The sequence below is a fragment of the Ciconia boyciana genome, chromosome 8 (assembly GCF_034638445.1).
Source record: "Ciconia boyciana chromosome 8, ASM3463844v1, whole genome shotgun sequence".
NCBI lineage: Eukaryota > Metazoa > Chordata > Aves > Ciconiiformes > Ciconiidae > Ciconia > Ciconia boyciana.
The window spans coordinates 11,547,803-11,813,078 of NC_132941.1; the positions used below are offsets into that span (position 1 = coordinate 11,547,803).

The window sequence follows — 265,276 nt, forward strand, 5'->3', positions numbered from 1 at the left end:
CCAAGGTCTTGCTATAATTGCCTTCTTTCTCTCTTTTTCCTTCTCAACAGTAGTAAGTTGAGAGCGTCTATGTATAATCGCTTAAAAACCTCCCCCAAACTCCATCTCTTTTAACCTTTCCCTCTCTTTCATTTTATTTGTCCTCTTCAAAAGCCAAAAGCATGCTAGGAGGAGGCGGCGCATGCTCTCAGGAGCGTTTGGATGCCAGCCGCAGTTTCCCTCTCGGCCTGGCCCCGTCCCTGCCCCCGGACTGGAGCCCTGTGCACCCGCTGAGCGGGACTGTCGGTGTCACATACTGCTTGTTGCTTGACGCTCTGTGGTGGCCCAGCAATAACCCCTGCGTGCCAAACTGTGAGCCCCACGCTGCTCCTCAGGGACTTGTCCCAGCGTCGAAACGCCTCCTCCCTCCCGGCAGGAGCGCCAGGGCAGTGAGCCTTCCCCTGCCAAAATGCCCACACAGTCCCTCAGATGCATTTGTTCCTTCTTTTGTGCGCGTTGGGGATACAGCCCATTGCAGGAGCTGCGCTCAGCTGGCGGCCGTCTGCTTAGGGACGGCCCCAGATGCTGCGGGGCCAAGAAATCCTCATCCTTGTCCAAGAGAGGGTCTGCAGAGCTTGGTTTTATTTGTTATTAAAATACAGTGCTGTGCAAACCCTGGTTTCCCCATGCCATCAGCAATGAAGTAGGTCATCGCTCCATTTCCATCGACCCTGCGTGGAGGTGTCTTTATACGAGGTTGTATCTCACCTTGGGCAATCGTGGGTTCCCTTTCTGGGCACAGGTTTCTCCCTCTAAGTGGTTGATGGCAGGATCTATCCTACCTCAGTTACATGGTCTTTCGTTAATAAAGGTCTTGTGCTTGGCGCTTCCCGTGCCGATACCTGCCAGCCGCACCGCCGCGGATCCCGCCACACTGCCCATCCTGCCTGTCTGGCCCTGGTGGCATCGACAAGCTGGTGGCTCTGGGAGCAAAAATCTGTGCTGGCCTCTTGTGACACCAGGTTAGAGAGTGTCTTACAGCTTTCCAGTGAGATGCTCCTTTGAGCTGGTGTTAGAGCTGCTGAATAATGGTGGGGTTTTTTTCTGATGGCCAAAATGAGAAATAAACAGGTCCACTTAGTATTAGCACAAAAACCTAAAAATATTCAGTGACATAAAAATACATCAAGATAATTGTTTTCAAGGGGAAAAAGTGTTTCATTAGATATGTTCTTTCACTTTGTGGAAAATGACCTTAGCCTCACCTGTGGAATAAATTCTTTCAAAATGAAAAACTGAAACATTGTTTCACACCCCAAAATAAAACAGGTTAACCTTTTGCTTTTTTCCTATTTGGCTGAATCTTTATTTGCTGATTTTGACTCAACTTCACAGGTGGTCTTGTTTGGCCTAAAAGTGCATTTTCAGCTAAATTAGTACTTTCCAGTGTTTTTCTGTCTATGTCTATTTGGTGTCTCCTTTACTAAGTGAGCTCACTGGAAGAAAACTGTATTTTCTGTAAGAAAGTCAGTGCCACCTCTCACTTTCTATATTCTAAGTGTTCAAAAGATGCTCTTTTTAAAAATAGTTTTACACTGGGTGCATCTATGCCCAGAAAACAAATGTTATTTAGACAATGTCTTTTTTCTAGGTAAACACCTGTTTTTATTTTTATGTGAGCGATTATAGTGAACATTTTTTAAAGCTGCTCAGTGAATTAAGGAGAGCGGGAAGGGTTTCTACTGTTCCTCCTTCTATCCCTGCCACTGCCATTGCTTTCGAAGAGCATCAGCAAAAGCATTTGTGGTGTTAAGGCAGGTGCTCGCCCTGCGCTTGTCCTGTGTTTGCTCGGTGGCTCGGCTGGGCACGGGGAGCCCCCGTCCCCCTCTCAGCAGGGCACAAATTGTCCATAGGCTTCTGCACTCTTCTGTTGCACTGTTTTTTTTCCCAAGTGTTCATTTTCTCCCTTATTAATTTCTTGCCACCTTTGGCTGCTTCATGAATGATTGAAGGAAAATTCCCCGTTACTGCCACCGCCTCGTAGTGTGGGAGTTTCTCAGCTACAAGACCGTGCTCTTCGTTAGGCTCTTCTGAATAGTTATCTCTGCAAAACCCTTCAAAGCGTCAGTGGCTTGTAAGGAATATAGTGCTGTCTTCCTGAGCCTATGGATTAGCAAAGATAAAACCGCTATCAGGGAGAAACGCCCCTCTCGGCTTAGTGTGTGACTGATGCTGAATCCCAAGGGAAGGGGTGGAAGGGGGACTCGGACAGCAGCAAATTTTGACGATCATTTCAGCAGAAGCTTCGGTGAAAGATGTGCTCTGCCCACAAGCTGTGGATGTGCCAAAGGTATAGGATGGCCACACTGAACCGTCAGCTCATCCACCTTTGTCCAGGCAGTTCTGGGCTTGTCAAGCCTGTAAATATCAAAAAGTCCTCGGCATATCACAAATGAGGCACTGCGAGGGATGAAAGGCAAATATCCACATACAGCTGAGCAGTGCTGGTTTATGGTCAGACACTTCCAGTCAAAAATAGGAAAAGCCGTTGCCATCCTACGCAGGCTCAGCAGGACCAGAGACCTTGCAGAAGGGCAGGTTCAGCTTTCGGGGGGCTGCGAGGCAGTGAGGACTCCCAGGCTGGGCTGGCGGGGTCTGGGTGTGGGTACGATTTAGCAACGGTAAGGCACAGAGCTACCCTAAGGTAATTTTTCTTTCCATGGATCATGTTCAACAAGCACCTGTGTGTCAAGCAAAGCAATACGTAGCCACAAGACGTTTAATCCAGATGCACCTCCAGATGGAGAGCCCCAGCTGGCCGACACAGCCTGGCCAGGGATGCTGCAGCATCCTGGAGTCCTGCAGCCCTGGGAGCTCAGCAGTGCTTTAGGCTCATTTGTAGAATATAAACTTGACAGTTACACGAAGTTTGCATGTCTTAAATACTGTTCTCTGCGGAAACCGTACAGTACCTGAAGTGAAATACGGAGTTAGGAGGTGAATGATAAATGTGACGAAGGTGCTTCCCAAATGAGGGCTCTGCTGCAGGCAGCGGGCAGAGCCGGTCCTGGCCAGGAGAGCTTTGCTTGTGTCCCTGGGGGATGTTGGATGTCTAACCAGTTTGACTTTCTACTGTGTTTTGTCTTAGCTCTTCTTTTTTTCTCTTTTTTTTTTTTTAACAGATAGCCTAAACATACAGTCTTCAGATGAAGGTGCCTATACCTCCAAAAATTTTATATGCACATTTTGAAATAGATTTCTTTTTCCTTTCTGGTCATTTAGTTACCTAATAATAATGACACATACAAGAAAGGCACTGGAGAAAAATCTGTCTGCTGTTGTATTTTTGTTTGGGTTTGGTTTGGGGTTTGGGTTTTTTTTAACACTGGACAGCAATAATTATTTTAGCCATATGCTAGCTAAAAAGACGGATAATGTAAGATTTGTGAACTAAGCTTCTAAGTTTGCAGTACGTTGATTAACTTGGGTATGTGAAAAGGGAGCTACGCTCAATAAAAGAGTATTTTGCAGCATTTAGATGTTTTCATTTAATTGCCTAATAGTGATCATGAACATACTATTCTATAAAACTCATCATGAATGACAAACAAAGCACATCGTTTTTTAACATGAATATATCCCTTGTAGTTGAAAGTTCTGAGAGTGTTTTAGTGTGGTCTGCTATACCAAAATATTTAGATTATTATGAGATTTTAGTACTAAAGATAAACATACACCCTGTTTTTACTGTTTCCAGTAAAGTTTAGTGAATGACTGATGATTTGTTGATATACAACTGTGGGAAAACACTGCAGTGCTCTAAATGTATATTTTTATTTGGGTTTATTATATTTAGTATATGGTTGAATGAAAACTGAAGTGTTTACTACAGTTGGATCATTGTAAAAACATCTCTTACCTCGTCATTTTGTCTGCTGTGAAAAAGTACTTTCCTCTTCTTTTTTTTCTTTTCTTTTTTTTTTCAAATTGACCATAGACAGTCAATGTTAACATTTAGACTCCTAGTAGCAGTAAATGCTGGGTTTTATATATATAAAAGAAAAACTTGATTTTTTTTCTTTATGAACTTATTATATAACTTTGTGATTTTTATCTGATTTTATTGTAACATAAAGTTGTTTTATGTAAAAATATATAGTTTAAGTAAAATCTCTTGTCTCACTGTCTTCTTTGACTTTGGAAAATGAACATCCTTGTGGCTGCAAATCTGAACTCAAGGTAATGCTGTCCTTTGATAAGAAGAATGTGGTTTTGATCTATACATATGGTTTAGTGCCTTAGATAATCTTAAAAACTCTTTTTCAGGAGGTGGAGCTTTAAAATGTTTGTCTTGCTTCACTGTAGACTGTTAGCTCATCCAGAGGGGGGGCAGGATTGGGGTGGGTACATACATACTAGACTGGAAAAGTAATATCTAGAAATATTTTGGCATGAAATTTTGGACTTACTGCATGCTGAGAAAGGCCTATGGCTAGGAGAAGGCTTTTTGTCACCCTGTCTGGGGGACACCCAGGACCGAAAACCCTCCTGTGATTCCTGTAACTGATGTAAGAGCCCCTGGTGGCAGCTAGAGCTGGTATTTTCTCTGGAGGAACCACCTAGGACTCAGAAGTAACCCTCTGTATTGAAATTAGAAATGTTTTGACACCAGTCATCTCCTGCATCAGCTTATAGCGGTTAATAAGAGCCCTCTCAGAAGAGACTGTTTCCCAAGGTCCCTGCTGGTGTCCGGCAACACAGTCCACACTCAGCACATCCCTGGTGAGGGGACAAGGCTGAAGGCCATCAGTACATAACAATGCTCTCAGCATTGCCGTATTCATCGTACAGAAGCAGGGTTTGCTGTCTTTGCACCAAACCAAGCTTCCCCAAAGGAAATAAGAAGGTTTGAAGACTGTTAAATGGCTGAGGCTCGTCGTGCCTTTGTTACTCTGGGCTACAAGGCTGCAAATGTCAGCTTTGGGGTGAGCAGGAAACACGTCTGCCCCTGACCTTTCGTCAGAGCTCTTCTACCAGGAGCCATCAATAGCTCTGACAAGCAGTTCAGCAAATTCCGGCAGTCGCTGAATAACCAGTAGCTATAAAAGCAGCTTATTTGTACTCTAGTAAAATGCAAGTAACCATCTCTAATTCTTAGCAAAAAAAGAGCATCTATCTATTTGGATTTGCATAATTATAAAGCTTAGTCCAACAGAAGTACCTGTGTGTGCATCCCATCACCGACAGTTATCAGAAACAAGCCTCGTTCTCCCGTTACCAAGCAAGCTGATGATCCCACAGTACGCATGTCCATTTACCTGCAACGGTACCCCTCTCCAGTCATGCATGGAGAAGTGCCTCGTGCCGCCGTTGCGTGGAGGTGCCTGTTCGGTACAGGCACACCTGACACTTCTGTAGGCTAATCGCCTCATGAAGTCCAGGATATATTTTTAGCATTGAGAAAGTCACTGGTCCGTGTGAAAGGCTGTTCCTCGCTGGCTGTTGTAACACAGGTGACCAGCATTTCCAAAAGAAATGAGTGATGCTGCCAGCCTGGAATTCTGCTGCTGCTTGTCTGTGATCCCTTAATTTTCATGTTCCACTGAATTCATATCAGAAAGCTCAGGGAGCCTCCTCAATGGGGTTTGTACTTCTGCAGTTACCCATTAAACAGCGTTTTACCTAGCTGCATGACACTGAGCTGTGATGTGCCACCTTGGGATGTCTGATGAAAATATGAGCTAAAGTGAGATGAAGTTTAATGTTTGACACCTAAGCGGATGAACGACCCTATAATATGTACTCCTTCTGGTTAGCTTGTATTCTTTCAACAGCATAGGAGAAGCTAGGCCCTAATTTCCTTCTATTTGGAGGAAAAAACCCACCATGCCACCATGGAGGAGGCCTGTATAAAAGAAGTATAGTGGATGAGATCCCTGAGCAGGAACAGGCTTGCTCTCTCTGTAACGTGTAACTGGTGACAGGGCTGAACTTACATAAAATTCAACATTATTCTGTCCCACGCACTCCAAACACTTTTAATGTTCCGCACTTTTCATCTAAAGGCATGTCTGCACCAACAAGGGAAGAAAAGAGGATGTGTTAATTATATATTATTCTCTTGTCTCCCCACTTCCTAGGAGACTTGAGCATTTATGCACAAATCTACTGATACATAGAGAAATGTGCATACATTTTTCTTTTATTTCTTTTTATCTCCTAAGAAGTATTCAAAAGCTTGTAAATCATTTTAATGATTTACAATATTAAATATGCTTTACATAATCAGCATTGCCAACCAGAGCAGAACAGCAGCATCAGTGAGCTTAATACGTAACGGGCTAATCTTCTCCTGCAAACAACTGAAATGTACGTTAGATATAAAAGTGTAGCAATAGCAGCTGAGAAAGGAAAGCCAGGCAACGAATGTAGCTTGGACTCTGACGTGCAGCGGTGGCGCAGCCGTGCTTCGGCCACTGAACCGACTGGAGCAAAGTCCGACCATCCTTCCAAAGCGGAAGAATATACCCTGCCAGGTGCACAGCCAAGTTTGATCTCAGCGAGCAACGCTAAAACCGGCCGTCCAAAGACTCATAAAGCAGCTCTGCAAAGACCGTGCCAGTAACCTGCACACGACTTTCCGTTTTATCATTTAACACGTGTCAGAGTAGCGCCGCCATGTAGCTGTCCCAGGCTGTGAAGATCTGAGACCTGGTGAATTTTAAAAGCTTGGCTAACCTTTGCAAGGCAAACATCTCCGATCTTATTGCAATAATGCATTGCTGGGAACATTTGACAGTTCATCGCAGCCGAGTGGTACTTAACTCTGACCTCTGTCTGCAAATTTTTCAAAGACGGATCTCCGTGCTATGAAATTCCCTTTGGGTCTTAACACTTTCCTTGAAAATTGAGTATGTTTTAATAACTTTTCAGAACTGTTAGATCTTCTCAGAAGCGCTATCTGAAATGAAATGATCTCTAGATTGAAAACTGCGGGCTTTTATTTGGGTTGAAAATAAGAAATTTTTGTATGCCAATATGGGGCCCAGCTTCTGGCTTTAAGGCCGGTACCCCAAGCATACAGGCACAGCACTTAGAAACATTTTATTGAATCAGTCCTGCTCAAGCAGAGCTTTGGGACCAACTGTTCTCCACCATAAAATGCATCTCTTCATAAACACGTGCATCCCTCTGTTGGTCTGCAGCGGTGGTTTGTATCCAGGATCCCAGAGCTAAACCCCATGCAGCTTTCCGGGACCGTGCTTCCAGGCATGGCTGGATGCTGCAGTCTGAGTGAGGGCTTAAATACCCTGAACAACATTTCTTGACAATGGTTTGCATTTAATTAGTCAAATTTATGAGCAGATACATCTATTGGTACATGAAGCACGTTGATTTGAGTATTTTTGTTTTCCTTTCATGTCCTCTTCATTCATTAGTACTGGCAGTCTATGAAAAAGAAATCTGTGGTTGCTGTAATCAAGAGAGATTGAGCTCTTGCGTTTCTCCCAACTTTCCATCATTGAATATGATTTGTTGCATATGCCCTGGATTGTGCTTAATGTATGCTGGCTGGAGGGAATTCAGACGTTCAGGGAATTATAAATAATACCAGCTCAGGCAACCTTTTTGCATTATCATGTCACACTGAAGTGTATCAGTTTTCAAAGCTATTTTCTTTTAGGCTTTTGCCATTTATTTTGTTGCTACCATTAGCCGTGGCTTTCATTTTTCTGTGGATGCAGGTTTGCACTGTTCGTTAGCCTGGAGATGAATGGATGCAAAACGAGATCCCTGAGTTCCCTGAAGAGAAAAGAACCCAGAAAAGAAACAAAGTATTTATGTCTTTCAAATCCCACTTATTTACAGCAGTGTTGGGTGCATTTATAAAGGTAATCCCTGGCTCTGGAACCTGAAAAATTGCAGTGATTCACTTTCACCTTATGCTGCAGAGGTCCCGCAGCCATCAGCACAGTCATATCAGTGGGAGGGGAATGGCTTTAGGACAGGGGTGAGACAGACACACGAATGCTGTTTAATAAACAAGAAGGAAAAGAAGCATAGATGCGTTGCACTGCAGCCTAGCTCTTCTAAATCATGGGGTTTAACATTTTGTATGCCTTATTGGTTCAGACAAAAGACAGCCAGGGTCTGTATCTTGGTCCGTCTGTAAGGTGAGATGCAGCATCCCTTGGCAATCCACAACTTCAGCTGCCCTACTTTGTATCTTGTAACTGGGTACTGGAGACAGAAGGTGAAACCTCTGAGCTCCAGAGGGTTTTGAACAAACTCTGGACAATTTTCTTCAGATGTGGTTGCTGTAATGATTTGATTTTTTTATACTTTCTGGATAAACCAACATTGCTGATCACAGTTAGCTCCTCTTTAGAAAAGAAATATAAAGACACAGATAGGCTATTACTGATGTAGAACTCCTTGTTTCCATGTGTGATAAATACATATAAAAGCCAACACTAGCACTGGTGGGAGTGTGCAAACAGGGACTGAGGCGCACGTTTCAGCAAATTAATTTGGGCTGCCCTTGTCTTGCAGACTGGCTTATTTTGTGCAAAATGTGGAGCAGTACTGGTATGCCTCATCCCGAAGCCTCCTTTGGGTCACACCAGGCAACTGCAGTGGAGCCTGGTGGCCTCAGCAGACCTGTGTCACAGGAAAGCATTGCTTGTCGCTAGACGCCTGCTTCACCTCTGGTCCAGATGTCTCCTTGCCTGTTTAAAGCTCATTATAGATATACAGATGACTGCAGCCCTGCTAGACTGCCCTTCGCTTCGCCCTGGGGAATACCGCTGCTGTTGCTGGCAGTCATCCCGCAGGGATGGAGACTGGTCCACAGAGCCAGCCCCATTTCTGCCAGTGGGTATGGCATGGGGAGACCCTGCCCTTAGGGGAGCAGGCAGCTGCCTCGCGTGGAGGCAGAGGCGCTGGCACGCACCGGTGAGCAACGCCGGGAGGGAACAGGAGTGTCACACACACAGGCTGTGCCTCCGCCGTGTGCAGCCCTTTTCCTTGCAGCAGATGCTTCCCGGAGCGTTTACACGTGCAAAGTGCTCCTTCCGGCACAGCACTTCTGTGGGGCACTTCTGCCTTACCACTCTGTGTGCCTGCACGCTCATGCACACTGTTCAGTATTTTTATTCCAAAATAGTGGGCCTGCCGGCTTGGGAGAAAGGGGATGGAGCAGAGCTCTCCATGTAGGCTGGGGGAAGCGTAGGCACTTGATTCTATTTTGCTGTCACCTCTGCTTCGCAGGAAGAGACCGTGGGAAGGGCAGTGACTCACTTGCTGATGAACAGTGATTTGAGCACGTCTCCAGGAGCGGGACAGATTCATTTCGTCACCCCCAGCGTCTGCACTGCCCACTGCCGCGGTGCCGAGACACGCGGATACCACGCTGCTGGCGTCGGAGCTGGCTGCCTTTCAACCCCTTCTCGGTGAGAAGAGAATGGAAACCGGGGGCGGAGCAGAGGCTGCTGCTGGTTCTCAGAAAAATACCTTTCGGTTCTGCAAAGACACCCATGGGATGGTGTTTAGACTATTGCCTTGGGAAAGAAGGGCGGTGTAAATGTCTTTATGACACTAAGAGTGACTAACTGACTCTTTCAAGTGGGTGTAAACCCAGTCTCCCAGTAGGACACTGAGTTTCTTCCCCAAGCTGCAGCCTGACCAGCATTTCCCCAGACTGCTTGCCCTTTCGCTACCAGCAGAGCAGCGCTATATGTTCCTGTGGGTTGGGGGGTGCACGTGCTCCCTTTCCATCAGGACACCCTTGTTCAGGGCTGGCCCCGAGCCCCAGCCACACGACCCCGCTTACCTGCAGCCAGCTGCCTGGGGAGGCTGCTTTTCACCCCTGTCCTCAGTGCTTTGCTGGGGAGCTGGGGCAGGAGGGGGATGGAGTGGAAAATGAGCAACTGTAGTTTTGCTAAATAGTTCTCTGAGCAGTTTGTGGCTCACTCTTACTGCAAGAGCAACGGCTTTGCTAAACATGGCTTGTTTTACAAAGCATTTTCACAAGTAGCTGAGCTGTTAATGTCACTGCTACCTGAGCAGATTTAATTGTGCTGCTGCTTGCTTTCAGCTGAGCATGACATGCTGAGAATGAAAATCACATACCTTTTCACCAGGAAAAAAATGCCATGTTCTGGAGCAGTTTCGAGTGTGTGTTTCCCCCAGGGATTCATTCACATATTGTTCTGAGCTGCTTTTGCTGCCAAGGTTTGCTGTGGCATTTATTAAAAGATGCCTTCAATACCATTCACCTTTTATCATCGCCACGGGTTTAATTGAAATGATGTGTCCCTCTTTCCTACCAATATCACATTATTATGGTGTGTAGTGCACAAATGTGCTCTCGGCTGCAAACAGGAAGTTTTGGAATTAAAACCACACTTTTCAAGTGAGGGCATGCATAGCCTTAAATCTCATTTTCTCCAAAGGGTGCACACTTATCTACCAACCTCTTCTTTGTAAAGAAGGATTGAAAAAAAGAAGCATTTCCCATCTTTTTGTTAGGCCTAATGAATGCCTTCATACTGATCATCTTTCTCCATCTTGCTCCTGGTGTCCTGGCGTACATGTGCATCCTTTTATTTCAAGGAATAAAAGAAATGAGTGGAAATGATTGAAGGATGGATCGTGGGCACTGACCTGCAAACCTTCCCGGGCACTACTTCAAACCCAGGCACGTTCAATAGTTCCCGTAGTCCCACAGGGTTTCTGTGGCCTCTTGGACACGAGGGCAGCAGGAGGCCAGTGGTGGCTGCACAGCGGTGACGGCACCGCTGGCATCTCAGCCCTGGCCCAGGTGGGCTGGCAGGGCAGCGGGTAATGCTCTTGCCTTGCCTGGGGCAAGAGACACCCTTGGGCCAGCTCCTCTGCAAGAGGGAGAGGAGGAAAGCCCTGTAAAGAACAGGTTAAACCTTGATTTTTGGTAGAAACAGAAGTTTAGTGGTTTTTTGGTTTTGTTTTTTTATTTTCTTGTTTTTAACAGGAAAGCAGAGAAAGGCAAATGCCTGCAGCAGTCAGGCATGGTGTGGCTCGCACAGGCAAGCAGGCTGCTCGTGCAGCACCCCAGCTGCTGCCAACCGTGCATATTAGCAAACAGCCGAGGAGAAGGAAACGCATGTGGTTTGAATGGAGATAGGCTTTGGAGCTTTTAACACAATTTGATATTAGGTGACGTACTTTTAGAGCATGTTTATAGCTCTCTGTATATAGAAACACCCGCAGTTCCCAAGCACCGGTGGTGAGGACTGGGCATCTCCCAGCTCCAGGCAGAGTCCCCGTCCCTTGTGCAAACAGCAGTAACTCCATGACATGGGGGTGAGATGTTTCCTGTTGCTGAGAAGCCCATAGGCTATCTTTGTGCAAGCACATTGTATAAATCAGCATCAGTTTCCAAATAGTCTTAAATTAATTCAGAGAGGCTCTTTGAACATGCATGAGTGAAGTGACATACTTGCTCGAGCCCCTGTAAGATCAGAGTCTGGATCACTTCAGAGTGTTCACACTCAGACTTGATTTGCTTGATTCAATACCATTTTGCAGGAAAAAAAAAAAAGTCACTATCCAGCTTGTGAGTCAGCCCTGTGTGCTGAACTGGGGGTCTGGTTATGGAGGAGCTTCATAAGTCCCAAAAAGTGGCACGTCAACAGAAATGCTGACAAATCCATAGCTGCACTGGCATTACCAGCTACAGCCACAGTGCTCCTCCGCACGGCGGGTAACGCTGCCACGACTCTTCTCTTGCTGTGATCAAAGCGCTGCGATTTCCAAGTGAAATTCTTTTAGTCAGACCAAGTAGTCTTTGAATACATTAACTTGAAACCTCCCTAAAAATACTAGCAGTTGCTGTCTGGAGTGCCCACGTCTAGTTAGAGAAATCACAAGCCACAGCGATACTGATTTATAGAAATTAATCTCTTCACCTCATTACTGGGCTTCCCAGCAAATCTGTGCATTATTAACTCTTTAAAGCCAGACAACTGTATTTTTTCAGTTTAAACAAATCAATTTCTGCAGCTGGACAGTCAGGGCAGACTATTCCCACCAAGAGATTCATTTACTAGCCCATGGTGAGATACTTTAAGAAGGGTCTTAAATATCAAAGAGCTGTCACAGCAGTTTTGCAGGTTAATATTAAGCTAGTCTGGTAGAACTGGTCATCATGGAGCCAACCCACCACTCCAGTTTCTCCCATTTTGTCCATCAGCCCTCGCACGTTGCTGAAAGCACGTGGCACCAGCAGCTGCCCCGAACCTGCCGGAGCATGCTGAGGTGGGAAGGTGCCTGCTGAAGCCTGACCTCAAATCCAGATTAAGGCCTCTCTCCTCTTGACACTTGCAGGTAGCTTCTCTTGAGTGCCGCATCAACCCGGGGTAAATCAGCCTCAGAGCACTGGGGCCATTTGGGGCCATTTCCTACCCACCATTTCCTCTGCAACCCGGTGCCAGTGGCACAGGACAGGTCATAGTCATGGAGAGCCAGAAGAAAAATCTGAGGGTGATTCAGTAAGGTTTTTTTTCAGTCGTCTTACATTTGGGCATCTCTCAGAAAATGAGCTGTGGTTTCCCCCACAGAGCAAACTGAGCCTCGAGGCAGTAAAACAAGGAGCTCGCATGCATCGGCTGGCCACAGGCTGCAAACCTCTCCCTGCTGCAGCGCAGCAGCAATACCAGCAGCACCTCGAGCGTGTGTTTGTCTAACCTGCTTTTAAAGATTACCAGCGACAGAAACCCTGCCACCTTCCCAGGCAACCTGTCCCTGCACCTCTCTGCTCTCACTGTTTGTGAGAAAGGTTTTCCTACCATTAACCTGATCCTTCTGGCTGTAATTTAAGCCCGTTATCTCCCTGTGAACATGAAGAACAAATTACTCCCCTCCTCTTTGCAGCAGCCTTTTATGTATTTGAAAACTGCTCTCTTCTTTGGGCTAATACCAGTGCTTTTGGTGTTTTCCCTGGTCATGTTTCTGCCATCCAGGAGCATTGGTGCTCTGGCAGCTGCCTCTTGCCAGGAGCTGCACCTGTGGGCATGGCCGGGACCCCACCATCGTCTCCAGGCACTGGGGCTGTGCAAGGGCTGCTCTGCGTCCTGGGAGCCCTATTCCCATCAGGGCTCATCTCTGCTGAGTAGCATCCTTCAAATTTTGGTAGTGAACCAAGTGGCAAGGATATTTGATAGAGGTGAAATCTTACACACCAACTAGAAAATTGCTGCAGCACATTTTTCACAGAGCACATCCATTGGCCATACTGCAAATGAAGTGGGCTTCAGAAAACAGGTGGGTTCAGACAGTTTCTGAGTGGGCATTTAAGGAAGTTTTTCAGCCTGGGATGTAGAGAGCTCTGTTGAACACCTGAGATCAGCTCCCAGCTGAGCTTCAGGCACGGTTGCAAAAGAAAACTCTAGGTAGGAGAAATCACTGTCCAGTGTCACTGTTACTCAGCTGGCCTCTCCTGGGTAAAATTGCAGCTGTTAAACACACAAAAGCTGTAAGATTTGTTGGAGAAATTGCAACTCACTTATTCTCTGCATACTTTGAACTGCTGCATTTAACTCCTTAGCATTGTATCTGAGAATTCAACCCTAGTAATAAAATGGCGAAGGGCTCTGCCCTGAACTCTGAGCTGCCATTTGGCCAGAGGGACGAGCCGCAGGAAGGCAGCCGAGCCTCTGCTCCCTTTCCCTCGGCTTTAAATAACCGCACTGCTAAAGGGCACAGCCTGCGTGAGGGCAGCTCTCAGCCCCAGCACCAGCCCCCTCTGCCCTCCCCATGCTGCTCCCCGCTGCTGGCCGAGCACCCGCTCTGCCCAGGGTAACCCTGGGGAGGAGATCTCCACTCTCAAAGGACCAGATTTTGTCCTCAGGTGCGGTCTATGGGAGGAATTCAGCTGGAGTTTGAACATGCAATAACTTCTCCCCTGCTCCCCCCCAGCCCAGCACGGCCCTTGCGCCCAGGTCGAGCTCAGGGGCAGGCAGGGTGGCGTGGGCGCACTGCAGCACCGTGCCCGCCAGCTCCCCTCTGCAGACATCGCGTCAGAAGCGTTGAGTAAGAACTGACCTGTGCCGCTGCTGCTGCCGCTTTTGTCTCCATTTGGTTTGATGGCAGTGGACGAAAAAAAAAGGCATTTTTTTTCTGAGTCCCAAATAGCAGTAGGTGCTGAAACAGTAAAAAATGAACCCCCAGCTGCTGCTTCTGCTTCTCGCATGAAAACTGTTGCATACATATTTACTGTGCTGATTAAACAGATCTGCTACTCTACAGTAAAACAGGGAATTAAAGCACTGTATTTGCAATTCTGTTACCAAATTACAATTCATAAATATTTGAGAAAATAAGGGCATTTACATATATGGTCAGTGACAGTGAACAGCTGCTGCATGGCTGCCACTTGCTATGAAAAACCAGAGTACCATGGTGTGAGTAATGCTTACTTCACAGCAGCATCCTAAAATGAGAGCACTCTGAATCCACCTCTTCTGTCAGGATATATTTTTATTAAGGGTCAGTATAAACTCCAAACAAAACTTTCAATCATTTTTGTCATTATCTACCCAAAATAGAAACAGTCTCTAAATTGAATGTAGCTGAATTTTTAAATAGTCAGGTTCCAGGCACAATGCAAATATCTGCCATTTATAAGGCTATCAGGTAATTTAAATTCATGAGAGTAGCTATAAACACATATTGATGTTCTCAGTGGAGAAATACAGCTCTGTATTACAGAGCTAGATCCCAGAAAACATTATATACAATATTTTGGCTCTTCCTTTCATGCCAACGTTCATTGTGAATGTAGATGTATGGAAAACATTTAGCATCTAAAAACCCTCTACATTTAAGCTTCCAGCTAAAAATTAAACTTTTCAGTAATTACTACAGTAGTGTTTATTTCAAACTTGATAATTTTTCCAATCAGAATTACCAAGCCCATTCATAAGTGCACACTTTATAACATCATGATAAATGGAGTATCCGCTTAGTTAGTTGAGAGTGAGCTGTATTAGACAAGCAAAATGTTAAAGAAATTTCTGGACAATGGAGGTAGGAATGAGAGGTTCCAGATTATGCTAAGTTTTCTGGTCTGCCTCTATCACCACACATCTGGTTCTACTTTTATCTGAAAATATAGATTTTCAGTTAGTTTTTCACTCCTTAAACTGTGTTGTGATAGCATTACCTACTGTGTAGTAACAAGTTAAACAATGTATGTTTCAATCCAACATTTTAGCTGTCTTCAGATGTGGTGAAAATTCTACACGGTTGAGACAAATACCTATTAATGCAAGCATATTTTGGAGTATGATCTCTCATGCAAAAATAATGATTTGCAGCTCCTGTAGAAAATCAATAGGATTCTTTTACTTTACAAGACATTTTGGACTGTGAGAACACCACACACAATGACGCTGTTCTTTCATTTTGAAAGGGTCAGTCTTCTACAACGTGCAAAATGAGACACACACTCTGTTCCAGTCAGTATGTCTGTTACTGTGAATTGGTTAGCCATCCCATTCTCCATTATTCTGCTCATTGTTTTCCTCTTCTTCAGAATCAGCAGACACTTTCTTAATTCTCTGGATGACTGCCTTAATGCTTCTCTCTAGCTCATTAGTGGATCCTTTACTGACAACTTTCTCAGTATCTCGATTCACTTTTCTTAGTTTAACTCCTTGCCTTATGGCAGAGAGGATGTTGTCTTTTAGAGAGGCATACGGATTTGGCTGTTCCACTTTGCGAAGATGAACTTCACTGCGTTTTAGAGAAGCCAAAACCTCATCCATGGAACCTGCAACAGATAAATCTATTGTTACCAGCAGAAAGAACAAGACAACCACACTTAGAGGTATAAAACCCTACCCAAGTGTTCAGGGTTCTTCCTTTCATCTTTGCTACAGACAGGAAAAAGACTGGTCTGTTCTGGCACAGACTCTTTCAAGCTTCTGCAACATCAGGCTCTGGAACTGCTTTTCAAAAGCAGTTAAAGCTTTTATATTTTGAATTGAGAATCCAACACGTCTTCAACATTATACAAGGTTGTGCTCTAAGGAAGAAATTATACACAAAGGAAGATGCTTCTTTTCCATTACAACTTTATGGGCTTTCAAAAAAATTTAACTGAACCAAAAAATCTCTTGTATTCTGTATTAGAAACAATCATACCATTCCTCCTAGCTCGCTCAGATGCCTGCTGAGACTGTCAATTGCCTTTTTGCTCAGCCAAGAGAAAAATGAAAGTATTTGAGTAGAAGGGCTTGAAACTGCACCACTGAAGTCAGTAGGTGCCAGATCAGGCCCTAAGCAGGCAGGCAGGCAGCTCTTTTCTGTATGGACTTAAAAAATAATTCCCATTTTACAACATGATTTAAATCTCAGGCGTATGTTTCTGAACTTCAGACCATAAAGGACACCATACTGAGAGAGCTTCCACTAGTTCTCTTGATACACACTGTAATTTGCGTTTTACTCCTTCTGTTGGATTCTTTGTTGCTAGCTTCAGACTGTCAGACAGGGAGGCAGTTTCCCTGGACAGCAGTCAACTCCTACAGCCATAGGTTCAGACCATCTGTGCCTCACAGCTAGAAGTATTTTTGCCATGCACAGTGCACAGAAGGTTATGCGATTAACATCAAGCACCTGAAATGTAACATTCTGCTAAATCCTGTGGTACCTTCAGAGACTGAGATGCCAGAAAAGGATCAAGCAAAGATCCACCAAGCTGTCTTACAAAGCCTTCAATAAGAAAGCCTTAAGTCTATTAATCAAATGGGCTGCCTGGTAAAAGACTAGTCAGACTAACAAATTATAAAAGAAGTTCCCCTTGCAAAGCGTGTTAAGACATTACAGACAATATTTTCAACACATATGAACCTCTCCTGGCTTTTCATGTGTAACTAAAACCAACCTGTTTATGACTGTTTCAGTAAGTTCCTGTGGCAGGAACTTTATCAATTACTATTACAGCAATTAACATGCTAGTTTTCTTCATGAAACAGGTGTAAACAACCAACCAGACCTCTCCAATAAACAAAAAGGATTTTTCTTATCCAAAAATAATGAAAGGACATCGATGTTAGGATGTGAATGGTCATAAATATTAGCTACTAGCAAGGCTGTTCCAGTAGCTATCAGACTACTCTGGTGTACAACTCCTGTTGCTAATCAAAGCTTCTTAAGAGTATCTGTGGTACAGTTATCCCATGGACCTCCCAGACTGAAGTCCGCACACTGATCCACTGGATGCACAGTAGTTTGTCATGGTAACTCGACTGTGTCTCAGCCCTTCAGCTGCTTGTACTTCCCCACACCTTGGAAGAACTGAAAATGCTGAACTTTCCTTGGTATTTCTGCCTGTGGTTTGCCTCTTAACTGAGAGGATACAAAGGTTGCTTTAGATGTATTGTGAATAGTCTGAAAAGGAAAAGGAATGTACCACATTTAAAGACATGCTTCATTTTAACATAAGCTCCACTGTGAAAAATGACAATAAAAAATTGCTGCCTTCCAACTTAGATCAATCTCCCTGACATAGTCAAAATATCTGCTTGCTTTAAAGATAAAAATAAGCCTGTTAGCAGGATGTAACCAGTGCAGCCTTGGGAGGCTGCTGAGCTCTGTTCTCATTCAAACTACTGTTTCAATTGCCGAGTTCAGCCTTCAATTACACCTGCATGATCTTGCTAACAAAGCAGAGGTGTAACAGAGCGGAATTTTTGCCCTAGGAATGTTCGTATGCCAAAGCTATCCATCTGCCTTTCAAATCCTCGTTGAATTCCACATGAATTCTCTTAAGAAACCTTTATTTAGAAACCAAGCAAACAGTAAGTGGACACAGGCTGTGCATACCTTAGAAATGCAAGCAGCTAGTACATAGATCATACACATTAAAGTGCAGCCTTAGTACAACCACAAATTGACCCACAGCGGTCTTCTGATTGGACAGGTGATTAATCCTCAATCAAAATTCCATATTCAGTTCAAAAGTTGCAAAATTGTGGCAAGAACAAACGTGATAATAAAGGTTGCTTCTCACCAAACAACACGAATAAACCCCCTCCCCTTGGAATTTCTTCTGATACCTTCCTACCTATTACAACAGTGGGATTTGCAGTGTCGTAAGAAATGCAGGTCCTGAATTAAGATCTCCACAGAACTAGTAGTACTGTGATTAAGCACAGTTTTAACTTGTAAGGCTGTACTTAATAAATGCAGGATTCCAGGAGAGATTCAAGTTCAAAAGTCCTAAAAGATTGACCTGTTCCATTTGACAGCACTTCCCCAAAAACGTGGAGTCACACACTCTGAGCATCAGGACCCTGTCAAGTGTGTCCAACGGGATACACAAATCATTGTTACTCATTTAGCATCCTGAGTTACGGTCAGTGTTATTGTATGTGGTTTCTTAGACTAAGCTTTCCAAGAGCTTCATTCTCTTGAGCAAGACTGCACACTATTCCTGTCCAGAACCAGAGGGAGGGAGAAGAGAAAAAAACAGGAAACGAAAAAAAAAAGAACACCAGTTGATATGAGCCTTCTTACCTATGTAATTATTTATAGACCTCTTGGATGAGTCATCCTGTTTGTGCAGTGCAGGGCTTTCTGTGGGGCCATCAGAGCTAAGGGGAAGTGGCTTATCCTCTATTGCTGATGGTGTCTTTAACTGGAGAGGTAAGGGAGGAGGTGGGGGAGGAGGGGGTAAAGGCGGGGGGGGTGGAGGAGGTGGTGGTGGTGGTGAGGATGGAGAGACCATCAATCCCTCACTGTGCTTTTGTTGCTCTGAGTCACCAGCAGTAACAAAAATCTGGACAGGTATATCTGCTGGGGTATTCTGATGTGAAGCTTTTGATTCTTTGGCTTCTACTAGCAGTATGCTCTTTGGCTGCTCTGGAGCTGCCCTTGCTCTTGACGAAGGTGGAGGGGACAATACTGCAGCCTGCTGAGTGATGCTTCGTGGCAACTTGGGACTGAGAGGCTGGGGACGAGATGTTTTCAGAACAACATGAGCTGGACACTTCTGAAAAAAGAATCATAAGGCAGGAGGTCACATCTCCATTGGAATGGCCAAAACATCAACCCCAAAGAGACAAAAAGCCACAGTGTACAGACCTGTCCCACTCACCCATTCAAGCACAAAATTCAACCCTGAACAGATTTAAATGAATATCAAGGTATTTCTTTCAAAGACATTTCCTCACTTGTATTCTTTGCAACAGGTTGTGCACCTGGAAACTATAATCTTAGTGGATTTAATCCTCTCGACTCATCACACGCCATCCTATTTTAGGCTATCCAAATGGTTGTCTCTGATTTGGACCATGCTCACACGTGAGCTATGGCTACTTTCTGATGTTGTGTTTTGACACCATTTAGGACTACTGTAGTTTACAGTACTTGCCTCCCTGAACGTTTTCAGCCTCTCCAGTGTTTTCTGACGTTCCTGGCTTATCCAAGCTTTTTTCTTTTTCTCCTCCTCTTTTTGCTTGTCTCTCTTCTGCATTAAAACACACGTTAAGTGAACATTAGTGTGTGAAAACAAGCAGCTGCCAGATTCTCCAAGGCTGCTATTCAGTACTCACTATCTGTATGCTGTGATGCTGCTGGAAGCGTTTTTTGCTCTCTTCTGCCTGTTGCAGTCTCTGCCGATGGCTTGCTTCACATTGATCCTGGTAGAACAGCAAAATTCATGCAATCCTTGGTTAGTCCGCATTTACTGTGCACTATCTATGCCATTAACTCCTGCGCACAAGCCACTAAACAGTGACCAAGGCCAAATGCTTAGCTGTGCCAAGGATGGCTAAGCTCAATCAGTGGCAGATGTGAGACCCTGAAGGTGAAGTCTGTGGGACTATTTCTTGGCTAAAGCCAATGGGATCTTTTGTTCTCCTAATTAGTGATAGGGTTATTCATGCTGCAGAGGGAACATACCCAGATCTGGATCAATCCCTCTGTCTCACATTTAGGTTAAAAAAAAAAGAGAAGAAAGAAGGGGAAAAAAAAAAAAAAAAGACAGCAACAAGCTCTGAAGAAATTTCACCCAGGTACCAGCTGGAGGGAAGGGGTGCAATGACATGAGGAAGAAGGCAAGACAGAAGCTAGCAGGGCATTACAAAAATACAAGGCTACTTTCCCCCTGTCCCTTATTTGCCATAGCTCCCAAGTACAAAAGCCAGGGAAGCAAAGGTATGGGAAGCACAATAAATGCCTAACAGGGGTACCTTCTGTTAGTAACAAAGTGCCACAGAGAAGCTGCAGGCTTCAATATTTTCTCTGGGAGTCGCTATTTGTCACTGTACAGGGGGGGATTATCCACATGGCTGGGTAAGCATTTGCAAATCATCTGGCATTTGGCTTTAGTGTTGTATAACCAACAGACAGAAATTAAGTGAATGAAAACAGAAGCAAAGGAAGTGTCTGCTGAGGAAGTAGTTACAAGCAAGAGACAATGACGGCTCATAAAACATTTCCAATGTCATCCCCATTTTGTCCAGGCTAGTGAGGGGTAAAAGGCCAGATAGACTGGAGCTTAAACTCTGCTCTCTGCCCCAGCAGGACTGTACAGGTGTAAGGTAAGCTCAGCTCACTGGGAAGGTTCATGAGAGTCAACTGTGATCTCACTTGTGTCTTCCTAGTGTTCTGCTCTGAATGGGAAACAAAGGAAAAAACTGCCCTTTGCACAGAACTGAGAGGCTGGAAAGAGAATTGCAGCAGTTAAATTTTCTCCTCCCTCCCATTCAAAGGTAAAGTAAGTATCACTGTGTGGGTTGTTCTGTCACTGCAGCTTTCTTCATTGCAGGCCAGGTTTCCTCCTGTACTGCAGCTGTTTTGTAAAAGGCTGCCAGGGCAAAGCTCCAGCTGGCCACAGCAGGGCTCTGGTAAGGTTTAGCTGATAGGGGAACACCTCCTGGGTCACCCATGTAAGTTTGTGCTCTCTTAATAAACGAGAGAGGCACTTGCACCACGCAGTGGAATGTAAAGCTGGCTTAAAATCACATCACCCCTCTTTCTGTTTGGAGGCCTTGGCACTGAGTCACGTGTCATCTTGTACACTCCACCCAAAGCTTCCCTAGTTGTTTCCTGTCCATCCCTTGTGAGTCAAGACATCAGCTAAAGAAAATGCATATCTCCAGGACTGCATTTACTTTTTTGTTCCTGAGGTAGGCTCTCCTCGCACAGACAGTCCCACGCTTTGTCTCCAACTGCTTAGTCTTCTGCCTCAGCATCGTCATTTCTGACAAGTTAGCGTAATGTTGTCCCATTGTCTGTTCAATGACCTTGAGCTCCTCAGGATTTTCACATGTATCATAGTAAACAACTTCATCCTGTTTCTCTAAAAAGGCATTTGGCATTTTTTTAAAAAATTGCCACAGTTATTTAAACATTTAAAGAACTAATGACATTTTAAAAGCCATTGAAAGCAGTGAGCTAATTATTAGAAAGTATAATGCTCCAGAGCCGAGCTCGGTCCTTCAAAGTCTTACACAAACATGTCATGTTACTCACGGGGGTGCTTTGCAGGATCAAATTTATGCTGTTAGCATTTGTTGTTATTTAGTTTCCTCTTTCAAATGTCTCTCTGTGCTCTAACTCCTACCTTCACTGACTGGAATTTTCCTGGAAAACTGAAGACTGTTCTGATCAACACTGGGTGACTTATTTTACTATTTACCAGGTTTTAATTATGCCACAAGCAGGAGCAATGTTTACTTCACAGTGTACACAGTAATAGAGAATTCATAAGCACAAATAAGCATAAACAAGACTGGTGCCTAATTTGGTCATAAAGATGTTACAAAGAGACACTTAAACTGGAATATAGCAGTACTCAAGTACCATCTAGCTATAATCACCTCTTTTTGTCTTTACAGGATGTATTTTGCAATCTCTACACGTTAAATTACAACAAATTTGTGATGAATTTCAGGACCCATTTCAGCAGGTCACGATATCCAGAGTTTCTATGCATAGATCCTGTAACTATGAGAGCAGTTAAGTATTTTCAATATAAGTTATTCCATATGCTAAACCAGTGCATGCACATATCACAGCTGCTGTCAAGGTGAGCTACCAGTGTGACTTTTTTTTTTGGAACTTGTGTTATCAAATTAGTCTCTTAATTAGTCAGAAGACAAAATATCAGATGGTGCCACGGCATCAAAGTTTTCCAATGATGCTTTCTACTACCGAAACCTGAGCAGTGATAATCATCCTTTTTTTTTTTTTTTTTTAAGTGAAAACAGAGCAGGCTATACTACTCCTGTGTTTTGGATACATGCTTAAATATTTGTTTATTCTTACCTTTAATCTGTCTCCTTAAAGTGTCTAACTGTACAATTAGCAGCATCTCTTCATGTTTCAATACTTCAAGCTGTACGTTATATAATTCCAGCTGTGTTTCATAATACTGTATTTCCAGCTCCTCCACTACAATTAGGTTCTCTTCTTGTTCACTGAGGTTCTCCAACTATATAGCCCCAAATAGAAAATAAAAAGCATTAATAACAAAATACGCACACATGAAACATGCACGGATGCACAAATACCTGTACAGAGCCTGGCCTAACTGGCAGCTGCTTAGGTGCTTTGGTATGGAAACAATAGAACATTAGAAATGGCTTGGAACAGAAACTCAGAGGAGCAGAGAGCCTTATTAACATTAAGTGTAATTTAACCTTAAGTCTACCAGGAAAGACTTCATTACAATCTGCACAAATAATACTGTTCCTGAAAACAATTATCTATGGTGCAGTACGCTACTCTTGGAAAATAAATATTCGGTACTCCTAGCAGCAGTTAGATGGCATCAAATCAAGAAGATCAGAAGATTAAAATTAAGTAAGTATCTTTATTTTGCAGTGTCCTCTGAAAATAATATCTGGTCTTTATCTCAGTAAAATTAACAATTTTAAAGGTTAATATCACAAATGCTAACATGACGCTTGAACTGTAAAAGCATGCATCTTAACCTTTGCTAAGTGTCCTCATACGTGCAGGAGCAATTTTAAAAAACTGGAGACGTATTTTTCCGCAACTTAAAATCATGCTGAAAACCTAAGCTGTTTCATAGACAAAGACTTTGAAAGTCTACTCCCATGACCACTTTGGTAGGTTTTGATCAGCCCTTCACAGAACAGTGACAGAAAAGGAGGCTTTGCAAGGCCTTACGTTTTTCTGAATGCCAGCTCTCTTCTGTTTCAGGCACAACTCTCTTGCCCTCAGATGCTGAAGGGTTTCTTTAGCTAACATACATTTCAGGTTTTCTAGTCGTGGCAAAGCTGATGCCCAGGTGGTTTTACCAAATCTTTCCTGATCTTGTTCCATCTGTTTGTGCATTGCTGCAGATTAAAACATTGCAATAAGACATAAGAAACAGTGTTTAATAGCCTAATAGCCCTTGTGTGTTTCTACTATAGCTGCAGTACTACAAATGCTGATGCTATTAAACAATTTCTGAAGCTTCTTTAGAAATTATAAGACTAAAAGCTTGAATTTATGACTTATATATATAAAGTAAAATACTTCATTGTACCATGGAAACATGCCTTAACAGTCACGCAGCAATCTACTCAGTTAACATGCTGAAATCCTTGAGGCTTGCATATCAAGCACCAAAAATATGCATGATTTTCGTTCAGAGGTTTGCAGCCTAAGCCTCAGGCCTTGATAATGTTTGTGTGCAAGCCTAATGCAAGTTGTAAACCAAATTGGTTAAAAGATAGAAATCTTAAGTGAATAAAATGCTTCTTTCTTAAGCTGGACACTCATCCTAACCTCAGGGTCTGCAGAGAGAGACAAGCAAAGGTGATAAGAAGAGCTCTCGGTCCCCTAAGTCAAGCATTTACACAACCTTTTGTGTAAATCATTCTGATTACCTGCCAGAGCCTTTGCAGTTTCCTTGAAGTAGTTCACAGTGATATCCTGAATGGAGCACACAGCATTCTCAGCTCGCTTAGTCCATTCTTCAGCATCTTTCTGCAAAGCTGCTACTCTTTTAGGCCCCAAATTATCATACTGCAAAGATTTCTGCAAGGAGACAAAATTCTTAGTTACCAACTGGTTACCACAGTGGTGCAGCCCACATTATGCTTTAGAGACGTTTCAAGCAAGGCAGAGCATGGTGGCAAACATGACCTTCCCCTCAACTGTCACAAAGTGAATCGCTACTCATGCCTATGTATTGCCTTGTTCTCTAGGCTAACTCAGAACCTTTGCTCCCCAATCATGACTTCACGCTTAACTTTGGATTAATCTATTTCTTAAAATATTTTTAACTATCATCTTAAAAATCACGTCCAACACAAGTGTTTTTAGTTGTTACTAAAAGTAACTCAAAACCACTCTTCTACGTGCAATGTTCTCTTCTATTTTTCCACATGTGTTGACAGCACATTGCACTGTCAGGTTCTCCAGTTTGGCAGTTCTTTCACACAGGAACAGGGATGTAGAAAAGAAATGTAAGAGAGTATTTTCAAGTCCACAAAGTGTACATGGGTACAAGACTAGTATTCAATTTTTTTTAAATAATTAGATTTCAAATAAGCCTAAATATCCCTTAAGAGTTTTTTTAATACAAAAACAAACTTTCTGTTTTATCCATTCTGATTTTCACTTTAATTTTCAGTACAACATATTGGATATTTTATCTTCACAGATTTAGAACTTCAGTCTCCAAGAACCTTAGTCTAAACTTAAAACTGTTCCACTCTTTTCGAGAACACTAACAGCTCACTTCAATTTTAACAGACTATTTAAGGAAAAATCAAAATAGTAGATGGCTGTCTTTTCTAGAGGCATCAATTTTCAGTATATGCTTCCAGTTTAAGATGCGCATAAAATTAAATGAACACAGTGACAACTGACATGTTTTAAGCTGTACTTCTAGCAGGTTGTAGCAGCAATAGAAAACTGCTTTGTGCGGTAAGGTCTCCTCTGCCTTCTTTTCTACCACCTCAACTGAGTTAATCTGGTGCATCAGCATTGCTGGGGGATGGCATTCTCAATGTCACAAACTAATCCCACTGAAGGTGGCACAACGAAGGCTACTTAGATCTCTGTAAATTCAGCCTACCAGAGAGTAAACCCCAGAGAGGTGGAGCTTGGGGATGTTTTCCTTTTAATTCCTCAAAACAGAGGGAAGTGGGACACTGGCAGGAAGACGGCTACAGTTCTGTTCAAACCAATACCATGGACTCTGAGATCCTCTGAGAATGGTTCTGCCCCAGCTCTGAATTTCTGTCACGTTTGGTGGCTTGGCAGAGCAAAAACAGGTAGGTACAGACAGAAGTAGGGAATATTAAGTGATTTGAGTTTAAACTGCTCCAAGAGCAGCTGATGCCCTACTAGGTGACTTGGCCTTTCACTTTGTAAAGGCAGACCTACCAGGATTTCCAGTTTGTACAGTGTCGCCAGCTCTCGCATATCTCTGAAGGGCTGCAGTAAATACTGGTAGAATTGTGTTGCCATGGTGACCAAATCCTGATAAGCTTCATCTTCTTCTTCATAAACCTTCATCAAAGCCACCATTGTGTCAGCATTTTTATGCTGCTGAAGAATCTAGTGGGATAAAAGGTAAATCAGACTTAGCTGCTTTGCATTCATGTGTGCTGACTGCTGATGAGCTTTGGTGGAAAGGACCTGCCATTTGTCATTTGATGAACAGGCAAGACTTCCCACTACACAGGAGGTGTACGCCAGGCATTCAGCAGCTACCCCTAGCTGGAAGTATCTTTAACACCACACTGTTAAAGGCACTAATTGCTGCATATTGCATTGGAAGACTGCAAGGAGTACCATGCCTAGGGCTTCCACCACAGAAATTCTAATAGCTGCGTGCAGATGACTTGGTTGCTGCTTTTTATAAACAAAAATGGGGAAGTCTGTGTACTGGAAGGACAAGTAAGGTATTCTTAAACTAGCTCTTGCATTGTTTCCACAATTACTAAATGCCTGCTAATATGAAATGAGTTTCTGGATCCAGAATTTCTGACTTCGGGCACAGAAAAATCAGATTGCCATTTAAAAATAAGAATTCAGAAACAGATTTCTACTCCTGATATACCCTGCAGTTAAATTCCTTTAACATTTGTATAATTTATACGAGTTTATTCTAATCTCAGTTCTAGTGATACTACACTTTGTAACTTATAATTCTTCCACGGAACGACTGCCTTTCTGATACACTAGTCCTTATGTAAGGTCTTTATTTGCTTCTATGACAAAATACAAAGTTGGAAACTTCCCCTCAATTGCATTTGTTTACTGGCACCAATCAAAGCTTCAAAGATTTTTCTTTGACAGCAGCTAGCAGAGACCATGGTGTGCTCTATGTGCCAGGACAGAGTGAGCCAGCTGAGAGAACACAGCTCAGTTCCACTGAGAAAGACAGACCTTCCTGGAAGGACAGCGTTTGCTCTACAGCTCTGTAAGGAGGGAAGGGAATAGGGGGTGTTTGGTGCCACAACAATGAGAAAAAGCATTAGAAACATAAGCTTGATTGTGTTGCAACTGAAAAGCGCTGAAATTAAACCGTCACCTTTGCTCTTGCCCGCTGAGTCTGGGTAAGACAGCAAGAGCAAAGTTCCAGCTGTGGAGGCATTTCCCCAGGGAAAAATCTGTGGAAGTCAGCTCAAGGGCATTTCCCACCCATCCTCCCTCCAGGCCTGGCACAGGCAGGACAGGGGAAACAAGAGGATCTGAACTGCAACATTTCTGATAATCCCAGAAATCCTGTGGCCCTTTAGACTTCCCCAGGAGCTCGTGGTAGCTCAGACACAGTCCTAGGGCCAACCTGCAGCAATTTAAGAGTCTGCTTTTTCCCCCACTATCACAGCCAAATAGAAACACACTAGTTTCTGGTTCCCATACTCAAAGCAAGTAGTGAGGGTCATGTTGCTCCTGGAGGATACTTATAGTGAGTAGAGGGGAAGTATTAGCAAAATTTTGAAGTCAACTCATGAGACAATTATTCATTGCAAGGGTCTGGGGTTTTTTTTGGGGGGCGTGACATTTTGTCTGTTTTAAAGTAAAATCCTTGCTTTTACACAATCTGATATTCTTTTCATAGAATTCTGCTTCGCCATTAGCCCAACTAACTCCTCTGGTTGTTGTAACAGTATTGCTCTTGGTTTTTTTCCTTTGTCTTTGAACACACACACAAAAATGTATTTACACAATACTACTCTCCTCAATCTTGTACAGTATCTTCTGCATTCTTCAAAATGAATTTTCTGTCCCAGAGGATGAAGTATTTGAGAAGGACATGGATGTAAAAAGGGAAGAAGGTTGCTCTGATACTTAGCGCTAGTTTAGTGCCAGAAGAGGCAGGTTTTATTTCTTGAATCTTGCGTAATTTGTTCTAGACTGCAATATAATGAATTTATGTCCCTGTTAAGCCTGCAAATACAACACTCTATAGCATGTTTAGCCATATCTAAAATATAGTTGGAAATAGCAGAATAACTGGCACCGAGTTGTACTTAACCACCAAACCCCAAACTGCCACATGGCTGTACATGCTTGTGCTGCTTACAAAAGAGCATGGTGGCTAAAATCTATTTCTAACTGGGCCGTAAACTGTTATAGTCAGTTACAGAAACCGTCGCTTTTGTATACAACACTGTACATGAAGTTCACATAAACTAAAGTTGTCTTTTTAAAAAGACTGTCTTTCTGAAACAGTAATGTTGTTACAGCTGTTAAATACTGAAATAGGAAACAGAAGGCTAAAGCCAACTGTCTTAACTTTCCTCCAAAGCATGATCATTTGCACAAAATGCCTTTCAGCTTACTTTGCCAGGGAATAGACTGCAGATATTGCAAGAAAACTATAGCAGCAACACACTGGTGAGCTTAAAGTATCTGTAACTTTTGTTTTAACATACCCATGTCCTAATTGCAATCACGTTACTAGACACCATCCTTTAAATTCATGTTTACTACAAGGGGGAAAAAAATCCAGGAACACACCTACTGCAAGAAGAAACTTACGGTACTACAGGAAGGCTAACTACTAAAGGCTAACATAATCATTAGTTCATACAATCACTAAGCCAGAATTTGACACTTAAAAGAACATAACAGTTCCTCTGACTACAACACACCTACTTGGCATAGGTCCATGGCTAAGTTTGGTTTTAATAAAAAACCTGACTGAGAATCCCCCAGTTATAGGCATTACTGCAAACAGGCAGCCTGAGACCTTCATAGGGATGTTAGAAAATTAGACCATGATTATACTCTCCCTTTCTGTTACTGTTCCACCCATTGCACAACACTGCTGGATATTTTTAGCAATGTGTTTTTGTAGGAGCACTTGCAGCTTAAGTAAGCACCCCAATGACTTATACTGGCTGCCCACCGGGAGCTGGCTTATTCCCCACTTAATAAAGTAGCACTTATAAAGACTGATGACACTCAGTACTTGAGAAAGTTGACCAGGCAGTTTACAGACAATCAAAAAAGTGTCTGTATAAGCACTAATCTGAACATTGGACAATACTACGAGCAATATGATATTAGTGACTTGGTCACCCTTGCTCACAGTACCCAAATGTGAGTTTGACCGGAGTGACTGAAGCTCTTGCAGCACAGGGTGCCAGCCTCATGCATGTAACTCCCAGGTGAGCAAGAGGTGCTAAAGCCGAGGGTCAGACAGGTGCACCTGCAAGCTGTCCTGCAGCACAAAACAGCAAAGGCGGCTCTACACCGAGGGAAACCTTTTTCTGCCTGCAGGGAGAGCAGGGGGTGGCCCTGCAGCACCCCCATCCCGCACCCCTCAGGGACAGCCTCGGGCCGTCCCTCAGGCGAGCAGGCCCTGGCCAGGCCAGAGGCGCCTGCTGGCCCCGCTGACCGGTCCCCTCAGGCCCCGCCGGCGCTCCGGGGCGGCCCCTCCGCCCCCCCGCTCGGCCCCGGGGCCCGTACCCGCCGCAGGGCCTCCTTGGCCCGGGCCAGGTGGCCGCGCAGGGCCCTCCCGCGGAGCTCGTGGAGGCTCTCGAAGTACTCGTCGTCGCGGCGGCGGTCGGCGGCGAAGAGGGCGTCCAGCACCACACGGCCGCCGCAGAGCTCCAGGGCCCAGCCCAGGTAGAGCTCCAGCTCCCGGCACAGCTCCTGCACCTCGGCCTCGCCCGGCGCCGCGCCACCGGGGAACAGCACGGCCCAGAGCCCGCCGCCGCCGGCGGCGCCGGGCAGCGTGGACGGCAGCGCGGGGAAGGCGGGCTCCAGGCGCGGACAGACGGCCGCCAGCTGCCGGTGGACGCCGCGCAGGGCCGGTGCCGAGAAGAGGCCGGCCCAGCTCTGCGAGGCCTGCGCGGCCGCCTCAGCCCGGCCGTGGCAGGTCACGGCGAACGCGCCCTCCACGCCGTTCCAGCCCACGAGGAAGCGGAGCCGCGGCGGCTGAGGCTCGACGAAGGCGGTGTCGCGCACGGCCACCCACCCCTCCAGGCTGTCGGGCTGAGGTTCCATGATGGCGGCGGCCGCGCAGCCCCCGCGCCCGCGGAGCGAAACAGAAACCGACAAGCCTTAATGGTGCCGCGCGCACCCGGCGAGAGGGCGGGCCCCTCGCGGCGCGTCACCGGCAGATCGCGGACCCATTGGTGGGCACCATCCGGGGGCGGGGCCAAGGCGGGGCCGCCAGAGGGGGCGGGGCGGGCGGCCCTCACTCAGCTGGTACGAAAATAAATAATAAAATTAAGAGAGTGGGAGGTGAGGCCTGCGCAACGCACGCGTAAAGGCCCCGAGTGTGCAAAAAAAAAAAAAAAAAAGTTATTTTTGTGAAATAAGCAGTTATTTCTGTGAAGAGCGGGAAAGAGCACAGGCGTTACCTCAGGGCATCCCCCAATCGCGGGAGGCCTCTGCCATTTTCCTGTGCCCCATGGGTTTGAGCCATTTGACTGCTGTGACTGCTGGCTGAGGGAAAGCTGTTGTGCGCGGACAGTTTTCCAGCCATGGTTCCCGTGGGCCTGGCGAAATTTCACAAGTTGTTCCCAGCTGAAAGCCCACGCTCCTTCCCGGCACTTCAAAATAGAGACGCGTGCTACCCTGTGTCAGCATTCGAGCCCTGGGGGTGGCGGGTGGCCCCAGGCCTCGGCGCCAGAATGTTCATAAACAGAATGTTATATTCTAGTCTTTGGAAGCAAAGCTGACACTACTAATTTTTCAATAAATTAAGGCCTGCAAGATAGGGTAGCTTAACAGTATAAGGGCAAAAATAAGTTCTCGCTTGAAAAATCAATAAAATCTGTCTGACAGCATAAATGTTAACGTTTCAGCAAAGGCTACACCATTTACGTGAAAACATTTCTACTCTGATCTCACAGACGATAGAGGCACTGTCAGCGGTAATGAGATCATGACTACATGGGTAATTAACTTGTAATTCCTTACCAAAACAGCAAACAATTGGACTGCTAGAAACGTGAGGAAATGACACCAAGTTTAATTGGAAAAGGAGGAAAAAGCAGAGCTGTGTCAAGATCCGACAGACATTTCCTCTTGCGCTGTCCCCTGAGCTCAAGACGTATATAATGCAATGCTCTCAAACGTGCTTAAAAACCTCTTGCCAGCAAGGCTCGCTCAGTAGCGTGTTCACAAGCAGAAGATTATGCATGCTGGACAACTGTGGGTTTGAGTGGATACACAAAGCTCAAGTGCTACAGTAATCACAATATGCAGTGAATGTACAGCCTGGTTTTTATCAGGTGAACCACTACTGAGTGCAGACTGAAGGGATATGTTCCCGTGAAAACCCTCCCTAGCTGGGCCATTGGCCACTTTCTTCACTATAATTAGCTTTCCAGCGGTCTAGCATACACATACAGGGTGGGGATGTATGTATATGTATAATAAGGGTATACAACATTATGATTTCTGATTTTTTCTAAATTGTTTTTTTAATATTTTTTTCTAGAATCTAATCTTGATTCCAATTCCAGCTCAACCCCATAGTAAAGCTTCTGCTAATTTAATAGAGAGGAGGACTTTGCCATTAAACTTTTGCAAAGAACAGAACAGATACTGCCATTTAAATATGCAGCAATGCTGTAAGTATGCATCCAGCTGTTTGAGTTAGTTTGTGCAGAGTGCACGTTTTGTGTATCCCACCCACGATACTCTGCCTAGCACCACAGCCTTGGAAATCACGCCTAGAGTCAATGACTGCGCTCTGCTGGGTTTATTAATACCAGCTCAGAAAGTGAGAGTGTGCTCTGGCTTTAGCAAGGGGTCTGTATAATTGTTCCAAGTACTTTGGATCCAGGAATCAACCTTCAGAGCCTTTTCTTGGTGTATGACATTCATCCTGGTGACACTCAAGTAGCACACTGCTGAAGGACAGCCGGGGCATATCTATATTTGTTCCATTGCTCATTGCTGGCATGTCCCCTGAGCAAAGAGGCGGTCTAGGGTTACGGTAATAAGTCTTCCAACTGTAGTCATAGGAAAGTGGCAGGGAATTGCTCTCGTGTGAATTAATTTTTACTAGGGGAAATAAATGTGAAGTTTGATGCCATCTGAGCTATCAGAAGAATTTGTGACGTCTTAAGATAGAAGGCAAGTTTTTAGGTAGTAACATTTTTTGTTATATATTTTCGATAATTGATGGTTACGGACTTAAACATTCTTCACTGTAATTGTATCTGTGCCTGTAAACTGAGTAAACACTGAGCAATCATCTGAAAATCTTATTTAGACAGCATGGTTCCAGACGAGCTTAATTATGCTCATTTTAATTTATGTAATTTAATTTCATTTTGGTAGGAAAAATACTTGTTCATTCATTTTCTAGTTAGTAGTAGCTTCTAAAGCAAGCCTTATTGTTATAATTATGGGGAGAAAAGTCTTTGCAGGAGCCAGACAACATTTTCTGGTATGTGTCAAGACCTTTTCTCTGTTTAATATGTTAAAAGTTGCTTGATTTATTTTATTGCTTTTAGCATAAATAGTATTTCTGCCTAACTTCAGTGTTTTTGTCTATAGTAAGATATTGCTAGCTGTAGAATCCACACCCCTGTCTGCAGCACCAGAAGACAGATGGTGAACTTCTGTGTGTGTTTTCTTGCAGATCTGGTAGGCTGGACTGTTTTCAGTCATTGATATAAAACTGGAGAGTTGAAAGTTTCTTAGCATTTTTCACTGGTTCAAGAAGTTGCTTTCTAATAAGTCACTGACTGTGTTGACTTTGTTAGCTAAGTAATCCTCAGGAATATTCATCAAATATTGATGAAATAAATTTGAAGTGATAGCAAGTACTCGAAACTATGAAGACCATAAAAAGTAGTTTGAAAGCAAAGCTTATGTGAAAGCAGCTGCAGAAGCTCTGATAACCTTGATGTCTGACTGACCTTTTGGCTTTTTTCTGTGAGAAAGTGGTTTTAAAGCTTTCATTTGATTCACTGAGCTAGATGTAGTATAGTTACTAGATGTAACTATAGGTTCATTAATATTCAGCTGAAATCTTTCCATGAACTCTTTTGATTGTAGCAGTAAACTGCTGAGAAAACTGACCTGAGTAGTTTTGTAGCTGTGATTTTCTTAGTGCTGGTGAACAGTGGAGGGCTGCAGGGACATTGCAGCTCTGACCAAGCACCATGTGGTATCTCTGTACTAGCATTATTTCATAGGCTGTTGTTAATACGGGCTGTTTGGAAAGAGTGGGCTTGGGGAGTCAGCGTTAAGATTGCCCTTGCACTTTTAATGTTGTCCCACATGCATCTGCTTTATCATATAGCTTTGCATTTCGCATCCACATGCTCTTTTCCCACCTCCCACATTGCACAGAATGGACAAAGTGCGCAAGCTCCAGGTCAGAGCGGACTTCGCTCAATTCAGGAGTCAATGACCTGCCTTGCTTCCTAGTTACTGTATGCTTTTTCATGGGGATCATCATCGATCTTTTTTTCTGAGCTTCATTTATGTTAAAATATATATTTTCACAGCACCTGAGAACCCCCAAAGGGCAGTATTTTTCCCTGTTTTATAGAAAGGACCTGCAACCTGGACTGAGAATAATGTTAAAAGAAACCTCAAGTTTCAGTATCAAGAACGGCAACTTGAAAAATCCAGAACAGGATTTTTCAGAGCATTTACTAGTGTGTTATATGGCATCAGTGCTCACAAGAGAGGGCATCCTACAGTATGCCTGACTGACAGTTCAGAAAGAGCGCTTGACAGCAGCTGAAGGGTGAGCAGACTTCAAACCAGGCCACCTCCAATTGCACACAATAGTACTAAGTGCGCCTGAAGCACAGTTGTAGCGTTGAGCTGAGGACAGTGTTGAGCTCCACAGTTTGGAAATCAAACATGAGGGTCACAGATGAGCCACTCAGAAAACACAGGATGCGCACCAGAGACAGCTCTGTGCTGTGCTTTGCATGGAGGCAAGAAAAAGCAAGCTTCCCGTGGCTTCACTTCAGAAGCTTCACTTTCTGGCTTTGGTCTTTCCCATGCCTACCCTCCAGGCCCTGAGAAGTCCTCAGCCAAACCTATTCCATCTATATAATTTTAAGCAAGAAAAACTCATGCTTGATATCTAAGCATGTAGCTAAGGATCTTTCTTATCTTTTACAGGTTTGAGACTCGTCATCTCAAAAGCCTCATTGAGGATACCAATGTCATCCAGATCTGGCAGCGCAAGAGAGTATGAAACTAGTGACCAGTTGCCCAGTCGTTCAGCTTCCCCACCAGTCCCAGAGTCTAGTGAGACTGAAGCTGAAGGCTTGATATTTTATCACATGGATCTTTATGGATCAAAGGAGAGGTTTGATATCTTTCCCGAAGAGCCATCTGGTCAAGGAGACAGATCTGTGGGGGATACCAGAAGGGAATCTGCATTGAGTAGTGAAAAATTTCAGCGCTCACAAGAAGCTGGATATGACTTGGAAAAGGAGGTTGCAGAGTTGGCTAAGATGTATGGACTTGATGAAGATAGAGAAAAAGAGCTTGAGCTTCTTGGAGGACATCTGGAGATGGTGGAGAGCAGGTGGCCACCTGCTCACACAGAAAAAGCAGGATCACAAGGCTCCGTATATAATGCATCAAAAAGCAGCTCTCCAGTAAAAGATGAAACTCAGAGCACAAAGCAACAAGGACTTGCTGGTGAGGCTTCTCAAGATGAAGATCAGAGCAAAGCCAGAGCAGAGGATGAGGCTGAGCGCCACACATGGTCCAGAGAGGGGTTTAGCAGTGGTGGCATGTCAGATGAGTGGAGCAGTCAGGCTGTCAGCGAGGAGGAGGAAGCGGCAGATGTTTTTTGCTCTACCTGCAAGATGCCAATCCGAGCTTTTGACAAACTGTTTGGTGAGCACAAGGATCACGAGGTGGCTCAGCTCCGCAATGCTGTGGAAAGCGAAAAGGTAAGAGTAATACAAGTGTACTGCAGTGCCTCAAAAACAGTGTTCAGACACAGTAAGAATCACACTGCGTGTTTTGGTAGGAGGAGATTCATAAAAATATGTGCAAGTTGGAAGAGCAGATTGCTCAGATGGAAAACTTTGCCAGTCACTTGGAGGAGATCTTCATCACTGTAGAGGTAAGCCATTTTTTCTTGGGCTAACTTTGTGGTACTGGGGTTAGAACAGTTTTGACAGTCATAGTGTTCAGTGGTTAATGAGGTGAGTAATTATGGTAACAGAGCACAGAGTTATCTTGGGGTTTGCCTAGACTGAGGTACTCAGGAAAATTCATCCTAATGAATCTTTTAAGTGGGCTAGTAAAACCACATTAAGCATTTCACAGACACTTGCATTCAGAAAGGAAGTGACCCCCACTCAGGTTATCTTAGTTTTAAATGACCAAAGACCTGTGATCTAATTAGTCCATCCAGAGTGTACCCCTTGTGTTCACTCGGTTTCTTTCACAGACGTGCCAGATACAGGCAAACCCTTGGACCAGCTGCATTGATCTACAGCACTTCAAGGGTTGTGCTCCCACTCGCTTGATGTCAGCTTGGCCCAGGGGGAAGGGGCCCAGCTGGCAGCCAAACTGAAGCAGTAACTCAAGGCACCTAATGTCTTTTCTCTGCTGCATGTGGCACAGAAGGACATCAGTGCTTGAGCAGTGGGCAGCTGCTGGCAATGAAGCCTTGCCTGCTCCTTAAATCTTCCTTTCTAATGCTTTCTCCAGCAGTGAGTGAAGATACCAGCATTAGCTACTCAGCTTCCCCAGTGTGAATCCATGGATCCCACTGGGTTGCCATGGTTTCTGTCATGGAAGGATGTGCTTGACTGTGTTGGTGGAAACACTTGTGAGATTATGGCTAGGATATATCCCTAGTTGTGCTCCCTGGGCTTAGGTTGGAGACAGTTGACTTGCATAGTTGTTTTCTTTATAATTTCTGATGCTCTTATTACGCCTGCAACCAGATCCACCACTCTCTTGTGCCTCAGTGGGGGTGAATGATTAGAATAAACCCCTAAAAAAAGCAAATGAGTCAAATTACAGCTTCTGTGTACTGGCATTGCCTCCCTGGCGAGGAGAATTTTAGGCAGACCTGAGTAAGATTTTTCTCTGGCTGAACTATGGATCAGGCCTGACACCAAGGAACGAACCCCCAAATGCCTTGCAGGAGAACTTTGGGAGGCAGGAGCAGAACTTCGAGGTGCATTACAACGATGCAGTGCAAGTGCTTGCTCAGAAGTACGAAGAACAGTTGGAAACACTGGGGGAAGAGAAGAGGCAGAAGCTGGAAGCTTTATATGGGCAGCTGGTCAGCTGTGGGGAACATCTCGACACCTGCAAGGAGCTGACAGACAGAACCCAGGAGCTTTACCTGGAAAATGACAAAGTGGATTTTATGAAGGTAAAGAGCTTTAACTGCCAAGGTGTCCTGGTTTCAGCTGAGATAGAGTTAATTTTCTTTATAGTGGCTGGTATGGGGCTATGTTTTGGATTTGTGCTGAAAACAGTGTTGATAATACAGAGATGTTTTAGTTGTTGCTGCACTGGGCAAGGACTTTTCAGCTTCCCGTGCTCTGCCAGGTGCACAAGAAGCTGGGAGGGGACACAGCCAGGATAGTTGACCCAAACTGACCAAAGGGCTATTCCATACCACATGACGTAATGCTCAGTATATAAAGCTGGGGAAGAAGAAGGAAGGGGGGACATTTGGAGTGATGGCGTTTGTCTTCCCAAGTAACTGTTACGCATGATGGAGCGCTGCTTTCCTGGAGATGGCTGAACACCTGCCTGCCCATGGGAAGTAGTGAATGAATTCCTTGCTTTGCTTTGCTTTCGTGCACGGCTTTTGCTTTACCTATTAAACTGTTTTTATCTCACCCCTCGAGTTTTCTTACTTTTGCTCTTCCGATTCTCTCCCCCATCCCACCAGGGGGGAGTGAGCGAGCGGCTGCATGGTGCTTAGTTGCTGGCTGGGGCTAAACCACAACACAAGGCCCCTTCTAAATGCTCTTTGCTGCTTGCAGGTAGTCCCCAGCTGGGAAGTTCCAAGTGGCTTTATTTCTAGAGAGTATTTGGGGTGGTCGGTCCATGGTGCTATCACTGCTCTGGATGCTTGGCATGGTGACATTGACTTAATGGGGCAACACAATGGGACCAAAATGCAGAAGCAGCAGCAGAAGTTTGTAACTTGGATGCTCAATGATTTATGAGTCTCACTGGGGTTCAGCGAGAAGATGTCTCTCTAGAAAGCTTATCTCAGGAAACTCTGGAAGCACTTAGTGTTCATTGCCTCATGCAGGCTCAGCTCTCTTGCTCTATTCTGGGCTCACAGCAGGCAGACTGATGCAACCACTTTGGAAGATGTTTCTTTTTCTTGCTCATTTTGTTGGAAAGTTCAGCTGAACAGGAGGCTCCAAACTAAATACATCAGGAGCTCCTGCAAAGTGATGGATGAATCCCACTGTTGAGGAGGTATCGAGAAGTTATTTTTCTTTAGCAGGTAGAAAAGTAATTGGAAAAAAATGAGAATTTTCACTGCTGATGAGTGAGTGCTCTCATCTGAGCTGTCCTGTGACTCAGGTGGGTAGGAGCATTTCTATAGCACAGCCACAGTAACTTCTGAACCGGACAGTAAACAAGTCTCCTAACACCTCCAGTCTGCTCCGATGGATCAGCTTGCTGTGTCACTCCAACCTGTGGAGTTCTTTGCATGACCTGACTTTTCCCATTCCTCTGCATCTCTGGAATAACCTTATTTTCTCCTTAGCTTGTAAACAGTTTTACATCACCCCTAGGAACCATTATTCACCAAGAAGTGAATAGCTCTTGGTTATGAGCTCTCAGCTGCTTAGGTTTCTGCAGGGACAGCATGTCTGTCTTCCAGTAACATGCACTGCTCAGACTCCCTCCAATGCAGATAATTTCACTAAGTTACTTTCCCCAGCTGTTGTTGGGTTTTGTTTGTGAAGGATCTGTTGGCACTTTGAACACTTGAGGAAGGATACAGTCTAGAGTCTAGATGGGTAGACACTGGTCACTGCCTGATACTGCACATTATCTTACTGTAAATTCAGCCAAGATCTGTCCATTTGAATGGACAGTTAGGCACAGCTTTGTTCTTAGAGCTGGGTGAGAGCCAATTAGCTCACTCTAAGGGCTGCATTTGGGACAATTCATGTAAGACAGGTCAACAGCATGATGTAGACTAATGCAAGAAATGTATCTTTTCTGTCTTTAACACCCTCTTTCTTTTTTTCTACAGGCAGCAGTAACCATGGTTGACAGGTAGTATCACAATCTGGGATTTTGTGTCACATTCCTTCCTGCTAATTGGGCCTGTTATTGGAGACACTTGCACGTTCTGGACTCTGTTCAGGCACACAAATGTTATCTAAGCTACTAGAGCTATTGAAATCTTTAGTATTTCTGGTTCAAACTGCAGCAGAAAAAGTTGCTCGGAAGTTTAACACTCAAAACTAGTTTTGAGCCAATTTTTAAAAACCCAAAGGGAGAGTTAGAGCATGAATAAATGACTGTTTTCAGCTTAGTCATAAGGAACTAATTTCAGTGACTGAGAAACAGGATTGCTAAAGATCTTGAAAGAAATGCTTTGGATACAAATCTGCCTAAAACTGAGCTCCCTAAATAGATTAGTAACAGGCTTATTTATGCATTAGTATCGAGGGGTAGAAAGTCAGGCTGTGGGAGCTCAAAACAGATACTGAAAGATCTTGGAGCAGTTGTAAGAAATCTTAAGGCACACTAAATCAATTGCAAAAAAGATACATTTAAATTGACTGTCATCATTTATGAAAACACAGAGAAAAGATACCCCTTTGTTTCAAATTTACAATACCTAGAACCATGAGGTCCTGACTTAGTAATAGTGTCATAAATTCTAAATAATGGAAGTCATGGAGCTAATAGCTTGCTTCCCACAGAAGGGTGCTGGGGAAATCTCACTCACCTGCTCAGTGGGAGCATAGTGTGCCACAGCCAGCTCTCTGCATGAGTAGGGCACACAAAGCGTGGTCCCTCAGTCCCATCAGCATCCAGCTCTGTTTGGCGTCTTGGAGCACAGCTCTGATGTATGGCCATGTATCTCCAAGGAAAGGGCATGGGGAGGCTGAGCTTTGTGCAACCATGAAAACAGTATTTTAAGGAAATAGCTGTTATTTTAGAGTTTTATGTTCTTTTCCTCTTACTAATAGGTATCATAGAAAGGTATCTCCAACACTATGGTACTTCCAATTAGACATTTTTTTCCCCTACAATTACAGGCTGGAAGAATTCTTAAAGAAAGAAGTGGATTTAGAGCTTTCAACACTGCCAGACTTTGAAGAGCGGGTCATAGATTTCTCTGAAGTTGAACTACTAATGAACTCCATTAATACTATCCCAGGTACTCTTCCCATCTGATCATTATTTCAGACCTCTTTACATTTAATTAAGGATATGTATTAAACAGAAGTCCATTACTTCTTTTAAAGGAGAACTGCAAAGGCAGAATTAGCTTCTCCCTAGTTTTCCCTCTGGATTTTTTTGTTTGCCTATATATACAGAGACACTGGAAGCTATTTTTTGATATTTTTTTTTCATTTGTTTTCAATATAAAATTACCAGAACTGCCAAGTTTGGTCTTCCCTGCTTTTGCTGGATGATTTCCTAGAAGACTCAAAGACTCCCCCCTTCTGTTGAGGGGTCAGGCATGCTTAGTTGGTAATAACTTGTCTTACCTTGTAGTAAAGAGGGACACCAGACTGCTTTAAACAACCTGTGCAGCTTCTCTAGATAACCAGATTTCAGTGGCTTGTTCCTCTGCTATTTAGCAAACATTTTTCCTACTATCCACAGGAAACAGAGCAAAAGCCAAACAAATTTCTAATAATTAAAAAAATAAAAATACAAAAGATTTAAACCTTTTCTGGCACACCACAAACGGTCAGAAAGAACGATATGCATTTTTTATGCACATACATTGTGTTCTCTTAAAGTAAAATAGCATTTGCTACTTGTTTGCTTGTGCTGCTGACCCCATATTGTACAGCTTTTCCCTCATCTTTCCTCCAGAGACTCCTCAGCCCCTGGCCTGGTCCGCAGCAGTGCAGCGCGTCAGGTGTTGCTCCTGCAGGGCTGTGCTAGCTCGCTGGGGAACAGCAGCCCTCAGAGGCAGGGGAGGTCAAGATTACAGAGAAGGGTTAGGCTGAGGCTTATGTATTTCGTTGTTTTGATTTTGATTTGAAGCAAGACTAGTTCATACACCAGTGACCTGATTATTATCTGCAACTATTTACAGGGTCAGCTCGTAACTTTTCTCCATGTGGGAGGAATATGACTCTATTCAATGCCTAGGCTTTGTGTAAACACCTTTTTGAGAGGAGAGGTGTTTGCCTGTGAAGAACATACCATGCTTACACATTCAAAAACTGACCTGTTTTCCCCTCTGCAGCTCCTTGTGCCCCTGTGATCAATCCCCAGGCTCCCAATGCAGCGACTGGCACCTCAATGAGAGTTTGCTGGGGCCTCTTCTCAGATGATACTGTCGAGTGCTACCAACTGTGCTATAAACCAGTGAGCAACGAGAGGCGCAGTGAGGAACAAGCAGGTAAGGAGGCCTGGACCCAAGGGGACACCTCAGCCCCCCCACTGGCAAAACCAGCGAGTTCCAAAGTGCCTCTGGACTTGCTGTGGCAACCAGTGCACCTTCTGTGCACTCTTTCCGCCACCAGTACTGTCATACCTGCCACCACGTTTCCTGCTTCTGGCTTTGTCTGCTCTTCCCCTGCCCGGTCTGCCAAGCTGCCAGCTGCAGCAGGACCCATCACAGGAGCTAAGACAGGATGGGGCAGCAGCTGGGATAGCAGGAGTAGGGAGGGGACAGCGGATGGAGTTAAGTCTCAACAGTAGCATTTCCTTTCCTGGGGGGTGGGCACTGCGTTAGACACACATGCGCTGCATCCACTGCAAGGCACGGTATTTTTAGAGAGCAAATTATCATACTGTTGGCACACCCACTGAAACCCCCACAGTCATCTAACAGTTTATCTCAGTGCTAATAATAGGCCATAACTTCCCATCACCCACACACACAAAAAAGAACCACAGAACCATCCCAAAATGTCCCAGCCTTGTGACAAAACTGCCTTTGCTAATAATATTCTTGCAGAACCTTTTACTGAAAACACCGAGTCTCCAGCAAAAGTGGAAGCCAGTAGTGCCAAATTGCCAGTTCAGAAAGAAAAGCAGAACCTGTCCAAATTTTATAAGATGAAGAATGAGAAATGAGTAGTGAAATAGCTTCAGCTCTTATCCCACTGCTGGGATGAGCTGACCAGACAGCATCCCCAGAGTGGGAACGTGCAGCATCATTTTAGAAAAAATTCAGTGACAGGTGGGTGACCTTACTTTTTGGGGTTTTTTTTTCTGAGTATGCGGCTCCTTCAGAAGCTGATGCATTATCTGATTTATGCCTCCTTAGAGGAAAGCATGGTGAAACAGCCTGACAGCTAATCAAAGGGTACGGAGCACAAGGAGCTCTCTTGAACTCAGCACACAAAACAATGTGCCTCAACTCCATTATTTGAGGCAGCTTTGGGTAAGGGTGTAAAGGCACTGTAAATGCTTTGTTGTTTTCATTTCAGAGCATACGCTAAAAGTCAAAGAAACATACTGCACCATTACTAATCTGTTGCCGAATACACAGTATGAGTTTTGGGTCAGTGCTTTAAATGCCTCTGGTATCAGTCCACCAAGTGAAAGAGCAGTTTATGTAACAGGTAAAAATATTTTATTCATACGACTCTGTGACCTTGATAGTGAAATTCACAGTCATCTCTGAATTTTATGCCAGTAATGCTTTCTGGGCACTTTGTTTCTTCTGATATAAGTCTACTGACTGCAGGGGAATTTCCTACTTTTATTTGGAGAGCCTATCAGGCCAATTGTCCCTGTTTTACAGGGACAGAGTAGAAGAAACAGAAGCACAGAGACAAAATACCTTCTTTAAATGCAAGCATGTAGGAGAACTAGGAATAAGGCTCAAGCCTCCCAGTTCTGCCAGCCCTCCTTTTATTGTCCTGTATATATTTTGTGGATTCACCTGCTATGCTGCCCTTTGTAACTGCAGTTGTCAAGCACGTTTTCATTAGTGTGGCTTGTCTTCAGGAATTCTTGCCAACAGCTGAACCACAACAAGATTAATTACAGACCCTGGTTCTCTGTTGTGAAATCCTGACATCAATTGAGTAAGTCAGAGTGAGACCTTCAAGCACTTGTTCCAGATGTCTTTGACATCTTAGTGCAGAGAAGAGATGCACCTTTATGACAAAGATAAAACGAATGATAGAAAGAAAAGGGTTGTGTAATCAGTCTCTATCTATGTTACTTCTCTGATTAATTCTCTTGGGACCTTTATAGTCCAAATTAAGTCTTTGAATAGTACTGTTAATCACCCTGCCTGCTGTTTATTGTCCATTGGGGAAGCAGGTTTCTTTAACTATATAGTAAACAACTTTGTTCTATTTTTTAAGTCTTCAAAGCATGTTTGTTGCAAACAACTTCAAGCAACAGCTAAGAATTGTTCTTTTGCCCACTTTTTAGCTCCTTCACCACCTATCATAAAGAATAAAAAGATCCGAAGCTGTGAAAACGCAGCACTGGTGTGCTGGGAATCCAGAGACATTAACCCTGTTGATTCCTACATGGTTGAATTGTCCAAGCTGACAGATGAAGAAAATGGCGATATTATTACTGAGTGAGTCACTATTCTATCGAGTCCATGACCTGTAGAGATGAAACCATTTCAAATCATGTGGCATCAGATAGCACTAAGAAAGGACCCATGACCTTTTGGTGAAGTCACCTTTATAAACATTCCTGTTAGTAAAATTAATTGTATAAATGCTAATCGAAAATGGGTATGGGAAAAGGGCAGAAGCAAATGTAAAAATCTGCATAGTCTGTCACAGACTATCTTACCCCTGCTACTGGCAACTGTACAAGGTAAAGTGTTGTTGATGGGTTACAAGAGAAGCTGATCATGTCGTTTCTTCTTTGTTGTTCAGAAAAATAATCTCAAAGGCCTACCTTTGTTCTCTACCCTATCATTTTCTATGGATTTATTTTCTGTAGAACTATTGTTGGCATTCCTAACTGCGAAGTCCTAATTCACCTCCAGCCAACACAAAGCTACCGCATCTGTGTTAGAGCCCAAAACCTGGGTGGTTCCAGTGAAAGAAGTGAACCTGTTCTGATACACACCACAGGTACTGTACAGCTCGGAACAACTCCAGCAGCCTATTACAGCATCTGTTATCTCAATAGAAAGATTCCTGCTGGTTTCAATGGCCTCTGGATCAGGTCCTAATCTCTTACATCTAATTACACACCTGGTAACCTTTTACGAATGAAAAAAAACACAAAAGTGTTACAAAAACATAACTGTCGTGGTTTAGCCTCAGTCAGCAACCAAGCACCACACAGCTGTTCGCTCACCCTCCCCCCCCGGGGCAGGATGGGGGAGAGAATCTGAAAAGCAAAAGTAAGAAAATTCATGGATTAAGATAAGAACAGTTTAATAATTGAAATAAAATAATAATAAATTGTAATGAAAAGGAAAACAACAAGAGAAAGAAAGGAACAAAACCCAAGAAAAAAAACAAGTGATGCAACTACTCACCACCCACTGACTGATGCCCAGCCCATCCCTGAGCAGCAATCGCTGCCCCCCGGCCAGCTCCCCCCAGTTTGTATACTGAGCATGGCATCATATGGTATGGAACAGCCCTTTGGCCAGTTTGGCTGTGCCCCCTCCCAGCTTCTTGTGCACCTGGCAGAGCATGGGAAGCGGAAAAGTCCTTGACTAGTGTAAGCACTGCTTAGCAACAACTAAAACATCAGTGTGTTATCACATTATTCTCATCCTAAATCCAAAACACAGCACTATACCAGCTACTAGGAAAAAAAGTAACTCTATCCCAGACAAAACCAGGACAGTAACAATAAGTGCATTCCTTTAGCTCTGTAATTTAAAATTATTTCTGTCCAGTACATTTGATACTTGAAACTTACTCATTTCTAAACATTTTAAAAGGCTAGATCAACCCAATGCCCCCAGATGTTGCCAGCTTGCCAAGTACTGACACACCAATGAAGAAAGTTGTAGTGTGATTTTACTTCAGAGATTACCTTGTAATGATGCTGCTGCTGGAAAGTGTGGCTGAGCAGTCAGTCAGCACTTTACAGAGTCATTTGGGTATGCAAAATCTTCCTGTGTAGAACATCTCCAGCTTGGCTGGGGAAGCTCTGAGGGCTGGTTCCCTTTATTCATCAGGAAGGAGGCAGGCCAGCTTTCAGCTGGAAGCTTTGCTTTTGGTAACTGGCATAGCATTATTATCTCTGCTCTCAGTGCCATGCTGGGCAAGGATTAACCTTCTCCCCCAAAGGGAAGTTGGAAGCCCTTTCTGCTCCCAACCATCTAATCAAAGCTCATTTTAATGACTTAGAGGTAGACACCTGTTTTCATCTTCACCACTGCTATAATGATGCTGCAACTTCACTGGGGTGTCTCAAACCTCTCACATCACTCACAGATACATTCATGCCATACCTGTGTCTCTCCTGCACTTGCCTTCTGAGAGATTTACAAATTATGCTTATTCAGCAAGCTGGCCACACACCCATTAATCTGCGAAAGGCTACGTTTCATTAAGAAACCTGTCTGCTACACATCAGTGACACCACAGAAAAGAAATGGACATTCTTAAATCCCTGGAGAGGAAGACTGTCATTGTGTTACCATTGTTTGTGTGTATTTCAACTACTTGAATCAAACTCAATATTTGAAATTGCCAATTCTGCTTGCACAGCATGTGTTTGTTTTCAGCAGCACATGCCTGTAATTGCCCTGTCATTGTTTGTATTGTATTTGCATTGAAGTAACTTGCAGTTTGATTATAATGATTTCATTTGGAGAGATTTATCTTCTCTGAGTCTACATTATGCAAACAGCTGAGGCAAATTGCTCTGTCAGGTGCAAGCGCTCACCTCCAACACTGGGAATGACCTTTGATTCTTACTTACTGGGGTGGATACACAAACAGCAACTACAAACAGCAGCTGTGACGCACGTGGCTGCTCATCAGAGCGCAGTGTGTCAGACCTCCTTTGTAAAGTCTCTGAAGGGAGAAAGGCAGAAGTACTTTTTTCCTGGGCTGGCTTAGGTGACTTACCTCTTTGAAGGCTGATCTGATGAGGAGGTGCTGAAGCACGAGGGATGCTGCGCATAGCAGCTTTGTAGAGGTTCCTTCTCTTCAAACTGTGCCCAGCATTTATGTGGAAGAGTGGGGCCATGGAGAGGCCTTTAAGTCCCCCTTCTCCTTTCAGGGATTAAAAATAGATCATTTCAGCTCTGAGGAAGGTGACTTGAAACCGGACAGTCCATTGCAGGGAGGACCCCTCATCTTTGAATAGCTACTTCCTGTGCAATGCCTGCAGCTTTGAGCCCTGGCTGGGTTCAAAACCAGGTTAAGGCCCTTTTTCTGCTTTTCAAAAGGCTGTAACTAAACAGCGTTAAGCTGTAAAACACCCATTTATTTGAAAAACTCCAAATGGACAGCCTTGTTCTCTCAATGTCAGCCACAGATTCCTTCTAGAGCACTGGAAGCGACGTTTCACCACACCCTTGCTGCAAACCCTAATGCCATAAGGAGTTGCTGGAGTTATCCTCAGGTATTCTCCTCTCTTGCAGGCACCTACTTCTGCCTTAATGAGGACACAGCCCATCCTTTACTGGCGATTCTAGATGATGGATTTACAATTGCATGCGATGAACTGGAAAACCCAGAGTGTGATCTGCCTGTCTATGATAACAGCTTTACAAGGTATACAGAAGAATTTCAGTTGCAACTAATGCATGTGGTTTGTGGCTGCTTCATCCACAACACACCCCTACCTTGAATTTAAATCCACTAAAAAGGTTTACTGGTATTGTAGCTCTCCTCAGTTTCAAGCCAGGCACCAACCAAGTAAAACTTCCAGACTGTATGTGTGTGTATAATGTATAATGGGTTTTTCCATCTTGGTTTTTGCATAAGTGACTATGGTTGTCTACAGTTTTAGACAACTGCAAACATCTTTGTCAGTCCTTTTAAAATATGGATTACTCATCTTTTAGAAAATCCGGTTTATTTTAAGGTATTTGAGGTTGGTCTCCTAAGATAACTACTCAGTTTGAAATGGTAGGCTTTCCTCATAGTTCCTTGGAGGATAAAACTCCATATACATTTATCCAGGCCTCATAGTTTCACTGGGGTTATCGTTCCCGAGTACCATTACTGAACTCCCTGTGGCTTGCTCCTCTTTTCTGAGAATTTCTAGGGTGACTAATACATATTATCTACAACATCTCCCTTTGCATGATGTGTGCACCAGCTTCTATTAAATTCCAAAAATTTCTTCCCATTTAATTCTTTACAGAGCCCAAAAACCCCAGAAAAATGTCACAAGAAAAAAAATAAACAAATCCCATACACTTTTAATACAGCACTAGTGGGATTTTTTTTTTTTTAAAAGGCATAATTATTAGGTTTTCTTTTAATTACAGTGATCCAGCACTTGCACACTTCCAAGACTTGAGGAGCTGCTCCTCTCTGCTGGCTGTTGCTCCCTGTCTCCTGCCCCTTCCTCTGCAAGCTGCTGAGGTGATAAAGCCTTGCACATAATGTGCAGGAGGCTCTGCCCATCTTTCCTTGGTCTCGTTTTCACACATGGAGATTTGGGGGCTGTTTTTATATAGCTCTGTCCAATGGAAACCACCAAACACTCATGTAAAACTTGTTCACTACAGCAAATACTACATAATGAGAAAAAAACCCTATTGGTGCTTTGGGCACCTGACCCTCTTTGAAAGAGGCTTGCATAGTTCAAAGCACAGTTGGTCTGTTTGGTTTTTTTTTAAATAGATGCCAGGAAGTGTCTAATGGGACTCTCAGCAGCTCTCATTGATTTTGTGAGTTTAAATCTCTCTCTCTAGCTGCTCTTTGGGACTTAAGCATCACTTGGAAGTTAATGCAAGTTCATAAAGAGGATTACAGATGCAGCTAGCCACAATTACGTACAAACCTGCTTACGCATGTTGGGCACCTTGAGCTAAATCTGAACAGGTATTTAAGTGCCAAAGCAAATGCTAAGGAAAGGAGAGGGATCTGAATACTTACCTGTTGCTGAAAGATCTAGCTGATACTATTTGGGCCTACAGATTTTACTCTCAAAACAGAATTAGGCCCTTTGCCCTTGAAATGAGAGACTTAGCTTGCCAAAAGGCATGTTCCAGTCAGAACTATGGAAACAACATAGAACCAGGACAGGCATCTGCAGAGACAGAATAATACAAGCCCACAACTTAGTCCCTCCATGGAAATGCAATGTTACTAGAGGGCTCAGTAGAAAAGAGCCAGGAGATAGAAGATTCTCCTCATTAAAGTCATCATGATAAGCCTAAATGGGATTTCATCCCACTTCCACAGGGTGCTTTTATGTTTCACATAAACAGGCAGAGCTGGCACTCATCTCATTCTGAAGTCTGAGGCTGTTTTTGATGCCACTGTGAACTCTCAGAAGCCTCCTTCATGCCAAGATACTGTGGGAAAAAAAAAAAAAAAAAAGAAAAAGCTCCCAAGCTGAAATGACTAACACTATACTACAAGGAAATTACATCGCAAACTCTTCTTTCTGAAGTTTGTGTGATCTCCGAAAGACTAATGTGTTTCCTAACCACAGCAGCTCCTACGATCTGACTCAAGTTTGCCTTGGTGGCTTTGCAACTTTCATTACTATGGTAATATTTTGTTCACAGATGTTTACCCATCCATTTTGCATCATTCCTTTTCCTTCTCAAGCTGTAGCAGCACAGCCTGAGTCCAGATTTCAGCAGCCTTTAAGCTATTCCCAAGACATCTACATGCACTTGTAATGAACTGTACGCTTGCTTTAACTGATTGCTGCTGAGGTGGCACAGAGTACAGCTATCTTGCTGTGCATGCCCGTCCTTACACATCAGGCCCTCCAAATGCTGAGTGCAGCTCTTTCTCAGCATTACCTAGAGGTAGGCAAGCTCAGGGTGTCTGCCAGCAACATCCTTTGCCTTTGTAATTTACAACTTTAGAGGAACCTACCACAGAAACACACAGGTTGTGTGTGACTCCCCATCCAAAACTGAAGGTGTGTTTTGAAACATGCTATCCCCTGTGATGCAGCAATGACAGCTAATACACCGTGTACTTTTCCTGAGGAAAAGCTGGGGTGTAGTCTTACAGGATTCATGTTGCCCTCTTAAATTGAGTTAGGATGTTTCAGAAGCATTTGGCACGGGTTATTTTGCCCAACTTTCTTGCTTCAGAACCGGTGTTTTTGCAGACTTGCATTTTCAAAGCACCCAACTCCTTTGACTCTGAGATTGTGCCTATAAATCAAGCTGAAGGGTCTCTCTGTGGTATATTGTCTTTGTCTGTCTCTCCTACACATCTTTTTAAAGAGTCATCTTCTACATGGTTCCTATCATAAAGGCTAGGAACCACAGTCTACTGTTAAAACCTTTCATGGCCCAGGTACCTAAGCATATTCCAAGCTCTGCTACCATGTTCAATTCTTGCTGGTCTCTCCAAACACAGCATAAGCAGGTCTCCTCTCCAACTGCCCCAGGAGTTTCATGCTGTTACAGTGCTCCATTCCTGATGGTGAGTAACATGTAAAGCCCTGGGCTGTTTGGGAAGAAAATACAAAACCTGCAGCCTTTTCCCCCTGCTATACTGGGGTTCACCAGAGCACTCTCTTTTCTAGCAAGTAATAACTTCCCCAGAAAACCCAGGCAGCACAGGATGCTGTTCTCCCTATTCCTGAAAGTGCCCAGGGCACTCATTTATACAAAGCTACCCACAGGTAAAAACAGGGTAGGTGTCACAAAGAAACCTGCAGGTTCTGTGTCAGGTCCTCAGCGTGTGGGCTTTGCTGTAGTCAAAAAATCCATGCTGCACTGCTAAGGAGACAGCAAAAGTGGCTTTTGTTTATCGATATGCAATGTCCAGGTACGTTACATACCTAAACATTGTAAATAGCGTTGCAGAGAGTCCCTGCCAAAGCACATATTCCTGTCTGTCTCCCACAGGTGTATTGGGATCCTGGGCAGTCTGATCCCATTTCCAGGAAAGCATTACTGGGAGGTGGAAGTTGAGGAAGATACAGAGTACAGAATCGGTGTGGCTTTTGAAAACACTCCGAGACATGGCTATCTGGGGGCAAACAACTCATCCTGGTGCATGAGGCATATCATCACACCATCAAGGTAAGGGCTGTGGAGGCTACAGGTCTCCTACAGGAACACCTCCTACACGTACACCTGCAGGCAGAGCAGCAGAGAGCTCCTACTTGCAGGGGGCAGCCAGAGATTTTGTATCAAAGCCCAGACCAAGCACCTCACCAGGGCCCTCTGACATTCCACCGTTGGCACTGTGAACTGGTGTTGGAAGGACACTGGAACCTTTAAGCAAATCCTCCTGCTTAATGACATTCTCACATTGAAATAGGCAGTCCCAGGAACAAATCTGAATAAAATCTGCATTACAGAAGTTAGCTGTAAAGGCCTTGTTTTAGGTCACCGAAACCCCAGTGGGAAGACAGGGAGTAGTAGATCTATGTAACCTAGAAACTACGTATCTGGCTAAACCCAGTTGTATGCAACTGGTTTTGATCTCTCTCCTACCTGTGGAAGTACCTAACAGCCATACCTGCCTGCAGAAATGCCAGGTCCCCTTATGCCTCAGCTGAACCTGCTGGCTCTCTGCCAGACACCATTATATTAGCATCATTGCCTTTGACTCCCATGTGAGATTTGGGCACCCCGTGAAGCATCCAGGAGCAAGAAAACAAGTCACGCACCCAGGCATCCCCAAGTATTGCCTACTGCCTGTCTGAATGGCTCACCGCTCAGCCTGCAAGAGTTGCCAGGGTGCTGCTGGGTCCCCTTGAACAGGGAGCCTGGATACCACGTGAGAGTCCCCAGCATGCACAGTCAGCACATGGCAAGGATGGCATAGCATGGGCCCAAATCTGCCTGTCCTCTTCCTGCTGGTATGCTGGGAGAGGTTTTAGATGCAGCTCAGTTGGCTGGAGCACACGCTCCTCTCCAGGCACCTGCTGCTCTCAGCTCCCCAGCAGTTGGCCCACTGCATAGCCAGAGTCCTTAGCAGGGCTGGCATTCACCTCCCACACAGCAAGAAACGCTGCTTAATGAGAGAGACCAAACCCACTAAAGCTAATGACTCTCCCATACACTGCAGGCAGGCTAATTTGATTTCCTTGCTACGTTGAGCTAAGAGGTACATTGAGGTTTGTTCTCATTCTTCTGGAGCAATGAGCATGGACTTCAGAGAGGGAGCTGAGCCATTGCTCAGTTTGAGTCACTGTTATACCCATTTCTGCAGGGAAATTTTCTCAGGTTTGAGTGGTGTGGGTGGAGGAGGTGGTTAGTGAAGAAGCTGGCCCTTATGAAATGCCAGATAACTCACTTCAGCTGAATAAATCTTCTCATTTCTGCTCAGAAAGGCACATGTTCCATAAAAGCCTCATATTTTTGGTTGCAGCGTGCCACACTAGGGAGAGCTGTTTGAGTAACTGTTGAAGAACCTCAGCATTACTCAAACAGCAACTACACAGGGAAGAAGAGGGCTATCCTCATGACAAAGCTGTTTATATACAGAGCACCTTCCTGGCCTCCACAGTCCAGAAATCACAATTAAAAGACATCACCCTCTAGTAAATGAGCACAAAGACTGGAACTTCCCCATCAACACCACCCTGGCTGAGCAGGGAGGTCCTGTAGGGAAATATAATTTAGAGAGTGGGGTTTGAAAAATTATGTCCAGTAGTCTGGAGGATGCTTAGCCAGACTGTGAGTCAGGCAGCCTCTGCCCAAGGGATTATGCTCCCTCTCTGCTGCTGTGAAGGTGGGCGTGAGCAGTTCCCGTAACTTTGTCAGGAAAGAGGGCTCAGTACCACAGGCCCTCAGGGAGCAAGTGGGCAGCATGGCAAGGCCAGGAAGGACAGGACTGAGTCAGCTTGCCAACTCTCTGCTTGACAGTGCCTACAGCTATCTCGGGGCAAGGCTGAGGGGATGACAAGTGTTAGTCTGGGGCAAGCCTAACCGACCTAACAGAGCACAGCTCCTTCATGGAAGAAGGGACAACTTCAGGCTAAACCTAGTGGCAAGGGTGCACCCTCCGATTTACAGGGCACCCACACTGCCCTCTGAGACATGGAAAAAAATGGCAAGTCCCACGTTGCGCTCTGACCTTGTCCATATCTAAGGGATACCACCTATCCATTTGCAGCCAGACAGGGATATGAAACAAGAAGCCTGTTACACGGCTTAGACAGGCAGGTCTGAGCACTGCGGGATAAGGCTGTGCAGAAGCGCAGAGCACACCACTCCTCACCACAGCCATTGCTCAGCAAAGCGGATGGGACTGGGGCAGTAACTACAGTGCACACAGGAGGGATGGGACTGTGAAGCAGGAAGCATGCCCTGGAACACACCTGTGTGCACAAAGCACTTCCCTTTGAGAGCGGCAGGGTGCCCTCAGGTTTTTTGTCTGCATTTCTTGCCTACAGGCACAAGTACGAATTCCTGCACAGCGGGATGACACCAGACGTCAGAATTACTGTCCCCCCCAGAAGGATTGGCATCCTGCTGGACTATGAGAACCGTAGACTGTCATTTTTCAATGCAGATATTGCCCAGCACCTTTACGCATTCAACTCACACTTCCAGCATTACGTTCACCCCTGCTTTGCTTTGGAAACACCTGGTCTCTTACAGATACATACTGGAATTGCAATACCCCCGTGGACTGCCCTCCCATAACCTGTGTTCTGCAGCTGCCAGATCTACATGTAACGTGCATTGAGCAATGCCCTCTTTCAGCATTAACTGCTCCATCACACCCCCCGTAAACCAGCTGTCTCCCAAGAAAGAGAGCAAAGCAACCCTGACCCAAACCAGCTGCCAGGCCTGAGCCCTTACAACAGTTTCTGTCCTCTTAGGCAGGATCTTAGCAGAAAGCCATTATGGTCACAAGATCCATCAGCATCCCAAAATTCTCCAGTTAGAAATGGATACCATCCTTCTCAGAGGTGACACTGTCACCAAGAAGCAGTGGCAGCTGGATGACTGGTTCCCCCAGTACCCATTTGATCCCTAGGGAACTCCCCTGTTCCAGAGGCATCATTAATTCCACTCTTGTGTCTGCTGAAGAGCTAAACATTCAAAGAAAAACAAAAATAGCAAAAGGCATAATCACTGTACAGCTGCTAGACAGAGCTGAAAACACTCCAACCATGCAGCTGATCTCACGATCAAGTATTCTTGCAACTGCGTGAAGTCTGTGACACAAGATAATCAAATACGCCTCCCTTGTGTGTGAACTGTTAGCGCCTACCACACACTTTTTGAAATACCCAAGCATGCACTAGTCTCAAATATTAAAAGACATTTTTACAGAATGCCCATGCTTCTCATTCATTCATCCAGGGGGAAAAAAAAAAACACCACCAAACCAAGGCCTTTTGCAGTGCTTGATTGCCCCTATAGAAATCTAAAGCATCATTTTTAGCTTGTTCTTTTCGGCCATGCTCACCTCCACCTGGGTATATCCTCCACAATCACAGATCTGTTCTCCCCCTCAGCACTGAGGACGTCTCACCCCTGATGCTGTGTCCTTGAAGCTTTGCGTGTCCAGTGGGGGCTGGCCCAGCACTCAGCTGCAATGTCCTTGTTCAGGCTTCATTTCCAGACACCAGACAGGCACTGCCTGTCAAGCAGGCTTGTCTAGCCTAAACAGCCTCATTTGTGTATGTCAAAACTACCTGAATTCAATCAAGAGTCATTAACAGAGCAGCTTTTCCACAGATTTATTGCACATTCATTACAAAAATCATTGGTTCAAGTTTCCATTCTAGGGGATAGTCAGGAACAGGTGGTGGCCTCTACAACATACAGGGTCCCTACAAACAAACAGAGCCTGGCAAAACTGAAGAGATTTGATGTAGAACTGTGTGCCAAAAGCTTGTCTGTTCTTGCCCAAAATAGCTTAAAAAAGTCTCCCCAAAACAGGCTTTGCAAAAACCATAAAAACAGGAGCTGAATACGTCATTTTGGCAGTGATTCGTACCATCTTCTCTTGGGTATCTATTGATTCTGCAAGCCTCAAAAGAAGATGGGTTTAGCGACACTCAGCTATGCAAGTAGTGTCATTTCTTAGCCTACCAGGAATTCAGAGACTTCCAAGACAGAAAGGGTTGTCATGGTCACTCTGTCAGCCCTCCTCTAAGGCAGGCCAGAGACTTTCAGTTGCTATGTCTTGCAGTGAGCACAACTGGTGTCCAGCAGAAATAGGTGACTCAGCCAGCAAGCACTGCCAATGCAGAGGGCAGGAGGTGGCCATGTGAGCCCTGCTGACATTGGCAAGGCCATACCAGAGAACAGTAGCTAAAGCGTACAGCTCCTCTACCAGGGAAGGAAGTGGTGAGATAGCACCACCCAAATTTTTTAACACCTTTTGTTTTTTCTTCTTTGCTTAAAAATGTATGCCTTGATTCAGGGTCCAACTTCCACCCACTGGAACAGGTTTTACCTTTACCTGCCAAAAATTGAGCCACACACTTTTCGAGTAGGTATCTGAAAGAGTAAAACACGCAAGTATCAGAGCAGAGATATGAGGATGTCTGAACCTCCCAACAAAGCCTTTAACGCAGAAAGGCTGCTGGTGAACCCAACGATTCTGATGGAAGCAGATGTTCTGCTGCAAACAGTCCCACTGCTCCTCACCAACAGCGTTCACCTCAAGTGTTTAAACCATACTTGTATCCTGGCGCCAGGATTAGCTGTTCACCTCGGATGATACAAGAACCCAGTCCAAACTGTTTTTCAACTGGTGAACTGCCCTGGGAGTCCCCAGGACTTCACAACCCCCCCACAGGACTGCTGCAAGGACAGATTTTCTAAGCAAAATGCGAGGTGCTCGGACACCCTTGGCATGGGACTCTACGGGTACCGAACAGCTCCGTCATTACATTGCCAGCTTAATGAATCTGTTGGAGAGTGCAAGCCTGATGGCTGAGTATGGAGCAGCCTGCTCAGCAGAATATGACTCAGTGGTCATCGCCAGGCACGGTACAGGACAGCTAAGGCAGCAACAGAACTCTCTGAAAAAAGAACAAATAAGCAATAATTGGCTACTAGGTTAAAAACAATATGGGAAATGAGTTTGTGTGTTTCTGTTTAGTAAAAGCTTCACCTGTCAGCAATAACCCAAGCATTTCCTCCCTTAGGAACCGCAACCCTATCACTTAAATATTTATAGAGCAAGGGAAAAGGCATGAACAACCTGAATTTTTTAAAACCAGCTGTCACTGTGAATTACCTTTATGTAAATCCTTCACAGGGAGACCACCACTTCCACTACAGGGTCTATTGATCAGACCAGTACGGCACCCAAGCTGGAAATTCACATCAACCTCATCTTTCTGTGCAAGTCCACCAGACAGGGAAGTGCAGTACCTCTGTAAGACTCTAAGGGCCAAACTCTGTACAGAACTGGAAGCTGTATTTGACAGGAAAAGGGGAGTCTCCTACTGAAGCTAACAGGTCCAGCACAGTACCCCAGAGCAAACTAACACCGAGTGTATTCGGTTTATCTGGAATCCTGGGTATAGCACTCATCTTGGAGAACTGTGTTGAGCTGTCGATCTGAGAGCTATTTCTTTGCATTAAGAGGTGTCTCAGATGAGGCAAAATCAGTTCTCATCTCTGGCCTGTCTACAGGAACTCTGGCTCACTGCTGAACTAGGTCACGTGAAAGGACAACAGTCAGTTAAAAACAAGTTGTCCTTGCCTCTGACAGTGAGTTATGTGCTGCAAGATGCATTTTTCCTGGTACCTGTTGGCATTTTTCTTCCTGTTCCTTTCCACTATGTGCATTTACTGGCACACAGCAAAATTCATCTTCTGTGAAGGACAGGAGCTCATGCCTAAAGCTCTGGTATTGGCCACCTGAACCCCACAGGCTGCCCTGATTTGCAGCAGTGATCTATGCATCCCTGCAGAGCTTACAGCAGCAGCAACTGCCAAGGGATGAGATACCCCCAACCATGCCTCACCCAGCAGCTAACTGGGGACTTTGCCAGGGCTGCGCAAAGGCCCTTGGGCTTAGAAGGAGTTACCCTCGAGCCCTTTAGGCTGGGCAAAAAGGATCACTTTTTCCAATTCCCTTCTGTTCCCTCTTGATTTAAAATATCAGTTGTTGCCACTGGAGGGCATCACACGAAGCCCTTTCACAGGGCTGCACCGGTTATCAAACAGATTTACACAAACTGTCTATAGCTAAACTGACAGTTACAGTTTCCAAACTGGTTACCATAATCCTTCAGCACGGCCAGCGTCCCTCCTCACCCAGTCCTGGAGCCGGGAACAAAGGGACCCACGGGCCTGCAAGCAAAAACACGCAGGTGAGACAACATCAAAAGCACAAATGCAACAACAGGCAACACAACAGTCCTGAAATACGGTTTAGTGCGTTTGACTCAAACCAAACACACACACCATTTTCTACAGAAATACCTGACTTCTAACTTGCTCCCTCTAATTGCCATTAAAAACTTTGTAGGTAGATGAAGTAGGTCCTGACTTTATCTCACAGGCAGGCCTTGCTCTTCCACCATTTAATTTAGGAGGATAGTATCAGTGGAGTCAATATAATGTCACTGGCTCCACTTTCTTAGTCCTCCACGTGCATCTCTGTAAGAAACTCCTGGGAAGTCTGAGGAACCGACTGTGCTCTCCTAAAGGAGACCGCAGAGCCTAACCACCCAGCCTGCCTTCCTGGCCTGGAAGGCAATTCCCCATTTCTGCCCTCAAACTCAGCTGTATCTTTTTAACTGCCCACTTCTGTTTTCCAACAGTAACCAGTATTAGTCACTAGCAATGCAAAGCAAAGCAGCCAGGGACCATGCAAAGGTGAGGCTCTGCTTCCCGTTCCATTCAGCACCTGGACTCCACTGACACACTGCACAGTCCTGGGACAGCCCAAGACACGATGCTGACTTTTTGTTTTCTCCATTGCGTTTAGTCTGGTATGCTCAATTGCCAGTATATATTGGGACTCAGCTATCCTGGCCCCAGCTTACTTAAACTTTTTCCAAGCAGGCTTATGTTTTAAGTTTTACATATGCAAGCAATACCGAGGCCGCAAACTGCTCCATAAAAGAGCTGTAAGGGGCTGCACTCTCTGCCAAAGGGGTGCTCATCCCTCAGCTGGAGCTGAATAAAAGTGTTCTTCTGCAGTCGCAAAGCTGTGGCTTAAACACAGCACCAGAAAGGCTGCAGCAACAAAGGGCGGTGTGTCAAGCTACTTCACAAAACCAAATCCACCGGCAGCCCCTCCTCACGCAAGCCCGGTCCACGCTGCTGCAGGCGCTGCCCTAGCCAAGTCCTGGCCTGCAGGCAGCAGGGCCCAGCGGGCATCGCAAGGGGCCGGGCAGCGCTTACCTGCCGCCCCGGGGAAAGGGCTGCGGGCAGAAGCGCCTCTTCTCCAGCCCCGGCACGGCAATGGTCGCGGGCATTTCCACGCGAGATGCATATCACGGCGGCAGATCCTGCAAGGCGATACACGAGTAATGAAGACAGAGGCAGGCAGGAGGCAGAGAGCCGCGCACGCCGGGAGCGCGGCGGGCAGCTCCTGCTCTGGGCGCGGGGAGGCCGGGCCTCGCAGGGCGCCCACCGCACAGGGGACCCGCTCTGGCGGGAAGGAGACGACGCCCAGCCCGGTTCCACGGGGCAGCTTACCCTCCCCGCGCCGCCGCCGGGTCGCTCCGCGCGGCCTTTACGTGACCTGCGAGCGGAGCGAGGGCGAAAACCGCCATCCCTCCCTCACAGGAAGCCGCTCCCGGGCGCCACCGCGGGACTGAGGCGAGCTCCGCCAGCCGCCACGCCGCCGCTCTCCCGCCGCCGGCCGGCCGCCCTCGGGAGCCTAAACCCGCCGCGGGCAGGGCGGAGGAGACGCTGCGCCGGAGCGGGGCCGCCGGCGCAGCCCGCCGCCATGAGGGATCCCCTCCCGCCTCACCTCGCGCCGCCGCCATTTCCTGCGGGCGGAGGCGCCGTGCCGAGCCCCCGCCCCGCGCCGCCGGGAGAGGCCGCCCAGCACCGCTTCCTGCCCGGGCGCGGCGGGGGGCGGGCGGGCACTTGCCGCCGGGCGGGGGCCGGGTCTTTCTTCGCTTGAATAAACATGACCTTACAGGCGGGCGCCGCCTTCCCTGCGCCGGCGTGGCCGTGGCCCAGGGCGTGCCGAGACAGCAGCCTCGGGCGGGGGGAGGCGACTCGTGTTTTACTCGGGGGGGAGCTCCGTCCCGGCGCGGCCCACGCGTGGCGCGGTGGAGCGCGGCGGCCGTCAGCCCTCCTGCCGCCTGTCCCGCGGGAAATGGCGGCTGCGGAGGCGCCCGGGGGTCGCCGGGAGCTGCCGGGACCGCGACCGCATCGGAGGCGGCGGCTGGTTCGCGACGGCACGGAAACTCCAACCGAGGCCAGCTGACCCTCGGGCCCGTCTCAGCTTCAGTAACGCCGCATCTTCCCGAGAAGTAATGGACCAAGCCCGAGTCCACCACGTACTGCACCCTACCTGACCGTCGGCCGGGCAGTGGAACGGTTTTTTCCAGCGACGGCTCTGTCCATAGCTCATTTGTTGCCTCTGGCAGCCCTCTCCCAAAGGCCACCATCTTGTGCAACACCTGCTTATCTTGTCCGTCTCCTTTCCTTCCGATAACAAGTGCTTCATCCTGCAGATTTAAGCATGTGAATAACATCCTGCTACTGGGTCGGGCGAGCGATTTCCTTTCCCCCTGGGCCCTGCTCTGGGCATACCTCTGGCACGGCTGAATGAGAACCACCGGCTCTCAGCGGCTGCAGCAGCCAGCGGGTTTCTACCATGAAAATGAAGCTGCTGAGTTATCTTAACCCCTGGGGCAGGTGGTCCACAGCTCCCAAATCTGCCTGCGTGGACACCTACCATCCAGGCTGGGCTGGGCCAAAAGTAGCATGTAGAGTCCCTCTACTTGGAGGTATTTTACAGCCAGTTGGGTACACTCAAGTTTTCTCTCGATCTCTAAACAAAATTCCTTATGTTCCATCTACACAGTGTTGGAAAGCACATGGTCAGGAAATGCCTGGGGCCACCCCAACACCTTCTGCCCTGTCCTGCTCCCATGCTGACCTGAAAGCTGCAGCTAGGCTGCTGCAGTAAACCTATTTATTGTGCCTGTGCAGCGAGAGTCAAATATATTTCACAGCCTGTGTAATAAAACACTTGATGAAATGAACATCAAATAGCATTGCCATTTATAATCCGAGTTTATAAAGAGCAAGAGTCAGTAGCAGCCCCCTGCTTGCCTTCGCTCCTTTGGTGTGGCTTCTCCTGCCTCCAGGAAAGCACCTGATGCATTTAGTATGGGCCTAGGCTTCGGGAGAGCTTCAGTATCCTCAGACTAAATCGTTTCATGTCGTACAGGTTGGCCCACCACCACTCAGGCTGGCCAGCCCAACGCGAAGCCTTATTTGCGTGTTTGCCCCTTTCTGCCGCAATGCATGGTTAGGAAGGCCCAGCTATTCACGAAGCTGCAGCTCGCTCTCTCCTCTGGGCCAGCTGCGCTCCCGGGTTTCACTGCACTCCTAATTCCTCAGGGCCTCCCAGGACAGCCAAAGGCAGGAAAAACAGCCATGGGAGGGAAAGCTGGGGAGTGGATGGTTGCTAAGGCTCAGCACGGAGGCAGCTGTCACAGGTAGGAGACAGGCTGCTGGGCTTCATTCATAACTTTTTATTCTTGCACAAGGCAAAGAAATAGCCAGAGGTAAAGAGCAGTAGCCGTAAACCACCTCTGAAGTCTCTCTATTCTGGAGGTAACAAAGCTCTGCTTGGCCTCAGCAAAAGAAAACCAAATTGCTCATCGGACTCCTCTTCCAAGCAAAGTAAACACTTCGCCTCCTGCCCTTGAAATGGCTTATCAAAGAGCAATATCTCATCAAAGCCTCTTTCAAACCTGGGCTAACTACTGTTCGTGCTATTATTAACTGGAGGCAATTTGGGAAGGGGAGGTAGGGGGCTTTGATTCCTCTGACATGAAAGCTTTAAAGAAGAGAAAGAAGTCATAGTATCGACCTGTGATGCTGTGGCATACAGATAAAAGCCTAGCTGTCATTTTTGCCTGCAGAGCCTCGCCGTGACTTCAATGGCCTGACTTTGGGGTAGCTCAAGCCTGATTTATGAACTGCAGTTTTCCCGCCTGGGTCCCACAGAGCACGACCTTTCCTCCTCTCCAACACCCCACAAAGGCAGGGAGAAAAAGTCACATTGATTCCCATACATGGAGGCACGTGGTCTGCAGTGATGATTTATTAAGCCCAAAATTTCTGAGCATGCCCAAAGAGATCACTTGTATTGACATACAAAAAAGGACACATAAGAAGCAGTCCGACTTCCTCACAGCCTGTCAGACGTAAAAGAAAACCTTTGTTCCTGGTGCAGAATTTCAAATTCAGCATCATCATCGTTACAACCTGTTCTCTTGCTTTGCATTCCTCTGTGCATTAACCCTAGAGTTAATATCTGGCTCTTAAAAGAGTTAAATAAGCTGAACGGTCAAAGGATAAACAGACAAAAATACAAATACATATACAAAGATCTGTTTAAATTAGGAATTGGTATTACTTTTTTCTTTTGCTGCATATGGAAAAGCAACCATCGGCTTTTAGGCTGTGTGGTGCCCTCTTGGTCCCTCAGTGGCTTTCTGCATATTGCTAGTGTATCTTGGCTGACACTGGGTCAGCTCAGTTGTGAAGCTATGAAGAGCAGGCCTGTGCGGGGGGGCTCTCTGTGCTTACAGCACTAGTATCAAACTGAAGACAATCTAAGCTCAGGGAGCAGCTGATCAGAAGAGGTGGGAATAGGTCTGAACTTTGCTCAGCCACGGCACCATGGCATTTCAGGTACAGGCTATAATAATGTGACCACGTATTTGAAGCTAGTCTCAGGGCAGGCTTCCTTCAGAAAGCCAAAATGATCTAAGAGGTGGATCCGTGGGTAAAAAATAACACCTACGAGGCAGATGATGAACTGAACTAAGCCAATGAAAGTGAAGTGTAACTTCACCAAAATCAGTGCATTGGGAAGGTTTTTTACTTGAAAGTCCTGAGGTGGGGCTACTGGTCAGCAGATGTTTCTCTGTGGGATGCTAAGTGGGAAAAAAAACCCCAAAGTCCACTTTTTTCAGACCACCTTCTAGAAACACTATTGACTCTTGTTACAACAAAAGCAACATAAATACCACTTTACTAATACATACTGAGCCAGACTTAAACATGTCACTGATATTTACTTAACAAATATTATTAGGTATGTACTCTGATGTGGTTCAAAGAACATTTGTTTATTTAAAACAGCTTAATTTAAAACAAGGCTTTTTGTTTTCTTTTTTTGTTCCTGGCATGATAGAGCAGCTAAAACTTTCTGCTTTCTGACCTTGGCTTGTCAGAGATTTGTCATAACAGGGGACATAACAGCATATTTGCACTGAGTCTGCCAGCATGGATTTTCAGGGGCTGGGAGAGGCTGCTCACTTTTAGGGCTTGATTGTATGGTGAGGAGAATTTCATTCTGCTTGCATGATGTCCTGAAAACTGTCTATTCGTGCAATTGGAGTCTTTCTCTCTAACTATCCCCAAAAGTCTGATGTTATGCACGCCATTCCCAGCTGAGTCTCAGTGGGGTGGCTGGGCATCTTGCCTGTTTCTTAGCACTTACATTCATGCTATATCATTGCAGTCTTTCTCACTTACGGTAAACAGCGTCTGAAATAGCTGGCACCACCCACTGCTGGGGACAGGCGCTGGGACTCCATGTGCACACGCCGATGGCACTCAGCACTCCGGCGAGTCTCACTGAGGTCAGGACAAAGTGGGGAGGGAGGATGGATTTCTGGCTTCTCAGGAGCTCTGACCAGTATCTCTGTAAAGTGGCAGTGACAAACGGTTACGAAAGCACCTGCTTTCTAAATTTCTCTTCCCACGTTTTTTGAAAGTCAGCATGGTTCAACCCAGAGCCCTCAGCAGCAGCCTGGCAGCCCCCAGGGCTAGGCCAGGGTTTGCCACGGGGGGGATGCCAACAAGCCACTGTGCTTCCCTGCAACTTGTTTCACCCACCTGAGAGAGGGCTCTGTGGATCTTCTTGTAAAGCACTTAGGGATCTGTAAAGGAAAAATTTCATTTTCTGTAAAGAAAAATATTACAAGCAAAGTAACATCTTTTTTTTTTTTAGGCAAAAAGGGACAGTTCTTGCTGGAGGTGCAAAGCAATATTCCTCACACATTCCACACTGTAAATACCAAGGGAATCTCATCAAACATATTCCATTTCATCTTTAGGCTGAAGACAAAGCCGTACCTCCTCCCAAGGAACTAGGGAGCTGCAGGATCACTAGGATGACGTCATTCTACTTGGTTATAAAACATGCTGCACGCTGAACTTGGCGCTCAGCGTGCTCAGGTTGAGCTAAGAGCTAACGTAATGAACTCTGGGGAAGGATTTACATCAAATACCACTTTGGAATATTAAAGACAGACAGGACCAACTTCTCACTTGAATAATTACACACTGGCTAAATTCCTCCTTTCATTTCAAAACCAGGCAATCACCTTTTTCACTTCCTCTCTAAAACTGTGTGCGTTGCTGTACTATTTCACTACCTCAAGAGAAACATATGGGATTAAAGGATGAAGTAACTTCTCTTAATTACTGGGCTGAACTAAGATTAGTTTTAGCTCTAGCAATGACTCTTGCCACTCGAGGGGGGGAGCAAGCAAACCAAGAAAAGAGAGATTCAAATTTCAACAAGTGTCCACAGCTGCTTGTATGTGCTAACATAACCTCCAAGGCAGAGGTGCCTGTGAATGCTCCTGAACTTCAATTTGCATGAGGGAGTACAATACAAAAGACCGTGCATACATACTCACACTGCACGCAGTAGCAATGCAGTGCTTGCAAGCTGTTTTAGTTAACTATGTTTGTATTCTCCTTCTGCCTCTGGATAAGGCTTTCAGACATTATAGGGTATTTTTCCAGGCTCACTTTAACTTGAATCAGAAAAAGGTTTTCTTGCGGTAACAGTTGTAAGCAGCAAGAGTCAGTCTGAAAGGCAGGATTTAGTCCCAGCATTATGGCTGTGTGTTTGAGGGAGATCCACAGCCGGTGGAAGTTAAGGGAAGGACTCCTACCAAGGAGGGGCTCTGGGTCCTCTGGCCTTTTCTCACTCAGTTGCCTTGCTTATTAAAGAGGATGCTAACACATAGCTTCGCAGGGTTTGCAAAGCTAAGTTCACTGAGGTTTGTGTGGGAAGTGTGGGAGGAGATTCTTAAAAATGTTAAGCAAGGGAAAAAAAGGAAAACATGAGACTCTTTGCCCTAGTAACATTCAAAGCAGGCACCGAGAGAAAGCATTCAGTGGAGTTACAACACAGAAGTCCTTTGCCCACAGAGCCATAGCTTCAGCAGAACAAAACATAGCTGAAGCACCTGGACATCCCCTTTGTTCTGAACCAGCAGTACAGGCTGCACAGGGACATGGCAATAATTTAAAAGCTCGTTTTCTGCATCCAAACATCATGTCAGGATGAAATGCAATCCATCCTGCTATCATTTAACGAGCACCCCTGGGACCACTGTACCTTAGAGGCATGATGTCACTCGTCAGCAGAGAGATTATTTGTTTTGAAGCTTGTGAATAGCTCTGAGACTTCATTTCAAAGTGCTCCACAGAGTCATGACTCAAACCCTTCTGGTCTCACAGAAGGGCACAACTGACTACAGTTTCCCTGTGCTGTTTCTGAGCACCCTGTAAGGGATTAGTAGATATTTAATTTTATTATCCTTTCTCCTCTTTTATGTAGGAATGGCTTTGTCATTGCTTCAATTCCTTCATGTTCATGACACATTTTCTGAAGTGTCATATCAATGATGTCTCTACTGAGACAAGCAGAGACAGCCACAGCAAAAAGCACTGCAACAAAACTCAAGGCATTCATTCAGTTTCAGGTGATTTTAATTTATTGGGAAAATCATAGCATGAAAGCCATCTTCAGACCTGTGACAAGGTAGTGTGCACAACACCTGTCTGGTTTCTCGTTTTGTAAGAATAAGCAATTATTAGTCAGAATTTTATGCCTATCCCTTGAAGGGACCAAGATACTAATCTATGGCAATTTGCTGATGAGCCAACATTTTTTTTACCAGATCATAATAGTTCAGGCTCACCTGGAAGCAACGAAAGTGATACCCAGGTTTAGCAGCAGTATTACCTGACTGAAAATACGCAGCATGGAAAAGAGAGCCAATCATTCTGAATGGGTCATTTAATGCTGAATTGCTGAACTTTCTTCAGTTTTAAAACACAAAGCTTTAAGATTAAAACCCTGGAGGTGCATAAAGGACCTCTCCTTCATCATGTCTACATTGGAATTTACTCTTGTATTAGCATTAAAGCAAGAACAAATGAAATGTGCACTGTATAAGACTGCCAGCCTGTCTGAAATTGGGAATAACTTCAATCATACTATTTCAGTTTATTCCCGTGTTCTCCCTTCCATGATGAAGGACCATCAGTAAAGCCATGGTTTCTGTCCCAAGCAGAGCTCCGTTACTGAGTGACAGTTCAAAAAGCATGGGAAGAGATACTACACTGGAAAGGGTTCAGAGCGCAGGGCATGTGATGTTGCTATGTAATCTTGGAGAAGAACAGAAGGGGATCTGGAATGGCTGAAGAATTTGCAATGGGATCCAAAGACATCTGGATCTTGGAGTGATGAATATCACATTAGAGCTATTACTGCTCCACAGCAAGGCCCTTCCTGCTGCGTGGGCAGCAGCCTGGATTTGCCCCCACTGAACCTGCACAGCCTCACACTGCACAGGCGGCTCAGAGGCGTAGCTTGTAGAGAGAACCTCAGTGGGAAGAGCTCTTAGGTGAGGATCAGGCAGGGTGCTTCCAGACTTTAATTATAATCTGCCCCTGGCAACAGCGAAATTTAGATGGACAATAGAATGAAGAGAGCTGCATTCAGTGGCTGCAAATCAGTGTTTTATGTTAACTGAAATTATTGTACACCAGTATGGACATAAATCTGGCTGATAAAGAGGGTTGATTAGCACAGCTCTACACTCCGAGTAATGGCATTAAAGATGCAGTGTGAATTTCAGGGAATTAATCATATTGATCACATCTTTTCAATGCTGATACATCAGGCATTTTTATAGCAGATTAAATGAACTGCTTTTACCATTCATTAATATAACCCAGAATATTAACTATGCTTATGAAGAAATATTTTTACCCCCTTCCTGCAGACATTCTCTGGGCCCATATGCTGTTACATTTCCTCTCCTGTCCTCATTGCAGCAGATAAATGGAGGAGATATTGACGGTGTGATGCAGCTTCCCTCTAATGGAGACAGAGTAGCTTTTCCTTGAACTAGGCACAGGAGCCTGCATGCAATAGAAGAGATTAACACCAGGTGGCAAATTACAGCTGATTACAATAGGTGCACATATAGCGAAACACAATGTAATATTGCCAGGAAAACAACGTATCTGGCAGGCAACTCTCCCTCTCCTTGCATGTTCCCTTTGAAAATAGGATACCTGTTTTTTTCAGCCTTCAATGGAAATATATCTGCTCCTTCAGTATCAATCGTAGAACCCCTGGAAGATCAACAAGGACCTCTGTCCTGCTATTGTCAGTGAGACAGTGGCATGGTCTGGGCACTCCTAGGCAGGATCTGAGCCGCACCGGCTTAGGCAATATACACACATGGATGAACTAAAGGAAATTATGAAAGGGAATTCCCTGCCCCAACAGCATATAACCCGAATTCTATGTAGGAAGGGAGAGCACACAAGCAGGGTAAGGGCAGCACTGGCAGAAAGGTATGATGCAAGCATGAACAGTAGTGAGCTACAAATGGTGGTGGCCTGTGAGTCTCATTGGCTTGGAGATGAAGGAGAAACACAGAAATACGTAACACCTGGAGAGGTCACCTGTTCCTTTCTTACCTGCTTTAAGGCTCCTAATGCTGCAGTCCCTGAACTGCTCCATCATCCACCTCTCCTGCTTGTACTTCTTCAGGAATGGTTCAAAATGTCTCTAAAGTCAATTGCCTCTGCACTGACAATAGTCAGCAATTCTTTCAGTGCTTTTGGGGTGCCTTTCTGCCTACTGGGAAGGCTGACAGGATACTCTTCTAGTTCTTCAGTGGAATACAGCGTGGCACTGCTTTTAGCTGTGAAGAGACTTGTCCAAGGGCACACAAGGGTTTGATGGGCTTGCCAAGGGCAGGCCACAGACACACGGGCTTGCCAGCCATATACCACCTTTCATCACCCTTATGCCAGTCCAACCACCTCAACTCTTCCCTTCCCCAGAGAGCAGGTATCTTAGTTATTTAAAAAAAAAATTCATATATCTGTTAGTCTGCAAACTACAAAGTAAATATATGTTTCAAATGAAATGGCTAGGACTTTGACACTTCTTAAAATATACATTTTATTATTTTCTGGTGTTTGCTATGAAGGTTTCATTCAAATTGTGAAGGTACACAGCCTTTACAAACTTGAGTTAAAGGTTTTTGTTGGTGGTTTTATGTTCTGTTTCTTTCATGGCAGAGGAAAATACACAGGCTATAAAATGCTGAAATTCATTAGATGTTTAGTATTACCTCTTCATATATGCTGTGGAATGCTTTGTAGAAATACTATATAAAATAAGGCAGACTTTGACAGGGAATTCAGTCATAAAATTTCATGGGAGAAAACAAAAAGTTCCAACATGTTATTATTTTTGTAGCCAAGGGAAGATCAGGTGGTCGTCACTGGTTTGTGGGAGAACTACTGCAGTTCTGGTGCTCAGACAGTATACATTTCTTGTTTATTGTACTATTCTCAAGTGAGACCTTTTCAATAAAACTTATTTTAATTAACATAAATCAGACAATATTTAAACATACACATCTATCCTTACAGTGCAATAAAAATGTATCATTGTATAGTATTTTGTATTTGCATTATGAAAATAAAAGGTCTGTACATCAATTAAATGTATATTAATGAGTATGAATCATGTAAATTTGTAATGCATCTAAAGTTGGCTTTGGCTTTTAAGTATTTATAAATTCATAGAAAATATTGAACATCTAACAAAATAAATAAAACATATCATTTTAATCATAGATGCTAACGATCAACCTCAAAAATTCTTGTGTTATTTTTTAATTTGCTACTAAATTTCTTAAAGAGAACTCACTTTCAGTAGTGCTCAGAAGTGAATGATTGCACCTTCTGTGATGTGAAAAAATAGAGTACATCTATTTTTCATAGATCAAAAATTCCTTCAGAGAGTTGCATTTTAAATGTCTGATTGTTCTACATAACTGTCTTAAGTGCTTATAAGAAGCATGTAGCTTTCTCATAAAAACTGTGAGTCCCTATTAATAGATATTTCTTTTTCACTTGCAGGATTGAGGATTAAGCAAAATCTTCTAGTGAATGTCCTTTTTATGAGGATTCTTCAAGGTCTTCCAGCTTCACATACTGGTATGAAGATACCGCAAAAATATGTTCACTAATAAACCCTCTTCAGTACAAGTACTGCAGCAATCCAGTGTAATTCCACTTGGTAGGCTTATTTCATTGGAGTCCACACATGGTAGTTTGTGGAAGTCAACTGCTGACCTCATGTTCTCTTGAATTTGAAAGTTCCCCAAGCGCATGGGCTAGCCTTACTGTAATACTGAAGAGACCAAAACAAATCTGAAATCACATGAATAAAAGTGAGCTTGAATAAATATGCATCTGGTTAGTAAATTACACACCATGGTCTAATTGCTATTCTGGTGGTGGTCGAAGGCTCCGCAGCTTCCTTTCATCTAGTCCTTTCCAGTATTTAAAGTTATTATCCAGATGCTGCATCAAATTTGGCAGGTCTGCAAATGCTAGGGAAGAAAAGCCAGAGTGTATTTAGTTTGCAGAATTGAAACAGTCACATGATTCTGTCTGCTTAAATATAATTTGAAATGTCTGGGCAACTGTGTTAAGTAGGAAAGCTTAAATCTGTCATACTGATACTTGAAATGGTTTTGGCTGCATAGCTCTCATCACTCATGTATCACTCAGGCCACTGAGAACAGTTCTGTAAGTCTACTTAATACTGATATTGCAAGTCCCAGCAAAGGGACCCAGTTTTCCAGGAGGGGCATAGCTAATTATGCTTGTAATTATTCTACTTCATCAAATCTCAGTCACAAGTCATGATCTGGCATTCAGGAGAGTCACATTTCTGACCACTTTTACCATGGAGGCAGCACTTGGAAGGAAAGAGCTGCTCCCCCAAGCAGTTTCCAGACTGTAGAAATTTGTCTTAAAGAATAACTGATATTAACATGGACAAAATGACTGTGCCCAAAGTGCTATCAAGGAGAATATGTTCTGTTCTCCATTTACAGAGAAGCAAGTTTAAAACAAAGAAAGTTAAACATTGTCTGAATCTAATATATTAAAGAGAAGCCACTAGAATGGGTTGTAGCAGTATCAATATACTTCTAAGCAATAATGAAGTTATTAAGCTTACTTCAGCTGCAGAAATCTTCCCTTTTCTCCCCCTTTCTTTAGGAGCCATAAGAAAGCAATTTTATACCACAGTAGTTTCAAATGTTCACAAAATAGTTATCGTCAGGAAATACAGCAGAGTTTTGCTTACCATCCCAGGCATCAAACATATCAGTAATGAAGTAATCAATGAATGATATTTGGGATTTGGGGATGCTGCAAGTATTTCTGTCAAAAACTGGCATCACAACAGGTAAACCTTGCCTCTTTTCTTCATCAGTCTGCAAAAAACACACTCGTGATTATTCATCTAAGACACATTCTGTTAATGGGCTTCTTTTAGCAGCAGATTGTTTGGCACTGGCTAGAGCATGCAACTGCTAAATAAACAGAGGAACCTGAATAAATCCTAAGAAGCAGCAATTTAATCTTAAGCACCTAGTTGTCTAGGTTTCAGCGAAACAGCAGGTGAATAGTGCCTTCCAGTGTTTCCCACAAAGTGATAAGTTTACCTTCTGCATCTACACACAAAGCTGACCCTAAGTAACTTCACACATTAGTCATTAAGTTATGAGTGCTTCGGAGCTAAAAGATGCTCAACCACTTTCATTTCCAATCTCTGATGGAAGCAATAATCTGTACAACTCAGAGATGACGAAATATCCTTTTTATCCTCTTTTCCCCACCTTGAGGTACCAAGTCCCAATTGCAGTATTTGGTCTATCATCTGTAATAATGAGTCTGCCCTCTCCTTTTCCTCATCTTCCTAAAACCTTTCTTCAGCATAGTGCGCTAAGGTCTTACAGCATTTCTTGGAGTGAGTGCTGTTCCCATGCTAACACTAGGACCTGATGATCCTATTCTTGAGGCATAGCCAGCACGTGGGTACACAGAAGGCACCCTTCCTCTGCCTCTTGTGATGGGAATGCATTTGCAGGCAAAACTCAAAAAGCCCAGCTCCAAACTGAACAACTTGAAAGCTTGAATTTTTCAAAAACTGCACTGTAGAAGTTGTCAACTTTTGTCTGTCTGAAGGCATCTAGTCTTGTATTGGCATAAGTAATATTACATCATTTAAAATTAAAAAAGTTGTTATTTTTCACATTATGTAATGCAGCCTTAGATGTTCTGGGACACTGGCAATATATGCACGCTTCTCTTCCCTTTTGAAGAGATGCTCACCTGGAATTTCAGCAGCCCATTTTATCTGCCTTACCTGTGCAAAGTACTCCTCAGAGATGCGTCCAGCCCACTCTATACACTGTTCTATGGGTCTACATGGATTGGAAATGTCAGCACACTTTATCAACATGCGTTTGATAAGGATACGGTTTTCAGGAGACGTGAGAACAGTTTTGATTGACTCTCCATCACCATTATTCTGTAACATTTAAGAATTAAAAACAATCCATTAGCAAGGTCTCTGTGCACTTACTCAAAAGCTTTGTGTCTTGGGAATGCTTTCAGCAGATCCTACAGGGATCAGTCCTGCTACTGGCTACCATATTTGATGTCAAACCAAATTTATAGGGGGATTATGAATGTTAGCCACAGCTCTGAACTAGCACTGAAGTCCAGTTTCTGGATTCAGTCACTGTCTTTGTGACAGATCTCTTGGGCATCTTTGGGCAAGTCATCTAATCCCTCTATGCCTTGTCTGCCTCCTTAAAAGTGTGGAGAGGATCCATTCATCGCTACACACATAGTGATGAGCACTGTGTATGCAGAAAAATGTAAATCCCTGCTGAAATCCAAGGATTAATGGACTTGCACATTAAGAGTGGAATAGCTGGTTTAAAAAAAAAATTACTGACCCAAGCTGCACAGTGATCCTCTGCACACAAACCTCATCAGCGTGAGCATCAATCATTCTGACAGCACTGCTACTATTAGAAGAGTCAGATCCCACATTGCCTCCCAGGCATGCTCCTCATTCCCTTCCCCTGGACCCATGTTCGCGCCCATCAGTCTCTGACCTGACTGGGAATTTTGCTTTCTGAGACTTTATCAGTATTAAAGCAATATATTAGAAACATGCTTCCGAACAGCCTCATCTTTCCTCTGCAAGTCTAGGAAAGTTTTCAGCCCACACACAGCTTATATTTGGTTCCCAGGCCACACATATAAGCACATCAATGGTACTCTTCATTTGAAGCCAGTATACAGCTAATATGAGTAAAGGCTCTGATGATCCAGATCAGAAGCTACTTTCCGTGAAGCTCTGATGAATAAGTTTCCAAAGGACAGAGATTCAGGAATAAATATCTTAAAAAATTACCTGTAAGTACAACGTTATTACTTGACTCTTAAGGGATGGGTAGGTACAGAAATTTACACCACCATCTACTCAGAATAGAAACTCTTTGAAGCAAGGAATATACTAGACTTCTCTGGCACCTAACAAGGTCTTGGTCTATAGTCAGAGCAGTGAAGAAGTAACAGTAATGATAATGATAATAATAATAATGTGCCACCAGTTCCTGCAGTATTTTGTACGAAGAGGGAGATACAAAGCAGCAGAAACATTCTGACCTTTTATTAGGACATATTTTTCAGAAGAAAGTTCTTGTGGGGAAGAAAGTTCTTCCTAGAGGAAGAAACTGACAATAATAAAAAAATGATTATTTGGCAGTATGCTGGCTCAGAAACACCAGCTCCACAGTTCTCACCAAAATGAGACTCCCAAACCAATTCATTTCCCTCATTTTTAGATATGTGGAAGGGAAAATACAGAGGAAGCAAAGTGAGGTGCATACATCTCCAAATGCATGACAAAATTACATAAGAGAAAGCCAAAATAAAGTGATGGAAGCTCCAGAAACACAAGCATGGAAATTAAGCATGGAAAATTATTAGAGATCATTCAATTAAGGATAGCAGAGAATATCCTAGTAGGTAAACCACCAGGAATCAAGAAAAGATGTTCGCCTCTGTGATCTGTTCAAACCAACGGCACAGTTCTACTTGCTGGATGCGGATGTCTTGGGAATAAAATGTGCTAACTGTGCTCAGTCCCAGCATCCTGCTCAGAGTGCAGAGGTGTCTCTGCGTGTCAGATGTTGGCTTCCTGTCATAGGCTTAGGTGACATCATGAAGGGAAATGGGAGGATAAAGGATGCTGGAGCTGGAAAGGATTTTTTTCAGTTTATGAAACAAAAGAAGAAAGGAAACAAACAGAGCAGCTTCTCAGCATGGCTCTTTGAACAAATATGTATAAAAATAATAAATAAAAAAAATAAGTGGAACTGTCCCATTTGGAACACACGGTTGGCAGCTCAGCCTGCAAACACTACACTGACTCACAGCCATGACTGGAAACCAGGCCAGGAAACACATGCTGCCGCTGCAACCAGATATACAACCAGACTTGAAAGAGGATCTGCCAGTGTTGTTCTGCTAGTAACAAGCACAGCAAATGATTTGGTTTACCCACTTACACATTACAGGCCTTTTAATAGGAACCTGCTGAACTGAGAAACTCCCAACCAAAAGAAGGGAAACATTTTGCTTCTTGTTTTCAATAAAAATTATATAGCCTTTGTCTTTCTTCCCATCCTTGGGCAGAATTTGCTGTGAATTGCACATGCCTTGTGGGGCAGATTATTTCCCTCCAGCCCCTGGGGCTCAAGGGCAGAATTAAACTTTTGTTTGATTTCTGTATGTCAGTGTATTTGTTTTTACTGTCTGACTGTACAGGTCCAAGCCCCGTTCTTCAGCAGCAACAACTATTCAGCTCTCCGTAGGAGGCAAGAAGAGGAGTTTGGCTCTTTGGATGGATGCTGCTGCTCAAAAAAACTGCTGCATCCCAATTCTTGGGGCTGGGAGGGGCTCTGCGCACCAAGCCAGGCCAGTACAGAGGCCTCCAGCAGGACCGGGTGCCCCAGAGAGTTATGCACTCCACCAGGTCAGCCAGTGCAGTGCACTACACCCAGCAGCAGCAGCTCCCTTGTTCTCCTCTATGTCTCTTCCCCTCCTACACTGAATGCTGCTATGCTCACCCAGAGAGGCTGTCCAACTGAAGACTTAACAGCCCTTCTCCTAGTTTAGTCAGTAAAACGAATATCCTACTGGGACTTTGGCTTCATATTCACATATTTCTCATTAGCATTGCTGGGTGCCAAGAACAAAGCTAATTCTAGCATATAGTCCTGTGGACAAAGGTATTCTCTTCCAGTTAAGCTCCAGTCTGATTCTGATGGGTGAAGGAACAAGACCTGTTCCTCTCCCACCTTCAGATAATAAAAAGACTACCCTCCCCCATTACACACAACAGTCATAAATGTGGCTTTCTAAAAAACATGGTAAGAAAACACAGAAAACCATTACAGCTCCTACAGGACGTTGCCACCAATGCAAACTTTTATTATAACCATTTCTGAAAATCTTCTCTTTGCAAAAAACCATTCCAACAAAATTATACACTGCTCTTACTGGCAACAAAACTGCTCGTTGAAGCTGTTATTGAAACTGGTGTGGTTTTTCAGAATGAGTTCTTAACAGGCAATTTCACTGTGTCTGTGGGGTTCCAGATGGTTATTGATTATGTCTATATGATACGTAATACCACCATCATCTATTTTAAAGATTAAAAAAGAAAGTAGACAGAAAACCCGTGAATGCTGCCAGGCAGCGCTGAAGGTTGAGGGCCCTCATTTCCAGAGAATGCGCCATATGGCAGTCAATATACCTGCCCTTATGCTGCACCACCAGTGGGTCCCGTTGTGAGTGAGGGAGTAATTCAGCTTCTGTTCTGAGGCAAATCTTGGCTCCTTTGCAGAAATGTCCAACAACAATGCCAAGTCTTGCCACTAGCACTGTCTGCATGGGAGTGACTGGGTTCATCAAAATGGCATTTTTAACAGGAAAATATACAGCCCAAGGTTCTGGTCCCAAGTACCACATCATAGCACTGCAACATTAATAGGATCCAAGTGAGTCCCACTCACCCTCAAAATGTGTGACAACCATGTTAAGCAGAAGGGCATTCAAACCCAGAGGTGAAAGACACATTTCTAGTCTCTCTTTCTCCACGTTTCTGATGAACTTTCTCAGAATACCATGTGGGGATTTCCTACTGCCAAGGGGTCCTAGTCCCTGCCCAGTCATTTTAAGGAGGACTTGCAGTGTCACTTACCCCATTTTCTTCTAGCGCTGCCAAGGGTTTATTAATGCTGTTGACAAACTTGTTGACATGCTCAAAGTGCTTTGTCATTTCTGTTGCTAAGACCATGTCAATAATGGCCTGGCGAAGGGTTCGATACTCATTCCTGTTCAAAGAAGGAAATAATTAAGAATGCTGTCTGGTTCACAGAGGGCTGCTTGCTAAAACAAGTCTAACAAAAATGCTACAGACCATTTCCATTTAAGAGAGGTGCTGGGGGAAGAAAGAACAGTAATAAAGGCTTGGGCAGCTGCATCTGTGCTGGATGAAGTACGCTTTGGTGTGCAGAGACATGTGCTAGAGGCATGACTGGATCTCCAGGAGAAACAGTGCAAGAGTTGGGCAGAAGCAGAGGCACCAGCTACTCAGGAGGGCTGCCAGGACATGCCACACCGTCGTGTTCCTAAGGCTTGTAGCACAGACACTCAGCAGTGGCTCCTGCTCCAGCCAAGTTTTCAGCAATACTTCTCTGCTATATCTTGAGAGGACCAAGGCAATGGTCACATCCTCACCCTAAATGCCTTTCTAGGGCTGGAAGAAGATCAACAGGTCCTTCACTATCCTTCTCATTGCAACAATGCATTTAATTCTTGACTGATGCTCTGTGACTCTTTCTATCCTTGTTCTACCCAGCAAACATCTACCTACTCAGCCATAGCTTGTCCTCTACGTCCAATGATACAAAATGATTCTTCTAGACTTGCTAACATTAGGATTTACACTAAGTTCCTTAGATAGGGTCTGCCTTTTTATCCACAGGAGGAACTGAAACCATGGGATTACTTGGTGCAGGACAGGGAGAAGCACTCTACTGTTTTAGAAGCAAACTTCCACACGGGCTACAGACAGTTATCCACAAAGCGCTGCCCTCCTCTAGGATGCTTGTTTGCATTACCTTATGTTACACAGAAGAAAGTGAGAGATGTTAGTGGGCAGACAAGGACCCTGGGTTTTAAGCTTACCTCTCCATGTTTTTAAATATATTGCATTTGTCATCCCGGGTGGTGAGCTGGAAAGCCAGGGCAGCATGATGGCTCTCCAGCACTGCGGTGTCATTGTAGAGAATTGCTAGCTCACTGCCAGCATTGCACAGGAAAGAATTTGTTCTTCCTGGGTGATCCACGTCATGGACTGTGGCAGCAATGAGTGCGGCAACCTCATCAATTGGATCCAAAGTTTGCTGAAAATAGAAGGATGCTTAGTTTTCCTGGCAGACTCATTAGAAACCCTACTCTGTCCATAAGATTACGCCAAGTTGCCGAGGAATAAAAGCCAGAACTCTGCAGATCAGTAAGGGTCAGATGTTCTAGACAGAGCAATGGAAAATTCATTATAAGCTTCATTGAACACTGCATGACTTTTTTGGCCATTTTGTGCCTCTTGAATTTTGCCTTAGCCCCACCTTTGACAAAGCACATCAAATTAAACAAATGCAAAGTAATAAATTAGTTTGTGTTTTCTAACAACACAGAAACCACCTTCACTTGGAGTTAGGGTATTTGACTTGGAAAAAGATGAATACTGCTAAAAATTATTCTATTTCCACCAGACCCCTTAATTTCTTTTGGAAACTTAATGTGTCCTAATCACATTCCACTTCCATGCTGGCTAGGTTTACAATTTGTAAGGAATGTTTCCCATATACCCAGTTCTGTAATAACAGTGTCCTGGGGCTACAGCTAATATGAATTCTGTGAAGAATACTTGATGGTTTACATCCATGGAAAAATTACATTACACACTGTTCTATACTTTCTGGTTCTCTTAGCATGCTGCACTCCATGCTTTATGTCTACTTACATCGGTCATTGCTTTATGTCTAATTATATCTACCCTATAATGAAATACAAAACTATTTGAATTTTAAGGTTTTATACTTAAGTTGTAATACCGTATTAATAGCATAAAGGAGAAAAAGAACCAAGCATCTCAGAAATATATTGTATACATTTGGAAACTAGCCTTTATGCTGTGTTTATGCTGGCTTTTTGTGAAGGATCACAGATACAAAATGATTATGTTAAAAATCTTAATAAAATGAGAGAGACACAACAGCAGAAATGTTCTCAGTTGAATCTGGGAGCAGGGCAGATAATTTCCATTCCGATTAGCTTGAATTTAAGGTCCAAATTCTCTACTGGCTTTGACAGTACCATTCAGAATGGTTAGACTTGGTAGGTGAAAAGACAATCCCTACCCTACTTTATGCCTCCTGAAATTAATGCAGTGACTTGACTTTGATGGAGCTAGGGTATTATTTATTGAGGACTGTCAAGAGGGTCTTGTGGAGTACAAGAAAAGGCAAAGAATTATTTCTCCTCTAGGTTCATAGTTAGCATTGTCTGAAATACTATCTGCTGTGTGTTAGCTTCTTCCTTCTGTCTTTCAGCTGCTGCTTATGGGATTCTATTTTTGTGGTATGAAGTTAGGAGAGTTTTTTAGAACAGGCTCTCCTCAGAGGGACACACTGACCAGTGCTCATTCTGGCTGAGAAAGACCTGTGCAGATGGGAATTGGCCAGAAACTGGAGAATACTTGACCTATAGGACCACAGCAGCGTACCTGACGCTTATTTCCTGAGTCTGACATAACAAACTTTGCAGGGATTTACAGCACCTTTACCCCAACTTCAGGTCAAGGATTCTAACTTTGTCATCTTAACTCCTGTGGCACAGAAGTGGAAATGATTCTGAGAATACTGCTTCAATTTAGGAGCCAGAAAATTTTCCCAGGCAAGAACTGAGTTCAATTTACTGAAAAAAATCTTCTCAGTGAGAATTTGAGTGGCAGAATCTGGCCTTCTGTATTTAGGTTAAGTTGAACTCTGGACAACGCAAAAGCAGCTGGGCTGTAACTTTGAAAAGATAAAGAGAGAATTTTGAACTTTGATCCTGCTCCTTCTGCTGCTGCAACATTTTTTTCTCTTCCTATGCCTACAGAGGAATGGAAATAACATTCTGGAAAAGGAGGAGGCAGTCATGCTTCTGTGGCATTGAAATGAGTCCAGATCTTGTCTGTTTTTCACAGATATTCATGGGAAGACCAGCTGAACCTCTGGCAAATCAGGAGCTGAAAATATCCAGTGAAGTTCTATTCCTACTTGGCATATAGTATTTGTAAGTCAGCCTCTGGAGAGCACACTAATGAGCTGCAGCTCCAGGTTAAGGGACTTACTGCAGTTTTAATGAGCTGTCAGAAGCTTGTTTACAGTCACAAATGCCTCAGCCAGGTGCCCATCAGTAGCACTATCCTTAGGCAGGCCAATTCAGGGTAGGAATTTCTATCCAAAAATGCAACTCAGAAATATGTACTGCCACTCCACCACATACACATGCAAGGACTGTTTTAATTCCCCTTCTCCAGTCTGCCCTCTGGGCATGTGAGAACAAACGTTGCTCTGATTTATTCTGGTTGTCAGTGGCTCTAATATGCCAGTGGATGTTATGGTACAAGAAACTTTAACAAGTTATCTTTTTCAATACTCTCCTCCAATACAGTCTCTTTAAGCCTCAAGGCATCTTGTCCAGTGGATGATACAGCTTTGGAAGCACCAAAACCTATTTTATGGCCTATATTGTCCTGGAAGTCGTCTGCAAAATGACCATCACAAGGCATAAGAGATGGTGATTTATTACATAAATCTGTGTTTGGCATGTACCGTCACAAAAATAATTGTGTCATTAGTTCACCTATCTGAGAAAGTTTAACTATACGAAGTTTTGTTTTAAAAGGAGGTTTTCTTATTCTCCCATCAAGAATAGCTCAATTCCTGTAATATTAGTTATTAGTATCCATCCTTCCATGTATACTGTAAGAGATATCCTAGAATTAATGTAAAGCAGGCCAGTTCTTTGACCTCAGTTACCAAACTGGTTGGCACTACGTAGACATTTAGCTCTTGGCATCTTTTTTTGAGAGATCTTCCTTTGATCACACCTGTACTTTCCACCTACACTGCTTCTTATAAGTGTGGACTCACCTTTACTCTTTCTTTAGACAAGAAATAAGCAGTGGCATGTAGTACATCTGCTGAATGAGTAGAGTTATGGTAGGAGTTGGAGGAATGGTAGTTAGCTTCAATAACTTGTAACCACGACCTCAGAGTTGATTCTGAACAGTTTAGGAATTCACAGATTCCAAAGCGAGCAAATATTTTGAGACCCAGATAAACCAAAGGCCTGTGGAGAAAAATAAACACAAAGTTTTAAAACGAATGAGGTTGAAAGAATATTACATAGCATAAATAGTATGAATCTATACAGCATTTTTAACCAATGACATGTCAGATTAGGTATAAGGACTTGTTACAGAATTACAATCCAGATTTGTAGAAATGTTTTGCCTACCCATCACATGCACACTCTCAGAACCATGCTAGTTTCTGACACTTCCAGGAATATTAAAAAGGCTCTATATCGCTGCTGGACTACATGTAGCAGTATTTTGGGGCTTGGGGAGTCTATGTTGGGTAAATGTAGACTGCAGTCAAAATGAGATAAGTTAGCAAGTACTAAACTCTGCTCATGAGAGGAGGGAGGTAATCTTGCTGCTGCCACAGATTTCTAAACTAGCTTGTTTACAGTTAGATTAAGTATATCTATACTATACAATGCTGCAATCACTATTCTTTCTGCATTGCAGGTCTGCTCCATTTCTTTTACACCCACCCTTGCCGCTTTCCATTGCTCATTGACTTTGCATGCAATAGAGGATGAGAGATGGAGGTATTCTGGAAGCAAATGACCAGGCCAGAGTATGCCATTTCTAGAAGACTGTAAGGGCCAGATGGACCTTCAGGCTAACCGAGTCGGAGACCTGTCTCCAAAATAGCCAACATCACTGTATTCCAGTATTCTTGCTTCTCCCAGGCCACACTGCACAATTTAAACCCAGATGACTGGCAGGTGAACGAAGATCAGAACAGCAGTACAGAATATTTCTAATCTGAAAGCTGTGAAAGTGCAATATGTTTAACAGAGCAAATGAAAAAAAAAAAAGTTTTAGTCCACTAGCCTTTTTTTGAACCCAGTTAATATCGCTGTTTTCTTGTCCAATACATTTTTTGCTTAAGAAGAACAGGTATAGTGGTAAGTATTTTCAAATGTGGATTCTTAAAAATAGATCTTAAACCCTTATTTTGGCATCTCACTTTGCTGCTTGATTCCAGGTGCATCAAGCACTCTGCTTTTTAGCTGCACCTGACAGGTGAGGTGAAGTCATTTAGAGTTGCTGAGGTCATTTAGAGTTGGATGTACATCTTTTGGCAAAAACACTCAACAATACTGTGTCATATACTAGAATCATAATATACTAAAATTAAATCCCCTTTAATCTACCCCACGTAGCACTCTCAGACAAAGGTCTCTCCAGGTTTCTGTGTCACTGAACTGTAATGCACTAAAGCTTAGATTTAATGAATTATCTTGGCTTTACTACCATATGTCTGCTTGGACCTGAAGACAATACTAATAACATATTCATATTTGTGATTCCTTGAAGATCACTTTAATTCTCTTAATAAATGAGTTGCCTTTATTGACAGGCAACAAAGTACCTCCTTTGTCCCTCTGTGGTCTCTCCAAATCAATAAGAACAGAGAAACCTATCTGGTAATCTCATGCATGTTAGCTGGGAAAATTAATTCTTAAGTTACTGCAATGTGCATATTAAATGTTGTAAATCACACAGACTGACTACATTTTGACTTTTTTTTAATTACTGTATCTATAGCACTTCATTAGAAATGGAAATGTAGCAAAGCAAAAAAACCCCTAAAGTAACTGGATGCAAATTTTGTTACTTACAATAAAATCACTTCAAAGAAGAATAAAAAAACTGATTTTTTCCCACTTTTTTTGGCTCATAAAACCATGGTCTAAAAATGAAGTGCATATATGTTAACTAAATGCCTGATATCTTTCTTAGACATTGTTTCTGAATACCTGTTAAAGCTCTTATGGATCTTGGATTTTGACAAGGGTTTAAGATAGTCAATTCATTGCAGGATCTAGCCTCCAAATTAGTGTCTCATAGAAGTTTTAAGCTAAGACAAAGCACGATACATGAAACTAGACCCAAAGGAGAACTTTTGATAGGCATCAGAAAGTAAAAAAAGGATTTAAACAGAAAGATCAATTTACAGTCTTAGCGGGAGCATTTGCTACTAACGAAGCACAGTCTATCAAAACTGCTGAGCTGCTTTTGAAAACTTCTGTGATGGAAATTGGTATGCCCTACTTTTTATCAGTAAATATTCTTCAGTTAAGATTAATCTTATACATAAAATGCAGCCTGCCAAGACTTTAGAATAAAGACCTTCCTCTAATCCCAGAGAAAGGCAATGGGAATTCTGCTGAAAAGCTGTATTTGAACTGTTTAGGAATAAAAATTACCCAATTACATGGAGAGAAAATAAAACATGATCTGTATCAACTGATCAAATTAAGACCAGCATGTTGACTCTGTGTGTAGTTGGCCGTAATTTGAATTGAATCCCCACAAGACAACAATTTGATTTGTAGAACTTTTCTATTATTGAGATCAGAAAGGGAAGGCTTTTAAAATGATGTTGTTTTGTTATTATACCATATCAAAGATATATAATCTTCACTTATATCCACTGGGAATCTGCAGGAAATAGTGTATGATGAAACAGAAGATATTTAGTGGGTTCATACACAACTAGAAATGACAATGAGAAAATTTCTAACATTTTACTTTGAATATGAAAGTAATTCCATTTTAAAAGCACAGATAGAGAAATTAAAGAGCTGATTACAGGGTGACATTTAAATCAGTTTTCAGCAACTTCAATTTATGAGCTCTTGAGTTCACTGACCTTTTATGAGTGGCAGCCTCAAGTTCAAAGATATCAAAATCCCAGTGTTCTTCATTTTCCATTGCCTGTGTTATCCGTGGGGGTATGTCATTGAGGGAGATTGGAGAGATCAAACTGCCAGCAACCTGATGAGTTTCTGTTGAGGAATATATTTGCAGATCACTATTAATAACCCTGAGATACTTTTACTCAATGTACATGTTTTCTTTTCTCTAGTAAGGCCTGGCAACTCTTGTTTCTATAAAGCTCAGTAATGCTGCAGAACAATGCTTATAAATAAAAATAAAACAAAATCAAACAATGCTTATAAAAAAGAACATCTGATCACATTTCCCCTGTTTCTTAAATTTCTTAACATGTTTTAATATCTCAGTAAGCGCCAAATCAAAACTTACGTTTTGCTGACAATAGGTATTCGTTCCCTGATAATCTTCGTAAACCGTCCTATTCAATAAAAGTTGAGAGTTAAATGCAGGGTATTGTACAAAAGGTCTATAAGATGATGACACCAAATGGTAGCACAATGACTTTAGAGAAGCCTGACTGCAACCTGTCACAGTCATCAAAGCTGCCTCTCCCTTATTTGTGTGTACTGTTAAGATTTGCCTGTTTTACATATAGTTCATAATGGATGAGAAACTGCAAGATATGGGATACAATATGAACTCAGATAGGTAAAAACTCAAAATTTCTCAGGTGCAGATGGAGGTCTGGAATTACAGCCTCACATCCACCTTTGTCTGGACAACACACACAGAGGTTCTGGATGTGTGCCAGAAACCAGACATGGTATGTCCACATACTTCCCATCAAAAAGCAAAGGTGGGTGGTGGGAGGGAATGGATGGAGACATGCTTCTGCTCTCCTCCCCCTGGTATTGGTAGATCAGGGCACCTCAGCAGTGTAAGAATCTTGTGATTTTTTGCTGGGATTGCAGAGCAACAAATTACTCTGAGGCTTCCCTTCTATCGAAAAAGAATGTATGCTTGTTTATTCTCCAATTCAGTGCCTCCTAGGCTTAATTCTGGCATGACGCCTAGATGTGCAAACTGAGATGAAGGATTAAAACTAACAGAATGATATATTTAATGTTTACTTTTCAGCTCATAATTCTAAATGCTGTGGCCCAAATCCTGCTTGCTCTTTTGATGTATACAGCTGTTAGTTACTGCACATTAATGTTTATCCCATGATGTAAAAAAACAGTTATTAAAAAAAACACAAATCTTTCTGAATGCACCTTACTAACAATGTTATGCACCCAAAGTACGGCAGAAATAAATGTGGATGCTATATCTGAACATGCAATGTCTGCACTTAAAATAATTGTTATATCTCATTTTTATTTTCAGATTTGTAAGTAAAATGGTCTGGAGTTCTGTGATTTAAAAGGAAAGGGAGTACTACTCCTATAACTGGCTCAGTGACTCTTCAATAGCACTGCTACGACACAAATATTTAGGACACCAGATGCTGTCTATTGTTTAGAATGAAAGATTAGTTTTTTAAGAGTTGAAATAGCAGGTGTAATTGTATCTGGCAAATCCATCTTTGAACTCCAATTGCCCTTCCCATCATGAATTCTGCTTGAGAGTTCAAATCCAATAACCTACTACTTGTTCCGCTACTCAGACATAACTTCTGAACATGAAATGGAATAATATGATTCTGTTCTCAACAGACCCTTTGCTGGAAAAATGTTTCTCCCAGATCATTTTAAAACTCATACTATACCATATACCCTCATGCTCTGAAATGGATTTCCTCAGGCTTTCTATTGCTCCATAAAATAGACTTTGTTTTTTTTTTTAGTAAGGATTTTGTATTTTGCAATATTGTTACCTACATGTTCTGGGAACATGGACTGAATAGAGTCAGAATACAAATGTATGTAAGAATCAACAATCCACAAAAAGGAGAAAACAGTTGAGTTTATGGACTGTGTGTATTCAGCAGGAGAAAAGATTCACTTTGAGCCTCTAATGATTATATGTATCAACATTCTTCCTATACTTTTACAGTTAAGGTAACAATATATTTTGTCTACTGAGTTAGTAAATTCAACCCTATATGAACCATTCAGGTCTTCTCCTAGAATTCTTGAAGTCTCTCATATGTTTCTCCTGATTAGATATTTGCTATGGTATTTTAAAAGGCAAAAATATATGTAAACTGTTTCAAGATTCTGACAGATACTGCAAAGGCCTCTTGATAGTTACAGCATGAAATGATAATAGCCCAGAGACATCTCTGAAAAGCTCACATCTTGTGAGCCTTTTTGCATCCAACACACTGTCAAATTTTTTCCCGAGATAGCCTTTTATATGCAACCTACAGACTAACGGGAACACATATCCTTAAGGCACAGGTAACATTCATCCAAGTTCATCTAGTTATTATCAGGAGGGTCAGACTCCAGGCTCTGAAGGTTTAGGTTCAGTTCTTGCTTTGCTATGTGCCGTTTGTTCAACTTTGGGTACAACGCTTCTTTTTCCAATGCCCCCATTCCTCTTTTCATAACATAACAACATAATACAAGCCTTCTTCAGTCTTTTTCTTGCCTTATTTATTTGAATTATGAGTTCTGTGGAGCATGATTGTGTTTTAATACGTGAACATTCATGTCTCTAGCTCAAAGCACTCTGATCTTTCTATGAGTCTCTACGGGTACAAATACAATCCAAGAAATAGCAACAAAAATGTATCTTTTGCATTCTTTTGAAAACACATTCTTTCTACATACTGAAAAGCCCCCAAAACATGCCATTCTAATCCTAATTAGTAAACAGAAGTGTCTAGCTATGTTTCTTTCTTCCTCTCCATCTAGACCTTTCTAGAATGAACAACATTGAAAAAAGAATTGGTTTTCCTTTCCATTTCTAGCAAAACTAATGCTTCAAAGGGACTAGTCCATTTTCTTCCCATTTTCAGAGCTATGTTATTAATGTAGGGGGAAAAAAAAAATCCACGAAGAGAGGTGTGCAGTTTTTCCTGAAAATTTGGCATTGTAGAGGCAGAGCATATGCTGGATGATAAAGATCGAGTAACTGGGAAAATCAGGCAGTGGAACATTAATCAATAGCTGTTTGTGGCAGTATGTACTTACTGTCATTAACCCTCCAACGAGGTCACTTGTATGTGGATCTTCATCTTTTGTCCCCAGTTGTGGAGAGTACAATTCAGTGGTTCTTAAAATCTCCAAAACCCGGTCTAAAGCTTCTGCAACTGGCATGGGGCTGCTTTCTTGTGCAGCATTGATGATGTTTATTACCTAGTTTAGCATTAGACATGTTTTGAATTTAGAAGTGATTTAAGAAAGAACAGAGACACTCATCAATTACTATGGAAAACTCATAGCAAATAAACAAGATCTACAACTTTAATCCACATGTGGGAGAATCAAAATGAAAGGGATGTTAATAAAACACTGATGTTTGCTACTGACTCTGGGAACAAGATAGTGGCCTTAAAGACAGCAGTCTTATTAATGACTTTCCCGTTCAAGGCACAGCCTCAAAATGTCTCTGAATGGATTCAATACAACCTTCTCCCATTTGCCTCTCTCAATTTATTAAAGAGCTGATTTTTGCCAAATCCTTGAACAGTTTCAAAAGGCAGCTTACAATGCATAAGTAAGAAGGAGGAACTCTAGTCCCTCCTTCACATAGGCAAAAGTCCTTAAAAAGGATCATGCAATGGCTGACCACATGGAGGGCACTCTGCTAAGCAGGCTTGGGAGAACTTTGTTCAGAGCATTTGGCTTTTTGGAGCTCCACCAGTGGGCAGGTGGAATGGGAGAAGTTGCACCAGAGGCCAGCGCCACCTTGCTCCTCAGTCTGGATGCTGTACTGGAGCCTTGTGCCCCCGTGTTCTAGTACAGCACAACTGACAACAGGCAGTGACAGTGCACATTACCTTGGTGATGGGTGCTTCAATAGTCATGGAATGTATCCTGGCCATAGAAGAGTGCCGCCTTTGTGAGCTGCCTATGTGGAAAACAAAGCAGAATCTGTATCCTGATTTCAGCAACAAGGCATGACAAGAGGATTCAGCCAAGAAATCTTGATTCATTTTCTGAACTGCTTACCCTGCTGTGCCCTTCAGAGGCAATCTACGGCAGAATGCATACACATGCTTGTTATGCTGGGGACACACAGGTGCAAAGAGATGCTTGCTGAACCAGTGATATCCCAGATTAGAGATAAGTAGCTGTAACAGCCTGGCAAAATCATGGCTTTGGTTTTTTATTTTAACTAATTAAAATATGCAGTTAAAAACTCAGTTAAAAGACTATACAGATGTGTGTGTATAAACTAGCAGGCACAGGTAGGTAACTATTGCACTTAGGTTATTACAGGATATATCTACTTTTGCTGCCTGATGCAACATGACAAGTCATAATGAGTCAGCTTCCAAGCTGAGGTAAATCAGTGAAGCTCCTCTGAAGTGAAGATAGCTATGCCAAATCAAACCAGCAGAGCTTCTGGCCTATTATTCATTGGAAATTGAAAAACAAATGTTTTATATCAGTTAGCAATTTTAGTTCTGTAGAGAAAAGGCCAAGATGGGGTTTTTCTGGATAATTATTTTGTGCTACCTATAAAATGCAGACACATCTCTGGTACTCTCTGTGCTGAGCAGCTCTGAGGAAGAAGAATCAATGCTATTTTTGCTATACTGGAGCATGATTGTATTCTCACTGCGACAGACCTACTTCCATGTTTCACTAGAGTATGCTGCCTAGACTGTAATGATATGCTTTAACAAAATTGTGTAAGTATCAGCAACAGTTTTGAATATGTGACTCATTACCAAATTTGGGTTGATCTAATGGAGCAAAATACAACACAGTGAAAAGAAAACAAAATTTGTAAAAAAATTATCTTCGTATTTTTATCAAGAGAAAAGGTTAGGCTTAGAGTTTGCCATTTGTACTTTGTGGCATTGTATCTGTGCTGAATCTCATGAGGTCTTCCATGCAGAATGGTAGATGATAGCTTTCCATTCTCCACTGGTTCAAAAAAAAGAGTCAAAGTAGTTCAAGAGAAGAAAATGGGGCTATTGGACAAATGTAAAGTTGTTCATGAATTGATGATTTGCTATTTTATTCATGTGTCTATGTGTATATGTACACATACATACTGACCTCTATTTGTATGCGTGTATGCACATAAAAATCTGAATATATATAGAAATCAGAAAAATCTACTTGTTTAACATACCATCACTCCCTCGTGATGTTGTGGATCTGACATCTAGTGATCCTTTCCTCCTGTCTTTGTGTCTGCAAGTCTGAATATCTGTGGAGAAAATTATATTGTACAATGACATTAAGTTGTGCCTGAGATGTGTTAAAGGAACTGAAACTCAGAGAAAGCCTGACAGCAGCTGAGTAACATTTACCACAATGCTTCAGCAGATCAGAGCCAGTGAAAGCTCCTTTTTAAACTCGTGCCCAATTACACTGTCATGAACCCAGTCATGCTCTCTGGCAGAACATGCCTAAGTGTTTTTGCAGAAGGGATCTACCAATGTGGAGGGAAAAGTTCCTCTCTCGACACAGTGACACAATTGTAGTTGCAAACACAACTTGTGCAACACACCTGAGTTCACTCAAGTAACAACTGCCACAAAGAACTGGTGGACCAAAGTAGACTACATACTAGCAAACTAGGCAATATATCCTTGGTCCCTTATGGACTCCAGTAGATACAACCTGTGCTACTAAGGCTACAATTAACAAGTACCTGCAGCATGGATGCCAAGGATGTCTTAATTGAAGTGTTGATATGTGGGATGAGGGTGAATGGTAGTGTTGGTCATCCTCATTTCCACCCACATGCAAATACCCCACAATACAGTTAAAAGCAATGCAAACATACATGCCACTAGCTATAGACCAGCCACAGCAACATGATGACTAGACAGCATCCTTATTTCTAATTTTGTCACTGGGATCCACTACCTACAACTGAAATGTGACACTGAATCCAGCAATACCACAATACCAACTTGGGGCCCTATTAGTGTGTTTTCAAGGGTGGGTTCCTTTATATCACTTCTAAAACAAATGAGGCAGGTAGAGAGGGCTTGTATTTATTTTCCTGACTTTTGAGCTGGATTCCCAGCTTATCACTAGCTAAATAGTACTGTTCAGACTGTCCTGTGCGACTGTGGTTTTCAGTCAGATCACTAACAACGGGCTTTGTTCTTTCCCCAGGTACATTCTCCACTTATTAGGACAGAAGAGATGTGTCATACCTGTCTGAGATTCAGCCTGAACACGTTCACATGTCTTCTCCGCCTGCAATTTAGTATGAGAAATCCAGTTAGTCAGAACTTTCCCATTATTTTGTAATATTTAGGGCTCAAACTAAAGCAAGCATAGCACTATTTTCACTTACCTTATTGTTGTCATTGCACAGTCTACTAATTGACACATAGTGTCTAATCTTTCTGTAGGCAAAAAACAGTGTGTTAATTCCCATCCAAACCTCAGCTCTAATTCAGTGCTGATATACAAAATGGGCAAGAGCAACAAATTAATATAGGACAAATCCTGTTCTGGCAGGATGGCTCAACTGGGAATGGAAAAAACCCACAGTTCTGCACATGATGAGGAATACAAAATGGAAGCATCATTTGCAAAGATTGTCTCCTCCTCTTTCACTCTGCCGCCCCCCCCCCCCCCCTTCTTGGCTACTGTAGGATGTTTCAGGTATGATATAAATGCGAAACATGCAACAGTGCAGTCCAACAATCAAAACCTTCTATAGGATTTAGGGATAGAGCAACCAAACTGAAAACTACACCCTTGATTACCAGCAAACTTTCTGAGCCAGCTTCAAATGGGCTTAGACTGTTCCATAAGTAGCGATGTACATAATACATATTGGTTTTACAAGTTTGGCATCTTAAGCTGAAAATATGTTTTCACTCTATTGATGGAGAGTAGAGAATGTGCATTACTTCCAGGGATGAAATCAATCCAAAACACTTTTTTTAGGAAGTAACTGCATGAAGAAGCTGCATTTGGCCTTTCCTTCATGAAGACACACCTTTCTAAACTATTATCTCAGCCAAGTCTGGAAGATAATATGCCGTGCTTTTAATTAATGTTCGTGTTGCCTTAGAGGGCTTTGAAACTACTACTGCATGCAATCTGATCCACTTTCTTTCCCAATATAGTATAGAAGGACTCATCAGAAATGTACCAATAACTAACATATACCTGTATGCTCCAAATGCTCTATTTGGGGACGAAGTGGGAGTTGCACAAAAATCAAGACATGCTTGAATTTTGACCAGGATCAAAGCACACAGTGACCTCATCACATAAAGACACTCAGCAACAGCCATGAGCAGGTGAGCACAGAGGAACATAGCACAGGTGCACACTGGAACAGGACATAGGTCCTGGTGGGCCCAACACAACGCACAGACAGAGAGGAGGGTGCACTTGCACTTCAGGGAGTATTAGAAGAGTAAGAGTCACAAGTGAGCACATCTGGATCTTGGCTCCTTTTTGGGGAGAATTAGGAGAATTTCACTTTCCCTGCACACAGCATGTAAAGTTGATTTTGCCCCAAGGAATTAAATGCAGAGGTCTGAGGCTCCCTTCCTTGCATAAATTTCCTTTATACTCAGCAACAGGATAATCCAATGTCTGCTGAAAGCAACTGAACTCTAAACCAAGCCTTGATTCAGACCTAAATCACGGCTTTAGCTTTCATACTTACCCTCCCTGTCCAACGACAGGTAGTATCTTCACATTTTGTTGTATGCTATCTCCATTTTTCTTTTTCGCATAGTACATTCCTTGCCATTCCTGAAAAAGGAATTCAAGTGGAAGAAAGTTCAGACAAAACAGGAAAAGAAGCTGTGGCTTCATACCTTTTTTCATTGAAAGCTGTCTTACAATACAAAACCAGTCAGGACTGGTTAAACTGTGCTTACCCTCAAACTTCTCCCCTGTAACTAACCTGTAGGTCACCGTGTTGCTGCCAATGCACGGAGAACTTCCAGAGGGGCAGGCTGTGAGTGCCCTGACAGCAACAGCCAAACCTCAGGTGCTGTGGGAATCAGAACTGCATATTCTCTTCCCAGTCCTACCTCAGTGGTGTTGGGGGTCACTGGGGGGGAGACCTGGCAAAGACCCCCACAAGAGCAAGAGCTCAGACCAGCCCCTGCCTGGAGCAAGAGTCCCCCAGAGGCTCCAGGAGTGCCTGCGGGCTCCAACAGTGCAGGGTACCCCCCTTCCCTGCCCCAGGACCACGCACCACGTGGCTGGGACTGCTATGCTGACCTGCCTGACTTCTCCCTGACTGCATTGACTCCCTTCCCAGGACAGGAAGGTCATTGAGAAACCATTATGCTGACCTGACCGCCTTCACTTCTGGACTGCATCATCTCTCCTGCAGAATTGGGAAGTCTTATCACTGGTTAGTATCAAATACATCTGTGACTAAAAGCGCTTTGGTATCCTAGCACATTTACTTTCCACACTGTCAGTTCAGTCTCAAAAAGTGGCAGAGATTTACCCTGGCTTTTTAAAAGCAAAAGAGAGCCTAGTAGAATAGCTACTGGATTCTGCCTTCCATCTCCTGACTTCCTCTCTAAAAGCACTCTGGTTTCAGGATCATATTTAAGTACACAATTTTTGAAGTAACAGATTGTCACTGCCAGTATAATTGTTTTTTGATAAAATTCATAAATGGGGAAAAAAAGGGTGGAAAGGAATTTTTCATTTTGCAGTGAGAAGCTGTTTTTTTCCTCTGGAAATGAGACATTTCTTTCTAGTGCAGAGCTTCATTTTCTCTTTCAATGAGACTTGGGAAATGTCCCTTCTCCCTTGTTTAAGACATGCTTTTAAATGAAATACTGTTAAAACAATCACTTTTGTTACTTAGAGATTTTAAATCCAGAAGGCAGCACCATGTTGTAACACCCAGCCCCAAACCACCTCCCTGCAGCGAAGCCCACACCCACTCTGTGAAGTAGGAGAGCTCCCACGCTGACGCACGCAGACACAGCTAAACACGGCTTCAGCACACGCCAGGGCATGGGCCCCTTACCTGTTGCTCCCTCCCAATTCCCTCACCACGCTGCTGCCGCTTCTCAAACTGTGCTACAAATACCACAACAAAGACATATACCACAACACTGATGGACCTCCCCAGGTCTCCCCTCGCATGTGGTGCCTGGACTAGAGTTGCCCCCTCACAGGGCTATTTAGGAAAACTCAGGGAAAGCAAAATTTGGGAACCCGGGGTCTCCTCCTTTCATTTCTGGCAGCAGCACAGAGGCCAGTAACCTCCCAACAGAGCCAGTCTTTTGTAACCTGACAGATGACAAGATTTACAATCTTGCCTACACGTTTCCATCCCTAGAACAGTTGTCAGTGGTCTTTTTTAATAGATGCATATTTTGAGCTGGGCATCTAATAAATACCAAGCGATTAATAAATAATTGATTCCATATTGCATACAAACTACCCATGCCAATTGCTGTCTTTCAGTTGAGTTCAACAGACTGTAGATCAGATCTTACAAACGTATGTGAAAATACCTTCATGAGGCACATGATACATATTTATTTATGTTAGACTGACAGATCTCGCAGTCAAGCAGGCCAGAGCACAGGTACAGAGAGAACAGTTTTGCATTTATGTTGATGGAGCCAGCAAATAAAGCCTCCAGCCCACAGAGAGCTGCATGGTGACAGGCTGTGCAGAAAAAAATATGAAAGGCTTTTCCGAGGATCTGTTGGAGAAAAGAATTGTGCATAGCAAATTGTGAAGTGAGCATAATATCTTCTCCTGTGAGCTGCATGAGGAATATAAATGAAGATAAAGCAAGCATCAGAAAATTCAATGCTCTCATAATTAAAAGTATGCATATCAATAGTTTCCTGACAACCAGGATGAGGCAGAGATGAGTAATCGATCTCTAACCCAGGTAATAAACCAGAATATGCACAAAGGGGTGAAGTCATAAGGTACAGATTGGATAATTCCCACATTGAAAGTGCACCTTTTTCAAGACAGGTTATTCACTAATGTGTTGTTCTTAGTCAACAGATCGATTTTTCAACTTGTGAATTTCTAAAACCTGTGAAACTGTGGCAGGAAATGTGTGAGGGAAAAGGTCAGCAGAATTCTGAGAAATAGGAGGTCCAAGCCAAACTCCTGCTGGTAGGTGAAGTTCTCCCAGGGACATTACTTAAACATATTTTAAGAACACCATATGCTCTCTCACAGAGCCTCTGTCAGAAATCCAACAGAGAAGAGCTACTTCACAAGATATGCTGTCAGTCGAGCTCATCGTTATGTCTACATTACAGCCACACAAGTACAGTGATCAATCACTTCTGCATGGCCTGGCATGCTGGGATAGAATGCAGAGTAAAAACCATACACAGTAAAAAAAAAGGTTTCACCCTTTACAGAGTGAATCAATGCTGAGGTTTCAAACTTCATTAAGAAGGCCATGGCATGCATCTATCCACTGAGCACTTATACACACATAGTAAGTAATCCCTCAATTTGGCCTTCCTTTTAGACTGGGGCTTCTTGCACTAGACACTGAACTTCAGCAAGCTACTTGTAGAAAACAGCAAAACAAAATAAACACAAGATGTCATGAAACAATCTCACAGAAAGTAAGGCTGAGTTAGGAAGGAATTGCCATAGACCTTTATCGTAGAGCGTGATCACTCTCCTATCCCCTCTGTAAAGATTGTTATCTTGCAAATAATTCCCAAGGAGTGAGAGGAATTGCATATCTCGTCTGATTTATCAATAGCTATCCATCTCACTTCAGAAAAAGTGAAACTAAGATAAAGAGCTTTGTGTCAAACTTCAGAGATCAGAGGCAGCAAGAATTCTAATCAGAATTGCACATTTCATCTTAATGGGTGTAATTTGAATAATGAAACAGAAGAATGAAGAAAGTACAACTTTTTAAACTCCTCAAGTATGGATGGGTGAAAATGCCTTTCAATAACGCTGGCTTCTTGCAAATTACAGCCAGCTGTAGTAACAAAAAATGAACTTCCAGAGATATTTTTTTTGCTAAGAGAAACAACATCCTGACCCAAGAATCCCTATGTATCATGCAATTAGCAATTTTTGTGTATAATGCCTATGAACTTTTGTTTGGACATACTAAACTTGCTCACAGCACTGTTTGTCAGCACAAGAGGGGAAATGCTGCAAGACTTCATCTTCCTAAATTCCATTTAAACCCTAGAGGTAGATTTTATACAGCTTACATTTTTCTGAAGATCAGAAAATCTTGCTTTCTATTATTTTTGTTATATTACCATGTTTGTTCAAAACAGAAAAGCCAAACCTGTTGACAGAAGAACATCACAGTAGTAGACAGTTGGCTTTTTTGGTATGCTATAACCTACAGTAGCCAATATATAGCCTATTGTAATGGGAAGCAGTCTTTTAAATGTAGGATATAAAGAAATCTCAAGCCTGAAAACAACATACAGACCGTGTCAGAATGATCCAGACACAAGTTAGGCACCTTTGAAAATGCTGTAACATCTTGACACAAATAATTTCAAACTAAAGCACCTTCAAAAGGCTGCAGTATTTCAAAGGTTGCTCCGCACAGTTAACCTCTACTCACAAATACTTCCTGTAAGAATTTAATTTGCAATTCATTTTTCTATTAATATGTAAATGTAAGGCTACATAGATTGCGTACTATAAGATGTTCCAAAGGGAAATATGAAAAACATAAACAGAATATATCCACCTAAAACAGCTTAAGCTGTTCGAGACAGACAGGTTTAAATAAGTAGCATTTCATTAGCCCTCACAGTTGGAAGTCCTAGAGCCAGCAGAAAAATAAGTGCAAGGACAGAGATGGATTAGGGTTAGATTTCTATCATTCATAGAGTAAAACATATTTCCGTTATTAAAGACATCTTTATCACTAAATTGTTAAAAATTTGATCACTTCATATCTTGAGAACTGATGTTGTGGATTTAAAGCCTGACACATCTAATGTATTTGAATTATAACTTAATAAATACTCCCTCCTAACATCAGTTTTGTATTACACACATTTACTGAAATAATTTTGGTCAGGCAACAGAAGTGTGAAGCACCATAATCCAAGCTATTGTCTATTACTGGGATCTCTTCCAAAAGGCCAATACACGTAGAAACGAGTGACACACTCTTGTTGAAATGCACATGCAATCTGCACCCTGCTACAGTGCAGCTTTTGTTGATGAATGCTTGTGTTAGTACCCTGATTTACAGAGTATGACTCAGCACAACTTTGCATTGGTGCTTTTGCATCACTGCCTAGATACACAGAGTGCCATGATTCATTTTAGCATCTCCCTGCTCTGTGTCAATAACATGCTGCTTCCCTGCAGACAGTCAGTATGACCCACCTAGCTATCCTGACTCAGGTCTGAGCACGAGCCATGACACATCTACAAACACAGCAATTCTCAAATCTCTTTGTGTAACCTCCATGATCTTCTTCCTATAAGGTACTATGACATGTTCAATGACATCAGAAGCATTTACACCTCGTTGTCAAAATGCAAATGAAAGCTCCTAGATGGATCCTCACACTGCAGCCACAACGGTCCCAAAGGAACATAGCACCTGCCTACAGGAGCACTGGAGCTACTCCCATAGGAGTCCCAAAGCAGCTACCAGGCAAACAGTAATGTCTCTCTGTAATGACCTCCCTTGAAGCCAGCTGCACTTCCTCATGCACTTTGTTGGTGCAACAAACATTTCTAATGGAAATCCATTAGACAGCTCCCATGTCATTAGAGAATAAAAGATATTGGCAGCTGGCAACACTGCCTATCACTCAAGTGATACTGCAAATGTTTCTTCTGATATTTTTACATTCTGAACTTGCAAATCAGCTTCAACATTTCATGCTGAAATACTTCAGCATGGTTCTTTTCTCATTTACATCACACTGGATAACATGTGCATCCATCCCATTTCTCTTTGGTATTCCCATACCTTTTGCTACATACAGCATATATTATAAACAAACACAGGAAGTCACTTATTTTCATAAAACACGTACCTCTTCCAAGCAAGAAAAGAGAAAGAAGCCCTTAAAAAATGAGCATTTTTTTACTTCCTCTTCTTGTTTGCATAAAAAAGCTGCAAATGCTACATGTCTGTGAAGCTGCAAGTTACATCATATGCCATCCCTGGACAATAATAACTTTTACAGGTAGCAAATGGTAAGTGATACGATGTCATTACTCACCTTTCCTATCTTTATGCAGGAATTAATAGTATCTAGGAAATCAGCTTTTTTTTCATTTATAGGCACTTCTGTTAATTCCTTTCCTATTAGTTCACCAATTTGATAGCCCATTACTGTTTCAAAAGCAGGATTGACGTACTGTGAAATAAAAAACAAACAAAAAACCATTCAACAGAATACTTAAAGCACAACAGAATCCCTTTTTTTCTATTTGCTAAACCAAGGGATCTCTTTCCCAGCCTGAAATAAATCTCTGTATGTACTGCTCCTGAGAGATGACTACATTTTTTTCTTTGTGAAGCAAAACAGGAATGTCCATGCTAGAAGAGTTGTGCAGAGTGTGTGCACGTGAGCAAAGTGAGGGAAATTATAGAAACAGCTGAGTATTATATATCCACAGAGTTTAGACAGACAACATAAATCCCCCAAAAATGAGCTCTGTCAGTTCTCAAACCTATAAACCTCAAACCTACCTCAGTGTTCCTAAAAATCACAAATTAGATGGTGGGATACCATAGGAATATTAACCTTATCTATTGACAAATTCATCATCTTATTGTGTGTAAGGGCCAACCATCACTATTCCCCTGTCCAGGCAAAGCCCAGACAAGCAGACTGGAAGAAGTGGAATCTAATAAAGCAACTTTCTCTCTGAACTGAATGTAGTGTTTCGCTGCAATTCTGTGGCCCTTGCCCAGCAAAACGGAAGACTGGTACCCATAGCCCACACCTTCATGACCTTCTCACTAGCTGAGTTACAGACACAGGTCCTGTCATAACAGCATCTGAAAGCCTCACAACTTACAATGTTTCAATATGAGAGAAATGAAAAGGGTGCCACTGGATGCCCTCTGCTCCTAAAGGTTTCCCCCTAAAGGTTCCTTCCAAAAGTTTCCCCCCCTGTGTGAGAAAGCCCTGCCTGCTGGAGCTCCAGGACTCTCATATTCTGGGGCTGTCAGCAGAGGGACAAAATTTCGTCTGAAAAAACATATTTAAAACAACTTCATGATGTGTTCTGTTATTTTTGTAAAATGGATGAAGAAGGCACATCCTTCAATGAAATTGCCATTGTCAAGATTTGGGTCAAGAGGGTACAACTTATATGCATGTTATAACTCCCAGAGGCTTAGACTCAAGCTCTTTACTGATAATAAAATCACTCCTCACAGCCTTCATAGCTAGGGATGAAACTAACTCGCTTGTAAAGATGATGTTTTTCAGGACTGCAAACCTAAGCACGATTTCTTTTCCCTTTTTTAAATAAATTTTTAAGAGAGGATTACATTCAAAAATAGTTGGCCCAAGAATTCCGATGCATCAAACAGCATCAGATTTAAGGGGGAAAAAAAAAAAAGTGTACTACCTTTATTTAAATAGAACATCAATCAGATTTGCTTTTCAAGAGCATTAAATTAACACACAGTATTTTTGGAAAAGAATGCATACAAGTCAGTGGCTGCAATCATTTATGATATAAAAGAATCATTACAAAAAATAAAAACAAGAGAGTAAATCCTTATTCATTCAGAAACAACAATCTCCCTTAAAATTGACTTCATTTATGCAAGAGATTTTAAATGGAGAAAATTCTACTCTACAGCTAAACTCACTCCAATCTTTTTAGAACCATTAATTTAGGTTAGATTCTTGTACTGTAAGAAAGAGTAAATGTAATAATGGATGAAATAAAATACAGTCAGTCCACAGAGCAATCTTCTGTACTTACAAAAATAACTGGAACAAACCTGTATTACATGGTCTTCACTTGTGATCTCAATGGCTTCTTGACTTTTCTCTAATGCTGTAAATAATGAATTACACGCCCTGGAAGAAAGAAAAAAAAAAAAAAGGCATCTGATTAAATTTAATCCACGTATATGACAATAAGGTATTGCAACACCATACTGAATAAAGTTGTACTTTAATGATTAACATATTTTCTTCAACTGACATTCTATAATTAACTACAGTACAGTAAAATAAATACTCTTTTAAGGATGTGGCTGAATTAGCATTTTTTTGTAGATAATGTTTTTGGTAAAATTACCTTAGTTTGAATTGTGCCTGCACCTCTCCAAATTCCAGCTGAATTAACTCATTGTAACAGGCCATTATATTAGAATTTTCTACATATCTCTGCAAATAAAAAGTTAGAAATATTTCATTAATACACATTTCCATACTCAAGGGTATGAAGTTCTGTTTTCTTTTACTTGACAAGAACTAAAAAGGAGTAGATATGCCAAAAATGAACATGTTGTTAAACAAGCAACATAAGAAGATTATTTTCTAGGACTAATAAAATTATTCAGGGTACTACATTTTGAAAAGGTGACAGATCCTCATGGCAATGAGGTTTAACTATTCTGTTTATTCTCCGTGATTGTCAGCATGATCAATATATAAAATAATCTACTTTTAATGAAGTTATATGCTTTCATGCTACTTATTTAAAATAAGTGAAAAAATTAAGTTGTGTCTCAAGTCATGAAAATTTGAGATTGAGTTTCCAACTGCTAATAACCCAAATTGTATACATAGAAGAAACCGAAACTTCCTGACAAATACACCTGCCATTGGATACAATTACTCATTTCAGGGCTTGTATAGCAATGACCTCAGCATCTTTGATGTTTTTTTAAAACATCTCGTATTTACCAGGTATGAGTCTGAATGTTAAATCTTTGTTCATGCTAAACTGCCACAGACATTGACAGTTTGGGAGGGAGGATTGATTATCAAAGATAAGCCACCACATCAAGGCTGCTAAACAAAACTTTCTACACTTTGCCACTAGCCCCATCTCCAAGGCTCTGATCCATAAATAATTCAGAACCTGTGTTGGATTACTTATGGGCCCACTGGAATGACTCTGTACATGTAAGTACAGTTATTTTCAGGCTCTAGCATTTCCTGTATTAGGACCTTACTACAAATAAGCAAATAGGTGCAAATGGATTGTGATGGGATAGCAAAAAATCTGGTGAGCATGCAGCCAAATACTCTGAATCACACTGTAAATCATGCACATTTTTGTTCCGTTGTCAGCTTAATGCAATGAGGAATCCACTTAACTGACGCACTAATAAGCACCTTTCCTGCTTAATTGGAATAGTTGCCAAGGAACAGATTCAATGTAATACTTTTCAGGTGCCTCCAAACAATAGATAATAGCACTTGACAGTGTCTGAAGCCTGTTTACAGATGTGAATTGGCATTTGATAGAAGAGATTTCCCACAGCACATTCTGTTGTTCATCACAAGCTGCTCTCTGGCTCTGCTACAGTCACTAGTCAATTTTGTCAATGTCAACTTTTCAGGCAGAGCATCATATACTTACTCTGAAATAAATGTATAAAGTGGAAGAGTCTCAGCACCACTCCTTATATTCCTGAGAATGTGCACCTACTTAGTCAGCATTATTCTAATTCTACTGGTGTATGGTAGTTCAGAATAGGGATATACATAAGAATGAGCAGCATGAACAAGATTTACAGGTTGGATTACTGACACAAACGGTCACTGACAGCCCAACTTCTGGATAGTTTCTTGCATGACAATTTTGAAATGTCAGAGCAACCTACTGGAGTGTAACACATACATACCCTTGTGAAGCCAGCAGAGATCAGGGGCAATATTGATGACTCTTCACGATCAGCATGCCTTTTAAAGAAGGATGATAAAGTCAGAGATTATTTCTGTAATCAGCTGAGACCCAAATTAACAAGCCATTGACATACCTGTACCCCAGATGTCACACTAAAGGCTAATATGGCTAGATCCTTACAGGATCTATAAATAAAACATTTTTTTGTGATTTTTATAAGCTTTCATCTTTGGCATGGATAAGCCAAAATGTTATTTTACTTTTTGCATGTAATGAGCTGCTTACATCACAAAAAACTAATGCTTCAAGAAAACAAATTAATTAGCTAGATTGTTGGACTATTCCTTCTTTTTCAGTACTGGATTCTTTGTTGTTTGGGCTGTCCTTAGTCAAAGATGCACTTGAAAGTCTACATGGCCAAAGTTTTAAGAAATTACATGTTATCTGAGCGTACCAAATCTTAGGTGGGCAACTCAAGATGCCTGAATGAGGATGGATTTTCTAGTGTTGCCTACCCAGTGCCTTCTGGTAGGTCACTTTGGGATGACATACTCCTAAAATGAGGTATCTGAGTAATTTTGAAAAACTTGGCTATACTAACTGTTAAAAGACACTCCAACATATGTGAATGTATGGCTGTAATCTGGAAGAAAGGCCATTATGTTACGTTTCTGTAAACGAGCAGATGGAAGCTGGTCAGGTTTAGCAGATGGCACAATAGCTTTTATTTATATGTGAAATTTTGGATCTTATGGCACCTCTTCTTTTTGTTTTCTGTGCACTAGTTTCTTACGCATGAAGAGAATGATGCCTACTAAAAGTACAAGGTTTGCCCAAGATTAAGCAGAGAGAGAAGGGCAGCTGCCAGAAAAACCTCCCTATTCCTCATGCCAGCTATCTGGTAATGCTGCCTCCCAGAAGCATTTTGCAGGAGGAAAAGAAAAAAAAAAACCACCAAAACCCAACAAACTGAACTGCAGGAAAATGAAGATGACCCTCCATATGCTATTGGCTAAATGTCAGGCTTTTTCACAAATATGCTTCTTGCAGCAAGAAAGGAAATGTGTGGAAGTTCTCTGTCTGTGAATTTCTAAATGGTGACTCCAGAACGCTTGTGTTTAGCACATGGGAACTTGACATGGTCAATTCAGTCCCAGTGGAAGTCAAACTCACTTCTGAAGTTTCCAGTAGACAGGGATACTAGACACATCTGAAAAGTCTGAGAACTCAAGCTTCTGAGATATTGTCACCGCAGGGGGCTATTATCTTGTCCCAACACACAATGCAAACATTTTGAAAAGACAAAAATGAATTGCAGGGAAAAAACCCTTTTGAGCAACTTCCTAATTGTGAGTCAGCAAGCCCAGCTTCCAAGCTCTCCTCACTTTTGAAAGGAACTGCTGGCCCACAGAACCACAGGTGTCTCTCTCTCTGATGTACATGAAGCAACTCTTGAGTTACTGTTTGCTCTTTTGCTCCTTTTTTTCTCTTTTCTTTTGTGTTAGCCTGATGAGAGACAATTCTGACTGTAGAAGCAATGGTTACCATAGTCAGAAGACTTCCTGACATAAAAACTTTGAAGATTATATTCACAATGGAATCCCTTGAAATGTTTAATTAGGGCCTTTTGTTCACTAGAGATGGTGTTGAAAAATAGGATTTTTAATGGGAAATTTCAACACCTCAGAATTGGTTTTCAGAATCAATGTTTTCTGAGAAATGGACATTCCCAAAATTGTACTTTGAGGAAAATATCTTCCATTTATTTCATTTCAGATTAAGTATATTGCATTTTTGTTACTTTTACATTAATATATGATATATAAGTAATGTTTTCATAGGGAGGAGGAGGAAGAAAAAAGCATATGCACTGCTTACTGAGATGTCATAATATAGTCTATTTTACTTTTAAAACTTCTATGGTCAGATGTTACTTTGTACTGATCAAATCGCTCTGTATCTTTTTTTGTAACTCAACAGATCTCCTGTTTGTGCTGAGATTAATCAGACTGAAAGACAGATCAAGAAAGGTTCAAACTGTTATTTTTATTAATACCAAAATACAGATCTATGAGGCAGTTCCACAGTTCTGTACATGAAGTTGCAGAGGTTGTTTGAAACATACTCCTAAAACCTGCAGTGATCAGGAGAGGGGAAAAAACAAAAACAAAACAAAACCAAACCCAAAGTGAGACCTCTTTAGTAAAAAGTAGAAATCAAAAATCCTGTCCCAATCCTGTGGTCAAGGATGGTGAAAACTCTACATGGCATAACACATTATCACTAGAACAGTAAGAAGTTCTAATTCCAGTTTTTTAATGTAGTATTTACTTTTACAATGATAAGATTTACATTTTGTTGATCACATGTGAAAGTAAAGATATGAGTATTTACCTTCGTACTACACCAATAATGACTGTATTTTCTGAGGGTTTCGTTGTTCTGATAGACCTTTAAATAAAAAGCAAATAATTTAACTTTTTTTTAAGTTCACATTTCAGAAAACATGACTTTACAGAATCTTCACACAGTACTTTTCTTAAAACGTCTCTTTTAAATGGTTTAACAACAGAACAAAAATCAAATTCCAAGCCTGCCAGACCACTAAGAAAGGAGAATAAATTTAGCAATATCTGAGACTCCATGAAAAGAGACACAGAAAATGTAGATTAATCTAAACCTCAAATACTCTCAGTGGGGGAACAGCAAAAATTCTGCCCTCTGAAATGGCACGTAATGGACTTGTTTGAAGGACTTGGCCTCACTCATTTAAGGAGCATTTTACTTTATTCTGGGACAGAATGGTAAAAATGTAACAAGGGGACCAGCGCTGATACCTAGTTTTTGCCTGACAAAGATCTTATCTAGTTACTTTAGTTTAGCAAGAAGATCCTTTGTCCCAGTGCCCCGAACCCACCATGCTCACCCAGGGTACATAATCTGACCCTGCCACCCCCACCCCACAGACTATTACTTAGTCTAGACACATTCCCAAGGGGTATTTCACTGGAAAGTCACTGAAGCAAGACACCACTGCCTGTCAAGTCTCTGTGGAGAGACTCAGAAAGGCAAATCCTTTTCCCCTTTTTTCATACTTTTCAGCAGTTTGTGAAGTATTTTTTGAATCAGTTTGCAACTTTGCTCTTCATAACAGATTTTCAAATGTTGTAGGTATGGAAACGTGCACACAAAACATTGCCTATTTGCATCTGGAGTTACTCAACAGCAACTAACATTTCAAAAAATTCAGAATGCTAATGAAGTGAATGTATTCATTAAATTGCTTGGTGGCACATGCAATCTTTGCAGTTAATTTAATGTGCAAACAAGGAACCAGGTATTTGGGAAAAAAAACAAAACAAAACAAAACCCAAACCACAGTTCACTACAGCAAGAAATTTGTACACTGTGGCTCCAAGCCAGATTGAGCTTCAGATATCCTAGCACACAACCAAAAATGCTGCAGCTATCAGATGTAAAGCACTGAGGTAACATTATCTGATGCTGCCAGTGGACATCTCCCCCCAAAAATATCAACGTTCAACAGATATTATAAAAGGGTCATAGAAAAGCAAAAAGCTTTGATGATGTGTTAACTATATAGTTAAGCATTAAGTACACTGAAATGGTGCTTACCTGCATAATGCTTCTGCATCAAAGTATCTGGAATGTCTATGGTCAATAATGATAATGTCATGGTGTTTATCAAGAAAACATTCTAGTGCTGACTCAGGTGTCCTGGCAATATTACATCGAAATCCAGCTTTCTCACATGCCCAACAGAACCCGTTACTCTGGTTATCTTCTTTGGCAAACACTAAAAGTACCTGGGTTAAAGACAGGCAGTGATCACTACAAACAAGGCTTACATATACAGTAGATTCTGTTACTTTTGCCTGTTCTTAATGTGTTTTTTAAAGCCACTTTCAAGGTTTAATCCATTGTTTTTAACAGAATTGCTTTCTACAGACTATTGCTTTTTATAATTGTCTGTATACAGGGTGTTTCAAGCTGATAAAATAGTCTGCCAGAGCCATTTATATCCATATGGGATGAACAAGTTTAGGAAGTGACTCTCTCGTCATTAGCTACAAAGAGAGCTTAGGCAATCAGTTGAGTCTAGATGCCTACATTTCAGTCAGTGTACATGAAGTAACAGCAAGTCTACTTTTCTTCACTGAAATTGTCTCACATACAACCGTTTTCTTGGGTTTTATTTTTCTTGCCAGGATCATATTCCAGAAAAAAAAATGCCATGCTTCACCTCATGTGAATTAATATTTAACGGTGCTTCAATGGCATGATGAAAAATGTGCTTTCCTTTTCATCTCATTCTAGTTCCCCAAAGTACTGGAGGCAGCCCACTCTGCAGGGTTTCTGGAAACTATAGACAGGCTGGTCAAAATGAACTCATGCAAGATTTAAATCATAAGCAGTACCTCTGTATATGGAGTACGACCCCATGTCACTCCTATGCAAAGCTTGCCATGGGAGCTCCTTATATCACAGAAGGAGATGACTGCGGTTCAAATCCAGAACTGGAAGTCAGACCTGTGAGCCAGTATTTGCTCTGTCCTAACTTGCTGTGTAATTCACAATAACGTTAATCTCTCTGAGCCTTTTTAAAATCAATACAATGCCTACATACTCAAAGTATGATAAGGCCCAATTCCTTCTAAAATGTATTTCAAATTCTGGGACTGAATACGGTACAGAAGATAAACATAAAGTCTGCTAAGGAAGACTCTCACTGATGTGATTGTGCTTTGCATCAAGATAATATTTTGTAGGAGAAAACTTCTTTTGCCTGAAAGAATACACAGAATGGCAAACTATAGAGCTATGTTAGTGTTGATTTTGTGGATGACTCAGTATACGCAGCCTTTTGGGAAAGATGGATAATTAAACCAGCATTTGGTCTATTGTCCCAAGACACCAATCTTTCAGTAATTTAATCAAACCACACTTAGATATATGCTTTGGTCAGATAATAACGTGGAGCATGTGTAACTCACACCCATCCCTCTGCCGCTTATCTTCTGGGTGATTTTAGGAATTCTAGTGCTGGTTACACTTTGGACCAGGTTGGTGGAATGTCTACCAGTAAATCTTAACATTTCCATGCAGTGCATATTTTTGTAAGAATGAAGGACTTTGTACTCATTTAGTTCAGATTCATTCTATAGCAACCTGCAAAACTGTCTGCAAAAACATGTCATAGCTTGGACTATATTTAGCAAAGTTAATTTATAACATTCTTCAAGAGTGGAAGAATGGTTTTCAGCAATAGCACAGAAAGCCAGCAGATCTGAGTTGTATGATGGACTAGGCACAAATGTGACGCTGTCTAACTTCTTCCCTCGTACCTGCCAGCTATATTACCAGGATAAACTGGTAGAATTTTAGAGTGGCCTATGACTGGACAAAAGCGATAAAATCATTAATAGCAATAAAGGAGGCAGAAATATTTGAGGAATGTTTCTGATTTATACTTGGGGAACAGCTGCATGAGGCTCTCCTAAGACCTGATGTTCGATGATATTACTGTCTGTTCTGACAATAGCTCAGGAAGATGTTGAACCGCAGTTCTTGAAGACAGACATTTTCAAATTATCAGGTCCAGATTACTTTCACTCAGGAGTTTTGTAACTACTGACTGAGAAACATCTTGGATTATTAATGGTTCAGTATGCCTTGGGATACAGGAGAATTTTCAGAGGAAGTACAAAGGAGTCATGTATCTGCAAACCTCATACCCATCCCAGACAAAGTAAGGGGACAACTGACATAAGACCTTTATTAATAAATAGATAAAGGAGGATGAATTAACGCCAGTTAACAATAAATAACAAAAAAACATACTTTGCCAAGCTCACTTCATATCTTTTGTGATGATATTGCAGGTTTGGTTGATGCTAGTAGTAATGCTGGTGTAATAGACCTTGACAGGACATTTGGCTTAGTATCATTTTGATGAGATTTTGATCAATAATTTATTACCAGTAAAATACAAACCAAGGCACACACTAAATTGATTAGAAGCTAACTGATAACAGAAAGAACTACAGATAGCTCTATTTTTATGAGCTGAGAGGTGTTTGGAGAAAAATGTTAGGCAGGATTTTTAGGATATCACATAGAATGACATGATAAAAATCTGTTAAGTGCACATTATCACTTGACAAAAATGCTCTGTGAAGATCTCTATACTCAAAAAATCCAGTCATAAATTTTAAGCTAACATCTGTGATGTTTTAGAAATTAAGACTTCAGGTTGAACTGTTGTATTACCTGAAGTTGATCTTGATGAAGTCTCATAGGGCCAAACTGCACATCTGTTACTGGTGCCTAGAAGAAATAAGAAGGGATCTTGTTAATACATATACACCTAGGAAAGAAGAAAAATTAGCTTTGTTAAAGACATTTCTTTTTTTACCACTGTCTCACAGATATATTGCTATCATTATGAGGCTGCTTCTTCATGAGGGTCTTATCTGCTTTTGTAAATGTATATGCTAAGCTGCATTAACACAGTTAGAAATCAACAAGCTATTCTTCAAGTCATTTTTTAATTGTTATTTTAAACATAAAGTAATGGATTAGTCATGAAAGTTTGGTAGACAAATTGTTATTTTTCTGTATCCTCTGTATCACTCCAGCTGTTCTGCAAAACATGGAATTTTAAAAATTGCGCTTTTTTAAGTCCAAAAAAGCATTAAATCTCCAGGAGAAAGGCAAAAATACGTAACTCTGCTCTTAGAATTTCACACTTAACAAGTGCCCAAGAGTGCTACAAAAACACACTAATTTCATTTCTCCAAGGGCGTTTTGCTGCATTCCCTCCTTCCTGCCCAGCCCCTCCTCCAGGGAAGGTTTCAGAACTCAGATATTTGTACTTGACGATGCATGTATTCAGCATGCAACTTTTCTTTGAAAAATCCTGCAAAAATGCTGTCATGTCATGCTTTCTGCATGCCAGCAATTCCCACGTTAGATTCTGTTCAAGTACCACAGGCAAACAGTTCAGCTTAGGATGCAAGAACTGAGCTTGGATCCCTTCTGCTCTTGTGTCACTTCAAGCAATGGAGGTCAATGACCAGAAGTGCTGTTTATCACAACTGGTTCTCTTTGCTACAATTAATCATTAATCAAGCTTGAACATGAATGACTCTTCAATTGGTATGGGACGGACTTTTTAAAGTAGTTAAACACATAAATGCAGAGGGAGACTCTAACAGGATTACACAGGTTAGGTTCTTTGGGAATTCCCGCGAGGCAAGTATCTGCACTTTCATGTGCTTAAATATTTTTCACCTCTTATCTCAGAAATGAAAACTAAAAAGCAGGAATAACAATGCTCCCAATTCAAAACAGGAAACAGAGTCCAACCAATGGTCCTTGGAGTTACACAGACTCTTCAAAAGTAACTGGAGTAAAAAAGCAGAAGAAAATTATTTTTGGCAACGCGGTAAACGGAAGACATCTCTGGATTCATATGTACAAAGAAAAGATCTGTTGAGCACAAAGGTGGTGTTTTTACATTGTTGTTTTTCAAAGTAAAACCATACTTGAAGACCAGATTTATTGCTTTGCAGCCTAGAATTTTTCCAATAAGTAATTTTAAAGAATCATCAGCACGTCCCACAGAAAAATCTTTTAGAACTACATGGTATGACCTTACTGCTCCATTGCTCAGCCCTCAAGAGTTTCTCATGTGTGATTTTACTTATTTATCAACTTGGAAATCATCACTGCAACATTAAATGAGCAAGAAACATGAGTCAAGGAAAAATGGTAACATAGTGCCTGCAAAAACAAGCCAGGAACCACTGTTTGCCTGTGTCATTTAAGAAGTCCTCTAAAAGCTCATGTTAAAATGACACAGAGGGGTTTCAGATTTACTCTCAGTCATTCTGGATCAGATCAGCTTAGTTTAAATACCCTCCAGTCAATTTTTTCTAATTTTGAGACCAAAAATCTCTCTTCAGTTGGAAAAATCAAGCTGCTTTATTCTCCCTTGTGGCCCATCATCCAATTATTCAAAATCTGCACTAGAAAATAGCAAATACTTTTGTCGATAATACACGTAGCAGGAGGGAATCCAGCTCTTTGCACCAGTATTACTGGTTTTGCAGCACTGACAGTAGTAACTACTTGTCCTGAATCAGTAAGATCAGCAGAAATGCCTGAAGGACACACAGGGAGCATATCTATTGAGTAAGAGATGCCTTTTTACAGTCACTTCTCTGACCATAACCACACTTCAAATTAAATTTTGAAACATTTATTTTGTGCACTCCAGCTGCCAGCATAAAGCAGCAAGTGTTTTCAGTTTCACCAAGAGATGGGCCTGAGCTGTGAGGTTCAGATCCAGAGCTGAACTTCACTGGCGTTTGGGGGTATGTAAAACCCCATCTATCAGGCCAGCGTACCCTTGGGCTATCAGTCCCAGTCCAAGGGGAATTTTAACAAATGAGATAAACCCAGTATTGCCAGTTATTGCTTTTCAGATGCTTCTTTCTTTTAGAAAAGTTATGAATGAATAGTCAAAGTACTTAAAGGACTGAGCCTGAAAAACATTTTTCTGCCAGAAACCTGTGGCCATTTTTACACTGAAAATACCATTTAAGCTTAAGTTACAAGGACTGCCCAAATGAGATAAACTGTCTTGTTACATGTTAACTTGCTGTCTTGAGTAGAAAAAAAACCCGGTCTGCATCTCAGCTGGAAAATTTTGGTGAACTTCAGTTAATTCTTAATCCTGTTGAAATCTGTTCAAATAACTTGATTAATCATTTCAACTTTTTGTGTGCTGCTGGTAGCACTGAGAAGTAACATGCTGATTAAGTACTGTGTCAAAAATCAAGGCTTCAGCAAGGATTAGCAGAAACTCTCAACTATCGGTGAACTAAATGAGCTTTAAAAATATCTCTAATGCTGCAAGCTTATAACAAAACCAAACCCAGCCAAAGCTCACATGTATAGTTAACTGCACAAACACAACTTCTGCTACTTCTTCCTTGAAGTTTCTTTCTGACTTGAAAAACAAAGACCCAAGTACATTTTCAGATTGACAGACATGACTTATGCATGTGACAGCCTTCCAGGCAGGCACAAACCTGTGAGAAAGCGTATGAGAAGACAGAGAGGTAAAACTAGTTGTAGGTCCCTGGAATTGATCGTGACAGAGCTATGTCCCTTGCAAAAGAGCTGCTGATGCAAACTTCATGAGTAACTACAGCATATGTGACTGTGGCAAGACCTGAGTCCAGGACACTTTGAGCACCCTGACCATTAACGCAAGTCTTGTGAAAATCCTTCCTTGGCCAAACAACCTCAGAGGCCAGCCTATAACTTGCAGCCAGGGACCAAATCAAACAGATGGTAGGACGGGGTCCTGCTGCAGATTCCTGACAGCATAGCTTGCTCTCATTGCAGCCCCATACTTAAACCCTCCCAAGAGTGCAGGCTGGCGCCAGGGCTCATGGCCTCAAAGACATCTAAATGCTAGAATAGTTTGCAACAGTAACTAATTCTCAGGCTTTTGAAAATGCAAACCTTTTTGGCTCATCTGTGCTAGTGCAACTTCCACAATAGCTGCAGCTCAGTTCTCTAGGCCTGGGGAGTGAGAGATGCCTGTAATAGCAGGCTGCAGGTCAGCAACTACTAGTTAGCTTTAATTGCAGACAGCAGCTCAGTTACTGCAGCAGCAAGTGTTTACACCCTTTGCTTAGAGACACAGCACATAATCAACTCCAGGCTGCTTTAAATGCTTACACACGGCAATCGCAGCCATTTTACATTCTCTGACCTGCTGAACTACTGCTGGTAGCACTTATTTTCCCCAAAATTTGCCTTTCTTATTTGAATACCATATTTTCTGTCCTGTTGAACCAGGCCTGGCCCTGGCACAAAGTGAGATCCATCCCAAGGCAATGGCATTAGCCACACATACGTGGCTGTCAACAGGGAGGTCGTCTACTGACTGCTGTGTGCAGCTTAACACTCGCTAGAAATGATCCGCATGTTGTAGCAGCTAAGTTGCAAACATCGAAATCGATGATAGAAATACTTCAGGTTTCTAATGTCCAGAGAAAAGTGAATGTTTGGTAAATAAAAACAACTGAAATAAGCTTTAAAAAGACAGACCCAAACAACTGTGACTGATCTGATTAAAGTACAACAAACTCAATGTTGACCTGATATAACCTGGTAAAGTACTTCTCGCTATGAGTCATTCTTCACATTTTACCAGAACAGAATCTACCAGAATGGTCTGTTCATGGTTGCTGGGTTGTTTTTTTTATTTCCTACAGCTAGAAAAACTTTAAATGAACTTGCTCAATGAATAAATGTAGAAAGGAATAAAGGGTGGAAATAAAGCCAGCTTGATCCACATGCTCCCTATGGTGATAAACTGCCTGGTTGGCATGTGGGACACATCAAAGCAGCCCACAGGTCTCCTATTTGCTAGAGGTCTCATATCTTGGCTTTCTCCAAAATGCCTCTCTTACCATTACCAATTGGAGAGAAGAGCAAACCTCCTAAAAGGGCAGAGTCAGCCCCCAAAAAATCCTTTGGCTATTAACTCCCATGCAATACTCCTGCCATGGAGGGGCAAACACATTCCTTCTGGAGGCTGATTTTCTTAAGTCACTTCTTTTATGAAGCTTTTGTGGGATGTTTTAAAGCAGAGCCCTGCGCAGCCCAAGGTAACCCTCGTCAGAGCCGGGACCGCAGGCTGCTGCAGCACTACCCACTCACGAGAAAGGCTGGCCAGGGAGCTGCTGGCGTCCTGGGGAACAGGAGTGCTTGCCTGAAATCCTCCTCCACAATCCACAACTGCTCCATCACTTCCTTTCTGCCACAGATGGGGCTGTGCAGATGACAGGAATGACTCTTCGTCTGGGCATGTAATCACCATGCACAGCCCTGGCCTCCTGCTAGTATCCCTCCCTAAAGGGCAGCTGGAAGCATTTCTGGTCCTGCTGCTCTTCTCGCCTTTTCCAGGTTAGAGTTTGCGGGAGAAGATGTGACAGCTTATTTTTCCTGCAATTGATTTGAACAAAGAAGTGACATAAACTTTTGCTGAATGGATTGCAGATGGAAACTGCTGCTGTACAGCTAACATCCAGGTTTAGAAAGCAGAAAATGAGAAGAGAATTTCTGTTAGTAGTTTAACACTAAGTAACTGCCTCTTCAAATAAAGACTTCATCCTCAAGGCTCTGACTCATTCTAATATAGGACACAGATAACTACAATGATTAGACAGAAGACTTTACCGCTGGTTCTAATGAACTACAGCCAGCAAAATTCATCATTTTACTCAGATCAATATTTTAAGACATCACAAAAAATGTGCTTTATCTAATTTTAAAATATATACTTAAGTTTTCTACATATACTAGGTACATGATATAAATCAGCATGAGTTGACTCATCACAGCAAGATTTGACAGTCTTGATCATCAAGATATGCTAGGAGCTATAGGACTGTTAACATAAACTGAATTTTGATAATTCTAAGAAAAACAAAGGGATGAATTTTACAAAGGAAAAAATATCCTTTTTCTTAACCTGCTGTTTTAAGCACAGATTTATCACCCCAGAAAATGAAAGCTCAAATGAACTCATAGATTTATACCATACCTTAAACTTTAACTGATTCAGGATCTATTAATGGCGTAAATTTTCTCAGAAACCTTAGCCAAATCCTCTTGGATGCTGAAAGCTAGGAAATAACCCATTCGGTACAAACTGGCATGACAAGGTCCAGGATCTAGTCCATCCAGGTCATACTAGAGTAGTGCCTCTATCTGAACAGAGAGGGGCTTTGTAACTCAGTATGGCTAACATTTCTGGGCAAGAAAGTCTCCATGTTCAGGAGATCAGCTATAGGTTTTCACTATTCACATTTTTCTTTCTTTGTAAGAATCTTTATCACTTTCTGAATTATATGAATACTAATCCAATCCATGGTCATTTACCTATTTCTTTCTCAGTGGAAATCTACCTAAGTAGAGAATTTAAGACTTAGCTTCCTATTTTCCATGCACTTTCTGCTAGACACTTAACATCCCTGTTTGCATCTTCCTTGCAGACCTTGACAGCACTGTTTTGTTACAAACGTAACATTGGTACAAGTTACATAAAATGCTGGCTGAGCAGATCTTCCTAACATGCACAACTGTTCAGAACATAAAATGAATTTTATAGTCCACGGGCTGAATTCCGACCCAGCTAGCAACAGTGAAAATTCAGAGTAATTCCACCAAATACAAAACAGAATATGCTGGATTTACTTCAGTGTAAATGAAGTGAGAGTCTGGCCCCATGCAGCTACTTTTGCTGTTTGGAGGCCACAACAGTTCAAATAAAGAGTAAGAGGGAACAAAGCATCCGAGGTGAACAGATTCAAGGTGAAAAGCCTTTGCTGAACAGATTCAAGGATGAAGGTAAGCCCAGCTCTCAAAGACCCTAAGCCATATGTAGTCAGCTTATTCTTTGCTGAAATACAAAGACGAGAGTTCTGAAAGGCAATTAAAATTTACCAAAACTGCTGTTCAACCTAGATGAAACCTGTTAATTCCAGCCCTCGATATTTTTTCCTATTTCTGTTTCATAAAAGATGTAGACAAATGTCACAGACTCAGTAATTTACATAATGCAGCATTCTGACTCAGTGCAATTTGCTTTTATAAAATCTAGCATTTACATTAATCTAAATTGGGTTCCCACTGATGCATCTCTGTCAACAAAACAATACAGATTTAGATCTATATTACAAGGTCTGAAGATCACCCGAGGTTCTGTTCCAGTATCTTTTTCCTTTTACCTGTTTTCTGTTTTAAATTGATTCCTAGAAGAATCATCTGTGATGCCGCCATGTAATGATACAACAGACAGTGTATGCAATGGGCTAACATCACCTGTGTTTTCTTAATCCATTTCTTAGGTTTTAGTACCAGTTGTGAACCAGTTTTACATAAATGAGCTCTCGAGAGCCAAACTCTGGCCTCTGATTCACATCATTACCAACACAGAATTTGGACAGCTTGCAGTTTTTGTGAGAAGAAAAGCTTTGTCGAGTGTAATGAGTTGCCAGAGCTCTCAAGTCAGGCTGCTGGTCCTGTCAGCAACGACACGCACTCTCTTACTCCTGAGTTCCTTACAACACCTTTACCACTCCTAAAATCCAGCCCCTCTTCCACTCCTCAGCCTGGAGGCAAGTTTCAGGTTAACCCAGGTCCTGAGGAAGCTGCCCAGAAGATATCTACACCCAGCTGGGACGGGGACTGCTGCACTGGTGTGCCAGGACACAGCGCTGAACACTGTGGCTATCCCACTTTCACCAGGCCTCTCCTGGGCCTGAGGAGGACCCTGCTGATTTTTGGCTACATGTTCAGCTTGCCACACATGCCAACCATTACCATATATGTTTGTTTGTTTGTATTCTGGGCCTAATTCCCCACTGCATTTCTTCAGTGTTTCTCCACTGCAATACGTAAAGCTAAATTAGAACAAAACTGGAGTAATACTGTTGTGAAACCAGGCTCGCTGCCTTCTAGCACACTTTAGACACAACCGAGAACTCCCATTTTGCACTGTTTACAAATTCTCCCCTTATTCATTAGAGGAAACTTCAGTTATCAAGCTGCAAGCATGGCACTAGCAAAAGTGAATCATTCCGTTTTGTTGGGAATAATTAACGATGCTGTCCCAAAGTGACTTTTATTATTATTTGTAATGCGGTAAGGCCTGGGTGGCCTGTGGCCCACTGGGGTAACGTTGTACAATGACAGGACAAAAAGGCAATCAGCAGACCCTGCCATTGTTAAAGGTCAGAACTTTTACACAGAACATGCTAACAATTTAGGGGAATTTTTTAGCTCTTGATAGGGTATTTAAGTGATAAAATAAATGTCATTATCACATAGCATGCCTACAGCACTATTACACAGATCTCAAAACTTGTAGAGGGAGGAAATGGTTGCTGTTTCCATTTTTACATTCAGAGGAACCGAGGCACCAGGGGAGAGAGATGGTCTCAGCACACCTCGTGCCAAGCCCTGGCATCCCTCAGCACGGCGTCAGGTCCCCCTGCTTCCCAGCCAACCGACAGCAGCAGGCACTGGTAATATTGGGACCATTTGATAGTAGCTGATATCTGGAAAACACCGACTGATTTCTGAAATTCAAAATGATAGTTTCTGATAATTCAAACACAATTTACATTACGACTCGGTAACCGCAGTGTTACAGTAGGTTTCTAAGGTAAGCAGATACAACTCCAGCAAAGCGACTACGCAAATCTCACACTAAGTACTTCCACAAGAGTCCTCATTCTCAATGAACCGCATACCAAAAAGGGGCGGAATAAATCACAGACAAGTCAGAAAAAGAAAGCCACCTACTCATTAATCCACACTGACTTTTTCTGTCCAAAGAGAACAAAGTTGAGTGGAAACCAGTCCTCACATCAAAAGCTATTAAAATCTAGCAAGTTGTATTTGCTGTAGCATCTGCCTGATTCAGAGATCCCTTATAGACCTGTATATTATGCACAAGTCCACAGGGCTTGAAATTTCATCTCTTTGTCTGTTTAGAAGAGGAAAAATGTGAATCATATGCTCCACAACAACCCTGGAGATGTGAATACCCTTAACACTGGTCTGTGCCCCATGGTCATCATTTTGCCAAATGCTTTTATGACCAACCAGCACTGAATTTAAAACACGCTAGGCCTTCACCATCTTAAGATTTGAGATGGCTCACTGGGGTCTTCATTAAGGTCCCCACTTTCCGGCTGAAAGGTTTTCAAGAACTTCTCCATTCAGGCCACATACGCACAGATCTTTGTCTGGAGGCTGTGAGCTCTCCCCACATTGGATCCCTAGGCTGCTCACTAAACTATAGCCAAATATTTCTGTGTGGTGAGGGCATGCTGTAAAGCATTTGTAGTTATATCCTGCACTAAGAGAAAAACAGCAGCTTAAATGATCTGGCTTGTACTTTAGAAGAATTTTTTAAACCCTATAATAATGGTTTTCTATACATAGGTTGCAGAAATGGATGCCTTTATCAATGCAAAAAAAAGTAGTATGAACATTTTCAGCTGTTCAAAGTCAAATGTAGTTTTTAAGCGTTTATCTTTTTGGAGAGTCCAGCTTAAGGGTAACAGGAATACAATGTGCAACGTGCAGAAACTGAATTGCTTCAGATGAAAAAAAAGAGGTCGTCTTTAAGGCACTAGCACCTAATTCCATGTTTTATTTGTTTTTGAAAAAATTCAAGGGTCGTCTAGAATACCCTGCACTTCAGAGCAAATGTCCTCCAAAGTCAGGCATCCTTGGTATTCTGGGGTTACTTGCAAATAAGGGTTGTGATTGCCTTTTCGAGACGTTACCTTGTGGGCAGCTGAACAGCATGTATGTGTGGATATTACACCTCTCTGAGTTTCAGCAGCTATTCTCTTGTACTCCCAACAACCCTCAGACCACTCTGTTTTTCCCTTTGCAATCAGGACCAGCCATGCTCTATCTCACAAAATGCTTTAAAGGCAGGCACATAAAAATGGTGCGTTTAGCAAGTCCCAGAAGGCTGAGACCTATTTCCTCTCCCCTTTTCCCCTCACTTGACACAAGTTTGGCTACTCCACTGGCTGGGAGAGCTATAACCGAGCTCTGGGGACGAACTCCTCATACACCGGCATCAATATAAGTTTCAGTGTGCTATCCTCTCTCATCTGTTGGCAGAAGTAACCTCTACCCAGATGTAAAGGCTAGCCAAGAAGGCAGAGAAGAAATTAGTCTTTAAGTCTTGCAGGTCATCAGCCAAGACACATTCAAAACCAGAGCATTAAATATGTTGGGGTTTGCATCACTCCAAACAAATAAATACAGCCTTGGCTTTACCAGCATCTTTGTCTAACTGAAAAGGAAATTCTCATTTGCCTACTGCTGCCTCAGGTGTATTAATTTTTCAGGCAGGCTGTAGCAGACTTTCCATCCCCCCACTTGAGCAGACGCTTTAGTACAAATACTACATTCTTCTGGCCCAGAGGGAAATTCTTGCTGCCTGCACTTTAACAGTTGAGCTGCACAGCACTCTGGGAGACTTAAATATGGCACAGTAGTTCTATTGTTTAATATTATTAAAACTGCTTGCTCTCTTGTGATTCTGCAAGATCCTGGAGTGTAGCAATGAGTGCTAATCTGTTTCATATCTGTCAGCTAGTTCTCTTCTTTCTAGTGGATACCACTTGCTAGTTTTATTTTAGAGGTGATTACAGATGCATCAGGATACAACGGATCTCCATCACTATCGGTTTTATTTTTTTCTTTACGCACATGAATTTCAGTGGCAGTTTTCCTTGAACCATCTGGATTTGAACAGTCAGCTGACTAAAAGGAAATTCCAGTCTATCAGGAAGATTTCCAATTACTTTATGTCAGACAAACTTTTCATGCCTTGATCTAGCAACACTGCAATCGCCACAAACAGACCAAGCAAAGCAAGAGAGTACAGCACAAAAATAGCATAAACCAGTCAGTGGATCTGCTAGGCTTCCTAGAAGATCTCTATTTTGTCCTAAGCCTTCCATTTTTTAAGGAACAAACTTGCTTTTTCTATTGTCATTAATAACCCATTGTTTGCGCTGACACAGTTCAGGCTTTACTGACCATAATCATTTTTTCTATCTGCTGCCATCCATTGTCATAAAAGCATACATTTCCCAAGCAGTATCAAATGGCCTGCAGCAAACTGCTGTCAGATCACAGTTGGGCAGGTAGCAAGCTGAGATTACCCCTCCTGATCAACTGAGAACTGCACACAAGCTACTTCATCTTACACATCTCCAGCCTTCGCATATGTGGGCATCCTGGATGCGCCAGTTGATTTTAGTCCTCTGAGACTGGATGGTGACAGTATGGAGCTGCCTCCTTCTCCTCCTTCTTCCCCATTCTCCCAGCCATCTGCCACACACAACACCTTCACACAGCTTACTCAGGTGTCTGTGAACCTGCTGGAAACTGCTGGCATGTGGTTTTCTGCACGGTCCAAAAGGTGCGCTCTGCCCACCTTAAGTAAGCACAAACTCATTTGTGCTCTATCCAGCACCCTGCCTGGGAACTGCTCTCAAAGACAGCAAAGAGACGCAGTCACTGAGATGTAATTTCACCGTCAGAATAAATGCTAAGTCAGTGGGACAGAGGCCAGTACAGTGAAAGAGAAATGTTCAATACAGATAATAAACATTTCAGTATTTTTTTTTTATTGAATACAGGCTTCCCAGGCTGAGTGCAACTGTCTACTGATATTTGAGAAAACTGAAAGAGAGGTTCTTGGCACTCAAACCTTTTCTACATAGAGAACTTTGTCTCCAATAAATGGAGGAAGACTTGAGACTGCAGGCATATTCAATATGTTTTTTTTTAAAAATAGAAGGAAATTCACAGTAGTACATCCTTTTTTCACTCTAAAGTTTAGCATTCGTTTTGCTTGTTCACACCAATGACCAATCCAACAGGTTAACTCCAGGTTTTATCAAAAAGAGGAAAACAGACAAATGGATTTAAGAGCGCTGGGGATCCCTTCTTTCTTTTGACCACTAGGAACTTCACTGGCTGAGGGGATGAGTGACTGGTTTCCTCTAATACAGATGCCTCTTCATTTCTGAGGACCTACAGGGTAGTTTGAAACCTGACACTGGTTTTCTGCTTGAGTCTGGTTCAGTAACACACAGTGCTTCTGCCAGCCCACAGGGCTCGTTAAATATTGCACGCTCGGTAGATGGGATCACTCTTTTTTTTCCCTTAAGTACAGTAGAACCTTTTTACAGTTATGCCAATCCCCCTAAACTTTGTATGTCTTTAATAAAGTGGGGGTTTCATTATAATCAGAATTGCAATTAAGTAGAATTTGATGCAGCAAAGCAACTTTTCATTCTAGTTCTCTTGTAAACAGATTTTCACTATATCTGGATTTGTGGTAGGCACACTCCATTTTATTTAACTGCAAAAAAATCTGTTTAAAAAAACCTATACTATTATCTTTGATACAAAGCAATCTCTGCACTTTCTGCCTACAAGTAGCATTTCCTTTACAAAAGAACTGCTGGATATGCCAAAGACAACACTGCTGGTATAAAATAAACCATCATGGAACATGATTTTCTCTCTAGAAATGCACAAGCAGCCAATATGTTACCACCTCCTAGTAAAGTTTCACAGGACTAAAGCCGTGGCAACCAAGGTCTCAGCAGAGCAGCCTCCCACAAGGCAGCTCCTTTTTAATAAACAACCCATCAGCAAGGAAGCCCATAAAGCACTCTGCCACTGTAGTCGTTAACAGGGAAACAAATTCAGCTGGGTATCAAATATCCACTTAAGATGAAATCCTGCCTACAGTGAAGTTCATTGACATCAGTACTGTCTAGATATACTCTCTCCAGGTACAATGTCTGTATTTCTCAAATAAAGTACAAGGGCCATAATTATGCAGATAATAATCTATAGATGTTGAATAGCCTCATATAAATTATTTAACCTTGAGATTTCCAGGAAAGAGAGACATCGTCTGGAGATACTTGCATCAGATACTTTCACCAGTTATATGACGGCAGTGAAACTTTCACAGTCTTGCTGCAGTTACAAAGTTTGAAGGAAAGATCTGTAACATGCAGGGATAAGAACATGGGGTAAGAAGAGAAGATGCAAAAACACTGAATAAATCTATATTGTAAGCAAGTGCATTCACCTGCAAACTGCATAGACAGACAACTGCTGTATTAAACCATGAACACTTATGAGCACACAGCTAGCAGCGGTTAAAAGGTGCATTTGGTCGAGCAGATGTGGGCTTTTCATGTGTCATTTGGACAGCCATTTTAAAATGGTGCTTGCCTTCCCTATAATGTGGGTAGGATGTCAGGAAATTTTTTTTCAGAAGCTTTACCAGCCTCCTCAAGTTACAAGTCCTCAGACCCCACAGTGAGCCCTTCCACAGGGGCTGTTTGAACACCAGCACTGTGTGCGATCTCTGAAATAAGTAGGTTCTCTGCTCATCCTGGCAAGGACTGCAAAATGTGAGCAGAGCAGAGTCAAGACTAGTGCAGCAGAACAGCTTCTCAAATATTAGGATCACCAGGTACCTACCACCTTCTGCACAATTTTATTGACACCCAAATCTATCTGTCTCATCTAAAAAGGTCTGATGTTGTAGCTGAGACTTGCCCAATTGTCCTACGATAGGAATCGGTGCTGGAGCTGTGCACACGTGAGGAGCCTGGGCTGTTTTGTCACATGCCCCAGAGCTCCATGCTGCATCATTTAGTCAGACAGTGACATCCTCATTTCACTGGGATAACAATGATGAATTAGAAGGAGATATATGAAAGAGGCTCCACTTAGTCATTATATAATGAAATGGTGTCAACCTATGCAAAAAAAAACCCCTGATTAGTCGCAAGGAAAACTGGCATCCATCCAAAATCAATCTCCCTTGAAATACAAATTCTGGCATCTGACAAGATGGAAGCTCGTTTAATCTGTCTTGCAACTATCCAAAATGTGTTTCCACCCTGAACATTTTTGCTTTCTCACTCTGCTGGTTTTTCTACGAAAGGATGCGATGGGCCTAGGCCTTCTGCTGTGAGTGCAAAAGCTTTATGCCACAGAACAAACAAGAGAAAATAGACATTGAAGTTCTGTCTGGCGACACCATTAATAAGTTCACAGTCACCATTTCCTTCTTCCTCCCCTGCACCAAGTGTTTCTTCCCAGACAGTGATCCAGACTGCTGATAGCTCTGGCAGGGAGCTTTTACCAGAAATTTTAGCAGGAAATGTTAATTTGCAAGCCTCAGTGTCCTCCCTCGGGGAGGACGGACATTGTATCTGCACAACCAAACTGTGAGCTCCTCAGACCTGCCTGCAACACGCAAAAGAGAAACTCCTCTGTATCTCTAGCAAAGCTGAGTAAAAAACCAACTGTACTCATTTATTTTCTTTTGCCTTTTTCCCCCAAGCAATGAAATACTAGAAGAATGTCCAAAGCAAACAGAAAAATTCTATTAATGAAATATCCAATTTACTGTAGTTTCATGGCATAACTCTGAGCTCAGCCTGATTTCTAGGACACAAAACCTAGCTGGAAATTTGTAGGACTAGAATAAAACAAAACTATTGCTTTGTGTAAAGATTCTACTGCATTTCTATAAACCAGTTTAATGGTAAAGATAGCCTGTGTGAAACAGTAAATATAACACATACATTACAAATAAAGTAGATATCAGGGATAAATAATTTTCTAGTATAAAGTCTAATGTCTCATAGAAGAGACAGAAAGGAAAAGCCAGACTCATTTTATTAACAGTTCCAATAAAGCTACAGTAAAACTACAGGTCACTTGGAGAATCAAAAAATAAAAATAAACCTATAAACTCATTGAAGAATGATGTAGATCGGACTCTTGAAAAGCTTTATTACTCAGATAGATCACCTGATTTCTTCTTCTTCCTCTATGAACTTTGAGCATAAGGCTGTAATTACTTACTATAGATGCAGGAGAGAACAGTGTTCTTGATTAGGAAAGCTTTTATCAGTCATGGGAAGTGTCATTTGACTTGTTTTATGTGTTTGCATGTTCCTCTGAGCTAGGACAAATGTTCCTACCACATTCATATTTGTGTGGTTAGCAGATTTTTCTGCATCTCTTTTGTCCTTATCCTCCAAAGACAAAACAAATGGTGTACTGCTAGATGTTGAACTTTGCAATTTTAGTACCACATTGCGACAGGAGTATATTTTGACTAAGTGTATGAGCCATTAACATGTACAGTCTAGGCACCTACCACGGAACACCAAAGTTCTACTTTTTTTCTTCACTGCTTAATTTGAACCAGTATGTCTTACTCTGGATTACTTCAGAATATACTATGAATTGCATAATTTAATCCAGTTATATTTTGTAATCTAATTTTGCTAAGAACATTCAAATGTATTCCAACAAAACAAACCTTCTGTGAAACAGCAGGAAAATATTAGAGGTGGCATCAAACCACTACTCCATTAGACATAAATTACTCACAGTACATTCCCCACAAAACAGAGTAACAAAATTTGCAGGCCACAATATGAGGTTGTACCCAGAAATACTTTCCAGATGAAGCAAGGAAGATTTGCAGTGGTTTTGTGACACAATCGACAATTTCCTGCTATTGGAAGAGGGATTATCTAGTGCATTTGCTGCACGGATTCTGTCTCCTTGCACACCTCCTTTTCCAAGTTCAGTGAGCAATGAAAACTAAAAAGGACACTTGCACAAATGTACGGTCCATCACAGCTCTCTGTGCCCTTCCTTCTCTGTGCAGCTGGCCCTGAACGCTGAATAGCGATCACCTGTGAATTATTTTGTCAGACAAATCTAACAAATACATTACCTACCAAGCCCATGTGATATTTCAGCCTCATGCCCCTTCTTTATTCTTAAATAATACAACCCTGCCATTGCTACCCATGTACTCTTTTGGAAGTAAAGCATGGCTTGTTTGAACCATAAACTAATACTACTTAAAGCGTTTAAGATTGATTTTTTTTTTTTTTTTTAACAAGAGAAACATGCCTATGTTGGGAATAATATTTTGCTGATACTGTAAACATGGAACTATGGGTGTCTCAACTCATATCCCACATATTACATTTCTCTTTCACACCCAGTTTTAAAACAGAATTTCACAGTGTTAATGACAACTTAATAGCTTAACTGATGATTTTGCTTTGCAATTCTCCTTTGTATTTTTAGCTCATTCTTTTTTTTTTTTTTTTAAATCTGCATGGCATATAGAATTACCAGGACTACCATTTGACTGGCTTGCTATTTTTTCTGGAGTAAGAAGAATCTGTTCGCTCTGCCAGTCAAGAAAAAACACTTCTTCCCCCAAGTTCGACTTTGAGAATTTAGTTAGCAGCCTCTACAAGCAGCACTATGCAAATCAATCTTTCCCACATAAGAAGCTTTTCACAGAGTCTGCAGCAAGAAACACTTTCTGGTAAGTATAGACCTATTTTTTACAGTACATGATAGCGTATTGTCTTCCTGAAATGTTCCATTATTTCCAGTATTTCTGTCATGCAACATTATTTTTATTTTCTTTTTAATCTAGTTATTACTGTTCTGTCACTGCAGTGCCTACCAGTTGTTTTCTTGACACAACTCTTCCAGTCTCATCTGGAACTCTCCCAGTTTCATCTGGTTGGAAAAACTGTGTCCCTTTGACTGCAAGCCACTGGCAATGGTGAGAGCATTCATTTCACTCTCTGTTCTGTCATCTAACAGAAGACTGAACAACTGGAGCCTCAAGCTGATTATATCAGCACTCCAGGAGTCAGAGGCAAACATCTGGAATTTATTTGTTCGAAATAAAATGAATGACATCGTTTCAGGAGTTTTAGCTTGCACCTGTACTTATAAATCTCCATGAGGGCAAGTTATGAATAAATTTAATCAGAAGCAGGAGGTAGAAGGCTCTGATTTTGAGCCCTTTGTCTCAACCCCTGTCAAGGGCCCCAGGAAGAAGGTGGGTACTGAGATGCCCTAGAGGCACAATTTGTTCAGAGCTCTCCTCTTCCACCAGAGGATAAGGAATACACTACATTTGGCCTCCTGGGGCCCACCATGCTTTCAGTGCACACGTCCAGCCAGCTCTGTAGTGCAGGTTGGGTGGCAGAGCATGCTCTCTTGGTCCCCTCTCCCTGATGACGGAGCCCTCTATCCAGCCTTACAGCCCGCGCAGGCAACTGGGAATTTCATCCAGCTTTGCCAGGGGGGAAATGAAGCCCCGAAGGTTATTTTTGTCTGTAACACCACGAGTGGTTCAAACTTCAGCAGAAGCTGCGAAGGGGAATGGAAAAAAGGACAGGAGGGATTTAAGAGGACAGTACTGCAAACAGAGTAGTGATGGGGGGGGCAGAGGTCAAAAGAATCAACCACTACTGCTGTTATCTGATGGGAGGGCACAAAGGTACAGGATGAACCTCTGAAAATATGTAGAGGAGGGAACAGGGAATACACAGAGAGGAAGAAGGGCAGGGGAGAAACAAAGAGAGAGAAGCCCCTGCCAATTGTTTGGATGCAGTGTTACCTTTGCCTAGGCACTGAACTCATTGTCTGCAGCCGTCTCCTTTCCTGCTTCTTTCCTGAGCCTCCCTCAGCACAGACAGTGCTTGTTCCAAATCGGAAGGTGACTGATGTGGGTCCTGTGCTATGGGCAGGTCTACACCAGGGACTAGATCAACTTCTTTATTTTTACTTGTGCAGAGTGCAAGATTTTCACTGCAAGGGTTTAACTGAGTGAAGTGCAAGTTGACCACATCTTACTCAGCTTGGCAGCCTGTCTCGGAGAATGTTCATATTTAGGGATTGGGATGATCTTAATGAGACAATCCCATTGCAAATGCAACCAAACACCTGGAAATGCAAAGAAAATTCACACAGGTACCGATGGCTGGGTACTGCATCCAGTTCATTTCTCTATATACTGACTATGGGGGGACCCATAGTCAGTATATAGTCAGGATGTAGGATGCTGGAAGAACAGGAACTCTGTCTTGGAAGGGAACCTGTTATATTCCTTTCAGATCATAAAGGAAGATACTCTGAGGGAAACAGCATTTTTGTTTCTGCACAGACCCAAACATGAAGAAGTCAGAAAAGACAAAGAGAACTTGGCATGTCAATGAGGTGACAGCCCACGTGCTCCACACTCAGTACTTCACACACTCAGACTATTTCCAGTTACTGAAAACATCACTGAGACAGTGCAGCAAAACTGAATTTAGTAGAGAAAGGCACTAGGCAAAATGTTCTGGCTGTACCTTAATAAAAACCTTAAAAAAATAAAGACAACCTCAACCCCCCCCAATGGTGGGCTGGTTCCTATACACCACTCCAGCACGCCCTGTTGTCTGTCTGTCATCAGATGTTCCCTGACTTCACTGCTCTGCAGGGCAACTCCAAATGTTCCGAGTTGTGGGTTTTTTCTTTTTCTGGTTTTGGGGTTTGTTTTGTTTTGTTTTTAAATAAAGGACCTTAGAAGATTCCTTACAAGAACTGCTTTCATTAAGTGATCAACTGCTCTTTGCCAAATACACTAGCTCTTTGGAGAAAGGAAAAATAGGATTTGGAGACAGAATAATGCTAAGCTGGGGGGAACCATTTGGAGCATGACAGACCTACAGAAGAGATAGGGAAGCACAAGACTCAAGTACCATAAGGCACACAGTGTACCCTATTTTTACAAAGACTTTTTCTTTTTTTCCAGTAGGTGCTTCCTCTTGCTATGGATGACAGGAGGCTAACATGATGATGTTAGTATTATCAACTAAAGCTGCCCCAAGCTTTGGCTGGAAGAGCTGTTGAACTAAGGTCACTGGTTCTTGTCCAGGTGGAAGTTAATAACCCTGTGGCACTGGCCAAAAAACAAGCAAACCAAAAATGTAAGCGGATCGGACCCCTGGCAGACTTTCAGTGCTCCTCATCTCAGCAACCAGACTCTGCTGCGCTAGCTAGTAGAGGAACTATTGATGAATACATTGTTGACAGTTCCTCTGTCTACAGAATTACAGCACTAGCAGCTTCACAGAATGTTTTGCAATACCTGGACAAAGGTGTTTTCACATATACATTGTACAGCACCACATTATAAACTATTTCAGGATGCTTCAGGAAGCTACTAAAATAATTCTGCAAGAAAACACACTCATGGGAAAAAAAAAAAATCCAAAAGTCATTAAAAAAAAAACACAACCTGAAACAAATGTGGGGTTTTATCACTGCTTGATATTTAAACTGTCAGCTTTATCCTCCTGGTAAGTGGGCAGCTCTAGTTCACAACTGAACACCTACTTTATTTATTTAGCTACGCTGCATTTAACCTTACATCCTGTCTGCTGGGTGCATCCGGCTGCACAGATCTCCATGCAGCAAAGCTTTAGCATAAGGTGGGGGAGCTACTTTCCACAAGCCAAAAAACAGGAAATTTGATGACATTGTTCAGTGAGCAGACGTCAGCAGAGAGTGATACAAAAGAGTAAACAACTTCCTAGCAGCAGCAGACAAATGGGCCGGAACTACTGGAATCCTGTGATGTCTGGTGTGTTTTGCATGAAAATTACTGTCTCAATGAAATAGGGAGAGATCTTTGGCTGATGCAAATTGGAGCTGCTCCCTGGAAATCTAGGAATTACACCAATTTGGTCTGTTTAAGAACTGACTCCAAGTCTTTACTTTTGTGATCCTGAAAACATAATTTTTGAGAATTCATATTGTTGATATTCTAAATATTTTGTAAATGTTCTCATTATTTTAAAACACACAAAAAGTTGATTTGAATAAAAAGGATAAACTTCAGTGAATGTATGGAAAGCAGTGTCAGAAATGCAGGTGCCATTTCATTATGATCGTACTACCATCAGATTTACACATATATATAATGTATATATACATATAATAGTCTTGTTAAAATACTTTGATATGAAGGAAGCCCAGCACTCTGCTGGTGGAACCAAACAGCAGGTATGACATCTCCTTTTTGGATTTCAGTGTTTGCTTTGTGGAATTTGCTCTCATATTTTCCAGCTATGGGCAAATGTCAAATATGATCCAAAAAAATAACCTCTCAGCTAGGCATACGATGACTCAAAGCCAGGTTATAGCGGGCAGAAAGGAAACGTAGGGGAAGACATTTTTCCTCTAATTTAATGTCATTCTGCCCATCTCTGTCCAATTTAAAGATCTCTTAACCGCAAGAAGTTAATATTTGACGATTGATCACAAATATGGACCTTCACGACTACATCCCAATCAACTGTATCAAGAAAAATGGTATCCTCTGGAAAAACTCTCTTCCCTACTCATCTACTTGTAAAGAGACCACTGAGGCATATCATTTTTCAGGTCCTTTATATAGCCTTTTGAGTTATCCCTTTCAAAGGGATGTACAGAATTAAGTCTTATTCTAAACACGTTAGTTCTTAAGCTCTTGACAAACAGTCAAGACTAGGACCTTGCTGGGGCTTTATGATCTGGGAAAATCTGGGGACCTTACAGAAAATACACAGGGATGTTTCCCCAGGGGGAGGCAATTCTGTAGGTACAATCCCAGGACTCTCCTCTCACCCACGTATCCCTCCTAGCCAAAATCTACGCAGAACAGACTCCTAAGATGAAAATTAGCAGCTAAATTTAGAGCTGTCCATGAGACTGCCCTACTCTCAGTAACAGAGAGAAAGAACAACAGGAAAGAGCCAGATGCTTCTCAGCTCTCTTCGCCAAATTCTCCTCTCCTCAGAGACAAAAAATGTAGTATGTAATCCTGGGGAGGAAGACACACCAATAACCATGTCAACGCTGCAGTCAAATGACAAGGCAAACATACTAGGCCAAATCTATCTGCAATATAACTCTAGTGATTTGAGCAGACTTTTTTCTTCCTAAATACTGGCAAGTAGCCGTAGGCTAACAAATGGCTGGACAAAAACAAATAAATAAAACCACACACCCTAAGAGCAACAAATGCCGATAAAAAACAGCAGGTCTATAAAAAAAAACCAAAACTGCTTCTCATTCCTCACTCTACCTCCATCAGAACCTTCCTGGTTTCAATTAATTTGTCATTTCAGCAGAGTATGAGTTTGCACCAGTTCTGTCATTCTTTCCTGACTCCTCAGTTTGAATGTAAGGGCTTAGAAAAGGGCTTTCTAAGGGCTTAGAAAACAAACTCCTCTCTGAAGCTAATCATTCTCAATCCTCCTCTATCTTTGGTTACATGACAAAATTAAAAATATATATATCACTAGCAAAAAATTCCAAGAATAAGCAAATCAATCCGTAGGAACTCCAAAGTATCAGAGAATGACATTCACCTGGGTGTGCCAACAATGTCAAGAAGTTAATCTTTTCAGAAGACAGGTTTGCTGCAAAACCCACATGGCTTCAGGATGAAAACATTATTTTACTACAAATCCCTTTCCAAATCTTCATTCCACTAAGGCTTACGGCTAATACATGGCTAGGGAAAGAGCCCTTGCTCTGACCCGTAGCAACAGCAATGATGGTGGTGTGACACGACCCAAGTGGAGATATATGACTCTACAAGTCTGTCATCTACACGGCACACTTATTTAGGGCCTTCCATTGTTAAGTTCTGATTTATATCAATAGAGGTGAACATGGTGACCAAAGGCAGAGACACAGTTTTAAATATAAATGGAACTATGGAATCCTATCGTGTGAAAGCACAGAAGCGAGGACAGCATTGGAAAGGTGGGTAGCTGTGCTCAGCAATCTGCTGATAGAGATTACTATCTCTTCTTGATAGGGTCTGGCAAAAAGGATGGTAACTTCTACAGAATTTCCCTCCCCCTGTTCAATGGTCTGAGGTCCTAGACTAGCAGATATGAGACAAAATGCAAAATGTTTTCCAGTTATCTCTACAATGCCATACCACTGAGATTGATTTTGCAAGCTAGGCCACCATTTCCTGCTTTTTCCTGTGCAGCTAAACAGAGAACTCCTTTTAACTTTCTGTGTCTGGAATATCTGTCATTATCACCTATGTTCAGCTAAATTTTTACGTATGATTTTGTTTCATGGAAGTGTATTTTGAAATTTTACTTCTGCAGTGCAACGTAAAAGCACCTTCTAATCCAAAAACCTAGCCTAGGAGTTAACCTGGGGGCCACTAACTACAGTATTTCCTATATTTTATACCTATTTTGGGTCACTTTACTTTAAATTAGCAAATGGACTAAACTGAAATGTTTTCTGATATAAAAAGAGTGCTTGTCAGGAAAAACGAGAGCTCCGAGAGTTAGATGCACCTACCATTTGCCCATCCACAAAGGGGAATGTGTTTCTTACGGGATCACTGCACAGTGGTAAGCTTTGTTTCTGTAGAGATTTTGACATATGGCTGAAGTTAGACCTCAAATTAGAATATTCCTCTTTGAATTGAGAAATTATCTTTCTGCGCAAATGAATAGTGTATTCAGTGTGAATAAAGCTTCTGCTATTACACAGTTCATCTTATCTACTGATGTCATTTCCTCTTAGTTGCTTCTGTAATATTAATAATCACCATATAGCCAAGGAAGTCATATACTAGGAATGTATACTTTAAAATTCTTCAACATCGCAGAAGAGTTTGAACAAAAAAATCTATGTTTCTGGCTAGATGGACACACTGAATGACTTGCAAGGAGATGACGTTACGTCATTTAAAGGTGGGGATAAAGAAACCTGTCTACTTACGGGAAAAAGACTGCAGATTGCAAGAGAAATGCAAGGGTTGAACACAGAAAGGAAAATCACTTAATGAACAGTGAACCTAACCTTCCTTAATAAGCAAAAAAGGGTCATAAACAAAGTAATCACGCTGATATAACTAAAGGATCACACAAAAATCATGAAGATTTGATTTATGGGTTCAGGACGTTTCTGACTCAGTTCTTTAAGATAATTCTTGTTCTGAAATGACTTTCAGCAGCAGCTTCTCTTTTCCTGAACACAGTAGAAGCAGCTTCCTGAACACATTTTCAGCAGTCAATCCATAGCTGCACAGACACCTCAAGGTGTCTTACCTACCCAGCTGAAGAGCAGAAGAGGGAAAAAATGCAGGTGCAGAAAAATTGATGTTTTTAAGGAGACTGGTACCTGTTAAGGTAACTGCCTGCTATGAACTTCTCAGAAAATCTCAGACTAGAAAGCTGGGGTATCATTTCTGTGATGAGTGCCCTGCTTGGTGGGACTGTGGCTATCTGCAGGTGTTACGAAGAAGTTCAGCTCTTCGTATGCAAACAGGAGCAAAAGAGGAAAATGAACCTCTATCACATACTTCAAGGGAAATAAAGGCCCAGGTCCATCCTGACTCGTCTTGGTCATATAACCAAGATGCCAGCATTAAAGAGCTGGAAATCCTAGTCACCTCTCTAACTCAGGGACAAATGCAGGAACCTGGGTTTCAGAGACAAAGGAGCTTAGAAGACAGAAGAGCTCACAGGACTGGCTGCCTTAGAACAGACCAGAGCTGCTGGCAGTGGAGTGGGATTTGGGAGGATCTGCCCCTTCTGAATGACTCAACACTCACCCCTTGAGCTCTAATAGGATACCCATGCTAACATACCAGGAGAAATTAATAAATGTATTTGAAAAATGAAGTTGATGTTTAAAAAAGAGAATGAAGACATTCTTTAACATCTTTGATTTATAAAAGACCTTCATATTACCATATATAATTTTGAATAAAGTGTTTTTCTCCTTGAAAAAAATGAAAATTACTTTCTAGTAAAAAGCAATTGTTTCTACACAGAAAATTTAAAAACTGGATAAAATACTCCATAAAAAAACGTAAGCTTAAGGACGAGAGAAGTTCTAGGGCACACTGGAGTGAAAAGACATTAAAAGCCGAAAAATTAGCTCTCGAGAAATGGTGTCAGAACACAGTAGCTGGGAGCTTTCAAGATGGGCTGACAAAGAAAAACCATGAGTAAGATCTAGTTAAAGATAGCAGTGATTCCTCAGAATATTACAGAAGAAGCAATATGTCACAAATACGTTTTTATTTTTTTTCTTCAGGGTGAATATAGGTCTATGACATAGACACTCTGCTCTTTTATGTACTGGAAATAATTCTTTTAAGTATTTCAGAGCATGGAAATACTGTTCTGGGAGAGATCCAAGTCCTGATTTGACAAGGTCTTTAAACCAAATAATTTTGGATAACATTTTCTTCCTCGTAGTAATTTGGTTTTTTGTTCTCCCCAGAATGTTTTCTTTTTTTCTTCACTTGTAAGTACCAATGTTACCAGGTCTAGAATCTCTTTCAGGGATCTCAAAATAGTTGATCTTTCCCTCAAAGCCAGAGTTCCAGCTCCTGGGGTCACGTGACTGCATGAGATCGTGGGTTTTCCTGGCAAAAAGGTTACTTCTGCCTCTTGCGGCTGCAGAAAAAAGCTTGAATCCTAAATGTTCAAACACTAGAATATCAGCAGAGAGAATCAAAATGTGCCGCGACTTAAAAAAACCCCTAATTTCTCAAGCTTAGTGCATTTTTTTTTGTCTGGAATAGTGATTTTTAATCCTCTGGAGCTGGCAGTACTGCATCATTGCAACAGAAACGGGTCACAACTGCTGTAGGACTTTGAACTGAGCAAGAAAGGCATTAAGTGCAAAGCAAAACAGGGTGAAAGGGCAAGGATCAGCCCGATTACGTCTTGTGCCCAAAGTCAGACCCTCGATCGATATTCAGACACAGCACCCAATTCCCAAATACAGGACTGCCACTTTTCAAAGGAGACATGCAATAGGAAAACCAGCGTTTGGATTATCAGATGTCTAACAGTCCCGGATGGACAAAAGTAACCTGGGCTACCATTATCACAAGTAAAGGCCAAAGGTGAAAAGAGCTGGTTCCACTGCATGCCCTAGTAGAGAAGCAAAGACAGAAACAGGTAAGCCAGAACAAAATGTAGCCAGAGATGACAGATCATCCTGCGCAGGGCAAAAAAGTCAGTCAATAATTTACACTACAAGAAAAGCTTATACTTTCACAGGGCAGAACATCAAATCACAGAGCTAGAAGGCATCTGCAGAGGTTATCCAGATCATCCTCTATCCCAAGGCAGGATTAATATAGTTATGTCACCCTTACACATTTGCCTAAGCTTCTCTTAAGCTCCATGACTCTCTCAGCAACCTACTGAATTGCTTCACTGTCCTCTCTGTTTGGAGGTTTTTCCAATTTATCGAACTTCAATATTCTCTAAAATTAAGGCTGAATATAATATTTCTTGCCCTATTCACTATGGAAATGAAAATTGTATTATCACCTCCCACTCTGCAGCAGCCTTTTCCAGATTTGAAGGCTGGTTAGTTTGTAGAAGTAAAGGACTTGTTATTTTCCTTTAAGTCAAAGCATTTAAAAACAATAATAAAAAAACAACAACAAAAAAACACAAAACACAGCTGTAAACACTGTTATGGTAGCTGTATAACCTGCAACTTGTGAGCAATAGCTCAAAATAGTTTGAGCACAATTTATGGGGGGGATTACAGAGGGATGCAGGCACACAGCAGATGGACACAGACAGTGTATCTGAGTACAACAATCCTTACCAGTCGAATCCCAATTTCTAGGAAATGCCTAGAGAGAGTACAGGCACCAACTTCCATGGAAACTATTCTGTTGAAAACCAAGGTCCTGCATCTCCACTTAGAAAGGACTGTGCCCAGGGCAACATATCTTATTAATATCAAGAGAATTTTAAGTTAAGCTTGTGCTTAAGTGCTTGCTGAATCATGGCTTGGTGTTGTACACAAGGAAGTTTATAATACACATTCATTTTCAATCAGACAACCTAGACATTATAGGAATTACATCTTGCTCTTAGGATTGCACTTGGACTGATTTTGTCAGTCCCCAAAGAGAGAGTTTCACTGTTTATTACAACAGCTGGGATTAACTATGTACTCTAGTAAAGACACTAGAAATCCTAGCAGGAGGTAACTGTATAATTACATTTCTGATAGGTATTTCAGAATGAAATACAAATCTCATTAGTGCTTACTGACATCTCCAGAGCACATAAAGTCATAAAAGAAGTTTTCATAGATTTGTAAAACGAAAGAGAAAAGCTTACTGGAAAACGACAGACTGGCCACACTTATCTTAATTTGAATGAGGCTCTGGCAGACTAGAAAGTATAAAGGAAATAGTTGTGTAATGCCTAATGACTGCTTAGAATGGAAAAATGTTTCTTCTTTTATCTTGGCTTGTTATAAGGGGATGGGTCAGAGTACAACAGAGTTTAAATAGGAAATTATGCCTATGATCAACTGAAGTTTTTAAAAGCTGTGTGCACATATTGTACAGTACCAGGTTAGCTTTGAACCATGTTGAAAATAGAGTAATTTCTATTTGCTAGGAAGTTGTGGGTGTAACTTTATAGCACAAAAGCGATAAATTTACTTTCTTGCAACTAAGCCAAGGAGGACAGAGTAAGTATTCTCGTGGAACTAGCAAATAAATGCAGCTACATCTGTTTGATACTGATAAATCCATACCCCAGGTCTTTGTTCTCTGACTCTCCATACATTAACCAACTATTGCAAATTACCAGGAAATTGTCATTACCGTATACTTCCAAAGCTTCTCATTTTCATATATCTCAGCTTCTGAAAGGTACTAGCATTGGAGCATGCCATGGAGCCAGTGAACAAGGTCTGTGTTTCACCAAGTGAAATCTAAGTGTAGAACGCTCTGCTCTCTTTAAAGTCACTTCAGCATCTCATCCCAAATGAACCAGGTCAAGGCACTTGAGGAGGTTTCTGTTCTGAGCATTGCCTTTGGTCTCAGCCCCAGTTGGGAGATGAGACATGCACTGTTCCTCAGCGCAGCCTCCCTGAACATTGCAGTGGATGTGTTCCAACAGATGCAACAGAAACAAAAAGGTAAACATAGTCCTGGCCTAAACAGGCGCAGCTCTCGCAGTCCTGTCTCCGAGCTGTCCCACGAGGAAACTATGCTCTATACCATATAAATAGGCTTTCAGTTTTTAGAAACAATATGTTCGTTTTTCCATTGCGATATTATGCCTTATATTGCATATGCCAGGCATAAAAGTCAGGCTAACATCTATCAAGATTTTTATAATTCCATGCCAAGAAAAACACCTCCAGTACTTTTGGTCTTGAATCTTGCAGTTCTTGTTCGTTCCAGTACTTTTGGTCTTGAATCCTGCAGTTCTTGTTCATTTAACTTCAACTCCATGTCTTCTGAGGCAAAAGTACCTTTAGTGCACAAACAGTTTATTGCTGTTACCATCACCCAAACAGGCCTTATTAAGGGGCACTAGAATTAACTAGAATTACATTAATGAATATGAGCACTGGTAGCAGTAAAAATGCCCCAGGTGAGCATCTGACCCTTTTGATTATTATTTGGGAAGTTGCACTTTTCACAGCTGCAACTGATTGAAGTACAGTTCATTGCCAACAGCTTTCTAGATGTATTGTAGAACTAAAAGCTCAAGACTCCCTAACAGATGATATTAAAATCACAGTCCTTCAAAACAAGAAAAGCAGCAATGGCAATGCACAGGCTTAGCACCAATCTCATCATCGGTTTACACTGGACATCTATCAAGTCACTGGTCATTATTCCACTGTTTTTGCAATTATTAATCCCAAGAATCCAAATTCATTTTAACATGGATGACTAGATTTTGATACTTTAGCTCCTGCTGTGCAGCGCCTTACTCCTTGAAAAGTCTGGACAAAAGAAAAACGTTGGCAATCCGATTTAAACTTAAACCGAATCTGGGAGGATTAATTCTGAGTGCAACTGTAGTAAAAATCCTTCACACGTAACACTACACTCCCCCCAGCATTTCTAACAGATACGAATGAGCAGACAGCAAATAACCTATCTGACAGCCAGATCTTCAGGAAGGCATAATCAGCTGTCACTACAGCAGACTCCAGGGAGCTGCATGGATTTACACCAGCAAGAGGCCACGCTTAGAATATAATTTCCAGTAACTGTGCAAATGAACTGTTTTCTTTTTCTTTTTAAACTCTACACATGACTTAGCAATTACATTTTCTGAAGTGTCCCCAGACCAGCAGGCTGCAGTTCCATTGGGTTAGGACTCTGTGCAAACCTGCAGCAAAGCCCATGTTGCAAAGCATTCACTCAGCGGGGTCCCTGGGCACTTGTGAGATCTGGGAGTCCCCAGTAGCATCTGAACCACCCCATCTGATTGCAACCAGTCAAGCGGTGATTACTGCCCTTCCTGCTGGGAGGAACGCAGCAGCTCAGGAGGAGAGCAGGGAGGAGTTGCTGAGAACTGGAATCTCTCAAGGAGGTAAAACAATGTGAGAAGTTAAGTCCAACCAACATTTTACAGATGACAATTAATTCCTGCAGAAACAGAACTGTGGGCCAGAACAGCTCACACTCCAGAACAGAATAACAACCACCAAGTCTGGGTCTTCATTCCAGCATTTTCTGGACATCTTTTTGGGGCCCAGAGCTTTGTCACAGGTACCAAAGGTCTAAGGCTGCCGTGGGGTTAATGCATCCCTTCCCAATTCAGCATATTCTTCACCTGGATATTGTTCCTGTGACAGATGAAATCCATCCCTTTCTTTTGTTGTTTGTCCTCAGACAACAAAGAAATCTCACGAAGGGTCAAAATGTATCATCTCTGTTGCCAGCTAACAATTCCTTATCGCCATTACTCATTTATACTGTTTATGTTTTCCTATTGCCATAGTAACAACACAGACAGCTAAAAAGAGCTTGCATGAAATAAATCAATGGAGTCTGCAGACCTGAAAGCTGCTCAATTAAACAACGGTTCATACTGAGGGGAGAAGGTGAGGGACAAAACCTGCAACACATTAATATTGGACAGTTTTTTATCACTCACATGCTAGTAATTGGCAAACATAGTGTCTAAAGAAAACTGGCTAGTATAAAATCTAATAGGGAACATAATACAAGGAGGACTTGAATGAGATGGTCGTGATTATTCATCATTGTTGTAACACATTAATTAAGTGTTGATATTACATGCAAAAGTCAGAAATTTGGCCTCTACCCCAATGACTCTGCAGTCTATGAGCCACAGCCCTCAATTCTTCCTTATACTAGTGTCCTTTTTGTATATGAACAGCCTCACTGCATGAGATGCAAGACTTGCACAATCAAAACTTCACGTGACTGACAACACATATTCAGAAAAAAATTCTATTAATGGTGATCTGCAAAACACTTTAGGGAGAGCATGGAGGGGGGCCGTTGCATAAAGGACATCCAGGCAAGTTCTGTTCAGTTTGTTTTAGAGTTTTTAACCCACTCTCCCTGGTTTTCCCTCTTCCCAAAATAGCAAGCTTTACTACAATTCTCAAAATATATTTACTGTTGGTCTTTGTACTTTAATTAAAGTACATCAGAATGCTGATACACTAACAAAGACGCTCAGAAAAAGAACTTTTAAGATCCACAGACATTTTAATCTAAACAAAGGCGTTCTGTGCCATTTGAGATGCCCTGGTATCTCCCACATGGCCTTCCCTGCTGGTCCCGAAGGTTGTTTGTAGGTCACGTGTTATGTACACTGTGTAGCAGCCCAGGAGGATCATCTGAGATAGTGCAGGGCATCACAGTTGTCACGCACCAGGCACCTACGTTTATGCAATGGAGTAAGTCCCCAAGTGCCTCCACAGTTAAGCAGCATCTAACCAAGTGGTTTAAGGATCACAGTCTTAGATGAGGAGATCTAAATCAAGTCTCACTTTGCTGGATTTGACTCCTTCTAACTATCTTCACCACTGTTGCTGCAATAGGAAAGCCTCAAGTGCCTTTTCAGCTTTGCTCTCCCATCAGCTCCACTATTCATGTTTATTTGTACTGCTGGTATATCCAAGGGCCCTTTCATAGACTGGGATGCTGTTGTGCTGTATCAACAAAACACAACGATGGGCAACATCTTACAGATCAAGTATATGACATGGAGCAAACGATGGAGACAGATGGGGTATAACACAAGGAAACAGCACTGCCATAGTGGAAGGCAATGCTTTCAAGAGACCAGAGACATAGCCATAGTTAACTGGGTCTAGCATGGGTGCTTCTGACACTGCCATCTGTCAGCAACACTGGCAAGCTTTTCAGAACAGTAAGTAAGTCCGAAGTATATCCAGTGACAGAGGGACCTGGATTTCTAATGTGAAATGTGGCCTTCATTCTGCCCTTTTCCTACTTTCACAGTGTAAGCCTGCGTATGAACAAATTTGCAAAATGAAGGCTGGAAGGATACATGACTGCTCTGTATGAAAATGCTGGACCAGAAAAAGAGCAAGCAGAGAAGAGAACTACTGAAGCTAAAGAAAACCTTGGCACAAAAAGAAGTAGGTATCAACTCACCAGAAGTAAGTTTAGGCTTGAAATAAGGAGGATTAGAAACCCTCAGAAGAGGAAGGATCTGGAGCAGCCTTCTAATAGGAACAGGGAAAGGCTGAAAAGTAATTAGCTTTGAGACAGTACAGGATGCATTTATGAAAGACATTTAATGCTGTGGCTGCCCATAATAGCAGAGGACTGACCTTCATGACCCAGGTCATCCCTCCTACTCCAGCGACTGCATATGTCCCCAGAACACAGAAAAGGCCAAAACCCTATTTGTTCAAAGCTCCTCTGCATATATGCTTGTTTTGTGCTTAATCCATTGCTACACTAGCCAGTGGAATAGTGAACAAGTGGTATGGAAAAAAATTGTTAGTCCAAGAAAATGCATTAAGCAAAAATAGAATAAGTCAGGATATCAAAACCCCAAATGTGTTATATTTTAAATTCAACTTTTTAAACCTTCCATCCCCAACTCCAAAGCAGAAAAATGCAAAAGTGATTGGGGAATCGAATCTTCTGGTTTTATGTTTGGCATTAAACAGGTCATAAAAATTATTGACTTTGGCTCTTTATGTCTTTAATACATTAAAAATAATTACAACCATGCCCCGACTGAAAAGTAATCTCAGAAGTCAGCATGTGAATTTAGGGTTTTGAAGAAAAGCAACCGCTCAGCAGCACACAGAGCTCATCCCAGAGAAGAGAAGAGGGTAGACTGCACAGCCATGTGATTGCCAGTGCGTCATACAACACAGGCTTGTGTAGTTCTCTGGCCAGGGTTAAAGTCATTCATTACTACCATTACCTCCACTGTTAGTTAATCCTGGAAACTACAAGACAGTTGCTTAAATTCTAAAGAAAAAGGGAAGAAAGAAGGTGGGATTGTTTTTTCAGCCAGTTGGGAAGAAAAGTGGTCCCAGAGACACCGCACTGAGTGTAAAGAAAAGCTGAATTACCTTCAAGAAGTGAATTGCTGTAAATGCTGTAAATGCTCCACTCATTCCTGCTCCATATAGAGCTCCCAAATGTACTGAAGGGGGAATGGGATTGAGTCAAGCATTGAGACAAGACTTCAGAAATTACCTCCAGTTCTGGGTGCCTTCCATTTTGAGAACCTCAGGTGGCACTCCTACAGCTGATATTCAAAAAGGCTACAAATTCACTGTTTGTTTTCTTACCTGGCCAGGCAGTGTGATTCTCAATTTTGCTGCTCCTCACACATGGCACTACACATGCAGTGAGTCTGTTAGATCTGCTCTGGCAAAGCAAAGCAAAACTCAGAGACCTCGAGTTCCCTTCCTACATGCCAATGTAGAAGAGGTTGCCTTGCTTTACATCTGCTCAACTCAGCTAGCTCTCCTTAACACTGCAATGACTAAAGATAAAATTTATCTTTATGAAAGGTTCCACAGAAACCAAAGAATTTGGCATCAACCTTCAGCACGAGAAGCTTCATTTTTTTCTGTTTACAAGTTCTGTAAAGCCCAGCTGAAAGTCAGATTCTGAATTCATGTAAAGGCACCCAAATGACATTTCAAAACTAAGAGAGACACACAGTCTTTGGTGCAGTCAGCATGCTCAGTGAGAATGGGATAATTCAGCACCTATATAAACCTTAAAATATTTATAGGTAAAAAAAATCATTAATGTTTAAGTCCCTCCTCAAAATCACCTCATCCCCCCTGAGTTAATGCAACATGAAAGTCCTACTTTATTCCCTCTTAATACTTCATTCAAAGTGCCTAACTGCGGGTTTAGAAGCTCTTCCATCAGCACCCAGTCTTGAAAATTGTAGTAATTACTTTCAACTGAGATCATATATAGTAATCTGCTTGTTACCTCTTTGTTGCAGTGTCCCACTGTGAACATATCAGCTGCATGAGGTGTTGCAGCTCTCCTTCCCATTAAAATTGCATTTGCAATTTTATCAGCTTTTGAAAGAGAAGTTAGGCTGGGTTTTGGCAGTGAAGCAAAAAAACTGACTTTCAAGGACTCCCAGTGTGAAAACATTTGCAACTTTTTGTTAGTAAAAGTCTAGTCAGGGATGTGGCCATTTAAGGTCTTCAAAAGATGTAGTTACAAAACCTCCCTGTTCACTTTTAGGGTTCTTGTGTTATTTTCCGAGAGCTGTTTGGATGGTTCAGTATCTGGACCATAAAGCAGATAAGGTACAATCTATTTGGCAAGAATACCCATCAATGCTATTCCTTTTTTGTAAATATATTGATATGATCATATTAACCTTATCAAACGGTGTTACAAGATCAAAGGCATACATTTTCTCATAGCACAAAACTACCTACGTCTCATTTTACTGTGGAACAAAGATGTCAGTATTACTAAGTGGTATAAACATTCTTCTTCACTTGTCAAGCAAGGTTAAAGAGGGATCCCCATGGCATTGAGTCACTTAGACCATGGCCAATTAAGAGAGGAACCTTTCTGTTCCTCATCTTTAGTTTCTGGCTGCAGGCTCTTCGAGGCTGAAGCCTCTGGGAGGCACAGAAGCAGCATCCATCTCCATGGGGCATGGCATCTGCCATAGGGTCTCTGTGGGCCACTTTCAGCCCTGCAGTTGAGCAGCCCTGGACCTCACTCCACTTGGAGCCCCAGCACCTTCTTCTCCCCCCTCCTTCTGGACAGATGAAAGTCCCAGAGACAGGCTTACTCAGGCTCCAACTACATAGATGGGAACTCCTTCCCTCAGCTCTTTAATCCACCTCAACATCCCCCAGTTACTTGCATTGATTCCTTCTTTTGTTCTTCTCTGAAAAATGATTGCTTGCAAACTCCTGTAACAGGGTCACAACTTCCCATCTGGCAGAAAAGCAAAGTGGCACAGGTATAGGTAGTGCTGCTCTCTCTGTCTGCCTGGAGTTTTGAGCAACCCAGCCTCTCCAGTGACTTCAGTCACAATAAGTCTGCCTGGTTAGCTTCAGTCTCTCCTGTCCTGTTTTACAAGAGACTCTTCCCAGCCTAAAGCAGCGTGCTATCCAAACGGCAAGTCCCTTCAGGAGAAAAAACAGGTTTTCCAGTTTAAGACTGAAAACTAATTTAGAGGAGAACATAAAAATTCCTTCTCTTGCAGCACAAGGAACAAACCACACTCTATAGGGTGCAAGGCAAGCTTCACAGGGTTCATGACTCTTCTTTTTTGGCCACGAACACACGTCCAATTAATGGTCTCTGGCAAAATATAGCTTGAACACCATGATGCAGTTTTACAAAGATTATTATGTTATTGTTTGGTAAAGCTTTTTACTGACTGTTAGATTATTTTTAATGAGTAGGAAGTAAGAGGGAGTTTGCTACTGAATTTTACTTTGAAAGACATTTTTCTTAACACAGTGGTATGTTTAACTGGCACACAGCACTCAGTGCAAACGCATGCACACAGCAACATACACCTTTCCCACTAGCAACTACAGTTATCCCAGTGTACACGGTTGTAAGTTTCCAGGAAAAAAGGGCACAAGCAGGACAGGAAGGAGACAGTCATAAGATGTAGGGCCCAGCTCTGAGACGAGGCAGTAAGATCCATAGCCTAGCGAGGTCTGCCAAGAAGGGGAAAGCAATAGGTAATGGATCACAAATTGATGCGGGGGAGGAGGATGGGGAAGCTTTGGACTGGTTCCTTTCTAACCCAGTCATCAAGGAAGCGAAGTCCACGTTGCCAGGCCAGGGGAGCAATGGGAGGAGTCTGACACTACTGCAAGGCAAGTCAGGAGCTCAAACATCCACGGACCTTGGAACTGCTTGCAAAATCCTTTAGTGCTGCGAACCCTATTTACCATACTGAGAAGCACGGTCTTTGAACCCATTCACACCTTGTCTAGCCTTACTGCAATCGGTGCCAGGACTGACTTGCCATCCTAGGTGTGTGTCCGTGCCCGCAGTGTGAAACGGTACATCTGCTAGCACAGATGTCTCCCTTCCCCTCCCCCTGCCTGTGCTTTTTCAACTCAGCTTTCAATTGTTCACACTGGGAAACAACAAATACACAAACCCAAACTCTCCCTTCAAGGAGATTACTTTTTCTCTTTCTAAGGAGACCCAGGAGTATGAAACAGAAGGAATCGATGCTGTGAAGGATCAGTCCTTTCAGAAAGCAGGCAGGAGCAGACCTGGAGGGCTCCTGTTCCTGCTCTTGCCCTCCACAGGGCAGCTGAGGGTTAGGCTCCGCTGTACAAGAACAGGGAAAAGTCAGGCACTGTGCCCTGGCGTAGGACAGTTCGTGGGGAGATGGCGAGGAGATGCTTCGGGAGAGCTCAGTCAGCCGGGTCAGGGCAGAGGAGGAAGCAAGCACTCCTGCTCACCGGTTGCCGTACTTTTCTTTCCTCTTTTCCTCATTGTCTGCCTTTTCTCTCCTCACTGCCTCATATCTCAGCGTTTTTCTCCTTTTCATTTTTTCCTTCCTCACCCTCTTATCTCCCCCTGCACTTCCAGCCCTATTTATTCATTCCCCTTCTCAAACATCCACTCGTCCTCATGTTTCCATTAAGCAGCAATGGATGGAGGCCCCAGCCAGACCAGTAATGCCCTCAGCAGCCAGTGGCAGAGGGCTGCAAGCCTGTCCTACGGCCACCCGCAGCGTGGTGCCACCCGAGTGCCTGCCAGGCGGTGCATCCAGCTGTGCAGCAGGGAAGCGGCTGCTCTCCTGTAAAGCTGTTGCATTTCACTATTTTAATATTTTGCATGCCTTTGTTTCTCCATCACTACAGCCAGGGATCACCCTTGGTCACCCCCCCCTCTCCTTCCCAGGGATTTTTTGGTATTCCAGGCAGGGCCTGGCTGAGCCCAGGCAGGAAGATCTACCACGGTCAAGCTAGGATTTCCCTCCCTTTTCAGTGGAGCCTGCTCCCCTTTCCTGACCCGCGGCTGGTGATGCTGGCGGACAGGTCAGAGACCTGTCATCCCCTCCAGCGCGGCTGCCCTGCAGCTCGTAATCCCTGTCCCTGACAGCACACAAAGCCTCCGTCTTCGGCAGCAGCCCCTGTGCTGGTTTAGCTGCATGCACAAACCAATGTAAAATTTACAGTCACTATTGCTTACATCAGTAGCTGCAGTGGACTGTGACTCCCTTACCCTATAAAAGACCACGACATTTGTGCCCACTTTAAGCTCAAAACTGAAATCTTCCTCTGTGAATGCTTCATGGCTCATTATCAAGACCAAGGTTTGTTTTGTGGAAAAGACTATTTGTTACTTATTCTCAGACAACACTAAAATCCTGAAAGATTTGACTCTGAAGAAGTCCCTGGGAAACACGACCTTTGGATATGTCAGAACATAGACTTTTCCAGTTTCTTCCATATGTACAAGGCATCTGCCCCGCTGGACATCAAAGAAAGCCACCAGGATGATAGGAATCTTTACTTTGGCAGAAAATGGCGTATAGCATATAAATAACATGCAGACTAAGATGGGAGTTGGCCTGCTGGAGTTACGTGTGCTATCCATGACTCCCCTGCATGGCTGTGTGCTATCTTGATTTTGATTTAGTTACCTTTGCCTTATTTTTATGGATTTATTTAGAAAATTCTATAAAGTAATAAATAACTAAATATCTAAGTGACCTGAAGAAAACTGCACATAGAATGCCTCATTTACACCACATATTCAGACTCCTGCTGTCTACTATATATGATTTAAACCATAGAGATTCAGAAAACTTCTGCTCTGATATTTAATCTGTCCGACAGCGCCTGTTTTCCTGACCTCTGGGGCTCCCTGCAAGGCCTGTTTTCCCAGACTCTCAGAGGGGTGGACTGAGCTGGCTTGAATGAGGAGTGTCACATTTACTGTGGGCTGGGAAAAGATGAGGGCTCTGCTTAGTGCTGACATGTGTCAACTTTAAACCTGTAATAAGTGCATTTTTAGAAACAGAATTGTCTGCATGCTTTTGTGTGGAGCTGACTGTGTTGTGTCGCCCGGATGGAGGAGGCACAAGAGGATTGTGAGGTCACATAAAACTGGATTATGACAGTGAATCAACAGGGCATTAGGAATAAGCTAATTAGAAAGGAAGAATCTGCATGTACACACACATCTTGCTAACCGGTGATTATGGGAAAGAAAGGATCGAGAAAATACATGCAGGCTAAACAGGATTTTAATACAATACTAAAGAGACAGAAAGACCCTCCCCTCAAGGACAAGCAAGCATAAAAGTGGCAGATATGGCTGATAAGAACAGCCCTGTACCACTGTGCTGCAGATGTCCTTCACATGAACAGCATGGCTGGACTCATCCGAAGTTCAGGAGAGATGACAGACCTCAGTCACCTCAGACCCCAAGAACAGTCACCATTGTGGCAAGACCCCTCAGAAATCTGCATGATTTCAGATGCAATTCCCATGAGAGGACACTGCCCCATTGAGCAGACGTGACTTCACGTTCATAAGGGATAACTCTTGGGGAGAGCTAGGGATCCATCACAAGCTCCAGAGAGCCACTGGCACTATGAATTCCTGAGTGGACCACACCAACACATTAAAGACAAAGAGAAAAAGGATTATATCTCTGCACAAATATCCCAGCCAGGGAGCTCCACCTAGATTTCCCTGTGAGTCTTCTGACATCCATGGTGTTTATACACTGGCTTTGGCTTTTTCCACAAGGCTACCAAGTTCTCCTCTCAGGCAGACAATATCTTTGAAGTGGTGTACAACAAACTATGTAAAATTGTCCTTCTTTTTCATTTTTTAATGAGGGAGGACAACAGATCCTTAAAGCACAGTATTAGACCTTAAAAAAAAATTGTTCCATGCTACAAAAGGAGGCTTCTTAGCATGCAGAGCAGCTCTAATAGCACGTTCCTGCACATAGCAAACCTGAAGCACAGGTGAAAAACAACAGTGCTAACACACAACATAATTAAGCAACAGTAAAATTTAGCACTGGTGAAAGCAGTAAAAACTTTTAAATTGACACCTAACACTAAGTAGCTGAAGTTACCTCCCTAAACTAGAGTCAAAGCGTACAGTCGCAGGGCTTGTATTGCAATAACAAGAATTGTCCCAAGAGAAGATGCAGACTCCTGGCCTTGTACCATTCACAACGCACTTGTGCAGTATTCTTACAGTTTACAGCGTCAGCCGAGACCCAGGAGTATACTGACTCCAGGGGCCATCTGTTATCCTCTGCACAACAACGACTATTAACTCATTGTCACTGGGAAATCATTTACTTAATAATACATTGAGTTGGCTGTTCTTCCTGCAGAAGAAAGCTGTTCCATAAACATAAGGACGTATTTCCAATCCTCAGCATTCAACACTTGTTTCCCTGCCTACTCCTGATTCATCATTTTTAAAATCCCTTCTTGTGATATAGACTTTTATGAAGAAACAGTTTATTCAATAGTTTGCTTGTGGTCTTGAATAGCCCCAATTAATAAAATTATCAAATTAGTGTTTCACAAACTACTTCTCAAAGTGGAGGAGGAAAATAAAAACATTCCTATGCTATTCCAATGACTGGGTAGAACTGCTTTTATTTTAAGGGCAGAGATTTACTCCCCACCCCCCTCCCCATAAGGTTATTTACTCATGATATGTTTTTTACAGATTGGGACCCTTGGTGCACAAGTGCTTGCAGGATCAAGTAGTGCACTTTATCTCAGTAGGACTCATTCAGAGATACAAGCCTGCAGAAATCAGGGCCATAGCTATATTTCTGAATACCACTGCTGTATAAAGACTGCAAAAACAAAACCAGCGTCAACAAAACCTCAAGGTAGAGCAGCTCCCTAGCTGTTGACTGAGCTGTGTATCTCTAAAGGACTATAAATGATGCAATCGTGACATTTCCATTACTTTACAGCAGCATTTATAATTGGAAGGACACGGTGGCAAAACCAGATTTAACGTAAGCCCTGTTCTTCAGCACCCCTTTAAAAAACAAAACAAAGACAAACAAACAATTCAAGACAAAATAATAATCTGAGCTGACTTTGCAGTATTTGACTGCCTTTCAAAACCATTTTGTGTTTTTAGAAAATACTGCGGGTTCTGTACTCTCTGTGGTATTTCCAGCGGACACAGCTCTTCCTGTGGTATTAGACCTGGCACTGCCACAAGAACTTTGCCCCTGATTGTCTCAATGAAAACACCACAAAAAGGAACACTTTCCACGACTGGCTGAAAACATCTAAAATATACATATGTACAGGGATACATTTATATATATAATCAGGAACGGGAAAAAGAAGAGAAAAATCTGGAAAACAGATGAAAATGCAATGAATGATTTTACCAAAAGAAGGGAAAAAGACAACAAGGATTTGGGAAAGGATTTTTGTTTGTTTGTTTGTTTGTTTGTTGAGAGATTCCAGTCAGGCTCAAAAGCTTTGCTCATTTTTAGCTGGTGGATTTGAGCCAGAGCCTTTCCTTGGCTCTGACTCAACTCTACTCTATAGCTTTGATTCACTGAAATCTCAGCCTCAGCTGGGGGAAGGGAGAAATGTCAGCACTGCTCCTGCAAGGGGCAGGCAGGAATTGGAGGCGCCGGCTCATCCAGCTCCGTTCCTCTCCCTCGGCGGTGGTGTGGGGTCCCTTGTTCCTGGAACCCACTCAACTATCCTTCTTTCCAGACAGAGTTACCGGATCATCTAGCCTCGCCAGGTCTTTTTTGATGTGTGAAAGCAGAGTCGAAGGGAATGAACCAGATTATATATAGATTATTACATGGGCTTCAAATGGGTTCCAATAATGTCACACTTCTCTGGGTGCTGGTGAGGATGCCCTGCAGCCACGAGACAGATACCTTCTGTACACTGGCAGGGAGCAGGGTACTCACATGCATTTCCAGACTAGAGGTTGGCTTTTTCTGTCAATTACAAAACAGTGCTTGGCAGCGCCAGGTCCCCGGCACAGCCCTGGCAAAATGCCTCAACCCTCCCCAAGAGGGGCCAGCTCCATGGACGAGTGGATCTTTTCTTTGCCACGCGTTTTCGCGTATTCAGCCATGGCCCTCTTCGCTGAGGCTCCCAGCACACAACCAGCAGGGTGGTGGTGGGTAACCTGCCTTCTAGGAACTCCTCTGAGTCCATTGGCTTATTACACATTACTGTAATGAGCCAGGAGATGACAGTGACTTTGCAGCACAGTCAGATCTAAACTCATGATCTAAAGTCTGCAGCTTTCATTCAACTGTTTAGTTATCCAAGTCACACAGTTCCCTCTGTGAGCTCAAAAAAATACATTCTAGAGAAAGAAAATTGTAAAGGGAAGCAGGTCAGGCTTAGACAGACACATACCCTGTGGGGCACGTGGCAGGGAGGCGAGGAAAGCCACACAGGACTCAAACAGCTAATTGCAAATTGCTGCCATTGCCATATTAGTCATGCAACATAAATGCTGTCAAGTAACAAGCTTTACGGGAACAGACTCCGATTTCTTTAACAACACCAGAAAGTGGCATTGCAGCTAAAGGCTGTAAATTAAGCATTGTCAGGGTTGATAGAAATGCACCAAGATCTGTCAGCTGTACCTAGCAGCGGAAACAGGCTGTACTGAAGAAAACCAAGCTAGTTCTGCAAGTATGGCTGACTGCTGCTTGGGATGCCATGGAGGAAAGAGAGCAGGAGGCAAAGAGATACAGCTCAGTGGTCAAAGCACATGCGTACAGTCTCAGACTGACTCTGCTTGCAGGAGCCCAGGAGAGCTTTTCCTCCAGGCCAGAGTAACCAAAATGTAACACTGCTTGGCCAAGTATTTTTCTCATTTTGGTGCAAACAGAATCCACAGTCTTTAACCACATGGAGATTTTTCTCTGCAATGATACTCTTCCTTAAGGAAACCTCTTTTCTTCCCATATGCCCCAGTGCTGCATAAAAAGGGTAAAGGTACAAGCTGTGGGCGTTGGGCATGCCTTATTTCCTTCAATGGAAATAATTTAGAGATTTTTTCAGATTCATTTCTGACTGCATAAACGGTTGAGCTAGCTCCATTTTGCTGTGCTCTGCAGTAATTAGTATCATGACACCAAAATGCCAATTTACAGCTTCTCAGTCAAAAAGTCTTGAAGAAGATGGGAGTCAGATATTCTGCTTTCTGGTATTTATCCTCATCCAAAATGAATCTATTCTTAACACAGAGCCATGTGGTAATGGCAAAGAAATATAGACCCTTTCACCCCAAGCAAGGGATTTCATCAGAGTAAGTATTATCCCTGAACCTACAGTAAACTCATTTTTGCGCTGCCGTAGGGTTCCTGGTGCGGGACCTTTCCCAGACCAGACCTCCCCCCAGCCAGGCTCCCTTCTCTAGTTTCAAGCCAGCAGTACACAGCCATCCTGCTCCAGCAGATGAAAAAGTTCCAGAAGTGTCTGTGTAAAACACCAGCCAGTAAAAATAGACTCTAACAAGCAAAAAATTGAGATTAGAGAGTTGCAAAATGGTGAGAGACCATCACTCCAGAGGGGTAGCTAAGCAACAACTGCTTTGTTTTGTTTTGAAATCTATATGAGGAATAAAAATACCACCCAGCATAGAGTCAGCCCAGAAAAAATATTCTCTCCTCTAAAGAAGAGCTGGGGCAGCATCAACTAGTCTAGTTGCATGCAGTGCATGAAAAAGTGTCATCTTTGTTTTAAACCTGCCACCTGAAAGCTTCTTTTGACAACCTTGCAACTGACTGTTCAATGTCTCAGACAATGACAGGATGGCTTTATTGAGGTTTTTATTGATGGTTTCATTTCAAAACAATGTATTTAAGGTAGGCGTGCTATTCTTGAACAACCTGGTAGTAAGTCTGAAAGCCTAGAGTTCATTTGCTAACAGAAATAAAGCCTCCCTTGGAAGTGATATGAGCTTATATGCACTGAGTGGCTTAACCAAAGGCAGAGGGTTAATTAACCTAATGAGTACTATATTAAAACCCTATTAAACCAGGAAGTTCCAAATACCTGTCAAAGGGAACATTGTCCTTTGCAAAGCCAAATGTACTCTTAAATTCATGAAAAGCCAAAATAAATCAGTCCCCAGGCAAGTTCTGCTGGACGAACTCTAAAACTCAGGCTGAGATAGGATAAGACGCTTATAATATCATACAACAAAGAAATAAAAAGTGCTGTATAACTGTTTAAGACAGTACTGAAAACTTTTACCATTGCAAAGGACAGACTCTTCCCCAACAGTTAGCAAGTCCAAGACAAGGCACTGGGCACCATCAGAGCAACACTCCTTGCTCCTTGAGCCTTGACCTCTTTAAATGCTGATTAGAACAACAAGGGACATGGGGAAAGTCTGCAGCTCTAAGCAAAAGCATACTAAATCCTCACCAGTCCAAGTAGGACTCATTTCTACTATTAAAACCAAATAGCAACAACTCAAAAGGAAGATGAATCCCAAGGGATGAAGATCCTTTATAGTTAGGAATCAGAAATGACCAAGCAGTCCGCAAAGGCTGCTGCTGCAGCAGTCCCTTTGGGACTCCTCTGCCGTGCACTTACAGGGCAAGACAGAGGAGCCAGGATCTACAGCAGTGAGAAAGCTACTGCCTAGAATGGCCACTTGACCAGCCAGGAGCCACAGCACATCTGCTGCCACACAGCAGCAAGTTCTCTTACAGAAGAGAAAAACACTCAGCAAAAGATAGCACACAGAAGAAAGTGGGTTTAGCCTACTAAACTGAAATTCCTGGACCTTAGATGACCAACGCAGTTGATTTCAAGGTAGCTTTATAATTAAATCTTTACTGGGCTGAAATTTTCTTACTGAACAAATACAGGGACAATCTTTATAGGTGTTTAAACACAGAAGGACAGAGAGGTGACTCATAATTTCCCAAAACATCCAAGCAAATTGCTGCTGCATAAGATGAGGATCGCTGAAAATCCTAGTTGGTGCCCACATGGATTTTGGGAACCTGTCAAAACCTGTCCTTTAATCCCTCAAAGAGTAATGTTTGCTTTCAGGCGTTTACTAAAATCCTTTTTACCACTGGACCGTTTTTAATATCCTGATGTGATATAAGGGTATCTGAAAAGTGAATGAGCTTACTTCTTCTCGCACTTTCTTGACCTTTTTACGTGGATGTAACTGTATCAGTATCACTGGAAGAAAAGCACCTGTCCCAACATTTATAAATAGTATTCTCCCTTTGTCATATGAGCAGAAAAATATTGACATATTCTGTTAACGTTTATAAGCACATTTTATCCAAATCACAGAATAAGGTTCCAACAGACTGACACAGAAAATTCCCTTTCATACCAATGCAGCATGCAATGTCATCCCTGTCCTACTGAAGCAACAGTGTAAGGTCGGAGGTGGGACTCCTCCACAGGCAGGCACAGAGGACATGCAGGCATTGCGGAGAGCTGCCCAGTTCCTGGTAACTCCTTTGGTGTCCATGGCGTGGCTCCTTGCACACCAGGAGAGGTGGAAGTAGAGAACTCTCCAGTGAACAAGCTCTAGGGGCCGGGAGGGAAATGTGTCTGAGGAGGAAAATTCTGAACAACCAGCTTCTGAACAGAGGTCCCAGGGCAATTACGCACCTCTCTTTAAACTCAAGCCCCTGCTAGGGAAGTACAGCATGTAGTTGGTTAAAGTAAGATAGAAACTTCTCCTATTTCTAAGGCCCAGGTCTGTTTCTTACTGAGGTCAGAGAGTGATCCCTCTGATTTCGAACGGATTTGGACTGGATCCTAAGTAATTTATATCATACATATTTCTATGTACTTCAGCCTGTCTTTAAGGAAGCAGAATCTATGTTTGAGCACCTTAAGAGGTTTTGCCATAATTGTTATTTTCCAGTGAAGACAAATTTTCTGACCCCATGGCACAGCAGACCGTCAAGTCGCTGCAGTTCGTAATGTCGGTCAGATTGAAAGTAGTGGAAGAAGACACAGTAAAATGAAATTACAATTTCATTGTGATGAGTCCAAACAAGCAGCCATTGGGGCTATGCCCTTCTCATTCCAACAGATGGAGACAGAGACCTGTGGGTTTAAGCATTATGCCTCAATCTCAAAATCTACAAATTTAGGTATTACCCTAGTTTATCCATGCACGTTCCCAAAAGCTTTAGACTTTCATGTAACTTTCTACCAGAGGAACAATAATAATAAGGGAAACAAATCAGTTTACAGGATTATGTATAGAAATAAAATGGAGGCGTAAACTAAAAAAAACAAACAAACAAAAAAAAAAACCAAAGACAACCCAAAACCTCTCTCTATCTTTTTTTCCTGTCCTATGCTAGATTACATCCAGTCACAGTCCAAAAAGCAGTGTTAGGATGAGAAGCAATAGGTTTGCTTAAATTGTATTAACCAACTTAAGTAAAAATACTCTCTTGAGTTCTGGGAAACAGTCTGATAGTTGGAGGAAAAAACTCAGGTCAAACATTTTCACTGTTTATCGTACTTTAAAGGGTTGGATGCTCTTTGTGCTTCATAACTGCTGACTAAGTAACTGAAGACAGTGAGGGCTCTGCAGTGCTCTGTACTTCAGAAAAGCATGTCACATCCCCAGAATATGCTGGGTTCCCAAAAATAACCTTGGGAAGTTGTGTCTTTGCATTTCAGCAAACCATGGAAATGTTGCAGTGGGTCCTATTGATATTGACTTCTTATGGATTCCAAGGAGACTGTGTTTCTCAGCAATGCAGAATTCAGAATAAACTGTTTGTCCGGGCCATGTAAGGTTACTGAACTCAAGATACCTTTCAAAATATATTTACCTGACATATTTGTTTAATATAGCCCCCTCTCCTTTTTCTGGGAATACATAGCAAATGTACTATCATTTGAACCATGACATCCCCCCATCCTACCTCTATTCTGAAGTCATCTGTCTAAGCATTTGCTGAGGAGTTGCAATTCAATGTTATTGCAACATGCACTTCCCCCCCCCCCCCAATATGCTCTTAATGCTTCCAGCTCATGACATTCACTGTAGCATTTGGCACTTTTTCCTCTCTCCAAGCTCAAGTGTTTCACCTTCAGGAAACGTCCCAGCTCCTCTCGCCAACAGGATAAGAAACCTGAGCTGGTTTCTGTACTCGCTTTTACTGAAACAGCCAACAACGCTGCCAAGTTTCTAGGCTGACCATTTGAATCTCAAATCTAGTACTGTACATACTACATACTTCTGACCTATACAACAGCCCGTACCATAAAGAAGCAAACAATAGAGACAGCTCTCCTTTGATACATGTATTACTTTACCTTCTGAACATTTGCTGAATTTCATCTGAAAATGGCAGTTAATTAAAACAAACAAACAAAAACTTGTGTTGACTATTTAAAGCAGGAGGACCCTGCTTAAAAACTGTTTGTCTTGAAGATAAAAGCAAAACTTACAGGTGTTTACCATATCAGTTTTATAAACAAGTTGCAAAGCTAGACAATAAATTCAGTGCCTACATATGTCCTGCCTCTCTCTTCTCTTCAATCGCTCCAAGCTCTGCACTTTCCTTACTGCTAAAACTCTTCATTAACTGCTTCACCATCTTGACTGTCCCAGCTTTTCTTTGTCCAGCTTCCTTACCTCCAGACTCTTCTCCTCCACTCCTCCCTGAAGTGAGCTGCTAAAATCTCCTCTGAATTTCTCCAGTGATTTCTTGTTATTACTGCAAACTCAAAAAGCTTCTTCCTCACTTACAGTACTCTATATGTTTTTCATACCATCTACATCTTTGCTCCCCTCCCAGCTCCTTCCATACCATTGTCCCCCCTATTATTTTCTCAGCTTTCTGTCTTTCCCTCACGCCCAGAGCAGCTTCTCACTTCTCTTCAGCCACCTTTGCCTCCTAGCCTCATCAGCAGGTCAGTTTATGCAACACCTCTTTTTTTTCTTTCTGCTCTTTACTCATTAATGACCAATACTCTAATTCTCCCCTAAAGTATTTCTTCATAGCTTGATTTTGCCTCTTTCTACATTAACTTCTATCCTCTTCAACACAAGAATCTTATCTTTCTGTTTGCTTCCTGAGCATAATTTCAACATTTCTTCACAGGGAAGAAAAGGTTGGAACAAATAACCCAAATGCTGTAGGAGTTTCTTGAAGATAAATGTATTGAATCCAATGGGGAGTTCAAATTTTACATTAGAACATAAAAGCAGCTCAAAAAAAAAAAAAAATAGACGCTACTCTGTAAAGGCAATCACTAATGTAGTCACACAGCTACAATAAGAAATTGTGTGTGCGGAAGATTTTATTTAATTGTAAGCAAATCAAAGACGTGCATCTCATATATTTATTAGTTGGCATGACTGTGCTGTGTTCTTTTGCTCAGGGGGAAATGGCACAGCTCTAGATGGGCCCACAAGACAGCTCCACCTCCTGAACAAATGAATGCTGCCACCCTTGCAGCTGACCACTCTACTGGGAAAAGAAAGGATACACTTTAATAGCTTCAGTGTCAAAGTAGTTCCTTATTTTAAATTTTTAACACTAAAGTGTTGTTTCATTTGGCAATCGTTATCCAATTTGATGCTCCTTTTTATGGAGTGACCACAGAAAGCCAAAGCAAGGGAAAATGGCCTGAGCGAGATTTGTCACTGTCATGAAGAAAGATACTTAGTCTTTCTCGAGCAACTTTTTAGTTCTTAACCAGACTATGATTTCATTTGCAAGTCTTACTTACTTCTGAAGGCACAGATGAAAACTGAAGCTGCAGAGGTTTATAAAAGCCAAGCTTTGCACTTCACTAGGGACAGCTGCAGCTGGTCTGAACCTGCATTGTTCTACACCTGTCAATGGAGCGATGACAGTTCACCAAGGCTGAGGCTTTGCCTTCAAAGATGTATATGGGCTTTTTTTTGCACTTTATTTCATTCCAGAAGAAGTGTTGATATGGGCAAATCACCCAAAGCACAGTTGTCCCCTTTTAAAACTAACGTAAACTGCTGAAGGGACAGATCCAACAGGAAGACAATCAAAGCTGAGACTAAAACCATATGATCAATCCCCTGCCAAACAGAACCAGCAAAGATTATGCACAGCAACACTGTAAAATGTGCAAGATAATAAGCATGACACAGCATGCTGAAGAACTAGCTGCAACGCATGAATAGGATGTAATGTGCTATCTTCAAAAACCCCTCTAGAAGAATGAATCATGATCGGTTCCATGCAATCATTCATGTACAGAGACTACAGCAATATTAAGCTTTCATAAACCCTTTGAAAATACCTGGAAAGCAACTCAGCCAGTATCTGAGTAAGGCTACAAAGTGTAGAATCAGTAAGTAGTATCAAGCTGTCACACATGCACAGTAAAGACTGAAAATACACTCAGAGACAACTTTCTAAAAAGGTAACGAAGATCAAAACCAGCACTTTGTATCTCACTCAAGTGAAGGATAAATAGGTATCAAATTGTACAGGTTAGGAACACAGATGTCCAAATTTGCCTTTTTTTTTCTAGTCATAAAATACCATGCTGTTTCTGCACAGGAGAGAATAGATGGGAACAGCATTACACATGTCCAGAGGACAAACGCTGTGTATGTTGAGGCCAGAAAAATGAAAGGGGATCCTCCATCCCTCCACTGCTCACTCAACAGACTGTCAGCCCTGGCTTCTTAACAAACTCCAGAATGACAGCAAAATATAGACACAATCCGTCACCCCGCGCTGAAACGCGCCCTGTCTCCCATGCAGACCGTAACGTGGACATCCTCTAACATCTCGGGCTCCAAATGCACCAGAGGTAGGCTAAGGGCAGCCCAGGCCCAAGGCAGCACCAGACTGCTCGGTCCTGAGCCCCACTGCACCCCCAGCTTCCAAACCGCGTACTGTCATACAAACGTGTCCCACAGACGCCAGGGGTATGGAATATACCCTCATATCTTTGTGTAACACACACACACACCACAACAACGACTAAGCAAGCATGAAGTGGAGCACGTTTGATTTTTGCAGTAAGAAAAGTGAGCTTAAAAAAAGTAAGAAAAAGAGTAGTCGCGGAGCTGAGAAAGCCAGGGTTCAAGTTCTTGGTCTACCACAGAGTTTTTGTGTGACCCCGGTTGAGTTGTTTATTCCCCGCACGGCTGAGCAATAGCTCCGTGGGTGGCACAGAGGAGAAATACGTTAAAGACTGGGAGGTATTTGGATACAGGAATACCCAAGAGCTCTAGGACTGGCGTATTTATACATACAGAAACCACTCGGAGACAATAACTCAGAAAGCGGTAAGTTACAAAATAATAAATGCATTAATCTTGACAGCAAATGTTAAAGTAAGCATAAACAGAGGAAAAGTATTAGGGGACACAAGAAATGTGATGATTTCCCTCAGCTAATTACATGGTCCTAGAACTCCAGAGAACGTGTTTTCTTATAAATGTAACTTTGGTTTTGTGAGGGATTACAGCTGCCCATAAAACCAATGAGCAGAAACACGCCTGTGTGTCGTGTCCTGTCTGACCTGTAACAACTGGAAGCGGCTGCAGAATTGCAGTGTAAATCATGGTCACTTCTGCAGATGCAGCCAGCTTTATGCAGACTGTCAAATGCTGCTGTAAAACTACAGAGCACGAGTTTAACTCACTTCTTAATGGAAATACGAGCTAGCTTGTATAACCTCTGCCCAGCAGTTACCAAGAAATCATCATTAATCCGAGAGAATACAACTCTCATCCGGGAGCTCACTAGCTTTTCTTGGGACATTTCAGCTGAAAAAGCAAGTCAGATATATTTTACACATACATGCCAAGGGTTTTAACTTTCCACAGCTTTTCTTTTAAATGACCAAAATATTTGTTTGACAATTACTTTTTAAATGTGAGAGAGATTTTGAGTTTAAATACTGTAACTTGCCATAGCACAAACAAATCATAAATAACTTGTTTAAAAAGTAAATTCTAACTGAAAAGGGGAACATTCGTTCTTTGAAGTGCATTTCCTCTCTCTCCTCCTATTAGGCTGACAGGGCAGTTTTAAAAGAAAAATCACAACAGAGAAAAATAGTGTGTGACTAACTTCTGCACCTTGCAAAACAGTTAAAGGTTTTTCTGTTAAAATGTATACCGTGGTGCTAAAGGAAAGGATATTTTCCTTGCTATCTTCATCTTTGCTCTTAAGCCAAAGGAACATGATGTTAAATTCTGCGCAAATATAGCACAAACCACAGTTCTTTGTGCGTGTTCTTGAACTGTTTCAAGAAGCCCTAGAGATATCACACATTATCCCATGATTCAAAGCTTTAACCTTGAGGGAAAATACACAAAACAGCTTCAGATTCTTTCCAACTCAATACAGCATTGTAAATACTATAACAGCTATTTGATAAACACAACAGAAGGGCCTTTAAAGTGAATACATCTCGTTTGCCATGTTTATAGTAAATGTCTCAGTAAAGGCTGTTTTAAAATGCAAAACATGATTAACTACTCCAATATTTTTACTGTATCTACTTCTCTGTGTTGTCTGATTTAATCTGCTTTAAGAGAAATCCAGGCATGTCTCCATTTTGAGGAATGCAGTATCGCTCTTGTTTACTACGAAGGTGACTGGTAATGTCTAAAACTAAACAAACTTGTGTTTGATCATCTTCACCTGATATAAAGAATATTTTAAACAAAATACATTTTTCCCAAGTACCTGAAATAATTCTAAGGGCTAATAAAGTGGAAAATCTCCTGTAGCACAAAGAAAGCGGGGTGTACACAAATGCACTCCCTCTGTGCTCATGCAACTTGTACCTCACAGTATGGATTTACATTAGTAGCAAACATTCCGTAACACACAACCTCTTACCAAGGTTTAGTTTGGATTTAGCAAAATATCTGATTTAGTAACAAAGTTTCCAGTGTAAAACTATACCAAGATACCTGCAAATAGAATATGAGAATATTTCTAGTCATGGTGCACCTCACATTTTATTTATAAGACAGTCTTAAAAAATTAAAAAGGTCAAGTATCTCCCCTCTTATTATACTGCTTTCCAATTCACTCTTACTGGTGAGAAAATATATCTGATTCTTCCAGAATCTTAAGGAACTTAAATTTGTCAATTTTCATTTCATCATCGTTCACTCAGGCCAGAAACAGCAAAATAGCATATTCTCTTTTCCTGCCTTATTCTGCAAATCACCTTTCAAAAGAATTACAGAAGTTGTGGTAAAGACACAACCATCATGCATTTGAAAAAATAAAAAACAGAACAGTGGTAGTCTGACATCATCATTGCCATCATATTTCTATGGGACTGTGAATTCTATGGGAATACTGACACGGAAGGACACCTTTGTAGAATATTTTTAGACATCTGTTATTCTTGTAAATGTTGAAAATCAAGCTAGAGTTTTAAGTCCTTTTTTGGCGTGAGATATGGGAGCCAAAATATGGTAACATGACAATAACTTTTAAGAAACTCTTAACTTCTGCATCATTTTTTCACTACACCAAATAAACATCTACACTCCACACGAAGAGGAGCTGGTAATCTCAAAGAAAAGGGAAGGCTTTTCTACCAGCCCAAAGCCTGTCACAGGCAGTGTGAAATCACAGTCTTTTGAGGCCTCAGTGCCACAGAACGCACACGCCAGCCACGCTTAGCCATGTCCAGGCTAGGACAGGAGCAAACACATTTGTTGCAAGTCTTCACCAGGTAAGAGATTCTGCTGTATGAGATACAGACCCTTCACTGGCAAGGAAGGACGGTTGACTACAAAATTTTTTCTCCTGCAACATCAGTCTCCCACACCAGTGACATTCCAGCAAAACAAGGAAACTGCCAACCCATGTGTCAGCGCACTGGTGCGTTCCGGGGGGACACACATGTAACGCAGGAGCAAAGATCTGGTATAAGAACTTCAGCTCAACAGGACTAGGGAAGAAGCATGCATAAATACATTACATTTCAGAGCAAGCCAGACATTGCAGAACCACTACTATATTCATTTCCTCCTAGAAGTATTAATAATTTACCATCTTTTTTAAAAAGCAGCACTGGAGCTGCATCATTGCATTCCAAACAGATTCTAGGTATTCATGCAGTTGTTTGTTTTCCTTTGTCTCTTAGTTCAGTCCTGTGTTTCAGCCCCACTGGCCTTCTGTAAATCCCCAAAGACAGCTAGACGGAATGAAACCCAAGATTTTATTAAGCTACAAAAGAAAATAAATTATGCTGAAGCTCATGTGAATATTTAGAAATTTTTCCAAACACGAGGATAAATGTGCAGCTCTCATGATGATATACTGGAAAAAACAATTCCATTAAAGGGCCACTTATGCCCAGAAAGAACGTTCAGAAAGTGATGGGAAAAAAAATAAAGGGGATAACAATGTCAGGGCCTTAAATACTCCCTTGCCTGTCCACCAGGGACAGGACAGAGCTTTCCTGGGAAACGCTGTCACCTTTTGCACAAATTGAAGTATTTCTGTCTCTCTCAGATCCAAGCCATCTCCTTCTGGGTTGTACATCTAACACAATCTTCAGTCACAAATGGTAACCAGATGCAGTGCTGGTTTCTAAGCCTGCAAACAAGAAGCCTCACTACCTCTGCTGCTCTGGGCCGAGCGAGTGGAGAGCTTTGTGCTGTCAGTCTTTGGTGGGCACTTGTGCAGTCTGTCCTCACCATGGTCCCACTGCTACCTGGAAAGACTCTTTGCAGCAGGAGAGGCACCTTCCCAGAGCTAAGCGTGCAGGTGCATGGGAGGGCGAGAGGCAGAACAGACCCATCATTGCGAGGAAGCAGAGAGGCATGCAGCAGGACCTGGACAACACTCCTTTCTGTCCTGCTGCAGCCCAGGAAATTGGAAGAAAATGAAGGCAGGGGAGGGAGCAGAGCTTAAAGCATTTTATAGTCCAGGAGTGTTTTTTAAAAAGGTGCTGCTAGAAGGATATGGTCATCACCTCAGCGGTTATCTAAACAACCTTCCTACATGAAGTAACTACCAAAAAAAGCCAGTGAAAGCTCCTCTTGCACCTCACCAAGCTCCTTCTTCTGTTCACCCTGGCAGTCACTAATACACCACTTGTGATTAAAAGCCATAAGATCTGGTATGTGGCTTTACAGTCCTGATGTTTCCTCTCCACTGCTTTACAAGGAATCCTGGCCTTACCAAAGAAAATGGCAAAGCTCCCATTAGGCTTTAAAGGGGACAGAACTGGACTCTTACAGCCTGGTGCGTGAAGGGTCGCGGTCCTGCAAACAGCAAGAGGAAATGCATGCACCTTAGTGCTCCCCTCGCTGCTAAATCCTGTGGAGAAGAACTGGTGTTTGCAAGGCTGGGAACACTGTATAACATTTCTCTAGTGCAGACAATGATTAAAAGTCTCAGCTGTGGAGGAGAGATTCCTCCAGACGAATTCTTTCCTGTTGTGAGATATTTATTTTTTTTCTTAGCAGACATCAGAACTATCTCATTTGCAAATACATGGACAAGTCTCCAGAGGGAAGCTTGAACTTATCCTTAAATTACTGAAAGTTTATTATTATTTTCTCATGGAAAAAATCACGGACGTCTTGTAATCCCTCATGTTCCCATCTTCTAAAGTTGAATGCATCTTGACCCAGAGAAAAGCTTGGGAGCCCGCTAAAATAGGAGGTAAAAGACAATTCTGAAACAATTTACAAGATGTTCTTTCCTTCCAGACTTTAATGTTACGACTCACAATTGGGTGCTGAAAGTCCCCTGAGAGCAGTAAGAAATCTATACATTCACTTGATGAACTTTCTAGAGCAAGAATGGGCTGTTTCTGTGTTTTGTAAAGTGAAGCAAAATATTTTGTGTCAACAGAGCTAACCTGCCCAATATCTTGGTATGGCTGCCCAGTCTGGGATACTGACTCTCACAGCACCTTCATATTTTGGAATCAAAATACCTCTACATTTTTAGGGGATGGAAAGGGAAAGGGTAGAGGTTGGAAGGCCAGCGGTCTGCCAAAAAAAATTAAGCAGGATTTTAGTCTGTTCTGTAAAGTGTCTTGTGTGTTTTCTTAGGGCCTTATCCAAAGCCCGTTGAAACCAATGGGAATCCCTCCAGGCCTAGGGTTTATCCTTTAACACTACCGTATACATTTTTATCACTCACTGCAATTATACTCTTGTTACATCTGTGGGCAAAATGGCCGTGAGACACTCCAATACATAAAATATACCCACAATAGTTCTGCTATAGGACTCTTCCAAGTTTGTTTTCCTGACTTTTACATGGTTGTAGTCAACGCCTTGGTTAAGAAAGCAAAGAAAATTCTTGCTTTCTGTCTCTTAAAGTGATTTGAGAGAGAAATTAAGAAACAATGAGCGATAGGATTACAGTTAATCACTAAATTTGGTCATGCCCACCACATTCTGTACCTGGATGGCAAGTGATTTTGCTCACCTTACCATAAAACAGCTCGTAGTCCCATCAGCTGCATGGGTGTCCTAGAGCTATTGCATTGCTCTGGAATGTAAGGGCCAAGTTATGCATCACCCTGCAGAGAAGGTGTCTCCTGCCTACAGGCTTGTGAGGTGGCTGGCAGCAGGTATCACAAACCAGTTCAAAGACCAGATCCTTACAGAAAACAGGCAAAGACCTCCAAGAATTTGGGCTGTTGTACTTCTATATTCAAAGAATGCCCTCCTCTTGGGGCAAATCACCTACTACGGTACAAGCTGGAACTTCACACTAAGAAAGATTACTTCCTTCTATACATCAATTTTAAGAAAATGCATAATTTAATTGTTTTGGAAATGCACAGCAGATTCATGTAAGCTAGGTTTTTTGGATCTCAGCTGGTACAGCCTGTAGACGAGCTGAATACTGGGCTATCACTGACCAGGTTCCAGTGCAGTTCTAGCAATACAAAGGCAAACATTACTGCATTTGTTTTGGGTTTGCTGTGGTTAAAGGAGAAGCCTATTTAGAGGCTCAGAATTAGCATCAGAGATTATGGGTAGTATGTAGGTGAGATCTTATCTTAGCGATATTACATCTTGTGGAAAATATGTAAATATATCAAGTTACATGTGCATACAAAAGCATTTCACAATTACACTAGATATTTAGACAGTTCATCCCTCATACAACAAATACAAGTGATACAAGCTCTTAAAACTGCATGAAACAAGACTCTGCTTTTTTTGCCAAATTAGCTGGTAAACTAACTCAACAAGCCTTATCTTGCTCTTATCAGCCCACCTGTCTTTGCCCCTTTAATGTCAGACTTAAAAGAGGAAATGAGTACTTAACTGATAGTGCTTCTTCAAAGGAAATATTTGCTTCAGTTACCTTGCGTTTTTAATGAGATTGTTTAGTCACAGCTTGGCATCAGTTCATAGCATGCACCATGTCAAAGCTTTCAGGTTTTCAAAGCACAAAAAACACATGAAGTAGTTTGAGCCAGCAAAAGTGAAATTGTTCCTGGTTGGCATAAAATCACGGAGATGATGTTCACCTCCCTTCCTTGGTCAGAGCAGAGACAGAATTAACAGGAGAAAGTTATTCCTTTAATTGTAATCCCTGTGCCATCTTGTGGGGCCTGTTTACAGAAAATTCTCTACAATTCAGATTCAGCTAAGGGAGGAAGCACCCAACCAACTGTAATTTGCTCATGTTTAAAATGAGGGTAGGAGCTGCTGAAGTGGCCTCAGTACCCCGATGATCCCTAATTTACTATTACGTCATGCTAGTGAAAACTTAATAATACTGTACCTCTGTGGCTGGGTGGCCTCTTTTGTTAAAGGGAAGGATAAAAGACGCTGTAATGTATTTTTATTGGCTCTTTGTTTTCTTATAGGCCCCAGATCAAACATTTTACTTTGTATGGCTCTGACTCAGCACACAGTATATGCACTTTTGACAAGCAGGGTATCTATCATGCACAAAGACAAAAGGCCTGAGATCACTTACTGACTTAAACCAAAAGTACAGCTCCCACCACTGTTTCAAATCCTCTCACAGTGCACAAGGTAAGCAAGTGACCTGCAGCTGAAATGTGGAATCTTGCACTTAAACTTTTTTTTTAAAAAAAGAAACCACTCATTAATATTTTAGACCAATACCCATGCTCAAAATACATTTCTTCTAAGTTTTGCCCTTCAGTGAACACCAGAATGGTTTTATAAGGCAAATGGCAAAAATCACTGGAAGCCTTATAGCATGACAAAAGCACACCCGTGCCTTTACACCTTGCTGTTCAAGGGACAAAAGCTACATCAGCAGCTGAAAGGGGACCCTCCCTAATAACACACATTTTCACCTTTTTTGTTCTTCCCCCACTTCCACTCTAATCTTTTTTTATCCCAGAGTAATGAAAATGTTTGGGACAGCACCGAAATTTTGATTTATAACTGAATAATTTAAAAAAAAAAAAGTGAACTCCAGGTCTGCAGGGCACCCTGCCTTCCACTGCTGCGGCACAAAAGTGGATACTTTCTCGTTTATATAAACTACCTACCCTTGAGCCTCTCAGGAAGCCAGTCGGAGGCTTGTGTCTTGTTTGCCCCTTCTCAGCAGCCAAAAACATTCAAACGCTGGATGGCACCTTTATGTTTTTAATGCTCATCCAAAATAGAAGAGGGATAGAAGAAAGAGAAAAGCAACACCCAGGAAGTGCCATTTCTCTTTAGCTTTCATCAACACAGATGTCATGGTGCTACTGTCTGGAAGGACAGCAAACAGGACAAAACCAATCAAAAATGACCAACTGCAGAAGGAATGAGGAAAGCAAGTTACTGCAACAGGATGCTGGGCACCTCTTTGAGAGCAGATGGAGGCATGGTTACACAGCACCCACCAAAAAGCATCCAGCCACGTGTGGAATAAGGCACTTGACAAGAAGAGACTCCTCAAACTTAAAATAGATTTGACCTTAGGATTCTCTTCCGAACGTCCAGAACAAATGAAGTCACCATACATAAATTCTTCTGCCTTTTGAATGCCTCTTGAACTCTATACTGGTGCAAGGCTTACTAAGTTATGTGGAGCAACTGCTTTGCCTCCCTCATCCTAAAATGCAGCTTAGAAATCAGACCCAAAGACTCCCATCAAAAGACTGGAGCACCATTAAACTCCGACAGCTCCTCGCCACACAAGCAGAGTTCCCCCTGTAAACACCTGGGCAGTGCCTCAGGGCAGAGGCTTGGTGCTCTGCCTGCCTGGTCCCAGGCTGGGACCAGCTGCCCAGGTTGCACAGGAATGCAGAGTCCCAGTTCTGCAGCAAGCGAGTGCCCGTGTCTGTTGGACTGTGCTCCCTGTGCAGAGGCGCTGAGCAGAAATACTAACGTCAGGAGTGATTATTTCAAACATAGACTTCTTTTGAAAGAGGGAAAAGCTGCAACACAAGTAGGCACTACCAAGGGCTTGCACCAGTGCCCTAAGAGAGTAGCGTGAAGATGCACAATGAAACACCTGTGCTATGGAGGAGAATTTATTGGGATTCTTCCAGTAAAGTGTTGGCCCAAGGCTTTCTGTACCCATGCCTGCTCCCAGGTAGTACCTTCTGTCAGGCTTCAACAACATCTAATTCCACCAATCATCAAAGCAAAAGCCATAACACCTTTCTTTTTTTTTAAATTTCTCAATCTGTGTTAATTTTTAGGCCATGATCCACCTGTCCTTTTTCCTTTCCCAAATACTGAAATAAAACTAGTGGCTAATGGGAAAAAAAAAAAAAAATCTTTAAACCCCACTGAAAGCTCCCCTCATACTGCTGAGGTAATATTTTTCTTATGTTTTACCCAGGCATCCCATTTTGGGAAAGGCAGGAGTAGATTTTGCTTTTCAAGAAAAATAAACTTATCTAACTTTTGTATATAGTTTCTGTGGCAAACAAACACACAGCTCAAAGAGCCACCCCCAGCCTCAATTCCTCTGGAGCAATACTTAACAATGTTCTTCCTCCACTGATTGAATGGGTTCATTCATCTGAATGGGCTGTGGATCAAGCAATATTTAAGAGGAAACTGCTAAAGGAGCTTTCAAAGACAAAATGAGTGTACAGGTAGAAAAGCAAACAAGACTCCTTTAGACACAGAGCTGGAGAAGGAAACTGGAGGTTCTACTGTACCATGCGAGCTTACAGCAGCCACTGCAGACCTGGGGTATTTCTGAGAAGCTTCATTTTGTTCACTGCCCCAAGTGCTGGGAAGAAATGTATCCTGATTTCCTCTTTCCCCATAGGGAAGACAATTTTCCCAGCAACTGGTGTGTTAGAAAGGGTGCAAGAATAAATAATAAATAAACTACTTGCGTACAAATAAGTAAGTTGCCTGAAAGAACAGTTATGTCTAAAAATTCTGTATAGCAACCAAACTACTAAAAGATGACAGAACTGCTAACAAAAATAAGAGGTTTCTCAGTAAAAACAGCCACAATTTCAGGGGACTAGAGTATAATAATTATGGTAAACATATATTTTTTTTAAATCTATGGGCAATCCAAGAAATTTAGACCAATGAGCCCTGCAGTTATGCCCAGCAAAGAGGTTGAAATGGTAAAACCAAAATAGCATCAGGCCTGGAAGAAGATGACATAAAAAAATAAGAAAATGTTCTGCAAAGGGCCCACGTCCCTACTCTATTCAAGTTCTTTGAACAGGTCAGTAAATTAATGTATAAAACAAAACAAACCAAAACCTGGATACTGTAGTTTAGACTTCCAAACTGACAAGATCCCAAACAAAAAAGATGCACTAGAAAGTAACCATGGGCTAAGTGAAGGTACCACCATAGATCAAAAGGGAAAGAACCAAAAAAGAGGATAAAATGCCTACTTTATCTAAACATGAATGTGTTGCATATCATTTTGTGCTAGTATTTGTTTTCAATATTCCATTTACCAGTGGCACCATCAACACCAACCTGGCACTAACAGAAGGAGCAGTTTGTCTACACCAGTCCATAGAGCAGATCCCCTCCCTTCCTCTGCCCACATATAACCAGGCTTGTGGGAAAGATGGATGCATGACACAGTATGGCCATTCCCATGTAGGTCAAAACACTTTCAGTAGCCTCTCAAAGCTGCATTAGCACTAAATTCCTAAATCTCCTTCAGTTTCTTTAATGGCATGCGATGGAAAAAGAGGGAAAACAGCAGTCAGAGAGATTCTCATTAAATAAGACATAACTTGACCTGCAGGTGAGTTCGGCTCAGCCACGTGGCTCTGTCTTAATCAGTGGAAACAGGATTTCAAATTCCTACCTGTTGTATAACCCTTTTTTATTTTATTTTTAAGGCTGAACCAAATAAAGTCTTATTTTTCATCTTACAAGTTATGCTAAAAAGCAAAAGCAAATAGCTTTGGGGCTTATTTTAGGATGTATTTTTATAATTGCATGAAATTAAAAGTAATAACGTGTAGGCAATCCTAAAGATTCCAGAGAAAAATCAAAAGCAAACACAATAAGGTACAGAAAACATTTTGCACTAATTTATAAATCTAGGCTTAGATTTCTAATCAGTTTAGTGGTAACCGCAGCATTGTTAACTTCCAAAGCCAGCTCTTAGAAACACTCGCTTGTGTGTAGCCTCCAGAGGATCTCGGTCTTATATACTGTAAGGAACTGAAGCAGAACTCCTTCAGGCAAACAGAAGTACTTCATTTTGAGGCTGATGCCAAAGAAATTCCAGAATATATGTCCATAAAAGAGGAGTTAACATCACCCAGGGCAGCCACCCAATACAACTGCCACTTACTTACTTATTATTCATTACTTGTACTGCGATAGAGCCCAAGGATTCCAATCGCCAGAGCTCATTCCAATGCCAGAGCTCATTCTGCTAGATGCTGTACAAACACATAAGAAAGAGTCTTTAGCCTGAGGAGTTCACAATCTGATCGTTAGTTAGTAAAATCACTCAGCCAGAGACACCGCTGTATAATCTTCCTTGACCATAAACTCACCTTTTATCTCACTACCCATGTAACAACTAAAGTAAGGGACTTCTGGATTGCAATTTGGAAAAATAAAATCAAGAGAAAATTAAAGCCTTGCCAAGTGACCCATAAACACGAATGTATACCTGTAAGCACAAAAGTACCACCACCTCAAAAAGCACTTTCATAGACTAGTCCTTGCAAAATCCTATTCTCTAGCTGTCCTTGGGCTACTCTCTTTTATGAAATGCAAATAAATTAGCATCAATCAGCATGATAAAGAGCAGGAGACAGTAGGCTTTACTCAGGCCTCTAATTCTTGGTGACATTCTTAAAGAATGATATATCAGATGGCTATAATTCTTCTTAAGACTGTTCACATTAAATCATTCAGTGATCACATTTTTGCAATGCTACTGCATTTCTAGTAACACAGACTCATGAGCACACTAAATTCACTTCAATCCACCCACCTGTTAGACCTACACACTACTAAGCACATTTATTTGAATTTTTTTGAGAAAACTTTTCTCACCAGATAACTCATCTCTTCATCTTAAAAAATTGTTTTCACCCCTCATCAAATAGAACCCTTTTTATCTCTACATTGAAGAGTTGATTCCACTGCTTTTCCATGCAAGCAGATTTAGAACTAAAAAAAAAAAAAGCAGCCACATTTCCTAAAGTTTTGATCTGTTTTGAAATGAATCTCCATAGCTGCCAGTCCACGAAGAGGAAAAAAAGGTTACCCATGGCAAATATTCAATAAAAGTGTGTGTGCTCTGCTGTATTCAAAGGAGACAGAGCTTGAGGTCTCCCCTCAACCAAAGCTGAGACAGAAATGTTCAGATTTTTTCTTTCAGCAACTGCCAAATCCCTGGTTCGTTATTTTTCATGTGGGGTGTACTGCACATTTGATACACTCCAGTTTTCTCCCTCCTCTCTATCCACTTTCCTTACCATTTCTGTTCATTTTCTGGTCTCCATTGTCTCCAGCCTCGCTTTCCCATTTTCATTTTCCTTTCCCACAGATTCCTTCCCATCCTTCAGAATACTCTGCCTATTTGGGTTTCTTTCCTTTTTATAACCACAGAGTTCTCTCTTCACTGTCCCTGCCCACATTGTCAAGCTCTTCTCTCCACTTATACCCACATCTTTACCTGGTCAACCTGGCACAGGAGCCCTGGGAGATCCAAGCATCTTCCAAAAGGGAAGAGATGACAGTGTTTTGGTGGCTGATCTGCTGACCGAGCTTGAGAGTGTCACCCTCCAGACAAGAGCTGACTACACTTGAAGTGCTGGCTTCCCATTTCCACAGCAGGCCAGTTTCCCCTTGCACTGGTCAGCCTCCTGCAAAGCTGAAATCTGCATCTTTTAGGGTTGTATCGACTGAAAAACCTCAAATATTTTCTGTGGGATAGAGCCCTAACTAAGGGCTCTATTCACCTGAAATGTGATGCCATGGGCTTCCACAACCCAGCATGTAGGCAGACTGCACTTGATAAATGTCTGTTTATCATAACTGCAGAAGTCAGCTCTGCTTTTCCAACCTCTTTCTCCCTAGAGATTAGGAAGGTAAAGGTCACATTTTAAAAACACAGGCCTTTAAAACTAGGGGGTTTTTTAAGCGCTAGCAACTAAACTTTCTCTGTGAAAGTATCCCCCCCTTTTCCATAAAATTAGGCTGCACTAAATCAACATATTCTTCTTTAAAGAGCTGGGACATTACTGACAACGGCTTAAGAACTATTTTGCTACACTGATACACAGAGGGTAAAAAAAACCCCTCTACTACTGACAAAGGAAGCCCCGAAATACAGAACTGCAAATTCCAACATGGGAATGCATTCAGATCATATTCCAACCAAAATTCTTACACTAATTAGAGATTGATTTTTACAAGGCTTCAAATCCTCTGTGCCTCAGGGCTAGGTTACAGAACTACTAGTTTTATCACTCTTACTCTTTAGACAAAGATTCATTTTCTGCTCAAATCAGTACAAGGAATCTGTTGCACTCCAGCCACTACTACACCCTTCAAAGACAGTCATACTCTTTTAAAGAGACACAAAAGTCCTCACCAACACCCTTTTTCATCTCAGAAGAGACAGCACTTTGGAGCCGCACGGAGGCAAAGCCATCCTCAGCCTCGGGGGATGGAGTGGAACTTGTACTTTCTCCACTGTGCCTAACAGGAGGATCCGGCTTTTTTCACCATCTATGCTGCACCTTTCACTAACACAAAGTGTGTTTCTTCTTAACGTTTAAAATATGCTCACAGATTTCCTTCATTCTCTACTTATTCCAAAACCTCAAAGGGTAAAAATGCTACTGCTAGGCAAGAGGCAAATTTTTAGTTTCTTAAGAGCATATCTGCGCTGTTAAAAATGCCATCCTAATCTGCTATCACTCTTTGTTCCACTCTCTCTCTCCTGACTTTCCAGGCAAGGAATACACAGCCAATAACTCTATCATCCTAACTACGCCTTGGGGTCTGGCAAAGAGCAGCTGAGAAGGACGTTTTACATATTTATGATTAAAAGATAACCGATAACCAGGATCCAGATGTTGGTCTCTGCTGGCCAGCGCACAGTGCAATTATTATTCCATTTATAGAAAGAGATGCTGCCCTGCCTTTTCCAGCCAACCAAAAGGTCTTCCATAAAATGCTCAAATACTCTGAAGAGAGGCATTCAAAACAAGGAATGAAAAGGGAACGAATCATATTTGTTCCACAATTATTGCATTATATAAATTGAACATGGCCTCAGTCCTATAGCAGCATCCATTCCTACTCCTAGGCTCACTCTGTCAGGGTGAGCTTGGATTTCCCTCTGCGGCTCGGCACCAGCTCCCACACGGGTGCCTATGGACAGCACTGCAGCACCCAAATGAAAAGCAAAATGCGGGCTAGAAGAGAGGCGAGATCGGCCTTTTCACAAGCACAGCCCAGGGCAGCTTCTAATGAGGTCAATGGGAACAAGCACAAATTGATTAAGCCAAATGAAGTCTGATAGTGTTATTAAAGCTCTTCTCTCTCCGAGTTTGATCTTGGAAAAACTTCTCAATTTGTTTAAAGAACCGAATAGTATTCTAATTCCCTGCGTTCCTGACAAAGAGCAATCCAGCCAAAGCATAGGGTCTCTTTTGGAGTTTTTTGGTTGGTGAGACTTTGGGCTGGAGGAAAGGGATGGAATAAAAATAAGTAGGGCTGAAAGGCAGAAGGTTTTCAAAATTCTGAATGTATACAAATCATAGTTACCAGGCTGAGGAATAGGCCACAGCTTCAACAAGCATATTAAGACAATTTTAACTCTTCGACATCCGGCATCTGACTATATTATTTTAATAAATTGTCAGCTTAATAAATCCAGTCACCATTTATACCAGTAAGCGATACATTTTGGTAAAAAGCATCCACTATTCCATAAAGGAAAAACAGGTTAGAAAGGTTAGAAATACTTGGAAAAGTTATGACAATCACTACAAACGAAAGTCTGTGAAATGTATAACTTTACACTGAGTGCTCAGATTCTGCACACCAATACATTATTAATTTTTTTTTCAGCTGTGGACAGGAAAATGTATAAACTGTTAATCCATTATATACAGCCATTTCCTTTGGGTATTTCTAAACAATGGAAAAACAGAACTTACTGAAGTTTAAAAATAACTTTCTGTCTACCAACTTTTCAGTTTACTTTTAAAATATGCGTCTTGCAGCCTTAGAATCACTATGTATGTAGTGGTCATTTGTTTACTCATTGCCATAAAAAGTAATAAAGATTAAGTTATGTTTCCTATTAAGATCACATTTTTATAATTACACAGCGCATGTCATTCTCAAGCATTAGTGGAACTTGACACAAATGTAATTTCTTCCAGTTCTTCTGCATCTTCTCCCTTTTCTGTGAACAGCTTATTTCCTGAAATGTACAATATGCAGTAATTTCTGCCTTGATTAAATAATCTGATTTTAATTTTCTCGTCCCATTATAAACACTGCTTGTTACCATATAACGTCAACATCATTTATATGATAGAAAAATATTTACAGTCAGATAATTCAAATAAACAAACAAAACTAATAAAGAGAGCTACCCATCAAGAAGTTGTTCCTCCTCAAAGCATTTATTTCTTCCACAAAGCCTCAAATCAGATTTGATTCTTTAGGACAGCACAAATCCACCAAACTCCAGATAATTATCAAGTTCCTGGTCCCAAGCTATTACAGATTTTAACAGAGAACACTTCCAGGGGTTTAGCGTGGCCCAAATCCGTATTTTTTATGGTACCACTCTTAGAAACAATGGCACTATTTCGGCTGAAGATTTCACACACAACCAAACACAAATACACATTACCCCTGAGGCAGACTCCTGAGTGACAAATTAAAGTCAGTGCTTGAAGTCTGATGAAATAACAATAAAACAAAACAAAAAAAACCCCAAAGCTTGCTAGTGTACTGTGTCAGGAAACATTTACAGCAAGTGACTCTACAAACCCCACCACAAAACAAATTCCTACAAAACTATGTCTGCTTTGGCCTCAGTTAATTTAATGCAATTTCAGTTGAACCTTACTGGTTTTAGCTTTGTAAGCTCTATCAGGCTTTCACACAGGGCTGGAAACTAGGTTGACTTGGATGAGCTGCACAGGAGCAATACTAGGAAAACACTGGCTGCCGACCCATCATCACTTCCACTGTCTCAGTGTGTTTCCCACATGCATATTGCATAAGCAAAATTCTCTTAGTTCAGAGAAAACCCGAAGCCAAGCAGCATGTACTATATAGAAAGATTATATGAAAAAAAAGGATGTCACTCTTCCATTGTTTTAATTTTAAAAGAATAAAAGGAATAAAAAGCATAAAAGGACAAAAATCATTACACACATCACAGTTCTCTAACGGAGCAGAAGCTTCTGGTACTGCAAAAATATCTCAGAAATTATAGTTTAAGAAATAAAGCTCACTCATTAACTCCTTTCCTAAAGGCAGTATTTTCTGAATATCTCCCTTTTCCCCTTTTTACTAACACCACATTATATAACTACTTTATTACTGTTTTTATTTAAGACTTAGAAAGTGAAGTTCTGCACAGTAATGCAGGCGCTATTAGCTAATTTAATGGCAAACTGCTCCAAGAATAGTCATTTCATTTCAGCTGTTTTGCAAATTCACTGCTTTTTTATTGTCTGTATTTGAAGAATTACAATTTTTAAAATTATTTTTCACTTTCACAATATTCATATGGGAAAGATTACGTAATATCCCTTATGTTAAAAATCTGGATTTTTTTTTTCCAAGTCAGAAAACTCATACAGATATCCAAGCCATCAATATTATTATTTTAATGGTGCATTACTGAATAGCTCTAAAGTCTCTACAAGAAACAGAATGGTTCAAAACATCAGAAGGAAAAATTTAATAATTTAAAAATAGACACCATAAGTAGCACTACTATTAAAAATTATAGTTCGGTTGTCTACACAAGACTTCTAAGGTAGTTAATATCAAAAACTACTATAAATCTCAGAGTTTTGTATATTAAGATGTTAAATTGCCATTCTCAAAAATGCTGTGTTAATATTAAAAAGAGGGAAATAAATAGTCTGGGATTTTGTTACAAAGCACCCACAAGTCTTACATTACATACACAACTGGATAGCTGCAATGTTTATAGAAAGCCAGTCATTTAAACTTTCACTGAAAGTTCTTAAATCTGTGTTGCTGACAGTTCAGAAGACAAGTAAGAAAAGGCTTGTGCCAGAATCCACTGTTTTAAGAAAGCAAGACATTCAATTTTTGCTAAAACACTGCCTGAGTTTGTATAGAAATATTTACAATTATACAACAGAAAACATGCAACAAAAGGTGGGTGATTACAGAAACACACAGAAAATTAATTCAGAAATGGTCTTCTCAGCCAGGTAGCATTAACTTCTGTTTCTGGTTTCATACTCCTTATAGAAACATTCCTTCTTCCAAAGGAAAAACAACACCGGGTTGAAGGATATGCCTCGAACACAGAGAAATGAAAGAACTCAGTTGCCCAGGGCTCCACTAAATTGCAAAAAGTTCAATAATTTGTACTCTCCCAAGGACTTAATCTTTTTTTATCTTTAACTGTAAACGTTGCTGCACAGATTAACATTACCTTTAAGCCTCTATTGCTTATCTGCAGAGACAGCTACTGTTTCTCAGGGGTAGCTTCCCTTTTAATTAAAGAGGTAACAATTAGCTTTGTTACAATTCTAGTCTCACTCTACCCCTTACCCACCACCTCCTTTGTGGTCCAAGAGCACTTTCAACCCACAGCGGACTTAGCCTGGGCACTCGGACAGGCTCACTCCTGAAACCTACACCAAGGTACCTACGGAGTTTGCTGACAGGAGGAAGGCTCTGAGCATCGCACAGCATGCACAAGGCCACTACCATACTTTCACACTCCAACTCGGAGCTACCTGTAACAACCACGGCACTCGGGCAGCCGTACGGGTGGCAGAGGAGTTCACCCACAGCACACCCAGCTCCGTCTGTCTCCCCACGCGTTCCCTCTGGGCCACCTCCCTCACCCCACAGCCTGTTCCTCCCTTCCTCCTCCCTCCCCCGACCCACTCCTGCTGCTGGTTTTCTGAAGGTTATCTGAACATGAGGATCTTCTAGAGACTTTTTCCCCCAAATAATCAGTATTTTTAAACTGCAAATTATCTGCAGTGCAGCTTATATGCAAGAAGACTGACATGCTGTTGTTTAAAATCCCTTTTTCAATAAGATGCATTAGCAAACAAATGTGTATTCCTATAAGGAAATGATCATTCTTATTTTAGACATAAAACCAGTGTTTTATCAAAAATAATTTCATTTAAACCTTACTAATGCTGAATGATTGTGAAAAAACCTATTTGTTTTTTAAGCATAGGAGATTTACATCCTTATAAAACTATTTTGCTTTAAAATTGATTTGCTTTAAATCTCAGGCCTGGCATAGAATAAATTTCTACTCTGCTTGGTTAGAAAAAAATATCAGCTTACTATTTCTTCTTCTGGGTACAATAACTTCAACACAAAATTTGGTTTATGTTAAGAGCAAGGCCTGAATGACTTTAAGACAAGAAAAGGGACACATTTCACAGCCTCATATAATCTTTTTTCCTACGAGTTAACCTTTTTCTTAAACCAGTTTCTTATTAAACAACTCACTGATATTTTGCATCTCTTCTTTGTGTACGTAAGAACTTGACCAAACTGGACACACTTACAAATTGCTTTAGTTTTCTTAGTGACATTTCTTTAAAGTGATATTTTTTCATGGCATGCTCTTAAAAAGCAAGCTTATTATCTAGAAAATATGCCATATTTGCAAACTCTTTTGCTCCACTTGCTTTATGGAAAGGAAAAGAGCCCTATTTTCCACAAACGGCTGTGGTTTTCATGTCACTGAAGGGCACATAGCTTGGCTGTACACCCTACCCACTGAGTCATCAGAAACTGGACTTGGCTGCAGAATGCCATTTTTCGTTAGATCCACATGTGATTGACACAGACCAACAATCTTGGGTAGAGGGCTCATGCTAAACAGCCACATACACAAACAAGAGCACTCAACCCACACAAGTTTATCCAGTTTGCATGGGCCAGAAAATAGCTTTTCATGTCCAGAATGTTGATTTTTAGGACTACTAACTATTCCTTCTTTCTTTTTTTCCAAATGGCACAAGAGCCATGTTTATGTCCCTGACTAGAAACACCAAGGAAGCTTTCATTTAACAAAACCATCTTCTTTTAATACCTAGACTCTACCACCATTTGATCAAGGAGGGTTTGCTCTCCAGGGCAGCTAAGACACCAGCTACCTTCTTCTACTCTGCTGCAGACGACCCTAATTCTGACAGAAAAGCAGAAAGCCTATTGCATCTCATTAGCAGTGCATATATGCCTAAAGCTACCGAAGACTGTACAGCAAAATTTTTAAAATTTATCTGTTGTTCATTTCCTTAACTTCTCTGTATTTGAAGAATAGTGAAAGTACCAATGTCTCAGCTGAAAGGTTAATGCTGCATCAAAAGGAAGAGCCAAGGTATTCATTCAGAGCATTTGTACACTGATATGGATCATCAAAAGCGTCACTTTGCTGCTGTTTTATCCAGAAAATTTTATCTCCTAAATCAGCACTGGGTACTCATGTTTTAATTTAGTAAGCAAAAAAAAAATTAGGTGATCTTAAATAGAAGAGAGATCTATCACTACGCACATTAAAAAGTAAGAGAATTTTTCAATACAGTAAGTTGTGGGAGCCTGCAGAGCTTCTCCAGAAGTATTTTATAATGATTTAGGATGTGGGTAAGAGGTATCCACCCTTGCAGCTACTGAAAACTCTTTCAAATAGCATTCATTTTCCAAGGGAAGGGTATCAGTAAATTGAGTGTCATGAAGGGGCAGTTTGCACAGAAGCACGAAGCAGTCTGAGCCAAAAAGTTTCACTGAACTCTCAGCTTTAGTTATACTATGCCAGAAATATATGGGAATAAACAAACAGATTAGGAAAAGAAGGCAGAAGAAAGTAATAATCTTCACTATGAGGAATGGGGCAAATGTAAACTGAAAGGGCCTCTGTGTGTAACAAACAGAGACTATAAAAGGAAGACTGTTTAGTGCTAAATCTGTTTTGTGTAGGCTTCTTAAGAAAAAAAATCGCACTAGCCATCCAAAAACTTTACACCTGGCACGTGAACAGGTTTGGTCCAAGGAAAAGAAAGAAACAAAACCCCTAAACCTCCCCCAGAGCTTAGAAACTAGGGCCTTTTGAGTTGATAACTTTGCAGGAAAACCGAGCAATGCTAGAAAGATCACAGCAAATGCCGCTCCTCTGCCAGACTCTCAGCAATGGCCATGCTGAGTCTCAGAAACTCAACCTTTGCCATGGGATAAGAAATCGCTGTGGCAGCACAGTCGCCTCCTTTCACAGCTTGAGCCCAGGAACCACAAGGGCCCTGCAGAGGGGGAAACCTCAAACTGGCAGTGTCTAATTTGGTTTTGTTTATGTTCCTGTGTTCCCTATTGATCTGCATAGGGCTTGGAATCAACAGCAAAGACCAGAAACCTCCCTAGTACAAACTGCAGAAGCAAAATAATCTCAGAATGATGCTTCCTGCTCCAAATCAGAAGAGACAGCCGGATCCACCAGCCAGCAGTTGGGAAGTGGCCCCAAAGTCCACTTGGTACAAGGCTCCTCACACAGATCAGTGTCTGTTTCAACTTATCTCGGTGCTGCAAGCTGGGCTTTCTGTTGGACACGGCAGTCTTTGCAATAAAGCGGAACGAGCAGTGTCCATGGAGGTAGCACGTAAACCCCGTAACAAGGTGAAACAGGTTCTCAGTAGAACAAACGTAATGGGGAGGAGAAAGAGCAGAAGAAAAACAACATTGGAAATAATCCTTTGGGAATTGTTTAACCCCCAAGTGGCTATTACCAGAATCTCTAATTAACGGATACACCAACTCCAAAACAAGAGATGGGTGTCTATCCCCTAACAAGGATAGAGACTGAATAGTTTGGACACTCCACATGATAAATACTTGACAGTCACCAAAACATGCCCCACTGGAGAAGCCTTCACAAGCTTCTCAGGAGACTACAAAGTGCACAGCATCTGCATAGTAAGACATAGTCCTGCTCTCAGCGCAAATTAACAACATCTCTTTTTTCCACACATCTCAGACTCTTAACTGCTCTCCATAAATTACAATACAGAAGGCACAGTACATCCAGCTGTTAGAAAAACGCCTTTGCATTTGGTTAATGGGGAAACAAATCAGTTAGGAAAGGCAAACCAAAAGATACTGCTTGCTGATTTTCCATAAGATACTCTTGGGACTACCTCACATCCGCGACCAAGCATGTTCACCAGAAAATGCACTATGTTTTGGAAGTTCTTCCTTTCTAGATAAGGATACCACAGATTTCAATGCTGTCAGCATAATTTGCAGGATACAGGTGTTGGTTATTCTTTAACCAAGAGCCCCTAATACCCAGAGCACCCCCTCCATGTTTCAGCCTACAGAGAAACCAGACTAAGAAATCCTTCTACTGGTACAGACCGCATTGCCTTTATGGAGCCCCTGGAAGGCTGTATTCCTTCTCCTGTCATATATGCAGAAATTCATTCATCACTGAACAAAACACTAGCATCAAATAATGTGTTTTCAAGCATGTGATATGTGCATTTCCAGCTGTAGTCTAAGAAGTGCGATCATCTACCAATGCACCAAGGCATGACCGTCATTCAACACATGAATGTCCAGTTTTTGCACATGAACCAGGATACCTCCTGCCATGGAATAAAGAATGGACTTTAGCCCTGTCAGAAAAGAGAGTAATGAAATACAAAAACAATTTAACTAGTTCATGGTTTGTTGCCTGCAGGTGTCAGATCCATGAAAGCAGGTGAAAAGGCAGCACGCCCTGTGATAGACACATGATGCTGCAGCCTTGCTCCACGTCAAGGCCCAGCACTAGCCTGAGTCTGTATACAGAGCTTCTGAAAGTAATTCACCTCCCCCAGTTCCAAGTTATACATTCAGGATTCAGAGGTGCCGATTTATAATATTGTAATTTTTCCTATTTGTTCTTCTTCCATTAAAGTTTGTTCTCAATGCTAACAGCAGCTTATTTTCAACCATAGTGGTAACGTAGGATAGCTTGCACAAGTGCTGCTCTTGCATGGGTTGGTGTGATCAATTCCCGTGCTTTCAGCACCGCCAGGAACAAGTGCCATGGTTAAATATCCAGGAGACATCTCTATCAGTAGCTGGAAAAACCTACCACACACAACTGCTCTCAAATAAAAGATCAAGGTAACTATCAAAGAGGGACCTCATCACTTTACTGCGGCAACAGCCTTTTCCACAATTGATAGTGTCTTTTGAAGGTATGGAAGAAACTTATCTCAAATAATGAATTTTATTTTACTACAAAATACTTACCTTGTTCATATATAACAGTTAAGAGTGAAAGGAAAGTTGTTAATAGGACTGATGCACCCAAGATTTTGGAATTACATTCTTACTTCAAAGGGGCATTTGTATATTGATAACAATCTCTGCAACAGCAAGAATATGACAAACAGCAGGAGGCTGGGAAAACAGATAATTCTGGTGACAGACTGCAAAGTAAACAAATAAAAATTAAGCAGATATATTTTGCATTTTTCTTAAAACCAAAGATTCATCTTTTCTTTTTCAAAATGAAGTTGTTGCCTCTATGAAGGATTAATCATAACAGAAATTGTATGACATCTCTGAAGTAAGGAAATAATAGTAAAGACAGGACATACAAGAGGAATGGAGCCCATCAGCATTTAAATAGAGCTTTAAAAATTCTATGAGAAGAAAGTTCTGGTTGACAATATATGGTTTAACTTCAGAGATTCAAATATTGGTACTAAAACCAAGAGAAGAGAAGAAATGTGTCCTATAACATGGAATATTTTTGTTGGAATAGTCAGTAATACATAGCAAGTTGCATGAGCCTCATCAATACTTCCAAAGTAAGATCTCTTCTCCTTTACCTAGGCAAGGGAATGCACAAAGGCTGATGAGGGTAAAACAAGCACTTAGTTGTTTCAGTAGCATTTGTTCCAAGCTAAGTCACCAATAAAAGAGAGCACTTTCCTATACATCTGTTGTCTAGGTGACGTTTCTTTGAGACCTAATCTGCTAACTTTGCGGACAAAAACAAGCTTTTACTACTGTTAGCTCTGCAAAACCAATATAACCATGGCTGAGTGAGCTGGAATTTTTATTACTGGCAATGAAGTAAGATTCAGACAGAAAACAGCTTGATTGTCAAACCCAAATGTGAGAGTTTGAAATATTGGCTGTTAGAAAAATCACCTTTTGACTTGTAAACTAAGCAAAGTTTTATCTGAAAGTGATTGAGAGAGAGCAAGTGCAGAACCTCCTGCTGTCGTTTTTACAGAGTCACTTCTGGAAACAATTCTGCTGTAGGGTAACAACCCTCTGCCCTCTTCCCTTTCTGCCAGCCTACGTATGCCACTCACATGTGCAACTGGAGGAGCAAGCTAGAGTGCTACAAAGCTCCAAGTATCACTGAGGTATGTCAAAATCATATGGGAACGATCAAAGAGGTAAGAGACGTGGAAGAAAAGGTATGCAGCTTCTTGGACAGCTGAAGCTCTGCCCTGCTATACTCTGGGCTCTGCCACAGCCCCGCTGTGAGACAGTTTTTCCCATCTTCACAAGACCAAAAAGTGCAAGCATAGAAAAACCCCTTATTGACTTGCTGACCTCCCTATAGGACTACTGCACACTGGACTCCCTAGCCCACATTTAGTCTGCTCCCTGTACAGCAGACTGTACAGGCAGACCCTATTGCACTGCTGAGAACCTACCATCCCACTTTGTCCAGAATCCCATGCTCTGCCATGGCCACAGAGTCCTTGGCCAGGCTGCGCTGAACAAAAAGGGCGACTCTGGGCTCCTTCCCCCATCTCGTTAAAGGCTTGACCTCCTCAGCTTTTTGTGAGGGGATGTACATAGCAGGATGCAGGGCAGTGAGTATCAAAGCTAGCTCTGACTTAAGTTTGCTCAAAGACTGGAAACACTATAGCTGTATCACCACAGTACTCTGCACACATCAGTCCCGATGCTTACACAGCTCTCCTACTGCTGCTCCCAGGGCTGGCCTGGTCATTCAAAACTAATTCACGTTCCTCTACATATTATTACTCTACCTCTGCCCTTTAGATACACTGAGAGATTTCTTTACCGGCTCAGTTGAGGAAGGATCAAATTGGAAAAAGCAGATCCCATGAACACGATCCTCTACACCTGGATGTGAGAAAGGAGTCTCTCCTGCCTCCCTGCAAACAAAAGAATACTGCTGCTTCGCCCATATTAAGACTTCTTTCTACATCCTGGGAAACAGTTATTTAATCTCTGTGCAGCATCAGGTTGAGTCAAGAACATGAATTACATGACGGACTTTTACATATCTGACTTAATCCCAATTTAATAATTTAAAACCTAAATAAATAACACGTTTTTCCCAGGGCATTAGGCCATTCTAAGGTCAGCAATCCATTCCAGAAGGAGCTGCCAGCCACCGTACCTTATCCTTTGGGGACTGCTTTCTCAGAACATATGTTGACATTGCCCATTCAGGCAGAGAAGAAAAAATTGTTAGGAGAAGCTAAAGTCCCCACTTAGACCATATTGCTTGAGACCATACTTTGGGATATCTTACTACCAAGACCTATTTCGGCCGATTCCAGCACCTCACTTAGGGTCCAAGATCTTATCAAAGAAACCCCAAGTACCTGAGTTACTTTCTAACTATTGTTTATTTTCTAACTACTAGACCTACCATCTCAAGTACTGAGGCTACCCTGGGAAGCAGCCGTGCCAGGGCTCCTGTCCTACATACGCTGGCCAGCAGAGCCTCAAGCAGAAGGGCAGAGGCAGGGAGGAAGGAAGCACAGCAGATTGCTCCAGCCAACATCAGACAGGAGCACTGGGAATGCTTTGGTTAACTTGTCCCCTGGTTCTGTTTCTGAAGGAATATTAGCCAGCGTTTTTTATCTAATTCTGGTTTTGTATATTCCCAAGAGACACCCAGTTCAGCAATCACCAAAAAAAATGCTTTGGTTTAAAATGCCAGAATACATTTTATTCTCATAGATCTGTTCAGTTTCCCTCAGGCTTAATGCAACAAGTTAAGAAAATAACTTTCTGTGAAGAGATAAATTAATCTGCCTGGGTAGCTTTCAGCTACCCATAGAACCCCGTGTCATTCCAGGGGAGGGCTCCACCTCTGTCCTCCCCATCTGCACCAGCACCGCCGACATCAGCCAGGGGGACCACAGGCAGAACAACACTGTTTACCAAAGACTGCAGTTGCAACATCAGACACAGAATACAACTCCACATAGCAAGCTTGGTTTGTCTTGATACCTTCATCTCTTTTTTTTACTTTAAGACTTAAGGGATTAAAATTCATTCCAAATACATTTAATTATAATAACATAGGCATGCAAAGATATGTAAATACACAATATATTCTTTTGATATAATAAGATTGATTTTTTCCTCCAGTTGATAACTTCAGTCTGATAGCTTTAGTGTTAATTTTCTTTTTTTATTGTAAATAGCTGGGACACTGGGTACCAGTGCTATCATTAGTTATGCTAGCAGATGAACAAGTCATCTATTAATGAACTAAATTACTTCTAATTGCATATGCAACTCTTGCACTCTCCTTATGCGTAAATAAGAACAAGTTTATGTCTTTTAAAAAAGCGTATGTCATTATAGAGAATGAATTAACAGAGTTTACTTCCTAACATCATCACTGTTTTTATTTTATTTTTACATTTGTACAATGTAAGCACTGAAGTGTACAACAGCCCTATAAACACAGAGGAAAATACGATCCTTGTCCCAGTGAGTTTACATTCTAAGATGGGATTTCTTGTTAGCGCTAATTCTTTCCACTTTTTCAGACTGATTATCAAAAGCAATTACAAAGACCTGTACAAACTATGTGTGCTACTGCCTGCTAACACAAATAAGATGGCATTTAGGCAGCATCATTACTTGTTTTTCTTCCTAAATCTGTTTTCCTCAATGCAGCATGACTCTCTCCCCTCCACCCTCCCCAGCAACACACTCACAAGAACACAAGTTACCCAACTGAGCGGTATATACTGAACTCACAGTACAGCCAGTCATTCCTGAACATTAGCAATGACCTCCAAAATCCTCAAGCTATTGCAATGAGAAACAGGTTTCAGATATTTTATATATATTTCCACTTTTTTATTTTTCAAATATCACATTGATTAAGCCTTTGATTAACAGGTCACTTCAGCAAAATTGGGTATAACTTGCATCCAGAAAAAAAAACCACACACAGAAAAATAAATAACCACAGCTACAGTCACAGAAAAAAAGCTCCTATAATTTAGACAAAGCTAAATGAGAATTTTTGAACTAACAACCACGTGTAGTCCTTGCACCGCAGTTGCTTATCTGTCACAAAGCAGACAAGCTACACAATGGCCTTGACTGACCATTATACATCATTCAAAGATAAAGTTTTTCTATTTGACCATCTTATCTTCCTGCCTGAGCGATGAAACCCATGAGTCGCTAAGTAAAATATCATTCTAGATCCCAAAAGTCTTTGCCAAGGCATAATGTGATCAATCTCAAGGATTTTTTAAAAAGAGGAATCTGGTGGTTGCAAAACAATCGCTGAAAATACTGAAGGCCTTTGCCAGGCAACTCTTAGTTTATCTGTGCTATATTTGCTGTTGCTGTCTAAGTTTCTTTTGGGTAATTTCTAATTCTGTGATGCTAGCCTTCACTTGGAAAGGAGTTGCAAAGTTTAGAAATACCTACTTATTAGCCCTAAAAAGCTGCTATTTTACTAAGAGCAGTCAGAATCAAGCTATTGCTTTGTCTAAAAAGAGAAGTATTTTCAAAAAGCAAGGAAGTGCTGACCCAAAGATGTACTCCAAGTGTGAAACAACATCATGTGAGTGACATGAAAACAGGCTGGGGACTCCTCATCCCAGGGCACATGAGGACTGAGCGTACCACAGAGACTGAGCTTACTTAGTTTCTGGTTGGAGGGTGTTTACCCTGCAAACGCCAGCGAATGCGCAACCTATGGAACAACACGGTCATGAGCTTCAAAAATTTAATAGCCTAATGTTTATAGAGGGCAAGGCATTTTGGGAAGATGCTATAAAAAAGGCAAAGAAAAATTAAAGAACAAAAAATAAAATATGCACAATAGTTTGATTTTAGGTTTATTTTCCATGGACTGAACTGGAAGATCATAAAGTGTAAAAGAAATAACTGCTGAGATTCAATAAAGAGCTTCCTCATAACATGCAAACCTACCTCCAGCCTATATAAAGATACTGCACCAATACACGCTAACATATTTTTGTGCTAAGCGTAATTTTACAGACTTTATGGCAACATTACAAATTTGTATAAATTACTTCATTTTATTATATATTTTCTGTCATTTCTGCACTTGGCTCTTTGCTATATTAATGGCGACCATTACCATCCCAGCCACTGACACATAGTTAACTTCAAATAGGCTAGAAAGTTTTGCTCAGCACCAAGTTCTCCAAGTCTGCAGGGTTCACTCACCTACGCTCTACCATGCACGCACGCTGGAGCTCTAACAGGGCACCGAGTCCTCAGTAGGCTAAAGCCAGTACGGATCACCCTCCAGTTTTTGGTAGTGGTATATCAGACGGGAAAAGAGTAGCCAAAACCAGCTGATAACATAACAGCTCTGAGAAAACCAGCCTCTCCATTAACTCTATGGGCCTCAGCCATCAGCTTGGCTCCAGAACATGGGTACAAAGACAGAAGCAAGAGGCTTCATCTCAGAGTCTGGCGCATTGCTCTGGTTTACTTGCATAAAACTGCTTAAATGAAATTTTGCCCCAGCCTCAATGCAATCAAGATGAGAGTCAGGCCCCTCTCAGTCTATTCACACTACTCTCAAGAAACCAAAGAGGAACGGTTGGTGGCCCAAAACCATACTGCAGAGTAGGGAGTTACTGGATGCAGCTCCATAAGCAAGGCAGCACTCATGGACCACTTTTCAGTCATCTCTGTAATGGTCACCAACTCTGCAAGTACAAAAGAGAATGGGAAGCTCTGAAGGTTATTGAAAGATGTAAAATAGCAGTTAATTACATTAGAGACACAATGAACACGATCCCTTGAAAAAAACTGAAACGATGGCAGTTGTTGAGAGCATATCTGTAGGAAAATTAACAATTTCTTCCACTTGGCCCTTGTCAAAAAGAAAGCTGTCACAAAACTAGCTTGAGCTTCAGTACTTTGGGAAGCCATTTCAAGATCCCTAGTAAGGGGAAAAATCAATTTCCATTTCAGATCAAAGTTCAGTTTGATCACAACTATTCATGCAGATACTCCCTTTTTACAGCAAGTATCTGAACTGACATGGTTACAAAAATAGATGGAAAATGCCTAATGTTTATTATGAAATTGTGTCAGCACTAGCTGAATCATACAAGACTAGGAGTCCATGCTTAATGTCATTTATGACAGTCTCTATTCATATTTAAATAACTAAAATTAATATCCAGAAACTATAATTAAGTAATTTACATATCAACTAATTATTTATGTTTTGTGCTATGAAAAACAAAACTATTTTTTCCCCCACAATGTTACTTCTTTTGGTTAAGCAACACAAGAACATACCTACAATTTAAAATGTCAGTGAGGAAAACATTTTAAGCATAGAACAGCATTACAATTTTGAAAGCTGATGAAAAAACATTTTTCTAGTACAACAGATTAGAAAATAAGTTTACTGCAGTTTAGCTGAAGTTAGAGAAGAAATTATTTTTTAGTTTATTTGAGTTTGTGTATACATCTATGAAAATAATCCTCTAATATCGGATTGATTTATAATAATGGCATTTTAAGGGCTATTGACCTTGGTACAAATGATTAAGAGTACACTGTGTGTATTAAATAAAGATTTTCAGGGAAAGATCTGTTTACTAGCTATGCTTCTTTGTAAACAAAAAGATTCTATCATTCCTAGGATAGTGTTGTATGCCAGTGGGTGAGAAGAAGCTAGACCTTCCTCAAAGACCTTCACCCAACAAAAGCACTTCATTAAAAAAAAAAAAGTACTAAGTGAGAGAAGCTGATGTGAGTTTCATCAGTGGGAGGACGTATACTATTTGTGACCCAAAAAATTACAGATACATGCATATATGAGCATTAGAAACATGAAAATGGTAGCTAAAGGTAGAACACAATGGCAAAAGGAAGAAAAAGGCCTGCAGGAAGGAACCTCCGCTATGTATAACTGAACAAGTTAAAGAAAAACTACAGACCACCATGGATGCTAAAGTAACGAGGTCAAGCAGAAACACGGTGGTTCTGCTGCAGAAGCAGCTGTGATGTGACATTTGTATCACAAGTTGCCTTTTTGCATTACCACCAAATTGTCACCAAATCACAGCTGGTAATTCAATATCTTCTGTACAATAATCATTTGTCCCATACTCAAACAGAAATCTAGAATAGTTTCATGAGATAATTATTAACATTAAATCGGTTCTAAACAATGCAATTAATTAACTGAGAGTTCACCTTTTCCTTAATAACCTTAAGTCGCAGAATGCAGGCCCACATACTTACAGCACTTTCTGAAGAGCTGTGTCCTACAGTAAAAGGCACACAAACAGCAACAGAGGACAAAGGCCATTAACAATCACTTATTTGTCCTAATTCAAGGACTGTTCCCCTCTGTTTGTTCTACTGCCTGGTCTAGCCTACAAAGCCTTGCTGACAAAAAATGCCTTTTCTTACCAAAGGTTTGCAAATACCCACATTATAATGTCACACCTTGGCCAAACTATTTCCTGTTGAATCTACCTGTTCAAAAGAGGAAAAATTCCAAAAAAGCACCAGTGTCGTATCAGCATTCAGAGTGCTAGCAGAGCTCCTTGAAGCTCTCACTGATACAAATTCTTGCTGCAAAGGCATCATAAAAGCAGGCAAGTGGCTCACAGACATCAGCTGCCAGAAACTATCACAGTCCAAAGGCTCGACAAGGAGGAAAAGGGCTCCATGTGCTGACTCTGTACCACCTTTTCACTTCAATTCCATTTCACTTCCCCAATCCTTAAATCCCGGCATAGGTATAACACAAGTGTCCTGGGAAACTTTCTTATTGCAAATGGAGCTAACATTAGCAAAACTGGTTTTGCTGGTATACTTTATACCAGTTCCTCAAATGAAACAAGCTATTCTAACAAAAGCATGTTTTTCCCCCCTATATACTATCACTATATCCATAACAGAGATTTTTCCAGTATAAAATATTATTAAAAATCGAAATCCCTCACTGACATTCATAGGCTAGGTAACATTCCTCGCACAGTCCTGGCCTTGACTGTATTAAGACTCTGCCTAAATTAGAAATGTGTCCTAAGTATAATTCCACAAGTCAAGAAATACAGGAAAACTTCCTATTGTGGAAGAAGTTACACCATTGTATTTGTACTCTAAAATGGCATAAACTGTGCTGTCACAAGCACAGTAGTATCAGTATTGCTGCAATTATAGCAGGGCTTTACCCTAGCCACGTCAGTAAGAAATCACCAACGTAAAGAATAGACTATTGCAATATTAACATACAAGGTGAGAGGAGGATGCCTCATCACCTAAGACCCTAGGCACTTGTTTCTGTAATGTACAATGGGATCTTTCAGGGTCTTGGCAGCAAAGGTTTGCAAACTTCTTTGAAACAGTATTTACTCTTTCTCCAAGGCCAAGTTGAAGAAACCCAGCTAGCTAAATTGCAGTCAGCAAGCTCAGCCTCCATTGCCTTCAGCAGGTGTTTTACCAGCTTTCAGAGAGACTGAATTTTCTATACTATGAGGGGAGAAGGGGGGGCAGGACAAAGCACAAAAATAAACCAGATCAATTAATTTATAAAGAAACAGATAACAATGAACTATTCTCTATTTTTAAGTGAGCTGAGTAACAAGGAATTGCATGTTATGATCATTTAAAAAAAAGTGAAAAAATTACTGTAGACCTTCAATCAGTATCATACAGGAGCTGCAATCCATGCAACTCTGCTACAGCCACTTGCCCTCACCCCAACACCACTATCAGCTTGGCAGCATATGTAAAACAGCATTGGCTTTAACATTCAAAGTGATATCTGCACTAGCCAGCGTTATGTAGGGCTATACTACAGATCAAAGTATTTTCAGTATCTGTTAAAGAAGGCCTTAACTGGTTTTAGAAGAAGCAGGACTGCAGTAATAAATCTGATCTCTTGAAGCATGAGTTGGAAGTTGTACCCTCCTGTCAGCAGGTTCACTGTATGATGTATTGTAGAGCTTTGGCTGCTAAGAAGCTGTAGCCTGCAGTTAATGAGCTGTTCAAAGTAGCTGTGAAATTGTCAACTTAATTAAGCCAAGTTTAGTTAACAGTCATCTTTCAAAAATTTTGTGTGAAGAAGCAGGCTCTGGAAGCGCCCAGCTACGCACTGCAGGAAAGTGCCATGTATTTTTCTGAACTGAGAAATTAAGAGCTCATGTGATAAGAGATACTGCTATTTTACAAAATATTTAAAGAAAGCCCCTTGGCTGCCCCAGCATGTCAGGGAGCTTCATGATTTTTTCTATTTTTAGAGAGTTAAGAAGCATAAGCACTTGAGAACAGTCAGTGATGGTTTCTTAAGATAGCCTGACCTCTAGAAAGACATGTATGACTTGGAGAGAGGAAGGAGAGCCTCCTGAGGAAACCTTCTTGTGAAGGTCCGAGCTCTCAGCGCTCAGTACCGAGTTCTGCAGATGGGTGCATTGACGTGGCAGCCGTAATCTGAGAGGTCTGTCCTATTCAGTTGAAGGCAGACAACCTCAGAGAGCATCAGGAAGACCAAGCTGCTTTATACTCCCTACACGTATTTCCATCCTTGTTGTTCAAGGCTTTGAATAAAGCACTTCAACACGCACCACTGTCTTTCCTGTACTTTAACCAGGTTAGCACATGTTAAAGACCCTGTCCAAGCTAGATTAAAAAATAAGACCTTAGGGTATAGCAAGTCAGGGATTTGTATTCTATTTAAATTAACTGCAAGCTAATTGGCAAACATCCTGTACATATGTATTCCTCTGGACAGTCTGCTCATGTCTGTTCTAGGACAAAAATACCTGTAGTAACCAAACTGAGTTACAGCAATCAATTAGTCTGAGTTTCAACAAACCATTACCGCTGGCCTCAGTCCATTCCTCAGTACAGAGGATGAGGTTTCCCAAACCTAACTCAAACTCTCAAGGATACGAAGACCTCTTGCAGCACCCAGCAACAGCAGAGATGCAGTGCTGTTAGCCATAATCCCCTCACCCCGGCAATCCTTTGTCATGCTTTTCCCTCTACATGAAATGCTTTGTTGGTTTACCTTAAAAATCATTAAACTATTTTAGAACAGGCTGCGGAGACCCCTCCCTTTAGGAGAATCTCCTAGAAATTCTACCTGCTGGCTTGGGACCTCCCAGTGTTGGGAAAGATGATGAAAAAAATGCCAAGCCCTTCACCCACACCCACCTCTCTGCAAAACAGAGGAAAAAGAGGAAAAAAAACAACAATGAGGTACTTTACGGCCCTTGTAACTCTTACAAAGTGGCACGAAGCTCATCGTAGTCAAGCATTTAGATTCCCAGGTAATATTTCACATGTGTATTTACTGTTACTGAGTGTATTGTTACAGGGGTAAGGGGAAACTAGATCCTAACACAGTCAAAGTGATTGGCCACAGCCAGGGAAGTGCCACTCTGCTTTCAGATATGCTCAACAGAACGCACTTCCTTGGTACCTTTATCCTGAAACGGAATAGCACTGGCACAGCAAATCCTAACAAGTGGATGCAACTGTGTGCTTCTCTGATCAGTCAGCTGGAATGCCAGTCAGCTGGGGAAAAAATGTAAGAGGCCATTGACCAAAAGTATCACGTTTCCTGAGGGGGGATGACAGTTCTTCTTTGCAGGTCACCCGTGGAGAAAGGGCAAAAGACCACATGGCCTCACTGCTAAACACACACTTTAGGAAACAACTGACTGAGGGAGACCGTGTCCTTGCTCCAACTGATGATGGAAAAATTCAGGAGGTTTCTCAACCTTTTAGGACAAATCACTCTTCCATAACTAGGTAAAGATCTCTTTGGAGACAACTGAGATTTCTGCAACCTACAAGCAAAACCATTCCCCGTAGTGACCTCAGAGTCAAGCACTGGACCCCACCACTTACACCCTACGCTGGCCTCTGGTCTTGACCTCATGATTAAATTTAGGAGGCAATGGCAAAGCAGTGCAACATATCAGGGAGGCACCTCCTAACCCACATAACTCCTGTCCATGGAATAAAGGGTTGAACATCACAGCTACCTCTTAACACCCACAGCCTGCGCTTCCTAGCACAGCTCAAAGGCTCACAGAAGAAACGAGGGAAAAGATTTCCATTCCCTGAACCTGCACTAGGTGTATTTCACTTCCAGAGTCCTTAAAATTCTCTAGTTTGCGTAGACTTTGTATACTAACAAAGCAAGGTTATTCCACAAAGCAAAATTTACCCCACGAACAGTGTCCCACAACCTTAGCAGAGCACAGCAGAAGAGAGTTTACATTGCCCAAAGAGCACAAGAGAGCCTGGTAAGAGCTCTTAGCAATCAGAACAGCCAAGATAAAGTTAGGAGAAAACTTCAGAGCTATGTAACCTCCAAAAAGATGTCCTTTTTAGTTTAATTGGCAAAATAAGAGATGGTAATTTCAGCTCACTTTTTTGACAGTCCAGCTATGAATCTCACTGTGAGCAATTCACAAGAGAGCTTAGCTTTTTAGAAAGTGTGAACTTCAATCATACTCCTCTGAAAATTTGGTGCCACACTGTGACTAGGGGCTAAGTCTGAGGATCAGGCAAGCCATTAGACTTCCCACACCTCCTGCCAACCACTACCAGGGCTTGCTCCCTCTGCCCCACTCCCACTCTAACTTTGAGGCTTTGCACTGATAAAAAAAAATTCTTCCAAATGTTATAAGGTATAAACAGTGACAGCAGAATTGTGTTTTTCAGTGAAATATCATAAGCTGATACATCAATATTTAGCTCTAGGAACCAACAGTAAAGAATGCCCATCAAAATTCCATTTTTTAATTTTTGCTACGAAGACAGCAGGCTGACACTACTGCCTGTCCTTCAGGGACAAATACTGACTTTACCCTTCTCACCAAAGCCAGGAGTGAGAGGGACAGATCAGCTTCCTCACTGAGCAGTTTCATTAATTTCATGAGTTTTTATTATGATTAACACAGATCATAAAAGCTAAATCTCTCTTATCTCCAAGAAGCTGGTTCTTGCTACTCAGTACCACTGCCAGAGGCAGGGCACTGTGAAAAAAAAAAAGGCTATCCAAGCTGCTTTTTGAAGAAAACTTGGTTCCCAACAAGCAACTGCTCTAACACATTCATTTTAAAGAGCTGTAACTTGCAATAATACTTCAGAAAACATAAACCCCTCCTAAAAAGTAAGCAGCTGCCCCAAAGTAAGAGATTCCATACTCTTACTTAGTAAAGGTAAAATGTGAGATTATTTACTGAGAGAAAAAATGTCATTGCTAGGCTTAGGGGCTGTGACTGACAGCACTACCACTGAATTCGCCCTGACTGTTCTCATGACAGATCTCAGCTCCATGGCATTAAATAGCAAGGAACAAGACGCATCATTTCCAGAACTGAGGACATACAATAACATAACTAATTGACAGTATAAGCAGAACAGCCCTTTCATCTGAAATGCCGCAGAAAGCAGATCACTTCCACAGCAAAAGACAAAAAGAAAACAAATACTAAGTAAATTAAAAGTTACAGCAGAATCAATGCGAACATGAAGCAGTATCTGAGTTCACAGGACTTACTCTTCCTCGCAGTGCGGTTGTTAACAAAACAAAAGCTGTTTGGGTTTGCAAAACCCTCTTTGCCTGGCTTTGAAATGTTTCGTTCCTCTAAAGTATCAACATTACCCTTAGCTTTTTTTCATCTGCAGGATACTCTGCCTTAGGTATGAAAAAAAGCACTAGCTTCTCTGGTCATGAAGTCCTCTTCAAAATGCAAACCCATGTTTAGTTACAATTCATGCCCTTGCTTTCTTTTAAACACTTTCATCAGTTGTTCTTGGTCCCTGCAACAGTATTTGCAGAAACAAATACATAAATGATCCACATTGATGGTGTTTCAGTGCTAAGTATGTGCTAATGCTGGTTTGGAAATTAATCCTCCATTCAAAATTCCACTCAAGAGTAGAATTTTTTTATTGCATTTGTCAACTTAGCAACCAAGTTTTAAGGAGATAAAACTAAAATATCATTACCACATTACATGCCAAAATTGTGAAAAATGAGAAGTAAATCAGTATGTCCAGACTAAAGCCAGAAGAGGAACATGAAAAACTCTTCTCATTTTTGTACCTTTAAATAGATTCCTTGCATCTTTCTCCAAAGCACACTCTGCTGACTGCTGTTAGAAACAAAGCACTGCATTACATGGACACAGTTTGATCTGAGTGCAACTCTTATGTTCCTGGGTATATGATGGCCCTGATTCTGCATGACACATAATTAAGATCAAGAGTTCAAGTAGAAACATACAGCGAGTTGGCTGCAGAGCCACACATGAACCAGTGGCAATCTGGTTCTTCTGATTTCAGTTCAGTATCTCTAGCCTTGGCCACACTGCTGCGTTACTTACAGAATGATCATCTGCAACCACAAAGCACCAGGCAACATAACACATCCCAACACATTTCAGATGCAAGCAGAGAACTACACAGGTACAAATACGTAGAAAAACATCCTTTTGAATGCCTAGAAATTCAAAGTTTTAACTTTGAGAGTCACCACTCTCGAGAACAGCAATAGATGTGCAGATTTCATTTATGACCTGAAGCCACAGCAATTTATATTCTTTATGCTGCTACTGCTTGAGAACAGCCCCCACTGTTATATGAAGCTGGGGGGGGGGGAGGAAAAAAAAAAAAATCAATTTGCTATCCCCTTACTCCTGTCATTAGACAGTTAATAATATTAGTTATTGGTAGTTTTTTGCATTAGTTATGGATTAAGCAATCATAAAACATGAGACCCAACCATAAGGGCTGACACCCTAGTTGCACTTCAGAGAAGCCAGGTAAGTTTTGTTTACAGACCAGAGATCAAATTCTGGCTGTTCTGAAAACTGTAAGAACTTTGCCACTAGCTTTAGTAGAGCCAGGAACTTGCTCACTGGAGCTATACTGATGTCTTTCTGCAATGACAGAAAATAACTTAGCCCTTAATACAAATATTATTGCCACTATTTTTATTTTCAAATCACATATCCAATAGGGAGCTATTTTCTACCATAGTAAGAGGTAAACACAGCAGTCCAAGTTCTGCCTCAGGTACACCCCTCGAGCCCACAGATTTTAATGGGGTTGAAGGACTGTCATTTTAGTCAGAATTTGGCCCACCAATAAACCTCTTCACTATTTGAAAATAATTCTTTGCTTTTTTTTGAAAAATAAAATGCAGATATCTTGCCAGCCATCCCAGTGCCATCCACACTTCCGTGTGTGGCAGAGCTCTGGATTCCAGTACTTGTAGACTTACATCCTGATATTCATCCTATGCCAAGATATTTATCACTGAGTTACAGCTCACGGAAAAGTGCAATTTTACCAGGCAGTTAAACTGCAGCACTGTGCAGGGTAAGTAACTTCTGCTTCAAGTTACCAAAGTAGTAGGTGTGGTTGTCCTCAACCATTTGTGGAATTTCTCACCAAACTTTTATGAAAAAAAAAAAACGTTAAAAATTGGAAGAAACAGCCGACAGTATTCCAAAAAGAAAAAAATACACATCTGCAAACTCAGTCGTCTCAGCTGAACGCTGATCTTGACCTATCTACCTATCACACGGATACATTCGTGCATTTAAAAACTTGGAATTAAAACCACTGTCGTAAAATAGAGTTCTATGCTTCAGTGTCAGAAGAGACACAATCCTGATAATTCAGTATGAAGGAGGAACATCATCTATCCAATGATGCAAAAGTGTAGATACTCCTAAATACAGGAAGATTGTATTCAATGCGGATCGAGGTTCTTTTGTTGTGCTTTAATTAATACATTAGCATAGTTTTTTCAAACAAGATCCTTATAAAGGTTTATTTTGCTGATCGCTTACTGAGGTTGTTTGTCTGATTAAATTTTATTAGAGATAACAGAACCTCAAACTGAAAGACAGAAAGCGATGGTAAATGTGTAACTTTAAAAATACATTGTCTTTTAGTGGCAAGTAAGATGGGGCCTCATAAAGTTTCCACCGCATCCCAGTAGGGAGCTAAAGGTCACTGCTAACTCAAAGTTAAAAACAATGGGAAGTAGAGGATGTCATTCTTTCATATTTGCCCAGTGATTCTGTGTTTTCTTTGTATGGATTCACTTAGGAAACTGGGAAATCTAAAAAACAATTGAAAGATTTCAAGGTTACCATTTTTCCCTTAACAATATAAGAAATCTGTTCATGTCACTATGTAAAATGTTTCATTTATAAAGGAAAATATCTTTTACTTGAAAAGTTTTGATATTTCCACGCATACAAAATGTTTGAAGTTTCCTGTGCAACTTTCAAATTAATGTACAAAATAATTCTGCTTTTGCAAAAAAGAGTGAATTCTCATTTCCAATAAAGAAACAGACACAACTTAAATCTGTTAAAAATATTAACAAACAGATTAATTTCTATTCTGATTAAAAAAAAAATTTCCTTGAAATAGTATCTATTTAGCTCACTCAGGAATGAAAGACCTATCTGGCCAACAAGGAGATTGTCTTTATCCCAACAAAAATATGTCATCCTAATTTCCAGGGATCTAGTGCTCAAAAATTGTCTATCATGTAATAAAGTAACAGAACCAAAAGCAGTAGTTCTTCCTTCTCCAAGCAAAGATGTGAATCCTAATTTGAGTCTCTCATACTGGAATCAGAGTCTTTTTAGCAACAGTGTTTTATTCCCAAATTTGCTTTTAAATCTTGAATATTCCTTTTTTATTCCAAGTTCTTTTGTTTGCAGGGACATTAACTCTCTACATACATATGCAGACTACCTTTAAGCATTTAAAACACTATCAAAAATAATCTCAAATTACCTTGTCAACCACATGGAAAATAGATATAACTTAATTCATGTCAACGCATTTCTGTGTCCAAAAGTAGGTTCTAGCCCTTGTCCTTTCTCCTGAAACAAAGCCATACATGTGGGTGCTGGTTTACAGAGTGCTAAGTTTTTTACTTTACATAAAGGGTAAACATAAAGAGTGACAGACTTACAGATTTTCCAAGGAAGAGGCAAAAAGGGCCTAGGAGTTTGATTTGAGTCCAACAGTTCAACCCATAGTAAAAGGGGGTGGTCTGGAAGAATGTACAAGTTAGAGACTCCGCTATTTAATTTCACAACATGTGTATCAACATCATTATTACATTTTGGCCTTAACAGAGATTTTCAGAATGAACCTAAATGGGGCTGGATACCGTCATCTTTTTGAAAAGTAGAGGGCTTTAACAACATCACTTCCTTTATGCCTTTGAAAACTTAAAATCTGGGCAATAAAACTATTTAGTATGTCATGTACATTAAAGCTATTCAATTTGCATCTTGTCATCCTGTGCCAATTTAAATTATCGTTAAATGAAGATACCTAATTATTTTACCCAATGGACTGACAGCAATGAATAGAACGTCACAGGGCCAAGCAAATTCCTAGTGAACCTCCACCAGATGAATAGGTCTGACATATAAAACACTGCAATAAACATGTAAAACTGCGCTTTGGACATGAAATCACACTATGTGCGATCTCGGAAACATTGCTAAAAATGTTTTAATTCTGTCCATGGCTGGTAAAGCTGTTTACAATGTGGGCATATTCTATCCATACACACCACCAAAATAGAACACAATGCTAAATTGTTCTCCTATGTGTGCAGGTGCTTCTGTGGTCCCCTGACAAAATGACAACTTACATAAGCTTGTATTGAAACAATTTCACCTGGGGCCAATCTGCTCATTACCATATTTGTTTTAGGTTTCTTTCACTTTTTGCTGAGAGCTAATAAGAGCTTTAGCTGTCCATATCTCTAAATATTTATTTCCTCTTTGAGGACTCATTTGAAAGTCAGTTGGCATTCCAAGTGCTCAAAAAGTGGAATAATTTCAGTGTATTGTTACTACTGCTTAAGAAACCCAATTCTGGAGTCCCTTCTCCAGGTGATAGCCAAGAGAGGTGAACAACAGTTCATATAATAACTAAAGTAAAACAGCAATTTATCACTGTTGGTAGTGGCAACTGTTGGATATAACAATTTCAATGGATGTTAAAAATAATTCTCATTCAAATACCTCTCATTTTCTTGACATGGACATTTACTTGAACACAAGGAACAGATACTAAAGCATGCGAAGGAAGCAAAACAGTTTCCAAACAGTATTTTTTCTAAATTTCAAATGAACTGTGAGCAACTTCCTTAATGAGACATTCTTCATATTCACATAGATTGTAAGCATCTTCTAATCTAAAATTCACTGAACGTGAAGTATCTAAAAGTGGGTATAACCATTTCACATCTTTAATTTATATTTAGACTTAGCATTTTGGATGTAAAATCTGAATTGCTGGCACCTTAAATAGCAAGGCAATGCTGGTACCTTGCACTGGAATTTCACACCACATGTAATATTTGGGAATGGCAGAAAGGGAGAACTAATAAGTCTATCACCTCCTGTTCTTCTGCCTGGCTTATAAGTCCATTCTACAACTAGAAAATTTCTCGCTGTGGATGTACTTGCACTTCAATCTGAGCCATACAATTAAGAATACAAAGGGTACAACACAGTAAGAGAAATACCTAGAACTGTAGAAATAAGGGCTTGTTTTTAATACTTCCTCTATTGACACATTCAGGTGGCAGAAAAGGAAAAGCTTAGAAATTAACTACCTAAAATGGTCAGGGAAGAGACACAAAGCAAGCTCAGACCAGGGCAGCGAAGAACAATGCAAAGGGCAGAGACAAGTCAGCGTTCTGTGTCTGGCAGATGAATTTACAGCTGAAAGGAGTTTTGGTGAAGTTTTTACCAACAGTAAGTACCCCAAAAATTCAGGGTCTGACCTCGCTCATCTCAGTCACACAATGAATTGCCCTCAGATGCATTGACACATTTTGCATGAGTTGGTTTGCGTGACCAGGGGAGATACCAATACTAATGCTTTAAAAAAATCGAAAACACAGCTTAAGCTATCCTAGTAGTGTAGTGATCTATACGCTGTGAGTGATTTACAGTTTGTTTTTTTACAGTTTACATTACAAACAACAGGAAATTAAAAGGTAAAGATAAAAAAGAGACTTAAATATGAACCCAGTTCACATGTTACTATACCAGTTCACTTCATACCATTTAAAAATTAGACTACCATCCCCTGGAGAAAAGGGTTCATGCCTTGCCACAACAGCATAAAAAGCATCAGCCTGAAAGGCTGGAGCCATAAAATTGAGAAAAGTTCGTGTATCTCAGCGTGGGAAGGATCCTCTCAGTGGGAGCAAGGATCTCTGCACAGGAGGGCTGACGTCAGTGGAAGTGGGAGGGAAACGGTGATGGGAGGTTTGTCAGGGAAACGACTGAGGACAGTTTCAGTGGGAACAGGGAGGAATCAAGAGAGAGTGGATGGCCTCAGTGGAAGCATGGACAGTACGTGTGGGAGTTTCAAAGAGAGAGAGAGCTCGTGTGTTCTAAGGGGAAGGAATGACCAGCCAGACAGAAAAAGAGCAGATGGCTTAACAGACTAAATAATGTGCTGTTAAATGCCGAAACGAGATCCACTTCAGCACTGCAGGTACAATATAGCATCCAGCCTCCTATATGCAGAATTATGCAACCATTGGTTTGCAGCAACTGCAAAATTCTCAGACAATTTCACAGGGTTTGAATGAAGAAAACTTACTGGCTGTAGAGCCGTGGATTTGAACTGGCTGTCCCCTATCAGCTGATAAATCAAAAGGCTATTTCACATTTAGCCCTGCTGGTTTAGGACTACTTTTAATTTAAAATAAGGGAAGTTTGGATTTACTCTCTGATCCCCTTGCACCCAAACACACATATTTCTGTTTTAAATGTACGTGACAGGGAGAGTTACACAAGAGCAGAGGAAGGAAATCGCACATACGTAAAAGAATGACAGGGCAAAATAAATGCGCAATGTATGTGCTACTGTGCATATTAGTGCACTATAGAAGAGTGACACACACACGTGACGTTGGGACAGCATATGCTTATGAACACCCAAGTAAATTTTAAATAAATGCCCATGAAGTCCTTATGCTGTTCTAGTATTTACTCCACTTATGCTACAGATTAAACAGAGGTATTATTCTAAAGGTGTTTAGGCAGGTTTCTATAAAGCCAAGTACCTTTACCACACATTCAACAACACAAATGTCTGAAGAAGAAAATCATAACTAACATATATGAAAAAGACAGACTATCACGATTTTGAGTCCATTTGCTAGAGATCTTTAGAGCTAAAAAAAAAAAAAAATCAGGAAAAGTCTCCTTTGCAACAGTACTGGGTAAGTATAGCACTGGATAATCAAACCTCAGTCACTGTTACTGCATCTAAGTCTTGCTCATCTTTCACTGGGAAAAGTACAGAGTTTAAGCTGTGCAGTCAAGAACATCAAAAATTAAGGGAAGGGTTTTCATGGCTGGTTCACTTCTTAGATATGGCACTTGGATTCCAAGCTGCGCATAAATTTTCAAATGAAAGCCACGTATAAAGTTACTAATTAAGGAGGGAGATACAAGTGCCATGACCAAATATAATTTATTAAAAGGGTTCTTCCATTTCTCATATACTATCATCGTACTCATATATACCAGAAATGGGTATTATGGCATTTATCTCTGCACACACAGACTTTCAGGACTGCTCTGCAAATTTGCTATGGATAAACTTAGGTTTTTTCATATTAGGAAAGAACAGGTTAACTTTTTGCATCAATTTACAAACTGTAGCTGAAAATCACAAATACAGTATGTTCACACCACACATCTAGAAAATTACTCTCTGCTATTTGACCAGAAGAAAGATATATAAGACATAAACACAAAGCCAGAATAAGTCTGGGGGCTAATTAGCAATATATAATGCCATTTTACAATTAGCATGGGTTATTTCTTTTTGTGACACTTTCTGACTTGAAAAATGTGCACTATAACTAACAAACTGATTCAGTAAAAGTCATTGCATTACCTATTATACAGATTTTAATAAACTTAATGCTAATGCCAGCTGAAGTGAAAATATGAGATTTACACATGGGCCAAGTTTTCTTCTTAGCTCTCACATAGGACTTTCTTGGCTTTAATCTGTGCACATACAACAAAAGAATGTGAATGAATTTCAATTAAAGTGCCCTGAAACCAAGCGAAAATGCCATTCAGGCAGGTTACTGGCTATTCACACAAATTCTGATGACACCACCATTGGCCAAAGCACAAAAGGTTTGTAGCATCTTCTGTTCGTGTGAGGGTATCCCAGGGGCCATAAAGGGTGTACGACGCACTCTGAAGAATAGCAATAGCTCCTAGTAGCACCCTAATTCTTACAGTTCTTCCTCAAAGCAAAAATCCTTTTAACGCCAAAACAGCACAATGTCCTGCCCAATGCTCCTTTTGGCTTCAAGGGTTTCAGGCTCCTGTCCCTTATCTTCAATGTTCTCACACTTTGTTTCTTTCCAAACAACTTCACTGTACTGTGAAAACTGCTCTCCAGTGATTGTGTAGCCCTCTCCAGCACAACCTCCGAGACAACACAATTATCTAGCACACTAAGAACTGTAAATCTGATCATACTATACACACTAATGATAAAAGCAAAGAATGAAGTACCATGCTGCTTTATAGCTCTAAAGAGTATTACAGGATTTTGCTCACGAAAATCATGCAGATGTGATGCGTCCAACAGATTTTGTATTCAGCTGATCACAAACACAATTCCATTCTCATTTCTCAAAACTCATCACTTCACAGCAATGTGCTTAGAGTGATGACAAGGGCAGAAAATATAACTGAGTGATAAAAATCAGAATGACTGCCAATGAGATTACAGTATGTATATGAACCAACATCAACCATATAGCATCTGGCTGAATTATCCAAACCTAGTAACATGAATTTGTACAAAGTTCTTGAAACTGAACAACGAAATTTAACAAAACTAAGACTGCTTCCCATGCATGCTTCTGGAAACAGGTTTTGCAGGTTTTTTTTTCCCCATAAGCAAGCACACAGAAGACAAATTCACAGAATATAAATTTTAAGAATATTTTTTGTTTAGATTTTGTAGTGTGCAATTATAATCACACTTAAAAATTCAGCTAGCAAAACAACTGTCAGGATTCTGATGACAACTTAAGCTTCCTTACTGTGGTTACCATGTTAAATATGGCATAAGCATGTCTATCGTGTGTGAACAGGGCCGTAAAGTTCAGTTTCCTGTACAGCGTTATTAACACAAAAATTTAGTTTAGCGTAACACCATCCAGCTTCATGTTCTGCCTTAGGTATTGTTAATTCCTCCTCCAACTCACTACTTACAAAGTGTCTTCTCATTTTCTAGACTTTTTTTAAACTCCTATGAACTGAGATTACTGTGTCTGGAGGAAAACAATTGAAGAAAATCACTCACAGTACTGAAGAAAATTATTCCAGGTCAATACTCCAGAAGCCGTCTTAATGAGCATGTAAAAATCCTAAGAAAACTACAAATCATTAGAGTTTCTGCAAGTCTGCAAAACGCTTGACATGTAGCTAGTTCTTGCCTGCATCTCAAGCCTGTATCTTATATTTATGGCATGTGTATCTCAGTTCTTATCACGGTAACCCAGAGCAGATCAGCCATGTTATATAATATCTCCTGGGCTGCTACAATTTGATTTTTTTTTTAGTATTTGCAATTACTTATGTTTACTAAATAGAGATAGTTCCCCCAAAAAAGCAAAGATATGAAATAATCAAAACCTATAGCATTAGGAACTAAAGTACAACCCATAAACAAACAGGCTATCAATAGAAAGTAAACAGACAAGCAAGCACTCCGCACCACCAACTCTCTCACTTTAAAAAAAAATAATAATAACCACAAATTACAATTTTTTTCAGTATGTGTCTGTCGACTTCATACAGCCTTGTGTTGTGTATCTACACAAAAGTATGCACGCTAACACACATGCAAAAAAACCTCCAAAAAATACCCTATTTGCAGCAACAGACAAGGTCAACAAGTTGTTAATGTAAATCAGTACCGAGAGCAAAAACCGCTGTTGCGCTCCTTTCAACTTTCTGAATGGAAGAGGTATGCAAATTGATCAGCCCAGCTAGCAGATCGCTTCAGACTGTGATTTGCCTCTGCTTCCAAACAAGACAAGCGCAAACAGCAACACTGGATGACCCAGCACAAACAAACATGTAAAACACAGGAGTCGGTGGCAGTGCAGCTCCCATGCATGGCAGAGTCCCACCATGGACGGACGGACGGGCCCTCCGCGTTCAGAAGCAAGACCCGCGCCCCTGGCTCTAACGATTGACGAGGACAATTACACCGCTCTCCTTCCCGGCATTAGGAAAACTTGTTTTGTGGAATGAAGAAAGAGGCTTGGGTACATCTGTAAAGTCATTTCATGAGACTGATTAGTTTATAAATGAAAGTAATAGCTCAAGCCAGGAAAAGCTCCCCCGCAACGTATCGCTTCGGCAGGGAGACTCCTTGGGTTAAACCGCTACAGCCAACTCCTGTTCTGAGAGAAACAGTGCTTATGTTTAGCACCCGTTTTACCTTAACACTGGATCTGCTGGTCTGGGTCTCTGCCTCCATGCTCTGGCTGTTCTCCCTCTTGTCTTTCTTAGAGGAATTAGTCCTCACCTTATAAGTGGATGTGTTGGAGGATTTAATGAATAATCCTGGGACAGGGTTGCCTTGCTGCTGTTGAGACATGGTTGTGTTGGTCTGGTGAGGGGAATTGCACTCCTCAGACTCTTTGCTACTGTGATAGACCACTCTGCTGTCAGAGATGTGGATGCTTGGAGCACAGCCCATGCTTTGTGGCCACCTGGGCAATACTTCTAAATTGTATATATATATGTGTATATATATATAATCTCTCGCTTTCCTTCCCGTTGGTATTTTCCCCCTGCTTAATTTTTTTGTTAACAGGTTGAATCTCTCTCCTGCGTCTCCACTACACTCTGAAGCATTGCCATCGGTCCCTTCTACACCACCAGAAACGTGTCTGTTCTCCTCGTCCTCCAGGAAACGGGTCCTTTTATCTCAATCTCAGCAGTGGGCTGGGGAGCTGGAGGAGAGGGAAGGGGGGAAATCAAGAACCGGTCGACTTCATATTTTCAAAGATTATTATTAGTTTTTCTAAGCCATCTGAGAATCTTGGTAGGGTTTTCTTTCCTTCTGGGGAAAAGCAAAAAAAAAAAAAAAAAAGAGAGGGGGAAAAAAGGCAAAAGCAAAAATAACAAAAAACCGCCAAGCCCCAAACCACACGCACACACACCCCAGCGTCTTCTCGGCTAGGCGCTCAGAGCGGCCGGGGGCACTGCACCATCTCCTCCTTCCCAGTCCGGAGCACGGCGCATTTTCCACCTGGGTTTGCACAGCGTTACCGATTAACCCGGGTACGGGCCGGGGGGGCCGCTCCCCACCTCGTCTTCCGCGCTCCCCGCCAAGCAGCGCTTACTTCTCGCGGTCCCGCTCGGCGCTGCGCTGCGCTGTGCCGGGGGTGTGCTTTGGGGTGTGCTTTGGGCTGGAGCTGGGGGGCCGAAATAAATAAATTTTTAAAAAAATAACAACAACAATAACCGAAAACTGCCCCGCCGCCCCGAGGAGCCGGCTGCGCCCCTCACGCCGCGCTGGGCATGTCCCGCGCCGCCTCCGTCGCGGGCGGCCGCCGCGGGGGTGACATTCAGGTTCCCGTCGTCAGAAGGAAGAGCCCCCCGTCAGGCGGCAGCGGGGCTTTCTGGCCGCCGCAGCGGCATCCCGCCCGGCGGGGCGCGGGCTCCCGGCTCAGCGCCGCGGGACCGGAGCGGGCCGGGCGGCGGGGAGCCCCCCTCAGCGCCCGGGCCGAGCGCCGGGGGCGGCCCTCGGAAAATCAGGGCACGGCCCGGAGGGCTTCCCAGAGCCGCGGGAGGAGCCGGCTCCGCTGGCGGAGGCATCAAAGGGCCTCCATGTTGGGGGGGATTTTTTTTGGTCAGAGGAATGATGCGAAACGGCGAGGAAAAAAATAAAAAATTTAAAAAATAAAAAGGAGGGTAAAAATTAAAAAGAGCGAGAAGTAGAAGGAAAACGATCCTAGCGTCCCATCCCGGCGGAGAGGGTTGCAGCGGCGAGAGCTCTAATTCCCAGGGCCGTGGTGTCTGCGTCCCTTGCAGCAGGGGAAATGCCTCTCTCCTCGCAGCCGCCTTCCCTCGCTCTGCGCCCGCCTTGTTATTATTGATGTTCCTCAGCAGCGGCGGCGCCGGCGGCAGCCCCCTCCCTCCGCAGCCCCCTCCCACCGCCCGCCCCGCCCGCCCTTCCCCCGCCAGCGCTGCCCGGGCGCTTGACAGCGCCGGAGCCAATAAAAGCACCCGCTGGCGCTGACCTCCGGCCTGCGCTGGCGTCAATGCAAATCAGCCGCCGAGGGCCAATGGCGCGCCGCGCCGCGGCTCCGCCCGAGCGAGCGAACTTTAAACGGCCGCTCCGCGTGCGCCCGGCGCGGTCGCCGTTGGCGGTGCCACCCGCCGCGGGGAGGGGAGGGGGGGCGGAAGCTCCTCCCGGGGGGGGGGGGGAGCGGCCCGGCCCCCCGCGATCCCCCGCTCCTTGCTGAGCCCCGGTCCTTGTGCCAGGCAGCAGCCTGCCAGGGCAGCGGGCGGTGCGGGCAGACGTGAGGCGTTTGCGCTGCGGCACGCGGAGCCAGAGGCACTTGTACGTGGCTACTATAGCCGTGTCACAGCGTGACTCCAACCGTTTCGGGTCCAGTTAGCTCCTTACTCTTGACCTACAAAAAAAAAAAAACCCACCACGACAAAGCAACAACAAAATGCCCCCATAGGATTCCTAAGCCCGCGTCGTTTGTCAGGACCAGAAGCTCGGCTGCCCTGCAGACGTTCAGTAGGAAGGGTAACCCCAGCAGCCGGCCTAGGAAAGCCAGCGAGTTGCCTTCCCAAAAGGACGCTGGGTCCCGTTCTTCAGGAACCGGAAAACGGCCAGAGCCTGGACTCTGCTGTTGTCTCCCATCATCTTCCTTTTCAACTCTGGCCATGCCAATTTCTTTGAAAATATTTTTGAAAGCAAAGACTGTGAAAAGGGAAGATGGTGCTATATGGGTAGAGCCAGACCCTAGGGCTTGGAAAATGAACTGCAGACAGACTTTTTCTGCAATATGTATGTAATATAAACTTCTTCTGTTTCTATATCATATGGAAGTAACTATACTTCCATATCATATAGATGTGTTGTGAGACTAGATGTCTCTACATACTTCAAGAAAGAGTATTTAAAGCCCTTTAAAACGCCATGCCCAGTGCAAGAGAAGTTACTGCTATAGACAAGAGGCGTTTCAGAAGTACCAGCTCAAGTGCAGCCCAGGTTCAACAACATATGTACGACACCTTACTCTACCACAGACCACACACAACCCAATGGGCTCGTAAGAGCCCTACTCATGTTCCACACGTGCCTTTCACTTTCCTCGCCATGTCTTTTGTAGCTCTGCCAATCTTTACTCTCAAGGACTCGCAGAGGTGCTTCTCCAAGGTACTGCCTGTTTTCACTAGCTGAGGAACAGCTCAGAGGTGACAGCAGTTTAGGGAAGGCCAGACCAAACTTTAGATTTAAGAGCACAGAGAAAACCAAATATGAGAGACATGACTTTTGTCAACAAGCTCCAGTGTCTGAGGAGGGAAAATGATGTATCGCAGGAGGAAACTATTTCAATTACTCCAAATTTGGATCATGAATGCTTTTGTGCTCCCTTGTCAGAATCACACTGTTTCAGAAGAAGCCAATTCAGCATGAGCCATTCAGAACAGTCAGCCTTTGAACAGTACCTTAGCTACATAACAATACCATCAGGTCATAATTAAAAGCAAAACGTGCAGATAAGCAGTGACTATGACAGCAAGAACAGCAAAAAGCAGCTCTTCATTCATATACATAACAGCCTCACTTGATGCAGATAAGAGCACCTTATAAGGTTAGGAGATGCAAAGCTGAAAGTCAGTGCTTTTGAGAAATGTGGTTTTTCAGGATAACCACAGTACTTGCACTGTCAAAATGCTTTTATTTACTTCTCGTAATTGCTAGGGTTAAGGGCTGGAAAATCAAGTCTTTCCTTCCCCAATTTCTCTGCTACTGTGCAGTTTCAAGTATAAGCAATAGTCGCATAAACTTCATCCACCTCATTCCTTTAGCTGCTCTATATAGCCTGTTAGAACCAGAAAAAGACACTGGCTTCCTGTGCGCTCTCATCACTTTGGATGCCCACTTAAGATATGCACTTAGCAATAAATGAAGGGAAAGGCTTAGCATACCTGCTTTAAACAGTGGGCACTGTTTGGAGAGGGATCTTGTCCTCATTCTTTCTTTTATGTTATTACTAACTATTATTATCTATTATTATTATCTATTACTATTATTATCTATTATTTCCTAGATCCCATTAATAAGAACACGCTTAAGTGCAGGTAGAAAGAGGCTGTGTAAGAAGAGAATGCTGCAATTTCTACTTGTGCCATTAACCACAAGTGTGGGCTCTCCTCTTTCTTCAGCCTTAATGGATCTGTCAGCGAAACTGCTTTTGCACTTTATTTCTGGTGGCACTGGAGGAGTCAGAGACAGCAAAACTTCATTTTCAGAGCTCCACATTCAGTTTGCAGTGCTGACACCTAGAGTTAAGCTTTCTACTTTGTAAAATAAATGGGTTTGATTTGCAGCTACACAAAGATGAAATGTACATTTCATGGTGTCATTTCAAAAAATATCAATATTAAAAACATCTCTGCTTTCCATTTTGGAGGCAGACATTCCCATTCAACCAATACTTCAGTTTATCTAAATGACAGATGAACAAATACTGGAAGGGGAGAGAAATGCTTCATTCAACGTTATATAATAATAGCATGACAAAACAACAAAGTGTACATGCAGATATGACGTGCATGACCTCTTTGCCCTTTTTCAAAAGTTTTTCCACACTAACCCTAGGCAGATTATTTCTGATTATTTCAATCTACAGCCTAACTTCAGACAAACAAACAATAAAAAGCCTCCATCTGCAAGTTTTTCAGATGAGAATTCACACTGCCTTGAACGGGAGGATGAGGAGAGCACAAAATGCCTGAATGATCACCTCGTAGCCTAACAAAAGCCATTGAGAAATCACTAGAGTTGTTGCTACACTCATGAAAATCCAACTAAAGACAAAAATTTCTATTTGAACAAGACACTGGCATAGGCATTTGCTTGTTTCTCTTCAATTTGAAAACATTGGTGCTGTTTTTTATTGCCAACAGAAAAATACAGCTGAAAGTATAGATTTACCCACAGCCTAGAATCAGGGAGAAGGGGTGAAAACATCAAAATCAGTGCCAGTGGTAGTCATTTGTCACTACACTATATGAAATCTGTGGATAAAGGGGCTTGTTCAAGCTTATTTGCTGAAGTGCCGCTCAGGAAATGGTGGGCCCTATTATTCAAAAAAATGAAATAGTGCAAAAGAGCAGAGGAAGAATAGGAGTGTAGACACTGGCAGATTAGGGCTGTGGGGGAAGTGCAAGGTCAGTACAGAGTCAGCAAGTGAGAGGTCAGAAGAGAACTAGCTCTAGGAGACAGCTGGGGAATGAGAAAGGTTATTTATGGAGAATAAGGTTGAATTTCATTCAGGACTGCAGAATAAGAAAGAAGGCTAGGAAAGAGCTTGAAATGATTGTTATCAGCTTCGTCTGTAGACAAGTGGGTGCTGTGGAAGATCAAAGTATTTAGAGAACAAATACATAAGCTTAAAATGCAAAAGGGATTGAAAATTACAGTATTCAGCCACTGCCCCACCCATCTCATAACAAATTATATCGGATCCTGCATTTTTTGACAAAAGACTGAACAACACGCTGACTCCAAGATCTCCCCCCAGATTTCCATAAGCAAAAGCACTTCCCCTTGATGTATCAGCAGTATGCATCCATTTCACCCAGCCCTTGACCATTTCCCATTGCACATTATAAGAGTTCATGAGCACTGGGACAATTCACTCCTGTCCAGTTACACAAAAAAGCGTATAAAGGTCCGGAGCAAAAGTTTGGTGCCAAAATCCAATTCTGACAATATTTCAGTGCCCAAGACACTGACAGGCAGAATTATGCAGAAGAAATTATGGACTAACACCTGCATGAAGAACAAATATCAGTGTGCTTTGGAAAAAAAGTTTGTTCAGCAATGGCAGAGCAAGCGTGCCTGCAGTCCTGTGAGCACAAGGCAGCAATCTTGATAGGAGAGTACTCTATGTAGTTTTAATTGCTTCTCCCCTCAAGTCAGCTGTATGTTCCAACTGTGTCTTCTGGCCTTCTGAAAAGTTAGGCAATCCTGCTGGTCTCTAGGCCAGCAAAGGAGGCAATGGGGAGGAGGAGGTGGAACTGTGGAAAATGTGCCAGGACACAAACAGCTGAATGGACTCTACACTGCTAACTACTGACACATGCAAGCTGTGACAGAGCTTGTCTCTCCAGCACCAAAATATTCTAGAAGAGAAAACAGGGACTCTATTCTGCCTTAGCCACAAATTATTATCAGCATTACACCCCATGAGCAGGCCAGGGTACTTCTGCTTGCTTGTGTAGAAGCAACAGGTATCCTGGAACTCAGCATTTTCAGGTGACACGAGACAAATGTAAAATTCGTCCTGAGAGAGATCATCCTCAGCTCCTGGAATGTACAGAAGTAGAATGGGTTTGTTTTCTGCATCACTTCCCTGATGTCCTGAAAAACCCGAAAGCAATCGACAGAAGCGCCGCTCTGAAGGCCTGGCAGGCTGTCTGGCTTGCTGTTGTTGCATAATTGCGATTGCAGAACACAGACAATTGTCTGTACCACTTGGAAATCAAGGCCTTCAGGACAGCCTAAGTCAGCAACTTTTTCAACTCTAGCACCAAAGACATTCAAGTCTAAAGCTCAGACACTTCATGTACGTACAAGCTTCATCATCATAACTGGTGTCAAAATGGCTTTTGCATCTGTAGTTTACACATCACACTCACTGCTGCTCAGTGATCAGCAGGATAGACACACTATTTCTGGGAGAAGAAAAATGTACCCCCCTTCTCCATTGTACCTTCTTTCTACTTTGATTACCCTCTTTGCTGTCCCACAATGTGGAAGTCTCTTTCCTAGCCCCATCCTATCCTAAAGATTTGTCTCCCTTTCTCATATTTCTTAGTCTCTCCTGCTTCTTCCTACCTTGTCCTCAGATCCTGTTGTTTCCTCCTGTAAGTACCCTTTTTGTCATCTGCTTTCTCTTGCCATTTCCCCCCCCACTAGATCAAAACCCTTTGCCCAGCCCCAAAGCAGTTCTCACCTCTGTGATCTCCCAAAAGCTCAGTCAGTTCCCTTAAATCTCCCACAAAAGCCCTTCATTTTTTCTGGTTTCACAATCGTCCATCTGTCCGACACTTCTCAAGTATCCTCCAGCATTATACCTTCTCTACTTTGTTTTTTGTAGGCTCTCCCCAAAGCCCCCAAGAACAGCACCTGCGTGTATAGCAGATGCAGAATGAAGGTGACCAGATCTCTCTGCCACCCAGCTTCAATGACTGGGCATGGGGCTTCTGATGCTGCTGGCTTACAGCAGGCTTAGCTGAAGCCTAACTTCAACAGAGCAAGGGAAAAGGGTGAGAGTACGGTCTCACTGAATCTCCTCTGCCCCAAAGGAAGCTGACTGGATCTGGGGGCAGCTGAGACTGACACGCACGCATTGCTAATCTCTCTAGGCACCACGAGTATAGATCCTTGGACTGATCCTGGGCCAGAGCAGATTACAGTCTTTACCACTACCTGAAAGTCTCACAGGTTTTCCTCTCCCTCCCAGTCCTCTCTTCCCAAGTGTCTAAGTCCTCACCACCTAGAGGAGACCATCATCTAAGCCTTGTCTTTCCAATCCCTGAGCCTGGGAGCCCTGCGCAGCCCGGGGAATGCTGCACTGTAACACCCAGCTGCTCCGGCAGTGCCAGCCCCAGAGCTCAGCGGGAAGGAGGAGTGCTCTGTGAGCTGCTGCTGCCAAAGCAGCCTCCACCAGCTCCCACCGCCTGGCCCACCTCCAGTCAGCCAAAAATTTGTGGGGAAGGGAGGAACAAAGCACTCTCGTCCCCACCCACTCCCCTATAATTATCCTGTGCTACACAAGCAGGATTATCTGTCTGGATATACAGTGCCATGCAGCCAGCTGTGACCATAGAGAATTAGCTGTTCCCCTCTTGGAGAATTTTCCCTTCTCTCTTCCCAAGTATTTTTAAGCTAACTTCCATTCATTTAGTATGCAACTCTATCAGTTTGTGATTTACTAAGCCAAGGATGAGAACTGATCCTTCTGCTAGAAAACTGATCCCACTTAGGTAGAGTGGTATACCCAATTCTTACGCCATACAGGCCTTGCTGCCTGTTGTCCCTCTGCTTCCCAAGGCTATTGCATCCCCTCTCTTAGCTAGCCAGCCTCTGGCCCAGCCCAAGAGTGACCCCAGCCTCAGGACCCTTCAGACTCACAAATTGGGTCCTGATGCCATAGCACCCTATAACACATTGTGGCCTGCCTGGATACAGTAAAAGAAAGCAAAATAAAATTATTAAAAGAAAAAAGCAACCTGGCTTCTCCATCAGCTCAGTTTTCTTTGGTCATCAGAGCTAGAAGGATGAGCTCTTCGTCTCTGTCAACCTGCCCCAGCAGCTAACAAAGACCCGTCCAAGCTCATGAAGACTCACTCAAGACAGGCTTTCAAAACCACAGAATTCCTCGCCCTGACTCTCTCCCCATCTCCCCTCTCCCAGGTCCCCACTGCCTCCTGCCCAGCAGCCGCTTTCTTACTTGCTCCTGGTTAACCAGGAGTGCTAGCGGCCAGCAGCCTTCCTTCCTGGGCCAGCATCCTTAACCATTCCCAGAGACAGACGGAGTAAGAGTGGCAGAGAGAACGACAAAATACAGAGCTAGAAACTCATCCCTGCAGTACGGCAGCAGCAGGAGCTGAAAAACTCTCTGAAATTACTCTTTAAGACACGCTGTACACCTGCAAAACAGACGGCTTTCATGGTTGCTGAATTTATTATTTAAGGAACAAATCCATCATCCGTGGTCGTACTGAGCAGTAATTTATTATATATTCACAATAGCAAAAAATCCCATGTACTGGCTGTGAGATTTATGTTCCTAGATCACTCAAACATCTGAAAAATTAATCCTACAAACATGTCTGAATATAAGACAGGGAACCGGACTTCATCTGAATACTTAACAACTGTTAACTGTATTCTTAAGTACATTTCCTTTCCTTGGGCCAAACCAATACCTTTAAATACACTCAGTCATATCCAACTATGTACAATCCTTCCCTGATGTTAGGTCTTTCTGTGGAGCAAGGCAGTATCCTTACATATGCAAGAAGCTGAACCCTTAATTAACCAAGAGAAGCATACCCTACCAGCAAACAGATAACCCAGAGATGGTTGTGCAACTTATTGCTCTCTCCGAATGTACCCCTTTTTCCAGGAATGCTTCACATCCAGTTCTTACATTGCAATCAGGCTCTGTGAGTAATGTTTCATTCATGATTCACACTATTTTTCCAACTGTATTCTTGTTTCTGTGAGCTCCCATCAGGGAAGTTGCGTTCCCTGCCACTTGCCTGCATGCAGCTCTGCGTGCAGACAGCTGTAAGGAGGAATGTACAAGAATCCAGCCTCTGTGGTGCCATGGCACAGCGCTCGTAGATCATGAGTCTTGTAAACTCCATTTTACAGCTGTCTGCACATGCAGCTGAGCAGCAGGAAGAGCAACACCACAAGAACTGCAAGAGGAGATGACAACTTGGGGGACACATAAGGAGAAACCACACTGAGGGCAGGTGGAGAAACAAGACCATGTACGTTTTCCGGGGATAGCTATTTTTAAAAAAAAAAAAAAAAAAGAGAGGGAGAGACTTGGGATGTGTCAGGGAGATAAACCTTCTGACTTTTTGAAAAGGGGAAGGCAGCGCTTGCAGGCTTACTCACCACAGCCCTAACAAACATAAATCTTCCCCACATGGGCACCATCCTTCCCAACACGCTCACCAGGCCTGGCTGTAGCGTAGCTATCACGGAAGGATCTGTCATATTAAGCAAAACAGCACTTGGCAGTTTCTGTGAATTATGGTTACAGCCAGCACAGCTGGGTGCTGCAGGGGTTGACAGGCCCTGTAACACAGTCACAATAGCAAGCGCTATAAAAAAAAATTTTCACCAAAATGGTTTGGGAACGGAGCTGAAAAATAGTTTTAAAACATGTCCTTTAAACTCATGAGAGACTTCCAAACAGATGCGGCGGGGGGGTGATCTGATGAACTGGGGGAGGCTGATCTCATGGTTCATATCCGCCTTGGCAAGCCCTCCTGGGTCTGCACTTATTGTGCCCATGTGAGTGGGTTCCTCATGCTCTGTCCAGAGGCTTTTTAACCTCCTCTCACTTGAAATACGATGTGGTGGCATCTTTGTCTCCCTGATATACCTGCAGGACACAGCTCTCTACTTCTTAACCCTTCGCAGAAATGAGACCTCACACTTCGGTGGCCGCAGATGACCGGTGGTGATGCCACTCCTTCCCTTATCTCTCACATGCCCCAAGTGCTAAACACACCTTCTCCCACAGCCCTAATCTGGTTTACACTTCTGGTTTCGGGAGTTTCAGAGGAAACCAGCGCACACGTTAGCTTTACAAAGAACTAAAATAACCTAGCCAGTAAATCACTCTTAAATTCACTACAACAACAAGTACACCAATCTGGACGAAACAAAGATTTGTTCATCTCCTTGCACTCTTGGAAGTTCATTAGACAAGCATCAGAGTCATTCAAGAAGGTTAGGATCATCCCATACAGATGACATCTCTTCAGACCCCCATGCAGACCGCTTCCCTCTTGTTCAGCTGGTATAAACACCTAAAAATCACATCTTCCTTTTGACAGTCTTGGGCACCAAAAGAAATGACCACTTTTTCAACAAAAGCTCTGAGTCCTGAGGACTTCAAAATCTGAACTAAAGCAATTATCCTTTTAAAGGAAACTAAGTTAGTAACTGTCCATTTCACAGATTCACATGGGAAAAGCCACGTGGCCTTTTGAGAGAGAGGGATAAAGTGAGAAGGAAAAAGAAAGTATGTCTACTACATAAGATGCTTACTAAAATGCTTGAAATAACCTCACTACAAAAGCTGCCTCCAAACACAGCCATGCTTGTTTTCAGCAGGAACAGCAAATCCCAGCAAAATTAGTTTTCCACTGGGGAGAAATACAGGTATTCAAGAAAAATACTACAAGAGATAACAGTCTAAATTCAGCTTACCCTCAGCAGGTTGAGCGTGCACACAGACTAGTGCTGCGCAGGGGCAGGCAGCGACTGCAGCTGCGTGGTACTCAGCAACCCAGCTGTTGCTGGTTATCCAGAGACTCGTTTATGCTTAGCGCAGGGTGTTATTCCCCACTTACTGCACCCAGAGTTGCCACCTTACTTGCTCACTTTTCAGGGGGTGCCCTGGCTAGCTCATGCATCATGCACAGGTGGGCAAACCTTGCTGGGGCCTCCAGCCCGGCTCGCTCTCCCCCATTCAGGGGGCATTTCTAGGAAGCTCTGGGAGAGGGATGTTGGGAAACCCTTGCCTTCTCTTGCAGGTTTCCCCAAAAAACAGCAGCAGGTTAGCCTGAACTCGTACCTGCCACAGACTATAAGCAAGGCACCATTCAGCTCTCTACCAAACACTCCGTGGAGGTGGAGAGAGGAGAGACATAACAGGTCTCTTACACCTGCAATTCAGTGTCTAGGCAGGAGCCCAGACCCGATTTTCCTCCTACCTTGGATCAGCAGCATTGAGAGGATGCAGGACCAGGCCCCATTCCCAAGCAGTGTTTCACTTTTGATTTTTAAACGGCTTGCTCACTTACCAAAAAAAGCTGGAGGCATCTCACAGCTGAAACTAGGTATCCAGCTGCAAGGTATTTCACTGATTATGTAACAGATGACCAAAAAGAAAAACAAACTGAAGAAGAAAAAGGCGATATAGCAAATTCCATCCCTCATAGCCTTTCCGTTCAAGTTTTTATTAGTATTATAAGCCAAATAACAGGAAAAAGTTAGTATACAAGGACTGTTTGGAAGTGCTGTACTTGGAGAGAGACTGTAGGTGTACATGTTAAGTATAACACATCAATTTCTTTCATGCGGATGCTGTTTTTACAAAACAAACCAGAGAAACGCAAACTTTTCCCGACTGGCAGCACAAGTTGTTGCACGTTTAAGAATGGAAAAAAGGCACTAACCTATAGTGATAGTTAGAGATATCCATCACTGTACAAATTACCTGCAACATGAGATACTCAGATAGAAATCACTGACATGCAGGTTTAGATAAGTGGGAGCAGATCCCTTGTTTGCATGTGCTTTGTAAAACACATTGTTGTTTACTCCTTTACTGGCTAGCTGTGTTGGCTGTTCCTTAACGTGTGGAAGAGGGAAATGAGGTATGACCAAAAGGTGACTCTCTGGGATACAAGGACCCTGGGCAATGGCCACTCTGCCCTGCAGCAGGGCCAGGGCTGCCGGGGCACCCTGGGCAGGGCAGGCAGCTACGCCAGGAGGAGCTCACAGCTCCTCATGATAGCGGCACGATGGCATCACCTCACTGCAGCCCTTAATAGCTTGTTGATTCAAGCCTCAGTCACAGGCTTTTAGTGCTGGTCAAACAGGAGGAGACATTTTTTCACCACAAGATTGTTTTCCAAGAAAACCCAGACTTTTTCATACCGGCTGATTTTGTATCTCCAATGCAGTGAGGTTAGTACCAAGAATCCCTCTTAAAGGTCTCTTTCGTGGTCACGACATGGCACTTAGGCAAACTGAGATAATCTTAAATCAGATTTGCTTTTCTTTATTTGGCTGTTTATAGTAGTTTTGCATTTTCTTTAGTACGGAGAACTCCATTAGATCAGCTACCTTCACTTTTGCTCACTGCCTTTAGTTTCAGTTTCTTGTACATCAGCACAGTGCTGCAACACTCATCTTAACACAGCATTAGCCACATTTTTAAAAGCTTCCTGTTAGTCCTAAAAATTTTGCCCATTAGAGGAAGAGATGGACGTGCTAAATGTCCCAGAACTGTTTAGGACAATCCGGTAGGGATACAGTCTTGGAAATCGTACTTCAATGTCATTGCAGATGATAATGTATTTTAGCTATTTCTAAGCAACCAGGCTGCCTTTAGATGTTGCTCTTTAGGTGTGTGGACATCATTATGATCTCCAGCCCACAGCAGAAGCATTCTTTGAATTCCCCTTCCTCTCTGTCAAACACTAATCGTTTCTGCTTTATATTAGACTTTTTGTGGATGCCACTAATTCATATTCAACCCTTGATTACAGCAAGACCCAGTCGGGCTGCACGGCTGTACCGCTCCGGTACCAAGCAGAATAGATTGCACGCTCTCACAGCGACTCGTGGTGATGCCTGAACACACAAAGCCATCCCAAAGCACGCCAGGTAACTCCTCGCCTCGTGTCTCAGAAGTATTAGGCTATTTATAAAAAATATTTTGTAAGCCCTTTCCCACATGTACCTAAATGTTAACCTATATGAGGAATATACAAACACAACGACAAGGGCTGCTGGTTTTCTCCCTTTTTAGGATTTCTACTTTTATATTATTTTTTTTCCCCTCACCATTTTGCACATGATAACATTTTTTATTATCTTAATATAGTGACCTGTTGATAACATCAACACATTAAGAATTACAATTATACATTCCCATCCGAGGCATTTATCTGATGCTGCTATTTGAGCTGCCCTGATTAGGGCAGATTGATCCCAGCGTAGCCTTTTATGTTAGATCCTTGTATTCGCACAGGGTTGCGCTGGCAGCGCCTGGGCTCCCCCGGGTTGCCCGGACGCTCTGAGGACAAAGTATATTAACCTTTCCAATTGGATTTTCTGAATTTGCTGTGCCTGCTCCCACACAATGAACTTAACAGACAAAGAACTGAAGCAGAGATGAAGACTGTGAAAATTTTAAGAGGAAGAGAAAGTAAATTAAGCAGGGACCCTGCTAGACAGAGACTGAGCAGAAATAAAAATTCTTTGTAGTGCTGTAGATTTCAGACAAAACCTAAATACGCAGACCAGCTTCCTGTCAGAGTATAAACTTCACGTACTTTGGCCATTTTCTCATCAGTCTAAAGCCAGCATCATATTTGTTACAATGACAGCGTATTTACTAATGAAAGCACTCTGAAAGACATTTTGGGAACAGAAACAGAATTTTATCAGACTAAATTCACATTGCACAAACACTGGTCTTTAAATACAGTTGTCTGTGCCCCCTGCATTATCAAAATAAATCTGAGGTAGCTCCCATATTACACCCTTAAAAAGACAGGAATTACCCAGCTCATCCTCCACTTTAGGAGAATGTGAACTTCTGATAAAAAGTTTACCTTTGTTGCTCTGCCAAGTGCTAGGCCCAGAACTTGGGAGGATTAATAATAGGAACGGGCTGGAGACACGTGATTTAGCTAGCCTTGTTTGCAGTTTGGCTACTTAGCAAGGTACAGCCTGACCTTAGGTGACTGTGGCTAAAAGGAACAATTATGGAGCTCAGCAGTGGAAAAAAAAGTAAAACGAAAACAGACAGACAGGAGCCATATAACTAAAAGAATTTAAAGTGTTCAGCTAAATTATGCACATTAGAATACACTACATCCAAGCTTTGTTAACCGCTTCAGTGAAAAAAGAACTTCAGAAGAGATTACGGAAACCTTGGATTTCTTCTAGAACAGTTGCTATGCTACTTTCTTTTATCCCTTGAGCAGCAAATAAAAGTAAACTTTAATTTATCTAAAGTTATATGTCCCTATCACAGACGTACTGGAACACATCATAAATACTGGTTGATCTATGATTGTATTTCCTTACAGATGGGAAAACATAAATTGAGTGACTTGCCCTAAGTCACCTAGGAAGTACACCACAGAATCCACCTTTTGAAACTTCAGTGGTTTCTGGGAAATCATATATTTAAAATAGTTAATACAGCCAAGTAAAATTACATATTTTAGAAGTACTTCTAACATAACCTATGGTTCTGCAGTAAAGCTCTGCCTCACCTAGAGTTAGCACACCTCGGTCAACACCAGTGAAAAACTGCTTGGTGTCAACCACGGGCTCGAACCATCTAACCATCATCTAAAAGGCTTTAAACACAACAACTTCCTAATACATATTTAAGATTGCACTTCCCTGAAGGTCACTTTATCATGAAAATGATAGTAATAGTCAATGAAGCAAGATGGGATTTAGTGTAGCATTCCTAGAAAAGAATGTCTCACAGCTTTGTTACGAAGGGAAACGACTGCAGAAAAAGGAGTTGGTGCACTGGGGAGACATGTGCAGTGGGTTTACTCAGTATGACTTGTATATGGGGAATAACGACACTTTTGAGGAAGCTCAGAAACCCGCAGAGAACCTCCCCGCAGCTGTACAAGGAAACAGTTCTCATCTCTGCCTATTTTCTTAACTCTGCTGGTTTAAAAGACTTCCTAATTCTTGTTTGAGCATGGAACTGTTGGCATTTTCTGCATAACGGTTGGATTCCTGTTCAAGAAGGACTTCGAGAGCAGCACTTCTGGCGAGATGAGCAGCAGGCGCAGAGGTGTGCTGGCGTGCTCTCTCCCAGCCTGCTTATAGCTCTCTGCAGCCAAATCGCCTGGACTGCTTGGGTGCCGGTACCCAGACGAGAAGCTCTAGGATCAGAAGCAACTCCACTGGAGCCATTGGAGATCATTTTGGTCCTCTGTGTGATGTCTTTCAAATGTTGTTTGTGGGCACAGAAAAACACCAGAGGCGTATCTTTGGGATATAGTCATCAAAACACAGGCATCCTGGGACACTCACAAATGCCCGCTTCAAGCCACAGAACATAGGCCTGCCGCCTGCTGATCTGCTTTGGAGAAAATTGCTAGGGTTGAGGGAATTTATTTTGTTCTGTGCTTTAAGGGCCTCCTGCAGCCAGACGGATGGGCCGGATGCAGCTGGAGCGCTCCCTCCCCTTCCTGGAGCAGAGTGGAGCTGGGAGGGCTGAGCACGGCTCTCCGACGTCCTGGGACGGCTCGCTGCACTGCCCTGGACACAGCGTTCAGGGGGACAGTCCCCAACCCTTCCACATCCCGGCCAGCCAGTCAGGGAACTGGTGGGTGGCATCCACAGCCATCAACCCCCCAAATTCTTCCCACGTAAAGCAGCTATTTTGCCCTCTTTTAAAGTGTGTTTCATGAGTATTGAGTTGTATGAGTTTAAAATTGGGCTTAGCTAGCCAGGATGGATGGACCCTGACAAAGAGCTTTTCAGCCTCCTCTGTGTAAACACCTGGTGTGTTAGGGGAACATGTTAGAACACGACAATAGCTCCTTGCGCTGGTACAACAGGTTACTGGCTGTAATTCTCAACAAAGACAATAGATTGATGTAACCACAAAATTTAACACATTTATAAGAAGATTCAGTGTTACCTACAAAGACAAGACAACGCTGTGTATTAGCTGGGGCTGGGAACCCGATTTCACTGGCGCATGGCTCTCTCGTCCCATAACCGGCTGCGGTGGAGGTCAGCTCATCCTCTCCGATATCCATGCAGTCTCAGTCAGACAAGCGAGTACTGTGACCTGATCCAGCCCACCAAGCACTGATGGCAAACAGGAGATACGAGGCAAAGGGCTTCCATATAAGGGGAGAAAGGAGTCGGGAGAGTTTAGAAGAAAAAGAAGGATCAAAAGGAAAATTTTGTAGCGCACTTCAACTCTCATCAACACAGCCTGCACAGTGCCGCCTTTGGCCCGTTATCCCATAGTATAAGAACAAAGCTAGATCCAAAAAGACAATTAAAAGGAAACCATACTATCTGGACAGGACATCTCTTCTGCAGAGCACTTATGATTAACCTTTGGAAACCACAATAATTTATCATTGAAGTAAAAAGTACAGTGAAACCCCAAACAACATTCACATGAAACAGGAGTAGCCTCTGGCAGATGTACTGGCTACAGGAAAGCATTCGAGCTAGGTACAGTAGATGATCAGTGTCTCAACATATTGTTTTTTGAAATATATGTTGTACCTTAAACAAAAAGGAAAATTGTACAAGATAATGCCTGAATGCCCATTGGAGTATGCCCTGAGACAGCTCTGTGCACCATGCAATGAAGGAATCACCACAGTTAGTCCAGTTTTAGGGAGTCCATTAGTAAATTGGAACAAGCAAGGTTATGGAACAGAATCGTCTATGAGCTTGGGATCTCTGCAGAAAACATGAGCTCTTTTTTACTGTAAATAGTGTGATGCTTGTCTGAGCAGTGGCTTACTGCAGAGCACTGTCTCGTTAGCTCACCTCTGGGCATAACAGGTAGTTGTCACTTGCATGGAAATGAAAACAGAAGTTAATGAACTAATTAATTCACTCAGTGTTTTAAAAATCCCTCCTTCCTATCCCCCCCTGCCCATAACTCCTAAGTAAACTATATAGAGAGGGTTCCGATTCCCCTGCGTCTCTGGCTTTGAGTATATAGACAGTGCTCCCTCTTCACACGGTTATCTTTGATGTAAAGCCACTGTGTGCTGGCCGCTAACTCTACCTAAATCCATTATAGGCACCCCTTGTATAATATGCACCTTGCTTTAGCATGCAAGACATTTGGTTCCCAAAAACACGATAGGATGGCTAGAGTAACCACTAACCAGACATGCTGGAATGCCTGAAAGTGTCCAAGATTAGTCATTTGGCAGCAATCCTGGGGAAATGCAGCTTTACATATCCCGCTTTGGACAGAAAAGTTTAGTGCTTGGGGCCTTCTGGCAGGCCTGAACCCGACTCCTTCCCTTGCAGAGCGCAGCATAGCTTAGATCAGCCGTGACTACGACAGCTAGAGCTGGGATGCAATTGCCACGAAAACCTGGATCATTCACTTTGTCAAATCTGTCTCCAGCAGATTCTTTTCTTCACCAAAAAAAGAAACCCAATAACAAAACAAACCCTTTCCTATGCTTGGCCTTGATATTTATTTTTTCTGGATAATTTCAGCTTCTCTGTTTGTCAACTGAAAGGAAAATGCATGTGTTGCATACACATCGATCAGAAATCTGGTGAGTGTTTGCATATTATACAAGAGATCAAAGATTGGAGAAATTTCATTCTAATTTGAGGGCAACAAAACAAGGTTACTGAAGAGCAGCATGCGTGCTCATCAGCTATACAAATCAAGGCAAATGCAAGATTGCATTTAGGTGCTACAGAACTGACAGGAATGAGAAGCAGCAACACTTCTCTGGTCACTGAAGCTCGATGTAGGACTTGCATAGACACATAAAAAGGGCTGGCACCTGCACCTCACCGCACTTTTAACAGGGGATCCAGTCGCCTACACGTAAAGTAATGTAACCTATTTCTTACGCCACATCCACACCAGGCAAGAGAGCACGGCGCAGAGCCTGTGCCATCGCTTTGAGGAAGCCAGCACATCCAAACAGAGACAGCTAGGAATAACTCATAAGCAGCACAGCTGGAGCAGCGTGGCCTGGCTCCTAGGCTCGGTGTGCCTGACTCTCAGAAGGACCAGTTTGCTTGAGCTCAGTGCTGAGCTGAGTCAGAATTAGTCCCACCGGTTCAGCAGCTGGCATGCTCACCACGAGAGCACGGACCTGCGCATCACGCTGTTGTGTGGGGCTGCCATGGCCTCAGCATTTCTGCTCAGAGCTGCAGCAAATAAACCAGTTAAAACATGCAGAAACTGGCAACTGCCTTTGTGTTTTTCACGTCTTAAGCTGCAGAACTGGTGCCAAGTCCTCCCGCACTCAGGACTGCACAGATGATATTGCTTCTTCAACGTATGACATTCATGTAGCATTCCAACGGGGAAAGAAACCAGCACAACCGAACGGATGAATGGAAAAATGAATTGCTTCAAGTTGATTTAAAGAAGATATTTAGTCATGCATGGGAAGGAAAAAAGAGAATAGGTGACCAAAATGGAATGAAGCAATTGGAAACAGCTGATGTTTGATGAAAAGAAAGATATTTTCTGGGGTGAGAAATTTAAAAGCCTTGAGTATTTTGAAAGGGCAAATTATGCATGACTTTTTAATCCATTAAATGGTGCCAGGTTATCCAGAATCCACTCCAGAAAGGTTTCAGAAACAGTTTATTCTAGAGCTAAGCCAAAACCTTCAGCCAACTCTGGAAAATCTTATTTTGTGAGCTCATGTCAATGTTGGAAAATTGCTCCAGCTGAAAGCATGAGGGAATAGTTTTGCAAAGGAACCCCTGAGTTTTAGCCTGGTTTTATGATTTGCAATAAGAAAAGGCAGAAAAGGAAACTAAAATCCTTGATGGAAAAAAAAATATAGAAGGGCTGAGTTGCATTTGCTGACAGAGCCATTATTGTCCTTCCATTTCGCAGAGAGTGGACAAGTTTCATGCTGTACTGGAAGCAACAGTAGGCGTTTGCTTTACATGAGTGCACTTAACGTACAGATACGGAAGACGGTTCTTCAGTCCTGCCCATGGCATCTTATGACTACAAATGTGACAAAACCAATTTTATTGCTCCAGCCAGCGCCCAAATCACACCAATTACCATTAAAATGGTCATACTGTCAAAACGGAGGCTCAGACAGCGCACTTGCCCACAACTAGTAGGAATTCAGGTGTCAAACCCCACAGGGCACATGGGTGACACTGTTGTGGGCACCAACAAATGACTTTCCCAGTGCAACTTTTTTTAGGCTTTGTCTGATGGGCACATCCAAGTCTGAGGCATCCTAGTCATTCATGTTTCTGGGTCACTAGCTGCTCCTTATGTGCTATCAGTCCCTCTTTTTTTTTTTTTAATTTTTTCTTTATTTTTTTTTAAACCTAGACAAAAAAGTTAGTGGCTAAATGACAGATACTACTTTGTCCTTTAGTAAATCATTGGCAGACATAGATCAGCCTTTTGAAATGCATGGACATAGGTAAGAGGCCAACCAGACAGTATATTACTACTTTTCATAACAAGTACTGATGTTTTGCTTCCATGAGTGTCCACATCTTTTTAAGTCACAAGTAAGAAGTGTGCTGTAATAAGCAAATATAAACTCAGATGCTCTTGGCTACATAAAGCCATATGGAAGAAGAAAAGAGGAGCTATGTGAAATCCATGGCATCTGGGAACCACTTTGTATATGGAGTCCGAAGACAGTATACATTGCCAGCCTGGCAGAAAGGACACAGAGGTCCCAAACAGAAGCCTGAGAAAAGAGAAAATCAGTAAGTATTAAGTTAACCCACAAAATACCTTTTGTGGGGGACCAGATCTGTTTGGAAATTCAAGCCAAATTTGGGAAATTATTGTGAACACAGACAAAAATTCAAAACAGAAATGTATAGCATATTCAAATATTCTTTGAGCAGAGGGGTTGGACTAGATGATCTCCAGCGGTCCCTTCCAACCTCAACTATTCTATGATTCTGTGAAATGTTTTGCTTTGGTATTTTCTAAATGAAATGGTTTGGGTTTGATTTTTTTCTTTTCCAAAATGAAAGGGGACAAAAATAAACAGCTTGTAAAGCAACACCAGGCATTCTGTTTGGGACTGAATAAAAACATTTTGCAAAATTTAAGCATTTTCCTCCTAAACCCCCTCAATTTTCTCCAAAGGAACCTCTGGTTTTAGTTTCATTAGACCTATGTCTATTTTTCATATTTGGGGGGGGAGGGGTCAGAGAGCAAACCAAAAAACTCACCATTCATCCAGCTCTGCTCCCAGCCCCTATTTTCTTATTCACAGGTGAGAAACTGCAATGATAAACCCCTTCAGATATACCCCTGTTTCTTCAGGGCTGAAGGTGCAGAGCAGGCGTCTCTGCAGCCAACAATAACAAACACTAACACCAACCTTGTGCGTTTCCATGGCCATGGTGCCCCAGAGACCTCCTCTTTCATCCACATGCTCCTCCCCTCCAAAGCCACCTCATCACCATCTCTCTGAGGTTGGTGAAGGAGGGACAGTTCAGGTACCCCATTTCCCCAACAGATTTTTTTCCAAGGGGGAAGAAGAAGAAGAAGAAAAAAAAAGTGTTTCTGCTCTTTCATTCTTTCCCCACCTTTCTTGTTTCCCTCGGTCTATTTACCCATCCCGTGTGGTTACTGGTGGAAGAGAAACTATTTGGTTAGAGAGCGAAGTAGCACAGGGAGCATCATTGCACAACCAGCAGCCACCAGGATCAAGCTAGTGTCCCTGGGGCTGTACGGGCAAAGCAGAGCAATATTTTCCTATAAACATTAAGAACACTTGCCGTTAAGCCTTGTGCTTGGGCTGGCATGGGAGTACATGACACCAGCAGATCACCTACACCAAAGACTGACTCAAGTCCATCTGGGGTTGATGACAGCTTTGGCCAACCACATGCTCACGGCCAGCACTGCAAAAGGTGCTGCAGAGGTTGGTGGGACTGACAGGAGGTTGGAGGGGCACCCCAGGAACATCCCGGGGCAGAGGGAAGCGGGATCTGAGTGCCTGCAGGCTTTGTGGCAGCCAGGCGTCCTCTCCATGCCACGTGCCCATCTATGTCCCAGGCACGTTTGCTAGCACACAGCCCCCTAATTGTGCCTGGGACCCCAACAGCGTGACTCCGCAATGCACAGTAGACCTGCTCCACTATAAAACAGCTCTTGCCAAGGTAGGCAGGGCCCAGGGGACCATTTACCTGTTTTAATACTAAAGGTCTTGGAGTAATCAGCTAAACCTCTGGCTCTTCTTAGTATTTCAGTCTCTGATACAGCTGGTCAAAAGGTTTCCACCCAGAAAACTTTTTCTGAAGAAAAAATATTATTATTAAGGCTTTTATTACTCTTACTAAGAAAATGCCCATCCTCTCAATTAAAAAAAAGTAAATTTCAAAATCCCAAATTCGTTTTCAGTTTTGGTTGGTTGGTTGCATTTTTTTGTCTTCTCTTAACTCCATCATCCCGCCTTCCTCATCTTCCCTTTGCTACTGTCAGGAACAAAAAAAAAAGCAAGTGTGTGGAGGGGGCAACAGAGCCCACAAAGTCGCCTTTTGTACCCAAAACAAGCAGTTCCTGGCACTGCAGCACATTACTGTGCCAGTAGAGAGAAGCTCTTTTGCTGTGCATTCTGCCAAAGGTCCTTATTGTAGTCATGTAGGAATTAGCCCATTCAACTCTGAGGCTATGATCTTTCTGACCCATCTAGTCTACAAAGAAAAGCAAGCCAGCATCTGGCTGTGTGCCCTGAGAAGAGGTATCTGAAGAACTATCTTCAGTTGACTACACGGTCAACTCAAATCCTCCGTGTGCCCTATTTATTTTAAGGAATAAACGGTTAGGCCTGGGATCAGCAACTGCTACAAGCTATGGGAGTTGATTTGCAGCCTGATTCTCAGGACAGGGCTTGTGCATGCATCAGGGGAAAACGTCAAACCCCCATCACACTCAGATACCTGCTGCTGGTAAAATACCACTGCTGCGCGTTTGCGCAATACCACTGTTTCACCTCTTTTGTAAAAAAATCTCAGACCTCTGCTGCAAAAGAAGGAGCTTCACCACATCTAGGAGGGAGGCTGGGATTCATACAAATGGGGGAACAGGCAAGGAGTGAGAAAAATGCCAGCCTTAGGGAGGGGAGGCAGTGGAGCTCAGCTCATCATATTAGCACTTGTTTGCTCACACAGCAACACTTCAGTACAAAGAAAACCAAATCTCCATTATAATCTCCCATTTTTGGACTAGGATCCTGCGTATTAATTCCTATTGATTGACACGTGGAACAGCACACTTTGATCATCTTGTTAATCAGGTATTCTTGCAGCAATACGTGACGCAGTTTAAATAAGCCAGGTTAAGTCCTTGTGTACACAAGGAAGCTATTATAAGAAAAGGCAATGATGAAACTACTTTTTGCAAGAAGTAACCAGAGATTGAGTGCCTTATATACTTTGGAAAATTTCGCTTCCATTTATATAGTTTTTCATTACTTTCTGCTTAGCATGACATGGCGTTGTCCCCCAGCCCGTGACCGGTTTGGCTTGAAAGTCAAGATTTTGCAAGCAGGACTAGTGAAAGCCCCTGAGGCTCTAAGCTTGCAGGGAACTCAGTACCTTCATTTTGAGGGGGCATCTCCTTTATATAGTGTGTTTTGGTCATTCAAAATACTGAGCACTCTTGCGGCTATTGCCTAGAGGCCCAGCAGTTCTTGGCGGACAGGACCGCTGAGTTACCGTGGCCCTGTAGCATGCTTCGGAGAAAAAGACCCTTCCTCCCCAGGGCACCAAGGGAGGAGAGCCCAGCAGTGCCGCGGGGCAGGAGTACCGGTACCACACAAGGCTGCCCAGCCCCAGACAGGCACCTCCCTGCACAGCTGACCCTGCTGCCCAGCCTCCCAACAGAATTACATTTGCAGAAGCATCTGATTTGCAGAGACACTGATCAGTCCCAGCTCCTACTGATATCAGCAGGGACTACAAGCACTGGGATACTGAAAAATCAGAGCAGTATCACCAGCCCGTGCCTCTCTCTCCCATTTACGAGTGTGGCTCAGCCTCTTAGGGACCATAACTGAGTCTTTATGAAGCCCTTGGATGGGCTTTACTGCAAAACAAAGCTAAGAATGAACGTGCACGATTACAGCAGGACAATAGCCTAAACTTAACAATCGCTTCCTGTAATTGTCTGAGGCAGCCTGTAGAAGCAGAATCACCTCATGATAAATCCTTGTTGGTCATTTACCATCGTTAATCTATACTGTCAGAATGAATTAGGTGCAGAGGAGCATGTTAATTACAATGCAGATGACACTCTAGCTTTAATTATCATGACTTCAAAGTAAACAGTGTCAGTTAATCGACCTCAATCACCATAAATGGTTGTTAGAGGAAAGTGCTATTCAGCTGACAGTACTGACGTCCAGCTTGCAGGGTCTGCAGTTACAAGGCTGGCATTATATCATTACTTTTCCAAATTGCTCTCTATTTCTATCCACATTAGTCAGGTCTATGGGACACTTTTTCCACTGCCTATGACATGCCTTAAATTAGGGGTGACCAATTTTGTCAATATGTAGCAACCTAGCTTTATTTATAGAACACTTCAGATTAAACAGCAAAAGCTCCCACTGTCCTTTTATGCCTTTTCATTTTGCATTTAACAGCTACTTATTCATTTTACTTACCAACTAGGGCTATGTTTTTATAGCTTGTGGTTCCCATTTCAATATTATTTTATGCCATTTTCTGGAGGGCTAGGATTATGGAATAAACCTAAACACCTGGACGGTTTGTAAGGCACTGGGAGAACAGCTAGCAGCGTTGCAAAGGCCCCCAAATCCCATCAGAGAAACGTAGCCCTTTTCTTATTGTAGGGCCTGAGATAAAATCTCTCAAACCCGATCAGATTCCTCCTGAGATTGTCCATGTGAATCCCAGCAGGTGGGTTGACCGCTCACTCTGGCTATTATCAGCATTAGGCTCCTGCGGAGGAGAAGAGATAAAGTTGTCCTTTGTATCTCCTGCAGACAGGACAAGAGGAGATGTGCTCATGCTGCAGCATGGTAGGAAGAAACACTCCAATGCTAAAGCTGTCAAAGCACTGGAGCGGGCTGCCCAGGGAGGCTGTAGGGAGAGCCCAGGGCTCTCCAGTAGCAGAGGCTTTAAGAAGCCAGGGTACCCACTGCAGAGCCCAGGGCTCGCACGGCCTCTGGGGTGCTGGGCGTCACTCGGGTATATTTCCTGCTGCGTGATACACCTTGTGAAAAAACACCCTCAATTTTCCCCCAAACTGGTGTGCAAAATGCAAAAGCCTGAGAAGATGGAAGTAGCCTGTGAAATGTCCTGCCTTGCTCTCTCAAGGAGAGCAAACCAAGGAAATAAGGAGTTACAGAAATGAACCAATAAAGTAAAATTAAGGTGGGGAATTTAATCACTCAGGAGACGGGAAATTCAAGGCTATGGTACCCATGGCAACTACTATTTGTCCACAGTGTATGGAACATTAACCTTAACTCCATATGCGGAAACAGAAAAAAATTATGGAACATATCACGTATGAATGCGTATTTCATGCAGAGGGTACTCTGCGAGGGCTACTGTGGAAGCAATAATTAAATTTCCTGACTGCAAAGCAGGTAGGTTCATGCACAAGCAGCTCTTCTGAGCCACGAGCTAACGTCACCAGACAGAGCTCCCAGCTCATCCCCACAGTTTAGGCAAGGAAGATTCAAGGTCTCGGTTTGGCCATAATATCACATCCTGCCTTATAAGCTTCTGGCTGCTGTTCAGATTTTGTTTTGAAAATTGCCATCTGTTGATTTAGGGAATGTTGTGATGTTTCTTTCAGTTGTTTGGGTCAACAATAATTCTGCAGTTGTTGTATGTTTTCCTTTTAAGCAACTAAAGCAACATCCATCGTTCAACAAGGCAGAAGTCCAGTTCCTGCTGGGTGATCAGTTTATTCAAATGTGAGAACTAGACTATTGCTGAGTTAGGCAGCAAACACATTATCAAAACCTGAGAGAGTTTTGTGCTTGTCTTGAGCTGAATTTTAACCCCGGGCTGGGTGCTGAGGAGTCAGATTACTTACAGAAAGAGCCAAAACCAAAGCCAGCCAGATAGACAGTAACCCTGTAGATGGAACTGTTGTCCTTAAAGTTTCAATTTTTACATGATTTTGGACAATGGCTGACTGGTATATCTATTTTTTCTAAAATTTGGCAGACAAGAATTTATGGATATAGAAACCAATGGCAGAGATATGACAGCTGAGAAGACTAATTGCAATCTGGGGGAGCAGGGCAATTTAAAGAAGAATCAGTTTAATAAAAATTATTTCTATCTTTTGTCACCGCCATGGGACACGGAAGCAGGCAGTCGGCTTGGTTATGACCTCCCTCCCAGCCTGACTTCGGAGGTGCCACGTGCCTTCTCCTCCCAGGGCCAGAGGCAGGTGGAGGAGAGGCAGAACCCCTTCGTACCACAGCCCGCAAGGGAAGGAGCACAGCCAGCACAGCCCTGCCACACACCTTCCCCGGGTGAAAACACTTGGCTCTAGGCAGAAGTGGGCCTGAGCAGGGATCTTGGCCCTCGTGCCTTAAGAAAAACTTGTGTCGGAGGCAGCATTCCGGGTACCAGTACTCGCAGGCAGCCAAATCCAGCGCCCAGCATCTCCCACATCGAAGCTTTCAGCAGGAGCGGGGCCAGACTCTAACCCAGCCCATCACTCTTAATAAAGGGATTTAACACATCCACAGCACCAGCCGGCGTAGCTCCGGTCCGACCTCTGTCACCACTTCACAGGCTGATAGGACAAGGCAAAAATCCACCCCCTGCACACGGAGGGGCTGCTGGAGTCAATGGAGCAGCGGCATGCTCCTGAGCAGGCTTGGACGCCTGTGTGCTGCCGGTGCCTTCGCAGGTTCCCCATCCCCATGCGGCACCTCACCACATGGTAGGTTTGGGCAGCTCTGCGCGACCACGGCTGGGGGGCTGTTTGCTCAGATGGGGCTCCCTGCAGAGGCAAGGAGGGGAGCAGTATGAGACGCCATAAACTCTCCTCCCGAGCAGCAGCATCCTCATGCAGTACTGTGCCACAGGGCTTCCATCCAGTAGTTTTGGACATATTTTACTGAGTCAAGGCTACATTTATCTAGCAGCAATTCAAAGCGAGAAGATCTCCCACTGCCAAGAAGATGGGTGTTTCCTTCACCTGCACTTCAAAATAAGAGTGCTCACATGAACTCCCTCTGCCAGAAAACCATCCCAGGGCTGTCCCAGATCACAGCCGAGGGGCAAAGCTGAGCTGCAGGCACAGCTGAGACAGGCAGCCCGAGGACACTGCGCAGCCTGGTTCACACCTCTAACCTGGAGAGCAGAAAGCAGTGGTGCCTCTCCAAGGCTGACTTCGAGGTCAGGCTTGCCCAGGGGAGCCCACACTGTGCCCTGCGGGCCACCTACCACTCAGACATCCACTAGTCCACGTTCTGCCCACCCTGCTCCTCCTTGCTGAAGTCTCTGAAAACCTCAGAGTCAGCTCCGAACCAGACGCTGATGGCCCCTCACCAGCAACAGCCAGCTCACAGCCTTGGAACTCCCCACAGGATCATAAAAGCCAGAAGGAAATCATTTTATATGAGGGAAAAAAGTATAAGGTAGGCTTCTTACAAATACCCACTGAGGGCAACACAAGAGGGGTGCCAGGGTCAGACCAGCTGATTAAGAGCCGTGTCGTAGCACCAGCATCCTTCACACGACATCCTGCTCCAGGAAAGGGGAGGACTCCCAACAGCGGTGCTGCCCTTCGCTCCTAGAGACACTGGCACTCTCCTCCAGCAGCATTTGCCATTGCTAGCGCAAACTCCAGACCAGGCTCACGAGGGCTGGGCTGAAATTACCGACCTCGTTTCCAGAGAGGCGTTAGTAACCTTGGACTCTTCTCACTGTAACCGTCTTAAATATGAGCTATTCCTCACCAGGGAGAAATCAGGATTTGATGCTGCATAGCAATGAACAGCTGAACAAGCCAAATCTTGAAAAGTGGCTGCGTATGTCTTCACAGAAGTCATGGTATAGAATCCATCAGGTTCAGGAATTAATCTGGCCAGACACCACCACAGTATCTATATATTAACCTGAGCTAAGGCAGGTTTGAGCACTACTGAAAAATCCCACCTTCCAAATTATTTCCATTTCTGAATCTCTGACCTGCTGTTCATGGAAAGGGAAAGAAGTGCAGTGATGAGGTAAATGTGTTTATGAATGCATTACTGTTACCTTTCTACTCTAACAGCTTACGGTAATGACTTTACCACCCATATTTATTGCTAATCAAGATCAGCACTAGGGGAGGAGGAGGAATCATTTCTGCCACAAAGTTTGTGCCAAGTCAAGACATTGTTTTTTCCTCATCCCGTGAAAGCCATAGCCCAAGCAGACTTATTTGCAGCCTGTTAATGGCTAGAAGCATCCCTTTTCTAGGAGTTTGCTCTTATTTCTTACAAGTGCTCACATTTTACCTGGCACCTCTTCCTTAGAGCAGCAAGCACAGCCTGAGCTGCAACACAGCAGCAAAGTTGAAGCGTTCATAAGCTTCGCTGAACTCGTGTTTGAAGAGTTTCCTCAAAAGCAGCACAAGCTGTTTTGCCAGCTAACCTTTCCAGCCTGCAGCTACAGGGCAAAGCGTGGCTGTGGACCTGTGTCAAAGGTACATTTGTTAACACATTTCCCCCGGAGTGCTAATTAACATTTACATCAAGTACTAGGAGAGTGAAAAAGCTTCAACACAAACACACTGCAGGGAAATGCAAGGGGAAAATTCTCTCTCCCCCCAGATGCAGTGTACTGTTTGCCCTTCAGGAGCTGGTGAAAATCCAGTTTGTTTTGTAATCTTCTGTTCTCTAAAATCAGATATTTCTGCAAGTTAATAACTAACCAGCTTCTTTTTATTTAAAAAGCTACAAGTGCACTTAAAATTCTATGAAAGCAAGGCCCTGCTGGCACTGGTGCGAGCCAGCCCGCGTGTACGTCTCCGTGCTGAGTCACAGCACAGGCGCTCCCCCGTCTAATTACAGAAAATGAAATATTTTATGATTTTATAATAAACATAAATAAAAGAACATCAACACATTTTCGCTTGCATCTTGAAACAAGATTGAACCCTCTTAAGCTAAACACTAAGATAGGGAACACAAATACTTGTAGCTGGATCTTCAGTTGCCATATCGTGGGACATGGACAAAGAGGCTTTAATGAGTAACATTTGTACCCACAATAAGATGCCGGCAACATTATTTGCAAACACGAATTTGCACTTCAAAAAATGCAAAGGCAGTTGCTGAACAGCTGGTTAATGAGCTATTCTCAATATTATTTCTCAATACTTATTGAAAAAAATGTGCTATCACATTGAAGTAAAATTTTTAAGACTGCAATATAACTTAAATATGGTTGAAAAAATCCTCTAGGTTTTTCCCAGGGGAAAAAAAAAGAAGGTTTTTTCCAGTTTTTAAAGGAAAAACTAGAGAATCCCAGGTTTAAAGAAGGAAAATTGTATTCTATGAGCCATGAAACAGTAGTATGTAAAACTTCACCTATCCTGTGAACTTTTAGGGCATGAGAGAGTGCGTATTATTATTCAGTATATTCTCTCCTGCCACAACCATGCATCCTGCCCAGGTTCCCATGAACTCAAATCTCAATGTCTAAAGAAGTGCCAGTATTCTTTAAACAAGGCATACTTGCAGATGTAGAAAAATTTGACTGAGCAGGGGGTACAGCTGCACACTACTTCCAGAAATCAGCTTCTAACTCTCTGCCTCCACAGAAATCAGGATCTGAGATGAATAATATATACTATGAAAACACAGACGTTTTGATTGCAAATTGGTCTAGAGTTCTGTGAACATATTTTGTTATTGTTGCCCACTTGCCAAATATTTGGGGTGAATAATTTTCAGCCTCAGTGTTTACAAACTGCTGTCATTGTTTTGTCCCTTTTTTCTTTTCTTTTTTTTTTTGAGTGTTGCTTGCTTCTGCCTTTTAATTGGATATCCAACTTTGTAAACAAGAAAATAAAAATAACAAATGGTAAAAGCAAAAGCAATGCATATTTTTGTTGGAGATACTCCTGTGAAGGACCCTAAGCACTGGGCAGTACCGCGGGAGATGCACCGAGTGATCAATGCCGAGCAGATGTTCCAACAGGACAAGGTGATCGTGTTTCTTTTGCTTGACTAGCTCTTGAAACGAAACACTTTCATTAGATACACACATTTCTGTATTCACTAAGAATATATTTTTAGGAGTAGCAAACACTCAGGAAACTGGCAATCTGCAAAATATCTAAGTTCTCTGTCTTAATTTCCAGTAATTCCTATCAAGAAAAGGCAATTTTGAGCTAAAATCTAAACTGGCACATTCCTGACATGATCTCCCAAAGAATCCTTCTCCAAAGCATGACTGTCTGGACTGAACTCCTGGCCTCAGCACAGGCAATAGCAAAACTTCCACCAATCCCCTCCAAAATTTGTAAAGACAAAAAAACCCCAGTATTCTGGGGGAAACCAAAATGGAGGTAGAACGCCCAGCTCCCAAAACACTAATCGTTTAATCTCATGTAACAGGATGAGATTAATATAAACATGCTAACCTGTCCAAATTGGAAATCCTTCAAATTTCAAGCACAGGAAACAACAAGGGTTTTTTTCAGACAGGATGTCAGAGTTACCCCTGTGGTTATATGTGAGCTGAGGACGATGTTGTTACACGAGATCAAATTACAAACACAAGCAAACAGAAAACAATCTCCGAACGTCACTGTTCGAGATTTGACAAGAAGCACAGCTGACCCATTTGGAAGGTTAAATGCTCTCGAGCGAGCTCTGGGCAAATATAAGGAGTTTGCTGCTGGACATCGAGTTCCATGCAGTTAAATTGTCCATTTGTTTGCCCAAGTTAATGCTTATCTTACCCTATGCTTGCTGTGGTTTTACTAAATGCATTTGCCCTGCAAATCTTAAAGCAGTGGCTTTGCTAAAATTGTAAGAAGTTTCTGGATTTTCCAAGCACCTAAGAAAACTATTTTGGTAGTTTCCACAGCACAGAAACCTGTAGTTACTCAGATATTTGAAACTTCCAGTGAGGTGGATGACAGTCGCTTAACCACACACATTACCATTTCATTTCTATTTCTAATGTTTAGCACAACCTTGCTCTAAGGAATTTCTGAAGTTGTTTACAAAGGCTGATGCAGAGGTTGTGTGCAGTCTGGTCCAAGGGCAATGGTTTACTGAAGTCACTTGTAAACAGCAGAAAGAGATAATATTTTTTGTTGGGGAGGGGGGGGGGAATTCCTCACCTTGCACCAAGGACCATTAGAGACAGGGCTGGTTTCCAAAATATCTGCTCCTTCATTTTCTTCCATGTCTGATTTGTTGAAAAACTTTGGTTTCCAATGAAAAACATTAAATCACCCCCCGGGCAAAACCAAACCAAACCATGCAGGCGCTAGTATTCCTGTTTGCGAAAGCCCTGCAGTAAGCCACACGCCAGTTTTATGGTCACTGATCTAATCCAAGGTTGCAGATCCCGGTTCCTCGCTGGATTTCACGGAGCTTGGCCTTTCTTTTAAGCCTTGATATCTCTTCTCGTCAGGCATTTATCTCCCTCAGACCTTCCTTGTGGATCCAGGTTTTCACATAACAAATGGCAAACGTTTCCACCTTCCCGGGCACTATAGGAGAACTGACACCGAACCTCTGATCATCTCGGGAGAAGCCTGACAGCGCAGCGCAATACGTGGCCACACCTCTCTGCCACCAGAGCTGGCCTAGACCATAAAATCAGAAGCAAGGTCACCCAGCAACCAACCATTCCACGTCACTACAGTAATAAAGCCAACTTACATTCAACTTATTGCTTGGGTAGATAAACATTTTTATTAGATTAAAGAAACCCAAAGAAGATGGCGGGGGCCTGACTGTTCCGAGCCGAGATACATTCATTTTGATCGATGCAAAGCTCTCAGCGGACACGCGTGGGCCACATACAAACCCACAAGGCTCTGTTTGCAAATCCCGTCGGGGTCCAACGGCTAAGCGCGTCTCCCTGCGGACGAGCAGACCCGTGTGCCCCAGCAGGCCGGGCGGGTCACCCCTGCAGAGCCCCCTGCAGCAGAGACCATGAGCTCCCCTCCGGGAGCTGGCAAGACTTCCAGCTGCTACATGCTCAGCTTAAAAAAGTTCCATTCTCAAAAGTCTACATAAAATAGGGACGAGTTTACAAAATAGCCCTCAGTTCCCTGCCAGAGTCCATAAAAATCAGCCTATGCCATAAGGCTGCCTAAGGGAGCTTTCTCAAGCAAACGGATTGTTTTTCTCAGGGTGTGGAGCAACCATGTACCTAACGGAGCACACTCAATTTAGAAAGTGTCATTTCTCTCCAAACACACCTTACACATTACAGAGAGGGGCTACAATAAATATAAATAAAAGCAGGTAACAAAAAAAAAAATCGATCCTCTTTGTTCTGTTTACACTGCGTATCAGGCAGTGCCATTGCAGATAGCTGGTGCCCTAAAATTTCGAAACAGACTGTGATCTCTGGCATCTATTTAAAGACACACATGGCTTCATTTTCAGTGCACCTGCTTGGCCCACTCGGGAAAGGCCTCTCTTTAAGAATCCCCAAAACAGAGCAGTCCAGGGTCACTGGCTACTCTGGAAAAGTAAGGCCACTTTTTCCTCTCTCCCATATGTGATGTTTCCTGCTGAACAATTCTTTATAAATATCTATATAGCAGGAGACAAGTTGTTATTTTTTTTGGTGGCAACTGTGCAGAAAGATTAAAGTTAATTCCGCCAAAATATAAAATATGTTAATCAAACGTTCATGTTAGCAGCATCATTAAAACTTAGCAGTATAGGGATCTGATTTTTAGACCTCTTTCTGCCACTGAAGCACAAAGTGCATAAGTGATTTGCTCAAGATCACATGCTCGATTATATACTCATCTTTTCATTAATTAAATTGGATTTCATGAGCTATTTCTCAGCAGTTTAATTAAAATTGGTCTGTAAGGAGTTTGAGATTACATTTTACAAAATCGTCGGTAACTAGAAGTGTCTATCTAGGCTATGACACGAATAGTTACAGGCCCTCAAACACTGTGAGTAGTGTATGTCTAACTGTGAGCCAGGTGTATGCATTGTTGATTATGTATTTATTTCAAAGAAGAGAAGTCAAATGTGACAAACAAAATAGGCAAGAAGTATAAGGGCATAGATGTCTTTTTATGGAGAGACAGCAAAGCAAAGGATAAGAGTGTGGATTTGGAAACCAGCAACCTAGTCTGTCTTTGCCATTGATTCTGTGATTTTGAGAGGTAAATTAAAAGCTCTGTGCCTCAGTTTCCCCACCTGTGCTGCGAGACTAGCAATACTCAGCGTTACCATCTCACAAGAACAGCTGGCTGTGCACTGAAGATATTCAATGTCTTCATCAAACTTGCCTCTCTGTCAATTGCATGTAGACTCCTTCTATCATTTGCCCAAGGGAAAGCAAAGTTGACTTATCCCCACAGGGTGTGGGCACAAGCGTAACACCATCCCAGCCTTCTCCCAGTGGCCAACACAAGCCTACGGTCCTCGAGGTCCCGGGCACATGCTCATTCCACTGCAGCAGCGCAGCTGAGCAACTTTTGCTTATTTTGAAATAATTCGAGGCTCACATGAACTCACCCTGCAAACCAGCGGATAACCATCCGAGGTGCTCCGTTCCCAGCTGGAAGATACTGCTGCTACAACTATTCACCAGATTTCAATCGCACTTTCTGTGTTGTCATATGCCCAGGGCATTTTCTGAGAGCCAAAGAGCTTTCACAGCACAGAACCCAACAGCCTCTCATGAGCCGATCCGGGCTCCCCGTTGCAGGCTCACGGCGCTGCAGGGAGGCTCCATGGGGCACCTTTGGCCAGCCGCCCCTGCCCAGCCGGGAGTCAGCTCAACCTCAGGCGGGGTGTAAGACAGGAAACGGAGCCGGGGGGAATTATACCAATCTTTGCCCATTTATTCACAAAGGCTGCTTACTACAGCAGCTTCAAGGACTCTGTGTTCCGCCATTCCTTTTACTCTCTTGGGTAAAAATCTCTGATCACTAATTGCCTGCTGAATTTTAAGAAAGCAGGCAAGGGGCCTGCCTGAAATATCAAATTGCTTTGCATTTTGGTTTTTCTCTGGTTTCTCTTCACAGGTCACCCATTTAGCGACATATTAGCTATGTCCCAGAGTAGGCGAAACTAGCCTTCTGAAGTTTGCTTGCATTAAACAGCAAGCAAAAGTGCTGTATCTCATTATCCACATAGGTGTCCATGCTACATCTTCTGCTTTGATTACATTCTGTGACAGTAATTTTCACAGTTTTTCTGGTTTTGAATTGGCCGTTTCCTAATTTAAAACAGAGCAATCAAAGGAAACACTTTCCCTATACGCAGCATAACATAAGATAAACTTTCCTATGGTTGCTGTGGAGAAGCAAACTCACAAGGCTTTCAGCTTCAACCTTTAGTGTAAACCAGACATCTGTTCCGAGTTGTGTCAGATCACAGGAAGGATAGCCCACAGCTTGGTTTACTCCAGACTAATTTAGGAAATCAGGACTCTCCCCATGGATTAGTCACTAACTTCTTGGGCAATGACAGGCCAGACACATTTGTCTCTGCAGCTCAGCGGTTTTCCCCTGTAAAACAAGGGTGACGGCTTTTCCCCGCCTCAGAAGGTGACTTGCAGCTGGAGGATCTAGCCCCGATACCAAGCCAAAACCTAAACTTTTCAGCCCATTTGTACATCTGCAGTCCTGATGTCAAAGTCCACCAGGAAAGGAAAGAAGAGGAAAAAGAAAAGGGAAAGCGCAGATGGGTCTAAAGATGGCTTTGAAGTACAGCCCAGGAGTGGAGATCAGGAAGTGAGAGCTGTAATTGCAGCTGGGTATCAGTTTCCTTTTTTATTTCAGGAGAGCCCACAGCATGGTGCAGTTTCTCTCTCTCCCTCAGAAAGCAGGCAGGAATAACACTCACCTCCGCAGGAGACCAGAAGGAGCTGTTAAGTGGAAGGGGCCATAGACACCAAACAACTCTTTTGCATTTCTAATGCAGAGGCAAGTAGAAAGCATCATGAACATGTCTGAAATGACTGTTGTTTCTTCTGGACCAGCAGGGAAAGCTAAAAACTATTTCTCATTTTTTTCCTAAGGAAATTGCACTGTATTACTTGTGGGCTCTGCCCGAGTTCCTTGCAATAGGACCAGCTTCCAGCAAACTCAATAGAGAGGAGATGGCAGGTTCATGAAAATAGGTGGTCCGGCAGACGGAAAGGTCCTGCAAATACCCCGCAGAGCGAAAGGCTCCCAGATGAGCTCAAGCCATCAAGACGAGCCATGGGAGAAGGCGCACTCGAGGGAAGGTGCCCGCGCTACAGAGATGGTACATTTGGCTTCAGGCTGAGGGCAGGTTTATTCCAAGCTGCCCCAGACCTGGCAATGCTGGGCCATTCGTGACACCCCCACACTGTTCGTACCTCACTGAGCTGGATGTTCAGCCGAACCCACGGTGGGCACAAGTGTGAAACTCAGACCTACAGGCCTTTGACCCGAGCCCTGATAAGGCTGCCCGTTACGGAGGCTGCCCTGGCCCGTCAGTAACAAGCTGCTGCCACAAGCAAACGTGTCGGAACAGGTTAATCGACATCCCGCTGTAACTTTAACACTGTTAGTCAACACTAAACAAAGGTTTAAATTTTTTTCCTTCCTGAGATAAGCTGCAAAGCAGGGATCAGGGCTGCTGTGAGAAAACACGGACTCTTGGTATAGTGAAATAAACCTGTTCGTTCCAGTTAGAAAAGGTTTGTGAGCTGAACTCGGGGGCCGAGTTATCAGAGAAATGACTGCATCTTGAAGACCATTGCAAAGGGTTTAGGTTTTGGTATTTGCTAGGCATACCTTGAGTGTTTGGCCATTATAAATCTCTTCTTGTTTAGGAAAGAAATCTCATTTTGCATCATGCTGTGCTTATCTTTTAGCAAAAGAGGGGGCAGGATGTGAATATGCTGGTGTTTGCAGACAGCAGTGGTGCAGTACAGCCCATCTCTTAGATTCACAATGAAGAAAATGAGCTACAATTGTGAAATCATTGCCTAACAATTGATAAGGACAACCACTGCAATCCTCTTCCCTGCCTCTTCTTGGCCAGAGTCCCATTTACCACACATTACTGGATATATAGAAAAGAGAATGGCAATGTGGTTAAAGTACAAGCCACACACATAGAAGACATAGATTATTTATCTCCACGTCTTGTCTGATTTCCCCTTTCACCATGGCCAAATGACTCAGTCTTTGCAATTCATTTTTTTCTCCTTTCGTGACTATATTTACCATCCTTCTGACAGCCTTTGAGTTCTCCCAAGGAACGGGTCTTTGTAAATAGGGTTGGGGGGAAGGAGCTGGAGAGACCTATCCCTTCAAAACAAAGCCACAGCAGGTCCATTGAACAAGGCGCTGAAGGAAACTCTCTGAGCAGGCCCTTGCTTTGCAGAAGAATGAGGTTTCTCCTTGCCTTGTTTCAAATCAAGACAGCCACCCCCGTTTCACCCTTCTTTTCAGGAACTGCCTATGGCACCACAAACACCTTGCAACATGACATGCCGGCTCCTGATGTCAGCCATCCCAAGAAAAGTCCAGCCCAGCACAAGACCAAAGAAACTTGCTTCAGACTTTCTTGCCCAGAAAGGAAGGGCAGATGTATATAGTTCCTCAGTCTTCAAAATCCATGCCTCTTGGGAACAGCAAGCCCATACACCCAGAAAAAGACACTGTTGCCACTACCATAGAGGGATGCAATGACCATTTCTTCCCCATGAGAAGAAAAGCCAGTATTAAACCAAATACTTTTATATATTAAGTATTAGATAAATACTGACATCACAAAGTGTTAAGTAATGGTACTTTTAACAATATTTTTAAAAGTGTTATTACTTCCTATTTACATGGAAGTCACACACTCAGTGGCGATCATATTGCTCACTAGTCAACTGCAGAAAAAACTAACAGTTCTGGTATAATTTTTACATGAGCTGTGTAACAGAGCCTGGGTCACTGAACTGTAGCTTCCTTGAACAGAGTTCAGTATTACAGCTAGCTAGGGCCAAACTCTACCCAACACCCCTATAAACATCAAGCAGGTCACATAACTCAGTTATTTCAGTGCCTTGCTGACTCAGGAGTAATATAGAGAAACGAGTAAAGAGGATAGATTGTGTTTGAATTTAAATTTGCTGTTCAAAACTGCATCACTGATATATTACCAAGAGGAGATTTCAATTTGCAGAAGAAGTAATGTGCAATTCACAAGCAATTGCTGCTTCTGTAGAAACTTAAATTGTATTTTGTCCTAATGTCTTGGAATTTCTTAAGGGTACTGTGAATAGCTTCCAGTTCATCTTAACTCCTGGTTCTTCCAAATACATTTTATATTTCTAAGAGCAAGCAGTATATTTTCATTAACAGAAGGAAATATTCTGAACAGTAATCTGAGGGAACAGGAACTGCTGAGATAAACCACATCACCCACAGAAATCTCACCTGTATCACAGCTCAATAAAACACCAACATTTGGTCTTAATTTCCTGTAGAGAGGGAGGCATAACAGAACCCCAGTGAGGGATCTAAAAGAATGGGGAATGACCCCATAAAGGTACCGCTTTTGGGCCACAGTTTTAAAATTAATGGCTATCTCAATAGACTTTTTGTGGCACTCAGCCCATGCGAGGGAGGTTTCCAAAGGCAGAGATCAATCCTCATTGGACCCTAATATAATTCCTGACACCCTATGCAAGCCTAAACAACACAACTGGCCCTTACGGAAATGTCAGGCTGTGTCCTTGCACGCCACAGCAATTGCTTTCACATATGTAGTTATGTACTTTTTGATGCTGAGAAACAGTACTTTAGGTATAATCAAACAAATGATACCTACAGGTGAAAAATATTTTGAGATGTTTTCACTGACTTTGATCAAAACATCAGTAGTAACAAGAAGAAGGAACAAAAATTGCTCTAAACCATCCCTTAGGGTAGACTGGAGGAAAGTTACTGACATCACAGCAGCACCCTCTAGTGCTGCTGTCATTGGGATTTGCCAGCACTTCCTAGCTAAAATTCGGTATTTGGTGTCAGGATGCAACTTCACTTGTTCTAGAGTGGACAGTCCCTGAGGTCTCCACGCTGGCCAAAATCTGGCGTACCGGGCCCTGACTGCTGAGAGCCCTGCGCTCATCACACCCCACAGGCTGAAGGGGGCCAGGCCCTGGCGTGGGTGGGAGCCACCGTGGACTGACGAGCGGGCGTTAGTCCCCGTTAGTCTGTGCAAACTGCCAAATAGGTGTTCGAACTCATTGCAGGGCTGTGGTTTTGGGAAGGGGTTTCAACGAGGCGTTCCTTTTCCTACACCTCCCTTACTTCATGGGGATACGGTTTATTCTGCAAATGTTTGCCTGGCTTTTGAAGGTCTCAGACAGGTGGTGCTAAAGGTTATCTAATGATGAAGTCTTTTTAGGGTACGTGCCTCAATGAAGGTTTCATTGACACAGAGCTCACAATAAGGGCAGAATATCAACACCATCTTGTGAACAAAATGAGACATACATGACTAAGGAGAAAAATCCATCAGTACTAACAAATGCTTGAATAAAGAGCTGCAATTACTCAGGATCCTTGTGCTGTGTTAACAGCACCTACAGCACAGCACAATATCTCCCAAATGATGGGAATAAAGAGCAGTGCAAAGGCAGAGATTATTTTTTGATTGTTCAGTGGAAAAGAAATGAGACTACTCCCACAGATTTCAAATCATGTAGAGATGCAACCCCAAAAGTAACTACTGTCAGTCACAAAAAAATAGGTGCATAAGGTCCAGGTCCATAAACCAACTAAAAATTCATCTGCCACAGTGGTGAACATAAAATAAAAAGATGGAGGCAAGACTAAGTATTTCAAACATGGCAGGTGAGATATCATACTTGAGAAAGGAAAGGTTAGGTATGACTTTAAAAAAACACTTATTGCTCTCCTGAAGTCACGGAGTAGCTGCCGGGCAGCCAAGCCACAATGACCACCCTCTCCACCTCACTCCCTGCAGCTGCAGAGAAAGCCCAAGAGGAATTAGTGTTGCCTCAAGTGCTATACACAAACACAGCCATTAAAAACTCAGCCTTCATCCCCTCACACTGCTGTGCGTTATCCTTTGTGCCTGGGAAGCATGAATGCCAGATCTTACTAAATCAGACAGAAAGAATTACGAGGCAATGGTGAAATGTCTGCATCTGAGCCCAGCTGTGCTCAGAGCCAACTGGATCTTATGGTCAGAGCTGTAGCAGGTGTAGGGCAAGAGATCGTCATGTCCATTATACTGTTTCTGCCATGCTGTCTAAGATGTGGGTGCATGTAAGTCCCATAAGGTGCTTCTCTCTATCTTTAAGTACAGATGCACCTTTTATTATTTGGCTCTAATAATTCTGAGCACCTCACATGCAGTTCTCAGAATCTGCCTTTCTCCCAGGTGCCTCAAATGCGGCAATGCCACAGTTATAGTCACACTGGGTTGGTCACTTTACCATCTGACACCCCAGCCAGATGAGGCAAAGATCCAAAACTCCCTAAAGGCAAACACTGGCACTTAAAATACATAAATAAATAATAATAAAAAATTTTCCTACTTCACTATAGCTCTGCTCTAAGGCAGTAGGACAGGCATATTACACATCAGGAAACAACACCAATGAGATGCCAATACAGAAATACAAAATAGTATTTCTACACTTTTTTCTACATGGGAACCCACAGAAGCACAGTTAAGTCTATCAGGTCCCTAAACTATCATCCACGTAGATAACAGATAGATCAACGCACCTGAGGGAGTTACCTTAGTCTCTGCCAGTTCCTCCTCCTGCTGAGCCCTACCAGCTGGAATCACCTTCATGTTACCCTATACGGGTCTCAGCCAAATAGCTTCCCCCTCATTCTTGTCCTGCAAGACATAGAGGGAGCAAGGAGATGGTATAAACCGTTACCAAGTATGCATTGGATTTGCTAGTCTGTTTTTTGTGGGGCTACCCAATTCATCACACTACCAAGCTTGTGAAAATAACATAGCAGCAAGAAACTGGAAGGTTCTGTTTCTCATTCATACATCTGACTTCATTAACTCATAAATTGTGACAATTCGCTATAAACTAATGAATGAACCACTAACTTGGGACATCATTCACTATCATAAAGCTATTTCCTGCCTGCTTAATTAAGCTCTGAGAATGCTCTAGCAGAAGGAAAGCAGAAGCAGACCCTCTTGGGAAGTGATAAATGCCAGAGGCTGAGGGGCATCCTGACACTTTCAGCACAGATAAACACACTGGGTTCTCTCCCTAGCAGGAATAAAGAGCCTCGGCCAGCCTGGGAGGCTGGAACAGGGAATTCAACTCTAGCAACATCTTTGACTAGCAGAAATGTCTGTGGATCCAACAATCTAATTTCCACCAGCACTGCATAAAACCAGAGAAAAAATTATTTTCCCCAGTGGGCCTAATTTTTGATCTAAAAACCAAGACTAATTTTATATGGAGTCATGCAGACATCAGCCTACCCTTCTTAAGCATTGACAGAGCAGTTGCAGAACTGTCCACCAAATTGCAGTTTGGGTTATTAATCATATGGATGCCAAAAAATAGAACCACAAGAGAGTATTTTAAGCTAGACAGCAGAAACATTCAGGAGATACCAAAACAAGAAACAACCATTTTCTGCTAGCACAGACACAGCCTGAAGCAACTGACTGGCAAGAACCATCCTTTCTCTTCTGCCCACTAAGTAGGGCAAAAAAACCCCCCTCCTTCCCCCACTTTGTATCGTATCAGCACTTAGCGTTCCCAACCATAAACTACAGATATACAGCAGGAAGCTGTCCCTGTCTCGAAGACTTTACCTTCTTTCCACATCCTCTCTGGTTTGGCACTGAGACCTTAAGAATTGTATCTTATCTAAAAAACAAACATGAAGAATCTTTTACAGGCATCTATGCAAATACACGGGGCTTCTCATAACCAGTGAGCTTACTGCAGCCAAGTTTCAGAAGCAAAATGGAAGGAAAATCTTAGCTCCCCAAGGCCCCTGCCCAGGGAGTGGTTAGCTAATTCCCTGCAGCTGAGCTAAGCCAGCCCTGAAAAACTCTCTGTAGATTAGGCAAATGATTTATCACCTTTCCTCATCCTTACGGCTCTAACTGATGCTGTGTTTTAGGCCTCCTAGTCAGGTCTGTGTTTCTGCTACTTCTTTTGATGGTGCTGTCTATTTTGAAAGCTGAAGCTGACCTTCTGCCAAGCAATAGCAAGTATTCAAGGCCTTCTCAGCCAGTGAAAAACAAATTATGGAGAATTCAAGTCCAGCCCACGTTTAATTTGCTTTATTTACATATAAATGCAGCCTGGAACAGAGGTGGTCAAACACCATCATGCCTGCTTCCTCCAGCCAATAGTATCCTGTTGCCCACATGTAATTTGGCCTTAAAAATGTGCTTGTAATTAGATATCAAAGCAGAAACCAAGCCCCTCTGTTTCTCACTGTAGATTCCTATTTCCAGGGTCTTGTCTAACCAAAACCAACTGTGACACGGGCTGACCTCCCTCTCTGCAAGAATAAAAATAACTTGGAAGATTATATGTATCAGTATTATGTGGTGGCATCCACCATAACAATATTATATATCATGTTCCCTTTACGATTCCTCTAAAGGTTTTGCTGTCTCTGCATCACTCCCTCTTCAATGGGTTACTGGGGAAAATGTTGCTTCTCATCAGCATTTTTCAAGTTCTTCAACTGTAAAGAAAGCCCACTAGAGCTTAAAACTTACCTTTGAAGTTTTTTTATCATTGCATTGTCCACTTCATAAATTCTCTGCTCTAGCAGCACAATCATATCTCTGAATAACACTGATAGGACAGAAAAAATTGTGAGACACGGTTATTTTACCTTTGGTAATACAGACATGCATATCCACCCCAGGGACATTTGTAAACATACCTGTGAATAAATTCTTATACTCCCTGCACTGGTGGGAAGATATTGCAGTTCCAGGAGAGATACAAACTTTGTTCTCGCTGGTCTCGTGCTGCAGGAGACTTACACAGGATCCCACAGGGTTCCCAAATAGTCTTCAGCACTTTTGTAGGCTGGAGCAGTTTCCAGGCATTTATTGCTTAACCATCACTATACCTCATGGAGTACCTAAGTGTGGCTCCCTTTTAACTTACGTGGAAATGGATTGGCTAACTGACCAATTTAAGGTCAGTGAAGGAGTCAGGTCTAAGAAGGTCTCAAAAATATTCACACCACCAGATCCCCTGTCCCAAAATGATGGTAGTAACGCTTCCTCATGTCACTGCATTTCTGCTAGTGTGTCTCTCCAATCTGTATTCTGACACTACTACAGAAATTGAACAGAAAGCTTCTGCTCATATGGAACAACTCCCCTGCCTTCCTTGTTGAAGGAAAGATGATTTCAGAGACAAGCCTATTCCCAAACCAGTCAAAACCTCCAAGGGTTAGGTAAAAGAACTTGTGCCAAACAACTTCAGAAGCACACTGGTGGTTTCCAGGCAGAAAGACTTGGTACTGTGTGCTCAGTTTAAGATAAAAAAAGAACATTTGATAAGGGATAAGCGAAAAAGCTAGGAAAAGGCTGAAATGTTTGTAAAGTCAGAGTTTTGGCACCTAAATTTGGTGCTGAATAATGTCCTTTTCTGAATGGAATTTCTTTTATGAATGGAAAAGAAAAATTCTGATCCTTTGAGACTATACACAGATTTTTTTAAATGCAATTCAGTTTGCCCAAAAGGGTACAGAAAGGGAGCAATTCCAGCTAATCTGTGTATTAACGTCACACTAAGTAAAACAACAAAATTCCTGGTTATGAAAGCAAAGTTATATTAATTCTTGAAGGTGCTCTTCAAATGAGTATTACAAATAAGAAAGCTAAAGCTAAACTATGACATTAGAAACTCTGAAATCTATTTTTTGTCATGGTCTAAATAGGAAAGCATAGTAAAAACATTGCTTTCCTGTTAAACTAGAAGCCTAAACTTCCTAGTCAGTACTTTTGTTTGGTTGGGTTGGTTATTTCAGCTTCCTAAAATGAACTGAAGAAAAAAAATCAGTGAGACAGGCCTGCTGTAAAGACAGCTTTGTGCCAGTATTAGAGCTTATGTATTTGTGATCAAAGTAATAATTACTACACTTTCTTTAAAATCCCAGGAAAACACGTAAGTGTTGAGTAGATTCAAAGAGTACGTGGTTCCATGGAAGTGCATCACATGCCTAAAAAGAAACAGCCCACAAGCAACAGAGCCTGAGAATCACAGAGGTGAGAATCCATACAAAACAGAAAAGGCTAAAAAAAGAATTCCAGCATTTTTCCCCTCAAACTGAAAAAAATGAATTTAATACAAAGGGTCAATTACAGCCCTTGTTGGATTTTTTGCAATTTGCTTTTTACATTTCTCCCAGATGGGTATAAACAACTACCCAAGGTTCTTTCTGATTTTTCAGTCATGTTCACCATTGGATACCCATGCCTTAATTCAACACTACAAATCAGAATAGCATACAAACAGTGGTAACTGAAAAACTTTAGAGTTCAAGCATTTATTGGGAAATAAACCTAAGCTATTAGGCTAATGCTGAAGCTAAATGTGTTGTGTTTCCCTGTGACATCAAAATCTCCAGTCTATGCTATTTTTGAAGGAACTACACCTTCATTATCAGAATAAACAGGCAGACATCCCCACCAATCCTTCCTTTCCTATTGCTCTGAAGAACAAGAAAGAAATGACTGATCACATCAGAGCAGACAGCAGTGTGTTTTCCAGAGAAAGGGAACATTAAAGTTGTGGCACATGCATTACTTTCATCACTGGGGGTCAATCATGTGCATTTAGGGTGAAAAAAAGAAATTGTGATGGTCTTATACCACAATTGCTACAGAAGAGTATACTGAGATGAAGTCAGAGCATTTGTAATGTTCATATAAAGCACCACTGCCCTGTCAAGTAGGGGTCATGTATAACATGATATAAAAATACAGTCTCCTTAATCGTGGAGGTATCACAGGTGCACATGTCCTGCTACTAATGCACATTTGGCCAGGGTGTTTAATAGTTTCAGCTGTACCTTGTGATTACTTATGCCAAGCACAAACACACAGACATCGTTTCAGCACTACAGCATGCAGAATAATGGGAAAGATGAGCTGCTGTGCACACTCCTTTACCCAGCTGTCCAGCTCCATTGTCAATACTGGAAAGCAAAGCTTGATTACAGGAAGACTCAGATGAATGTCCATTGTCTAAAGCGCCTTAATTTTAAAGGGAAAAGAGGAACCATCTCCACACAGTCAAGTGGTGGCAGCTGTCTCATTAGCTCTTCCAGTTTGGCATATCCTAAAGCATTCTAGATGTTGACATATAACCTGTTCAGTCCTACCCAACTCCAGGTAAAGTATGGCCATGTGGCTTATAGTGTGATGCTAGTTTATATGTGAGTGTGTTATGCCTGACATCTAATTTTGCAAGACCTTTTCTGTCAAGCTGCACTGCATTGGCTGACTTACTAGGTTCCTCCACAGTCTCGTAAGAAACATCTATTAGTGTTATTTCCCCCACCAGTCATACATCTGTGCAAAACAGAAGCATACTATATGAACAATATAGTACAAGGGTTTCCTGCATTATACAAGTGCCCAAGATGTCACACATTTTACAGAGAGAAAAAAAAAAGATCCACATGTATTTTGTATTTCCATCTGTATTCTAAAAACATGTATCCATCCAGACATTTCATGCTTACTCATTATCAGAAGGGCAACAAACTGAGAATGCAAAAAACTTTATTAGCATAAAAAGTACATATTCAATAATCAATACTCAGTTCCTTCACAGGATCTGGCATGTTTGATACATCTTTCTATATCTGCTACAGTTGGAGGAAGAAGGGATTGTAAGATGTCGGAGGTTTAGGGTTAGAGGGGGGTTGTTGGTGGGTTTTTTGTTTCATGCTTTTAAGTTATGTAAACAATTCAGAGTGAAACCTGTACAAGCAGAATATTAGCTATCATTTGTACACTTAAAAGTTAAATAAAAACCAATTTCAGCAATACAAAAAGCAATATAAAAAGTATTCAGATGCATGACAAATGCATCAGAAGAAAATGTAGAAGGACACAGGAAGTGAGTGAACATATTTTAAAAGTTAAATCATACTGGAAATTCTCTGTAAATATCTGTATGGCTCAACATGAAAAATTTTATAATATTACGTGGTTCCATAACAGATCTGTACAGTTGCATCTATTTTAACTTCATTAAACATGAATATATTAGAACAGACTGATTAAAAAGAGTAAGAAAAGTTTACTCAAATTTAACATTTCAAGCTGCCTATTTGATAGAGTAGCTAGACAGAGGTAGATGTCCAATATTAGTGGCCAAGCTATTCTAGCAAGACCCTTTAGCTATCTTGTCAAGTTTTTACATTCAAAGACAATGTGAAATGGCTCATAGATGAAGGATGTCTTTCAAAAAGCCAGCCAGAAAACCTGTATTGCTGGTGGAAGTAGTTTCAATTATACAGCTGAAAGTGAAGAGTATGTAAGAATAAATCATTTACCAGACCACTGTAAGGACACCACTGATCAAGCACTAGAGCTCATGCAGTTGTTTTAACAAAAGTGAAATTCATTGGTTAATTTCCTATGCTTATTTTAGAAGCTGAACCATTGCTGCCTATCTGTCTCGTAACTAGTCAAAATAAGATTGCAGGGTACCACGGCGGCGGATATCACATGTCCAGCAATGGAAACCACCTCCCAATGAATTGGCATGGCGAATATTCACTTTAATTGTAGAAATGCCTGCAAGAAACATACATTGCATACTTTAAAATTAAAATATCAAATTCATGTGGTAAGCTTTGATCAGAACATTAGATAATGCTTTATCAGATCATATGGCTAGATGCAAGTACGGAAAGTATTTCCTACTCATTTGTTAAGAATTTCTTTTCCCAAATTCTAGGCAGAGAACAAGCTAGGAACATAGCTGGCTTGTTTATCCTAGTGATACTCTCAGGAATACACAGTGCCTGAAGCACAGACGGTGTTTGATGTATTATGATATGCCAGTAATAAAAAGAAAAATTCCGTTTTTGCAGTATGTGAAGAATTAGCTGAAATTCTGCTACAATATATGACCAGGGCACATTTACATAAATCTGTGTGAGCATTTATGGTTCAGACACTAAATGTCTTTCAAGTGCCTTTCAAGAAAAGAAGCATTCAAAGTACAGAGCTCTGAGTCCCTCTTTCTCTGAAAGGGGAAAGAGGCTGTTACACTTACTACCTAGGTTAAGCTTCCTCCCACTTCTTTTCAGCTCTGATGTCTCAGCTGTGGCTCAGCTTATACAAAGTCCTGACAGATAGACTAGGATCAGAAGTCTTTTCTGTTATGAAGTTTGCCTTTTTGCTTCTTGGTACTTTCAGAAGCAGCTCAGTAGAATCTATCATCTAGGTCAGCAATAGTTTTGTTCCCAGTAGACCCATCTCAGTCCTAGGAACTCACTGACTACAGGAGTTTATTTAGAATTCACACAGACTGTGAAGTTCAAGTGTGAAAGAGATGTCATGATTAGCATTAATGGCTTCATTTTTGAAATTACTTTCAAGCATTTATAAATCCTCAGCTCCTTGCTCATGCAGATAATTGAAACAGCCTAAGTTTGAAAAGCTAAGTGATGCACTAAAGGTTGTACAGCCAGCCTTTAAAAGCAGATTAAAGCACTAGATTGCATGGTTCTCACCTGCAATCTGTCTCAGATTTGAGGGAAGCTTCAATAAGTGCATTCGCATCCATGGCACCAACCCTTCTTCTAGGTTCACAGTTGCTATCTTCCACCTTTGGATCATTCTCTCCTTCCCATCATTTTTCTCCCTTTAAAGGAGTCTTTTGCTATTAGGGAGTATTATCTTTTACTCTACAATACAATGATCCATCACGTCACTTGACTTATCTACCCACCAGTCTTCTTTCTACCCTGTCAACTTTTGCATCACCATGTACTTCTCCTGCAGCAGTAGTCAGCTGGCTGTAGCACCGAGCAATCTGACTACCCTCCTACTAACCAGCTATGAGCCACAAGTAGATCTATCTACATCCTTTCCTCCCGGAGTGATGGAAGCAGTTGGATTAACTGCATGAGTTCAGATTAAGTCTATATTATTTGTCTTTGGAGTTAACTGTGCATAATAAGACTTTCAGATTTTATTCAGTTACAGTTCTCCTGACACTGCATATCTAAAGGAATGCCATCCTATCATGAGGGTGATCTCATAGGACTGAGAGTCTCCATAAATGAGCAGAAATACCTGGGTTAAGTGGTCTTAATTTGACAGTTTAAAGTGCAATGAGTTTGAAACTAGAAAAATCTGAAAGCATTTTGGCAGTGAGGGATAGCCAGCTCTACATCACTCAAATATGCACACTCAACCTCTCCAAGACAGACTGACCTCCAAACTGAACAGACGGTTTTACATTTTAAAAAGCTAATTCAAAAGCATGCTAGTAGTAACTTTAATTGCTACTTATATGTTTATTTGCTGCAAGCTGTAGGGAGCACAAGATGTAAGAAGCCCGTATTCGTATGACTGAAGTATTCAGGAGAGAAATCACTAAATGATTCTTACTTGCTAATCCAATTGTTTTGAGTACCTTTTCTAGTGCTGGCTGCTTTGACTACTTTAAGTGAAACCTCCATTCATCCTGATTTGTATAGCTGGTATCAAGACAATTTTGTTTTAAGTATATGTTGAAATATGTTAGGACATACCCAGATTTTCAAACATCTTCTGAATTGATGTCTCATTGGCATCCACCATCGCACGTTTCTCATCCAGCATTAGGACATTCATGGAGAGCCATTTAGAAGACATCCACAGTGGGTGATCTAAACACATGAGAATGAACCTTCTACTGCACCAATGTTGCCCCATATTAATACTCAAGAATACTCTTAGAATTCTTAGAAAAGAAAGAGTGAATATACCATCTGGGATGAGTGGCACTGGGGGGCGAATCACGGTCCAGCCTGCTTTCTTGAAGAGCTCAATCTGAAAGAGCAATTTAATTAGATTCTAAACAGGGTTCTTAAAGTATTATGTCCTCCAACCTATGCCACATTTTCTCAGGCTACTTCAATATACATGACATTCCCTTCCCTCTGTTCACTACTCTTGCCCTCATTCAACTTCCATCTACAACCCCAGTTTTCATACAAGCATTTTTTTAAAGCCTTTTCAAACTTTGCATACCACTAGCATTTGTTTCTACTGTTTTTACGTATGCTAGGTATACTAAGATATGTTAAAGACAAAAGGTAACCATGCAGTTTAGAGCCTGTGAAGTAAAAGATACTAGTAACAGCGCAAAAGTATTAAATTCTTTATTGTTGGTATTATTTCTTCCCATATGACTGTAAAAGCCATTGATATGAATTACACTGCCATTTACAGAAACAAAAACACCAAAAATAACACATAAAATTACATTTACATCATGCTTCATAAGAAACTTACTTAATATGCAGTTTATTTAACAAAGGGAACAAAATAAAGGCACCCTAGGGATTAATTTGTGTCTCTAAGAATTACACAATTAAGTTAAAAATAAGAGGAGGATAATTTGGCTAAGGAGAATTGACTTTTCCACTTCATTGTCTGAATACTTGGAAGAGCTCTTTATTCAAGCGTTACCACGAGGTGGAGCTCTGATTCTGAAAACTCAATAACCAGCCTGGCCTGCCAGGGTTTTGAAGACAAGCCCCCTTTCACCCGCACCTCCCCACCATTTCCTGGTCATCCAGAACTGCCAAATCAGTTTTTATGAAAGAAAGCTGCATCTATCTTTTCTATCTACACAGACAGCAGTTTTCCATGAAAAAGTCCCAGCACATGGGTTTAACACAAGGAGACCAAGAGCCTCCTCTTGCAAGTTAGATTATGGAAGACAGGGGGAGGGAAGAGGTGAGGAAAAGACTGTGATTGTTTCAAAAAATATATATATTCTCATAATGGATATTACAAGAGGCAGTAATTCAATGGGACCATTTCCACTGAAGCCACTTGCTGTGAAGAGACTAATGTTGCTTCTAAGAGCTGTGCTGTGCACATGGTTCCATCATCTCTGCTGCACACAGCTCTGTCCCACTGATTAAGTATCAGCTCAGCTATTCCTATGTGGTTGTACAGCTCCCAAAGTCACGGAGATCCTCACAAAAATTCTCAAGCACAAGTACAAGTAACATGCCTATAACAGAGATGAGCTCTTACTCTCTGGAGGGCTTTCTGATCAGATTGCACTGTTCAGCAATATTAGCTTTTTCTCAGAGCAAAGTAGTAGGTTTTACATACTGAACCGTGTCTCTCCTCTTTCCTACTCTTCAAAAAGTATTTCTCACGCAGTTATTCAGAGCTGAATGCCTGAGCAATTACCAGCCTCCTGCTATTGGTACAGTTACCACCACCAAAGCAGAGACTTCCAAAATAAGAATAAAAAGGGGGATTATACATCTGAACAGCAGAAAACCCTCAACGTCTCCTTAGATACAGTTAATATATTTAAGTAGTGGAAGTGTTCAGAGCAGTAGGATATCCTATGTACTTGCTTTGATACTACGTTATTACGAAATAGATCTCTTCCATCACATTTAGCCATGTACATAGGAAGAAACACACAAGACATCCGCCTAGCCTCACAATAAGAAAGCACAAAGAGCAGTAGCAGAAGACTGAGGGAGAGCAATGGTCATTGTACTGCTAAGAAAGTTCTAGAGTCAAGATGCAAATACATCTGTAAGGTCCTGAACAACTGCCTGAGTGCTATTTAAATTCAGTAATTTAATATTATTCAAGTGTATACAAAATAAATTCATGGATTAGCAATTATCCAGCAGGGACCTAATCCAGCTGAGGCACTTTTAAACACAAAACACTTTCCCCTCTGCTACACTCTTACCTGATGGCAGGGACGGTCTGGGTTAGACAGCACAAGATCAGGTCCAATGATATTAAAAGTGGCATCAATGTGCATAGGGTTAGGATCCTTAAAGGATATTATATGCACTCTGTAGTCTGGTGCAAGATGTCGCCTCATCCATTCAATGCCCATGTAATTTGTCACCTGAAAACAGGACAAAGTCAGTTTTACTACGCTAGAATATAAACTGCATCCAAGCTTAGTTTATTTAAGTAAATATTTAAAGCCAAAATAATAGAAGTTTGTGCCTTTAGCTAACCTCTTAGCTGTAAGACAGTCTCATCCTGTATATCAGACATTCTACAAATAGCAACTTCTTTTGTCAACACTATCATTTTAATGCTGTTCAGGAAATTAAAAAGACATAAATACAAGTATCAATCATTCAGATAGATACCAAAACTGTTGGAATAAACTTCTGTTTACCTGGCTCCTTTGTACAAAGATATCTCTTCCAGCTCTAATGAAGTCAGCAGCGTCAAAGCATGGCTCAAATTCAGTAGTTACAAATTTTCCCTGAGCAGCCAGTTTATGCCTGTCTTCAACAGAGCAGATTGGATAATCCTAGTTACAGAAAAAGGAGTAACAACTTTAGGTTGCAGATGGTAAGGTAAAGTTTTCAAATTATTTGCTACTGAAGAGTATTTTGAAATGAAGAAAATGTTTATATTGATAGCTAGTATGTTCCTTGGAGGTGGTTTGGTTTACTTGTTACTAGAATTAAAAAAAGAAAGCATAAACGTGGAAGCTTAAGTAAAAGGTTTTAAGCACATTCAAGAATAGGTGATGAGAGAAGAGCTAATAGTTATACCAAGAAGTTAATTGGCTCTTCAGAGCCACTCTTTCTCTAATATTCTGGCTTCTGATCAGAAGTATTAATTACCAGTGGAGTTTAACTATCAGTCCTACAAATTGCTGCACAGTGACAGAAATACTGGTATGCAAGCTATTTCCTAACAAAGGTAGACTCCCTGCTTTTTTCCACATTTTAGAATGGAGCAGTACTTCAAGCTAGAAGGTAGGTCTTCAGGAAGTTAAATAGATTTTAGAATGAAACAATGCAATTAAGAACAAATGAGGTAGAAAAAACAGCACAAACAAAAGCTACTGGATAAGTAAGCATGCTTTAGAACAGGCTCTGGAAGTTTTCTAATACTGACAGATCACTTGAAGGTAATTTTGTTTAACAAAGACTTATTTGCATCATTGATAAGATGTCACTGTTCCCAGAAAGTTATGATCATTCCACATCCAGTTTTCCCGCACTTATTGTAGATTCTTTTACCAAGGTCCTGACACATTTGGGGGCCTATAGGAAACTACCAAAATTGTCTGAGTCAAAATTATTACAAAAGGAAAAAAAAAGAAAATATTAACTTAAATATTTGGAAGGTAAATACTCACAGTTTAGATCCTCCACTTTCTTTTATGTAACTTTCAAAATACTAATCATCACACAAAACAAGGATTATGAGGTTTTTTTCTGTGACAAAAATATATATTCTTTCCCACTTTCCTGATACACCCAGGAAATATGGACATTCTCAGGGAATCTCAATTGTTTAAAGTAATCTTTGTAATGTCTTTTTAGCATTCCTTCCTCTTTAGTAATGCTAAGTTACAGCCAGTAATCAAAACAATTCAAAGCAGACTTGAATTCAACAGGCACAACTTCCTGTTTCTTATTCCCTACTTGCACACACTCAGTTTCACCTGGAAAGGCTACAGAATATTTGCATACATTAGAAAAACCACAAATTTCCAGAGTCGTTTTGTTCCACACACCACACCCCCACCCCCAATTTTGTGAATCCCAGATATCAGGTTGAAACTATGAACAAAATTCTGTGTAACCAGAACTGGTTCTGAAGCAAAATGAGAACAATACCTGATCATAGAGTTCATCTGCCATTGTGGGTTTGGGGGCAGTTGTCCACTTAGCACCACAGTTGAAGTAATCTTTGATGATTCGTCTGTACGCTCTGTACTCAAAGAACCGAGCACGCCAAGCCATAGGCGCTTCAATAATTTCATTTCCCACCACCAACAGGATGTCTCTTGGCATGGCAGCGTACATACCTGAAAGGAAAAAGGCCATTAACCTACGAGACAAATATGCTTTTCTCAGCTCTTTCAGCTTATTCACTTTTCACCCTCCTTTTTACCATTACTTCTATCCAAAAGCCTGGCAAAAAGCATCTTCACAGAAGTCAGGAAACCAGCGCATAATTTGAGGTCCTTACATTCTTCAGTAAGTTTTCAGAGTGACATTTTTTTTAATTCAAAATACATGCAACATTTTGCTACAAAGCCTCACTCATAACAAGTTCACGGCTAGATGTAAGCCATCCACAATCTACAAGCCTCCACTTCATAATCTGGTTGATGGAAATTAACTAGACAAATGCTTATGAATTACTCGGACAACTTTACAAGGTGATGAGACAGGTAGCAAGTTTTCCAAGTGGACCTAATTTCTTTATATGCCATCCTTTTAAAAAGTAATAGCACAGAAGAGGAATTTGATGGAACACAGAACTAGTGCAGGAAGCAGTCCATTAGACTTTTCATTATCATTATCTGTTCCCTAGTGAATTCAAATTCACTAGAACAACTTAAGAACACATTTAACATGAAAGGAGCCTGGAGTCTACGCCTGATGCAAAGCTGAGTATGAGCCAGTGTGCTCTCACTGCAAATAACCAAAGCCACATGGTGCCATACAAGGAGGAATGTGGCCAGTAGGTAAAGAGACATTCAAATTTCCTTGACACTAGCGAGGATCCTCCTGGAAAACTGTTTCTAGTTTTGGCCTCCATAGTTTAAGATGGATCCAACTCTAGGATCCAACAAAGGGCTATCAAGACAGTCAGGGGGCCTTACAGCACATGACCTGGGAGGATAAGTGGAGGAACCTCAGCTTATTTCATGTGGCAAGTAGGGGACAAAGCAGTAACATACTGCAGCTACTTTCTGGGCCATTAAACATGACAAATGAACACTTCTTGGTAGTGGCAGTGACAATATAGCAAGGGAATCTGGCAACAGATGCTGGTGTGGGAAGTTCAGGTTAGGTATTAGGACAAAGTCTTTCATTAGGATGTCCATGCAGCACTGAAACAGGTCAGCAAACCAGGTGGCAGAATCTCCATCCCTGGAGATTTTCCAAGTCATAGCTACACAAAGCCATCACTGACCTCATCTAGCACTGGCAATAATCCTGCTCCGAGCAAGAAGGTAGACTAGACGACATCCAAAATGTCTCAGACAAGAGCTAAACAGACAAGGCCTTCAACAATGGAAGAACATTTACCTGTAGACTCAAAATCAGGTGTTTTATACTTCACAGACCAGTCAATTGGATCAGGCCTCTTGACAATTACACCTTCTCTTTTCAAGATATTGCACATCTCTTCAATTTCAGCAATAGCTTTTTTTAAATGGTCTTTGGGGAAGCTCTGGCCTCCAAATTTCTGATAAAATCCCCAATACTTTTCATATGTGTTGGCCTAAAACAAAAGGACAGATAAGTGACAAAGAATAAGCATCAGTTATTTTGGTAGAGTGAAATAGATGCGTAAGACACAATTCTTAACGTTCAAAGTTTCTTCTTGTTCTTTCACTGACTTCCCATTGGTTTGTATGTGTTACGACCATAACATGTCATAGTGTGCCTTATATTTGATTCCTGCAATATTTTGAAGAGTTGCTAAGAATTGTTAATGTCCTGCTGATTCTTCTAAAATAAAGGGGCAGGAGAGGACAAAAAAAAAAAGGAAGCAAGAAGCTTCAGTGCTTCAGATAAATGCTCAATTGGTCCTGGTTGAGAATCCCTATCCTGGTAGCACTCTGCTGTCTTTATTTTTTGTCCTTACTACTTCTATTTATACACACTATTGGCAAGGTTTCACTCACATGTTTTATGATGTGCATGTGTCCAGCCATTAAACTTATAAGTGTAGGTGTTAGACTAGTTGTGAATGGCTGATGTCTTCACAAATACTTACATACAGTAACAAAGTTAAGTTTCAACTGCATGTGCTAAGCAGGCTCATTCAACTAGCAGATGGCTTTGGTATCTGCTGACAGACTGTACATGTGGCATGATGCCCAAGAAAAAAGGTCCTCTGAGGAACAGCAGGAAAAAAGGAGGGAAAGCCATTCTGGAATGTGGAGAAATACACACACAGTTCATTCCCACTTGCAAGTTTAATTTGATTTTTAGATGGGATTTTCAGGATATTTCATTTCCTCATATTTTTGGATATAGATGGATCAGTAGCTTATATTACTTGTTGCTACTGATGGGAATACTATTATAAATAATGTAATAAATATTTCTAGAAGTCTCTTTCCCTCTTTAGCCATAGCCCTACAGAAAGTCTCATTATTTATCAAATCACAGATTAAAACCAAGAGACTACATTACACTTCAGTTAGTATTTAGTGGCTAATACTGCCAAGTGGCCATCAAAGACTGGGTCCTTATTACACTAGACCTGTACAAACACACCAAACACAGCAAACCCTATAGACTCTGCTATTTAAAAGGCTAGCAGACATGTTTTGAAATGAAAAAACCTTGAGCTCATCTCCAAAATGCATACATCTGTAGTCACCTTGTTAAAACCTCACTTCTGTACTGTGACAGTGGTGACATCAGGAATTCTAAAGCCATCCCAAGTACAGGTAACATGCCTTGTTGGCTAGAAGGGGCCATAGTTCAGGTACAGCAGCAGTCTAGAAAATGCACGAGATACTAAATTCACTTGTCAGGGTTGGATTAAAACAAGTACAACATTTACAGGCCTAAATCCTGTGCTCCTGAAATCCTGTGATAGTCTTCTCAAATTAAAAACTAATTCAAAATAATGTCTTAGTTCTCATGGTTAAGAAAATTCAGACACATCATCAAAACAAATGATGCTGCTTCAGTTCAGTGTATCTTTGAAAGTACTTCAGATTTATAAGCTGTGAAACCAGCAGTTTTGATGGGTCTCTGCTAACACTAACATGACAGAGGAGCAAGTGCATATGGAGCCCTTCTGGAACAACAGCAGAAGGGGTCAGGAACAGGTGAGCAAGTGGTCAGGTTCCTTCTACCAGAATCATCCTCATTCAGGCAGCATGAATGACAGCAGCGGGATGCAGGAGAACCTGCCCTCCCAAACATGAGGTTATCTCCTCACACTGCAGTCCTAACTACCTTCCAGAAAGCAACGTTCTGGACAAAAACAACGCAATGATGTTCCTTTTGTGCTAGTACTGTCAGTGAGCCCCAAGCAAGCAAGGCCCTTCATCTGAAGGCATGCCTGATCTCCTTTAACAATCCAGGCTATCCGCTGTATTCTCTAGTATTTCTGGATATTTGCCCTCATGCTAAAGAGGTAAGACAGAAGGAAGAGAAAATTCAACCTTTTAGACATCCTTAACATTTATATAGAGAGCCCAAGCAAAGGTCTCAGCATGGCCATCCTGCTCCTCCAGTACTGAAGCTTCTTCCCATCCTTCCTGAAGGAATTTATTCTTTTTCTCTAAGCAAGGTCTTGGGTAATTTGATCACCTCAGACTTGCCAGCTGTTGAGAAGTCACATGCAGATCATATGAAGTGCCTAGCATTCCTATGGAAGCCTGTTCTGCTAATGAGACAAATGTGTCCTATGGAGTAAAGCTAGTTATTTTCAGAGCCAGCCATGATGTATTTGAACATCATTAATTCCTAAGAGTTGCAGGTCCCCTCTTCACCAGGTGTCCTCTTGTACTGCCCTTTTTCAAACCTGAGAAATGACACTTGTGTTGCACTAATACGATGGCATAAAATTAAAGTTAAGACAGAGTAAGGGTTAACACCATAACACCACTCATATTCCCTACCTTCTGAATAACTGGGAAAAGGGTTATATGACTGGAACATCTATTTCATACCAATTCAGGGCTGAGATTTCAGGCCCCTTTGATCATATACATACAACTCATTTCAGACTGTTCAAAAAGTACCATGGCCAAGACACAGAAGAGAGTTTTAAATAGTCTCCTCAATGCACCTTATAACCTGCTGTCTGAGAGTACCTGAGAAACTGTAGCAGCATTTAAGAAAAACCCTCTCTTTTCAGAAAGAAATTTAAGAGTGTGCTGTAAGGAAAAGATTGTCTCTAAGAAACAGCAGAATTTGTCCTTATAGTTGCTATATTTTAAACATTTGTTGTGGAAAATAATTAACATTATCAATATTAATGTTCTCGAGATGTACCTAGTAATGACAGTTATTAAATTTAGTACATAAAAACAGAAATTCAGATCAAATTGCTTTTGCCTAATTCACCCCCCCCACCTTCTCACTCAAGATATAATGATCTGTGGTTACGATACTTCTTCACCAAAAATACATTATTATTCACAAAATATACTGAAAAACATTGCAGAGTACAAAGCTATAAAGCTCAACTGTTTGACTGTCAACTGCTTCAGAATAATACATCTGAACTGTGAGATTATTGACCAAACTGCTAATTCAAAAACAGGGCATCTTCCTAATTAATGTAGTTGTTAACCTCCTAGTTAAGATTTCCCACGTTTCCCAATAGTGTATTTACCTCTACATAACCTACACAGCCCATTTCAAGCTCCCAAAAGGAAATGCAATGAAGTGTCAGCTCATTAATATTCATCAGACACGTAGGGCTCCCTATTCAATTCATTCCTTCCTCCTTCTTATGCCAAGCGCATCATTCCTACATCACAGCAAAAAGATTTGTGTATACCAAAACCACGTCTCAAAGTACAAGAGTGCTGAATGCAGCCATACTTCCTGCACTTAAATATTTTGTAAACAAACATGCGTACAATCTTAAAACACAACTTAGAAGTACCTCAAAGCAAGTATTTACCAAAACTGTTATACTTTGAGAAGTGTTTTTTAAAGCATGTCAGGTCCAAAGCCTCAATTTTTCTTTATACAACTCAAATTCACTAGTTTTAAACTGCAGTTTTTATAACCAATGACCCTGATTCATAGTTGGCAAAAGGCATACGATACATGTCAACCCTAGCATTGCTACTTACATGGACAGCAGCAGGGACTTCTGGCTGTTGTATTACACTGGAGCAACACACACACACGCCTTACCTTTCAGCCACATAGCAGAGATTTGAACAATAACTGAATCTATTAATATCTTTCAGTATTGGCAAGGTAGGATTTGGACTACTATTTAGATTATTCAGCAATGCCTCCAGGTAAAGTGACTGTTACAGTTTCTACAGCATAATTTAAGACAAAAGCAGAGAAAACTAGAGGAAACCACATCTCGGCTGGCACGCTCTATTACTATTACCTGTTGTGGCCAATGTATTCTTTAGACTCGGCAGTTTACCTAAAGCAAAGCTAAAGCTTGCTTTAACCCCAGGTTGTAGGTATTTGAATTGCAGAGGTAATCCTATACTTTTACATTCCTCATTGAGCTTTTGATATTGCATGTAACAGAAGGTGAAGTTCTGACCTCATTCGATTAGTTATGGCTTAATAGGCACTAGAACCAGGCAAGCTGTATAGCATGTCACACTAAGTTAGACATTTGAGAGAGTATTTTTTCTGACATTAAAGCGAGCCCTTGGCCACTACTTGAGAATAAAATTTTGCCTCATTCAATGTAACAAAGCTAGAAATTTTTTTTCCTTGCTCTTTCCATACATTCATTATGGCAGTTTTAAGTACATAGATGCACATACATACACTTGTATATTAGAAATGGCAATCCTCGTGCAATTCTTTTTCTGAAGCTGCTAGAGTATCTTTGGAGTGTCTGAAACAGGATTCCAGAGGTTGGTAACTGAGCTCCAGCTTTCCAGGAGTAAATGCAAGTCATAACGAAGTCAGTGGTAAAGTTTTCATTGCACTCACTGGGGCCAAGATCTCATCTCAAATGTCCCAATGTAAGTCAAATGATTACTCTTCTATCTGGGGATTAGAACTACCAAGCTGCAGTAATTCATTCAGAGTCCTCCAAACAGTTTTGCCCAGAATCATAGCCCAGATTCTAAAGAAAAATATACAAGTGTGAAAGGGGCTAAGGGAAGAGAAGTCTTCTCCACAAGTACATCCCAAACTTCCTCTAAACTACCATTTCCAGCACTTTAAGCATATTTTCAGTATCTTTGTTTGCCATTCCTTCAATGTCAGATCAGAAGAATTTCCTTTCTTTTTTAAACTGAGGTCTTCTGGTCAACTTTGTCAAGATACCCTTTAAAATTTTACTAAGGTCTCTTCAGCAGAAGTAGTGTGCCAGCTCATTGTGCTGTGATAGCCACGGATTACGTGCTGCCTTGGAGGCAGTACTGTACTGTGACACTGGAAGAGAACAATTCAAGATCATCCCTACAAATGCAGGTGACAACACATACTTAGCAACTTCAAAGTCCAGGTAAAGTACACAATAAAAATCTGGAGCAAGCCCATTGTTTGAGTATTCCCGTTTTAAAACACAACATTTCAGAGAACAAAAGAAACGTGGATTTATTTAGGTTGCTGTTGTCATTTTAGACACAGAAAAACTCTGAAAAACAGAGGAGTATGTATGTCCATACAATACTTACTGTAGCACATAAGAGTTCCAGTGAGCTATTTAAGAGCCATTTAAGTAGAATGGTCCTGCTAGTCTACAGCTATAGAACTCGTTCTTTCTCAGACTATTAAGTAGAAAACTACACTTTTTTTCAAGCGGTAACCCTACTTAGTTTTGAGCCCAATTAAACTTTCATCAGTCCTACCAACCATCTCACATGCTAGACCGTGTACTTTGACAGCATCAGGGCTATATTACTAGAGCAGATTGTACATATTAGAGATTCTCTCTACTACAGACTTCCATTAAATCAGCTAATTCAGTTGAAAGTAGGAAGAAAAAGCATATCCCCCACCTACATGGCTATGCTGTAAAATTTCACAGAAGTAAACAACTACTTTGAAAGAAGAATCCTCAAGAGTAAACACCACACCTTGTACACTGTAAAGCTTAAGCAAATTTTATATATAGAACCCACATTATTTCCTATTTAAGGTTATTTTTATTGTTTACCTTAACCTCCACAGAAAAAGGTGGGACACAAGCATTTTCAGCTCTTCCCACAATGACCTCTTCCAGTGGGTCCCATTCATTGTATGAGCAAACAGGACAGTCCTTAGGCACAGGGCTAGTAGCCTTGTTGTCATCAGCAGCACAGGTGTTCTGGGAGGCTGTAGCTGCCTGGGTGCTCCAGAAAGATCGCTGCACCCATCCTGTAAAGACTCTTCCAAGCTTAAAATAAAAATAAGAATGAAAATTATGTTTCCCTTACAAAAGGCAAAAAGCAATGGTTCGGTCCACAAGTGCCTTACACCGTAATCCCAAAGCAACGTACGTTATTTGGAGCATTAACAGAAACACACTGTTTGTTACAGCCATTCTAATTTATTCACAACCTACTAGATACTTGAGGGACAATTCGCCTCTTAAAACGCACTCAGTTTAGGAGAATAATGACACAGGAGCACAGCATTGACAGCGGCGACCGGAGTCACTGAACTCTGTGCTGCCGAACTGGGAGGATGCCCGGGTGAGCCTCAGCCAAAGCAGCCTGTTGCCATCCCGCTCACCACCGCCCGCAGAGCGCCCGTACGCCCACACCCGCCGGCGCTCCCGACGGAGCATCCTCAACCCCAGCCCCTCCGAGCCCGGCGGCGGATCTGCGCGGCACCAACCCGCGAGCCGATGTAATGCGCCGCTTCGGCTCCCCGGCTGCCCCCGCGCAAACACCGCACCCGCAGCATCCCTGCGGCACGACGGCTCCGCCCCGCGCCGGCCCCACCGGCAGCGCAACTGCGCCCTCCGCCCGGCCCGCCGCCTTTATGGCGGCCCGCCACGCCCCCGCCGCCGCCCATTGGCCGAGGGGGCGCGGAGCGGCGCGGAGCCACAGCCGGGGCGGCGGCTGCCTGCCCGTGCGGGGCTGCTGATGGGCGGCCCCGGCCCCGGCCCCGGCCCCGGCCCCGGCCCCGGCCCCGGCGGCGCGGCACCCCCGCGCTCGCGGCCTAGGAGTAACGCGGCGCCCCCGCCAGTCGGGGTGAGCGAGCAGCTGGAGCGATCGAGCCCCAGGGCGGGCCCTGGGAGGCGCAGCCGAGCTGGGTGAGGCATCTGCAAAGCTGCCTGAGGGCTTCTTTCAACACGCCGGGATTTAATTTCCACAAACGGCTCTTCAGTAGCAATTTGGCTTCGAAGATTTCCAGTCAGGTTTAAAATCCTTCTCTAGAAAGCGTGCCGAAGTGCATCATTCAGTTATTTTTAGTCATCAAATATGCATGTTCTTCATTAAACCTGTAGTAGATGAGTCCAATTTTACCAAAACTTCCAATAATTCAGATGTTAAGAATTCAGATTTTTAGACTACAACCTATAGATTTTGTGATTCACCTGAAAATATTTTAATTTTTTAATTACTGAAAGGGTGTTTCAAGAATATCCCAAACACTTAATTTCAAATTCTGGCTTTTCAAAATGTGTATTGTGATATGATGAAAAGTCATCTTAAAATGAAAACCTAAAATGGTTAGCTCCTAGTAAACCTACACTTATTTTCCCCTGCAAAATCTCTCCATGATAAAACCAACAGATGTATCTTCAAAAATACTTCTACCTCAACAGAACTGCAGCCTACAACGAGAAATGTGTTTGCTACCAGCTCTACTCATATTTAGTATATCCCCCTTAGCCCGATACATTATTCTGCATTTTCTCAACTTTGCATACAAGTTCACTTTTAAATCATTTAATTTTGCCATACAAAAGTAAAAAGCAGACATAGCAAAAGTTAGTTTTGCCCGAGTTACTCTCTTTGAAGTTGTAAAAACCTGCACCTTTCTTTCAACCTTATTATTTTTGGTTCTGCCTTCATCACCCATGCAGTGCCTCGTGTTTCTTCAGCCTTCTTCAATGCTCCTTCAGGCTATGCTTCGTTATCCAGAGCTAGTACAGTGGGGCACGGCTGTGAACAGACATGATATTTAACATTATTTCTATATGTAAGATCGCAGGTAGTGCTAGTGCACTCAGCAGGCGTATCTACAGCAGGAAAAAGGTAAACATCACTAGTGTTAATGTATATTAAAACATAAGCTATGCTTTTAGAATACAGCAAATCAGCTACAGTTTAAAAACACCTTAGATATATGAGTAAGCAGGTTTTACTCTATTGGGTAATTATTCATTCAGCAGTTTGCCTTCTTGGCACAGGTAAACACTACACCTTCCCAAGAGAAATAGGACAGTGCGAGTTCTCTCTTCATCAATTTACATACTTCTCAGAGCAACGTTAATTATTTTAGTTGGTATGATATCAAGCATGCTTTGCCATTTCATATGACTGCAGAACTTTTTCAGAACTCACTCATCTTAGTTTGTTAGGACTCATTTGTAACACAGTTGCCTGAAACACTGTTCTTGTATCGAAAAGGATACAAGGATATTCTTTTTAGTTTCAAAAAGGAATTTTCTTGATGCTACTTAATTCCTAGTTACCAATTTTTGTCATCTATTTAATTAAAAAAATCCCTTAAGTTTATGCTAGTTCTGCTCAAATGCTTGTTATTTGATTCAGCTGATTTTGCTAAGGTCACTCTACTCACATTGACCTTCTAAAAAAATTAATGATTGGCTTGTGGCTAAATCCAAAGGTCTTGCTTCTTTTTCTGTCCCTCTCGACTTATCAGCTACTTTTGGACCTTTGGATCATTCTTTATCAACTCGGTTTACATAGTTTTTCTGACTCTGCGCAATACTTCTTTTTTTACTTACCACATATGTTTGATGCTTTATAGGGTCCCTAAAATTGTCCTCACCATCATTACAATGAGCTTTGTGCTGAACACTCCACCATTTATTTATTTTCCTGCTGGACTGCATTTTTTCTGCTCACATTTTTTTCAGTGAAAACATTCTTTCCATATCTCAAAGTTCTGCTTCTTCCTTTCTTAGGTGTAGTTCCTCCTAGACATAAGCCAATCTTCATTTAAGTACAATCAAAGCAGAAATTCTTTCCTTTTCCTAACTGACACATTTATGGTCTAACCTTGAAACCTTTACTCATGGTAAATAGCATTTTCCTTCCAGCCTTCACTGAGTACAAGCCGTTAGACCCCCAGATTGCCCTCACACGGTCCTTGAGACCTGCAATGCTATCAATGCACTAACCATCTAAAATGCACTATAGTGGTGTCCCTGCACTTCTTTCATCACTTGACCATCTTCTGGGTCACTTGAAAAAAATCTCATTTGTCTCCTTAAAGCAGTCACTTACTTATATTTCTCTGCTTACATCTTTTTATTCCTTAACACCCCATACAGACTTCATACAGTTCGCATTGATGGTGTATGGAAGTGTCATTCCTCACAGTTCCCTCTTTGGCATCAAAATGAGAGTCCTCTTGCTTTTATGTATACTAGGTAGTTCTTTATATTTTCTTCTTCCTCTTCTACAAGAAGGGCTTGATCTACCAATGTATGTTTTAACAGTGACATAAATCATGGAGCACAACACCAGTAATGATTATTCAAATGTAAATAAAGCCAAGTTCATTCATTCAAATACAAGAAAGTTACTTAAACATGTGGTTGACTACACAGGTGCTGAGCTCTTTGGATCAAAAAATGTTATTATAAAGATCACATCATTAATGTTATTACACACAATTGCTAGAATTATTATGAAACCTTGAAAGCTCAGCTCACTACCCAAAAGCTTGCCAATTATTTTCAAAATTATGTGCTGATCTAGTAAAGATATTTTCTTCCACTACAAACCTCACCTCAGTATGGAATTTTAACTTGAAACAGGAACAGGAACTTCACATTCCTATTGCTGAGATCTGGCCTATAAAGATTAACTAGCAAGTTGGTTTTGTTTTTTTTTTTATGGGGCTCTATGCATTTTTTCTAATATTCTATCCATCATTTTTTAATAACATAAGGTGCCTTGCAGGCTTATATAAAACAATCTCATTCTGATAACTAGGTAATCCATTTAAAGCAATGTGGTTCCATTTAACAAAGAACAACGTTCTGGCCCAAGAGCATGAGAGAATAAGATATTAAGTAGTAAAATTCTAGTTTAAAACCACAGAATTAGAAAAAGCAACAGGAGACATGCAGTAGAGAGAAGTTATCCTTGGCAACAAGACCAGTGTTAGTGAAGATCAAAGTATAAACTCAGCTATGTTTTAGGATGGTATCTGGTCTCAGTCTCACATATCTTTTTCTCTAACACCTATCTATTAGAGACACAGAAGTCTCAAAGGATTATACTACTGTTTAAATGTGAATTTCTATTTGTTTTGAGGTCCTGCCTTTCAGAACAGATGTTGTTTAGATTTGTAATGTGGCATAGCAACATGCCTGAAGCACTTGGGGGACATGATGTTTAAGGTTAACGAACAGCTTACCCTTTCTTACCAGTATTTCTGCTATTTTACTGATTAAAGTGATTGAGTATATCTGGTGTGAGCTGGTCTTAACATTTACATATATTCAACAGTTTTTACTTATGCTTACTTTTACTTTACTTACAGAAACTTACTCTGTTCAACAATACAATTGTGAGAGACTTTAGTTCCTTCTAGTGCCTTGTCAAGGATACTGCTTGCTAAATTCCAACAGTCTACACCCACAAGAAGAGAATTTGGCACACCAAATCTTATCTGTTAGCTATCAGGAACAACACAGAAGAATCTAGTATGCTTCTTAGAAAGCAAGTTTCAAAATTCCTGAAGTTCAGAAGTCTGGACTGTTCCAGTTGGGAAGAATAAATGCACCTCAAAATATTAAAATGACTTTTTTTTTCTCCTTTAACCTCATAATTTTGTTGTCAACTCTGAACTCTAAAAACAGTCAAAATATTTTGTTACACATATTTAAAACAATTTCTTTAACGTATTTTACTGTAACTTGTGACCTATAATAAGAGCTGAAGATCAATGTACTATTTTCAGTCCTTTGAAAGATATTTCAATTTTAATTAAATAATATAATATCTTGCTTTATCATTCTTCACACTCGAAAGAAAGATATAATTAGATTTAGTCCCTTATCCAACCAAACAAGCTACATATGTAAAATGGCAGGAAATTCTTTCTCCCTAATCCCAGCTTCACCAAACCCGATTTAAACTTGCCAACAAACTCTACACGGCTTCTGCCTATTTTATCTTTTATAGTTATCGAAGGACAAATCCTGTAGTTTTCCCCAAATGCCAATTCTGGGTACTTTTTGGAAGATTTTCTGTTCTTCCTTGTCAGGACATCTTCACTGTGTGACATGCTGAAGTGCCAAATTCTCCATCAGGCTGAAAGCAATCTGCTACAACGGAGTTTTGACTACAGAATTAAATACTTACTCCTATGAGTACAAGAACTGATTTCCTCTCTTTTTGTACAATTCATATGGTAAATGATAAATCATAATCATAAATTGGATGGTATTTACCATAATCAGAGATCAGAATTCATAAGGAATCTCCATTATGTGGATACACTGGCATCTAATAGCTCTGCAACCTTTCTGCTAGTTGGGGCACTTAAGGGGTCTTTTTATTCCCATCCAGCTAGCAATTATCACGAAACTTGTAGGAACCTAATACCGTTGAGACCTATGACCCTTTCTGAAACTTGTCTGAAAGTAGCCAACAGGTTCAAATTACAGGGAGGGGAAGGAAAGAACAGACACAGACATATATGCACATACACAACCCACAGTCGTATCACCTTATGATCTTAGGAAGCAAGACTAAAACCTTTCTTGTCTTTAAGAAATTAAAAGAGAAAAAGAATTCTCCTGTTTGAAAACAGATGACTTATGTAGATGTTTTCTATATGAACCTTAGGTAGCAAGAGATCAAAATTTTGTAAGATTGTTAGCATGCTGGTATGATTCAATTGTTAGTGTATTATTTTATTTTATTTATGCAAACACTGCTCTTTATATCTTTCTGTTAAAACATGTTTAAAATTTTATTGCAAAATGCAATCAAATCACATATATAATCAAAATGCATTTCAACATATGTAATTCAAAAGAACATATCAATATTAGTATGTATTGCACTAAATTTCAAGCATGTCTGATACTTTAGGAAATAATTTAACTCCTTTTTTGGGAACCAGGTAGCTGGAATACTAGAAGGATGTAGGGAAACATAGTTATGTATCCCCACCCAAAACAAGGCCCAGTAACTGAGCAAGAAAACAGTACAGGTAGTAGAGGTGCATATACGTGAAGGGCAGGACACTGGCCAGCAAGGAGATCGAAGTTGCAACTGAAATAGCAAACACAATGACAGAGCTTTGGTGAGATAATTGTTACACAAAACTTTTGGCTTAAAAGTAGTTTAAAAAAATGTGTGGAACTTTGAGCAAATAAAATAGTCCTTGTTGACTGAATCCACCTGATTTCAGGAAGATAGGGCTTTCCACTGTCCTTCTGGCTACTGACAAATCACATTACATCACAGAAATTACTGATTTAATAATTAATTTATTTTCCTAACAGCTTGCAGAAATCCACATTCTGACCAGCTACACTGTATGTGCACATAAACATGAGTACCAAACATACATACAAATATCTGTTTTAATTTTAGATGTCGTGTTTCTATTATAGAAAGGTGACAGAGCTGAAGAAAGTTCTAGGAAGGCAAAGGATTTGGTGATCATAATCCATGACATTTTACACTCTGTCATTTCCAGTGGCAGTGCAGTGCTGACTACTGAAAAACACAGGAGGTTCATGCAGCAAAAGGCACACCACTTGGTAGGATAGATTTCATTCAGACCAGTATTTCCATGTATACAGTAACATGATCTGCCAACATTTTCTAGGGTCAGTATTGTGACAATATTTTCTCTCAGGGCTGCCAAGTGAACTTCATGGCTCTAGGATATTTGAAATCTCTTGAATCTCAAATATATGGTCTTGCAACATAGCCTGTTGTACATTAGCATTTAAAATGTGAAAACTGCTTCACATCTTTCTTGAAGCACGTTTATAGAAATTATTAATATAACTTTGCTGTGCCCCTGAAATAACAACTGCATCCGGTTTTCTTCTCACTCCCACTGGAGTTAACATGGCAGCCATATCACATTATGCATCTGAACAAGTTTCAAAAATTCTGGTTCCTTTAACCATTGTGTGAGTGGCAACTGCAAGTAAGCTACTGGCCTCCTGATGTGAAGGGTTTTGCATTATTTTTGTGGCAATACTTAGCATTTGATCCACTTGTTTTCTTTCTTGGAAGAGACAGGAAGCCTTGGCTCTGCAATAGCCTCTTATCCATCCCAAGCTTCCAGGAGAGGACAGCCCAACACACCAAAGTTATTAGACCTCTAGTTACTTTAGAGAGAACGCTACAAAAAACAGCTTTCCTCTGCTTCTCCTTTCTACACTGAACCACAGAATGCCTTGAAGAGACTCCCTGACAAGAGGAATAAGCCACAGAACCTCAGTCACTCTGTGCAGTTTCTTGAGGTTTTGAATATTCCCTTTGACGGACAAGCAATTACTCAGTGACTATCTTCTAGCCTATGCATGCAGTTTATTCCTGTGAAAGAGGATGGAGTACCCTTAGACTAAACTAGATGGCAGATTTTGTCTGTTCAGTTTGCTACTGCTCAGCAAATAAGGCTGTGAGAATAAAGCCTCTTTTTCCCCCCTCCCCTTTTCTAAGAAAACACAGTTCTTTGATAAGCACATTCCATCACTCGATGCTGTTGTTGGCAGCATCTATGAATGTTGCTCATACTGTAATGCCTCTGAAAAGTTTGCTGAGTATAAGCTTGCCTTGATGGTAGGATAGTTTCAAATTATACAAGTAGGGTTTGATTTGAGTGTCTCCTTCAGAGGATTTCATAAATTCATTGCGAGTTTTATGCTGCATCTGATTTAAGCCTAAAGTTAGTGGGTAAAAAAAACCACTGGATTTGGACACATGGATGTCGTTTACTCTTCCATCACGAATAAAAAAAAATGGCAAAGTCAAAATTTGGTGGAAAGGAGTAATTTTAAATTCTCCTGAGGTCAAGGCTCAGCTAAGCTTTCTGCTTAATCCTTATACTTTCATCTCCCCTTGGCCACTTCAGTTCTTGAGAGATAACAAGCCCTCAGCAGAGAGGAGAGAGCAAGTAGCTTGCTTGCAATGACTGCAAAACCTGTACTAACCTAACTATCTGAATGCTGAACTAACTTCTGCTGGCATAGCTCTGGAATGAGTTTGGCTGTGTATCTGTAATGAACTAACAGAACTCAAAATCTATTTATGGGATGGAAACATTTTCTCAACTCCATGAAAGAGAATTGAGCAAGGCTCCCTTTGGAGTTTCTGTATTAGGAGATGAGATAATTCCTGAGCTTTGACAGCTCCCTTCACTGATCTTGAAGAGCACATCTGTTCTGATGAATCCCAACCATGTCCATCGAAGGAAGATGAAGATTGGCTCAATGCCAGGAATCTAGTTACCATCCAACACCAGGAATCTCTCGCATGTCACTGTAGAATATTACAATTTTGTTCCTAGAGTTTCATACCAGTTGCTTCTAACACCTCTGCAACAGAAAGATGAGTCTCACTATGATTCAGACAGCTTCACCTAGAATTTCTTTAGCCAGTCATAAATGAGCAGAGAGCTAAGTCTAAGCTCACCACTCAATACAAAGTAGTTTAAGATTTTTAACTTCAATAGCCTAGAAACAAACACAGTATTGTAAGGAGATTTGGTGGGCAATTTTCTAGCAAAACAAGTTCTTTGTTGCAAAATGCCAATTTCTTGAAATGGAAAGGTTTCATTAGGAGGTTTTAGATCCAATACATTTAGGCAGAACAGAGGAAAGGTTCCCTTTCCTTCTTCCACTTTCTGCTCCAGTTTTCCATGCAGGCTGCTGGGAAGACAGACACTCACAGCCTGCTATATGTATGCTACAAGACTTCTGGCTTTGCAGTAAAATGGTTAGATCTCCAACTAGAGCTACTAGAGGCTTTTGAAGACCAGGTCCCCTCTCAAGATACCATATATGCTTCTAACTAGTGTGCTAAACTACTGAGTTATGATATGCACGACGGAGTAGCTAAGATCAATCGTTATTAATTGCATACATAGTAATAGTATTGTCATTTCATGATACCCTACTAACACACCTCTCATCTTCTGTGGAGTGTAGCAGATCTCCTGTATGTCTACACTATTAGATATCTATATGTGCAGCATACAAATCTGGACTATCTATATGGTTTTGTCTAACAAGTCATGGCATGTTTATTCACAGCAGGTTGCACCTTTTTTATCTTTTAAAAGCAATGTCATTAACATAAAGGAAGGTAAAAGAGCTTGTGACAGAGTGCAGCAAAGTAAAGGCACCCTGTAACTTCTAGACTTCTTGCTTTTTGGAGGGACCTGGGTAATCCATTAGACAAAACTTTCTTGGAAATTCCAGGGTCACTCACTTTGAAGGAGACTTTTTTGGAGGTTGGTGATTGCAAAATATTTCAGTGAACAGAGGTGTCAAATCAGCTGCAGATTGGACCAGCAAGTCAGCTCACCTAGCTGGCCTATTAGAAATCCTGATGCTTTACAAATTTGTAAGCATCATCTCTCAGAAGTGGGGAAAGATCTGAAAAAACACTAATAAACTGCTGATGTTAGCACAGTTTAAGTGGTGCCAGAGCACGTATTTCACTGACCTTCATCTCCTGAACCTCTGCCAGACAGGGAGGACAAAAATGGAATGGCTTGAACTCTGCCATGAGTAGGTTCAGTGATTTATCTCTCCACAGACTATGAACTTGGTTATTTACAAAAAAATATTTTGCCTGGTTAATAGACACCTTGCACCCCTTCCCAAGTGGGAAGGGAACAGAAGGAGAATTTGAGATGTAGCATGTAGGGAAAGGAGATCAAGCTGTTGCTTATTATCTCCTCATTCCCTCCTTTGCATCAGTCTTCATGTTGGTACTAATATGACCCCTTGATGAGACAGTTCTACTCAGTGAGTCAGCAGAGAACTTGCCCAGCAAAATACAGTTTTCTGCTGGCTTAGTGAGCTGACTTCATCACTGAAGTGTCAGAAGAGCACCAGAGCTGGAGCAAGGGAGGTAGTGGAGCTAGGAGGCCACATAAGGAGGAGAGGGAAACAGAATCACCCCTTTTGGCAGCACCAATTAATTAGATCAGGTCAACCTGTCTTATCTGATTGCAACCTTACAGAAACACTGTGGTAATAAAGCAAATAAACTTTTAATAGCAACTGTAGTAGCTGTGAATTTGAAAATGGGACAGAAAGGCATTTGAAACTGGAAACTGAAGACTGAAGACTTCAATTTAGCAATCCTGAAAAATACCCAGTTGGAGCTTTCAGTGGGAAGGGTCAGGTGAAACAGGTAAGAAAAGAACAAACCCAGCTGACCTGTTACACAGGTTCACTGAAGCCACAAGTCATCCACTCTGAATCCCATCTCTCTGCCATTCATCAGTAATTAGGTAAGTGTTGTTTTGTGGTATGTTTATTGTCACTTGAGCTAGCTAGAATGGAGCATGCTGCCTTGTACCATTATAGCGAGGTCTTCCATCAAACCATAAAAAAATAGAAAATGGAAGAGAAAAGAGAGGAGGCTGTCTGCACAGAAGATGCTGCAGCCTGGAGCATCCTATGTTTAGCCAGCATAAGGGGTGCTGGGCTTTCCTATGCTCTCTGTCCACTTACCTTCCACTTAACTGACAGCGCAGTGAGCTTGAATCCCAATTTAATACAAACTTCCAGTTACTTGTTACCCTCTGGTGACATCTCGTGGATCAAAGCAAGATACCCCTGCCTGCTGACAAACCCTGCAAAGCCTCGAGTGTCTGAACCTGCGGAGTGGAAGTCTCTTTCCCAAGTCTAAGGACCTCTATAGCATCTGACAAGGTTTAGCTTTTCTTTATTTTTTCCTTCCTTTCCTGCTCTGGGGATAGTGCAAATGAGCACTGTAGCAACAAGCCCCCTACAAAGAACTGAAAATAGAGGTAAGCAGGAAAAAAGCAAATGAGACAGTAGAGCACAGAAACTGAGAAAAGAGGAGAGTAGTAAATAAAAGTAATGAAATACAAATTTCTATTAATAAAACAGATTCTAATGTCTAAAGCTGAGTATAAGCAAGTGTTGAGCAATTAGGATTTCATAGCTGAAGCCAAGGGCAACCTAGGTACTGCTTGCCACAGTGGCAGAAGCAAGCAAATAATCAGCACCACATAATCATAGCTCATTGTACCCTGCAAATATTAAGCAACTAACTCTCCTAGTATGCCTGTGCACCATTCACAGGGGCTGGAACTAAAGATTCAGCTCAGATTCAAGTTGTGACAGTAAGAAATGGAAAAGTTAGTAATACTTTGCTAAAAATATTAATTGATTTTGGATGGTTAATTTTGGAGCCTCCATTTCCAAATACTTAGGCATTCATTATATAAGTTAAGTTTATATATAACTTTATTATAGAAGTTAATTATAAAAGTTTAAATTATAGCCTCATAATGTAGGAAAAAATCACTTCTACATAACAAGAAATACAGTCCCTTATGCCCTCGACAGGCATTTTGAAATTCGATCCATCCCCCATGGAGGATATTGATGCAGAGAAAAGAAAGAGTTCCACAAATGTCAGCTATCATGGAGCTATAGCAGAAAGGTATCTGTTTTTCAAGTGCTTCCACAAAGCATTAGGAGACTGAAAGCTGGAAATGAGGAGACTACAGAAGTGGAGCATACATGGGAAGTCATAAACTCATTAACTGAGCACCCACTGAAACCACAGTGAGCAGCTGTGAGCAGCACCTTTTCGACACACAGCCTACGGCTGTGCAGGCTCTGAAGGGGTGCTTGGGCAGTGCCAAACATTGGCGAGAGGCCTTCTGCAGAGCCAGCTCCCATGGGCAACATCCAGCACAGGACAGCACTGCCGACTGCCCATGGGGCCAAGCCCTTGACCAGTTTCCAGCACAGGCTCAAGCACGTATGCCTCTTGTAACACTGAACAAGTGTCAACCTGTCACAGGAAGCTCCATCAGCTCTCTCCAAAAAATCTGCATTTAGAGTAGCTAAATGGAAAAAAAAAAAGGGAAGATAAGTTGTTAAATAGGGTTTACTGAACTATAAAACCTAGCAAACAACTCAGTCAATAAAAAAGCACTCCCTGTCCCTAAGCTAACAATATTTAAATTGATACTTGGTTCAGCAAAAACACTGAAGCTTACATACTGCAATTTATAGCCAAAGTGACAGCTGTTGGAGCAAAAATATCAACACACACTATGGCAATCCATAACATTAGTCAAGCACAAAATAACCTGCCTGGATTAGTAATTGCCTCACAAAAATAACTTAAAAACCAGAAAAGCACTAGCCACTTCAAAGTCATGCCACATCATATGTGACACATTTCATGATATATTAACCTCAAACAACATATGAATTAGTACTTAATTACCTATTAAAACTGCTATGGTAATGAGAAATACTTGAACGAACAAAACTGTATCTAGCAGTGGACTAACACACCTTCACCCCATGGGATTACTGAAGAAAAACAGATTGTCCCAGTGGGCAGCACAGACTAATTCCTAACAGGGCTTTGCTTTGTATGGTTTTAGAGAACAAAACAAAACTTAGTGCTAAATCAAAAGTATCAGAGGGAACACTATAAACATAGGTAGCTAGGGCTTGGTAAATGTTAGAGAAAATAACAGGAACTGAAGAAGTGTAGTTTGTTTCAAATTTGGTGGCTAGCCAAATGCCGAGTAATGCTGACATAATTACTGTTTAAACTGTTGAATTCTAGTTGCCATTGCTAGATTAAGCATCGGTAAATATTGCCTGTGAAATTTAACTGTCTCAGCAAGCTAGCTAGCTCATGACTGAAATCTCTGTAGAGCTGAAAACCTTTACGAGGAGCCTGTAATTGGAGGACAGTGGAAAAGGTTTATCTCAAGGAATAGCTTAGAAGAGCAATGTATTGTGAAAAAGCTGGCCAGCAAACCAAGTATTTGTTGTGTGAAAATTCATAAGCTTTTAAAAAAATTAGTTCCGAATAATAAGGCAGCCAAAGGTCCTTCAAAATGTTACTGGGGCACGCTCATGATCAATTAACCTGAGGCTTTTAGCTCTCCAGGCTGCTGATTATGATTCTCTACTAAAGTTACAGAACTAATGCCACTGCCCATGTGAGAAAGTCAGAGTTGTAACTGAAGAAGAAAAGGTTACATAGGAAAACTCTTCTTCCGAAAGCCCATTGCAGGACCACAGCGCAATACTGCTACACAGTCTTCTGAGCAAGAGGCTGGAATTAGTGGTGGTAGTTCAGCAATGCTTTGGAAAGACTGGCTGTGAACATAGCCAATAGGGTGTACTCATTTCTCATACTTCTCCCAGGCAGTTTCCATCAGATAAAAAAGCTTTCAAAAATATTCTGTGGCTTTTACAGCTGTGAAGTAACTCTTAAAAAAATACCTGAGGCACCAGTTTGAAACGGTAGCTCTGTTACAGAAGAACTGTAAAAAAACTCTAATTTATCCAAATGCTAAAGCCTAACAATAGTCAAAATTTACCCTAGACATAAACCATTTAATTTTCACCTGCACTAGCTCCCTGAACCAGCTCCTCCATGCAGTCCCATGAGTTCTAACACTGGCTCATGGAGAGGAGCATGTGAGCAGGAAAGGCAACACTGGCTGTAGGCCACTTGCAATCCACCAGGTCCAGTTTCAACTGCAGAAGCTG

The 265,276-nt window shown here is 42.0% G+C and overlaps 4 protein-coding genes and 1 non-coding gene across 9 annotated transcripts; 1 reads left to right on the top strand and 4 right to left on the bottom strand.

Annotated features, from left to right (window-relative positions):
- Window positions 1-14,481: 14,481 nt before the first annotated feature.
- WHAMM (WASP homolog associated with actin, golgi membranes and microtubules) lies at window positions 14,482-29,542 on the bottom strand. The gene is made up of 10 exons (XM_072870973.1): window positions 28,915-29,542; window positions 25,375-25,548; window positions 23,868-24,018; window positions 23,161-23,330; window positions 22,294-22,459; window positions 21,138-21,325; window positions 19,575-19,661; window positions 19,394-19,489; window positions 18,538-19,012; window positions 14,482-15,787 (listed from the first exon to the last, which is right to left on the bottom strand). Exons 1-10 carry the CDS (start codon window positions 29,452-29,454, stop codon window positions 15,501-15,503), a joined length of 2,334 nt encoding a protein of 777 aa, XP_072727074.1. The 5' UTR covers window positions 29,455-29,542; the 3' UTR covers window positions 14,482-15,500.
- Window positions 29,543-33,596: 4,054 nt separating this feature from the next.
- Window positions 33,597-51,298, top strand: FSD2 (fibronectin type III and SPRY domain containing 2). Its single transcript, XM_072871007.1, has 12 exons — window positions 33,597-34,340; window positions 34,421-34,516; window positions 35,552-35,785; window positions 37,646-37,668; window positions 38,664-38,785; window positions 39,833-39,988; window positions 41,025-41,159; window positions 41,983-42,136; window positions 42,514-42,647; window positions 45,131-45,263; window positions 48,545-48,721; window positions 51,046-51,298. Exons 1-12 carry the CDS (start codon window positions 33,597-33,599, stop codon window positions 51,296-51,298), a joined length of 2,361 nt encoding a protein of 786 aa, XP_072727108.1.
- Window positions 51,299-52,330: 1,032 nt separating this feature from the next.
- LOC140655216 (high affinity cAMP-specific and IBMX-insensitive 3',5'-cyclic phosphodiesterase 8A-like) lies at window positions 52,331-194,906 on the bottom strand. 4 transcript variants are annotated; one of them, XM_072869383.1, is made up of 30 exons: window positions 193,353-194,906; window positions 102,290-102,346; window positions 99,635-99,825; window positions 98,393-98,449; window positions 95,997-96,054; window positions 94,439-94,527; window positions 94,137-94,215; window positions 92,392-92,529; window positions 86,862-86,950; window positions 85,527-85,578; window positions 85,384-85,426; window positions 84,345-84,422; window positions 83,038-83,108; window positions 82,229-82,393; window positions 79,518-79,566; window positions 79,123-79,258; window positions 76,264-76,462; window positions 73,247-73,464; window positions 72,258-72,390; window positions 68,340-68,504; window positions 67,275-67,404; window positions 66,391-66,510; window positions 64,577-66,308; window positions 63,858-64,009; window positions 60,677-60,720; window positions 60,314-60,482; window positions 57,105-57,261; window positions 55,979-56,085; window positions 54,849-54,919; window positions 52,331-53,637 (listed from the first exon to the last, which is right to left on the bottom strand). In XM_072869383.1, exons 1-22 carry the CDS (start codon window positions 193,524-193,526, stop codon window positions 66,404-66,406), a joined length of 2,478 nt encoding a protein of 825 aa, XP_072725484.1. In that variant the 5' UTR covers window positions 193,527-194,906; the 3' UTR covers window positions 52,331-53,637; window positions 54,849-54,919; window positions 55,979-56,085; window positions 57,105-57,261; window positions 60,314-60,482; window positions 60,677-60,720; window positions 63,858-64,009; window positions 64,577-66,308; window positions 66,391-66,403. The 4 variants fall into 4 exon arrangements, with proteins under 4 accessions (XP_072725484.1, XP_072725481.1, XP_072725482.1 ...); XM_072869380.1 differs by having other exon boundaries at window positions 193,266-194,906; XM_072869381.1 differs by having other exon boundaries at window positions 64,577-66,328; window positions 193,266-194,906.
- On the bottom strand, window positions 55,090-55,220 carry LOC140656250 (small Cajal body-specific RNA 15). Its single transcript, XR_012044035.1, has one exon.
- Window positions 194,907-237,240: 42,334 nt separating the features above from the next.
- Window positions 237,241-252,296, bottom strand: GATM (glycine amidinotransferase). Of its 2 annotated transcripts, XR_012043788.1 has the most exons (10): window positions 252,196-252,296; window positions 251,534-251,752; window positions 245,773-245,968; window positions 244,348-244,538; window positions 242,886-243,023; window positions 242,439-242,603; window positions 240,472-240,535; window positions 240,256-240,372; window positions 239,230-239,360; window positions 237,241-238,285 (listed from the first exon to the last, which is right to left on the bottom strand). XR_012043788.1 is itself a non-coding variant. In XM_072870134.1 (9 exons), the coding sequence occupies exons 1-9, from the start codon at window positions 252,262-252,264 to the stop codon at window positions 238,173-238,175; spliced, it is 1,272 nt and encodes a 423-aa protein (XP_072726235.1). In that variant the 5' UTR covers window positions 252,265-252,296; the 3' UTR covers window positions 237,241-238,172. The 2 variants fall into 2 exon arrangements, 1 of the variants encoding a protein (XP_072726235.1); XM_072870134.1 differs by lacking the exon at window positions 239,230-239,360.
- Window positions 252,297-265,276: the final 12,980 nt, after the last annotated feature.

Coding starts and splice junctions, on each gene's coding strand:
- WHAMM (XM_072870973.1), bottom strand. CDS start 29,454: ATGGAACCTCAGCCCGACAGCCTGGAGGGGTGGGTGGCCGTGCGCGAC. Junction 24,019..25,374: donor TGTACAAACTGGAAATCCTG/GTAGGTCTGCCT, acceptor GTCTCCTTGCAG/AAATCTTTGCAGTATGATAA. Junction 21,326..22,293: donor TTTAAGGAGACAGATTAAAG/GTAAGAATAAAC, acceptor ATGCCTTTTTAG/AGAAACAGGATGAAGTTGTT.
- FSD2 (XM_072871007.1), top strand. CDS start 33,597: ATGTCATCCAGATCTGGCAGCGCAAGAGAGTATGAAACTAGTGACCAG. Junction 42,137..42,513: donor AATGGCGATATTATTACTGA/GTGAGTCACTAT, acceptor TATTTTCTGTAG/AACTATTGTTGGCATTCCTA. Junction 48,722..51,045: donor CATATCATCACACCATCAAG/GTAAGGGCTGTG, acceptor TCTTGCCTACAG/GCACAAGTACGAATTCCTGC.
- LOC140655216 (XM_072869382.1), bottom strand. CDS start 193,526: ATGGGCTGTGCTCCAAGCATCCACATCTCTGACAGCAGAGTGGTCTAT. Junction 79,567..82,228: donor TCGTTGGAGGGTTAATGACA/GTAAGTACATAC, acceptor TTTATTGAATAG/GACGGTTTACGAAGATTATC. Junction 76,463..79,122: donor GAGGCTGCCACTCATAAAAG/GTCAGTGAACTC, acceptor TTTTCTCCACAG/GCCTTTGGTTTATCTGGGTC.
- GATM (XM_072870134.1), bottom strand. CDS start 252,264: ATGCTGCGGGTGCGGTGTTTGCGCGGGGGCAGCCGGGGAGCCGAAGCG. Junction 251,753..252,195: donor CGCATTACATCGGCTCGCGG/GTTGGTGCCGCG, acceptor TTTTATTTTAAG/CTTGGAAGAGTCTTTACAGG. Junction 245,969..251,533: donor CTTTTTCTGTGGAGGTTAAG/GTAAACAATAAA, acceptor CTTTTGTTTTAG/GCCAACACATATGAAAAGTA.